The 243,541-nt window shown below is 39.2% G+C and overlaps 10 protein-coding genes across 18 annotated transcripts; 1 reads left to right on the top strand and 9 right to left on the bottom strand.

The window, feature by feature from the left end:
* Positions 1 to 66,439: 66,439 nt before the first annotated feature.
* Positions 66,440 to 102,567, bottom strand: LOC148186476 (uncharacterized). Of its 2 annotated transcripts, none has more exons than XM_088069122.1 (4): positions 102,330 to 102,567; positions 97,633 to 97,693; positions 82,801 to 82,936; positions 66,440 to 66,576 (listed from the first exon to the last, which is right to left on the bottom strand). In XM_088069122.1, exons 1-4 carry the CDS (start codon positions 102,390 to 102,392, stop codon positions 66,522 to 66,524), a joined length of 315 nt encoding a protein of 104 aa, XP_087925248.1. In that variant the 5' UTR covers positions 102,393 to 102,567; the 3' UTR covers positions 66,440 to 66,521. The 2 variants fall into 2 exon arrangements, with proteins under 2 accessions (XP_087925248.1, XP_087925249.1); XM_088069123.1 differs by lacking the exon at positions 66,440 to 66,576 and adding an exon at positions 70,231 to 71,204.
* Positions 102,568 to 103,664: 1,097 nt separating this feature from the next.
* Positions 103,665 to 141,769, bottom strand: LOC121956176 (E3 ubiquitin-protein ligase rnf213-alpha). Of its 2 annotated transcripts, XM_088090991.1 has the most exons (70): positions 141,614 to 141,769; positions 138,967 to 139,085; positions 137,502 to 137,653; positions 135,465 to 136,043; positions 134,579 to 134,791; positions 134,235 to 134,438; positions 133,868 to 134,092; positions 133,028 to 133,179; positions 132,752 to 132,919; positions 131,486 to 131,685; positions 131,076 to 131,377; positions 130,726 to 130,985; positions 130,324 to 130,539; positions 130,033 to 130,225; positions 129,885 to 129,940; positions 128,760 to 128,934; positions 128,497 to 128,664; positions 128,290 to 128,388; positions 128,076 to 128,198; positions 127,618 to 127,801; positions 127,271 to 127,444; positions 126,963 to 127,115; positions 125,969 to 126,588; positions 125,702 to 125,861; positions 125,392 to 125,609; positions 125,119 to 125,256; positions 124,844 to 125,008; positions 123,092 to 124,364; positions 122,804 to 122,985; positions 122,534 to 122,689; positions 118,828 to 122,436; positions 118,608 to 118,732; positions 118,099 to 118,215; positions 117,902 to 118,026; positions 117,693 to 117,815; positions 117,559 to 117,617; positions 117,175 to 117,328; positions 116,954 to 117,095; positions 116,670 to 116,861; positions 116,430 to 116,560; positions 116,186 to 116,343; positions 115,878 to 116,084; positions 115,507 to 115,694; positions 114,874 to 114,994; positions 114,657 to 114,757; positions 114,375 to 114,557; positions 113,978 to 114,144; positions 113,769 to 113,871; positions 113,559 to 113,673; positions 113,235 to 113,442; positions 112,516 to 112,715; positions 112,272 to 112,394; positions 112,064 to 112,174; positions 111,596 to 111,838; positions 111,433 to 111,508; positions 111,302 to 111,336; positions 111,112 to 111,212; positions 110,852 to 111,008; positions 110,470 to 110,644; positions 109,995 to 110,089; positions 109,500 to 109,751; positions 107,844 to 107,976; positions 107,431 to 107,514; positions 107,166 to 107,346; positions 106,773 to 106,974; positions 106,589 to 106,666; positions 106,307 to 106,504; positions 105,966 to 106,055; positions 105,694 to 105,872; positions 103,665 to 104,564 (listed from the first exon to the last, which is right to left on the bottom strand). In XM_088090991.1, the coding sequence occupies exons 2-70, from the start codon at positions 139,064 to 139,066 to the stop codon at positions 104,408 to 104,410; spliced, it is 16,206 nt and encodes a 5,401-aa protein (XP_087947117.1). In that variant the 5' UTR covers positions 139,067 to 139,085; positions 141,614 to 141,769; the 3' UTR covers positions 103,665 to 104,407. The 2 variants fall into 2 exon arrangements, with proteins under 2 accessions (XP_087947117.1, XP_087947116.1); XM_088090990.1 differs by lacking the exons at positions 129,885 to 129,940; positions 130,033 to 130,225; positions 130,324 to 130,539; ... (10 more) ...; positions 138,967 to 139,085; positions 141,614 to 141,769 and having other exon boundaries at positions 112,516 to 112,712; positions 128,760 to 128,945.
* A 1,104-nt stretch (positions 141,770 to 142,873) lies between these two features.
* Positions 142,874 to 152,955, bottom strand: LOC121956053 (B-cell receptor CD22-like). Of its 4 annotated transcripts, XR_006106664.2 has the most exons (10): positions 152,114 to 152,954; positions 151,685 to 152,032; positions 151,340 to 151,597; positions 150,984 to 151,235; positions 150,546 to 150,633; positions 149,234 to 149,288; positions 148,829 to 148,953; positions 148,688 to 148,744; positions 146,985 to 148,601; positions 142,874 to 144,731 (listed from the first exon to the last, which is right to left on the bottom strand). XR_006106664.2 is itself a non-coding variant. In XM_088069366.1 (9 exons), exons 1-8 carry the CDS (start codon positions 152,166 to 152,168, stop codon positions 148,690 to 148,692), a joined length of 1,236 nt encoding a protein of 411 aa, XP_087925492.1. In that variant the 5' UTR covers positions 152,169 to 152,955; the 3' UTR covers positions 142,874 to 147,241; positions 148,688 to 148,689. The 4 variants fall into 4 exon arrangements, 3 of the variants coding, with proteins under 3 accessions (XP_087925492.1, XP_042360070.2, XP_042360071.2); XM_088069366.1 differs by having other exon boundaries at positions 142,874 to 147,241; positions 152,114 to 152,955; XM_042504136.2 differs by having other exon boundaries at positions 142,874 to 148,601.
* A 487-nt stretch (positions 152,956 to 153,442) lies between these two features.
* LOC121957291 (neuropeptide B-like) lies at positions 153,443 to 155,297 on the top strand. Its single transcript, XM_042505852.2, has 2 exons — positions 153,443 to 153,924; positions 154,884 to 155,297. The coding sequence occupies exons 1-2, from the start codon at positions 153,667 to 153,669 to the stop codon at positions 155,010 to 155,012; spliced, it is 387 nt and encodes a 128-aa protein (XP_042361786.2). The 5' UTR covers positions 153,443 to 153,666; the 3' UTR covers positions 155,013 to 155,297.
* Positions 155,298 to 155,633: 336 nt separating this feature from the next.
* LOC121956711 (guanine nucleotide-binding protein G(o) subunit alpha-like) lies at positions 155,634 to 168,488 on the bottom strand. The gene is made up of 10 exons (XM_042505080.2): positions 168,332 to 168,488; positions 166,951 to 167,086; positions 166,766 to 166,857; positions 166,569 to 166,661; positions 165,467 to 165,627; positions 162,315 to 162,443; positions 159,140 to 159,269; positions 158,893 to 158,964; positions 157,322 to 157,409; positions 155,634 to 156,031 (listed from the first exon to the last, which is right to left on the bottom strand). The coding sequence occupies exons 1-10, from the start codon at positions 168,368 to 168,370 to the stop codon at positions 155,841 to 155,843; spliced, it is 1,131 nt and encodes a 376-aa protein (XP_042361014.1). The 5' UTR covers positions 168,371 to 168,488; the 3' UTR covers positions 155,634 to 155,840.
* Positions 168,489 to 169,727: 1,239 nt separating this feature from the next.
* LOC121956772 (ethanolamine-phosphate cytidylyltransferase-like) lies at positions 169,728 to 184,355 on the bottom strand. 3 transcript variants are annotated; one of them, XM_088091162.1, is made up of 14 exons: positions 184,043 to 184,181; positions 177,208 to 177,303; positions 176,449 to 176,537; positions 175,774 to 175,935; positions 175,594 to 175,660; positions 175,418 to 175,502; positions 175,299 to 175,339; positions 173,934 to 174,082; positions 173,778 to 173,860; positions 173,604 to 173,681; positions 172,452 to 172,517; positions 172,294 to 172,359; positions 172,106 to 172,194; positions 169,728 to 171,916 (listed from the first exon to the last, which is right to left on the bottom strand). In XM_088091162.1, exons 3-14 carry the CDS (start codon positions 176,528 to 176,530, stop codon positions 171,802 to 171,804), a joined length of 1,083 nt encoding a protein of 360 aa, XP_087947288.1. In that variant the 5' UTR covers positions 176,531 to 176,537; positions 177,208 to 177,303; positions 184,043 to 184,181; the 3' UTR covers positions 169,728 to 171,801. The 3 variants fall into 3 exon arrangements, with proteins under 3 accessions (XP_087947288.1, XP_087947287.1, XP_042361084.1); XM_088091161.1 differs by lacking the exon at positions 177,208 to 177,303 and having other exon boundaries at positions 184,043 to 184,355; XM_042505150.2 differs by lacking the exon at positions 177,208 to 177,303 and having other exon boundaries at positions 173,934 to 174,066; positions 175,298 to 175,339; positions 184,043 to 184,354.
* A 2,986-nt stretch (positions 184,356 to 187,341) lies between these two features.
* On the bottom strand, positions 187,342 to 207,709 carry LOC121956708 (transcription factor MafG). Of its 2 annotated transcripts, XM_088091296.1 has the most exons (4): positions 206,755 to 206,936; positions 206,011 to 206,151; positions 193,813 to 193,885; positions 187,342 to 192,185 (listed from the first exon to the last, which is right to left on the bottom strand). In XM_088091296.1, the coding sequence occupies exons 3-4, from the start codon at positions 193,846 to 193,848 to the stop codon at positions 191,733 to 191,735; spliced, it is 489 nt and encodes a 162-aa protein (XP_087947422.1). In that variant the 5' UTR covers positions 193,849 to 193,885; positions 206,011 to 206,151; positions 206,755 to 206,936; the 3' UTR covers positions 187,342 to 191,732. The 2 variants fall into 2 exon arrangements, with proteins under 2 accessions (XP_087947422.1, XP_042361007.1); XM_042505073.2 differs by lacking the exon at positions 206,011 to 206,151 and having other exon boundaries at positions 206,755 to 207,709.
* Positions 207,710 to 207,860: 151 nt separating this feature from the next.
* Positions 207,861 to 212,087, bottom strand: pycr1a (pyrroline-5-carboxylate reductase 1a). Its single transcript, XM_042505014.2, has 8 exons — positions 211,930 to 212,087; positions 211,625 to 211,696; positions 211,431 to 211,501; positions 211,075 to 211,254; positions 210,163 to 210,384; positions 209,955 to 210,047; positions 208,906 to 209,069; positions 207,861 to 208,589 (listed from the first exon to the last, which is right to left on the bottom strand). Exons 2-8 carry the CDS (start codon positions 211,689 to 211,691, stop codon positions 208,421 to 208,423), a joined length of 966 nt encoding a protein of 321 aa, XP_042360948.1. The 5' UTR covers positions 211,692 to 211,696; positions 211,930 to 212,087; the 3' UTR covers positions 207,861 to 208,420.
* A 1,886-nt stretch (positions 212,088 to 213,973) lies between these two features.
* On the bottom strand, positions 213,974 to 217,046 carry myadml2 (myeloid associated differentiation marker like 2). Its single transcript, XM_042483272.2, has one exon. It carries the CDS (start codon positions 216,229 to 216,231, stop codon positions 215,317 to 215,319), a length of 915 nt encoding a protein of 304 aa, XP_042339206.1. The 5' UTR covers positions 216,232 to 217,046; the 3' UTR covers positions 213,974 to 215,316.
* A 4,815-nt stretch (positions 217,047 to 221,861) lies between these two features.
* notum1a (notum, palmitoleoyl-protein carboxylesterase a) lies at positions 221,862 to 230,234 on the bottom strand. Its single transcript, XM_042505529.2, has 11 exons — positions 229,609 to 230,234; positions 226,190 to 226,242; positions 225,975 to 226,070; positions 225,595 to 225,655; positions 225,454 to 225,512; positions 225,260 to 225,362; positions 224,960 to 225,151; positions 224,398 to 224,495; positions 224,109 to 224,256; positions 223,670 to 223,717; positions 221,862 to 223,550 (listed from the first exon to the last, which is right to left on the bottom strand). Exons 1-11 carry the CDS (start codon positions 229,935 to 229,937, stop codon positions 223,247 to 223,249), a joined length of 1,491 nt encoding a protein of 496 aa, XP_042361463.1. The 5' UTR covers positions 229,938 to 230,234; the 3' UTR covers positions 221,862 to 223,246.
* Positions 230,235 to 243,541: the final 13,307 nt, after the last annotated feature.

The raw sequence follows: 243,541 nt of genomic DNA, 5'->3' as shown, positions 1-243,541 counted from the left end.
TGACATGTCCTAAAACCATCTGAAAACCACTTAGAATAGCATGTAGAGGCATGTTATACTATACAGTGTTGAAAAAACATCCGAAAACGGCCCAAAACCCTAAAAAATAGCATGTTGAAAAAAATGACCAAAAAGGCAAGGCTATAGTAAGGCTAAAAATGTCAAAATATGACATGTCCTAAAACCATCTGAAAACCACTTAGAATAGCACGTAGAGGCATGTTATAGTATACAGTGTTGAAAAAACATCCCCAAAAAGCCCGAAAAGCCATAAAAGAGCATGTTGAAAAAATGACCAAAAAGGCAAGGCTATAGTAAGGCAAAAAATGGCAAAATATGACATGTCCTAAAAACAGCTGAAAACCACTTAGAATAGCATGTAGAGGCATGTTATAGTTTACAGTGTTGAAAAAACATCCGAAAACGGCCCAAAACCCTATAAAATAGCATGTTGAAAAAATGACCAAAAAGGCAAGGCTATAGTAAAGTAAAAAACGTCAAAATATGACATGTCCTAAAACCATCTGGAAACCACTTAGAATAGCATGTAGAGGCATGTTATAGTATACAGTGTTGAAAAAACATCCCCAAAAAGCCCCAAAAGCCATAAAATAGCATGTTGAAAAAATGACCAAAAAGGCAAGGCTATAGTAAGGCGAAAAACATCAAAATATGACATGTCCTAAAAACAGCTGAAAACCACTTAGAATAGCATGTAGAGGTATGTTATAGTTTACACTGTTGAAAAAGCATCCCCAAAAAGCCCCAAAAGCCATAAAAGAGCATGTTGAAAAAATGAACAAAAAGGCAAGGCTATAGTAAGGCGAAAAACGTCAAAATATGACATGTCCTAAAAACAGCTTAAAACCACTTAGAATAGCATGTGGAGGCATGTTATACTATACAGTGTTGAAAAAACATCAGAAAACGGCCCAAAACCCTAAAAAATAGCATGTTGAAAAAAATGACCAAAAAGGCAAGGCTATAGTAAGGCGAAAAATGTCAAAATATGACATGTCCTAAAACCATCTGAAAACCACTTAGAATAGCACGTAGAGGCATGTTATAGTATACAGTGTTGAAAAACATCCCCAAAAAGCCGAAAAGCCATAAAAAAGCAAGTTGAAAAAAAATGACCAAAAAGGCAAGGCTATAGTAAGGCTAAAAATGTCAAAATATGACATGTCCTAAAACCATCTGGAAACCACTTAGAATAGCATGTAGAGGCATGTTATAGTATACAGTGTTGAAAAAACATCCAAAAACAGCCCCAAACCCCATAAAATAGCATGTTGAAAAAAAATGACCAAAAAAGGCAAGGCTATAGTAAGGCAAAAAACGTCAAAATATGACATGTCCTAAAACCATCTGGAAACCACTTAGAATAGCATGTAGAGGCATGTTATAGTATACAGTGTTGAAAAAACATCCCCAAAAAGCCCCAAAAGCCATAAAATAGCATGTTGAAAAAATGACCAAAAAGGCAAGGCTATAGTAAGGCAAAACACGTCAAAATATGACATGTCCTAAAAACAGCTGAAAACCACTTAGAATAGCATGTAGAGGCATGTTATACTATACAGTGTTGAAAAAACATCCCAAAACGGCCCAAAACCCTATAAAATAGCATGTTGAAAAAAATGACCAAAAAGGCAAGGCTATAGTAAGGCAAAAACGTCAAAATATGACATGTCCTAAAAACAGCTGAAAACCACTTAGAATAGCATGTAGAGGCATGTTATAGTATACAGTGTTGAAAAAACTTCCAAAAACAGTGAGAAACCCCATAAAATAGCATGTTGAAAAAATGACCAAAAAGGCAAGGCTATAGTAAGGCAAAAACGTCAAAATATGACATGTCCTAAAACCATCTGAAAACCACTTAGAATAGCATGTAGAGGCATGTTATACTATACAGTGTTGAAAAAACATCCGAAAACGGCCCAAAACCCTAAAAAATAGCATGTTGAAAAAAATGACCAAAAAGGCAAGGCTATAGTAAGGCTAAAAATGTCAAAATATGACATGTCCTAAAACCATCTGAAAACCACTTAGAATAGCACGTAGAGGCATGTTATAGTATACAGTGTTGAAAAAACATCCCCAAAAAGCCTGAAAAGCCATAAAATAGCATGTTGAAAAAAAATGACCAAAAAGGCAAGGCTATAGTAAGGCAAAAAATGGCAAAATATGACATGTCCTAAAAACAGCTGAAAACCACTTAGAATAGCATGTAGAGGCATGTTATAGTTTACAGTGTTGAAAAAACATCCGAAAACGGCCCAAAACCCTATAAAATAGCATGTTGAAAAAAATGACCAAAAAGGCAAGGCTATAGTAAGGCGAAAAACGTCAAAATATGACATGTCCTAAAACCATCTGGAAACCACTTAGAATAGCATGTAGAGGCATGTTATAGTATACAGTGTTGAAAAAACATCCCCAAAAAGCCCCAAACCCCATAAAATAGCATGTTGAAAAAATGACCAAAAAGGCAAGGCTATAGTAAGGCGAAAAACGTCAAAATATGACATGTCCTAAAAACAGCTGAAAACCACTTAGAATAGCATGTAGAGGTATGTTATAGTTTACACTGTTGAAAAAGCATCCCCAAAAAGCCCCAAAAGCCATAAAAGAGCATGTTGAAAAAATGAACAAAAAGGCAAGGCTATAGTAAGGCGAAAAACGTCAAAATATGACATGTCCTAAAAACAGCTTAAAACCACTTAGAATAGCATGTGGAGGCATGTTATACTATACAGTGTTGAAAAAACATCCCAAAACGGCCCAAAACCCTAAAAAATAGCATGTTGAAAAAAATGACCAAAAAGGCAAGGCTATAGTAAGGCGAAAAATGTCAAAATATGACATGTCCTAAAACCATCTGAAAACCACTTAGAATAGCACGTAGAGGCATGTTATAGTATACAGTGTTGAAAAAACATCCCCAAAAAGCCCGAAAAGCCATAAAAGAGCATGTTGAAAAAAAATGACCAAAAAGGCAAGGCTATAGTAAGGCTAAAAATGTCAAAATATGACATGTCCTAAAACCATCTGGAAACCACTTAGAATAGCATGTAGAGGCATGTTATAGTATACAGTGTTGAAAAAACATCCCCAAAAAGCCCCAAAAGCCATAAAATAGCATGTTGAAAAAATGACCAAAAAGGCAAGGCTATAGTAAGGCGAAAAACGTCAAACTATGACATGTCCTAAAACCATCTGGAAACCACTTAGAATAGCATGTAGAGGCATGTTATAGTATACAGTGTTGAAAAAACGTCCAAAAACAGTCGGAAACCCCATAAAAGAGCATGTTGAAAAAATGACCAAAAAGGCAAGGCTATAGTAAGGCAAAACACGTCAAAATATGACATGTCCTAAAAACAGCTGAAAACCACTTAGAATAGCACGTAGAGGCATGTTATACTATACAGTGTTGAAAAAACATCCCATAATGGCCCAAAACCCTATAAAATAGCATGTTGAAAAAAATGACCAAAAAGGCAAGGCTATAGTAAGGCAAAAACGTCAAAATATGACATGTCCTAAAAACAGCTGAAAACCACTTAGAATAGCATGTAGAGGCATGTTATAGTATACAGTGTTGAAAAAACTTCCAAAAACAGTGAGAAACCCCATAAAATAGCATGTTGAAAAAATGACCAAAAAGGCAAGGCTATAGTAAGGCAAAAAACGTCAAAATATGACATGTCCTAAAACCATCTGAAAACCACTTAGAATAGCATGTAGAGGCATGTTATAGTACACAGTGTTGAAAAAACATCCAAAAAGAGTCGGAAACCCCATAAAATAGCATGTTGAAAAAATGACCAAAAAGGCAAGGCTATAGTAAGGCAAAAAACGTCAAAATATGACATGTCCCAAAACCATCTGGAAACCACTTAGAATAGCATGTGGAGGCATGTTATATATACAGTGTTGAAAAAACATCCGAAAACGGCCCAAAACCCTAAAAAATAGCATGTTGAAAAAAATGACCAAAAAGGCAAGGCTATAGTAAGGCAAAAAATGGCAAAATATGACATGTCCTAAAAACAGCTGAAAACCACTTAGAATAGCATGTAGAGGCATGTTATAGTTTACAGTGTTGAAAAAACATCCGAAAACGGCCCAAAACCCTATAAAATAGCATGTTGAAAAAAAATGACCAAAAAGGCAAGGCTATAGTAAGGCAAAAAATGTCAAAATATGACATGTCCTAAAACCATCTGGAAACCACTTAGAATAGCATGTAGAGGCATGTTATAGTATACAGTGTTGAAAAAATGTCCAAAAACAGTTGGAAACCCCATAAAAGAGCATGTTGAAAAAATGACCAAAAAGGCAAGGCTATAGTAAGGCAAAAAACGTCAAAATATGACATGTCCTAAAAACAGCTGAAAACCACTTAGAATAGCACGTAGAGGCATGTTATACTACACAGTGTTGAAAAAACATCCCAAAACGGCCCAAAACCCTATAAAATAGCATGTTGAAAAAAAATGACCAAAAAGGCAAGGCTATAGTAAGGCAAAAAACGTCAAAATATGACATGTCCTAAAACCATCTGAAAACCACTTAGAATAGCACGTAGAGGCATGTTATAGTTTACAGTGTTGAAAAAAACATCCCCCCAAAGCCCAAAAAGCTATAAAAGAGCATGTTGGAAAAATGACCAAAAAGGCAAGGCTATAGTAAGGCGAAAAACGTCAAAATATGACATGTCCTAAAACCATCTGGAAACCACTTAGAATAGCACGTAGAGGCATGTTATAGCTTACAGTGTTGAAAAAACTTCCAAAAACAGTTGGAAACCCCATAAAATACCATGTTGCAAAAAATGACCAAAAAGGCAAGGCTATAGTTAGGCAAAAAACGTCAAAATATGACATGTCCCAAAACCATCTGGAAACCACTTAGAATAGCATGTGGAGGCATGTTATACTATACAGTGTTGAAAAAACATCCGAAAACGGCCCAAAACCCTAAAAAATAGCATGTTGAAAAAAATGACCAAAAAGGCAAGGCTATAGTAAGGCTAAAAATGTCAAAATATGACATGTCCTAAAACCATCTGAAAACCACTTAGAATAGCACGTAGAGGAATGTTATAGTATACAGTGTTGAAAAAACATCCCCCAAAAGCCCGAAAAGCCATAAAAGAGCATGTTGAAAAAAAATGACCAAAAAGGCAAGGCTATAGTAAGGCAAAAAATGTCAAAATATGACATGTCCTAAAACCATCTGGAAACCACTTAGAATAGCATGTAGAGGCATGTTATAGTATACAGTGTTGAAAAAATGTCCAAAAACAGTTGGAAACCCCATAAAAGAGCATGTTGAAAAAATGACCAAAAAGGCAAGGCTATAGTAAGGCAAAAAACGTCAAAATATGACATGTCCTAAAAACAGCTGAAAACCACTTAGAATAGCACGTAGAGGCATGTTATACTACACAGTGTTGAAAAAACATCCCAAAACGGCCCAAAACCCTATAAAATAGCATGTTGAAAAAAAATGACCAAAAAGGCAAGGCTATAGTTAGGCAAAAAACGTCAAAATATGACATGTCCTAAAACCATCTGAAAACCACTTAGAATAGCACGTAGAGGCATGTTATACTACACAGTGTTGAAAAACATCCCAAACAGCCCAAACCCTATAAAAAAGCATGTTTAAAAAAAATGACCAAAAAGGCAAGGCTATAGTAAGGCAAAAAATGTCAAAATATGACATGTCCTAAAACCATCTGGAAACCACTTAGAATAGCATGTAGAGGCATGTTATAGTATACAGTGTTGAAAAACATCCCAAAAGCCCCAAAACCCATAAAATAGCATGTTGAAAAAAAATGACCAAAAAGGCAAGGCTATAGTAAGGCAAAAAATGTCAAAATATGACATGTCCTAAAACCATCTGAAAACCACTTAGAATAGCACGTAGAGGCATGTTATACTGTACAGTGTTGAAAAAACATCCCAAAACGGCCCAAAACCCTATAAAATAGCATGTTGAAAAAAATGACCAAAAAGGCAAGGCTATAGTAAGGCAAAAACGTCAAAATATGACATGTCCTAAAAACAGCTGAAAACCACTTAGAATAGCATGTAGAGGCATGTTATACTATAAAGTGTTGAAAAAACATCTAAAAAAGCCCCAAAAGCCATAAAAGAGCATGTTGAAAAAATGACCAAAAAGGCAAGGCTATAGTAAGGCGAAAAACGTTAAAATATGACATGTCCTAAAACCATCTGGAAACCACTTAGAATAGCATGTCGAGGCATGTTATACTATACAGTGTTGAAAGAACATCCCCAAAAAGCCCAAAAAGCCATAAAAGAGCATGTTGAAAAAATGACCAAAAAGGCAAGGCTATAGTAAGGCGAAAAACGTCAAAATATGACATGTCCTAAAACCATCTGAAAACCACTTAGAATAGCATGTAGAGGCATGTTATACTACACAGTGTTGAAAAAACATCCCAAAACGGCCCAAAACCCCATAAAATAGCATGTTGAAAAAAAATGACCAAAAAGGCAAGGCTATAGTAAGGCTAAAAATGTCAAAATATGACATGTCCTAAAACCATCTGGAAACCACTTAGAATAACATGTAGAGGCATGTTATAGTATACAGTGTTGAAAAAACATCCAAAAAGAGTCGGAAACCCCATAAAAGAGCATGTTGAAAAAATGACCAAAAAGGCAAGGCTATAGTAAGGCGAAAAACGTCAAAATATGACATGTCCCAAAACCATCTGGAAACCACTTAGAATAGCATGTGGAGGCATGTTATACTATACAGTGTTGAAAAAACATCCGAAAACGGCCCAAAACCCTAAAAAATAGCATGTTGAAAAAAATGACCAAAAAGGCAAGGCTATAGTAAGGCTAAAAATGTCAAAATATGACATGTCCTAAAACCATCTGAAAACCACTTAGAATAGCACGTAGAGGCATGTTATAGTATACAGTGTTGAAAAAACATCCCCCAAAAGCCCGAAAAGCCATAAAAGAGCATGTTGAAAAAAAATGACCAAAAAGGCAAGGCTATAGTAAGGCAAAAAATGTCAAAATATGACATGTCATAAAACCATCATGGAAACCACTTAGAATAGCATGTAGAGGCATGTTATAGTATACAGTGTTGAAAAAATGTCCAAAAACAGTTGGAAACCCCATAAAAGAGCATGTTGAAAAAATGACCAAAAAGGCAAGGCTATAGTAAGGCAAAAAACGTCAAAATATGACATGTCCTAAAACCATCTGAAAACCACTTAGAATAGCACGTAGAGGCATGTTATACTACACAGTGTTGAAAAAACATCCCAAAACGGCCCAAAACCCTATAAAATAGCATGTTGAAAAAAAATGACCAAAAAGGCAAGGCTATAGTTAGGCAAAAAACGTCAAAATATGACATGTCCTAAAACCATCTGGAAACCACTTAGAATAACATGTAGAGGCATGTTATAGTACACAGTGTTGAAAAAACATCCAAAAAGAGTCGGAAACCCCATAAAAGAGCATGTTGAAAAAATGACCAAAAAGGCAAGGCTATAGTAAGGCGAAAAACGTCAAAATATGACATGTCCTAAAACCATCTGAAAACCACTTAGAATAGCACGTCGAGGCATGTTATAGCTTACAGTGTTGAAAAAACTTCCAAAAACAGTTGGAAACCCCATAAAATACCATGTTGCAAAAAATGACCAAAAAGGCAAGGCTATAGTAAGGCAAAAAACGTCAAAATATGACATGTCCCAAAACCATCTGGAAACCACTTAGAATAGCATGTGGAGGCATGTTATACTATACAGTGTTGAAAAAACATCCGAAAACGGCCCAAAACACTAAAAAATAGCATGTTGGAAAAATGACCAAAAAGGCAAGGCTATAGTAAGGCGAAAAACGTCAAAATATGACATGTCCTAAAACCATCTGGAAACCACTTAGAATAGCATGTAGAGGCATGTTATAGTATACAGTGTTGAAAAAACATCCCCCAAAAGCCCGAAAAGCCATAAAAGAGCATGTTGAAAAAAAATGACCAAAAAGGCAAGGCTATAGTAAGGCAAAAAATGTCAAAATATGACATGTCATAAAACCATCATGGAAACCACTTAGAATAGCATGTAGAGGCATGTTATAGTATACAGTGTTGAAAAAATGTCCAAAAACAGTTGGAAACCCCATAAAAGAGCATGTTGAAAAAATGACCAAAAAGGCAAGGCTATAGTAAGGCAAAAAACGTCAAAATATGACATGTCCTAAAAACAGCTGAAAACCACTTAGAATAGCACGTAGAGGCATGTTATACTACACAGTGTTGAAAAAACATCCCAAAACGGCCCAAAACCCTATAAAATAGCATGTTGAAAAAAAATGACCAAAAAGGCAAGGCTATAGTTAGGCAAAAAACGTCAAAATATGACATGTCCTAAAACCATCTGAAAACCACTTAGAATAGCACGTAGAGGCATGTTATACTACACAGTGTTGAAAAAACATCCCAAAACGGCCCAAAACCCTATAAAATAGCATGTTGAAAAAAAATGACCAAAAAGGCAAGGCTATAGTAAGGCAAAAAACGTCAAAATATGACATGTCCTAAAACCATCTGAAAACCACTTAGAATAGCACGTAGAGGCATGTTATAGTTTACAGTGTTGAAAAAACATCCCCCCAAAGCCCAAAAAGCTATAAAAGAGCATGTTTGAAAAATGACCAAAAAGGCAAGGCTATAGTAAGGCGAAAAACGTCAAAATATGACATGTCCTGAAAACAGCTGAAAACCACTTAGAATAGCATGTAGAGGGATGTAATACTGTACAGTGTTGAAAAAACATCCCATAATGGCCCAAAACCCTATAAAATAGCATGTTGAAAAACATGACCTAAAAGGCAAGGCTATAGTAAGGCAAAAAATGTCAAAATATGACATGTCCTAAAAACAGCTGAAAACCACTTAGAATACCATATAGAGACATGTTATAGTATACGGTGTTGAAAAAACATCCCCAAAAAGCCCCAAAAGCCATAAAAGAGCATGTTGAAAAAATGACCAAAAAGGCAAGGCTATAGTAAGGCGAAAAACGTCAAAATATGACATGTCCTAAAACCATCTGGAAACCACTTAGAATAGCATGTAGAGGCATGTTATAGTATACAGTGTTGAAAAAACATCCGAAAACGGCCCAAAACCCTAAAAAATAGCATGTTGAAAAAAATGACCAAAAAGGCAAGGCTATAGTAAGGCGAAAAACGTCAAAATATGACATGTCCTAAAAACAGCTGAAAACCACTTAGAATAGCATGTAGAGGCATGTTATACTATACAGTGTTGAAAAAAACATCCCCCAAAAGCCCGAAAAGCCATAAAAGAGCATGTTGAAAAAAATGACCAAAAAGGCAAGGCTATAGTAAGGCAAAAACGTCAAAATATGACGTCCTAAAACCATCTGAAAACCACTTAAAATAGCATGTAGAGGCATGTTATAGTTTACAGTGTTGAAAAAACATCAGAAAACGGCCCCAAACCCTAATAAATAGCATGTTGAAAAAAATGACCAAAAAGGCAAGGCTATAGTAAGGCAAAAAACGTCAAAATATGACATGTCCTAAAAACAGCTGAAAACCACTTAGAATAGCATGTAGAGGCATGTTATACTATACAGTGTTGAAAAAAACATCCCCCAAAAGCCCCAAAAGCCATAAAAGAGCATGTTGAAAAAATGACCAAAAAGGCAAGGCTATAGTAAGGCGAAAAACGTTAAAATATGACATGTCCTAAAACCATCTGGAAACCACTTAGAATAGCATGTAGGTGCATGTTATCGTATACAGTGTTGAAAAAACTTCCAAAAACAGTCGGAAACCCCATAAAATAGTATGTTTAGTAGGCAAAACTATAGCACGGTGAAAAATGTCAAAATTTGACATGTCCAAAAATAACTGAAAACCACTTAGTATAGCATGTAGATACACATTATCGTCTACTGTGTTGAAAAAACATCCTGAAAGCTGTAAAACCGATAAAATAGAATGTTGAATAAATGACCAAAAAAGCCAGGCTATATCATGGCGAAAAATGTCAAAATTTGACATGTCCTAATAACCTGACACAACACCTGAAAGCCACTTAAAATAGCATGTAGAGGCATGTTATAGTGTACAGTGTTGAAAAAACACCTTGAAAAGGCCCCAAAACCCATAAAATAGCATGACAATATCTATAAATGGCCGAAAAAGAAAGGCTATCACATGGCGGAAAATTTCAAAATTTGACATGTCCTAAAAATGACTGAACACAACATAATATAGCTTGTAGAGATGCTTTATAGTATACAACGTGGAAATAAAGGCATAAATCTCCAAAATCATCATAATTAAGCTTGTTGTCATAAAATGGCTGAAAAAAAAAAATATTATAGCTTGAAGCGATGTCTCATAGTATACAAAGTGGAAATAAAGGCTCAACACATTGTCATTTAGTATGTTGGAAAAAATGACCAAGAACACCATAGTATAGTATGTTGAAAAATGTCAAATTTTGACTGGTCATAAAATGGGTGAAAACGACACATTATATACTAGTGTACAATATAGCTAAAAAAAAAAGGCCAAAAACATTGTAATTTAGCATGACAAAGAAAATGGCCAAAAACATAAAAAAAATTAGGATATTGTCCAAAATTTGACAAAAAAAAAAAAAAAAAATCATCATGTAGTATTTCATCCAAAATATTATTAAAAAAAAGTCATAGTATAGTATGGTGTCCTAAACAGGGCAAAATAAAGTGTATAGTATAGTTTGTGGTAAACAAAAGTCATAGAACAGTATGTCATCCAACTATGACATAGACGTCATAGTATATAAGTCGTCGAAAATATTACAAACAGTCATGGTATATATAGTAGGTCATCCAAAGTATCACACAAATCATACTATAGTTTGTTGTCCAAAATATGGTTCATAAAAGTCAAAGTATAGTATATCGTACAAATATAACAACCAGTGATACTATATTTTGTCGCCAAAATTTTCACAAAAAGTGATAGTAGAGTATGTTGTACAACATATCAAGAAAAAGTCATAGTAAAGTATATGGTCCAGAATATGACGAATTAGTCATAGTATAGTATATCGTTGAAAATATCACATAAAAGTCAAAATATCACAACAAATTCAAAGCATTGTATAACGACCAAATTATAATGGAAATAAAATCATAGGACAGTATGTTGTCCAAGATAAGATGAAAAAGTCATAGTATAGTATGTCATCCAAAATATGGTAAAAAAGTCATAGTATTTTATGCTGTCCAAAACATCAAGAAAAAATCATAGAAAATATGTGGTCACAAATATCCCCCGAAAAAAAACAACAAAAAAACGTACATAGTATAGTACAGTACGTTGTCCAAAGTATGGAAAACAAGTTATAGTATAGTCTTTTGTCCAAAGTATCTGGAAAAAGTCATAGTATAGTATGTCAACCAAAGTGTTACAAAAAAATCATAGTATAGTACGTCGTCAAAATTATCACAAAAAGTAATGGTATGCTGTCGTGACATGTTGTCCAAAAGATCACCAAAAAGTCATAGCACAGTATGTCTTCCAAAATATGAAATGATGAAGTGATAATATAATATGTTATACAAAATATGATAAAAGAAAAAAAATCATAGCTTGTAGCTAGTATGTTGTTCCAAAATATCACATAAAGCGATAGTATAGTATGTCATCCAAAACATGGCAAAAAAAAGTCAAAGTATTCTGTGTTGTCAAAAATATTACGAAAAAGTTGTGATTTATGACAATAGTCATCTTCTAAAATTTGGTAAAAAAAAAAAAAAAGAAAAGAAAAAGAAAGTCATAGTATAGTATGTTGTCAAAAATATGTCATTGGCATGAAATATGAAAAAGTCATTGTATGTCATCTAAAATATCACAAAAATCATTGCATAGATTGTTGCATTATAATATCGCAAAAATGTCAACTCATTGTATGTCTTTAACAAAAATGTTACAGTATAGTTTGTCATATTAAGTAAGACAAAAATCACAAAACTCATACAAAGCTGTCCAATATAGCATAGAAATTCATAGTACAGTGTTCCGTCCAATATAGCATAAAAAATATAATGTAGTATGTCCTCCATAATAGAATAAAAATAGTTGTATAGGTTGTTAGTTTGTCATCAAAAATAGCATTAAAATCATCATGCTATACTATAGCATACAAAATTACATTAAAAAAAAATAATAGTATAGTATGTTATCAAAATGAGCATGTTGTATGTTGTCAAAAATATAAAACAATTCATATAGCTGCTGTCATAATACATACATCAGATGATATGTCATCCAAAATAGCACAAAAATCTCAGAGTATCATATATCTTTTTTTTAAAAAAAGCACAAATAAGTCAGACTATAGTATGTCATTAAAATAAGCATGCACAAGTTGTGTAATATGTCGTCAAAAATAGTTTATAAGAGTCAGGGTATAATATGTCATCAAAAACAGCATTAAAATGTCACTGTTTACTATGTCATACAAAATATCATAATAAAGTCAATCAAATCAAATCAAATCAAATCAAATCAAATCAAATCAAATCAAATCAAATCAATCAAAAATACTGTAAGTCCTACTATTGTAAGGTTGCCTTTTTCTAGACTTAGCTGTAAGGTTAAATTTCCTATGGGCTGTGGGTAAGGAAAGCACAGGGACGTCTTCTCAGTTCCTCCATAACTTTAATTTCCACTCCTCGGGGGAACAATACCCCATCTCAACTAAACACAGGAGCTCATCTCTCATATCACTCCACGATCCGAGCATCCTTACCCTTAAAGGGAACTTGCACCCATTAAATAGTTAATTATTTTATTTGAATTATTTATTGTAAAGGAGCAACTTAAATCAATACATGAATTTAGCATTAATGAAATTAACTTACATATCTTAATAAAAAACAGAGACTTTAGATTACCCACCAGATAAAATAAAACTTCACAAAAATAAATTTTATCTTACACTACAGTATGTTGTCTAAAATAGCACAAAAAAATCACAGTATAGTCTGTCAGTCAAAATGGTGTAAAATAAGTCATAAGTAATATGACTTATTAGTATTGAATGTATTTCAAAATGACATAACAAAGTCAAGGTATAAAATAAGCCATCCAAAATAGCACGAAAAAAAGTCATACTATAGTATGTTGTCCAAAATACCATGAAAAAGTTGTAGTGTGATATGTCTTCAAAAATAGCAGAAAGAACTCATGGTATATAGTACAGCCACTGGTGATGGCTAATTATTGCAGACCTCAGAAATAATGATGACCTCATCTGATGAAGAGTCATGTTTTGTTACAAGTTTGAAAGCGACAAAATAATTAAGAATATACTTTTTCTTGCCATTTATTTTCCTCAAAGAGATCCCGTAATATATATTTGTTATGTTGGTTAAAAGGTAAAGCCAGGAAGTACATTTAAAAAATCCATTGTAACTGATGCCCAAAATATTGTACCCAGATTGTAAACTATGCAGTTATAACACAGGTGCAGAGAAATGCCTGTTGACTGTCCTCAGTATCTGTTTGTTTAGATAAGCAAATCAGCATTTTCATCTCCTGAGCAGCAGCTCAGAGTTAACTACTGTAGCATGTTTGCTTAGCTATTAATCAAATAAGAATGTCATCTGTGTTTGCTCTGTAGTTCTAGGTCTTTTCACACCTTGTGTTTCCTTGTTCCATAGAAAACACTGAATGCATGATGTCTCCTACAAAACATTCATATTCAGTGTTGTCCTTAATTTATCATGCATTTAAATCAAGTATGACATCTTGAAGTATGTAAACCATACAAAAGACACAAATCTGTTTTCAATTTAAGAACGAAAAGGACAAGACTGTTTAATGATTTGAATAAATGATTACACACGAAAGTTTAAACATTAACAAAGCATTTACACTTTTCCATGAAGCTGGGGAAAAAGAGAAAAAAAGAGGGGGAAGAAGTACATGGCATGCCAAACGGACACATTTTTACATAGACAAACATGGGTGACAAACAAATTGTGCACCTGTTTCTACATTGTCTCACTACTCTAAAAAAGATCAGCAAAAGTCATAGCCTCCCATGCTCTGACTGGTTTCCAGTTTAATCTCTACACAGTCAAAGAATTGTGAGATGGCTGCTGCATAAGCTTTAAGCTTATGATCACTCCACCAGGTCATCAATCATTCTTGTTGTACATGATAAGTAGGCCCAGGGGAGCTGCAGGCGGGCTACACAGTGAAAGTCAACACTAATAACATTTTGTGAAGTAGGAACCTGAAACCCACCTGACACCAAAGTGAAGTGCACCTCCTCATTTATCCTTCTGACCCAACTGCCCCTTGCTGGGGATGATAAAAGCTTTAAGGCTGTAATGCTTTGCAAGCTCTGATCTAAAAGCCAGTCTTGGATACTGTCGTGGAATTGTGTTTGTCTTTTTCCTTATATCGCCTCTTTTTTGACCCCTGAAAAATCATTGATATGTATGTTATTCTTGCACAATTCTCTTTTTCCTGAAGTGGTGTAAAAGACTCATCTGCCTGATCGCTTTTTGTTGGTGAAAGATAAGCTCCTTTTAACTTGAGTTTTAACTAATAATAAATACGTTCACAGGAAGTTATTAATCTTTCCCATTACAAGTTTCTCATGAGTCTTCCAGTAAAGATAGAGAAAGTCTCAAATAAAAAGAAAAACTTGATATTAAGGGTAGTATTGTATAACTTTTCTTTTAAAATAAACTTTATCTATGGAAATATCAATGGACATTTTATCATTTTAAAACATACTGTAAAACTAAAATCATTTCAAAATATACTATGACGTATGCTATAATGTTACTATATATTATAAATATGCTATAATATTGCTATGCCAACAGCAGCGCATGTAGATGCAGCAGCCAGTAGCTCCTCAAATCCTTGCTATTTTTTACCTATGTTTTTCTATTTTCTATTTTCTATACTATGGCCCCTTTTTCTTCGATAGAGAAGCACTTATGAACATCAGGAGAAGTTTTGTGGGGTTTGGACTGAATGCAGGATACCAAGAGAGGATCCCCACTGGTGTCGAGCTGCGAATCAGACCAGAGGGGATAAACAAAACTGAAAGCGCCAGAGAAAGAGAGGGAGGAGAGCTGGCATCAGGGCGAGGCTGACCCGACTTGGACGGGGACCTGTTCCTCTACCAAGCCTTCTTCTGGCTAATGTCCTTTCGCAGGAGAATAAGGTGGATGAAATGTGATTGAGGCTCACTCAGCAACGGGAAATCAGAGACTGCTCTGCGCACATATTTACAGAGACATGGTTAACTCCTAACATCCCAGATCAAACTATTGTACTAGATGGGCAGACCTTGTTCAGAGCCACAAGGACACAAGACTCTGACGCAAATATAAAAAAGTGACTAATAAATTGACCTTCTACCTTCAAAATATCACTTTCATTTACCTTTAAAGTGGTCTGATTTGTATAAGTCCACCAGATCACAATAACAAATTTACATACTCAGTATTGCAGATAAATACTCATGCACTGTATGCATTCACAGAGGAAAACATCCAAAGATCATGTAGCACAGTCTATACAGATGACTATACAGAATTTCTACATGGATACATTATATAACATAATATAATTATTAGATAACACACTTACAAGCTACCACTAAGCTGATATCAGACTACTTAGGCTGACACCTATATGGTTTTTTAACATTTAATTTTTCAAGTATTGAATTTGCTAATTTACTGTTGAAAAACTACAGTTGAAAAAATATACATATGTTGTCACCAACACTTTGAATACTAACTGTAATTTAATTACATATTATTCTCACCATATGCAACTGATAACAATGACATTTACTTTGCAATTTAGTTACATATATATTTTTTTCAGTGTTTTATTATTGGCCAATTTCTCAGCCTAACACATTTACTGATCTAGCTCTAAAAAAAACACATATACCCTTACTCACACAGAAGACCTTTGTTTTACATCTACAGTTTTACAGCAGCTCCCATCTGAGTCTCAGACAAAGGCTTTCAGGATTCAGGGATCCACTGCTGTTGTCTCATCCAGTGCAACTTGTATTTCAACTCTTATACAAAGATCTTCTCTCAGCTCATCTAAAAAACATGCTGTGTTCACAGCTGTTTGGACATATTTACACTCTAACTGCCCTGTTCTAATGATTTAGACATTTTAACATTTACTCATCTCTCTGACTCACAAAGTCAACAGATCAGGAAGATAGCAGTTTTTATCTGGGCTGGGCGGTTGTGTATTAATGTTTACCTGTGTAATTTTATGGACATCATGCAAATGTTGCTCTGACAGTCGATAGATAGACCGTGGTTCAGCTATGGGACCGAACAAACAGCCTTGAGCCATTATCTCCCAAATTATTTTGGCTTCTATGAAACAGCTGGGCTATAGTAGCATCATTAAGATTACTTCAAATTACATTTATCTTGTCAAATTCACTGACTATTATAAATGAGTTGCCATGTATTTTTTGGCAACTGTGCAGTCATTTGCACTTCCAAAAACGCACCCTAAGTAACGCTGAGAACTTACTGTTTATCATGTGGCATCAGTCCTTAAATAAATTGATTTCTCTCATCATCTTGCTTTTCCTGTTCATTAAATCTGGAGCTGGGCTTGTTTATTTAAAACTGGTGGGAAAACACACAGAGCTTGGCGACCCTGAGCTAAGAAAGCAAGATGCAGTCTGCCTCAACCGATGTAAAAAGGTCTTTTCAGTCACTACCGTGTTGTTTTTGATCCCCTCCTTCATTCCACCACCTAATATTTAGATTGCAAAGCTGTTTACTTTGTGCTGCATGTTTGACGTAAGCTTTAGTGCAAAGGACACTGCTGCAGCCACACCAGTAAAACCAGTTTGACCACAGAGGTTCAATATAAATCAATGGAGTCATCTGGAGGGCACGATGGCAGCCAAGGCCCCAATAAATGTCAGCTGACAAGAATACTAGTGGCCATAGAGTCCTGATTCATCCTCACCCCTTGAATCAAGCGCAGGGGAACAACTTAACCCTGTTTTTTAAATGGCACACCTGCTGCTGATAATGAAAATAGCAGGAAATATAGTACAACATCTAGCTTACACCCTCCTGTGTATAGGTCCCAATCCACCAGCCGTGCCAGGAGTTGTAAATCTCTCCAAGTGACACTGCTTGCTGGAGGGAACAGGAGACAGGATGACTCGATGCTCTGCCAATATTTGCAAAGATGTTATTAGTCTGCAAATCTTGTAGCAGGAAAAACTTGGAAAAGTCAGTTCAGTGACTGACTGGTGCCTTGGGCTTTCTACTAATAAGGTGCTGAAAACACTCCTGGCAGAGAAGTTTGTCACTGTCAAAAGCTGCTGTGATGATCAAGAAAAGACAGTTGTGCATTTTCTTTTTCATGTATTTTCATAGCTACAACAAGATAACAGTATCATTATTTGCATTATCATTTCAGTGTATCTTTAAATTTAGCTGAGATATCTGCATCATTTCCCACAGGAACTAAGAGCTAAGGAGCTGTAGGGCAAAACAGGAATGAGAAATGAGGCTCTGGCTCTGGGCGTTAACATTTAGAAGAGGTGTTGCGGTCCCACCTGTCAGCTGGCATCTGTCACTGAGTGGTCAGCTACTGTACAGCTTGGCCATTATATACATGCGGCTGGAACCCGCTGAGGCTTGCAAAGTACACATTGTTGTGAAATACAACTTCCTACAGCCCCTCACCTATTACTGTGCCATCTACTTTGATTTACACCAGTGCTATTTACGGTAGGATATTATGTAACTGTGTCCCTGTTATTTTTATGTCTGATATTGAAATGTTTATTCTTTAGTTTATTTGTTTGTTCAGCCATCAGTGTGTTAAGGCTCAGATTTTTATAAGGAGGTCAATTTTCATAAGATTTGATGTTTCAAAGGCCCCAAAATGTTTTCTGTCGGGTGAGGGCCTGTAGGGAGTAAGCGTTCCGTCTTCCCTCAGCTCTTTACCCTTGCGAGGCCGCTGGAGGGGTCATGGGAGTTTGTCCATCCAGTCTACATGTGCTTTGTGGACTTGAAGAATGCTTATGACCATGTTCCTCTGGGAGTCCTGTGTGGGGTACTGAGGGATATATGGGGTGTCGGGATCGCTGCTACAAGCCATCCAGTCCTTGTATAACCAAAAGTGAGAGCTGTGTCCGCATACTAGCCTAAAAACCCTGCAGACACAGCATGAGATACACCCCAGTAGGGAGAAGTACGTGACATTAGGGGGAGAGGAGAGAAAGGCTGTCTGGCCCGTATTCTTGTTCGTGTCCAGAGCCAGGGCACTGCTTGTCTCCATGTACTGCAGCAGTGTGGCAGGACAGACTGTTTCCTGGCAGCTGAGCCGGTACACGCTCTCAAGCAGCAGACCTGTTCAAACTGCAAAACCATTATGATCCACTGCCGCTCGTGTGAATTTAGCGAGTGGAAAAACGAGAAAGGGAGTGTATGCGTGTGATGGGGTGGGGTACAGGGGGATGTCAAATAATCTCTGATAATTGCTGTAGTGTCCACAGGGCCTGCCTAAGTGTACTCAGCAGAGGAACCATTTGGCCTGTTTCATATTTAAAAGAGCAAATGAGGGGAGGGAGGCAGTAGCAGCAGTCATTTTCACCAGAATCAACACCTGTGTTTAAACAGAGAGGAGGAAACGACTTTTCTATCAAAAGGACATTTGTCCTTTAGGTGAGGTTGTGTGCAAACCTCTAGAGAAACACTGTTCCCACTGTTTGTCCAAAGACAGAGCAGTACAATGATGAAGAATTTGTAATAAAACAGGACATATTATACATGTAAAAGAGGTCATTTACAGCACAGAGAACTGTGCACTCTACATATTCCATCCAGATATCAGTCCAACAGATATTCAAATAGTTCATGATGGTAAACTGATGAGAAAGACTTTGTAAACAGAAGCATTTTGTCAGGAATGGCTACTGACATTTTACATATATGTTTCCTGTGATGGGAAGCTATTTCGAAAGCTTTTCAAGCTCTCAGTTACTCTACACTGGAAGAGGGTTGGTATTGCACCAGTTACTCAGTTAACCAGGTATGCTCTATATGACATGCAATGACTTCTCTGAACATTTGCTAATAAAAAACATCAATCATCATCAATACTTATGACCAATGGTGGTCAAAGAGGGTGTAATTATGGTAAAAGGGGAAAAAATGTTTGTGGCTTCAATAGTTTACTACTACTACTACTACTACTAATGTAGCCAAAGCCAAGTGAGTTATAGCTTATGATGCTGAAGAACCAATGTACACCGTCATGTTTTTCCCAAAGAAAGGGAAAGTTGAATTCTACAAAAGAAAGAAAGAAAGAAATTTAGCAATATGGATCAAAAGAGGAAGGGTGGACGTGGGAGGGGGGTACTGCTTTTGCATATGCCCAGAATTTGGTGCTATGCCCCTGTTTAACTACCCCAAAAAATGGCAAAAAAACAAAACAAATTAGTAATGAGTAAAATTACTAATTTAACCACTTGAACCAATATGCCAGTATGAAAAGTTGAACAACCAGAAAGCTACTGCAAATAGTAGTTCATTCCTTCCCAACACTCTGTTTCACTAATGATTATAACTTTGACAAATTGCATTTAAACTCACCACATTAGGACTGAATCATTTGGAATTAAGATCATGATCATGACACGAGCATTCTATTGCGAGCAGATTTTGTTTGCGGCTCGCGAACTGAGCTGCATTTTGTTCTCAAACTGACTGAGCTGTAATGTGCCAGTTTGAGTTTGCTCTACTGTTTCATAACTCACAGTCTCCAGTGGGTTTAATAAGTCAAGTCACCTAAGGAAAGGCGCTTGTTTTGCCACCTCCATAAAATTGGTAGGGGAATTTGCTGTTTTTCCAAGTCTCTCTCAGGCCAGTTCAATACTTCAGGGGAAACCTAAGCTACTATTACTACCACTTTTACACATTTGCCTCACAAGTGATGTGGGCTGAATTAAACTGCAACATTATATCTTCAACTCAGGGCTTAGCTTATATAATGGGGAGCCCGTTACTGACATTTTCAGACTCCTCAATCAGAGTAATAAATTGGGTCTGATGGCTAATTTTAGCTGAAATCCAATCCTCGACAATAAGTTACAAGCCTTACGGGACCTTTTAGTCAAACTGTGTCTGGCACTGCCACAGTTGAAAGAGCCTTTTAAATGAATGTCTCTACCAAAAGTTGCATGTTTTCAAAGCGGTGCTCACTCCAGATACAGAGGTCACACAAATAAAATGAAGTTTACCGTGTCTAACACCTATTTTGATTTGTTCATTTTGGGTCACGTCATTCTAAGACTCATTCACTACATCACTGTTTAATTTCACATTTAGTGAATTTTTATTCCTTATCACAGCATTCAGCGTTCTTGAAGGTCTCCCTGTCTCTGCTAAGACCCCCTTCCTCATGAGGAGACAAGCGTCTAGGTCAGCGTGATTTCACTGTATGGCCCTCAGTCAGTGCATTAGCAGTGACGTGATCATGATTAATGTTAATCATGCTGGATTTACTGTGTGTTTATTTTATGGCGCAGTTGGCAGAGCGGAGCAGGGCCCATCTACGAGAGCTCCTGCTGGCAGTACGAGGAGGTGGACCAGGGGATTTGGACGATGTTTGCCTTGATACTCGGCTGTAACGTTGGCTTGTCTGAGGACCTTGCGGCTGAACAGAGGTTGCGTTGTCAGCCATGAGTGACTGCAAACATTTCCTGCTTGCTGAAAAAACTCACTGATTTCGCTACAGAGGCTGTCTCTTTTGATGATGAGAAATGATTAAATCTCACATGATTCAGCACCCTCATACACACAATTGTGCATTGTCTGTGCCTCCAAAATCTGCAGCACAATTAAGTTGACGCGCAGAACACTTTACATCATAATTTGGTAAAAATCAGCCTGTTGATCCACATGGCTGATTCATAATCAGCAGCACTGTCTCCAGCTGCTTGGTACTGGGTGGCACTGACGGGTTCAGGTGTCCCAAAGACAGTGCAACACTGCCACCATGTTGAACATGTGTACTACAGTGTCACAACAACAACTCCTTTCTTCAGCATCCCAACACAATTTGGCACCACATTATAAGCAACTGCTCTGCTGTGAGAAGACAAAAGTTTGCTTTAAGAAAATTAGATTAAGAAGGTAAACTTTCAGCTTATTGCATATCAGGCCAGTATCTCTAGAGCTCCAGTACAAGCACTGTGTGGATCTGATGTTTAGTGAAGCAGCAATTGACAAAAACAGAGGTGTGTATGGGAGGCTGAAGACTCTGCGTCAAACAGCCTGTATTCCATTTCACCAATTTCACTTTAACACACGTACACTCCAATATTTGCTCCAGCCCTGCCCTTAAAAAACATAGAATAACAGAAAAGGCTCAGATAAAATCCCAGTGTGCATTGTATCTGCCTTGTTTACACTGACGGATTCCCTTACCACTTGTGTTAAATGTAGCCCACCGTGTTATTCTACCAAGCAAGAAAGAAAACAATTACTGAAAATGAGGCTGAGTTGAGAGGAGGCCTGTGTGTAAAATAACAAAGACGTGCGACTGTTTGGATCTGATAAGCCCTGTCGAGTGTTTCCTCTAATGCCTCTGAAAATAAACAGCTGGGTTGATGAGGTGAATGGAGGCTTGGTTTGGGTCCTAACCGCTGCTGCAGCCCGGGAGCTTGTTTTAGGGGCTGGACCAGCCGGGAGCAGTAAAGGGCCCCCATCAGTGGCTCAGGCGCCAAGTGAGTTAAACAGGTTAGTGTGTTGGCTGTCTGAACCTGCTGTGACACACATGCTTTTGCAAAAATGGTAAACTGGCAGGAAACACTCACACAGAAATGCATGTACGCAGACTAAAACACAGAGCAGCATCCCAGCTGTTGACTGTGTAATTCTGTCTGTCATCAACAGGATGATTAAGATGCCTGGCTCTTCCCTCATGTACAGTATGAATGACATATATGTGATGGCACCGCTTATCACAACAGGAATTCAGGCATCCTTGTTACACATTCACATCATTCTTTTACACATATCTCAAATGTTCTGTCTTTCAAACCTGACTGACATATCCGTAGGGTTAAGATCATCAACAACCATACTGGCAGAAAAACAAGAAGAGAAAGCTTTTCTCTTTTTTGCATGCTTATTAATGCTTTGCAAATCTTTTGTCCTGTGTTGTCCTTTGAGAAAACATCAGAAACCAAAACAGAGAAATTTATAATGTTATATTTTTTGGTTTAGTTTCATTTTCCAATATTAGACCTTGTTTTCTTTCTTTTAGTAATAAAAAAAAATTAACAATGCATTGAAAAAGCATGTCAACATTATTTTTGACCGAACAAAAAAGATAAAAAAAAATAAATAAAAAAAAAACTTGATGTGATTTCAGTTGAACTTTAAAGTCTCAACAAATAACTCATCAGAATTCTTAAAGATATGCTATACAAAATTGTCAGTTACTGTTCAAAAATGAAGTTCCAGTGTTGTAAGCCAACATGGAGAAAGCATATATGAAATCGCAACAGTTACTGAGCTTACACACAAATAGATCCCTTTCTCTGACAACTGAGCAACTTATTTCCATGATGCCATTGAAAGTCCTGAATTGTTTTGTTATTTGATATTTGTTACTATTCACTAAATTTGTCTGCACACTAAAAATGTATCATTTCTTTTTTTCATCTTAAAACCTGTATTACTGCCTTAATGCCTTTTACTTGCCTTTTTTAGATATTTGTTGTCCATCCCTCAGCATTACTTTGTAAACCCATGTCTGAACTAAAATGTGATTATTAAATTTATTTGTAACTGTTACTGCTGTTTGCAGTCAGCAGAAATGTGCTCAACATCAGCCCCTGTGGTGTGCATTTGTGCTCAAGTTTGTAACCTGATACAACACATGATGAAAAACTAAAACTGTTTCACATATCAAAACCCCACTCCACAATAACATTAGTGGTCAAAAACTACACATTTAAGAGAAAATCATGCCAGTGATCCAGTATTTCCTTGTGTTTGTCTGCTCTCGGCTCAGCATCTGAGCTGACCCAGACCAGGTCTCACAAGTTAGTGCCACTGAATCACCCTGAGGTGTGCGTTGTGTTCAACACTGTGAGCTCTGACCTCATCCTCCCTTTAAATGTTGCTAAAAATAGACATGTGTGCACACCCACACCCACTAAGGCCCCTCACACCCAGCTGGTGGCATACCTGTCACACGTAAGCAGACACAATCACATCCTTTTAATCCTACTTGAGCTTTGTTTTTTTAAAAGCTTATCATAATTTACGCAGTTTAATGGAGCATTTAGCTGTTTCTTTAGTGTGACAACAAATGAAACAGTCAGTTGTTAAATCCTGAGGCACCAGTGTGGGATATTTTCTTTATCACACAAAATATTAAAGGATCTTGTTGAGAAGACTAAATAAAAACAGCCATGATTCAACTTCCTTAGCATTATCTGCTCATCAGAGCGAGTGTTGTGAGCAAGACAGAGAGAATGTGGGAATTTTACTGTCAAACAGGTAGAGGCAAGACCGGGCCGCCAGCACACAGGAACATGAATTCATTCATAAAAACCACAGACAGCAAAACATGCTTTATCATCCAGACATGTTGTATCTCTCAGCCTGCACTGATGACTTCTCCCTCTTTTTTTCCCCATCCGCCAGTTTCTGAAGTCTTAACTACAGTGGATTTTGTACAATTTGTTGAGTGTTGGTATACATTAAAAGGTTATGTTATTTTGTATACATGCATAACTAGTGTGTATATACACAGAGCTGCTGCCATGATAGCAGAACAATGAAATGAGGCCACTGCAGACGTCTGGATTGAGGCCAAGAGACAGAATGTCCCAGATCTGTCTGTCTAGAGGAAAATAATATATAGTAGGACTAGACATTCCCATAATTATGCATAATTTCTTTGTCACTATATGCTACAACAATAATGCAGCAGTACAGTATAGAGGGGTGTATGTGGTATATAGGCTTAAATGCAAAGTGCTTTGCCCAGAAAAAAAGAATGGCAATGTTACTTTAAAGAAAATCCTTAAATGTTTTTCATTATATTGCAAAGTTTGCAACTTCAGTGAATCTAAAAACAGTTTAATGTGCAGCACCAGCTGACAGGAGAGGAATGATGATAGTCGGTCAGTAACGCTCTTCTGTGATTCCAGGAGCATGATTTTGAGGAAGTTTGGAGTCTTGGTTTGGCTCTGAGTGCTCGTTTGAGTTCATGGGCTTAAATAAAGACACTTAATCACAAGTGCTCAGTGGAGTTTTTCCCGGACTATGCAGGACTTTGCCAAGACCTCAGGCAGTCACATCTCTGGATTGGGAGGAAAAATATTCCCCCCAGATTACTGCATGACTCACAAAAACAACTGGCTTGAAAGAAATGTGATACATTTATCATTTAGATTTTAACATAACACATGTTTATGCCAGATTTTAGTCAGGCGAAATTCACCTTCCTTTAAGTGTTAAAGACTCAATCAGGAATTTTACAGCCATATAAAACAGAGGCACATGCACATTTGCATCGACTACTGTTAGACTATGTGAATATCAGGAGGTGGACAGCAGCAGTTGGTAGCGCAAATTCTGCAACCAGGTGCCATTTAACCATTGCAGAGGAGAAGAGAGCAAGTCAAACCTCAGGCAAACAAAACATTATATGAATGTTGCTTTTTCCCATATATTAATTTGAGTCTTCTTATTGGTCCAAATATTTCTAATAAATGTTCTCATTTCTCCAGCTTCAGTAAAGCTTGAGTGGACGTTTAAAGGTCCAGTGTGTAGAATTTAGAGATATCTTTTAAAAATAATTCTATGTTATATTCATAACTATGTTTTTTATCAGTTTATAATCACTTAAAATTAAGACTGTTGTGTTTTCGTCACCTTAAAATGAGCTTTTTATATCTACATATGGAGCGAGTCCTTTTCCACTAAGTCCACCAAGTTGTTCTGCAATAGCCCAAAACTTGCCATGTTTGATTTAGGTCCAATCATATAGGTACACGTTGTTCAAAACAAAGACAAAAAAAAAAAACAATAAAAGGAGAAAAGGTGACACACTAAGACTGTCACATTTTACTTCATGTTGTGGCATGATATGTTACACATTTACATTTTAAAACAATTTCAAAAACAGCCAACATTAACTGCCTGATAGCACTCACTGAGCCAATTTTCTTATGAATAGAAGTCAATTAAATCTCACAACAAATTTCTGGTGGTCCTTTTTTATTGTCCTGACACATTCTACATAACTGTTTACAGCGTGGGCAAGGCTGTCTGCCCACACCATATAAAAACGGCTGAACACACCTGGAAAATAAAATGCCGTTGGAAAACGCTTGTCTTCCAGGGCAACATAAAATCTGCCACCTCTACTCATGACTAATTGGCTGTTAACACTGTTTTAACAAACCTGAGCTCTAGCGTTGCACCAATGTACAAATGAACAGGCATAATTGAAAGGGATGTCAACCAGTGTTGGCAAAATGGAAACCAGTAGTCAGCTGAGTGTAGATGTGGAGCAGAGCTGTATTTACATTATTATGACATCACTACGTTTAGCACTCTGGACAGCATACAAAACAAGATGTCCTGCAATTATTTTTCATACAAAGTTACCTGTGCAACATGTACCTATCTGTACAGATTATTCAAGCATTGTATTTCAAGTGTTGTGTAAGTCCAATTATTTCACAATGGATATAAAATTACAACAAGCCTGGAAACATCTAGGGTCACCTTAAGGAAAATAGCAAAACTTTTAAGATTTTTTATGCTGCATATATTGAATTTTAATGTTTGTTTTTTGATATCTTTGTAATAGAGATCACATTTACTCTCTACTTTCAAAAGAGCAGCCATTTCTATGTCAACAAATGCACAAATGTGGGGTATTGGATGCACATGGCCAGCTGTATGAAATATCCAATGTAATGTGTAACGGCAGCATGTACTGCTACGTCTGGAGGAAGACAGGTCTCCCAAGTGCTACTCGGCACAACGCTGACATGTCAAGTCTAAATACTGATTTCAATATCAAGAGTTAAAAAAAAGGAAAATCTGAGACAAAATATTTATTTTCTGAGGTTTATTTTTAGAAACTGTGACGCACATCAGGTTGTAAAGAGTTTTTTGTTGTTTTTTTGGCAAGATGTCTTTCGACATGGTGACAGAACAAGTTCTAAGAAGAGAAGCGTAAGTCATATTCACCGAAAGGGAATTCACCCTGTACAGGAAGCTGGCCAACAGACAAGCCTCTTAGTTTTCACCAAGGCGTCTCACAAAGTGGTCCAACCAGTGGCTGTCTACAGTTAACATATTGTTTCACCGAGTCTTATATTACAAGGTAATTACAGGGCAAGATGTTTTTTTGTGCATTAAATATATTGCTTAATTCTCTAACTACACTACACAATATAGCACACAACAGCCCAAAGGCTGATAAATAACGAGATTAAGCACAGTATATAATCATGTAAAACAACTAAATGAGGTGCCTACTGTATGCAGACCATGAATTTCTGAGTGTAAAAGGGATACTGTTGCACAGTGTGTTGAGCAGACGGGTTTCTTTTCTTCTTTTACCCCCTGTGGGTCAGTGGGAGTGTAAATGTCAATCTGAATTGATGAACTGCCTTCTGAGCCAACTTGTCAAATAAAGATTCTCAGTTTCAGCAAAAAGACTAAATGATCCGTGTGATTTGATCAGAAGTGTTGATACAAATGTCTTTCATTTTGTGTCACTGGTAAATTGTTTTAAAAGCCATTTTCATTTAAAGTTACTTTGACAAAACTTGTGTGAAACATTTTTAACACCAATTTGATCTTTTACCATGAAAAGCTGGTTAAAGCTTGTTGAGACAAAGGTCCTTTTTGAGACACACAAAGTGCAGGTGACCAACTTGTGTCCAAGTCATGTGGCTGGCTGTCAGGCTACAACCTGAGGACTGCCTGATTGTTAACACCCCACAGTGAGACCTGTTGCCCTGGGCTATTAGTCATCCTGACAAGCATGGCGTATGTGCCACTCTCTCTGGTCATGACACACTTGTTTCCACCATCTCTGCACCTTTGCACACCGCTCCAGCTCTGATATATTCCTAATGTATAGTGGCAAGAGTGACACAACGCCACTGAACCAAAACAAGCACCTATCAATTACTGATGAAAGAGGCCTTTTACAGATTTTTTACATGTGTAAAGTAGAGCATGGATGGGACTTCAAGCAACGAAGGAGAAAGAGCTTCAATGTACTACGACAGCAGTAAAAACCTGCAAAGTTTCATGGTCAAAGTTTATCAAATAATTTCAATTACAAGCCTCCTGCTTGAAAAGTAAGATAAATAAGGTTTTTAGCACAAAAGGGCTCAATGAACAGTGATGTAATTTAAAATAGTTCTATGGTGACATTACATGATAGAAATTATAAGAGTTGGGTGCCTAAACCAAACTGTTATGGCATAGCATAACTTTGCATGGCAAACAGGTGAAAATGACATGATAATATTGTTATATTTGAATATTGGGTGGGATCTGTGCCCCCAAATATATAATATTGCCTTGAAAGTCCTAATGATTAAATTCTTAATACAATGGAACTATTTGCTGTTATTTCAATGAATAACAACAGTATATATAGACTTTTAGTTTTTGAATTATACACATTTTTTCCCTTCTTGGATACCATAATTAAAATATTTAATAATACCATTGAAATAACTCAGTATGACCTATTAAAAATATAAAAGCTCATTGAGATATTTTGAAACTATGTAATTCTTCAGCTGTGCTCTACCTACAATACTTTATCTTGTCTCGGGTACGTTCACTGACCTGCCTCCACAAAGGACATTCTGAGCATGTGGATTCATCTTTAACTCTGTGAGAGGAGGAGATGTCGCTATTAAAATTAAATCAATCTGATTTATGCTGCCATTGATACACTTCATTTGCAGATGCTAAGTCTTAAAACAGCCTTGGGACTATTGGTTTTTGTTCTTTGGATGTGATGCTTAAAAGTTGACCTCTGAATGGCCGTTGCATTTAAGTAAAAAATAAAAATAAAAATTCCCAACCATTTTATCTGCACTTTTGTCTTTGGTGTTACTCTATCTGAGGGCATGTAACAATATTAATCTGAATATTAATATGTCCATTCAGGCACACACCGATGAGCTAATGTTGACTTATTTTGAGGTATAGTCCATATTTTTGTAAGGCAATGGTTTGCGATTTCTGTCTGAGTTGCCATTCTGAGTAGCCAGCTGCAAGAAATATAAGCAGTGATTTAATATTAGACAAGGCAGGGATTCAGTATGCTGTTAAAGCCATTAAGCGCGTTCTCTTCTCTTTCATCATGTCCAGGATAGGAGGCCTCACATTGCCTGCTGCAAAGAGGAGACGGCGATCAGCGGATCAAATTTGGGGCCATAGATAATGTATGTGGTTAATTTACAGTTTGGAGGTTTCTTAATTTTGCCTGTGCTGGTCCTGAGGTGACAAGCAAAGCTGCATTCAGAAACTCTGAGGTGTAATCAGCAATCAGAAAAAGGAAGCCTGATGTCAGTTTTTTATAAATGGTTTCCTCAGAGGAATTTGATTTACTGTCCCGAGCACAGTTGAACTTACAGTGTGTGTATGTGGAAGCGATGAAGGGGAGGTATAGGGGATGCTTGAAGAGCTGGGTGAGTGCAGAACTACAAATTACATTTCAAAGCACAATAACCCAAAATCAACTCAAATATTTTCATGTCTGAGGAACTGATTTATGTCGCATTGAGTCAGTATAAACTATCATAAGCACAGGAGGTCTTGCCCTTTGACCCTGCTATTGCCATAGGGAAAATGTCTGTAACGGCTGCGATGGGAATGTAGTGACATGACTTTTGTGAGCTGAAATTCTTGTTGAAACATATAAAGCCCATTTAAGTTTATATTTATTTAAAAACTGACAGCTGCAGAAATGATTGCTCTCCTTTGATTTCATGATTTTAAAATATAGTGTTCAAATTTCAGATTTTAGTGTTTATATGTAAATTCAATATTGTCATTATTTCTCCCACTTTCTTGCATTGAATATTAGCAAACCACAAAAGGGCTGAGGCTTCCACATCCATCCAGAAAGCACTGATTTTTGGTTCCAATTTAATATTTTCATTGGCCATTAAGATACATACAGAATTGCTATCAAAGAAGAACTTTTTTTTTTTTAGGTCTTTTGGAGTTTTTTTTATGAAAAAAGAGAAATAAGGGGGGCATAAACTATTTGCTGTATTGTTTACATTATTGCTGTGAAACTAAAACGTGAAATAGCAATCGAAAAAATCCAACTTTATAATAGAGAGACTAAGCCTTAGATACTGTAGCTGTGTTTTTACTGTTTTTATGCTCTTTCCCTTCCTGTCTGTTCATACAATGATAAAAAGTTATTACCATTCCTCTCTTTCACTGCCTTACGACAACACTGGCAGATGCATTGGGTTTTATTGGGTTCTTTTGATTTTTGGACAAGACATCCTCTGACCCATGCAGACCTCTCCGTATGAATTTAATTGAGCCTAAAGCAGGTATGTCAGGTTTACAGTACAAGCTTAGCCAAAACAGAAAGATGACATGGATGACAGTCTTAAAGGAAATGGACTGTGACGGTGGGATATAAAGTATTTTATTACTGTTTAGAGAAAGTTAAACTAGAGAGAAAGGATGGCAAATGTGAATAGAACTGAAGTTTGTGGATTTCCAGTGTTGGGATAAATTGTGTCATTGAATCATATACCTCAGTTGCTGCTATATTTGCAGTCCCAGTTTCTTTTTTTTTTTTTTTTGCGTCCCTTTGAGGTATATTTGTGTGCTTTTGGGTCATTTCGTGTCTCTTTGAGATATATTTGTCTTTTCTGGTCATTTTGTGTCTCTTTGTAGTTGATTTTTGTCCCTTTAAGGAATATTTGTGTCTTTTTTGTGTGTGTCTCTTTGCAGTCTTTTTTTTGTCTTTTTGAAGTCTTTATGTTTCTTTTCTGGTCATTTTGTGTCTCTTTATAGTTCCTGTGCATCTCTTTGCGTTCATTTTGAGTCTTCTTTGGCGGTTTATGCTCATTTGAGTGGCATTTTACAGGTTAGGGCCAGGGCGGGCCCTGACACTTTAGGCCCCCAGGCCTGTGTTGGTAGACTGGTTTACTAATCCATTCCCTTAGTAATGCCATGCCATGAGTCTCCAGATACTAACTTGTGTGTGCCAATATGTGAGACACCACATGCTACTAAAAATGATGGCTTTAACATAGCCGTTTTCATGTGTATGAGTTATTATCTCTTCAACACATCCAGCCATGTCTTTTTTTCATAAGGAAGCTGTTACCAGTCAGGGGGTCATATCCTGTCCTCATTAAAATGTTGGTCTTAGCAACTAAACTGCAATAAACAAATCTCAGTAAACCCAGAAACACATTTGCAGATAACTTATTGGTCCATGGATGTCACGCCGTATGCACTTATCCCCACATCCTCCCTGAGGGACCTACACCAAAGTGGAAACGGGGCACATTACTCATATTTATGGAAATTATCTGGGAGAGCTCTCCCATGGTGCTCGGGTCTCTCAGCGGGTGCCATGCAAACGCAGACAATGATCTCTCCAGCAGCTGCCTAACCAGGGCAGACCTGTGATTCCCATCAAAAGGCCATTGCAAGGTTTCCAAAACAAAATACAGCAAACACAGTTTGATCAATTCTGTTGGGATTGGTGCTGATAAAATGTGGCCTAATTGAGGGATATGTTGATGAGTTTTTTCCTTTGCAGCAGCTATAGGTATATAGAGGTTGAAACAGGGGCAAGGACTGAACTCATTTTGGAGTTAATATTATCGAATCCTGGCCCTTATTTGACTCCATGATGGTTCTCGAAAATGTATGACAATTCATTAGAGACTGGGATTTGAAAAAGGAGCTACTGATGCAGCCAAAGTGCATTACGAAGTTTGGTTGAATGTTACAAAAGAACATATTTTATATCTAATAATTCATGATAATAAGTTTTTAGTGTAATAGTAATTCCAGTGGCTAACAGGAGACGCCGGCCTCTGAACTCTCAACTTGCTTCATTTGGATGACATCATTCTCTTTCATTAGAAATTACCAGATGTGTGCTTTTAAGCTTAAAATTGCTTTCCACAAACTTGTGAAACATTCAATTGTTTCCATTTGCTTTAAAATAAAATCTGAGCCACAAAGGTTTATCTGTCAGCTTTTCTATGTTCCTATGTTTGTTTTTCTCTGCTTTAAAAAAAAATGTTATTTCAAATTTACCTTTATTTCAAAGGAACTTTGGTTATGAAACCACCATCTAAAGTTGTTGCAAAATCAGAATAATGTCACAATTTTAAAGATGTGACCCAGACTAAACTATTATGAAATGTATTTTAGTGTGTCAAAACCGTATCAGGTTTTCTTTAGCAAGCAACTTATCACACACCAAGACAAAGGTGACTGATGCAGTTATGTTTTTAGTCTTCTAATCATGATTGATGGCTCAGGGCTTCACCTTAAAGCCAACAGAAACTAAATTAAGACTTTGTCTGCCGTAAGAATTTAATGCTTGGCTTGACGGTTTAGCTGTGATTCCAGAGACTGACACAGATGTGAGGCAAGCCTGAATATAACATATTGATACAATATCTGGGGATTGTAGTTATTTATTTAAAATAAGCTGCATGCCAAATAGTTAAGTTAACGTTTTAGTTTAAGGTTTTAGGGTAGCAATAAGTAAGTATAAGCTGGATATAATTAGACCATAACTCGTTACTTGTCTAGATGAATTTCAAGAAACTGGTGGGTTTTTTTCTTCTGTGAAGTTGAAATGAATTAATGAGACGGGGGAGGCCCAGACAGGCCCTATGTGATGACGGCAGGTCGCCCTTACTCTGGAAATGTCATACTGAGACGCAACCGAAAGACAACAGCCAAAAAGAATATTTACACAAAGGCAGTGAATCACCGTTTTGTGTGAGTTTGCCTAAGGCAGGCCACTTTTCTTCTGCTTAAACAGAAGCACACTTATTGAAAAACATATCCAACTTATGACGTTTTACCTATCAACACCGAGCGAGCCAACTGCGAGTATTTCACCAACGTTGATTTGTTTTATTAATTATCTTCTCAGTCAGTCTTTTTGAGATAAGCAAGTTAGTGTTTTTGAGAAAGTTTCTGTTTGAGATACTAAATCATTATTTTGAGATACAAATTCTTTTTTTCTTTTTAACTGGGTCATTTTTAGAAACCTTCTCATAACTTTGAGATAAATAATTGTTTATTTTGGGAAAGTTTCTAATAGTTTTGAGATTTTAACTCATTATTTTGACATACCAACTCAATTTTTGAGATGCTTAGTCTTTATATGGTTAAGGTTTTCTAATTAATTTGAGTTATAAACTCAACATTTTGATAAAGGTTCTCATTATTTTGAGAATAAGTCATTATTTCAAAAAAGTTTCTCAATATTTTTTTGATTTTATGTCAGCATTTTTAGATATCGAGCTATTGTTTTGAGATTCAAACTCCTTGTTTTTAGATACCAAGTCATTAAGCAAGTCATTGTTTTGAAAACATTTCTCGTTATTTTTTAAGATAAATAAGTCCTTTTACATAGTAACTCATTATTTGGAGAAAGCTTATCATTGTTTTGAAGTACTAATTACTTTTTCTGGGGTAATAAGTCATTATTTCAAGAGAGTTTCTCATTATACTTACTTATAGGATCTTTTTTATTTCATCGCAATTTTGAAAATGGGCTTCCATAGCTGTGCCATGGACTCAGAGTTCACTTTCCTACTGAAGGCAGGATGGATCTATCCTGCAAGTATACCAGACTGAGGTGGCCTCTTCCTTATTTTTGATGGCCTTGTGTGTGAGAGTGTATATATCAGCCATCTCACCTTTTTCAGGCTTGGCGCGGACAGCAGGCGCCGATGGAAATGCAGGGTGGGTGCCACTGACCGTCATGCCATAGCGCTCTGGCCTCTCTCCTTTACCAGCAGGCAGACAGGAAGGGTAAAAACTGGGCCCTTGCTAATATGGACAAACGCTGTTTCAGTTCGAGTAACCTGAGCGCCAGGGGAAAACGCCATATGAATGACAGACATTTCATTGCTGTATGCATCTATTAATCACAGACTCTCACTTCTCTCGAGTGTTCTGCGATTTCTCTGTTTTCTCCTCTCCAAATGTATAAAAATCAATTGGGGAAAAATGCTGCTTAACAGGGATTTAGAGGAAGTTGAGCAGTAATTTAAGAAAACTATCAAGCAGAGGAAGGAGATCCAGCTTCCCCTGGCATTTCAGAGTGCTCCAGAAATTGCATGATGATTTTGGCAGGTTGTTCAGTTTGCTGTTTTCTTTTTTCTTCAGTTACATGCGCCTTCCCAATGATCAGATTCTGGCAGCCACAAACTCTTCCCAGTGGACATCCTCAGGCTGTTTTCAATTCAATGTCCATCAAAACTCAGGACAGAACAAGCCAAAGACCTGGCCTGGGACCACACCTCACTGCCCAGTTAAGTAGAAATCACGTGCGTTGTTTACTATATTAATTAACTACTAGCGGTAGAAATGCATCCTTAAAGAAACCACCATGTAAAAATATAGGATGCTGTGGAATTATGTCAGTATACAATCAATACTGTATTTTTTATCATCTGAAACAAGAACAGAACTGAAGACTACTTTTTGAAGGGATCAGCCGCAACACGGTGATCCACAAGAGGAGTAAAATCAAGGAAAGATAATGGCCCCATTCCTACTTTTCCATCCATCTTTGGACTTGGCCTCATTTTGAATCTCAACTACTCATCTGTAAAGTTTTGTGACTGCATCTTTTACAGCTGTGATGCTATTGTGGAGAAATCTGTCCACAGATAGACACCTTTAAGCCAGCAGCGGAGGGAGTAACAGCACCGAATCAAGGTCTGTGTCAAAGGGACAGCCAGCAGGACGGGACCATGGATGGGACAGTCAGTGTTGTGACAAAAGCAGCTAGCATCAGTTAGCAGCTAACTCTTAAAGGAATAACAGCAACTGAAAATGTCCGCAAATTGGCTCCTTATCCTCATAGCATAAGATAAGATCAACCGTCATATATTGCTTAGAGAGCTCTGCCAATGCATATAAACATTAGAAACAGACACTGTTGTGTTAAACATCACAGTTGTCAGGCCTCTTTGGCTTCAACGATGCCAGCATGCTGCCTAAAACCACACATGGTGAGGCATGGTGCCGCTGTTGTTTGATTCTGTGTAAAAAGACAAAGGCAGTGTAAAGGGAGTTCACTGCAAACCTATAGTGTGATCTCTGTATACAAAGAGCTACTGACTCACAAGGTGAACACAATACCAGCTGTTAAAACATTATGGCTGGTGATCATTTATATTATAAACGACTGACATATAATAAAGTCTATTACTGAAAATGAAAATTATGGATAAATATGTATAAAGAGATAAAGAAACAAGCATACTTTACAAATAAGGAATGTCCTGGTTACAATATCCCAAAATTAGAGAAATCTAAAAATATAGTTCTGTATATACTCAAGACCTCAGTCATTATAATATTTTATTCTTGATTATAGAAATTAGCCATTTATTTAATAGACCATAATACTGCAGAGGCATTGTATAGATAGAATCTGACTGGTTTTTAAAATTATTTGTTCTTTTTTTTTTAAACCTGGTTACTATGCTCATTTACACCCTAATGTTTTTACATTCACATTAACTTCAGTGAACTTAAGTTGATGAGTGGCCAGTCCTGGGAATTTAAAGGAAAACTTTTTTGGTTTGTGATGGTATCTATATACTGTTTCCTGTCTGACTGTTACAGCAGGAGTGTATGACTGAAACAGTATTAAACAGTATCATGCTGTCATGTCTTCTGTATCTGATCCCTATGGAGTTGCTCCCTCTAGTGGAGCAGAGAATGCCTGTTTAATCACTCAGGGGTATTTTCACATAATCAATCTCACATTATTTTTTTCACAATAAAAGTACAATGTTATAAACACACAGATTTGAGTAAAGCAAAGTGTTACAGAGGTGTACCCACCTCAATAAAACACTAAAACTGAACAGGACTCCAGAATAAAAACCTTTAAGTTGCTTGTGTGATTCTTTGCCATATATGCCTGTGTTTATGTATGTTATCATGTAAACATCAGCAATGAAAACATTACCGCCGCATAATGTCGTCTGAGGCCTATTAAGTTAATTTCAATTTAATTGTTGCATCTGGGGAATCATTAATTAGTCAATCAATCGCCTGCTGCTGTGACAGGGCGCCTGGGCTGTAGGGCGCAATGGAAACCACAGCTGGCCGTATGTAAATGGGAATTAATTAGCAAGCTTACGTTTCAGCGCCCGTATTTGGACTGAAAACATTCTCATGAGTCCGAGCCAGAGCAGGAGAGTCTCTACCAGCACGCTGTGGTCACATCCCATCTCTGTCGGACAGAATAATTTCACCTCATTACCTCTGCCATGTATAAATAGAACTCTTTCCACCCACCAGCTCTTTAACGACATGTGCTCTTTAAACACCTACAATTAACCCCTTGTGACTAGGGCCTTGTGTCTACCCCCATGTAGGCTTCAAGCTGAGTGTAGTCCCACTGGATTACCCCCCCCCCACACACACACACGCACACACACTCACGCTATACCCATGCACCCCATTCAGGCTCAGTCCAGTCCACTACACCTCCACCTCAGCTCACAATCATTAAACAGCCATATATCTTGTGTTGTGTTTTCCCTCCAGCAGGATTTATTGGGTGACTGATAGAGTTTACAATGTGTCTCGAGCAGTACGAAACACGTCATGACAATCCGTACACGCATCGTGCTTACTGTTTTTCTCCTCCCAAAATTTGCCACACGTATGTCGGCCCACACTCACACCCACCACACACACACACACACACACACACACAAAAAAAGATGTTACATGTCAAGTGTATGATTTTTGAGTCTGCTGTAGCATGTCATAAGGCAGTTCTGTCTGAAAAGAGAGGGGGAAAAATAACCTCAAAGTTTGTGATATGGCTCTCTGGAGCCCACTTGGTAGAAGTTATTTGTGGCAGGTATCCAGCTGATGGACTGTAACATGCTTGACATTATGGCTCTTCAGATAGAAAGATATAGTTTTTCCAAGCCCACAGGCGCTCCCCACATCTCAATCCCTCCATCATGGAGATTTGCGTAAAGGGTCTCTGCTGGTACACATGAGGTAAGCGCTGCCATACACAATGGCCCCATTGGACTGTGGATTATGGTTTATTTCCCCTCAAAGGTCCCTTCGCACTGAAGCAAAGTGAACGACATCTAGAGTGGCTATCACCTTGAATCGGCCCATCCTTTCACTCATCTATTATTTGCATGAAAATACTAATTTTAAAAATATAGTCAGCTTGTTTTTGACTTATTCCAATATCTTCAGTTCAAACAAGTGAGCTTACTTTGAAAATGCATAATACACATGTGAATACATATCCTTAACACCCAGGCCTATCCATGCTGCAGTATAGCTGAGATATAGCTCCTGGTAACAGACCTGGGACTCGCTCGCTTCCTCCCTACGGCAAATAATTCAGTCAAGTGCTACCTCAGAAAAGGTGAAGCTCACAATGGATTTCTCAGATATTCAGCACGAAAACCGCAGCTTTCCTCACCCAGAGCACCACCTATAATCACTGTGTCAGACCCCAGCTCTGCAGCGACCTCAGACAAGTTGTTCTTGGACAGGTACCACACCAGTGGCGGGAGTCGCCCGTGCTTAAACTGGCAGTGTAAAGGACTTTTCTCCAGACTGATGACAGAAAAAAAAGGTCCTCACTATCAATTCTGACAAGTTATAATGATTGTTTTTGTCACTGACATGTGCCCCATTTGTCATGTTAACAAAACTAGCAAACTATATAACTGTAGTTCTGGTAGTTCTGCTCGTGTGAGATGTGAAGACCTGGAAGTGACTGGTGCATTTTGCTGGACTTGAGAACTACACTCTGTCAGAGGACCTGCAGATGTCTTTGTTCTCTGGATACCGAAATGTACATGAAGATTTCTACCTATATATTTTACACATCAGCCTTTTACTACATTGAGCTGTTTTTCTAACCTTGATGCACAGTCAATGTGTGCTGATAATTACATTACCATGGCTATTGTGATATGCTTCATGACTAGGATTGTTTGTTTGAACCCGTGCTTTAGGGGCAGGCATGATGGAGAGGAGCAAGATGGTGAAATATTTTATACTGTTGTCAGACTTCCTAAAAAATGAAGATCATAACCATAACGGTGTTAAATTTAGTGGTAGTTAAGCTTCTTTGAGCTTTCAGACTTTCCTATCATTATATAAAGTTGTCAGATATTTGTATTTCTAGATCAACATCCCCTTATTTTAATCTTTTAAAAATTATTCATCCTTTTTATCAGAATTTATCTTATTATTCCTTCCTGACTAATGGGAACTTTTTTTAAAATTGCTCCAGTATTCAATAAGACCACTGCAGATAGCACATGTGAAACAGGCTACAAAATAACCTCGCCATGTTTGTTGTTTGTATTGTTAATTTCCATTCACTAAAAGTGTTTGTTGTTTTTAATTGACATTTTCAGGTTATTATTTCAAGTGTATGTCAACTTATGGAAGTATCCCTACAGAGACAAACCTTCTTGTTAAAGAGTAAGATCCCTTTTGTTTTACCAGAAACAGCCCCTTACTGTCAAACCCACAAGAATCCATTTATATAAACAGTAATTTTAACATCATAAAATGGACTTCAAAGTTGACAGAAAGAAAATAAATTCACAAAAAAACATCTTGGTTCAACTTTCAGATGTTCCAAAAATCACCAACTCTGGTTTGGTTAAAATAATACCTTAATTTTATCCAGTTAGATGTAGGAATATGCTGGATCTGTATAAATTAAAATTACTGTTTATTTAACTGGAGTCTGGTGAAACTGGCCATGGTGATTTTAGGGTTGTTTCTGGGTAAACAAAAAAGATCTTACTCTTTAACCCAGAAAAATGGCTATCTCTATAGAAATCCTTTCCATGATGTTGTTAGGTTTTTGCAATAATAATGTACGCCTATCAGTGGCAAAAACAAGAACTTTTAGTGGATGTACATTGACCGCTTGAAGATGCTGTGAGTGGTTACAGCCTGTTTTGCTGCTGCCAACTGCAGCATTCTTCAGTTTTAAGAACTGCTGTTCCCATAAGTCACACAAAAACATGGAAAAACAGGATCCAGGTTGACAAATACCAAAGTCACCTGTTGATCAGTTAGTCGGTATATCACATAGTTTATCATAAAAGTCATAAATTTAACATTTCCAGTGGCTACATTCACAAAATTTGTAAATTTTCCAAACTGTCTTTTGGAATTGTGCTTATTTTCTTCTGTTTTCATGTCATTTTCTCTCATCTTCCTATTTTTATCCAGGACTCTGATCACGCTGTATTAGACAGAATCTGTAAAACTGCCTTAAGATGATGACTCCTACAAACTACAAACTACAAACTACAAACTACAAACAATCCAATTCATTATGACAAACCGGTTCATGGGGCAGGAAGACCTCACTGGGGTATAGTCATGTTCACTTCAGGCATGTGCTGAATATTTACATCGTAATTACCATTGCTTGCGACATGTGATGCAACCAAGGAAATCACTTTGGCCTGTGTTAATTGGAGTCTAACTGCTCTCCAGACTTGTGGCTGGTTAGGCGTAATTTGGCCACAGCAGTCTGATCAATGTCAGCCTGCTACATCCTAATCACAGCCAGATAAGAAAAACAGAGAGTCTCACAAAGAGCTGCCCACATTGGAATATATTTTCACATATACTGTACAGTGTGATGTGCTGAATGTTGAAGCTATTTTCATATTTTTTGGTGAGATTGATCAACAACTGATAAACCAAGATTTTCTATTTAAAACTGGTAATGGGGTCAGGGAATACAGATACACCGAAACCTAATGTGGCCACCACAAGCTTTATGTTATGTCTCAGATATACTGGATTACATTTATTAGATTAGAGTTAAAAATATCATGAAATGTTGGGGTTTTAAAAAATCCCTTAACAGACTGCCCTGTGCAACAGAATTTACTTTAAATGTCAGCCGCGTGTATAAGAATGAAAGTCCTTTTTTAATATTGTATAAGGTAATAACTTGGCTACAGTTTCTTAAAACAAGATAAAAAAAAACCACCTCCTTCTTTCCATAGTCTTACATCCTGCCATTCAGTTTGTCAGGCGACGGTGAGGAAGTATGAAGATATTAGCTTAATGTCTCAACTCCAAAAGATGTGGTTTATTTAAAACATCTAGAGGAAGCACGTAACCATTGCAGCATTTGGCCTTGTCTTGGATAAATAAAAGGATATGGTTTCTGCAGTAGTGACAGTCTCACATAATATATACTGTAAATGTGTCATCATGCCTCCGTCTGTGCCCCAGAGTGATAGTTTACCTGAACTGATGGAAATTAATGGTGATGTGTCACTGTATCCAAGGGCCTTTTGGTTGATATATTTTGACTTCTGATTACCGACCGCATAATTACATCTTCTTTTTTTTTTTATATTCCCTCCCAACCCGTCGCACGCGTTCATGTTGACTTTGTGGTTTTCCTAAATTGGACTCTGGCTCCAGTTGGCTGAGTTTCCATAGTAACCTTTAGCCTTATCTGCTACCAGTGGGAACAAACAATGAGGTCTTTCACTTTCTCAACTTTTTTTTTTTTAACCTTTCCACAAGTTCAAGTGAAACGGCCATTTATGTGCATGTGAGCTAAATTTAAAAATGAGCAAACATTATTAAATTATTTTCAAAAAGTATACATTTTAAATATGGTTTACATATGGAATATGATGTTGAAACTAAAAATGTACTAATATATATACATATATATAAACTTAATTCATGAATACCTTTGTCACACAGTCTTTATGAAAAAATTAACTTCTCTGTTATGAATTTAAAAAACTACATTTTATTAGAAAGACTTCATCTGCATTTTTGGGTATAATGAGATACTTAGAAATAGTTCTGTTTTTCTACCTCGCTTCTAACATCAACATATAGTATAGTATAAAACTAAATATAAGGCTGCACTATGGATAAATATTTTATTTGAATACTGCTAGTTTACATTGGTAAAAACAAATAAATAAAGTGCAATAAAGATGTTTAATTTTTTGGTGAAGGACCTCTTCTATTTTTTATTCTATTATAACAACTGTCTGTTAACACTAAACACATTTTCTTTTCAAAACAAAACCCCAAAAAAGGATAATTTTGCAACAATATATTGCTTTTTCTCTCCAGTGGTTCAATCCTTATGATTGATCTTGGTTGAGGAGAGGACATTTCCTCAGATGCTGTAATGATCTTATTTAATGTATAGCCTCACTGATGGATGAGGCTGTGGCTCATTGAGCTGAGCCAACTTCTGCAACACGCACAGGGGAGGAGATGTGGAGTGTTTTCCTTGGTTTTTCTCCTAGGTCAGTACATTTGTTCAATGCAAAATGTCATTATTAATCTAACAGGAAAGAGAATAGCCCAGACGATCCCCTGTTAAGCCACAAAGTCATTCTTCAAAGCAAAATTTGTAATAAAGCACTTGATCCTGTATCAAGAGCTTTGACCCAACATAAATGGCAAATTTGTCAAATCTGAAAACTTGGTGGAGTTTATGGTTTTGTTTAAGACTCAACCATGATAGTAAAGACATGTTAAATTGTTAAACTTTAAAAAAAAAAATTAATTTAGTTTATATAATATAAAAGCTCTCTTCATTGGTACTCCAATTTGGATTGCTGCAAAAATTTCAAAAGATTAAACAAAATAATAATTAACAGATTAATAGTTAGAATATAATATTAATGATACGTGGCTTTGTCAAGACTTGGTACACCGTTAAAGGGGCAAGCTTTAGAGTAAACTGCCCTTTGACTTTTTGAAAGTCTTTAGCTTGGGAGTCATGCTAATAAGTTTGGTTAAACAAGTAACACACTTGTTATTATGCGTGTGTTGCAACATGTGGTTTACATGCTTTGAAAACAGGACAGGTGTAATCTATTTAGTAAATTCTCTCAAAGATATTGCACTCTTGCTAGTGCTTATAAAAGCTGCCATTTTTAAATTACATACTTTGTACAAGTTGATAATTTGCTCTGTTGAAACTGTGATATCCCTAAAACTATTGAATGTTTTGCTTTATCATTTTAAAACATAAATAATTTGTTATTAAAATGCACAGGTCCCATAGACATGGATGGATTACAAAGCAGGAACTGCCAAGACAAAATTGACTTAAAAAACTGGCCTACCACAAAGAGACACACTACAAAGAGATGCAAGGAAACAAGGAGACAATTAATAACTAAAATACTGACAACAGCCACAAAAAGATATAAAATGACCACAAAGAGACACAAAAAGACAACAAAGAGGTGCAAGGGAGCGGCCTAATGACAAAAAAAAACACAAAAAGGGACAAACCAACCACAAAGAGACACAACATGACTACCAAGGCACAGAAATCAACCAAAAAGTACCGAAGATAACCTTAAAGAGACACAAAATTACCTAAAAGAGAAACAAAATAATAACAAAGAAACATGCAGGGACATACAAAATGACTACAGAGTGACAAAAGGCTTACAAAAAAAATATAAAATAGCTACAGAGAGACACAAAACAACTAAAAGGTAATACTATACAACAAAAATAAACAAATAAAAGAGACAAAATCACCACAGTCTGTGTGTTTTGCAAAGTTCGTGTGTCTTGCTCCTAATCAGGTGAGGTGATGGGGTATTTTTGCATATCTGTTCCCAGGAGTCCATTGTGTTTAAATCCTTATAAGCTTGGAAATAGCAGCGCTTAATACAAAAGGTTGAATTAAACTCTTCAACAAATTAAAATCATTTGAACACAAGTGAAGGCTCACACATCCACACTGAGTCCTACCCTTACTGCCACATGTAACAGTGGAAAGGCCTCACTGCGTCCTTTAGCATTCACTACAATGACAATTTTGACCACTGAGCTTCCCACCAAACTGCCACTGTAATAATATTCAGTCTCTGTCAGCACAGTCGTGTGAAAACAAATTAGGACTATGATTAATGAACACTTCCAACAACTCCCAAACTGACCACAGTGATGGGACTCCCAGTAAAGACTGCCTCCTGCCTTCAGAGCTGACATTAACCCCTTTAGCCTTCAGCATCAACACTGACGTTCCCGCGACTCTCATCAATCCAGCGCTGACAACTGTACAACCCATTCGCTCTATCGGCACATTATAGGCCTCTACTTCCAGAGTGCCTGTCTGCTGTAGGGCCATAAAAGAGGAAAAACGTGGACAGGGTTCTGTTTTAAGCGCCTATGGAAAGTGTTGATTTTATTTTTTTTTTTACGTCCTCTAAAAAGGAAGTTTTTAATGTGACTTGTACCCTCCAGATTATTTTTCGCTTTGTTGTTAACTGACAGGGTATCCTTACCTCAACATGGGAACATGCTAACACATAAATAATCAGTGTCCACATGCAAACATCATCGAGCAGGATCCACGTGTACCAACGTACAGCATTTATTTATGTTATATCCCTGGTGCTGATGATCCTTCATCACTTTACTTAAACGCAATCAAACTGCGTGTGTGTCAATATAAGCTAAAAGACACCTTTGTCTGCTCTATAGTTAACTTGTCTCCTGGTCAAACTGTACAACATGAACAAGTGGTAAGGAGAGAACTGGCTGGCAGAGATGAGGTGCTCTGTGCTGACAACCATGTTGGAGTTGATAGACATGACATGTCAGCACCCAGAGTGCCCTCAGAGAGCGATGACGGTGGCCTTTACAAGAATGTCTTTCTGCAAATCACTCACTGGGCAAATATACAAAAGCTGCCCATCGCCTGGCAAGCAGATTGTCCATCAATGCTTAAAGTCCCTTGGTGCCAGTTTGGGTAATACTGAACTTAAAATGTCCATTTGCTATCAAAAGGGATATATTTTTGCCTCAACCTGTATTTTGCGCATCTCTCATCAGATCCTATTCACACACCTGTTTCACATATATACCCGCCCTCAAATACACAGGCAAAACATTGACTGGAACACAACTAGTCAAACTGAAAAACACGGGGAAGAGAACTGCAATACAAATATATATTTTTTTTAAACTTAAAGTCTATGAGTGTGAAATCCAAATCATAAAACAGTATGAAGCTTCAGGGGGTGAAGTATATTGCTTACAATACAAGGTAATTACTCACATTCATCACTCTGGTTATAAATGGAAATCTTTTCCCTCCTCAAGGCAAGCTGTAAAATAATATAAACATTTACCCATAACCCAGCAATTTTATTAGTATAAAACACAACATATTTGCTCAACCTGCAGCTCTTTTCCAAGCATGTATTATGCAGTAATCTCCCTATTTTACAGTAATAGGTTTTAAATGTAATAAAGAAACACCAAGGGCACGTTTTGCTGCATGGGAAAAGTCATAAATCACACTGTGTCTGCAGAGTGACAAATTACTGATGTCATCAACACGGCATGCCAAAAGCAGAATCTTACCGTCAGCTGGTGCACACTGACTTATAGGCTGACACTGCTTATAGCATGCTGGAAAAGTGTGTGGTACAAAAAGAGCAATCCTGAAGAGAAGTTCCCACAGTTAGAAGCAGATACTTCACATAGTTAATATGTGTCTGTTTTGGGTAATATACAGTAAAGACGGTGCAAGACTTGGATGGCAGGCAAACAACTGCTATGGCTACTTTGTGGCTTCTCTGCTGCTTTTGATATGATTGATCTTAATTTTATAAGTGATCGATGTTTGATAGGTTTCTCTCTCTCCAATACTTAAAACCCTCTGACACTTAATCAGTTGCCCTATATGTCAAATTATGAGGCTCTAGGTACACCCCAGCGTCAGTTTTGGATGCTCAGGGACAACATCAATTTACGTTTGTTACATCACTTGTGAACTTCGGTTTTTACATTAACTGTACAGTTTCTACTTGTTAAATGCATTCAGTCTCTTTTTTTAAAAAAAAAAAATGGAATATAGAGAAAACCCCTTTGTTTTTAGGATTATTTTCTTAGGTTCAGACAACGAAAGTATGCGGTTAGGTTTAGTAAAAATAATGGTTTGGCTTTAAATACATATTACTAACATAATGTCATATGCACCATGTGACATGCTTCACTAGCATAGTATGCTACACTTACTAGCACAACGCATTATAAGTAAAAACCTTAATTGGCTTTTGGTTTGACGGAGGACACAAACTGCAGTCTCGGGGGTGAAAGTCTGAGGTTTGTTTGACCAATTCATCTCTTCTTGAGCCCATACCAAGTTGGTCTCTCTGGTTTCTCTTGTGGAGTATTGTTAAGAGACTTTAACAGTTGTATATATTGTGATATGAAAAACGAAAAGCAGTGCCAAGAAAAAAGAGACAACAAAGATTAAACAAATCTGGCACCTGCACACGAAAGTCACCACGGACAGCAGGCACTTCAGTATAGTGAGAAATGCAGATTTCCTTGCAGTAATAGGCTAAATCAGCATGTGAACTAGTTTGGCAAGGGCTTGAATGTAAAAGACATTCATTTATGTGTTAAAGTCCCGCAGTTTGGTTTAAAATTTCTCAGGTCTTTTAAGTACATTCAATATTACAAGAACATCCAAAATGGCTGCTCTGTAAAGCATTAACTGTATAAATATATGGACAGTAATTAATACACAGAGTACACTCTGACACTCTGTTATTAATAGTCCTTCAAAACTTGCAAAACCACGAGTAGAAGCAGAAATGCCCCTAATTTCTGCAACGGGCCAGGAAATATTAAAATGAGCAATCCCACCCTCGTAGATGGTTACAAATGACGAAGAACCGCTGGAAAGCTTTCCACTCAGCACTCTACCTGCATAAGTGTGACTACTGTACAGACCAGAAATTATACAGAGACAAAAGTAAACATGTCTAAGCAATGTTTACTTTACAGCACACCTCATTTACCATGAAAAAGTTTACTGAATTAAGCAAAGACACGGTGAGAACGGGAAGTGGCGAAAGGGAAGGAAAGCTGAAAAATGGGAGACATAGGGCCAAGGAGAGATACCGAACATCATGTACACATACATGAATTAATTTTTAAGATTTATTTAAGAAAGTGTATGGTTGTATTCTCTGGCACCAGGCCACATCACTTATACAGGTGTGAGATCTGTTTCTCTCAGATGCATGCTCACCCACGGCTCCTCTCTGCCGCAACATTCAGACATGTTTATTTGGACACATGCCATAAATCCTAAGCTTTCGGGGAGGCATGGGGTGGGCCTGGGTATGGTGCAGGAGGCCTGTCCTGCTCCAATGATAATTTGTGGTTTGGTGCATGTTCGCCGGTCTACAAAGAGGCCTCAGAGTGCCACTGGCTGGCTGCACCTATGGCCACGTCCACTACAAATAAGCCAATGACCCTTATTCTGCAGAGGGAAATATTTGTATAATATAAAGTTATTTTCCTGAATTTACCTTCAGACGTCTTGGGAAACTGTTTACATTTTAAAATAGTATATATACACTTTAAGGGAGAGATATAATATGTTCAGTGAGAGTAGGAAGGTAGCATATAAAAGAATTGGAAGCCAAATTAAGGCTATAGTAAAGCCGCATGACACATTTTCTTTAATGACATAGAAAAACTTGTGTGTAAAAAAAAGATCCCCGCTGCAATTAATACGCACAGTAAAGCACACCTGAAAAACATAACTTTTTAATGAACTGTGCTGAAATGATTTCATTTTTTACAGCATGGCAAATAAAAGCTTTGCAAAAATTTAGATAGTGATTTGGGGACAAGTTGGAAAATGATTAGCTGCAAATTAATTCTACTCATGAATGATATCCATACTAACCTCCAAAGCCTCCTTTGAGCCCTGTACTCTCTTAACCTTAACCTTAACCTCTGCTCTCTCCCCGGTCAACACACTCTGGACAAAGTCAATTTCCTGCCAACACTCCCTTATCCACTCACAGTGTTTATAGACCTCCTTCTGTAGAAAAGGGCCGCTAATTTAGAGCTATGCTTGTGTCACCTGGTGAATCTCATGCCCCAGGACCCCGATCGGAACTGCTATGGGTCAGAGGTGACTGTCTGGCCCCTGGCTTATCAAAGCTGTGTTTATTTAAAGTCTATGTGCAGCAATGGACGACAACAAACAGAAGGACCACAGGCAATGGAGCAATTTGGAGACAAATCCTAGTTAGGCATACAGATTAGGCGTGCACGTTGCAGAGTGTATAGCTGTTGAAATGTCAGCATTGTCACTCTCAATCCCGGTGACGATGGCTTGCTTTGCTCTGGAATACTGTAAGGTGAATGCACCTCGGCACCTTGTGACATTCACAGAAAACCTGCAGAGGGGCTGAACTCGGGTGCATGTTTACAGGCTTTCCTTGGATAAACAATCTGTCTTGATTGGCACTTACATGAGTCCCCCTCTACAAATCTGACATACATCTCATCCACAGAAATCTCAACCTGAATAGTAAACACTTTTTTTCAATCTCTGCTAATACATTTATGGCAAGAATTAACTGTCAAGCTGAGAGTCCAGAGCTGTCCAACTAGATTCCTTACAATCTCCCATTGCACAATTTCCTAGATAAATCAAACACTCCATTACACTTGTTGCGCCTATAATCCCAGAGCAAAAGATTATGGAAACACTTGTAATACTAACATTAGCCTAGTCATAAATACATCCGAAAAACAACTTGAGGCTCCCTGGAGCCTGCAGGTTCTGCTCGAGACACCACGTAGTAATTTATGAACTAATTACCAAGGTGCAGAAGAAGCAAAAAAAAAAGAAGAAAAGGTCTAGCAGAATTTTAAGCAGACTGTCAAAAGAAAAAGCATCAGTCATTTGAGCAAGTGCCCCATGTCTCCAAGTGACAATGCCTTGTGGCTTTAGGAATTATGACAGTAGTATAGGAGGACGTAGGAAGACATTGTTATAGAGCAACAGTCCGCATAGAGAGGGGGACAGGGATGACTGCCCACTGATCAGTGAGACGGTGTTGATGTTAATGAGAAAAAACAAAGGTTATGTTACTGTTACCCTTTTTCTATTAACAAAGGTAGAGCCCTCTACCCAAGGGTGCTGTTCTCCTACACCACTTGCTAAAGCGGATGTAGGATAGCAAATGCCATCATATTCCTTCGTTTATATACTGAGGGCTCCATACCTTTTCAGGTAGGCATGTCATGATTTGCTGACTATGTTTATGCAAAGTTCAGTGGGCAAATGCACGCTCTAGATTGGAAGAGAGTATTACCTAAAGAGTGCAGTAAAGGGCAAAGCTATTAGGACTAGGGTGACAATACAGTAATATCGACTTTTGCCTTTGAGCTAACATTCACTATAGCATTGGTACATCGTAAAACGTATTTTTTCAGTTAATTTGGAGGCAATTCTTGCCCCATAATGACTCTGCCATATCAAGCTGTAACATTACCAAATATCTATCCACGTGTCTATAATGCACTTTATAAAACATGGGATTTTCTTGGATGATTCATGCTTTATCGGCATGAATGAAATAAAACATGAGCAGTGATAAAGTGGCAGTTGATGAGGTCGTTGTACCACCAAGAAAATGGGTGGCTGATAGGAAAGTATACCATTAACAGCTGGAAAAAGAGGTGAGTTTACATGCCAATACCCTCCACTACACCGCTGAACGTGAGTGTGGTTATATCAACACTATGATTAGTACTGAAAAACACCATGCTTTTGCTTTGGTGTAGAAAGGAGAAATTGTCATTTAACATTTTGTCTGGATCTTTGTACAAAAATATTAAAAATATGCTACTGATGTTATAAAATATTGTTATTTTGGTCAATTGTAACCTCAGAGCAAAGTCATTAGAAGAAGCTTTGGGCTCCGCCACACACGCCCGTTAAAGAGCATCCCGAGAAAAGGTAAGGTGTTAATCACGCTTGACCCAACTGTGTTTTCCCACCGGTCTGCACTATATGTAGCCACACATGGTGTCAGGGATGGCTCCCCTGGTTTATTTACTCTCATCTCTGGATCTCTGGAAGCTGTGTGTGGCCTCCATGCTCCTGCGTTGTAAAGGCACTGCCAGAGGAAACGTAACATTTTACAGTGCTCTCTATTGGTGACAGATCTAACACACGTGGCTGGTGGAGTTCAGACACAATGAGAGATGGATTTCAGACTTCAGCTCTGACTGCAAGTAAGAGAAATATCCAGAGATTAGAGCCCCAAATTGTACATACGGATGTATCTCTTTTAACTTTAATGTTAACTGATGACAAAACTTTTTACTAACCCTTTTTTAAAAAAGAAAATCATGACCGTTTGATTATTATTTCTTAGCATATTAAATTGCATATGTGGAATACAAAAGTGCACTGTATAATGTGAAACCTCAGCCTGACCAGCAGTTTAAGTTCCCTTTTAATAATGAACTGATCCATGTGGCACTCTGCTATTCCTACATGATATGAGAGGTATGAGAACAAAGTCGCCCCCTTTGTGCTTCAATTACTGCTGGCAGTATCAGGTCACCCATCCTCTGCTAGATAGATTTTAGATGATCTCTCCTTCCCGGCCTGCTGTGATTGTTTGGCAAAGGAGGCAGGTTTTTATTATACAGTGGCAGGACCTGACTCTGTTTCATTATGAAGGGCAGAGGGGAGAAGGAGGGGAGGTAAGGGCGAGGGCGCAAGACTGGGATAAGTTCCCCTTTGTGTACACACAAGGAGGTAAAAGGCAGACTGTATGTGGCGGCTAGGGGATCACTTGAGTGGCTGCACGGGTCCTGTCGCGTGGCCCTGAGGCTTTCCTTTGGTTAGCAAGCTCAGCCCTCCCTGTTCACAGCTTCAGAAACGGGCCTTACAGTATGGCCACCCATTGCTCTACCAGTCACTGACACACATATGGCTGCTATGGATAGTAGAAAGTGGAATATTGTTAAACACTAACAGTAATTATGAAGGTGGACACAATTACTGTATGTCCACATTTTTCTCCATTTACTGGTTTGATCAGGTTATGGGCAGTCATGGTCCATAATGTTTTGTGGCCCATGATGATTTCTGATAATGTGTTTTACATAAACAATGCATCAAGGAAAAAAATAGCTTAATTTTGATTTCTTTCCTGACATAAAACTAATTTTTTGTTTTGTTGTATGTGTGTTTGCTTTTATTGGTTTAGAGGTAAAGGCAACAGATGCCAGTGCCCTATGGTGGGATTAAATCCTATACAAATAGGCTAACACTGAACTTGTGCATAAAAACATGTCTGAAACCTTTGAGCTCAGCTGAGATGGAACATTGTTATGCATATAAATGCAACAAGGGGCATGGAAACAATATTATGGTGAAAAGCTATGACAATAAGGGACCCACTCATAGCTATTTTTTCTATAGAAGTAGCATGAATATATTTCTGTCACCTACTTTTACTCACCTACAGTTTGCATCCATGTCGGGATGCTTCACACACATTTTCCTCTTGGCAGTAAAGAAGATTCAAACTATACAGTCTCCACAATTTCAAGGTGGACACCCAAGTTCAGTGTCACCAATTCATCATCTGACCAAATATCTCCCTCTCTGTTACTGAGAAATGACATTGCATAAAAGGGCCAAATTTTGAAAGATTCCTTCAGGGCATTCTTGGGATATCACATTCATGAGAATTAGACAGAGGAGGTCTCAGTGACCTTGACCTTTAACCTATGACCACCAAAATCTAATCAGTTCATTGTTAATGCCAAGTTAGCATTTGTGCCAAATTTAAAGAAATCCCTAGCAGCATTCTTGAAATATCACTTTCAGAAGTATAGGACTGACGTGCAGATACACCTCAGACAACCCAAAAACATAATGCCCTCAGCAACAACTATTGCCGGCCCAGAGGCATAAAAAGAAAAGAAAGGAAAATACAAATGGTTGGAAACTGGTACCAGCCACTAGCCAAATACTGGAAAATATACAAGTGGCTGCTAGATTTGCTTCACTCACCAGCCAAAAAAACAATAGTCATCTATTGAGTGGCTGGTAGATTTTGGACAAAAAAAGGTTATTTTCAACATAAAATGGTGGGTGTATACAAAGGGGGCACAGGCATTTATAAATATAACTATTTATGGGTGAGATAATGCATTTTCTACGCATCAATATTCAGCCCATTAATTTTTTTGTTTATGTTGTTGAAGAACCTCACATGAGAAAAGACGTAGAAATGCTCTGCAGAGCATTTGTGAATCTTTGCTTTGCAGATACAAATGAGTTGTTTTACAAGCTCAGCAACTGACTATAATATGTGTTGGTAGTGAATCTGTTTCCCTGTTTTTCTCTCAATTCCTTAACTGGAGAAACCCAATGCAAATGGTTTCAGGGACTATGTTTTACGTTCTCTGCTAACTGTCTCAGACATTCACCTCTTCCTTTTCAGGAGGGCATGCGTGGGCACATGTGGTCTAAATTATGATGTTATATGATGCAAAAACACTGTGGCTCAGAGAATCAGTGAGGTGTGAACCATTGCTATGTCTTCTTTCAGATCCCATCACTCAATTTTTTGTGCCTTCCTCAGCAAACACCACTTCCTCTGCTTGACCGTTAACACTTAATGAGTTGTTATGATGCATATAATAACTGCAAACTATTATCCAGGGTGAATGTTGTTCTTTAAAGAGGTTACATCAGTGTCTGGCAAACAGTGAGAGAGAAATTCAGCAATGCATTGAGTACTTGAAGAGTGCTCCATCTCATCATCTCCAAATGTCATACAACGGTATATATTCCTACTGATCGTACCCCACAGCAGAGGTCTGAGGCAACGGAGTGGCGATAACATGTCTCACCTTTGTCTATGACTTTTGGTATATGACGCCCAGCATGATAGCGGTGCTCCATACAGACCTGCCACCCTGAGCCTGCCTTTCAGCACCTTCTGGCCCAACAGAAAGGGCTTCTTTGTTCAGTCTTATGCTTGTGACGTCCACTCAAGACCATGCTTCCATTAGCAACAGCCTGCCAAATAACCAGGGATTGTGATGGAGCCTAATACCCACTGCATATGTAGTATTTACTTAAGGAGGAATAGAAAATTGTCCCTCCCATAGCGTCCAGAAACAAGACTACTATTATAACTCCCTTTAGTCACACTCACTGGCTTTTACCAGGATGATTGACTGATTGATTTTACCAGTAAAGGTTTGTCACCTTTGTATATTTTTGATTTATCATCATCATCTTCACTGGGTTCATAATGGCTCCAATGTTATATTCTAAACTAATTGATTCTTTTTTTTATAGCATGAAGCTCAAAAGATTAAGGTCATAATAATTAATGTCCCACGGTTGTACAGCAGTAGCAGTCTGATTTAAAATACTTTGTCCAGTTGTACAATTTTCCATGTAGGCAGAATTTTAGTTGAGCAAGCAGACTTTGCAACACACACATTCAAGAATTTCATATTTTATTGGAGTCACCCGAAAGGTGTTTTATTGCGCATGAAACACAATCCTGTACAAACATAATGAAAAGTAAACTTAAATTTCCCAAAACTTCTAGGAAGACTAAATAAGTGACACCCTGGATTTGATTTGACCTGTGGTATTTTTCCACTGGGCAGGCCCGATATTCCATGACCATGTTCAAAAATAAAGTATGCCAGTCTTTTGCTTATTTTACTTGGATACGGTGACACAGATTCTCTTATCACAGCTTTCCTTTTACTCACATTGTCCCGGTATAGACTCCTAGAGCATGTGAATTAAATCCAGGCTCCCAATTCAAACATGTCTCACAGGCAGACTCACCTGCTGAGCCAAGTCTACAAGTATATGGAAATAAAACAATATTCAAACATTGCTTTTAAAATAAACATTTGCACTTGGTCGACATAGCTGGCAAACGCTCTTCTACGCTGTCTCTATTTGAGGAAATCCAATAGGTCTCTTCACATTTTCATGGATTATAATGATGGCCATGCAACCTATCAAATCATCATGCCATAAGAGCTACAAACTCACTGGTTTCTATTTAGAGACAAAGACAATCCTTTTTTTCAACCCTACCGCTCTACCCTCAATATGCATGTATGCATGCATGTATCATCCAAGATGGGAAACCCTGCCCATCTCTGTTTTTAATGAAACTTTTTTCAGGTGTTACTGTTAATGCTGACCCTTGTAGTCCAATAGCACTGATTCTATGTAGGTTTCTAACACACATTTGTGCATCTCAGGTCCTATCAACAAAGACTTGTCTTTTATCTGCTAAGGTAATCCATGACTTATATCTAAAGCAAGCTCACAGCAAACTTGTAGTCCTTTTCCTGATTTAAACTCTCAACACATTCTCAAAAGGTTGAGTGCAAATTTTAGGCGACATATCCACCAAATACTATGCCCTTTTTTGTCCACTAAACTGATGAGAATCAGTTTTTGATACAGCCACCCACTATTTTGGACATATTCTTTTCTGTTCAGAAATGCTGTGCAAATTTAGGCATAGTTTTGGTGAATTGAAACTGGTGGTTAAAAATGAACTGCCCTATTCAAACCTAAGCAGGGCAGTCTCCACAGAGAATATTTTGGTTCATTTTCTAGACCTTCTGAATACTTAAAGAAAAGGATTGTGTGTTTGTTTGTCGGTGGTAACTGGCTAAGTAACCAACTGTCAGATGTTGAAATTAAGCCTTGTTTTACATGCTTTTTTAAAAGTCTGACCACTTCGGTGAGTCCAACATACTTGGTTATAAATCTTGCAGGTACTGAAGAGAGATGCCATGCATGCATTAATTTTTCAGGCCCACCACACACCTTTCCACAGGCCTACAACAACAAAACAAGGAGTGTGGTCAGGTTTTCCAGTCCAGCCTTATTAAAGGGGAGGAATATGAAACATGTGTCCTGTGCTTACAAAGGGCTGAGGCAACCAAATGCATCACCAAGATCAACACTTATTTCAACAACCAACAGCCATGTCGTTGTTTACAGAGAATCATATATTATTATGAAGAAAGGTTAGACTATGAATACAAAATAGAAATTTAAATTAAAATTTTAATGAAAATTAATTGCCTATTATTGATACTGCTGAAATACTTATTTCAGTATTATTCTGTCAGTGTAATCACAGCACTCCAGTTATTGGCAGTAATGCACCATTAATCTCTTATAAATACAACAACCAGCAACAATGAAGACTGTTGAATTCAGGTTTCAGCAGGTTACAAGGTGTAGGCCTTAAACTGGTTGTTAAATTGGGATTAAAACAAGTGTTACGGAATATTTTAAAACATCCCAACTAGGGATGCCACAAAAACCCACATTTCGATACCAAGTCAATGACAAAATTCTGAAAATGTGACAGTACTCATGTTTCTCCTGTACCATTGTACAGGAAGTACAAGAGATACAATCCTTTCAGCCCTGACAGGGCAGCATATACATCTACAACTATTCCAGTCTACAGTTAAATGTCAAAAGAAGAAGAACACCTACCAGAGTGGAAGAACAATAAGTTAAATCAGCTTCATCATCAGTTAAACATTCACACACACTCACACATTTTGCCCAGTAGATAGTCTGACACGTAGACTAGAGGAGCTGCTAATCAAACCAGCGATTTGAGGACAGGTGAGATAAAAAGCTTATGGGAAAGACCAACCATCACATTTTACATGTAGAAGTGCTGAAAAACATAAATCAAGGACAAATATGTCATAGGTTTTCTTGCCCTCAAAATCTCATAAATTCACATAGACCAGTAATTTGCATTTGAGGTGGATTATCAGGAATGGATAAAATTGAAATTAAATTAAATGTTTTTAATAATAAGTGTACATTTTAGTATGGGGTTTATTGTTTTGTGTTATAGAGTGGTACTGAATTAGTATGAGGAATTGTGGAATTTTACTGGTATGAGTATGAATGACAAACATTTTTGGTACTGTCACATCCCAAATTCCAACATTTGAAAACACTATTTAATAAAAGTGATACTCTGTAATATAATAAAGTTGTATTTCACTCCAGAGGTCTGTTGCTGAAGCAACATTAAATGTGGCGTTACTCGTGGCGTTTCTTTGACCCGGAGTAGTGGTCCACCTACAGTATGTGTATAATAAGTCTATTCACACAATAATTGCTGCATGGGAATACCTTTGGTAAACAAGTCAAGATATATCAAAAACAATCGGGTGGTCGCTGTAAATCCCTTCCTCTCCGTGAGCAATTGGGAACAGAGGTGCTCAGTGAGAGTTTCAGTCCCATCTGCCAGCGAGTCCATCAGGATCTGGAAACCACACTGCTTTCTCTCGCAAAAAGTCTGCAGGAATGAAGAGTGTGGTGGCTCCTGGGAGGTTGTGGCAGGACCTGGCTCACCTCAGCTTAGTTAGCTTGTGATACACTTCAGTGTACAGTACAAAATTCTAACACAAGTAGGGTTTTGGAGAAACTGCATCAGTCTTGGGACACTCTTTAGAGGAACGATGCTTGATGTTATGTCAGGAGCATTGGAAGAGTTAGTGTTTTGTTTTGTTTTTTAATATTCCGTAAATAACAATTCAAAGGCACTGAATAAAACATGAATGCTCTTTTGAAAGCTGAGTCATCTTGGGAGTGCCGTTCCCGTATTTCCTCTGTAACACCCTTGGAAGGAGGGTCGACTCATATTTGAGCCCTGCCGTGAAGTGAGCAGTATCCCATACCTATGATGAATGAGGCTCCTAGCAGGACGGTGGCAAGGAGGACAGCTCCAATGTTATCGCACAGCGCCTTGAAGCACTACACTTCTGAGGGCCCGCTCACCTGGGAGGGCCCGGCACATTAGGGCCTTCATCAATCACATCTAGGCCAGTTTCCACAGGCAGTAGTATAGACAGGCCTGACACAGCATTAAACAGAGGGCTGCTACCGAAATAACCTCATGTTCTGACCATGATCCTCTGGTAGGAAAAAATATTAGTATCACTGTCGCATAAGCAAGAAACTGTTGTTTGTTGTTCATTAATAAAGTTGTAAAAACATGGGAACTTTATCCTTTGTTTGTACAATGAAGAAAAGTTACTGTTCATGGAAAATAAACACCTCATTGTTATGATAATATGGAGGTTAATAGGAATCGTTACTCAAACAAGACTTCTCATAATTCAAATTGGAGAAATGTGGATTTTATACAAGGCTCGCCTTTAAACCTTTACAAACCTACTTGTCTGTGCAATAATTAGTCTTTGGGGACCACCAATGCCTTTTCATAGAGACATATTATCCTTGCCATTGCCGGACGTTTTCAAAGCTCATGCAATCAATGCAGAGTTAATGAACCCAGTCCTGGGGCTCCTGTAGCCCAAAGGAGGCACACGTTGAGAGGCCCCTATACCTGAGAGATCCATTTAAGGGTGAGATATTCCAAGCGGAAAAGCCTATTGGTAGCCAGGCCACAGTTTATAGGGGTCAGAACAATTGGGAGAAAAGCACACCCAATCTTTCAGGGGTCCACATGCGCAGTAACGCTGTCAACACACAAGGGAGAGCAGGACCCCTGAGGGTCGGTCATGGGGCAAAGCCTATGCCAGAGCCTCTCACCTTCTCCCATAAATCCTTACAATCTGAACTCTCACTGAATGTTGTGGGAAGGTCAGGTGTTTGGCGCTCTCTCTGGAGAGGCCAGAGTTGTCCTGTGCACGCCTGTTACTGCAGAAAGACCCTTCAAACTCTTGACCTTTTCAACTGAATGCTACTGTTTTCATTTGATACTTGAGCGAAAGGAGATTGCTCCTGAATGTCTGTTTCAGTGAATGTACTTACAGCCTAGATGGTAAAAGAAAACGTTAGCACTGCATGTTTCTGCAAACCAGGGATACATTACACGTGTACATTTGATATGTATAATATCAACATTTCTAATGTGATGTAATTCCGATATTAGCGTATTTTTTTCATGAGAGGTGGAGTAGATGGCGGATGACAGCAAGACGACTGTCAAGCAGCGGACCAGCGCTGCCTCCAAAATATTGTGGCATCAAAATTAGGTTATTTTAGTGAGACACTGCAGCAGTTGCAGCAGCAATTGTGCCATTAATACCGCGTGGTTTTCTTAGCGATGCCATGACATTTCAAGCTGTGATTGTGGCACCAAAACCAGGCATTTTTAACCAAACCATAACAAAGCGTTTTTTGTGCCTCAACATATTAAGCACAGAGTTGTTAAAACGTAAAAACGTAAAGTAAGGTAAAGTTTACATAATACATAGTAATATATAACAACTTACAGATGTTACATATGTGTGGTTTGCAGACACAGACTACGCCAACATTTTATCTGGTATTTGGGTTAAAACTCAAGATGAAAACATGACTAAGTTATTATATATGCCTAAGGAAGAGGAACAAAAACTGACTAGCAAGCTATTGTTGAAAATATCTGTTTAGTTTTTAAGGCTGCCATAGGTTTAACTCTCATTTGGATTGCCCATGGTGAAAAAATGCACTCGTGTTTTTTCTTTTTTTTTTAATAAAACCTTCCACCAAATGGCCAAAGCTGTTGAATGAGGCTTCCAGCACACTGCAGTACATTGTGGTACACTGTACCCTGAGCAAGGTGTGCTGTGGTATCTGGCCTCTGTTTTTTCTAAGAGGTGGAGCGTGCCTGTCTGCTGTCTCCTGGTCCGGCTCTGAGGCTGTGGGAGAATCGGAGGGTGAGCAGCTATTTGTCTTGGCCCAGAAGGGACATGTGTACTGCACTATAGCTCACTGGATAGGTGGATGTGGGCACTGGAAGTTGGCATGGTACATTCATACTCATTATGACAAGCACACACGCACATGTCCACACACAAGCTACACCACACACAGACAGACACACACACACCACCTCTAGTGGATCCATTCCCAGAATATTTTGGAATTACACCAGCTGCATGTACTGTATGGAGTGTATGCAGGTTGGCCGTTTGGTTTGGCATTGCCAATAGACTGGAAAGATGTCATGTGACTTCTGGAAAAAGTGGTTCCCACCAGCCTTATGTCTGCATGCCAAACTAAAACATGGGCGATAGAATGCGGCACAGTCTGAGACTATTACAAGCGCCAAAACAAGGTGGGCAATTTAAGATACCTGCTGACAGTAAGTGAGTATACTTATTTATATTTCAAGCAATCATTGTCGTCAATAGATTCAACATTCTTGGACTTCTTTGAAGCTCGGTGTTACTTCTGAACAATAACTGCACAGTCGTCATATTATATAAGCTGTTAGACCTGTATCTTGCGTGACTTAAAATAGGTTGGACTACTAATGGTGCTAACAGGGCCAACAGCATTTAGGTGACCCAGCAAGGTGGCAGTTCACCTAAGCTGATAAACAGGTCCACAGAAACACAAGTCTGTTGCCTTTAGAGGGATTTAAACCAGCAGACTTGCAGGGGCCTACACTGACACTGACAGCTTTATAGAAGCATGACACTGGCAGGACTGAAGCAGTAAAAACACTAAGACAACATACACCTTAGGAAATAATGATTCCACCGGCAAGTACATTAAGTTTGTTTGTGTGTGTTAGTGTATGCATAGCGTAGTGTGTGAGAGCCACAATTTGGCATACAAATCTCCATGTCTACATGCTTGTGTTCATGCAAATGCAAACTGCTTGGCATCGAGAAAGCGACTTCTCTGTTCACTCAGGGTCAAGTGAGCGAATAATTATAGGAGGTGGCCTTCTCTGGAGTCTGTTTATAACTCTGTTAAGGGAGAGTGTCAGTGGCAGAGAATGTCATGCTCGCTTCATAAATACAATACCACCTTGCCTTTCTGAAGTGAGCTAAGAGTAGGGCAAGCCTATAAGTGACTCCCATGCTTCCAGAGAAACACACACACCCACCCAGACAGCCAAAGCCTAACAAGACTGACTATCTACATCTAAACCAGTCCACACAAACAAAGATGTATGTACACGCAAGCACACATGAAAATACAAACATGGTGGTAAAAAAAAAATGGCTGATGTCAGAGTCACGGGCACGTTCACGCTGACACCTCCTGGGTGACACGCTGCTGTTCACAGGCCAGGGCTGCAGTGTTAGCAAGCTACGGTGCCACAGAGGACAAAGACAGCCTTCATGTGGTGTTCACTCAGCCCTGGAGACTACTTCTGGTTTTGTGTGTCTGGAAATGAGAATGTGAGGTGGCAGTGAGACCCCATCGACCCAAAATCAAGCCCAGGGGTTATTTACTCACTTGACATTTACTGGAGTTTACACTGTCTTTCTTTCCCAATGCTGCTTCGGCACATTATGCATGTATACATTTCTTATCCTTTCAATTTGGGATGGAATAATTGCAAAGGAGCAAAGGTACAGTTGGATTTCTCCAACAAGCAAATGCTGATTTCCCTCAGTGGGACATGGTTTCAGTTTTCAGCAAATTCTATATTGACAAAGACAAGGCCATCACCAAGGTAACTCTCAAGTTCAACAAGTAACGGCTTCAGTTTCTGATACACAAAACCTCTCTCCATCTCCGACACCACTGAGGAGGAAATATTAGTTCCTTAATAAAACATAATTTTGTCTGGAGGTTGAGCCTGAGGGCCCTACGAAAACAGATGTTGTCTTGTCATGTTAGCAATATCACGCGTGAGGCCGGGATCTATTTCATTCTGTTTTCATAATGAGAGGATTTCTCCCTCTCTGTCCGCTGTCTCTCACGTCAGTTTGTCTTGAAAACGGAGCCGCATTCCACACACACTGTCACCTTAATTTGCTAGCCAGATTTGAGGCCTGTTCTTGAGATGACAATATTAATTAAGGGCTAATTAAAGTTATGCAAACAAAAGCTCATATTCATATTTTCTCTGCAAAGGTAACCGTATTAAATCAGATGAAGGCTAGCGGTGGCCCCGTAGGCAGACAGGAGTTGTAAGCCATGCGTAATTAAATAACATGACACCTCGCGGCCTGCTAGCTCACTGTAGGTAACCCTCCACAACATGAGACGCATTCCAACACATACGTTTGTGTGTCTTGGAATCAGTCAGTCCTCATTGTTAAAGCATGACCAGGCCACCGGAGTAGGGGAGGAATAATACAAACGTCCAAACATATGACGTGACTGACAGAGGGATTCTCCTCCACACAGCCTGGTGCCCCAGAAAGGGCAGAAATGTCATATTTATTTTGAAGGGATCTTTTTCAGTATTGTGTACTGGCATGTATTGGCTTTTAACAATCCAAATAAATTTACAGAAAAGAACTAGAATTACTGCAATTAGGTTGTATGCCTCTACGCACTAGTCGAGTTACAGTTTACAACCATGTCTGTGAAACATGGACGCTGAACACACATCTTTGCCTGGCAGCACAAAAGATCTATACAACCAGTTTCAAGGTGGGCACCCAAGGTTAGTGTCACCCATTCAGTATCTGACCAAATGTCAAAAATTCCCTCAAGGTGTTCTTGAGATATTGCTTCACAAAAATGAGACAAATACAAGGTCAGCGTCACCTTAACCTTTGACCAACAAAATCTATTAAGTTCATTTTTGAGTCCACTTGAGCATTTGTGCCAGTTTTTAAGAAATTCTCTCAAAGTGTTCTTGAGATATCGCATTCACGAGAATGACAGATGAGTCACAGTGACCCTGACCTTTGACCTATGACCACCAAAATCTAATCCTTTCATCCTTGACTCTACATGGATGTTTGTACTAAATGTGAAGAAAATCTCTTTCATAGTTCTTGAAATATCACAATCACAAGAATGGGCAGAGGGACGAATGCACAGACATATGGACAACCCCTAAACATAATAAAGCCTCAGCTTTTGCCGCATGGAGGCATAAAGATGTGTGCCAGGATGGTAAGGGCTAGGACTGACAATGGCTTTTCATTTCTGGATGCATATTCTGACTGGGCACCTCAGACTAAACACATGCCATCTATTGTTTCCAATAGAAAGTGGGAAATGACTCAACATCGAAAGGCTTCAACCAAATCTAATAAAGTCTGTTTATGTTTGTGAAGAAAGACCCAAAGGACAGTGAAGGGGTCAAAAACAGATGGATGAGAATTGTTTAAAGATGCTCTGTCAGAGGATTTGTTTTTTAGACTCCTAGAGGTACAGAATTATGTGGACTTAACCAAAGGAGTTGCAGCTATCTTTGCAGGTCTGTCTTTGAAGTGATTTCACAAGAGCACTTTGAGAGCCGTCAAAGCTCTTCCACTTCTTTCATGTGAGTCCAGCTGAGACATCTCTCTTTCTTTCTCCGGAAGTGATAGGTGGAGGGAGGGGGTGGAAGCTGCTGGCCTGACTGCAGCAGCAGAGATAGGCTCCATGGTGTTGAAAGGCTGTCTGAGCTACTGCAGGGCTCGACTCTGGAAACACCAAGTCGACTAAATAAAGAGAAATTGCAGGCCTCTGTCTGTCCACCCACACAGCTCAGTACAGGCTGCACCAATGACAGGCATAGGAACAATTTAGACGGATAAGATGCCTGATGTCCCCACAGCCTTCCTCAATGACACTGTTATCATATCAGTATAAACAGCTCCAGAGACCTGTTCAGATTGTTGCATCCGTTCAATTTCAGTGAATTCAGTGAGGTCAGACGTTTTTCAGATGGTCAAAAGTCAAAACATGAAGTACAGTATGGTGTATATGAACTCTCTAGTGTACATTGGCATAATTATTCAGACAGTGTATGTTTAAACCAAGCCTGTTGCTGACAGGTAGGGTCTGACTGAACACACTCTGAATAACTGGACCTCTTTTCTGTCCATCGTCCTCAGTGTTTCATCAGAGCCAATACTGCACAGTTCCTGTTATGCTTAATTAGTACATGACTACGAAATCATAACATAAGCAGTGTCAGGTTCCTACTGCCCAAAAATGCTCGTTTCTAAAACAAACTGTTGCTGGGAAAGCGAGGTTTTTGAAATGGCAGTGAATGTAACGGGTGTGATGGTGGCATAAGTATGGTGGGCGGTGTTTGGCAGTGGTGCAGCACTGTGGTGCAGCCCTGCGGGTTTGAAGGTCCCCTATGTTTATGCTTTTGTCAGACACTGTGTTGGCCCCCGGGCCAGGCCCCTGGAGGACCCCTCTTGGCTGCTGCTCTCGCTCCTGTCTGCTTGCCGTGACTTCTCCATAATAAATAAGCAGCTGTAGGCCTGGATCTGCGCTCTGCATATTCTCACACAACCTACTGTAAATTAGAGGGGAAGCTATCCCAGCACCGGCACTTCATACACTTACAGCCTGTCGCACTTACCGTGTTACACAACACTGGATGAAGCCAGCAACAGCCTTTCTACATACTATGTGACTCATTCACTGAACATGGAACACGTTCCTCGAATAGTTAGCAATTCAGGGTTACCTGTCAATGAAAAATCATCTACAGAACACCAACGCTCACAATTGTTCATAGAATTCAGATGATAGATAGGATCCAATGACTTAAACTGGTAAAAACACTGAATTAAGCCTTTTTATGTTAAAAGAAAACAACAACAATTTGTCTGGTGGTATTAAACAAATGGGGCCTATTACAGACAGCAGGTATACTGTATGTAGGCTTAGAAACTACTGAGCAAGACCCAAAAAAGTCTGCAGTAAAAATTCTGGTAAAGTTCTTAAGTTTCTGAAAAGAACAAGTGGAAAGAGCCCTGAGTAAAGCAAAATGAAGTCAGACATAACACCTCTAACCGAGGAATAACAGCATGAGAGATTCCTGCCTTCTGGACCCATTTACACATTGCTGCAGCATATATTGTGGTTTAAACACTCTTTTAGAGATCATTAAGCTATAGAAATTTCATTTGTCAAAAAGCTTATTTTTGACACCATGGGTACATTTTCACAATCCTCAGATCCACACTCCCCTAGACCCCATCAGAGCAAGCTGGCTGGAGGGTACTTCCACGCTTCAAAGAAGTATCAAAACTTTAACATCAGCAGAGGAGCCTCAGTCACGGCGCTGAGTCGGGCGTTTTTCTGACAGATAAAAACACACAGATATAAGTCGGCTCCTCGCAGTCAGGGGTTCATTTTCAGGGAAGGCCCACAGTTGGCTGAAACCACAAAGCGGTCATATAATGCACATAGAGTGTAAAAGCCGGTCAAATGGGCCCTGGAAAGCACCTTGGGTACAATTCCCTTTCAGCCAAAGCTTAGAAAAGTGGTAATCATGATGGCTGTGGGGCTAACATGGTCTTATAAGAGACCCTGATGACAGCCCTCAGATTTCCTTTGTCATTTTCATTATGCACTTCCATACATCAAGAAAAACAAAATAATGGTTCCTCTAAAAGAGAAAAACAGAGCAAGTCAAGACCTTCAGTTTAGGAAAACCAAAGTCTCCAATCAGAATCAAAGAGATCATTCTTTTTGAATGACGCAGGGAAAAACTGAAGCAAACTGAAGCAAACTGAAGCTCACGCAACAAAACCAAGGATTCAACAAAGACTGAACTGATAACCAGGACTTTAATACAAACTTGTCTGACAAGGTGATAAAGTTCCAGAGGAGAAGAGGGCGGAGAAGCACAGGGGAGAGGAATAAGGTGATTACAGATGACAGAAAACTGGCAGGTAGCTGATTGACTCGGAAAAACTCTGGGGTAGGGAAGTACTAATGGGGTCGATTCAAGGTGTAGATGGGTAAATGAGGGCGAAGAAGTGCAGGAACACAGGAGGGGAAAAACATAAAAAAAACCCAAGAAAATACAATCTTCTTAATAATAAACCAACTGAAAACAAAGTGAAACAAAGACAGATTAACTCATTAACTTCTCCAAGCAATAGCCCTATGATAAGAAGTATGCACAAATGTGTACAAAAGAGGTAGAAATACCTATTTTATGTATTTTATGCAATTTCACAGTTGGAAGAAAAAAGACATCCAAAATTTACCCTCACACTCTTTCACTGGCATGCTGTGTGAATATGAAATGCAAAGCAAACTTTGGACTTCATAAGCATCATTAAAACGTTGCCACTTGTTATTGCAATGAACCAAATGCCTCCAGGTGCCTCTGGTATTATATAATATGTAAATTTGTTCTGGTCCTCACTTTATGGGTCCTCAGATTTGAATGTTGTTGTGGTAAATGACAACAAATGTCAGTGTGAAGATTAACTCTGGGTTAATGAGTGCAAACCTGACCTGATAGAGCAGACTTACTATCATGCCAGATGTTTTGGAGTTAGCCCACGCAACCTCCGCTGGGGTTCAGGGGAGAGGCCAGACACGGCTGTGTGATGGCCAGAAAGAGGAAATTTGTAAGGCTCTAAATCCCTTCATGAACATCTTTTTTGTTAGCATCTAAGGACAGCTTAAGTGTGTTTTCTCTGAAAAAAAAATCCTCTATACCAGCTGATATCTGCCAGAGTCGTTGGGTTGCTTGCCAAGGTGCTACTATGCAATGGAAAATAACTTGCTATTATTGGCCTTTGCCACTTCAGCTCATGTAGAAAATCACTTATCCTGCATTAAATCCTTTGTGAATCCAAGATAATTTCTCCCTACAATTAAACTCAAATTGTGGATGTTGCAATACAACATCTGGCGTTTCACCTGGGAGATGTATTTGTTGTATATATGTGTGTTTTTTTCTCTCTCTCTCTTTGTGTGTATGTGTGTGTGTTGCAGCCTGTGAGTATTTACATGTGTACACTAGAGGAAGCAGGGCCTCCAGGAATTTGATACACCATCCCACTCAGGAAGAGAGCCCAAGTCACATACCAGATAACACCTCGGTAGAGTTGGCGTTGGATGTTTGGTTAAAGCCGCATGCATTATGCATGCCCTCGCACTGTAAAAGTACACATGTGTCAAAAGGCTCCCATCATCATCACTCCACTCGACAGATCCGCTTCCATGGTACAGGGGTCCCTCAAGGAGACCTGGGCTCAATATTGGAGGGGAAATCAGTCATGACACTAATGAGGCCCAAGAAAAATGCTCTGAGATCTAGTCAGATTCTCCTTATTCATAATATTCTTGAGGGAGGTTATTTCGGATTGATTTCATCTGTTTAACAATCTATTCAAGTCATTTTCAGAGAATGTGTTGTACCCAAGACATACAGGGTATTGTCAAGACAACAATCATGATGTATCTTTTCTTTTGCATGCTGTAACTTCTAATGTGACCCAGTAAGACAGATCTTGTTGTCTTCTTCCTTCTTTACATCTGCTCAGTTCCCCCTGAGGTCAGTTGATGGTTATAAATTCTTGATTGTGTCTCTGCTTGTTTAAAGTAAACACAACTTCATCAATCAACTCGCCCCCACAAGATAGTATCTACTCTAACATCTTGTGGTGCACAAAAGTTGCCACTGCTCTTTCTTCATGTAGGTTTCCAGTGTGACTCTAGTAAAGTTGTGGTGGGAAACACTTTACCGGCAGGCCATCGCCTTTGACCTCCAAATAGCAGGAAGAGGAGGAAGAAGCCAAGGTTTGACCCTCAGGGGACCATTCCCAGACAGGGAATCTAGCGCGTTGAAGGAACATGTGTGGTTTTGATATCCGTCATGCTGCTGAACAGGAAACAGAGGTGAATGGCATAGGGAATCATCTGCTGATCATCTGGGATATTGGGCCTGGAAGGGCTCCACCTGAATCTTTTAGAAAACCTTCACACAACAGTTTTACAACATGTGGAAGAAGGGAATATTTTAAATGTTTTTCAACAAAAGAAAACTTTGGCAATATAGAAATGCAAAATCACCACAAAGTCCATGTGTCTTGCTCATAAGTAGAAGGGGCAGTGGGGCCTTTTGCATATCTGTGCCCAAGGGCTCATTGTCTCACAATCAGCTCATGCATAGAGCTAAAACAAACTGACTGCAACCTTAACTATGCAATCTGTGTGATCCTGCACCAACAGACTGAAACCAGTAAAAAAAAAGACAGAAGAAAGAGATTATGGTCATTTAGTATAAGATTTACGATTGAGTTTGCCCAACATACCAATGCTACTGCAATAGAGCCAAATCATGTTTGTTTTATAAAAAATGATGGATGAGTTGCAAATCCTTTGAATATTCAGATTTTTATATGCTAGCTGTGAAGCCATGTCTTGGTGTGAGGTTGCTTCTATTTCAGTTGCAGGCGGGAAAACTCGGGGGCTGCAGCAGACACTGTGGCGCTGCAAGTCCCGAGCAATGTTAGCCTGGCTGTGCTGCTCGAGGGGGTTTTTACACCTGAATGTGAGAGGGCCCGGGGACATCAGAACCTTATAAGCCAGAGGACCCCCTACAGCGCCTGTCCCAGCTTCAACTGTGCCTGCCTGAAGAACGCCTGTCAAAACAAGGATTTCTTTTGGTGAAGGCGCTTTAAGTGAGTTGTGGCTCTGACAGTGATGAATGGCCTTGTCCATTGAATATGAATTTGCAACCGCAAAAATTACAAACCGAGATAACTTTATTTGTACAACGGAGCTGGCGATAAATTCAAATTCAGCACCTGATGAATTGGCACATAAATGATCCGTACTCAGTAAAAGAAATTCTCCTGGCGATCCTGCGGGGAATGAAACGGCAACAGTGAGGTTTTCTGGTATATAATAGCCTGTTTGCTTTCAGTTGCTTCAAGAGTGATTAGCCTTTACTACGATAACAAAAGCCTACCTGTCACTCGCAACAGAATCATGTAAGAGTCGTGTAATGCGATCTGCTGAGCCCATGGGCTGTGAACAGCAGCTTTATTGATTTTTTTTGGAGGTGGTTGATATTGTCAAATTTAGAGCAGTGCGTTGTATCTTTTTTCATGGAGTCCAGCCGTGTGTGCTAAAGTAAACAAATTGAGTTGCAAGGGGGTATGGTGGGGTTTGCAGGGGGTGGGCTCATGTTTGTGACACATGCAGATCTTGTCAGGATCAGGAGGAGCATGTTGGGTTGATGACAGGGCAGAGGTGGTCAGGAAAACCTGATCTCTTTCCTCAGGGAGGACCAGTGTACTGTAGCTTCCTGTTTAGTGGGACAAAGCCACGGTGTACCTCAAGACGCTGTATTACCCCTACCATCCCACGTCAAGCCCCATCACCTCCCACTCTACTCCACTCTACCCCATCCATCCCCACCTCCACGTGCGCTTTGATTTCTAGCCAAAGCAAACAGCAAACTACTGGCAGCCGCAGTCCCCGTTCCCATGGTGACAGCGCACAAGGGCACAGCGTTGGCCTTGATGATTTGGATCTGAAGGGACGGACAAAGAGGCCAATTCAGAGCCAGCCGAGACATTTGGATGCAGGCAGAGCTTTCTGCTGGACACTGGGCCTGAACACACAAGAAAAAAAATCAGCAGCGGGCAAGACTTATCGCATCCAATCAACCAAGTGATATTAACACATCCTGTCACTTGGAGGAGACTTGCCGAACAAAGAGGGTGCTTGTCAGGGTTGGATGGGATCAGTAATAGGGGTGTAATGGGGAAGGATACAACTTCAGCGAGTGTAATTAACACTGTGTACTGTTGAGAGAGTCATGCTGTGTCTGGTCTAAAAATACAGTGGAGCTGTCATAGTAAAGAGGAGTAGAAACTTAAGCAGTCTTATATTTGGTTTCAATCTATAGAGATTTGTGTGACAAAGAAGTCTAAAAGGTCTACTCACTGTTTTTTTTTTTTTGAGAGTTCAACCATATATATGATCTCTAAGTGCAACAAGTATTCATCAAAGTGTCAATCTGTAATTATTGATAAACTGAATATTTGGGCTTGTTGAAGCATTGGGTGAAGAGATAAATGTAGAAAAAATAAGTATGATCATCAGTAAGTGGGCGACATACTGTTTCCTGAATTGGAAAAATGGAGGCTAAAAAAAAACTGAGATCACATGGTAAAACTTAGCAGCGCTGATCAAAAATAAAACAAGATACTATAACTGTGTTGCTTACTTCTCACCTCAAATGTTTTCAGAGAAATACTTTATCTTACCATTTAACTGTAATTTGAGGTAATTTATTACTAGACTGCCAATAAAATGTTACCTGTGACAAAAGGGACAAGATTGAGGGAGCGTTTATGAGTCTGGTGAGGCACAGTGCATAAAGTATTTTGATTTCTCTACTACAGAGACTGTGCAGTTTAATGAAAAAATCTTTTTTTAAAACAGTGAAATAATTATCTAAGTAAATACAAGATTTGAGAGGAAGTATTATCTAACAGATTTGGTTGCATTAAAATCACAGATTGCATGAAGGTGCTTCTTCTCCCTGCAAAAACTAAAAGTTTCAATGAAACATCACTCAGGTCTGCATGTTTTCTTTAATTCCTGTTTGTTAATTTTAGAAAACCTTAGGCACTCTATAGAAGTAAAGCAGACACAATGGGTGAAATGATTCTTTTGCAATTAAGCACAACTCAAAGCACTTTCTATTAACGCCTGGGGAAAAAGGCCTGACCTATGTGATCTGTAACTCAGACAATTTGTGCCAAATAAAACCAGAATAAATCAAAGCCATATTTCAGGGTTGCCTCACTGAGATGTAAATCTGGGTCTCAGAAAGGCTCTGTGGCCTCGCCCTGGGACTGGAGGTAGTGTGTTATTGTTGATTAAAATGGATTATGGCTGAGATTACAGTCTGTCTCCTCCCAAAGTCCGCTCTAAACTAGCCCAGCGCCAGCAGTACAGGTCACTCTGAAAAGAAATAGACTCGGTAAGAGAGAGGCTCTTTCAAACCAGCTCTACAGTCTGTCTGACTGAGTGTGGTTTTAGTGACACAGTGCCTTTTTCTTTTTTTATTGGACCACAGAGAGGGAGAGGGGTTGATTGAGAGAGGAGGATAAAGAATGAAAAGAGAAGGAAAAAGGGAAAGAGAGGGTGAGAGTGTGAGACAGAAAAGTAGAGTGATATATGACACCCAGACAGAAGGAAGGACAGCTATCATGTGCCTGCAAACTTTTCAGACTGACCAGTCCTGTCTGCTGGTGGGCAGCGAGTTTGTGGACTGTGGCTGCGGTGACCTGTCCTCATAGAGCTGGAAAGATTGTTTTCACATCTCTGCTGGAACACAAGTTCATCTATACATAGCAAAGACAACTCTGACACCGATGGAAGAGCTCCATCAGTGAATAAACTAGCCTAAAAGCTCCATGACATTCATTCATCAAAAACTGAATGAATAAATGCAGAACATGCAAGATTAAAAGTTTACAGCCATGCTAACTTTGTGAGGTTGCACTGGCACAATGACAGTTTGAGTTAAATGCTAACATCAGCATGCAAATCAGCATGTGAAAGTTAGCATCGCCCTGCATGCCTCGTTAATAAGCAAATGGGATTTTACGATTGGATTTTGGATTTTTGCAGAAAATAAGCTCTGTGCCATTTATAATACTTGTGAACACCACTTTTAGGATTTTTAAATCTTAAATGCAATCGCCACAATTAAAAAAAATACGTTAGAGTGGAAACAAACTACACTGCAGTCGCATGACCCTTCTACAACAATGCTGCAAAACCATGTCCAGCGTGATGGCATTTTGCAGTTTCATTTAGCTACTTTCTAGCAACCGCATTTTTTAAGACACATAAAAGCCTCAAAATTCATTCTGACATATTTCATGTTGCAGAACAAAACCCAAAAGTCTCTTAAGCTTGTGTTAACCACAGACCTTATTTTAGACATCTAACCAAAACCCTACTGGGAATGCCACTAGTTTTGCAGGTATTTGATTACACATAGAACAAAGTTACAATTCCTTGAAAAGGGGGACATGATGTCCGTAGCATGGCTAAAAAGTTCTGCCATCTTCACTTGAAAGCTGCCCCCCAAAGATCCACTTCTTTTGACAGGTTGGCTTATTGAAGGACTTGCAAGTACCAAATCCTACTGCTGAGCTTTGTGCAGCTTGAAGATACAGTCTGATGATTGTTTTGATGTGCCAGTGTGTACGTTATGGTTCAGTGCTAACGGCTCCACCCTGACAGTGAGATTAAAGGTTTTGTAGTGCAAACACACTGAGCTAAAAATGTTACAGACACGTATTGTATTTATAAGACAACTTTCTCTGAATGCTGAGAGAATTCCACTTGATGATGCAACTCTGTTTGAACTGTTGAACAGGATTTCATTTTCCTGGTACCAAGGCCACTGTATATATGTCAATGTCAATAAAGTTGATTTTAATAAACAACGTATAATAATGAATTTTAATCTTGTATGTCACTCAAGTCTTGCTGAAAGGGAAAGCACACCCGGTATCAAAGATATACATTTCTCCCCTTACCTGTAGTCCTAGTTATCAATCTAGATTTTTTTGGGGGGGAGTTGCAGAGTGTTGGTGACATCAGCCATAGAGATGTCTGGCTTCTCTATAATGAAACTAGATAGCACTCAGCTTGTGGTGCTCAATGCTCAAAAAAAAAAAAAAAATTTGAAAAACTCAACAGCAATGTCTCCTTCCAAAAATGATGGTCAGGTTACTCAAGATAATCCACAGACCTTGCTGTGAGCTGTTTCATATAGGAACTATTAACTTTCTAATGAACTTCACCCAGCAAGCGTATCAACTCGTGGAAGAAGCATGCATCTACTCACGGACGATAGTCTTGCGCTTGTGACAGGTTCAGATGTAAACATTAATGGCGTCTTCCTCAGCTGAGCTGTAACATTAGCGAGCTCAGTGGTGCTAGGTGAGCTAGCAGTATGCACGCTTCTTTCTGCACAGGGATGCAGTTGACGGTTGTAGTTTGGTAGAAAGAAAATAGGTCCAACATGAAACTGCTCACAAGGTCTGTAGATTATCTTGAGTGACCAGGTCATGATTTCTGGAGAGAGACACTGCTGAAGAGATTTTTGTTCTTTGTTTTCTGTACATACTGTACATATCTTATTATAATTATTATTGTTATTTTATTTTATTTTATTCTATTCTATGTTAAGTGCCTTCCTTTGTGTATATATATATATGCATTATTTTGCCCTTTTTAACAAATATTTCATTCAGTCGCTGCTGTCTTCTTTGCTGCTGCAACAAAACAATTTCCCTCACGGGATTAATAAAGTATTTCTATTCTATTATATTCTGATTGTTTGGGTTTTTTTTTGCCACTTTGAGCCCATACGCTGAGTGACATCTAGTTCCACTGTATTTGAGAGAGGGCTACCGCTAATATCCTCGCCGCTTGGTAACTCACACCAAAACAATTTAGATTGATAAATGGCAACACAGGTAAGAAGAAAAACATGCATTTTGGATGTGGGGGTGCACTGTCACTTTTAATTAAAGTGACAGTTTAGCTTTCTCCTAAGCTCATACACCTATCCAAAAGATTTTTCATCAGATGAGATTTGTTCAAAATGAGATGACTTTTTTTCTAGTTATGTATTAAAGAGAGCTGTTCTGTGTCTCTTGCATGTCTCTGTATATTTTAAAGGTAGCGCGATGAGATTTAAGGTCCAATTAAGATAACAGGCACAAGGTCATAAAAAAGACACTGCAATTGACTTGATTATCCCTGGCTTAGCTAGAAAAATCTTGAGGGGATGGCTGAAGTGTGTGTAACAACCAGAGGGGTTTTGTTGTCATAAGGCAGTATTTATTTCTGTTTTTAATTAAGGAAAATGACTCCCATCTGTTAAAAGGTTATTGTTGTGCCCGTTATAAAAGGTTTCGGCAGAACAGTTGATTAATTGAGCATGTCTTCAGTGCTGCACTCGAGCTGGAGCTGACCAACTAATTATCATAATCCAGGACTGTTTATTTTTTCTCCGCTGCCAGTCATGACGCATTGGCTGAGCCAGTGGTTTAACACTGCGAGGCCTGGTGACAGAAGATGCTCAGTAGCCGGTGAGACGGAGGGAGGAGGCAGGACAAGGTCTGTTCAGTCTGTCAGTCATCTAAAATGCTGTAATGACTGAAAGTTGATCTGTCTGGGTTGGCTGAACGAGCTGCACACTACCTACAGGGATGAAGAAAACACGGACACATTCAGATCAAATTAGTTCTGAACTAATTTACTGTATCAGCCATGATTTTTGTTTCTTATTTTCAGGTTCATTTTGTGGTATTTTAATATCCCAAGGCCACACAGTGAGAGGACTTCTTTAGTGGGGCCACAGAGTACTAACAAGTACTACTTTCATGTCTTGCTTTAGCGTTCTGTCTTTACTCTCCTATAGAAGAAATACTGTCTCATCAGGCAGTTAAAGCCAACTGCATTACTTATGCATTATATGCATTCTCTAATGGAGAGGAAAAGTAGTGTTGTATTTACCGTTAGCTCTTGAAAACGTTGGAAATGTTCAATCCACTAAAATAGTAACATCTGGTTTTTATTGGCCAAAAAGCGACAAAGTCAGGTTTCAAGAAGCTCTTTATTTTATGTCATTTTGTAAGCCACTATGTTTAGATGACACATTTGCTGTCTACCGCTCCGACCAAGTGAGCTTAGTCACATTTGGTGACCAACGCTGCTGCGGCATGTCGACAAATGTCTAGCGCATTAATCAAACCGTGCCCACAATTGTTTTGTTTTCCAACAAAATGAAGTATGCACTGTATGTCTTCTATTTTAATTTTTGGCAAGAGTGAGTAAATGTCAGAGTTAATAAGAGGTTATCGGGAAGGAAAAAGTAATTAAACTCCCTCCCTTCAGAAAGAGTCCTTTTACAGTACATGCTGGCGGATATTTCTCCCTTTTCCTCTGTCTAGACATGCAGGGCAGGACTGCAGCTTACATACTGGACAAAAGAGTCATACAGGTCTCTGGAGAACTGTGAAGACCAATCCAACATTTTAGACTTCTCTGACCTGGGTTATATACGTGAAAGAAGCTGAGGGAAACCACCATGTTTACTAAAAGCTAGTCACTTTGGGGGTACAGAGAGATTAAAAAGGCCTTAACTCAATTTTTGTAAAGGGGAAACTTCGACAGAAACCACACAAATTCAACTAGTAGTGCTATAATATGCAGCAGTGGAGCGCCATCACCCCAAACTGGTGGTCTGGTAATTTCTGGCTACTGTGCAAGTAGCCAGTAGGAGTTTAACAGTGGCCAATAAGGAAATTAAATTTCCTTTCCCACTCTACATGTTTGATAATGGCCTCCTCCAGAAACCTGCTCCCTCCTGACCTTTGCTTCCACCTGTTATAGTCATGGTCTGCCTCATGTCACTCACCTCATAACATTGACAACACCACTCCACTGGGCGTTAATTGCTACGTACACGACTCAGTGTCCTGGCTAATAATCCTGGACGGCTGGCAACATGCGTGCCCTCGCATTAAAACAGTGGCACAACTAGTATCTGTGTGTTGAAGTTAACGACAGCAGATGTGATCATTTTCCCAGCGCAGTTACACCTATTTTCTATTGAAAAAAAAACAAAAAAACAAACAGATTTCCAGGTCAGCTCAACAGCGACTAACGCTTGTAAAAATTTCAGGAGGATAGACAATATATTGTTTGTTTCTTTTTTTTTTCTTTTTTTTTTGCCTGGGAACAACTTGGTGGGAAACTGGAGCTATGAAGCCTGAATGCAGCCATTGTGTCAATATTAGAATGGATAAAGTTTGTAAACATTACTTATGGAAAAATATATTCCTCAAGAGGTGGGATATACCTTCTAATTATCAACTTATTGTATAAATAAGTTGATAATCAATGATACCTGCTTTATAATCTACCAAAATGTAGGTTACAAAATGTAAATTCTGACCATCAAACACTTAATTCCCTGCATTCTGGTATTTTTTTTTCTTTTTTCCAATACACAAATGTGCAATTTTTCTGTATCAAATTATGGTGTAAATGTCTTTATTTTGTAAAAATATAGTGTGTAAATATTTGTATATTGTTTTTAAAATGCAACTTCTAAATACTGATGGGGACATGTCCCCTGTGCCACCCTCCTGAAAATCTGCCTCTATGACATCTAAAACTCGTTGACCTGTTGTGTAAATCGAGGCTTCAGTCATCCATGGAGGAGACATGTGGCTGTGACCCCTCATATTCTCCTCTAACAGGAATGTAGGCTGCTGAAAGCATCATTAATTGTCAAATCGCACAGAGACCCTAAACATCAGTGGCCCGCAAGGACATCAGCTGCGAATCCTGGCAGCAAAAATGGAAAAAAATAATTGAGTGCATTTTAAAGTCACACGATTAATTAAAATGCTACTCCAAAACACCCTGTTTTCATAGAAAAATAACATTTTGAATAGTTGTATTTAGCATACAAGCAGTTTGGTTTTTATAGTATATGATAAACACAAGCCCTTTCTGAAATATAATGTTACAAGTTAAAATATCTGTTAGTGCCACTTTCAGCAGCTCATAAAATTCCTACTCTGTACCGTCTCTGCCAAGAGACTCTATTTTTTCTTATCATGTACAGTATCAGACTGTGAAAGTGGAGCAATAACATCCTTGAGTGTGCCTTGCCGGGGCAGCAGCAGCCGTCTGTGAAGGAAATTAAAGTGAAATACATCTCCCTGCCTGGCTCCTGCGCTTCACATACCCATAAAGCACCTCTCTGCGATTGTCATCTTTACAGCCTACACATCATTTAAGGAGCTTTTTTTCATGTGGCTGAATAAATCAATGTTAAACATTTGAGATCTGCCTAGCAACAACAATCAAAATGCAGAGAGCATTGCTGGCAGTAAAAGAATGGGGCTTGGTGTGTGTTCAACAACCAGCAATCTGCATTAATGCCATAGAGAGTGGGGTGAAGGACTTTAGTTTACTGTTCAAAGTGTATTTATTGGGCTCTAAATGCAACTGAACAACTTTCTATAAACCAAGCAGGGCTGATACTGTTTTATCATCAGCTTCTAAAACTATTACATAAGTATAAGTTAAGTTATAAAAGTAAGAAGTCTTCAGTGTTTGTGTCTGCAGCTCAGGTTGGTCAGGACCAGCCTGCGCTCACACTGAAAGGACCTTTTCATCCATGACAGAATGAATCAGATGCATAATTTGGAGAAAGCTGCTGACAGAAAATCAGTTAGGAAAATATTTGGACGTTCATACGCTCCCCCAAACACATCACATGTTAAAAATACAGAAGTTCCTGCACATGCGTGCGAGATACAGGACCTGGGGCGCCTGGCCGCTCTCTGGTCTCACTCCATCCGCCCCACACGCTCTGTAAATATCCCATCATCCCCAGGTGGTGGAGACACTAGTCAAGGCCAGGAAACTGCCAGCATGACAGACACATGTCTTACACTGCTACCACATCTTACCCCCCCTCCACCTCCACCTCCCACAAGCCTTTAGATCCCATCCTCAGTCATCTGACCCCTCAGCTGGTATAGAAAGAGAAAGTTTTGCTATATTCCAATGTATTTCCTATAAAAGTGGTTGTTGTGACTCTATGGGTCACAGCAACCTGCACAATACATACATATCTCTGAGTATAACCAAGCAAACACAGAAAGCTGCATCATCTCGCTAAGTTGGTGCACCATTGGCGCTCAGTACTTTCATTATACAGGTTGTCATTTGGGTCAAAGTCTCAAAGGAATGGCTGCCTTTTAGGAGACATACTGTATAGCTCATTAGAAACACGCTGCTTCCAGGAAAGGATCATGAAGTTACAATTTCTACAAATGGTTCAGATCTTAAGTGGTTCATTTCCTGGCAGACGGTATAAAGTACATAAATGCAGAACAAATTAACTCTAACCCTCAATTTCGTGGATACTTTACTATTCCTTCAACCATGACCACAAGAACAACATTCATAATGTACCAAAAAAACAAAACATAAAAATATAAAGCTGCATGGTCACTTTGAAAATACATGACAACCTGAAAAGTATTTAATTTAAAACATGAAACCAAAATTGAAAACTCTAAAAAAAAAAAAAGAAAAAAAAAAGTCATAGAGAATAAGAGTTACCCGGGAAAGTTATCAAGAGATTTTATACTGGATATCTAACAAACCGGAGAAACACACAAGACTGTGCAATTAAAAGAGGAATCTGGTGATCATGTTTGCCTCAGATCTAAACATAAAAGAGCATCTTATTTAGATTAAATATATCACAGATTAAACCTTGGCGCTATACAAGTTGAGCACAATACTCAGGATTGTATATAAAATAAATACATTTAGTTAAAGTTTAGCAGTTTGGAAAAGACTGTGGAAACAAAACCTTTTTCTCCAGTGCTTACTAGAACGTGTAACTATGTTGTGTGGATCTTCTGTTACTTATTCATCTGGGGTAGGAGTGATATTTCTGGTATTCCAGTAAAGTATTCTTGCCATGGGCGCATTATGGGACTATGGGGCCCTGGGCACAAATATGCAAAGGGCCCCACTGTCTTTCCTATATAGGAGCAAGATACGTACTTTGTGGCGATTTCTCTCTCTAGTCATTATGCTTCTTTTTGTGTTTTCTGTCTCTTTGTGTCTTTTTTGAGTTGTTTAGGTCTATGAGATAATTTTCTGTCACACTGAAGTAATTTTTAAAAATGTTTTTTTATGTCAATTTGGCAGTTTATTGTGGTTGTTAGTTGTTATGTGCCTCTTTTTAGTTCCTTTAAATCTCTTTTTGATCTTTCTGTTGTGATATCAAGTGTCTTCTTTGTCAGTACATGGTCATTTAAGGTGATGGCTAGGGCCCCCCCCTGACCTATCAGGGCCCTGGGCCTGTGCACAGTAGGCCTGCTTAGTAATCCAGCTATGGTTCTTGCACAGAATTGCAGATCTGGTTTGAGTTATGGAAAATAGCACATAGAAGAGCATTCACAGAGTGTACGGCTGTGAAAATGCATTGGGGGAAGAAGTATCAAATATTGTAATTGAATTTGAAAATCTAGAGGCTTAAAAATGACATCTTTGTATTTTACAATAACATCTTCACTTTCCTGTTTCATATGTGCTGACAGGGAGACAATAAAACGATTGAAGCCAAAGATACAAACATATGCACATTTCGAGGAAAAGTCTGTTTTTTTACTGATGCGGTGGGACTGTATACAGTAAGGCTGCCATGGTCCATGAATGTAAATCAGCATGGCTTTTCTGAGAGAGAAATATATGGTCTGGTTACAGCAGAGGCCTCTGAGGATTGGCCTTACTGCCGAAGCATCCTTCAAGATGATGCAACAGGTCAGCAGTCAGACTCTGTTGGCGGTCTCGGCTCCACTAAGATAAAGGCCTGATGTGAACTGAAAGAAATCTGGTTTTAAATCATTTTAAGTGGGTCTTTTCTGCTGTTTGGTTGTGACTGTAAAGGGCTTTTAAAGTGCTTTCTTACAGAAGCTCATTGGCTCTTAGCCCTCATGAGGGACACCACTGAAGCAATGCATCACAGTCATGTTAACGCTTAAAAGACTCAGAGGAAAAGAAAAGTGTTCACAGTGGACCAGGGACTGAAAGAAATGAACCAGAAACCTGTGTGTATACGGACATGTGTGTTTGTGTTGTGCATGTACATGTGTGGGCCCTTGTCCGCTTCAAGCAATCTATAAAATTGCTACTATTTATGCAGACTAGAAAACAATAGATTTAATATGTTTGCATATGTTGAGGTAATTCCATAGTGGATTTAAAGGCCTAATGGCCTGAGTTGAAATCACTGAAGTATTTGGAATCAAAGATCTGATAGTGATAGTTAGTGACACAGTTTTTGGCAAGGTTTGAGCTCTTGAGTTACAGAAAACAATGTTTAAAAACTGAAACTTTAACCACTGAAACGTTTTGCAAATGGACTGCAAACATGCAAGATAGACATCACGGTGATACAGAGAAAATTCTCTGATCTGTGGACGAAATGGCCAGTTCAGCTATTAACAAAACAGGCTACATTTATGTGCTATTAGGGCCATTTATTTTCAAAGAGATGGAAACAACAAGCTGATTAGCTGGACATTGCACCGCCCTCGCTTCAATCTACAGTGGAGAGCCTGTTTGTGTGTTAGGCAAAACTGAGGGGAAAATATTCTTGTTTTAGATTGGATAATAACATCGCAAATCTGATAAATTCAATCTAACTCATAGCCTATTAGATCCGGTGAATTTAACACTGAATAATGGTCATTTAGTTTTGACCAATAGATTGGGGTGCATACAAAGGTTGTACATAGTAGTTTAAAGGATGAGTCCAAACTTATTTCCCTTTACACAGACTGTATTTTGTAAACGTCTTGCTTCTTTGAAAAAGAATTTACAGGAAAAAAAACACCCCAAATTCCCCTATTTAAAACACTTTAATAACACTTATATGCAGTTTTAGAATAGTTATAAAATGTATTTTATACTAAGTGTCAAACATGTTTCAAACTCAGCACCACAGTAACAAAACAGTGTGTGTATATATGTGCCTGTTTCTTTGTGCGTATGTGTGTATCCCTGTGTGTTGCTGCTCTCATAAGAATTCCTGAGGGATAATCCCATAATTAGAGTAGATAGCACAGGAAGTTTATTCAGGTGGGCTTTTTAAACAGGCCTGTCTACCTTCTCTACTGTATGCAAGACAGCCAAGCACAAAAGCCTGGAAATGAGAGACTGTTTAGGTGCTTTCCACTGATATATGAGTGTAAGATTATGTGCAAGAATCCTATCAGAAATCTGTGTTTTTGCTGGTTGAAACCTGGCTGTCTGGCTGCATTAACCTGCAAATGTATAAAGCAGGGGCATAAATATAGACAGTGCAGTTGCAGTGGGGTGATGTGATGGGCGGGCCAAAAAAGAGTGGACCCTTACATTTAATTCAAAATTGCCATCTTGGAAATATGCCTGTGTTAAAAGAGGAATGATAAAAAAGGAATGTTTTTTATCAATTAACAGAAGTGCAATTTGCAATATACGTCCTTAAAAAGGCAACCTCATTACCATTACGGTAATTAGTAATTGTTTTATTTTAAATAGTAGCAATCTACAAGATATTATGCTTTCTACATAAACTACAAAAAGTCAAAGCAAACTACAAAAACTAATCAATTAATCGAATAATTCCTCTATATGACCGTGCACAGGACAATATATGTACTATAGCGTGCACCGGCGTCTGTCATCACTAAGGTTTATTGTGTATTTATGCGTTATCAAAACCAGCTATCTGGTTAGAACTGTTTGATAACGGCATCTAATAATATGATGTGTTGATTTATACGTTTGTGTAGGCTTTATGCCAATATATACAAATATCCGCGGAGGTCTGTGAACTTATTACTGCACACAGTATCTTGATGTATTTCCCTTACTAAGAAAAAACTTTTGCTTTGCCAGCTTTCATCAGTTTTAAATGAGCATTTCACACAAAAATAATAGTCAAAACATCAGGCTTGTTCTAAATCTACAACAAAGTCAAGGGAGCACTTTTGGACACCCAAAACAAACTCTCTCTGGGTCAGAGAGAGGAAGCAGATGGCCTTCCTTCACTCTCCATGTGGGATCATATACCCTCCATAAGCCCATTAACACCTTCAATACAGTAGCTGCGCTGCCATGCTGTGCATTAAACCAGAGTTGCACATCTTTAATTTGGTCAATCACTGTTGTCTGTCTTGTTGAACACAAACAAAGCCACAGCGAGGCTGCGTGGAGCCATTAGTTGTAAATTGCCAAGAACAGTGTGAAAATCCAGTTGAAACCATGTGGTTTTAAACTGCCTCCTCCTCGCCATGTTTTTGGAATCACTTCCAGCTGCTCCACAGCCACTAATGGCACCTTGGGCCCACATTGCCGTTTTAACACCGGCCAAGTCTCAGCCCCCTCCTGCCCGCGAGAAGCTGAGGAGGTTTTCAACTACTGTTGAACAAATGATTTTAGCCCATATTACGAGCAATAAAAAGAAGCCCTGCTGAGCGTCCTGAATGTTGCGTTCATGTTCATGATCAGATCCTACAGTATTTTAACAAAAGTTTCAATAGTTTCTACAAAGACATGTCATCGAATAAAAACCTCTAGTTGCGGAAAGACTGTTGATGTATATCAACCTTGTGGGCGGGGGGCGGGGGGGTCCCCACCCAAAAGAATGTAAAATTTGAAATTTTCTACTATATCATATAACTTATCATAAGCAAGTAAAGCTATACATGCAATCACCAACAGTAAAAAGCTAACATTAGTCTGTTAAAGAAGTACACTATGGTCCTATGACTTGCCAACCCTGTTCAGCGTGATGACGATCTGTAGTCTCATGCAACTTTTCTTAGTAACACCCTTTTTTTTAAGACACATAAGGGCTTCAGAATTCACCAGTGGGATATTTACTGATATATTATATGTCTTGTGAGCTTGTGATAACCAAACTATCTAAACTCCCATTCAAAACCCCCTGCTGGCTTCAAAACGAGGGAACCAGGACTGCAAAAACTCATTTTGGAGTTTTAGAACTCATTCTGGGGAACTTTATATTCACATTTACGTCATTTGAACGAGCCTGTGAGTCCTGTCCTGCAGAGGTACAGTAACTCAACTTGGACAAACCATATGCAGAACTGCAGTACACCGTTTGCAACCATGATTACATTTGCAAATGATTATTTCGTATAGCAGTGGGTGATTGCCTGTCATAGAAACGCATTTTTTATAACTTTTTTTAATCACCGTATTGCATATTTGAATAAACAAAACAGAACACAAGACAAAATTAAAAGCAAAGAAAGCACAAAAAAGTACAAAAGACCTCTTTGTGAAGGTGCTGCTTTGTGTGTAAAAGCATGTTCAGTTTAGTTCTGTTTATCAAAAACAACAACACCGCCTCTGTTCAGTTCTTACAGTATACACAGCTGTACTTACAATCTATACCAAAGTGCGGTAAGAATGTAAGGTCAGTTAACAATTGTTAGACGTCCACTGATTATCTGTGTGTGTCCAGTGTGAGCAGTTAGCAACTGCAACATATTTGCAGGTCTTGAACAATACAGGGTCTTGATGTAGACGGCCAGACAGTTTGGAGAAGCAATTGAGCGGTGTGAAAGGATTCTTTGACAGGGATAATCTCAGTTGTGATCAAAGCAAGATACTGCAGTTTGAGGGACAACCTCAGTAACCATTATGCAAAATGAACACATCCCCAACACAAATACGTGTGGGACAGCCTGGGGGAATATTTAAATGCATGTCATGGCAGGGACATTTGTTTTCAGCTTGTGTTTATATTGAAGGGAGCTCACTCAGTCTGTTGGAGGCTATCAGTGACATCATCTGAGAGAGGGGACTATTGCTGATAACCTTTGACATTACACATCGCCATCAGCTATAGAAGTAGTCAAAGTTTACAACTGAGTGTGCGGGTGGCCAGTAACATAGTCGAACATGCACTCAATCAATAACAACAAATACAGAAATGTACTCAATGTAATGCAATCCAATTTAAAGTTTTGCAAAAAAAAGAAACACCTTAAAAAGTTTGCGACGCTGTGCCAAAGAGGGTTTAACTTAACTAGGTGCTGTTTTTTCAGGCTGTACTTTACATTAGTGTTGTGTTAGATGCACATTAGATGATGATAGACAGATGTTTTTAAATACTTACTTTCTTCATGTAAGTTAATGGGAAAAATTTGCCTTGATCTAAAATTATGACAAAAAATATTGTGTTTATAATAGTCATTTTCTACTATATTTTATCAGTAATTCTACCAAAGACTTGCCTGTGTTTAACAGAGGCCATTTTTAATAGTGCTTCTCTTTGCAAAACTTGAATGTATAAATGCACAAAATTTACTCCATACATAAATGTGTTATTTTCTGAATTGTTTCAGTTATCACAGTGGCTACTCTTTAAATTCAGTGTGTATTAGTTTAAGCCATGAGCGTGAGGCACCAGAGATTGCATGTGCACATACATACATGTATGTATTCATATGTTCATGTGTCAGTTGACTGCTTATGAACCATGTTGGCTGGTCAGATGGCCAATTAGTGCTTGAACCTTTTTGCTCCAGCCCCTGAACAGTGGGGCAGGGCACATCTGGTGTCAATACATCTTAATAACTTATTGTAATTCTCCTTTTCCTGGACTGAACATGCTGGGACAGAGGCCCATTTAAAAACTTGTCAAGCAGTGTGAGTGAACCTGTTTGAATGGAGCCAGATTGCCATCACTAGATCATCAAGGGTACTGCAGGAGAGGAAAAAAAACTTCTTTTTTTTTCATTTTAAAACAAGGCAGTAAAGCTGAGAGTTTTATCGTAGTTAAAATCAATCCTTTTTTGGAAAGTAAAAAAACATTTTAATTGTGTAATGAGTGAGCAATATTCAAGAGTTAAGGGTTTAACGCATTTACACACGTTTTTGCACACTATGGCTTGATGTGGATACAAATCAAAGGTGCAAAACAAGCCAACTAATCAAGGCATTTTTGTTTCCTCTATTGTTAAAAAATGATAAAGTTTTTACAACTTATCAAATTCACCATTAAAAACAGAGGGGGAAACCTGTGCATCATTGCTGGAAAATGCAATAAAAATGTATGCTTACTGTATTAAATATATACAGTCATATATGTAGTTTGCTGTTTTTTAAACGTCGTTTCAATGTATATTATGTGTCAAGCACTTTGAGTTGCCTTCTGGTTTTACATCAAAAGAAAGTAATAAATCTTAAGTTAGTTTAAGGGCAGAATTAAGGTGAGTGTTGTGCTCCCCCAGCTTGTAGATGAAAACAAGGACAAGTTGTGGTGTTACAGTTTGGCCTCAAGGCCCCAACTTCCTACATTCTTTCTGTCTGTCTCACACATTCCTGTAACAAGAACAATACTGCAAAGGTTAATGCCGGATCATAATGGACATGCTCCACATTTGTTTTGTTTCTGCGAGGTGTTTAATTGCTGCTTTAACAATGCCATTCGTTTTTGCTGGGCGCACAGAGTTTTGCTTTGCACAGATCATTATTTTCTCCATAGAAAAGCTAAGAGAAATAACAATGGCTAAATGTGCAGCCAATACTTTCATCAAGGTTAACTTCAACAGATGTTTGGGAGGAAATAAGCGGAATACTTTCTGTCAGCAAAAGCCTACGGAATTTCAAGGTCCATGGAAAATTAAGATTAAAACATCAGATACACAAAAGAGAGCTTTTCTGTGTAAGTACCTGTGTCTTATTCAATAGTTAGAAAACAACGGGGTAATGCTGTAGGGAATGGATTGGAGGATACAGTCTTAAGGGAGCTTAGAGAGTAAATCTATCCACCATGCAATTTACTGATCTGGCTTTTGGCTGGCCGATATGTTATGAAACTAGACAAATGTCTTGATCTGTCAAACATACTTATTTTACGCAACCAAAACCATATAGTTTATGTGTCCTAGCTTGGCTGTCTTGGACGTGACAAACCATAATGTAGGAATTTCAACAGTCTTGGCAAAAACCATATGAGCCATTTATAGTATCAAAGGGAAAACCAAATATTGACGTCAAAGATGCAAAAAATTGGCAGATGCCAACGGTAACGCCTGGGCAGAAAAGAAAGTGGCTTACACATAAGCAAAAAAGACAAAAAAAAAGACCACAGTCATTCTCTCTGCCTATTACTGGCTCCTACTGAGCCCTAAAGGGAAGAGCACAGGGAGGAGTTCCCCAGAGGACAGATTACCTCATGCTGTCCCATGCTGTGACAGCAGGCATGCCATCATCCCCTGGCATCCTCCATCTTCCTCGGGGTGATGTGATGATTAAGAAGGCTGACGTCTCTGGGATCGGACAGGCATCCAGAGTCATGCTGCAGACCGCTGGGGAAGGGACATGCTGTGTCAGTATACCACTGGCTGTTTCCATGACAAAAGCAGAGCAAATGTTTTAACGGTAACTGTGGCTGTGTCCATGCTGGTGTCAGATCTGACTGCAGAATTAGCATTACATAAAAATGGTGAAAATACTAAATGCTAATGAAACATTGCTTTATTGTTTTATATTTAGACCGCTATTCTGTACAGTATAAAGCCTAAATGCTATTTATAGTCATAAATAGCAGTGCTTTGGATTTTAGACTAATGAGCAAAGCGCCATCGACCACAATCTGTGCAGAATAAAGCTCAAGTTGCTGTTTCTGTGAGGTCAGCCAGTGCAGCAGATAATACAGCTGGCCAGTTAAAACCACAAGTTTAAACAATATAACAAAACTCCCCTGAAAATTCAGAGCAGAAGAAGCTGAGCTGGCTTTCACCACTTACTTGTATTATTTAAATGGGGACATACAAGGTGACACACAACTTACTGTGGCTCGCCTCCAAACTGAGATACCTTAACCTTTTGGTTCAGAATTTAACCGGCCTATTGGTTCATTAAATTGAGACCCTGAGGAGCTGCAGCGCTGACAGGCTCACAGAAAATAGAGGCAGGGCTTCCTCCCCTCAGAGAATAATCCCATCACACTACCATTAGCATACATATATACACACATACTCCAAGCAGCTGTTGAACATGTGCATTTCCATGCAGCTAAGCTATATACATGGAGACAGCGACACATTCACACCTGTTAGCACCGGCAGCACCGGCCAACTCTGAGTGACAGCTTCCCTCTGGCCATCATCACCTCTCAATCGCAGGAGAACTGTCCAAGCAAACAGTCCATCAGCAGTGCGTCGGAAATCTCTGCCGTACAGCATTAGTATCAACAACCTTTCCACATCTCTGCTGATTACTGGACAAAGGTTCTGAAAAAACACGAAAAAATGTTGTTTTTGTTTATTAATAGAAGCTCACTTACTGGAATATGAGCCACCAGGTGGGGGTAATTAAGTGTGTGTATAATAAGACACAAACTACTGCTGTTTTCTGCGTCTTTTTGTGTGTGTGCTGCCTGTGTGGAAGTATGGACTGTCAATCAGTAAGTTATTTTATCTTATTTGTGACCTTGAACATTAAAAGGAGGCACATTGGTAGTTGCTGGTTTTTCCAATTTTATCTTAGATTTTGCAAGAACAGAAAAATAAACTGACTTCAAAAGATTTTTTGGAGTCCCAGTGAAACAGAAGTTAGAGCGTCTGCAGCTCCTGTACTGACATACTGCCTAGTGAAATGGAATATTTGTTCAGAGTACAAATACATGAAGGATTTAAATCAAATCCTTTACATTTGATTGCACCACTTAAAGTGGTCAGACTTAGCATTTTAACATGGGGGCCTATGGGGACTGACTCTGTTTTGGAGCCAGCCTCAAGTGGCCATTTGATGACCTGCAGTTTTGGCACTTGCAGCAATGGCTTAATTTTTCCGCTTGACTACAGCGTCCACAACACCTCCCTCAGCATTAGATCAAGAAGACAATGGGAGAGAATGAATGAATGAATGAATGAATGAATGAATGAATGAAAAAGGCATTTGAACTTGACTCTAAAGTATTAAAAGACTAAAGACAAGGCAGACTTTTAGAAATCAAAAAAATACCTGTTTGTCATATTTCCAGTGTTTGTTCTAAGAAAATTGGGGTCTTAGTGTTGGTGTTTAAAAATTGGCACTAAGGAGGATCTCTGATCATTGTCAAAAGTATCTTCCCATTTGCAATATTTTTAAAAACAGCCAAACAATGAGTTTTTCTGCTGCTCAAAGCAGAGCAATATATACACCATGTGTTTGTTTTCATATGTACTGCAGAAACTTAGCAGAGCTGTGAGGTTTATTTACTGTGCTGGGAGGAATGGGACCTGTCATTGATAACAAATGGGGAGATAAATTGTCTGTTATCATGGATGAAGATCATAAGGAGTGCAGAGAGGAGATGTATCGGTCAGGATCGGCATAAATCTCCGACAGCTCCTCTGAACCCGGAGAAAAGTCCCAAATGGGAGCATTCTGTTGAAATATTAGGATCTTAAGGATTTTTAATTCAAATGACAGATTTACATGTTTGCAAGGCAAAACCAGATCAACAGAATATCCTTTTTCTGCACAGAGGGCCGTGGCGGACATAAATCCTCTAAGCATGAGAAATGGCCCTGGCCCTATCTCTCCTTGTGTCTCTCTCCTCATGGCAGGTGAATAAATAGCAGCGCTTGCTTCTAAGCGAGAAAGACGGTGTGTTAAACACCTCTCTGGCATGAACTTTGATCCTTCATTGTCTGCTTATCTGCACTAAAGACCTACAGATGGATGACTCTGAAGGGAGGACGAAGGCTGTGTGGTAAAGTCATCACAGATGATGTAAAGCAAGCAAATGCAGAGGCTTCTCCACAAGTTCAAAAGGAAATTAAATACTTACTTGATTTTTGTTTCACTTTTCCCCCAGGCAGCCTCCTTTCCTTCCATCCTGCCCATTACCAGATTTATTGATGTTATTCTTAAGATCGTCTGCATAATCTATGTCATAGATTTACATGGCTGACCTGATTTTGGCCTGCTGTCAAGGTCTGACATAGTAAGCCGACTCAGAGCTGCGGAGTCCTTAGTTTGACCCAGAGAATCAAAAACGATGTATCTAAATGTCCTTATAATGACAAACTGCTCGTCTCCTCCCTGTGGATTCTCAAACTTGTTTTCAAAGTGGTGCATGACACACTGACTGAAGATATATTAAACACTGATAAATTGAAATCTCATCTAACAATGAAAACCAAGAATGTGAAACCTTTCTGGGGTATAACTTCAGACACTGGTATAGATATGGTATTTTCTTCTGCATATCACAATATGTCTGCTTGTAAATAAAGTGTTGCTCCTTAGAGATTAAAATACAAACTCTCTGTTCTTTGTCGCAGCAAATTTCCCTCAAGTGCCTCTAAAAACGTTGCTTTGTTAACATAATTTCTATGATCGAGATTACCACACAACAAAGAAATCATTGTTGTGCCATCAATGGACAAACAGATATTACGGCCACAAGGCGAGACAAGTCTGTTTCATCTGTCACTTGCTTTCTGTTGATCTCTTTCAATCTGAAGATGTATAAAAATCATGTGAAACAAGAGTAAATGCCAAAAGCTGCAGTTCCTGGAATTGTCACTTGATGCTGGCTCCAAAAGCGAGTCAATCCTCATGTTAAAATGTCCAACTTTACAGCTTACATAAACATGCTTACAGTCTGGTAAAGAAAAATGAAATGAAGTAGCTGACTAAATGGATCGAATTCTGATGGTGACACAAATCATTCCACCCGAATTATATCATTCAAAAAAATAAAAATCTATCAACTGATTTGCAGATGTCTCTTTTATCATGTTAGTTTAAAGTCATTTTGGGCCACATGACATTACGTGACAGATGTAATCACACTGTTTGGCCACTACAAAAATTGGCTTCAAAGCCAGCCACACTTTCTGGGGGTCAGATCCACCCCTTGCTCCTCCAAAGGTCCACCCTGTTGTCCAATAACGGTCACTTGTGTCTCCAAAAATCCAAAAAGGCGACAGCCATCACAGTGGCTACGTCCATATATTTCTATGGTTTAGATGTAGACATGTTGAAGGCATGACTGGAAGCAAATATGGTTAGATACAGCACATCGAGACAGTGCTTCTTGTTCATAATCTGCAGATTAAAGTGTGAAATAACAGTGTTTCAAATCAAATATCAATATCAGTATTGACCACAACTAGAAAATAATGTTAGTTAAAATGATCAGTCCAAAATGTCTGTATTTCTTATTTGTACAGTGCTAATTCGAAGGCACACAGCTGCATGTGACTGCACAGGTGTGTTATTAATTTGTGTGCCTGTGTTTGAATGATTCACACAAAAATCAATCCCCAGTTAATGTCCAATCAAACTTGTTCATTTTGCTTAAACAACAAATTGTCTTCCACAGGCTGAGCTGACCTTGGTTATCTCACAGTATGGAGACAGTTGTGTGATATCTGCGTGGGCGGGAGGCCATCCTAGGTTATCGCCTGTGCCTCCTCCAACACTGCTCATCCTCTCCGCCTCAAGGAGTTTAACAGTTTGCACAGCACCCTGGCACAAGTCCATTCAATTAATTAGGGAGGGAAAGGACAAACTACGGTATGACCTGCGTTTCCGTCTGCTTCAAGATAATAACTCACAACTCTGACGTGTGTCTAATGTGTAATTGAGTAAATCTGTTTAACTGTGAATAAGTTGCTGGCGTAGTTTGTCGAATACACACATTTCTGTAGCATAACCAACCAGAGTTTAACTTGAAGAAGTTGCAGAATTCACATCTTTTGGTTTCACTTGAGAATGTTGCCACTGTATGACGCTGTATTTGCTCACACTTCATGTATGGTATCATCTGTTTTTATGAGCTCATCACTGTTATCCACCGCAGAACCTCTGAGCCGAGCCTGAAACCATGAGTTCAAGGAGAAGCATGACCCTTCCTCCCTTTTCTGAACAGTTTGAGTGTATTCTGACATCTCAGAGCTGTTCTCCTGCTATATCGCAGTGGTGTCTCCTCTCACACAACGCAATGTTCAGCACAGAGTAGCACCACTACGCTCACGTCTTCCATCATCATGATTTTAAAAGTGCATAGAGTGCAAACACATATACCCTCATTGTGTCTATTGGTTGATGGGCCCAGCTGCTTGTGGCCAGTAATTCAGCCATTAGTCCTTCATTGGCGACTAGCCCACATCACCGGCTGTGCTATCAACCAAGCCAACTATCTGATGGCTGTGGAATACTGATGCTCAGCTGTGGGGCCCTGTGAGGGTGGACCTCTTGCCTCTTAAAAACTTCAAGACTCTGTTTTTGTGCCAGTCCTCCTTTGTTTTTCCTTTTTTTCTTAATAATGGGAGACTAAAGTGAAATAAATTGCCAGCAAACTGTGTGGAATGGGTCAAGGCTTATATATTGTTTAGTGGATTTCAAATTCGATTTGATTTTTTTCAATCACTTTGTTGTGTCATGGTTAATGAAAAGCATTACTAGTGAATTTTGGAAATGCGCCACTCATAATGATCAATATTTGCAATTTTTTTTTTTGTTTAAACGAATGCATAGCCTTGTTAAAATCAAAAGTCGCAAAGAACATTAAACAATTAAAGTTACATTTCCAATCAAACAATTTGCCGCAGTGTGCTGAACAAAAAAAGAACCAAGCCTTACATAAACCATATTTCTGTCTATATGGTTGAATGTAATGTGAGTAGACAGTGGCCCCGTCAGACCACAATGACTTCTACAAATCACATTTGGAAAGAAGGTGGAACTGATTTACTTTAGATACTGAACAGTCAAACAACATTCATTTTAGTCAGTATGCTCATTAATAACATTTAATTGCATGTGACCTTCCTGTTATCACCAGCTAAATATCATGTAACTCAAGATACATTGTAATTAGTCTGTATTGTTTGTGCAAGCTCTGTGTATACAGTTTGGAAATCCAACCTATGGGGCATTACAAGGTAGAGTAAACAGGCTATTTTTCAAAGCCACGAGCACTTCAGAAGCATATTTATAAACGGTTCAGCTCAGACATTTCATACGTTTCATTATAAACTCAAGTTTTGTAAAACCCCAAACCTTCGCGATCAGCAATCTTGATTTGCCTGGAAATATTGCTGCTGTCGACAGAAGAAAAATATACATGTTTCATTTTAGAAATCAGAGACAGAACATGAGCGGGCTGCCAGTGAGCAGCAGTAATAACGAAATGACTGCCCCTGGCAGGAAATGACACGCATGTCGTTCCTGGGCATCACAGGGTAGTGCTGACTTGCCCAAAATAGGCCTTGCCAGTAACAACAATATTACACACAGATCTCTCTATGTGTGTGCAGGTTAAAAAAGCAGGAGCTGGCAGCCGTTCCTTCCCCTCATTATTTCCATCTACTTCCCCTGCTAGAAAATCCTCAATCGTCTGATGCCATCTCTAATAGCCAAGACAACTAACAAATCACAGACTGATCCTCAATAAGAGCTCCAGCTTATACTGGATGCTGGGTGACCAGAAAAGAGACCGATGATCTCAAGACATATGGGGTGCCACAGTTTGAGGCAATAAGGCCCATAGGTAATTAGATGCACATACTCCCTGAATGGCCAAGTTAAATATTTCTCTTTATGAACAACACAGTTTGCCTTTTTACCCAAAATACATGCACTGTTATGAGTCTCCTTCACAAACAGAGGTTAGGCTTGACATCATTAAAAGGTGTACTAGTGTATGTAAAGTGCTAGTGCCAGTGATATTCTGGGTTACTGAGTTTAATGTTGCACATTTAACACACTTTTTTTTCACTTGACAAATTCATCAACTTAGAAAATGTTGAGCCCTGTATCAACCACAATTATAATTTTCATATGAGCAGTGACTCTGGAGTTCCCCCCAGGTACGGAGTTGGTATTTTGGTCTGCTCAAATTTTGGAACATTTAGCAAAAAGACAGATATTTCTCTCAGGAATTGGTGGAGACCAAGCTCTGGACTTCTACCTGGGAGACTACTGTTTGTGTCCCATGCGAAACCAAAAGTCAACTGATTTATTTTAATTACAAGGTGTATTAGTATATGTAAAGTGCTAAGCTAGTGATCTATGTCACGTCACATAACACTAGTGACATACTTACAAATATTAAGCCAAACCATGATGTTTGTTCCTCAACCTAACCACGTACTTTTGTTGTCTAAACCTAAGAAAGTAAACATTCAAACAAAGTCTTCTATGTATAATCTAAGTTTATTTTTAAAAAAGAGGCTGTATGCATTTAATAAGCAGAAACTATACATCCTCTATGAAAACAAAGTTAATTTTGGAAAGACGCAATATATGTTACAAGCATAAGTTAACACATCAACCCAGAACATATAAAACAGCCACTCAAAGAGTACTTAGAGCATCACAGATCGATGTTTAGGGCTACTGACCAAGCCTCAGTATTCAACAAGTTTGGAGTCATAATGTATTAAAAAAAAATCCCCCTCAAAATTATGCATAATTGTCAAACACAGATCCATACATATTGTGTTTGTCTGCAATCACCAAAAATTGCAAGATCATCTATGAAAAAATTTACAATTCAACCCATCTGTCACTGCAACCCAACAACCAACAACTCCATTCAAGGACCTGCTCACTGTGAAGGCAGATGGGCCAACTAACTTAGCAAAGCTAATAGCTTAGCTGATGTCAAATCTAAATATACCTGCAAATTTAAGCAGAGTTGGACAGAGTTTGCCTCTATTTTAAATTTAAATGTTGGCAGGTTTGTTGGTGTGAAACCAACAATCTGACACTGTTGCTTCCATACTGGAAATTATAAATCCTTTGGTTATTATCAATCATTTATGTTATGTCTGAGACTGAGGAAAATCTCTCCAGCCAGGTGTGTTTGTCATACTTGTACGTGTGCGTTTGACCGATTTGCGACTTCATGGTTTATTGCGTACTAAGCAATGCCAAAGATAAGTGTATTAATGACTTCAGGTGAACGGTCACCTGAAGTCATTAATACACTTATCTTTGGCATTGCTTAGTTTGAGGGGTTAATGCAGACAAGACGGCAGCTCATGAGGAGCTGAATTCATTTATTTGGACTGTGACCACCCCTCAGTGTGACACTTAGTGTGTTTTGTGGTTTCACATTTCACTATAGAGGTGAATGCACTCAACACAAGGACAAATATACAGCCAAGTGTTTCTCCAATGCATTGGAGCTCTTAATGGCTACATTGCTTATTTTGCCCCACTGCTGAAGAGAACATGAATTGTCTGGGGTTCACGCAGGAACCCACCTCAGCAAGGCCTAGTCGGGGGCTCAAGGCCGCTGTGCTTTTTCTGCTGCCACTGTACTCCACTCAAGAATCCATATCTGTGGAATTATAATTGAGGATAAATATTATCAAGTGCAATCGGAGAGGGTGTTGTGTATTTGTGCTGGGGCCATGAAGAGACGGGCTGTGAAACCCAACACCGACTTGGGCCCTGACCACAAGAGAGCTTAGTTGGAGAAGAAGAAACCATCTTCCACCACAGGCATCAGGGAATACCAAGGTGAGAGGTCAAGGTAGAAAGTGACGTCATTTCCACAACTGAGACTGTGTCCAATGGCCTACAGCTAACACAACGCTCAAGAATAAACCAACGCTCAAAAGAAATGTGGAGGTTTACTTGGGGCTGGGCGATAAAATAGATAATAATTATCTCAATATAACTTTGCTTGCTACATGTCCGATAAATTCTCCAAATAATTAAACCACTAATATGCTTGAGAGGGGCGGTAATGCACCTTACCAGTTGCCACCCACAATACACCAGAAAAAGGAGTTGCAGCAGCAGCTATAGAAGAAGATGACAGCGAGACTATGTGAGCAATCGACTGGCCATCTTTTGCCGGCCACTAACCTGCGAGGCAATGTTTTAACGTTACAACAAAGCATAGTTATTTTTAGTATGTTTGTTTTGAACATGGATAATGTCACACCGTGACTGAATTTGCCATATAATGTTAGCTACCGTAGCTGTTCAGTTTATTAACTGTATGTTAGCAAGTAAATGTGATTGACTATTCAATATAATGATACGACATAACAAGACTAAAGGTTACGTGAATACAACTTTTATACATTAACACATCTGAAATATGATTTCTGTCTCGGTCTTGTCTGATAGACTTTAATTGCTACTTCACAACTTTGTCAAAGTCCATCTCATGTTATTGTTTTGATTGAGAAATGGTAGAAATAATTAACTGTGAGTGTAAAACTTGTTTCGAAAATACTGACCACAGTTGAGATTTTTGTTTTGTCTGTACAGAGTTTGACATGCCGCTGATCAGAATGAACAGTTTTTAATCTGTTTATTATTTTATTTAATTACATTTTGACTACAGCTTTCGAATCTACCTCCGATTTGTCAAATGTTCTGCTGTTTGGCAAATAAATAACAGTTCAAACCACAGTTAAAGATATGATTTCTTCAACTTTTACTTCAGAGCAAAACTTTTAAACTTTAAAGAAATAATGATTTGTCATTTTAGGTTGATACTTATCGATATCGACCAATATTTAAATTTCATATTGTGATAATATTTTACATCGCCCAGCCCTAGGTTTACTTTCACCCATGACAACTCTGTCTCCTGGGGGTTTTGGCGTTGTGACGTTCAGCCTTTTCTTCTAGTCTCTCATCACCAGGTGGAGAAAAACAACCCATAATCCAAGTTCTCTAATCTTGTACAGGATAACTGTCAGCACCTCCATACACTGTGGAAGGCTTCCCCGGCTTGTTACAACACTGGCACCAGTGGTAATCACTCTAATCCTTTGGTATCCATGGTAAACAAGACCTCTTGCACAGTCATTATCTATTCACAGCCAAAGGCCGTCAGATAACAAAGCACATCAGCGAGAAGAGAACGAATGAAGGGAGATGCAAGAAAGCTGGAGAGAAAGTAAGAAAGAGGAGTGTGAGAGAAAGCAAATGGGGCAAAAGACAAGGGGACAAAAAGGAGAGAGAGAGAGAGAGCAGTATTTAATTGTATTATATAACACTCTTTGCTGTGTGCCAGGCAGCAACTGTTTTTACTCTTTCAAAGCAGAGTTTTGTGTTGTAAAAGCTCCAGGCATTTCTCAGCCTTGATGTAAACTGATACTCTGTTGTTTGATTTATGTTACAAAATCTGAACCCCTCCAAGAATGAAAACGCTACGCTGTCAAAATTTTTGGAAATCTTACATAACATCAATTTAGTGACATTTATTACTAAAAGCTTGAAAGTATAAGATGGCAAGCGTTATAGTATTTTTAAAGAACAGCCATCCGTCACTTGGCAGAAAAATGAAATGGAGTCAGGGCTTTCAGGGGCACGCACACACACACACATACACACAAACACACACACACACACACACACACACAATCACAGTGGAGAGGCAAAACCTGGGTGGGAACCTGACAGGTCCGCTAAGTCCTTCTCCGTCAAATTTGGACGTGCTCGCCAAAGGCCAGAAAGGTGGGTGGGTATAAACACCACCTATAATCCTTTACTCTGTGTGGTGTCTGGAGCAGAGACTCAGCCACAGGCAGATGAGGTGAAGTGCTGATTCTAGAAGATCTGCTGGTAGTAGCACGATTTGAATCTCCTCGAGTACCAATCTAGTTCAGATGTTCGTGTTGCAGGTTGGTGGATGACAGGTTTGAAGAAGAAGTTCCGGTTAGGTGAGGATGTACCTTTATGTATGTTCTAGTTCATCTCATAAAAAAAATGTAGATAAATGAAAAAAAAAAATTCTCAAGAGCCAAAACTAACAAAAAACAAAGAACTTTGACATTAGTGTATAAATTCAGCTCTAATTAATTAGGCCTCTATGATCTAATGTCAACAATATCTGATTTACATTGTCATGTTGATCAGTAAAAGTCCTTCACAAAAAAGCAGCCCTACAAAGTTTTTTAGCGGCACACCACCGCTTTTCCAGCCGGGTTTGTACCATTCAAAGCCAGTTGCTTTGTAGCAAAGTGATGAGGCCTTACCAGCCACAGTCATGCCATCAAAAGCTGGGTCTTTTTTTTAGCAACATCTGTGATCTTTACCTCACCATAACCAAGTAGTTTTGTTGCCTTAACCTAACCACTAACCCCAATCTTACAGCCAAGCGCTTCTGCATCAAGATACAACGCCAAAGGCTGCCCTCTGCGTCATTTCAGTAATGCCCACATTGGTATGAATTATGCTGGATTTTGTCCAACCAACAGTTCAAAAATCTGTTTATTATCATGTATGACAAATAAAAGCATTACATTCTCACATTAAAGAAGCATGTTATCAGCAAACGTTTGACCTTTTTTGTTTAAAAATGGACTAAAATAATTATTTTATGTTAAAAAAATGTTGCCAATCAATTTTCTGTTGATCCAACTAATTGATTTAGTGTTGCAGCTCTAGTTGCATCCTGCCACCACCTACTTTACCAGAGGCATATGTGTCTTGTTCTAAATATTGAGGGGGACATATCCACCCTATGCCACCGTCAAAAATCTATTCCTGAAAGAACAAGACACTGGTAGAGCACAGCAGAAACTATTCTGTAATATTAGATTATTTGTATCCCAGCCTTCTGACAATGCTTCAAAGTGCTCCCCTATTTAAAAAAATGCACGGATTAGCAATTTTGGCCTGTATCCAGTGCCTTTACCTTCTTTTGCAGCACCTTTTTTCCCCAAAACAAAAGTCAGTGGGAACAGCAGGAGCTTCTTACAATGTAAATGTAACCCAGTACCTGACACATAACCCCATCTTGCCTTTGCGTCTTCTTATTATTTAGGAAATGCTAGACATATTTCTGGGCTTCTCAAACACATTCTCATCTTACCATAACAATCTGATTCAATATGTGGTTTTATTGTTATGGAATGCAAAGGCTGAGCTGTCTGCCTGTAGCAGACAGTTTGGTATTGAAATTCAAGCTGCAGTAATGAATCAGGTACAGTTAGGGTTTCTCTGCCCAAGGTGAGTTTTGCAACAGGCTCCACCTGGACTGGGAACTCTGTATTGGGCAAAAACAGTCATTTTCCATAAAGAAAAGCCCATAATTTCAATCAATAAATTTTCTATATTTTTGTCTGTAGTTTACAGCAAACAGATAGGAGGGCAAATTCAAAATGAGCAACCAAAGATGACATGCTTCCAGTCTAAATTCTTTGACTGCACATGAATTTCAAATGCAAGGAAATCTTTCTTAAATGTTCTTTGCAATATTGGTATGTTGTCTGCCCTCTGTTTGCATGTACATCTTACAGCAATGTTGCCGGGAATACTGGTCATGCGCATGGCAAAAAAATTAACTCCCTCTGAAATCTTGAAATGCTGTGCCTCTCATAATCCCATGTGGTATGTTCCCACTTAACCAGTAATTGTATTTTCTCTTCACGTATTTAATAGAACAACATGGCAGCAGTGCTCTTAATTTCTTCCTTGTGCTTGGAGGACAACCCAAGTGTTGAGTGCAAGGAGAAGTGCACACAATTAGCTAATATAATTCACAGATGTGCTCACTGGGTTGTTTTTTTTTTTTTTTGCTCTTTCTCTCTCTCTCTGTCTCCGTCATCTCAGCGTTGCACAGCAGGCTAAGCAACCTGAGAGTCTGGACATGCTCTTTGCTCTCACCCCACTGTGACCTACTGGCACATACATTTCAGATGACGTAGTAATTAAAATACACTAATTTGATAATAATGCAATAACAGCAGCACCCTGAAGGGCTAATTTAAAGAAAACATTTTCCCAGACCGCCAGTAAAGCATATGTAATGCCCCACAGAAAATACAGTAGCCTGTTGGTGTGCTTTCTGAGGTCTCGGGGGTATTTCAGGGTACTGATTTCATACCACAATCATTAAAATCTTAGCTCCCTTTTGGCTGAGAGCGCCTGGCTGGCGACAGCGCCTGTGGATGATATTGGATCCCTAAGGTGTAAACTTGATGAATATCTGAGGCTGTTTTGCAAAGGGTTAAGTTCCTCCACAGATCAAGGCACAGTGAAGATTCAGAGCTAAACTTTATATTATTTTAAGTGGTTTGTGAAGTTCATAGGGCATCTCCAAAGGGTTAATTGATACAGAAGAGTAACTCAAGAAGACAAGAATAAAGGGGAGAACTGATTAAGATCGCTAACCTAGATTCCTGAATTTTTAAATATTATTTTGTGACAATATTTAACCTTTCCTAGCAGTTCTCGGAAGACAGAGAAACAGGAACCATGTGCAGGGAAAGAGAAGGATTAAATTGGACATATTTAAACCAAGCATGTCTTCAACCGACTTGCCACTACAAGATATAAAGCTCAAGTGTACCTGCTTACCTTCAACTCTGCTTATCAAACACACAAACTCTGCGTGTAAACAGTAATAAATAACATGAGCCTTCAGCTTGACAGATAGTAATTTTAAAATGAGTGTAAAATGGGCTTGCAATTGTATAGCGCCTTTCTAGTCTTGTGATTTCTTGAAGCACTTTCACACATTCACCCATTCACACACACATTTAAATACATAAATATTTATCAGTCCTTTTTCGAAATTCATTATGTACTGTTCAGTTATTTCCAGATAAACGAACAGTAAACTATAATAACCCTGACAACAACAACAGCACCAAAACACACTATACACTGGTGGCCGTGGCTACCAGGTGCGGCCTGGTACGCAGTTTTATACATTCACAAGCACTTACAATTCGGGGTTCAGTATCTTGCCCATGAATACTTCTCTTATCTTTAGCGCACAAATAAACCAAAATGAGAGAACAAATTAATCAAAATGAGGGACCAAAATGTATCTCAAAGCCAAGCAACAGCATCTCGTTCACTCACTTCATAGGGAACCCCTGGTTTAAAACAAAACCAGATCAGTTTAAACAAAGGCATCAGATTTCCCATAGTCTGTAATATTGGTTTCAAGTAAGTCTCACTGTTCATTTAACCAAAGTTTTTAAAAAATAGGACAACTCTGGATTATTTCCTGATTACCAGTGCATTAATGTCCCAGCAGGACTACTTATTTGGGGACAAAATGTCCATAATTCAGCCACAGCAGTCAAATCCTCCAACATCTTTTAGTTGCAAACCAACAGAGGTAATTTCTGCACATCATTATCCAGCTTTGTTAATCATAATACCCTCATGCTTGTGACCTGATCCCAACCATGAATATCATTAAATGTGAGCCACGATGCACAGTAATTCTGCCCCTAATTCCACCTCATCAAGAGACAAAGACGAAAAAACAAACAGAGGAGCAGAGGAAAGAATTTGGCCTCTTTGTCAGTTCCCTTTGTACCGTTGGCATGGTGGTTCTGAAGCCTACAGAAGTGGAAGTGAAAGTGATTGAACTTGCTCAGTGAGGCTTGTTCTACGGGACAGAGTTGTGCAAATCACGCCTCATGACCCATTTGTGGGTGTGTTTATTAACCCCATGTACAGTACTTCCACATTTTGTGTTTGCTAATGAGCAGCGGGGACATGACTAGATAGCACATGTCAGCATCACCTTAGCCTGGTGAACTGGCAGCTCTGGTTTACAGTCTGTTAACATGAAACAAAGACTATGATTTATAAATCAGGGGCCTCATTACATAAACTATGTAAGTATGAAATCCTATCTTATCTCAGTTTACTATGACATTTAGGATTTTTGGTAGGACAAAAACATGTTTCCTAAATGCATTTAGAGGAAAATTTCTATCTTATCTTTGGAAATGACTCTAGGTATTTCAGAACTATCCTAATTTATGGATTTCCCAAGTTAGGAATCCTAAGATATAGACCCTGTCGTAACTTTTAAAGAGGAATGCCAATTGAAGAATCTAATATACATTTATATTTTGGTTTGTTAAAGGAGCAGTGTATGATTTAGGAGGATTCAGTGGCATCAATGAGGACTGCAAATTGCCACCAGATGAAACTTCACCTGATTAGAATTCCTTCAGTGTTCATTGTTGGGGAGGTTTTACTGAGCCGAATTATCTTTTAAGGTCTTTTATTATCTGTTCGGCTTGTCTGCGACAAGCATGTAATCATGTGTGCTCACCTTTTTTTCTGGTCTTCTGAAGATTCCCACTGGGAGCCAAATCATCTGCAGGGGCCTCTCTCTGCAAAAAAAAAAAGCTCAATCTGTTAATTAACATGGTAAAAACACTGAATTAAGCAGTTTCACATTACAAATCAAGTTTTTCCAATGCAAATGTGTTCATCTATGCTCTCTATGTAGACAAACAGCCCATTCTAGTTTCTAGTAGGTTTAGTTTTTGCAGATCCATGAACGATTCACAGGCAAAACTCATCATGAGTTAATCTTAGCCCTCAGCAGCAGTTTGAGTTATGGCACGAATAACTGACCACTTAATCCAGTCAGAGCTGATCAGATCAATGGAAAAGAGGGAAGAGAAAGAGCAGAGTGAGTAAATGCAGACTTTTAGACCCAGCACAACAGTTAAGTTTCGCTTTCATTGCGCTTGCTGCTCAGCTGCTCCGTCTGTGACAAGAGTACACTCTGCTGTGACAACAGTATGCTCTGTGCAATAAGTAAGTGCTGTATGTGTATGATGATGTTGGCTGTTATTGGAATGTAGTTATATATGATGTATATATTTCAATAGCCCTAGAAAAACTAATTGTGGCAGCATATGTGTTAATTATGGTGGGCTGCCACAAATAAATAAATGTGTGGGGAAACCCTGCGTGTTACATTATATTACATTTCTGCCAATATATCACACAAAATCCTACACACTGGACCTTTAAAACAAGATAGGAGGTCTGAGATAGGACACAATTATGAATTTAGGAATTGCTTCTGTAATAGGAAGATGGGATTTTTCTGCCTGTGAAACTGAACATAAAATAGGACAAGTAAGGACATTTTTTCTCTAATAAGTGCATCACTTTGTTATTGAAATAAAGATTTTTTTTTTGGAGAAAAAAGTGGTATTTGGGTTAAATCTGTAAACACGACAGTCTAAGACTCCTTTTATGGATATCATATATACTGAGTGCAGACTCCAGAGGGTGGTCGCTGGCATGGTTTACTTTCACAGGCGCATGCTTCCATTTGTCATTGTTATGCTAAACACTGCTTTGGTACTGAGGAAATTCAATTTAAGAGCCATCCAGCAGCAGTCTTGCGGCTGTCTTGTCCTTATCATTTCCATCAGCCTGATCAAAAACACATTGAGCTCCCACCAACAGAGGGTCACAAAGTCATGTAACCTTAGGCAGGCAGCCTTTTCCTGAGCACTTCATCACGATAGCCTCTGCTGTCTTTACGCAGTGATGTAACATGCAAATAAGGAGTAATTTACTCATGACCTACAGTAGTAATGCTGTTGAAAATCAACTGTTAAACACTTTACAACTGAGCACACAAACAGAGAATTGTAAGGGACTAGAAACAAAAAATGTCAGAGATGGATATCTCAAAATCTGGAAAAGTAAAACTAAAATTATCTCTCCGGGAAGATACCAGTAGAGATAAGTGATAAAATATGTTTTTTTGTTTTTGTAATTTGTGCAATATCCTTGAAGCTGATGGCAACCTCACACAAGAAACAAAAATTACAAAAGACACAAAGGAATCTGCATAATTCCATAAATGATGTTAGTCTCACAGGAGGTGGATCTAAGCACGACAACCACATTTCATTACTGTGCTTGTTGCCAAACCCCCACTGAGCAAAAATATTTTACTGTCACACTTCACTATGACTACAGGATTTAAGATGAATCAGAGTCAAATGTATAGCTGACTGAGGAAATAATCCAGTTTGCCGACAATAGCAGATGGAAACATTTACAATACACCAAAATATATTTCTATTGCCACAACATATTGACAAGTAATTAGTCAAATTACAGTAATATAACCAAGTGATTAGCTTGGAAGGGGAGGACAGAGCACTAAGACTCCTGCCACACCAGCATGAGGAAAATAAGATTCCATAAAATGCAATTTCGTACTTGCCAAAAAGTGATTGCAGCTGCTATCTTTTATTCATTTCATTCATGGTGAATATATTTGACAGACTGTAGTCCGCTCAGTCCTGTTTTACCTATATAAATACCTTTAAAAGACCAATGCATAAAATAAAATGCTATTTTCAACTTGCCAAAAAGTGATTGCAGCTTCTATCTTGCCACAGAAAGGTTGTTCCTGCCTCAAAATAATTTGATCTAAGTTTTGATTAAAAGATCTTGTTAACAAATCATTCATCCATCAGAGCTACTTCCTTATATCATACCCTATAAAGTGACAAAAATCATTTTTGGCAAGAAAGAAACTGCATTGTATGCATTGCATTGGCCCTTTAAAGGTATTTACAGGGTAAAAGGGGACTGGGTGAGCTACAATCTGTCAAATATAATCACTATGAATGAAATCAAGTCATTTTGAGGCAGAAACAACCTTTCAGTGGCAAGATGGGAGCTGCAATCACTTTTCGGCGGTTTATATGTGTTGTATTGGCTCTTCAAAGGTATTTAAACAGGCAAAATGAGGTAAAAAGGACTGAAGTGGTTATAATCTCGGGTACAGAGCAGTTAATATAATGCAGGCTCATAAGGATAATAGCAGATAATACATCTATTTTTACATTACCTATCCATAAAGTATGATAGGTTAGTTTCCAAATGTAAACTAGATTTTCGACATACTTAACACATACAAACAACGGGAATAACAATTTTGTCTATAATGGCGTGAAAGTCATGCTTGATCACACTATAAATCCCAAACACGTGAAAATTGGGTTTCAAGAAACAATAAAGTTTGACAAATACATACCTATGCTCTTGCCACGGACATAAAGTTATGTGTATTTACATGCCTATTTGTCTATTATGCCTATTTACATGCTACGATTGCGCGCGGACGGCAATCGGTTTCTGGCAGACCATCACTATTTGGGACTACACCGGCGGCGGATGAGAAGTGTAGTGCCGAAGGAAAAGACAGTGTGGCGGTGAGGTAAAGTGGTGAAAAATACTCTAAATGTAGCATCCACTTACAATGATATTGATTTTTTCAGGTAGGCCTTTTTTAAAGTTGCTAAAACACGTTTACAAAACCCTGTGGGGTGCGCGCCCCCTCTGTTTCCGCAAACCGGGAGCGCGCTATATGTTACACTAACTGTAACTTGTATTTCATACAACCCCACTTCAAAAATCCACAACGATCAATTTAATGAGATACACAAGACGCGCTGCTACCCACTTTTTTGGTTGTGTGCTGCTTTCGTTACCATGGATACTTATTTCACTTTACAGTTTACGGCTGTTCCAAACTGTGCGCAAAAGTTAAACTCAGCCGTACGCGAAGTTGGTGACCTCTGCTCTGGTAATACCTAAAAAATTTTGAAATCTTCATCTTCATTTCCTTAATTCTGAGCGTCACTCCTCTGACGGCGCATGCGCGAAGCGCGGAGCCGCAGCAGAATGACACATAACGCATGAGAATTAAGAAAATAAAGAAAGCAAATTACAGAACAACGTAAATCTGACTAGTTATTTCTTTAGTTAACTTAGATATTCGTTCCAAACGTGCAAAATAAAATGGGAGAATTGCAAAAAAGATATATGTAAACAAGAAAAACAACACCAGAATGCCCATTTGACATATTCATAAACAATATAAGTATCTAAAATGAATAGGAGGGAGTGAGCCAGCCATCAAATCCTACCCCTTTTTCAATTTGATTAAAAAACAAAATAAAAAAATAAACATGAATGTTCCCAATTTATGCCCCAATATTCACCATACACACCCCAGTCAAAGCAAACAAGAACTAAGAAAACAATAACAGATCAAACTGAATAAACACACTCACACATTACAGAGCAAAGAAACACATCAATACAGAAAACAAAGTCTTTCAGGGTTTTGAAGTCTATGCAGTCACCAGGAAAAAAAGCTATTGTTAGGCTATAAACAAACTAAACTATGGTCACCCCATAATAATAATGAGGATGTAAAGCTGTGCTTTGCGCGGTATGGCTTGATGACACGACCACTTGCCAGCAATAAATGGGATATTTACTAACATATTTTATGTGGCAGAACAAAACGTTAAAGTATCTGAAGCTAGTATTAACCACATACCGTATTTTAGAATAAATACTAGAACTCTACATATGATGTATACATTTGATGATCTTGAAGATATTAAATCAAATTGAGCTATCTATCTAGTTTTTCATGTGGTTTATTTTTTAAGTTTCCAAGTATTTTATTTTCTCAACTATTGAAGAGATAAATCATTATGTTGAGCGCCTCTAAGTATTGGACATTCTTTAAATTTGCGTTGACTGTTTTGTTTTGTAGCCTAATGTGTGAGTCAAACTGTGAGCATGAATGTTATGCTATGTGTATTTATGTAATCTAGTAAATAGAATATCAAAAATAAAAATAATGGAGAACCCCAAGAGGAGTATCTTCTGCTTAAAACAAAGTCTAATGGGGATCTCTATCAACAAACAAACAAACAAACAAACAAACTAGTTGTGCAACAGACTGGCACTGAGTTGTTTGTTGCACACAAACGTTCTTTACTTTGCGTAAACTAGCTCGTCAAGTCAGTGCACAGCCAGCTACTTTGTATCGTGCGTTTAGCCTAGCTGTGTTTCCATTTGTGTTTCCACAAAAAGTCTGTGGACAGTCGCTTTGGTGGCACAGGTGGCGGCGAGTTAACAACTTTATCAGCAGTTGCTACATTTTCTGGTGTCATATGAGCATACCTGGAGATTCGCAGTGAAGTATGCAGGCTTCTGCACTTCCCTTTGTGCTTTTCTCACAACCATCCAACTCAAATGTTGTTTATGAAAAAACGTTCGTCTTTGAGGTGCAAAATTTGTTAAGATGACCCACAATGTAGACTTATAACAGGTTAACTTCACTAATACCTCCAAGCACCTGAATGGTGCAGTGACACATGCATTGATCCTACATCCATGATGGATCCCGGTACTGCAGCCACATTACTAGTTCCTGTAGGAGATGCGGCTGCAGTTCTGGGGTCCTAGTTTTTCGCCACAGCGCCACCTACGGACTTGAATGATTGTAAAAGTGCAAAGACAATGTTGCATCTCAGTATTTTTTGTCATAGTTTATTTCACCCAAATACTACTTTCTGACTTACTAGCCTATTTATAGTTTTAAAATTTTATTTTCCACCCAAATAATACATTCTGATTCATCATTTACAGTCTGACAGGCTGATTCTACCCAAATACCTTGTTATAGATTTAAAGATTGTTTACACCCAACTACTACTTTCTGATTCATAACTTGTAGTTATAAAGGCTGATTTCACTCAAATATTGCTTCCAGACTTATTATTTATAGTTTTAAAGGTTGACTCTACCAGAATACTACTTTCATTTATAGTTTGAAAGGTTTATTCCACCTAAATACTATTTTTTGTTTCTTTACAAATAGTTCTAAAGGTTAATTCAACCCAAAAAGGCTACTACTTTCTGACTCATTATTCATAGTTTTAAAGGTTGATTCCACCAGAATACTAATTTCTGATTTATTTATTTTTTTAGTCTGAAGGGTTTATTCCACCCAAATACTACTTTTTGTTTCTTTAGTTGTAGTTTTAAAGGTTGGTTCTAGTCTAAAACCTTACTATAGTTTTAAAGGTTGAATCCACCCAAATACTAATTTCTTCCAAGTACTTGTGGTTTTAAATACTTGTTCAATTCAAATACTTCTTGCAATCCAGCTTGGTTGCCAAGACTTACAATTTGTGTAGTTTGCAGAATTAGCTAATTACATTCAGGGGGAAAATAAACTAAATGTACAGTTAAGACTTCCATATGAAAAGTGCCCTAAGAGATAAACAGAGACCTCTGTTATCATTTGGGGTGATAGCAATCAATCTGACTTGACTAGATCACAAACAGATATTTTGAAATCATAGAAAGAGGCAAGACATAAGGATGAGTTTGGTCGCAGATTGAAGATATGTATTGTACACACATGGATTTCCTCCCCTCCAATCAGATTGCTTGGTCGGACCTAACTGTTGTATAATATCTCATAATACATGAAACACAAGGAGAAGCAAATTGAAGGTGACGTTTATGCTTTATTGGAAGTAGTATCACCACACATACATCCTAAAAAAACTAACTAGGCAGGTAAGACAATATGTTGTATTCTGTAAATATACTGAAAATGTAATGGAAAAACTGGAATGAGAAAGAAATAAACTTTAAGGAAACTTTTTTATAGCAGACAGTGGTTTTAAAAAGTGGAAGGCAAGTGCAACTGGACTTTTTTTTTTTTTTTACATCAACTTAATCTAATCTATTACTTTATAATGAGTAAACATTCATACAAAAGATGAATTACAATGATCAGCAAAGTGAAAAGTGAAAGACACCATATACTTGATAAAGAGACTCAGTCAGTGTGATTTTCAGACCCCAGAGTATTTCAACATTTTGTACCTGAGTAGAATTCAGATTGTTTTTCTGCTTCTTTGGGACAGACAAATTCACATTACAAGTAAAGTGCAAGAAAGAAGATGTTCAACTGTACAGAAACGGTACATGTTGGAGCTCAGGAATGAAGAAAACAATACAAAACAATAGCAGATAACACTAGCAAAAACAAACCTGCACACTTATTTTGTGGCACTATAAATCTTAACATCAGTGCTCATGAAAAGGCACATCTCCTCTGCATAAATATGTGTAAAATACAGATTATAGCACACATTCATACGGCTTCAATACTGTCAATTTATCATGATTGTAAACTTCACCTGATGGATCTGATGAAAACAAACAACTCTTTCATCCGGTCTTTATTGCCTCTGGCTGCGCTCCTGTTTGAAGGCGATGATGAACTTCCATGCCTCAACGTACTGGGAAAGACAGATCTCAACTGGGAAGAGCTCCTCCACCTCAGGGGGGGCATCCAGGTCTTTGTGCTCCATGTAAGACACCAGTGTGACTTTCAGGCTTTTGAGAGAGAGAGAGAGAGAGACACACACACACACACACACACACACACACACACACACACACACACACACACACACACACACACACACACACACACACACACACCAGTCTGAATAAATAAAAGTATGTAGCTAAACTTGATAGCACAATATTTCTTTAAGCATAGTGATTCAACTTCATGGGTTGTTACCAACCTCAATAAAATAAAATGGAAATAAACTTTTGTCTCTTCCTGGAAAACAACTGCAATATGTAGAGCTGACTCTGACCAAAGTTAACTTCAGGTTTGTTTGCATGCAACTCTAAATCCAGCCAAGGTGACTCAAATTTGGAAAGAAACAACATCCACTTTGTTTAAACTAAGAGCGGCACGCAATCTTTTTTTGTTTTCCTCCCTCTTATTTTTCTGTCTTTTATTTTGAATGATCTAAGCTTTATTTTTTTCAGGTTGATACATGTTTTTTGTTTCTCCCTGAACATGTTTACATGCTTATGTTCAAAAACTGTTTATTTTTCTCATACTATGCTGAAACACCTATATCCACCCTCTGTCTGAAACACTTTTAGCACCTGTCTCTTTGAGCCCTCCTCCTAAAAAATGCCAGTCTACTCTAATTGGTCAGAATTTCTGTGTTTTCTACTGTGAAAAATAACTAATAAAAGCTTCCAAACCAAAATCTTCACAACTGGACATGTTTCAGCAGGACTATGATCTAAAATTGGGGAGAAATTAATAACATCAGCAACCAAGATTACATGCTTCTCTGATGTTAGCATGTAGCTACATGCTGCAGTGTGCATACACATGCAGTAGCTTGCCTGAAGCACATAACAGCCTGAAGAAATAAATCAATCTGACATTAGTTTGTCTTGAAAGTAGATAAAACAGTTGGAAACAGAGTATTCAGAAGCGTTTGAAGCCGGAGGTTTTCCCCTCAGGAATTACTTTTACATAAGTTTATCTCATTATCTGAAACTATGGCTGCAATTAAAACAAACATCTGACATTGTAGCATTATAGTTATGACAGAAAATAACAAAAAGCATTACATGTCCCCTTTAAGAATGTTATGCATTAGCAAATGGTTAGAAAACCACAAATAATCATTAACTTTTATTTCATTACCTCCAGTCAGGCCTGTAGGTATCAGGTGCATTGGGCTTTTTAAGCACCAGCACCAGGAACTCGTGCATCTCCAGAAGGAAACTGTCAGCGCTGATCTTAGAAAAGAAGCCAATCAGCAGCCTGTGATCGTCCTCGCTCAGGGCCTGTTTGTATTTCTCTGAGACTTCCACAAATGGATCCTGAAGGACATAGGGAACACATTGAATACACAAATAATAATAATGATAGTAATACTATTTCCACCCTACTGTTAGCATCGTGTGATGCCCTACCCTCTTGAGCCGCAGCATATTTTCTGATTTGAGTGAGGCCAGCAGCTGCCACAGAGCCACACAATGCTTTAGACAGCACATGCTCATAGCCTGTGAACAAAACAAGGAGAACGTTAGGTTTTTCTCATTAAAATGACCCACACTACAATTAAAATCATGCTAATTTAGATCCAATACTCTGAGAGTGCCAGTATGGCATAATAGCACCGACAGTCAGACAGAAACATAAATTTGCTCTTAGGGGCAGATATTGTAAATTGTTTGTATGCAAAGTAACACAGTCTGTGGAAGCAAGAGAACCTGCAACAGGATTAAATAAGCGCTGTCCCAGATAGGCTGACCTTGAGGATATGTGGAGCCATCTGGTTTCCCATCTGCAGCACCTCCTCCAGGTAGCAGGACAGCTGCATGTGCGGCTCTCCCCCGGTCATGGCGAGGAAACCAAGGGCCACCTCCAGTGTGGACAAGGCCTCACACACCTCACTGTAGGAGTGCAGCTCCCCAGCCACGGCACACAAGGTGAGAGTCTGAAGAGGCTCCTGTCGGCACACAGACACAGATCGAATCATTTTTACAGCAACACACTCAGTTTGCCACACACTGTACTGTGTTTCACTACTTACCTGCTGGACTTTTGCTTTTATATCCTTTAGGATAATCTCGTAGTTGCGGTCATGTCTGTTCACTAGCGTTGGAATGCCCTGTGGAAAAGAGACAAGAACAAAAGGAATATGGTATTTTACCTATGTAAAAAAAACAAAAAAAAAAAAACAGGTGTTGTCTGTGCTTTGCTTTCCAGTTGCTCACATTAAGAGTGATGAGAGGTTTGCCCAGTAAGAAGCGGGAGACAATCTGTTGCTGGATTTTGGGCAAGTCGTACTCATGAAGGGTCTCCTGGCCTCTCTCAATGCTGTACTGGGTGTTGGACAGAACCAGCGGCATCAGGTCCCTTTCCAGCTCATACCGAATCACATGCAGGTCAGTCAGATCTGCAGGGCTCACTTTGTAGCTGAGGGAGGGACAAACACATCAGCAAATCTGCAAACGTGCTTTTTTTTTAACCCTTTTTTAGATACAAGTTGGTGTAAAAAAGTTATCTTTTGACCCTTCTCTCTGGTTTGCATTTAGCGAAGTAGTTCATCCACTGTGTTCTTACAGCTAGACGTGCATGTGAGAAAAATGTGACATGAGCGCCCCCACCTGGTCTCCTCTCCAGTGTGCTTATCCACACAGTAGACCAGGTCATTGTGCAGGGCGATGAGGTAGCTGACAAGGGCTGTAGAGCACAGGCCTGGGCCTTGTCGCCGTGCTAGCAGCACCTTGAAGTCACTGTCGAGGTCCAGGTCCTTCTGGCAGAACTCAGCTGGGATCTTGATCTCACCTAAACAACAATATTTCAGTTCAAGTCCGATCACAACGTTGGACAGGACGGTGTGAGTGTAACTGAGTGTGTGTTTGTATTTACCGTTTGTTGCCAAAGACACTCTGAGCTGATTCCAGGTTGTCAGGAAGATTTTGATGTATTTATCATACCATGTTTTCAGCGAAACTGCACACAGGAGGAAAACAAAATTTCACCCCAAGTGCACACGTCGACCAGAGACACGACGCATTACAGTGGATAGACTAACTGTAGCAGTTAAAGGCATCTCACGTGTGGAAGAGATTTAGCTCTTTTAAGAATACTCAATCACTGTCTCCTCCCAGGTTAAAACAAGTCATTCTTTGGCAGGCAGGTTTCTTTACTGCATGTTGCCAGCTATTTTACTATGACATTTCCGAGAAAGGGGTAATTAGGAGCTGCGTGGAACTTTGTATCTCTTGTGTAAGTGAGTCATACAGAGTGAAAAACTTGGCGTAGACAGTTAGTTTCATTACCTGCTTTCTGACTGTTGAGGAATTCAGAAATGGTGCCACATGTCAGCTCGGTGACATTTTGGAACTTCTTGACCAGAGCTCTCTGAAGGGTGAGGATGTCAGGAAGGTGCTTCACCAGTCGCAGCTCTGCTTCCTAAAAATAAATACATATGCCTCAGTTGTGTGTTCAGATGCTCTTCATGAACTGGTTAAGCATGTCAAGATTGAAGAAGCCACAATTTATTAAAATATGTTGTGTGATGGAGCCAGTCTTGCCATATCAGATTCCATAAATGTGTATCTGTATATATTTATACAAGGACAGTTTTTTTGGCATACAAAATTACATTCTGGTAATTGTGGAGCCTAGAGGTTGACAGATTATCATTATTTTAATGATCGCTGATAAAATGAATAAATAAAAAAGTGCAAAGAAAGTGTCAGCATGGGAGGAACTTTGACTTTTTAAAATCCCAGGGAGCTATTTTTATTTATTCATTTTTTATTTAAATTTTAAATTTTGACTTAATTAAAAAAAAGTTACTGGGAACTTGCTGTATATGAAGTTCAAAGTTTCCATTTTGATTAAGCATTTATTATAGGCATTTATACAAAGTTTTGTGTTGGAGTTTGTTATATTCCAAATTCATAATATTGACCGATAGATTTTCATTTTTATTGTTTATGCATATCAGTTGCAAATATTGATTATCGGTCTCATTAATTACTAATAATCAGTTTCAGTATCGACCCTGAAAAACCAGTATTGGTCAACCCCTGGTGGAGCCTTCAATCAACAAATTCAACACTTTTTAAGGCCACATCAAGTGTGATGTGAGCATGATAGACATTTTGTGTATGCACTTGGATTCCACTAATGATTTCAGACTTTATTAATTGTTTTGGTTTTTTAAAAATCTTGTGATTTTCTTAAAAACACATTAACACAATATACAGACTTATCCAGAAGTAATCACTCTCAAACATCACTTATGACCCAGTAGAAGTGTGTGATGGTGTATTTATCTGCCCTCTGCTTCTAAGTTTTTTATTTTGCTGTGTTTGGGAAAAATAGCAATATTGTATCAATACATGGACATCGTGAACGGATTTTTTAATCATAAAAACTATCAATATTGGAAATCCAAATTAAAGTTTTAGTAGCCTACTCAACTTCTAGAACTTCTGGTGATTCCCACCAGTAGTCAGGTCTTCATAAAAAAGGTAGTGACCGGCTGCCAGATTGTAAGCAACATGTATCCAACAGGAAGCTATGAAAATTGTGGCCATAGCAAAAAAAAAGACAAAAAAAAGAAAAGAAAAAAAAAAGAAGACATAAATAAAGCATGGAAAAAGCTAAAAGTACAAAGCTTGTTCCAAAGCAGGAGTGAAGCTGGGGTTGGCTTTCACTTTCAAGCACTGAAGGAAAGGATGAAGAACATATGTATACAAAAAAAAAACATACAAAAATGTAATGTTCCTACAACATCATGTTGTTGTATTGCCTTCTATGGTCTTTTGCTTTGTTGGTCAAAACACTTTGTAAATTCTGTCTTTAAAGATGCTATAAAAATAAAGATAATACAATAATAATAATAATAATAATTGTATTATTATTATTGTTATTATTTTATTTTATTAAAAGTCGACCTGCATATTGGGTCAGTGCTTTCTTACCCTATGCAGAAATCTCCAGAGCACCGGCAGGGTGTCTTTGCCATCATTCTGCTCCACAATGTGCGTTAGGCTCAGCAGAGTAACTTTCTCCCTGCAGCTCCACACAGCAGACCCATGGATCAGAGAATTTTGGGGAACTGAGGCCAAGAAGTGACGAGGATCTCCGAACATGAGCTTCATGATTGGATTGGCAGAAATGCGAGAGTCAGCCCTGATGAAAGCATTCACCTCCTTCAGCTGTTTTTCCAAGTGCTGCGTGGAGGAAGTAACAGAAGACAATGTGTTATATGCAGATCTGTAACAAACAGGAAGGATCATTACTGAAATTAGAAAATGAGCTGTATTTGTTCCCTTTAGGAAAAAAAAGACACCCTGCTGGAGATTTCTGTATAGGGTAAGTAAACACTGACCCAACGTGCAAGTCCACTTTCAAAAGGTGGCAAAAGAATCCCATATCATTCATTCCCTTTAGGAACAAATCCAGTATATCAATACCTTCAACTGCGGTGTGATGATGCTGTTGCTCACTTCCATCTCCCATCCATTTCTATGTTCTTTGGTGGAGAGCACATTGTCATAAGGAACAGGCCCTGAAAGGAAAGACGAGTTGTGTTTAATAGTAGAAGATAATCCAGTGAATCTCGTGTTTGAGTAGGCAGGTCTTAAAGCGACTAAACATTTGGCATCACATCACCACATGATTCTAGTTCATATGGAAAGCCAGAAGTAGCATTGCAAAGGGCAATCCTGACCAACGAATTCTGTTTGTTTGTTGACTTAAGTGACTTAAAATAACTCCACATATACATTTGTAACATCCCGTTTGTACAGAAATTGCAAAATGAACACCACACACTGTCTGACCACTAGAGGGCACCCTTTCCCCCACTTTCCTGTCTCCTGTCACTGTCCTGCAGCCTACAAATTTACAGCAACATGTTGGAAGATAGGTAGGTTTGTTGTTCCTCACATTTTTGTTGCTGTTTGGGCACCATGAGGCTGCTGATGAGCAGGTGAACAGCGCTGACTGTGTCGTCCGTGCCTTTACCCAGGGATCTGATAAGATGTACTATGTCCTTTTGCAGGTGCGCAAGTAGAAAAGCACCTGGCTCAGGGACTGGAGGCTTGATGATGGCAGAGATTGACTAGAAACACAAATAAAATGGATGAGTGATCTGATGTCCCCCTTCATAAACACCAACAGAAGGATGTCAACAGTGCTACAACACTAGAACATTAGTATGTATTGTTTGTGAGCATTTTTTTTTTGTTTACCTGCACCTGTAAAAACTAAGGAATATATTGCTTGGAGAAAGGATTTCCATTAGCACTGTTTTCATTTGTTAAGCTACCTCTGGTTGATTGCAGGCGCCGAGCAGCATGGCCATGTGAGTGAGCATGCGGATCATGGTGAAGGGAACTGGAGAAATGTTCTTTGTGTCAAGCATGTCAGGATTGTCCCTGCGAATGGGGTCACCGAGAATGTGGCCTGTCTGAGTGCGGTCACCCCTGTGAAAAGATAATGAATAAATATAAATTAAAACAAATGAAAAATAACTAAACTTAGTTCTATGTTACATTTTTTTGCCAAATTAACTCATAAACCACTTACTGCAGCTGAACAGCTTGAAATCCCTGCACAGGCCTGTGGTCGACACCTCCTATCTCCACACCACAGTCCACACAGTGACTTTTTTCCATGGGCTGGCCACACTGGTGAAAAAGATGCAAGAAAATTCAACAATACTAAAAATAAGTGCCTCATTACAAGCTTAGAATGAGTCCCACTGAACAAATCATACCTCTCCAATGGTGCAGGGGTGACCATTTGGACAATCTATGATAAGAGTAAATATAGAATTACTATAGAAGTCTTGAAATCTTCACCGATATTTCAGATTTAGAAGTAATTTCTTTTGGTGTGTGTACTTACGATACCACAGCAACGGTCCCATAGCTTGTTGAGCCACTGCTAACATGTCCTCTGGCATGCTCGGCAAGAAGGCGGCCTGTGCCAACAGATAAAAACATCTCATCCACTTCAAAGACAAGGAGGCCTAGTTTCCAACACTGAAAGCAGCTCACAATACACAAACCTGCATGTTGGCAGGATCCATTGCCAGCTGCTGCAGGGGAGCTATGATCCCCTGGTTCCCACAGAGCAAGACAGCAGCCAGGTGAAGAGTTAAATCCACCAGCACATTATGGGCACCAGAGGCACCCGGATGAACACTCAGTGGCCCAAGTTGGTTGGTCACCAGACCCCTGGCAAAGGCCTTCATCTGTGGGTTGGCAAGGAATTTGGAGTTCTGGATGTAGGTCTTTAGGGCATCCAATTGCTGTTGGCACAAACATACATAATATAATGTAAACTGTATATGACAAATATTGTCTTGTAAATAAGATATTTACTTGTAAAAAAAATGTCTGGTAAATTTTAGTTGCAAGTTAGATAAACTCACAAGTTTTAGAACTGCTCTTTTGCAGTCATTTGTACAAATGGTTGTAAACAAATATGACAGATTATATCAGAGCAGCTCTTCAGTCTTATTGTAAGAATCTACCTCAGGCTTGGGATGGAAGCTGACAGTGGCCTCTCTGTAGAGAGTGGTGACTTCTCTGTACAGTGCCAAGAGGAGATAAACTGTTGTACACTGTGGTAAGCATCTGCACCCCTGTAAAGAAGAACAGCAACAAACACACATAAACATATTTCCACAAAGAGTCCTCACCTGGTGCTCAGTTACTAACAACAAGGTGACGTAACAGTACCTCACAAGTCTCGTCCAGTCCGTCCACTTTTCCCTCCATAACTGCTTTTGCAACAGCATTTCTGATGGTCTTGTAGTCTTCCCCGCACACAAGATACTGGTCTACTGGGGTGGCTTCTTCACTCTGAGCATTATAAAAATGAAACCACACTATTTAGTTACTCCTAGCATTACATTTAGACAACCTCGACCTTCATTTTTCATTTGCAAACTAGCATTGAAAATCACAATGTGGGTAACTGAACCTTTTGCAGCACTTCCTCAGGGAAGAGCCAGCGCATTTCATCCACTTTGAGGAGTTTCAACACAAACTCCACTCCATGTTGGCTGCAGATCTTGCGGATCAAGAAGACACGATACCAGTCGTTTCCACTGCGCCTACACAAGTTCACCACGCTGGTCAGGAAGGCTGTGGTTCCACTTTGACCAGTCTCCTGTGCCCCTGCTTTGATTAAAATGAAAAAGAAGAATGACATTTTGGTGAAATGACAACGTCTCAGAACACATACAACACAAACACACAATGATCCAATGATATTTGTCTGATTGATATTCATTCGTAGGGTAGGTAGGTTTTTTTTTTTTTTTTTTTTAAATCATGAGCATCATTCCATGCCAGGGACAGGGTGAGAGTCCGCCTGCATACTAAAAGTGACAGGTCTAACTTTAAGCATTACATGGCTAACATCTCCAAACAGTTATCGTGTTTAACTTGTGCATTGAAACATTTCTGTGTGAGTTCATAGTGAGTGTTAGCTGTAGAACTGACCATTCGCTAGAAGGCGAGCTGCTCTGTAAAGAGTCCGTCAGTGCTGCATCTAACTTGTGTTAACACAAACGCTGAATCTTATAAATATAAAGCAGCTGGAGCAAACTCAACAACTCAGAAAATTTGCTGTTGATCACTATTGAAGCTCCAGAGCCCAAAGGATTGGTGTTTGGGACAGCCCTAAAAATTACAAACCTGTGGCTCTGAGTTTTTCCAAGATGAGGCTTGCCGCCATATCCAGGTCCATACGCACTCTGGCCACCTGCTGTAGAGAATCTACTGTGGCTGTTTGAGCAGACTGTCCATGTGATTGCAGGTATTCAGTCAGGAAGGCACTTTCATCCTGCAGACACACCTGCTGGTCTGCAGTGGACCTGAACTGCAACCTCTCAAACATGGAATCCTAGAGAAAATGAAAAGTTTCTATAGTTGCTACAATCCACTAGTGTGATTTGCATATTTGCATTGCACTGTGTTGCTGAACAAACAGGCTCATTTCAAATAAAAATTCATTCGTACCTCCAGGCAGTTGATGTACATCGAGTAGAGTTCAGTTTTGTCCGTCTCCTCCAAGATGTTGCACCGCTCAACTGCCACCAGATGCTGCTGCAGGTAACCTTTAACTTCATCGAAGCTTCAGAAACAGCACAATTTATACAAAAATGAGAAAGACGGCTAAAACTTTCAGAAGCACACATAAGTATGCGATATGCAACCGCGGTACCTCACCTGTACTTCAGCAGAAGTTTGAGCACTACTGACCGAACAACTGGGTTTTTATCCACAGAGTCATCAAACGGAGAAAGCACCTTTGTCAGCACTTGTCTACCAACTGGCAAATAAACAAAACAAGGGACTGTCAGAGCTGGCAAAACAGGAGTAAGCAGAGACATGGTTGTGCACACAGTCAAGTGAGTTGGGTTAGAACAGTGTCCTACGTCTGAAAATGGGAACAGTGTTGGCCTCCACCATGAGAAAGGACAGCAGATGGAGAATGACAGCTGAACAGGGAGGAGAGTTGTCCTTGAAGCACACAGTAGACACCAGGTCAACGAAGAAAGTGTTGCACTGCTTCCTGAACTGAGCGTGTTGGTTGACTAGAATCCTGCACATAACGAGAGACACAAGAGTTAAACAGCTTTTTGTTAAAATTCTTCACAAGCCAGATTCACAAATCATGAAGTCGCCTTGATCCTATGAAGGAACTAATAATGGCACAGAGTGCATCAAAGAATTGTGTGTGTGTGTGTGTGTGTGTGTGTAAAGAAGCACACCATGCATTCCTCTTATGAGGAACAAAAATCAGTTCCCATTGCTTCACATGCAATTACCAACCTTATGTCTTCTGAGGGAACCATGGGGAAGTTGTCATCGACTGGCTGCATACAGAGGGGACAATACATCTGACCGGGCACCAGCCACTGTCTGATGCAGGCTACACAGTAGATGTGCTCACATGGCAAGCAAAGTGGATCCTGAGGGTCTCCCATACACACTGGGCACAGTTTAAGACCAAACCTGGAGAAACATAAACAAAAGGTGAAGACACAGGGTGGGGGTGAAGTACAGTAGGAGAGCTTTTGCTTAAATACAAACAATATAAATCTGGATTTCTACCTGAAGATGCGTTCGACAGCTCCATCTTTGCAGGTTTTGAGCAAACCGATCACTGCCTCAAATGACCGCTGAGTTTTGAGGTCTGAATTTTTTTCCAGTATCTTGATAAATAAAGCAGATTCAACACATATCATTATGAGTGATGGAATTATTGTGGATACATTTTTGTGGTAATTCACTGAATACATGAATTTTTAGGTTAAGAAATCAGGCAAACCTGGCAAAGCCTTTTAGTATGCTCCAAAACTAAAGGTGTCAGCTTTTTCTCTATCTGCTCAATTCCCAACAACATGTGTTCCACAAAGAGCGAGAGAGTGAATATCCGATTCCATCCAGCCCTAAGAGCAAAGAAACACAAAAAATAACCATCCAACTCAATTCAGTAGTGTTTAAAGAGAACCTAAAAAACTCAGCACACATAACAGTCCAACTTGGACCAGTTTAATTAGGAATGATATTGGATTTTTTGCTAATATGTAACAACTCATTTGACCAACAACCAATACCAATATTGATTAATATTACTTTTTTCCCCACCAGTTTTAGTGATCAAGTCTCTTCTGTATCATTATTATATTATCCATACTCTTATTGTGATGGCCCACCAGCAGATGGACACATAAAATACAATGCTTTTCAGTATATATAAAATTTATTCATTGTGCAAAATAAGAAAAATCAGGTTGATAGTTTGTACATGTTTACTATATCAATAAAAAAAATATTGGTTTGTGGTATCAGCAGAAGTCAGTATGTTGGCCATTTCCAATATTTCATTTTAAAGCCAGTATCAGCTGATACTGGTGACATGCCTAATTTTAATATATTTTGTTTATTTAGTTTGACTCACTGCACTCTGCAGACGATTGCCTTGCTCCTCTCCCCATAACGTCTCACACTTTCCTCTGAGCAAATCAACTCTATGGGAACCTGTAGCTTTTTGACTTGTCTGAGCCAGGCTTGTCTTTGGACATCTGTATCCAGGAGTTGAGGCTCCAGGTACTCCACACATGCAAAAGCAGCATACACATCGAGCACCTTGGAGACAGGGGTAATATGATCAGTACATATCACAGGTAGCTTTAAAGGCAACATAAATATTACAACACATAATTTAATCTTAAAGTCAATATTATACATGTCAAGTTAACAAAAAAAACCTTGAGCTAAATGGAAAAATAAAATGTTGTTTAAATTTTTGAATGGTCTTTAAAGGCTCACCAGTTCAACTCCATCTCTGGTGTGATGATTCTGCAAGAGGTGCTGGGTAACCTGGGGCTCAATGCATATCATTCTGGAGAGGTTCTGCAGTCGGTTCTTGAACTCATGATAAGCCGCATGGACCCATGGAAGAGATGTCGCTGTATCTGTGGCATTAAGCTGCAATCGCAGCTCATTGACGCAACAGTTCAGAGCACCACACAGGAGCTGGTAGAGCAGATAATGTGTATTAGCATAAACATGCACAAACTATCACACAGATGTAACCTTATGATTGAAGTAGGATTTAGGTATAACAGGAAAACAACCTGCAGGTCTTCCTGACAAGTCACGTTCATTGTCATTGAGATGAAGTCCTGAAGGTAGCGTTGGAAAAACTCTATCTGCATCTCTCTGTCTGCTTTCTCGATGTATGGTCCCAGTGGTGTCCTCCAAAAGAACTTATCAAACTCTTGTTGAGTGTGGCCTAACAGACATATACATTTAGCTTTCACAACAATATCATGGTAATGACGTTTCAGAAGTGGAGGGTACCTGATAGCAGGCCAATACCTTCATGTTGAAGCGCATGAACCCAAAGTTCCTCCAGATAGTCCTTGATCCTCCAGCTGAAGGGCATGCTGCAGCTCATGTTCGTGTCTTGGGCAAGGTAGCTTTGTACAAGAATCGTTCTTGTCTCAGAGCTGTGAAAAGAAAAAATGTTAAAAATGCTAAAATATATGCAAAGTAAACAGTCTGTTGCATCTTATTATTTACAGGAATTTGGGTTCCTTTAAGTAAAATGCCACTTACTTGTGGTCCAGTGTTAGGCGTGGGATCTCCAGTAGCTTATCATTGCCAAAGATATCTAACCACAGCCTCTTGACATGATTACCACAGTTTTTATCTAGTAGGATGTCCAAGTTTTGGTCACGATCAATGACAGAAACCAGTTGTGCCAAGAGGGGTATAACCACAGCCTGAATGCGCTTCCATAAGGTGTGCCTGTTATGACCCCCAAAAAGTTAACAGTGCTGTTAAAAAAACATCATATATGCATACATAGAAATTTTGCATTCTGCAGCTACAGCAGTCACCTGAAGGTGCCTCCTTCTTGCAAGGCATCAATGTTTGAGGCCTCTTTAATGACCCAGTTGCTTTTGATGGCTGAGAAGGTGTTGCCATCGTTAGTCACTAGCAATGAATGAAGATGCCTCTTCACAGTTTGCAGAAATTCACCTGACGAGAGTAAGAGAAGATGGTGAGCACTGCACTGCTGTGACAAAAACAAAAACACTGGAAAAAGTTGTGAAAGTACCTTCTACTTCATCATTTTCACTGAGGAGTGTTAACAGGATTTCAACTCTCCTAGTACTGCGGAAACCACTTTCCACCTGGTCCCTCAGCATGCCCACTGCACTCTGTACACAGCTCCGCACCAGTGCTGTCGTGTCCACAATGTTATCCCAGTCCTATAGTGGGAAGCTACACTGGTTACAAACTGTCACAAGCAGCTCAGGCTGACATAAAATGTCAATGTTGTCAGAAGGCACTGTGTGGAGGACACTTTTTTCTAAAATTGGTGCACTTATATCCAATGTTATAGGTGTGGATATTTAATTTAAGGCAGAAAACCAGTACTGTAAATTTGTGGTTTCTCCACAGCAGCAATTTTTTAAAAATGTATGTTATCTGTACTCACATTTTCCTCTGACTCTTCCTCTTGCTCATTCTCGGTGTACATGTCATCCACCTCCATGGCTGTAGAAAACAATTTAATTTAAAGCCACAATCTTTTATGTAATTATCAATTGCTATCAATTATTTATAAGTTACCTTCAGGGCGACTCATCTTTGTTTCAAACATTTGACTGATTGTCATGTTTTGCAAAGCTCTGATGTCTGAAACAATGTCCTTTGACCGTCTGAGGTCATCAATGTGAACAGATTTCCATGGGCCTGTGAATATGAATGTGACTCAGATTATTCTTCAAGCAAATTGATAAAAATAATTTAAATTAAAATTTAAGAGGGTGTATTCTTACCTCCATGAAAGCCAACATAGGAAGTCCCTCCTTCTACCCTTGGCAGTCTGGTGATAAAGTAGACAAACACCCTGCCTCCCGTGCTCTCCTGAGTTAGTTTGTTGATTTCATTTATGGATGAATACCTAAAAACAAACAGCAAAACTAAATACAACAAAACCACACAGTGGTGCATTACCCAACAGAGAGGAACCTACTTTGCAGATGCAATGAGATTGGCACTATGAGAGGCTTCATCAAAATCACACTGAATGAGGAGGATCTTGTTGCAGGGTCCACTGTGACTTCTTTCACTCTCAGCAGTGAGGAAGTTCCTACAAGAAAACAGGGAATTAATCTTTAGACTGAAATTGTACCAAAAGATCATAGAAGTTGTCCTTGCTAATAATCATTCCCTGCTTTTCTACACATACAGTGTATCCTGGCAAACCTGTTGTAACAATGCAAACATCATATCTGAACAGATCTAAAATAATTACAATAAACTGTAAATCTGGTATTATTTCTCCCTGAAATGATTAATTTTCTTTCCTTGTCTCTTTTGTATTGTTTCTTTACAACTACACATACCAGTATTCACAAGAAATGTAAGTACTTTGTAGCTTTGTTTATTGCAGTTCACTGTGTGAAAATACCAAGATGTTTCAGGTTTATGGGCCATAACTGCTAAGTGTAAAATGATACATTCCTTAATATATTAACCAACCTGATCTTCTTCAGGAAGGAGTGTTCTGTGTCAAACTGCTGGAGCGAGAGAAGTTCAACGCTATGCAACATTTGCTGCAAAGGTTCCAGGTCAGATACTGTCAGAAGTCTGGAGAATGTTGACACCTGTGATTTAAAAATACAATTAAAGCCTTAACAATCAATACTTAGAGCTTCAGGATATATATGAAACCTGTATCATATGACAACATTAAGCGTACCTCTGTGAAGGAGGAGAAGCAATGGACTTCCTCCCTTGTGTGAGCAAGTATGAAGTCAGCCAAACAGCTGGTATTCTGCTCTTCAAAGTAGGCCCTGGCCAGATTTTCACTCTCCACTTTGGGAAGGCCTGTGCAGTCCAAGCGCACAACTGAGTCCGGTGTGGCGCATTTGAGCAGTATGAGTTTAGCCTCATCCAGTATTCTCCTCTCAGGATCTGAGATCTCCATACTGTCCTTTTGCTTCTCTGTTACTTGAAGTATCACAGAGGCACATGTGTCAGAGTGGTAGCCAATGAAGACATCTGGTGGTTGGTACTTGTAGACCTGAGCTGCTGCTGCGTGTTGATTGTTGAGAGACACAAAAAGTCTCAACCATTTCTCCAATTCATTCACAATCCTCTTCTGCTCAGATTTAAGGACAGTGTGGATGTCCAGATAGTGTTTCTCCAGCCTGTTGATGAGAGGTATTGGGAACTGTTTGTACACCACCTCTCTTTCCTCAATGACAATTAGTCTGAAGTCTTGGTGCACCCGGCATTTCACACGATGGGTTCCCAGTCCAAGGTCAACATATTTCTGTCCTCCCAAGCAGACATAGTATTGGTTGAGGGCATCATAAAGACTTTCATAGAGGTTCTGCAAGTTCAGGAGCACAACTGTTTGACCTGTCTCCATGCAGATCTTTACTCTGTTGATGTTGCGGCAGATTTGGGTATACTCTTGGTCTTTTGGGAAACTGGATCCAAAGATTATCTCTGGCTGACCACTTTCTGAAAAGAAGCTTTGCTGCAAGATCTGTAGGGCTGCGTAGTTTTTTGTTAGCACCAGCAGGTACCGACATTCTTCTTCTTGTCCAACTGCCTGAATGTTTTCTCTCACAAACTCAATGGTACTGATGTTCTCTAGGTTGGGTGCAATCTGCAGTCTTTTGGTAAAGACTGTAACTGCATCCACATCATCCCTGCCACTGAAATTTCTCAACACGGCCTTCGCGGTTTCTTCTGCAGTGGGCCTCTTTTGAGAAGCCTTTGCTACAGCAAAAATCATCTTAATCAAGCTGTAATAGTCACGAAGGCCAAAAAAGCCTTTGCCTTGTTTGCGGCAGATGTTCAAGTAGGCTCTTGCAAAGGGTTGGAAGAAATCCCTGACCTTCTCCAAAACCATTGCATCAGATTTGCATATGCCTTTAGCACTCTCAATGAGTTCCTTCTCATCAGGGTCACCACGGGAGACAAAAATGCCTCTGTTCATCTTTGCAGGGTCTAAAGCCCAGTTGGAGATGCCAATGAATCCAACCTTCTTGTGTGGTAGTGGCTCATCATCAATGCATCCCTCTTCTAGCAGTGGATGAAGGGTTTTCAGTGGCATCTTTGGAGAATCCTCAGCCAACCCAATCTCATCAAGAACCACAACTGAAATGTACTCATCCAGGTTCTTTCCTTCCTGGAAGCGCCCGCATTGCTTGAATGTGTTAATGATGCCTTCTGGTGTTGAGTGAGGGCTACACTGGAAGGACACCAAATGGACTTGTTTAAGCATTTTGTAGAGGTCTGAATGAGCCGCCTGGCCCTGCATCGCATCTGCCACCAGAGTTTTAGACAGAGATTTGGAACTTCCAGGTTTTCCAACTAAGAAGAGAGGGATTCTTAGCTCAATGCAGAGAACCATCATGAAGACATTCTCTTTAAGGGCACTGTTTCTTGCAATAGTAACCCCCATTGGCACACCACTGAGAAGTAAATCCTGCATGAGTGTGATTTCCTGCATCACCTTCACTGGGGTGTATGCTGGTGGTAGGCTTTTGCTGATTTTCTGTCTGTATTTATCCTTTTTTTCTAGGCAGGCATGGTAGCACACCCCTATGGCCATGACCAGAGACCAGAGCACAGGGTCTCTGACCTCACGCTGCCTGTAATGCCTTTCATTCTTCTCTGCATTTTGATTACTCTCAAATTTTTCAAGCTCTGCAAACAACATGACGTGGTTGTCGTAGAACCAAACAAAAGATTGCATGCAGCGTTCGACATCTCTCAGGCTGACAAAGCTGCATTCATCTTTTCTTGTCCGCATGTACTTCTGTGAAGCTGAAAGAACATCAGTGATCGACTTTACGTAACTTTGATTGATTTCTTTGTTTTCAACCACTCTTTGCACAATCTGATGGATGTATATTTTCTCTGTGTGATCGTTTAGTTGTCCAAAGTCCCACACGAGAGGGATCATGCTTGGTGGTAAGGCTTGAACTCTGTAGACCAACTGGCGGAGAGGGATAGACCCAAGCTTTTCATCTGTTTCTTCAGCTCGCACTCTGTAACCAAGGCCTGAAGATTCTAACCTCCCAATCATCTCATCCGTGTGCTTTCGGTAAGGGTTGCATGCTGCGATAATCTGCAAACCGCAGTTTGGTGTCAAACTTTCCCCTTTGACTGTCCTGTCACAGAGGATCTCTTTAATACTGCTGATGGCCTCAGTAGTGTTGGCCTCATCAAAGAAGAGAACGGAGTCAAATCCGTAGTCTAGCTTGTTAACATTAGCAATGTCCTCCGCTTCTCTGACTTTGGTGTAAATCATCTCCGAGGTTGTCCCTCCATGAACCTTGACCAGTTTCATGTTCTCAGTGGCCACTCCACTCCTACGCAACTCACACAGGAATTTGATGAGTCTCGTCTTACCACAACCTGTCTCCCCCATGATGATGACAGGGATGCCACACCTGAACCGCATATGGATTGCCAGCATCTTCAGTATGTTGTCAGTTGTGAGCTCATATGTTTCATCAGGGTCAAGAGGCCACTGGATGCCAAGGACATTGCAGATTCGCTCAATTTTCTCCCCTCTTGGAAGGTGATCAAAGTCCATGTTAAAAGGGACTCTCTGTAGCTTTAGGCCTTCATACAATGCCCTTGTCATGACATTCTTTTTTATCACCCTTCCAGAGATGGGCTCAATTGCATCAACAAAGTTCTGGTCATTGGGCTGAAGATGGAAACCAATGAAGGTCATGGACACATGGTCATCATTAAAGAAGATGTATGGGTGTGGTTCTGTTTCCCATCTCTTTCTGATCAGAAAAGGTGCTAGGTCTTCATCTCGAACATCTGTCAGGTCCATCTGTAGCTTGCCAGGACTCTGGTCAGAGATGCTGAGTGATGGAGTGGCAAAGTCCTTTGCCATCAGAATCATGAAGTCCACCACAAAGGTTTTGAATCCAGCCAGTGTGTCTCCAGTGAAAGTGGCATCACAAAAAACAGACGTCTCACAGTCTTTCAGTTGAAGATTAAGGAACCACGCAAAATTTCTCAGTTCTGCCCACGATGGGTCAACAATTCCACAGAACATGAGAAGCATCTGAAGACATTCCACATGTGATCCTTCAACACCCTTATATGTGAACACATCAAGATTAATGTGGTTATGAAAGCGTGTCAAATACTGGTATGGCCGCTGAAAGGCTTCGCTCCTGAACTCTCCATCATCCATCAGTGGGTCATCAGAGCTTACAATGGTAGGTTCTTCTTCCTTGCTCATCTCCAGCATTAGAACCTCTTTGGGTGGTCGGCAGAAAATATTTGGAAACACATCTGTGAATGTGCTGTTCACAGTTTGTGCCTACGCAGAAAACAGAGATATTAAACACATTATAGGGTAAGCAATGGTTTAAAATCAGATGACAAATGATTAGCATTATTGCCTAAAAAACTCTTACCTGTCGGGAAGCATTTCTGGCTGACATGACAGTCGGCTCTAATATCTCGATGACATACAACTGCTTGTCACTGCACTTCCATGTCTTTCCCTCAGAGTCCATCAAATAGCGCAGAATCAACAATTTGAAAAGAAACTCATGGAGACCTTTCTGCACCTATTAATAACACAAAACACAGTTCATTAACACCATACGTAACCTGTCGAAACATATCCCAATAATAAGGCTATATTGCACTAAGCTCAGCATTTGCTCGAGACTAATTATTACCGATGATGTGATGTCGAAGTGGAACAACATGAGTTCTTTCTTCTTGGGGGTGTTCAACAGAGATTGAAGGATGACATTCTCATCAACATTTGGTTCAATCAAGCGGATGCATTTCATCATTGTCGGCTTTTTGCTTGAGTGCTTCAGTTTGTCATACAGCCTCTTGATGTAGAGAGATTTACCTGCAAGTTTAAAAACAGGTAAGTATCATGGGTATTAATAGTCATACAAATGAAATATTTAGCATGATCAATTTGAAGTAGCTGAGTACTGTACATATATACTAACCAACACCAGCCCTTTTGGATGAGACGACACCAACGCACAGTCGGTCTTTGAATGCAGCTGCAGCACTGTCTTGATCTGCTGGGACAACGTAGTGTTTGTGAAGGTACCACTGGATCCTTGCCAATGGCTCCTGGGGGACCATGTGCAATCTGTACTGGCTGAAGGCTGAAGGAAGGTAGGCATGTTCTCTTTCTGAGCTGCAGATGATGACAAGTTTGTAGTCTTTCCTGCTCTGCATTTTCATTCGCTGAAAAAAGTTCTCAACTTTAGAGCTCACATCGTAAGTGAGCAGATCTCCAAAGAGTAGAGAGTATATCTTCTGCCCCCTGTAGCCTGTGCTAAGACAGCGTCTGAGGAATAGCTCCACCTGTTCATATGGTGTTGAGGGGTTGCACAGGAGAACCTCATCATAGGTGGGAAGTGTCTCATCTTCACTACTCATGTAAATGGAGATGCATGCTGTCAAGACCTCATCATGCGGACAGACAATGAGGTTTGGATTTCCTGTGAGCAGGCCTTGAGGTAGTTGCCTCTGTATGAAAGCCCCAGCGTTACCTTCAGAAATATCTTCTTCGCTCTCACTTTCTTTGTTGGCCAGTATTTCCAACAGTCTTCCAAGACTTTTTATATCAAGAATGTGTGGAAGACAATTCTTCATGTCTTTCATGTAGGCATTCCATATGAGATCAAATTTCTGGGAACCATTTGTTTGCTCTGTGAGACTCAGCAGAGGATCTAACTCACTGGTGAAGTCTTGGCCTCCCAGCTCAGTTCTTGGCACCATAACAAAAGTCTGGAACTCAATGTCTTCATTTTGCTCATGTGGTTTGGTGAGGATCTCATACTGGAGTTCGTGCCAGACCTGTCTCAAGTCTAAGGCCATGCAGTTTGGCTTGACAAAGGAAAGCATCATGAGAATTTGGTCTTCCACATTGTTCACATTTTGTTGAGTCAGCTTGCTGCAGAGGTAGACAATCTGTTCAGCTGTATAGTAGTTTAGATAGTAATGCTGGGACCTCTGTTTGTCCACAAAATTCATCCAATAGTCCAGGCATTTCTCCATTTTCCTACAAAATTCAGGAAGCTGCTCCTCTATGCTGCCCTCCACAATGACAACACTGAGAAGATTGCCAAGGTTGAAGTCCATCATAATACTGGGTTCCCCACTGCTTAAACAGCAGTTGATTTGTGCTTCCCAGTGTCTGAACAGAGGATTACCAGCAGTGTAGAGGGCAATGAAGGCCTCAGCTAGTCTTTGAACACTGGCAAAAACCTGAAAAATAAATAGTTAGATGCAACTGTAAATTCTTTTTTTAATAAGCAAGAGGCATGTGTATAGTATAGCTGTCATACATTGAGCTAATGAGAATGATACCATAGTCATTGCATTTTATGCAATAAGTTCACTCAAGTCATCAGTGTTGATGTTAATGGATATTATCAGCTCTGCAATACTTAGAATAAGAATAAAATACTTTCTTTCCATAAATTATTATTTCTTTTATTTAAGCATTTCATTTATTTAGTTGATCAATTTAGATATTCTTATTACTGTTATCTCTGTGAATGAGGTTAATGTTCAAAAATGTAATGTATCTTCAAGAAGAAAAGAATGAACAAAAAATAGTATGAGCATCATAATTATCATCAGTAAATATCAGTAAAAGCATTGGTAGTATTAGAAGTAGCAATTCAGCCTATATGCTAAAGAAAGTGATGTTAATTAAATAAAAGGGAAACATTTCAATATACCTCTGCAAAGTGATCAACTTCATTCTGGCCCTGATCCCCTTTCCCAGACATGAGCATGAGTTTGTTTTGCAGCTCCCGCAGGTCCTCGAGAGAATAGCAGCGCATCTGCCGGCCTTCATCATGCTCCTCTGGAATCTGCAGCTTCAGGGCAGTGTCAAGACTCAACTGGATTGAAAAACAGAAATACACTTTCATTGTAGAAATGTTGTTCTCAGATACAATCTCTTTGCTGTACTGACATAGGGATGCCCATCAACTTCTATGTTAATATTTACCTTTTTTACATTTTGTGCACTAATCAGGTAGATACCCTTGTTGTTGATGGCTGATGCTAAAGAGAGGGATGACAGCTCCACTGACCCATGACTGTCCTTCACAGTCTTCAGCCATTCCAAATGGCGTGCACTGTCCCGCTATGAAAAAGGATAATTCTTAAATGTGTTGTTAAATATTCATTTTCTATTTCATATGTTTAGGGTTAACCCAAGCACCCTAACTACACGACAGAAGTTTTCAGGTTTATACTTTTAGTAGTTGCTTCCTCTTACCAGTTTTTCTGGTAGTTTGCTGTCATTTTCTAAAGCTCTCCAGAGCTTCTTGAGCACCTCTTTGAAGACATGAAAGCCAGAGTCTGGTTTGAGCTCATATAGCAATGAGGAGTAGCCAAGGACAGCATCATGGAAGCAAGCCACACGATCCACGTCCATGTCATTCTCTCCCGCTGAGATGGAAGCCAGGTCAACAAATACCTTCAACTCATTGATATCTGAAAAAGAAAAACATTTTTTAAATTAATTTGTATGAATGAGCATTTAAAAAAATGCTGCTGTGACTACTGCAGATAATAAATATTAATACCTTCCAATGCATCTTTTACCCATTTTACAAAGTGTCCTCTGAGTCCCAGCTCATGAAGGCACAGTCTGCGTGGCTCAGTGATGTCCACCAGGACCATCTTTGCCTGCATCAAGTCATTGTCAATCCTATTGAGCTGCTCTTTTTGAAAGCCTGCATGATTCTGAGGTGAGAAAAGAGTCAAAAGTTCAAGACATTACAATAACTTAATGTGCATATAACGTAATATTTTTGGATGCAATATGCTTCATTTAAAACATGGCCACTTACTACTTCTGTGAGCGTCTCCAAAACCCTGAAGTCCCCTTGCAGGTGAAGCGTCTCTTTGACCATCATGATAATTTGAGCGGAATTGACAGCTAGATGAAGTTCGTGATACTGCTCAATCTGTTGAACCCTGCTGTGGATCCACTGAGTGTCAGTGGATTTATCGACTCTGCACATAATGTCCAGGTCCTGTATAAGCTTTTCATACTTGCCCTTATAATCCCTGAAGAGCTCATTTACTTCCTCGAGCCTTATGCTGCCATTCTTCAGACGAGTGTAGATGTCTTTGTAATCAGCAAAGCAAGGCTCAAAAATTTCATCATGTATCATTTCTGGTGTTGCCATAATGTCCACTACTTCATGTTGGTCAGGGTTGTCTTCTAACATTTCCTCAGCGGCCACGAGTTTGGCTTGTTTCTCCCAACACACTTTGAAAATATGACTGTCTCTGAAGGTGAACAGGACCTCTGCCATAGTTCTGGTTTCTTCACTCAGATTGAAGTAGGTAACAATACCAGCCACAGGAGAAGGCATTTGGTCAAATGGATGAACCTCCATGAAATGGTTCAGGGTCTTTATCTCAATGTCGACTTGTTGACTTGCTTCCATGTCAGCAACATCAACTGTCAAGGAAATAAAATGTGTTAAATTTGCAACTCTGTGATCTGACAGATTATCCACATAAACTGTTTATAAAGATGGATGACATGAAAGCTCCCCAAGAGTGAAACCAAAACATCTCAATCACCCCCTGGTGGCTGACAGTTTAGGTTATGAAGCTGACCCCTCCCTGTTAGTGAATGGGACATGGGTCAAACTATAAACTCTAAATGCAAGTCAAATAATTTTTTTCCGAAGATGCTTGACTACGGCTGCAACTGACGTCACCAGTGCAAGATGGCAGCATCTGTGATATTTTGGTTTCACCTATGCATAGCGAGGGTAAGTGGGGACATGATGTCTATCTTTAAATACAGTCTTTGATTTTCCACCATACCTGTCATATGTTCCTCAAGTATGTGGCTCATTGTTAAGAAGATGTCTACAAGCTCCTTCTCATGGTACACAGCTCTCACTTCATCCTGTCTGCAATGTAACAGCCTCCTCATTTTGGCAATATCCTTGTATTGTTCATTTTCAGAGAGGCAATCTGTTTGGATGAAATCACACACACAGATATCTCAGTATTTCTATAAGGCCATTGTATTCCATTGCACAAAACAGGCAGGTTCTGAGGTTATTCATTATCAAATTTTGAACAATTTTTTCTCGTGAAATCTTCTGTGACAAGCAGATTGTTATTACCGATCTTCAGCAGGTCTAGGAAGGTGTTCCTCTTTTCCAAAATGATGTTGAGCAGACTGATCTTAATGTCTCCATGGACCAGTTGATTGGTGATGGCTGTTAGTGAGGATATGGCTATAGCAATTCTGTCCCTGGCATCTTGAGAGAGCTTTTCAATCAGCTTTTCGTCTGCGCCTGCAATGACAGAAATGACAAGTCAGAATTTTTATCTAGAACCACATCAATGAATACAGTGCTTCTGCTATTAAATCATAAACCGAGGCCTGGTTTTCTACCTCCCTAACCTACAGAATTTTTCTCTTTGATGTGTGCATGTTTCAATGGTTTATTTATTCCCAATGAGATACCATGTAGTTGGAAAATGTCTTTGGCGGCAGTCCAGGAGAGAAGGTGCTGAAGGACCAGTTCTTCATCTTCCTGATAATTTCCTTGAAGATCCTTTGGCCAAGATTTCTGAATAATGGCTGAAATGAGTTTCCCAAATTTCCAGTTAATCTTGAACCTCTCAAAAAGCCTTCCTTCAGACTTGTTCTGCAATAAGGTAAAACAGCCTTAAACATTAGTGCAAACTATTTGAATAGATTCAGTGATTCATGCATTTCTTTTTATTTCTACACGAAAAAACTTTTTGTGCATGTGCTTCTAGATTATTTAAGTCATGATTCAGTCATTTTTGTCAATAGATTTAACTTTTAATATTGTTCTTAAATATCTTAACTATGGGAAGGACCATGGTAAACTATGTCATTGATATGTGTAAATGTATAAATCGTAGAGTTCAATGTTGAATGAGAAGTCTTCATACCTGGCACAAAGATGTAACAGCCTCAAGAGCACATCTCTCAATACTAGCAGCAACATGTGGATGAGATTCACTGAGTTCCTCGATCTTTGTGCAGTAGAATTCAATTTGATCCAAAGCAGACTCCTGAAGCCAGAGAGAAACATAAGATATATGTTATATTTTATAGTTTTATACAAAAGAAAATCCAAGCACTAGCAAAAGATGCATTATACACCTGTTTGTATTTGCCCTCAAAATCCATTGTGAATGTCTGTTTCCATTCTTTTGTGCACTCTTCATTTTTGAATTGTACGGAGATGATGTTGTTCCAAATCTGTAAAACACAACCAGAAAATTAATCAGTCCAGCCTTTTCTACTAATGATGTGAGCATCCACATGTACACTTTGTGTTTTACTTCTAAATACAACAAAGCTGCTCACTTCAATCTCCTCTTTGGTCGTCTGGTCTTCTCGTAATAGGGATGTCCAGCCCTTTTTGAGCAGACCCTGTCTGAAGACGAAACTGATCCAGTTTCTCATGATGACCATCGCCTGAGAGATTGCCAAGTCCTTTGCACATCGCTGCTCTATTTCTCCTTCTTGAGACTCCTGAAAGAGAATTATCAGTACAGCATTTGAGAAATGCAAGACTTAACACAGTGTGAAATACTAAAAGCTTGCCTCATGATATTCACTTCACATACCTGCTGCTTGTTGCAGTGAACAAAGTCTGACACTGATGCAACCAGATTCATGCATGCTACAGGAATATCAGGGAAGTTCTGTGTATATGATGCCGGTTTGACTCCTTTGCAGAGCTTCTCTAACAGTCTCACTGCTGTTGTAAGGCACTCTCTCCTATAAGCCTCGGTAAAATGACTACAATAAAACAAAAAAGAATGAAATTGTGCATATCAATAACTCACCACGAGTTACCTTGAGTTCTTGAAGTAAACTTCATTTTTCTCTCATGCTTCTACTTTAAGCAAAGAAACCAGAAAGGGCAAACATTCTGCAAGAATTGTAGTTTGTGGGGGCATGTTTAACAACAGCAAAACTATATCAAAATCCCATTTACAAACTCTCATACAACTCTTGCAGTATAATTAAGTCTCACTTATGCAGTCCAATGCTTAGTTCTTCCCAGACATGCACATTTTTACTAAGACGTTTCAAATTAAAACACTTCCACCTATGAGTAGGACACCCTTGGAACACCTGAGCACATGCACTCATATGAGCCGCGCTTTAGCAAAGTCCATGCACATGTGCATGCCCATGCACATTACTCAGCTGTGCATGAGATTGTTTATACTGACATTTTCAATCCTAATGTTTTAGCAGAAATGAATGTTTTTGTAACAAACTGAGCACACAAGATAAATGAAATATGGATTATACATGAGTTCAGTGAGAGTCTGCAGCGGATGTTTTGATGTAGTTTTGCTGTTGTTAAACACGGTCTCCGTTGACTTCAAATCATAACAAAAGATTGCAATTTTTAACTTTCGTTTCGCTGTGGAGGCTTGAGAGACAACGATTTCTTCACAAATTCAATGTAACGTGGGGTGAGTAATTGGTATACAAAAAACAGTTTGCAAGTTGGTTTTTTTTTTAAGCATCAAATATGGTAAACATGCCTCTCTTCATGATGAAATTTCTTGATCTGCACAGCAAAACAGCAATATGCGATTATGAAAAGAACAAATCAGGTCTTAACGTGAATTCAACGTAAAATAAGAATTCAACAAAAAAAAAGAAATTATGTATCTTTGACTTCATGCCTTTTGCGATTCAACTGAAAATCTTAATTAATTTGAGTTAATTACCTGTAATTTTCTTCAATGAGGTGGACTTGGATATGTGAGAGAATGGCTGACACTGTCTGTAAAGTGCAAATCCAAGAGCATTAATTAGTTTAATGTTCTGTAATATATCCCTGAAATTTGTAATTTGCAACTAGTGTTTCCACTTCACCTGGAAGTTGCTGTAAGAAATATCTTGAGGGCCCTTATTAGTGAAAATATGAAGTATGTCCAAAAGCTCAATGTTAATGTTGGTAAAACACTCCATCAGGCCCTCAAATGGCATTAAAAATAAGCAGGATCGCACCAGAAGTGCATCCACTTCCATCAAATGAGTGTGGTTTTTCATCAAATTCACCAGTGCCCTGAAACAGAAGACTATGTTAACATTTGCAAAGTAATATCACTGCAGCATAAGTACACTGAATGATGATCGCACAAGCTGCACTTAAGCAACTCTTACTTCCTCTCTTGACTGTCCATGTATGCTGGTGCGGTACCAATATCAAGGCCTTGCAAACCAGCCCAGGCTACACCAGACTTCAAGTTTCCACGAGCTGGCATTTCAAAAGGCTTTGTGGTGCCTTTGAGGAGGTGTAGAAGTGGTAGTACCAGAATCCATCGCTGCATTCTTTCCATTTTCACAGCACGTATCAGATACACCAACATTTCTGGCAGACTATAACAAAAAAAAATGTTTATGAGCACCTGAACAGCAGAGGAACCTTGTTATTCTGTCTATTATGTTACGACTGTCTTTTGTAATATGATAGATATACAGTAAGAGTGTGTGTGTGTGTGTCTATATACACATACATACATACATATATATACTACAGGATTACTGAAATGATTAGGTACCTACTTTTTCAGATTAGAGACAGTCTGGGAAAACTCTGTCCAGTACTGGAGGAAGTGGTCTTGATCTAGTTTGGGTAAACAGAGTGCATCACAGAGCCGGCAGAGCTCAGCATTACTCAGTTTAAACTCATGCTGTCTCCATACACAGAGCATGATCACAGCAGCTTTCAAGGGATCCTTGGTGTAGAGCATCTTCCCTTCTCCATCCTTCACCAACTGTGGAATAAGTTTTGTCAGCATGAATTCCTTCAGCATCCTCATCACCTGAGACATTATACCACATACACAGAGAGTAAGTTGGGCAGGCCATACCTGGTTGCATCTAAACTTTGTACACAAAGATTATGAACTTACATCTTCTTCCCCATAGTTTAAGGAGAACCACTTCTTTTGTTTTTCCTCATACACAAAAGGGTCACCATAAACCTGACAGAACTGGTTCAGCTGGATCAAAAAACTTTTCAAATTGGTATAACTCCAGCTCCTGAGAAGATCAAATATGGAATCCAGCATCACATTCCCTGCAATCTCTCTGCCCTGAATCAGATTGTTTCTTTGTTCAGGCCAGATCTTGTCTTTGATGGTGTCTTTCCAGCGTTTGAGCATGTTCTTCGATGGTGGCGCACAGATGATGTCATCATATTGATGCCAGTCCCCTTTACAAAAAAGATACAACAAAAGTTGAATGACACAAATATATCATATTATAATGATCAGATGCTTTTTGCAAATATACAGCTGGACCAAGCAAAGGTAACATTTACCATCATCAGTGACGAGGCGTGGTTTAACAAATAAACATCTATTAGTAGTTTGATGTGTGGAATCCAGTTTGTATATGTACTCATACTCATATGTGTTCTTTTTAAAGACAACATATTTGTATGGTATAGACACAGACTCGGCTTGTGACCTGACTGTTGGCAGATTGCCCTCGACCAGAAAACCATGTTCTCCAAGATCCCTGAAATGAAAAGGCACAGAAAGTCAAATGTACGTGGTATTTAGTCAGTCAAATTGGACATTAAAGGTCCACTGTGTTGCATTTAGGGGTGAATATAAAGGCAGATCTGGAATATAATAGAGTAAGTATGTTTTCTTTAGTGTATAACCACCAAGTTAAGTTAGTTGGGTGTTTTTAGTGCATCAAAAATGAGTAATACATAAATTAACATCAAAGCGTTTCACCGATAATAGGTTTAAAACTATATTTGACTCCTTCTTGCTAATTATGTTTGTGCCTTTGTCATGTTGTAGATTATATATTTTAACATAAATCTTTATTCAGTGTATTTACTGGTTTAAATCACCAGGTCTCTTTGTTTTGGAAAGCAAGAAACCTCTGCGGATAATTTAGTTCCTGGTAAAAATCCTCCTGATTTCTGAATCAGAAATCAGTTAAGGTCACATTAGCTGGTGTAAGGCCAGTCGCCTATCCAAAACAAACCAAACAGCATTGGAAAAACACTGGTTTGTAATGTAAAACTGCTTTTTTGCGGTTCATACCTGGTTTACTAACGGGGTCCGTTTGTTTTTGAGAGGAAGAGACCTCTGCAGATAATTCTTCTCCCGTTAAAAACCTCCTGAACAATGAACACTGAAGGAAATCTCATCGGAAGAAGTTTTAGCTGGTTGTAATTCGCAATCTTCACTGCTAGATGCCATTAAACCCCTCTAAATCTCAACCAATTTTCTTTTAAGAACTCCCCAGTTCATCCATGAACCTATCAAAAGCCAGTCATTCCTCTTTCTGCCACTAGCTGAACCCTGAGTTGGGGATTACAGCTGCAGATAGAGCCAGTTTGTCAACAAGAAAGTGGCATAATATGGCTATGACATTTGTATGTATGTATGTGTGTGTGTGACTATTGTGTGGGAAAAAGTGTATGTTTAAAAGTATAACAAAGAAAGAAAGAAAGAAAACTAAAAAGTTCTCTGTTCCCCCAAATGAATGTTGGGAGAATTATTTGATATGCCCATAAAGTTACCACAATCTAAGCTTAGCTGGCAATTTTTTCAAGAATATGTACCTTGTCACAGACAGCTCAACTGTATCTTCATCCCAGTTCCCAATTCGGCGGCCAGCCCTGATGAAGATACGATCTTCCTCTGGATCAAATTTGAAATCCTTTGAGAGAACTGCATGGAAGTAAATTGTGAGTCTGTCACATGCAGCGATGGTGTTGTTCCTGGTCACCCTAAAAAGCAAAAACAAAGAAACAGAGAAAGCAAATATAACATACATATAAAGCTGGCAGCAGTAATCAAAAGCAAATGTTTACAACCATCTGAGAAAGCTTAATCACCTTTTGGGTGGAGGGCAAACTGGGCTGCTGGATTCTGTGCCGTCCTTACTGTCGTCTTTACTTGCTGTTGAGTCCTGCTCGCTTCCAGACTGCTGAACCTCCAGGTCCTCTGCTGTCTCCTCAGGGTCCACACTGGAGCCTGTGCTGTCAGTCTGCACAAGTAGCATTAAACATGTTAAATATATACCTTAAACTAAACTTAAACTTAAAATGAACTCGTGAAATTTCTCCACGAAAAGAATAGAATTCATTCATTTAAATGCCTTTGCGCACTCAGTGTGTTTTTTCAGATTTTTTTTAATTGTCAGCTGGAAAAAAAAAGTTTCGCACTGAAACCTTGAACACCAACTCTGATGCATTTTATTGTACTATTTGCGAAAATTTGCAATACGAGACAAATTGGGAGGACACATTGCCTCCCTTGCCTCTCTTCACTGGCTGTCTCCAGTTTCTCCCTCGGTCTTCCAAAGGGGCTGACCTGTCCTCCCTCTCTGTCTCTAAACTGTCTCTCTATCTGTGTGCGGTCTTAATCCTCCTCTTCATCATCATCATCCACCTGAATATCTGACCCGCTGAAAGGATGCTATCTCCAGTTATGAAATGATACTATGTGACCCTTTCTTTTGTCTTGTTGCAGACGTGCCGCCTGCCACATTTTCTTCATTGCTTTTTGGTGAAACAACTATCTCTAACCTGTTCTGAAAATTTTGATGACTCACAAAAGTTTCGGAGTCAGTTTGCAAACGTGACTGACACATGAGGCTGCATTTATTTTTAGACGTGCAACAATTTTGGATGAAAACAAACAGACTTTGTGCAAAGGCCTTTAGTCTGCATTACCTTTGGTGATTTTTGAGGGCCAAAAACCATCTTCTGATCAGCTGCCACAGTCTGCTTTTGTTTCTGCTCCTGCTGGCCCTTTCCCTTCTGTTTGTTTTGTTCTTTCTGTTTAGCATTCGTCTTCATGTTGGCATTCTGGTCCATTTGAGGTTTTTTGGCCGCATCTTTCTTATTGCTTTCTTCTGCTGTTTTCTCCTGATTCCCACTGGAGCCCACAGAGTCAGCCTGCACAAGTAGCATCACACATCAATTTTAAATATAATTTTAAACATCTTCAACTCATGAAAATGAGCGTGTGAATTTTCTCCGCTAGTAGAATTAAATGCAGGCTTCTGTCAAACTTTTCAAACATTTTAGTGACTATTACCTTTGGTGATTTCTGATCAGCTGCTGCAGTCTGCTTCTGTGCCTGTTCCTGTTGGCCCTTTCCCCTCTGTTTGTTTTGTCCTTTCTGTTTAGCGTTTGTCTCCACGCTGGCATTCTGGTCCAGTTCAGGTTGTTTAGCCGTGTCTTTTTTGTTGCGTTTATCTACTGTCCCCTCCTGTTCCACACTGGAGCCTGCACTGTCAGCCTGCACACGTGGCATGAAACGTTCATATTAAATACACACCTAAAACTCATAACAATTAAATCATTTACCTTATTCTAAAAACAATAAAATACAAGCTTGTGTCAAAAGCGATTTCTTTAATACATTTTAGTCAGCATTACCTTTGCTGGCTTTTGTGTGCCAAAAACCATCTTTTGTTCAGCCGCTGCAGTCAGCTTCTGTTTCTGCTCCTGCTGGCTTTTTCCCTTCTGGTTGGTTTGTTCTGTCTGTGTTGCATTTGTCTCCATGCCGGCATTCTGGTCCAGTGCAGGTTGTTTGGCCGTGTCTTTTTTGTTGCTTTCTTCAGCTGTCCTCTCCTGATCCCCACTGTCGGCCTGCACAAGAGGCATTAAACATGCATGTTCAATATACACTTCAAAGTGGCAATCTCTAAGATTTCAGTCCTGGTTGATTTGGCGACACCTGTAGTTACTGGTGATGACAGCAAATGTAAGAAACTGTAATCAGATTTTATGCTCCGAGCAGCATAATTCTGTAGCCGGCAGGGCACACTTGGCTAAAGTTACTTTGCTAAGTTGGCTGTTCATTATTCCCCGCATTATTTTTGAAACTGACCTGCTGCAAATAAAATGCTGAAAATGACTGCGGTAGTAGTGGTAATGCTTATCTCACTGACAAACGCATTGCATTTCCTGTGACAACTTCATAATAAAAGTTGATTCATATTTACCGGTTAAATGCTTTTAATCTGAGACTGCAGCAGTGGGAAATTTCCTGGTTTGCATTAGCAAAGAAACTTAATGCAGCCTTTTTTTTTCATAAATGTCACCGCTGACACACACTTCATAAAAGTGCACATGTATACATAATGCAATACTTTGATCAGTGGGCCAAAGTCTCAGTCAACGTTGTGTTAAATCATTTGTGGACAGATAGTGACTTAACATTTATTTAAATCAAAATGTTTAAGATCACTTTAAACTCATGAAATGTAATATAAAATGCAGGTGTCTGTTAAAGTTTTTTGTACATTTTAGTCAAAATTACCTTTGATGATTTTTGAGGGCCAAAAACCATCCCTTGTTCGGCTGCCACAGTCGGCTTCTGTTTCTGCTCCGGCTGGCTTTTTCCCTCCTGTTTGGTTCCTGTATGTTTTGCATTTGTCTCCACGTTGGCATTCTGGTCCAGCACAGGTTGTTTGGCCGTGTCTTCGGAGACTGGAGTCGGAGTGTCAGCTGGTGTTGTCTCAAGTATCTGACCCTGAGTTGATTTTGGTGCATTGCTCTCTCCCTCATCAGAGTTACCTGGATCATCCTCAGGCTGCGTCTCAGTTTTTGCTTCTTCTGTGACAGCAGCCTTTTCACTCTGAACGACCTGCGTGTCTTCAGGTGGAGCAGCAGGACTGTTAACTGCTAAGGACCCAGACTGGTTCTTTAGTGAGGAGGGTTCATCTTGGAGTGAGTCTGGTGTTTCATCCATTGCATAATCTGAACTTTCACTGTCAGAGGAGTCTTTTTCTCCCTGCGTACTCTTCCTCTGTTTGTCTGCGAGGGACACATGGGACGGCTCTTGGTCTGATGACAAGCTGCCATCTTTCTTCTTTTTGTTCCTCTTCCTCTTTTTTTTCTATAATGACCAGAATAAAGATCAGTTTAATGAGAAGTGCTGCAAAAATGAAACCATGCCACAGTCTAAATATAGTCAACATATTCTCAGTATATTGAAAGATTAGCATTTTATATTTTTTTCATTTTAATTTCTTAAGAACTGAACTACTTCTACACACTATTTCACAGTATGTAAGTACATGATAATTAGCATAGAGTTAGAAGAATTGTTAACTTGAAGCATGTGTTTGTGACTTTTGTTTTCAATGGACGTGTACCACTCGATTTCTGCTGAATCTCACAGGACATGTTAACTATAGGTAGAGACAACTCTCCGTGTATAGGTGTGACGGCTCCAGAGTCCTGTTGCCTCGCAACTGTGTGTTTGCTTACATTTATGTGATATGCAGGTCATTGGCTGGGTGGAGCTGAGATCTGATTGCCCAAACTGGGAACACCTGGCCCATGGTGTTCAGCTACTAATGTTGTAATACATTGAAAGTCGGATGTCAATAATTTTGAGTCTGAATTCCCGACAATCTAAATGCGTCCCGGCGCATCTGCAGAGGATCTACATGAATAAACACAGCACCACTGACGAAGAGAAAAGGTGTACGCAATACTTTAACTGTCCCTCTTGTTTTTGCTCAATAAAACAACGTACAAAAGTTCAAATTTGTGTAAACGGTTGCAGAGCATAATAGTGTGAACCACCACAGGCAGCAGCATGAAGTTGTGTGCGTTCGATATGTGTGTACAGAGACAAAGTGTATCCATGCACGCAAAGACTTTTATCAAACAAAAATCAACTTGTAGCGACAACATTGTTACAGTACGTTTCACAACACGATATGAAACACTAATAAAGTAAAACTTTATGAAAATGTCATTCTGCTCATTGTTCACTGTTCTCGCCGCCATGTTGCTGCGACATCAGGTTTGTTGATGCCGGCAAAGTCAGGACCGAGTTTCAGGCCTGGAATTGCGACTGTAATGACAGTTCCACTGTATTTTTACGTGTCAGAGGTTGTTTTTTTCCGCGTTCTGAGTACAGCGGATTGCAGGGTTAGGTCGCCTTTCCAGATGCCAGTGTGCTGCTGGTCCTTTACCAAGCTGATTATTATCTCTGCTGAGTTGCTATCTTTTGTTTTACGCTGACAACACGCACCTCACATTGATCACTGCACCTTACTGCGATCATCACGGTTACCCTCATTTGTAACTTCACTAAATTTCTGTTCATTATTGCAGTTTTTGGCATGCACATTAAGAAAATAATAAAAGGGATGATTGCAATCTGACATAACTCTGGCATAAGAAATTTCAGCATGTTAAAACAACTTATTTGAAACTTCTGTTTAAAGTACCTTTATACGTGTTTGAGAATCATAAAGTTATTGTAGACCAAAGGCAGCTGCACTTAGACTTAAATGAAGAGAGATAAAACTGAAAAGCAGAGCCACAGAGTTACACTCACCTTTTTCTTTGGGTTGATGACGCTTTCATCATTCGGTCGTTTGGGGGATTTATTGGAGTCTTTGCTGTCAGGTGGGTGATTTTTCTGTGAAGCGGATTTCTCAGCCAAACCTTCCGATTCTGCTACCAAGGATTTGGGCTGATCTCCAGTCTCTGAAACAAAAATATGTGGTGTAAAAATCAGATTTGTCTCTAAGACAAAGACAAGCACTGTGATTATTAGAATGAATGACAGCTCCACAGCGCTATCAGCTGTGGGAGTTATCAGCAGGAAGTGTATTGCCAAAGACTAATTTGCATTGCAACCAAATCCAAATTACATAGCAGGTGAAATATTCAAAGGATGCACGAACACCTTTCAAATAACATATGCATACAATCAAATAATTTCCTTTTTTTACCTTTACTTACATTGTTATTACTTATAATAATAAATGTGTGATGCCTTGATACTGTGACAATCTCATACCACATGGCTTAAATCTCCCCATTTGTTTTTTATAGGTCACGTTATTGGCCTTACTCTCAAATGTAATCTTACTCAGTGTGTAAAGATGCCACTTGTTAAAAAACAACCTGTCTTGCTGTCTGCAAATGTGTGCACAGATAATGCTGCCATCTTGAGGTACAGTAAGAGAATAACACTAACGTCCAACTCCTCTTGTTTTACTATTTTTATGTCCATCACCTTCTAATTTGGCTTTAATAAGTGCCGCGTAAGTGATGTACTGTAGGTTCATGTTATGACAATACACAGAAAAAGGTTTTGAAAAGTTTACCCCACTTTTCATAATTCTTACTTTACATACCAGTAGTTACATTTGTCAGTTAGGGAGAAAGTGAAAGTGTAATTATGTTTTATGTTTGACGCACAGCCATAGCAGTTTTGTGGCAGTGATAGGGTTCAGAGGGTAAAAAATTGATACAGAACAACATCCTGATATTTTGTGTGGCAAGGTTGTATTAATACATGGATTCCAAGTATTGATTATCTTTTTTTAATTTTATAACTAATAAATATTAGTATAGGTGAGATACTTCATTTTAAAACGTCTTATTGCAATTGCAAGTGACTATTCTGATAGGGTTTGAGGTTTCACTTCCTCCATGGCTGCCCCCCCAACTGTCACTGACAACTATGAAAGTGAACTAAATCTAGCAAGCAAAATCTTTATAGGTGTGGGTCCCTGAAGAGAAATCGTTTCAAATGGGGGCCCTTGACCTAATGTTTATCAATTCATGGCTCCTTTACACATAAAAAATTAACAACCACTGCTACTGTGTATGGCACAGTTTTAATCAATGTTTATGTACAGTATACCTCATATCCTTTTAAATGACCTTCTTAATGCTGTACTGACAACAACATGGTCGCTCTTTTATGCATTATGTGTGCCTCATTCATTAAAATCCTGTAAGTAAATATGTAATATATGATAATGGAACTTCAAATTGAATCTACTTACCCTGTGTGTTTGCAGGTTGGACACACAGACTCTGGCCACACTTGCTGCAGAAATTGGCTTCTCTCTCCACAGCATTATGGCTACAACGGGGACACTTCATCTTCAGACTTCAGTGATCTCTGCAAAGAAAGAAACAAGGTTGAACTGTAATGCGCCTTAAGGTCCCACCCTGCAGAAGATTCCTTTCACTTTCAATTCTGCCACTCATGAGGCCTCGTGAGAGTGTTCAGCTGTGCAAAACAACCGCCCGGAAAAACTTTGTTTCTTCTATTGACATGGACTTTGAACAGCCTTACCCAACAAAACTGACCTAATAACATTGCATCAAATGGAAATAAGCATTCAGCAGTGAACCACTGCAGGCCCGCCTTCAGTCCCGCAAACTACCAGCCAATAATACTTTCACCTCAGCCAAAGAAAAGCAAAACTAACGAGGTTACACTCCGCATCAGAATACACCAAGTTCATCAAAAAACACCACCCCCAGAGGCCAAAACGGATCAAAAGTCATTCAAACAATAAGAAATCATCTTCTGTAAAATAAACTTGCTTATCCATGAAATATTTAACACATATTTTGGTACAAAATAATAACTTTTCTCGGGTGCAGAGGGCAGATAGGCTCGGCAGTGTATTTGATAAGACAGGATGTCTTCATATCTATTTGATACTTCTAGGTCTGCAGTTAGTGTTAACAAGCTGAAACAGTTGTAAAAGAATATTGCGAAACAAACATACTGTACATCATCCTGGCCTTACTTTTTTTTTTACATGAGTTAAGATTTTTTTACAAAAATTAAACTATAATAAAATATTTTTTAAAAATAAGAACTTAAATATTATTATGATATTTGTTGAAAATCACTTGAGAAAATTAGGGAAAAGGGATTTTGTGACACTTGTGCTTGTCCATTACTGAATGTATGCTTCATTTTCTGTTTTGGGAAAAATCAACTGAAAATCCCTGCTGTTTCTTTATTCTAAGCCCTGTGGACTTCTGGTTACACCCTGAGACAATAAATAGCTTGATGTTTAAATGTCTGTTGCATACTTTTTAAAACTGTATTGCAACCACAACTGTGGTACTTTGTTAAAGGTAAAAGTCCTGCATTAAAAATGTTACTTATGTATACTTGGGAAAATGTCCTTTAAATATGATAAGTTAAAGTACCCCATGCAGAAAAATCTAAAATTAATAATTAGTTTAAAATGTTTTATATGTTCATCAAAATAGATGCCAATTAATTTTCTGTCAATCGGTCTGTCAGTTTTCTGTCAAACTGACACTTAAATAAACTGTTGGGTGCTTTAATTTCTACCATGCCATCATATTTTATTAATTCTATGTCTTCCCTGTAAAAAAACAGATTTGTTAGGCTGACTATACTTTTAGCTATGAGATAATGTAATGAAGTATAAGATTTCCCTCTGAAATAAAGTGGACTAAAAATATAAGGCAGCATAATAAAAAAAAAGTAAACACTCGAGTAAAGTACAAGTACCTAAAATGTGTATGAAGTACAGCATTAGAGTAAATGTGCTCATTTACATGCCACTGTACCACTGTACTTAATTATATATGGTGGCTTTTAGTTGTGCATTTTTAAATCTAACACACAACACTGTAAAAAGAAACAAAATGTAAATCATTTTTGACCTGATGTGAATTTTAAACTTGCAGAGAAAAAGAGGCAGGGACTGTACTCAGATTCGCAGATCAGAAGGTGGGACATTTTTAAGTGTTCATTAATGCACATCACCGGCACTGCTGCTGGTCATGCGGCACATCCACACCATAAAGTTGCACTCAAACCTGTATAAATGTGAATTTCAATGTAAATATCAACATATATCTTTCACTCCAACCATTCTTGTATAACACTTTAATTCCATGGTTCTGTTTCTTGCACTGTTACACTGCTACTTGTGTTACTTGTTTTGTTTTGCACTGCTAGACTCGTACTTTTTATATTTTATATTTGTATCTTCTATTTTATCTGGGTTTTTTTTCTATATTTATGTTGCACCAACCCACCAGAACAAATTCCTCGTATTGTGTTAACTATACCTGGCAATAAACCTTTTTCTGATTCTGATTCTGAAGTATCGAGTGATTCCTCCTGTTTCAGAAAAGATCTTTGGCTCCACAGTTCAGCAAGTAAAACACGTTACGTCACTTCCTGTTTATTATTTCATCCTTTAACCCTTCTCAAAAGCAGCTAAACTGAGAATGCTAACTACAAAAACACAGCTGCTGTTATTTCTGCACCGTCACGACACATTTATCACTGCAGTAACAGCTCTCACACTGAAGGTCCATGCTTTATTTTGACAACGTGTTAACTGACTAGCTTAACGCGCTCGAGCTGCGTAACCGTGCCTCACAGTCACGTTAGCTAACACTGGCCGGGTCTGTTTGCTCCGTGACTTCCAGAAAAACAATAACAATGCAGGTGCATGCACAGGTGTCAACTAAAATGACATCGCATTTAAACCCAGCAAGAGACAGACTTACTCCGATGTGTCCCGTGATAGCGATGTATGATAGCCACTGCAGCTAATAGGATTAGTTTATTCATTTGTCATAACGTATGACGTTATCACCTTAATTTCTATAAAACGGCAACAAACATGTTAACATTCATACCTGTAATAACTGCAGCGCGAGCTTTTCTTCTTCTTTGCCAAATGACAAGTCCCGAAGTCATCTCTGCTGAAACTACCGATGTGCCGGCTGAGAGGAGCCGATGTCATCTCATTTCCGCATGTCTTGTAAAGTTTCGTTTTTTTAGAAATGGGCGTAAACTAATAACGTTACCTTTCTTACTGACTGTTTAAATAGATATTTATGGACTGCGGATGACGGAGCAAGTTTCCAAGCACAAGTGTGGGAAAATAACTAATAAGTTTCGATTTACTGTAACCAAGTAGTTTTAGTAACCTTTTCTGATAACGCTCTAATAAATCGTTTGGATTTAGGCTATGACACAGTGATTTATAAGTACTTTGTTACAAAAGAACAGAATAGCTATATTACATAAAACTGAAAAGCATTGCTGGCTGGTGGACAGACGGTCCATCAGGTGATTTAGGGACTGTTCTTAACTTGAGGAAGGTGGTGGCTTGGATGTGACTTTTTCTTCCTTTTTTTTCATGATCCTCCCTAAAACTACAAATATTTTCCTTGAACCTTCCTGAGTGATTGGCGGAAAATGCATGACCCTACCTTCAACATTAGTTAGTTATTAGATTTTTTTTAAAACATTGATATTTGAAAATGAAAAGGTTGAAGAGGACATCCTGGAATTTTTACTCTTGCTTTCACTCTTGTCATGCAAGCTGATTAAGCTGGTGTAAAGTGTTTGTTTTTGGCCAAGCTTTAAATGAGACAGCTGATTTTGATTTGAAATATCACTATTTTAACCTCAATTATTTTATTTTTTTTCTGAAGTGTTTGTCACGTGATGTGTCAAAGGGCGCTTAGATATTTGAAAAACTAACAATAATTTCTGTTTTTACAGTTTCTGACTATGACAGATTGTGTCATTTAGGCCTTCCAAACCTGTGGGCTTGATTTCTTTGACAAGAAAGTAGTAAAATAAAACCAAAATACAACCATTTAAATTTATACGCCCCTCCCCTAAACCAAAATATAAAAAAAAAACATAAGTCTCTCCCAAGTACTTAAAAAAATACTTAACATGCTTCCCCTGTTTTGCACCACCCCCTCACAAACAGCAAAAAGTTACAAAGTAAACCCATTAAAAACCTGATTGTTCCACACACACAAATAAGATATATTTTAATGGGGAATTTCTACTCTAAATGCACTCATAAATCATTATAAGAAAAAAAAGTAGGTTGACAAGGATATTTATGGGTTTTTATTTTCCTGGATGGATGAAGAATCTTAACACTGAAATCCCCTATCAGTGAAAATTACAATAAATGGGACAATTTTTCCGCAGAAAATGTGAGATTATTTACTGTTCATAAATGTTTAACTCATATCAATCTCTTAAGTGATGCTTTAATACAAATTGTTCACAGAAATCCCATCAAATACGTCATCAAAGTTATATCCATTGGAATGGACATGGGATCTGGGAAGATTTTCTTTTTGTATTTTTATAGATTAAAAATTAATATTTTTATAGAGTATTTCTTTCTGTTTCCAACAGACAAGTTTTAGTTAGTGCCGGTGATGTGCATTTTAGTTTAGAAACACAGTACTTCATTGGTTTCCAGTTCTGTAGCTCATGTGTACTTCTTAGAAAAAGTTGTTATTTTTAATATTTGTTTTGCTGTAATAAAAATGATATTTTGGGATTTTTTTAAATGTTGGTGCTTTATCTACCTTTGACATAAACGAGGATTATTAGTTGGCTACAAGTAAGTAATAATCAAGTAATAATAATTTAGTTTTGTTTTTACCTAACCATGCGTGCAGAAATGAACTCAGTGTACTGCAGTCACTGGTTGCATTTAAACGATCAAGTATTCAGGCCCTCAGAGAAACGTGGCTGCATTTACTTTCACTTTACTTTGACTTTGAGTAAGGACACACTGAGTTGATTGTTGCCAAATAAAAATATTACTGCAGAGGTAATGGAAATCCCTCCATGATGTGTATAAGTGTGTGAATATGAAATAAGACACCTTTCATCACAACAAAATGTCCATAAAGTAGCAGCACTTGACCAGTACCTATAACTTTATTGTACAAGAACAGTGCATGGGTTTTTTAGTTGGGCAAAGTCAAGCTTGTTTCGGTCATTTTAACGCTACACGTGGATTCAGGCTGAACTATGGCTGAAAGCAGTAGACAGAGAACTGGTCCTTAGCCATGTCTGTAGCACTTGCATGATGCTGTCTCTAGAAATGTGCAGCCAAAAAATACAGTGCTGTGCTGCTTTCTGTGACAGAAGGGATCTATGCTCTCCTGTTCCTGTAAATTCTCAGGAAAGAAAAACACGTTCAACCTGCAGGTGTTTATGGTAACACTGAGCGTCCTGTGATGCCTGCAGGATTGACCTTTTATCCTGTTATGAGCTGTTCCTCTCTATAGCTCTCACATGACACCCACTTCTCCATTGAGGAGAGTTGTTTTGCATGGAGATTCAACATTAACTTGTTTTAGGATGCCATACTCATAAATTGTCAACAGAGGGCAGAATATTCTGGAGGTTTGAGTAAGAATGATCCATGGAGCGTAGGGACTATGCAAGTTTTGGTTTTGTTTTTTTTTCTCAAAATTTTCCAAATGTCTTGCACCAAACGATTTAAAATGTGGATGCTGTGCTTTAAAAAAAAAAAAAAAAAAAAAGCTATCCAAGTTAATTTGCTGAAACACCAATTGTGTGTTTCAGCTTTTTTTTGTGTAGGTGCATTACCATGAAAACTTGGACTACCCTCTCAAGTTAGGAGTGCATTACATTTAGGCTGTCACATTCAGAGATTTTGGAATCTGTTTTCAACATGTAATTTTCATTTTAAAAAAAGAAAGTAAAAGAAAAGAAAAGAGTTATGTGGCCCAAAAGCATAATAATTTCGTAAAGCTCATCAGAAAACCTGCACACACAAGTTAAACATAAAACTGCAGCTGGATATTACTGAAATGACAACAAGAAGAGCAGTTTGGAGGGTGTTACCGTCTCAGATATAAGAAGCATGTCAAAGTCAGTTTTTTTTGGCCACTGGGCTGCAAATACAAGCTAACTTTAAATGTGAAGTGTATTATTTCATCCACATCCATCACTGAAGCCCTGGAGAAAAAACAGAGAAATGTTAAAAGTCTTCAAAACAGAATCAGACAGAAAGATGACTAAACCTTTAAGAGTCATAGGTTGACTTGTTTCACATTCACTTTTAGTGCAGTTTTCCCCTGAAATTCCCTTTATCGTTCCACTTTACAGTGCCTTTGTTTTGTTTTCATTTGATTATAAGTTTGTACCTCATATATACGTTGTGCAGTTAATTCAATATATTTCCGTCTTTTACAGCCTGTTGAATACATTGCAATTTGTCATTTAGTAAGCTCAGACAATAAAGACTACAGAAAGCAAATTAACTTCCACAGTGCCAGAACCACACCACAATAGCATCTGTAATTTATAAAATACTGAGCACCAGAGAGCAACCTAGCAGCCAGTGAGTGCATGCATGTTCATGCAGCTCAAACAGTTAAGTCAATTAGAGAATTAATTGGCGACTCTTTTGCTTAAGTCATTTTTAATGCATAAAACATTTCGTGGTTCCAGATCTATTTATGAGGATTTGCTGTTTCTTTTAATTTATTAAATTCATTTAAACCATTTTGCATGTGTACTTTTACTTTTAATACTTAAATACATCTTCCTGAAATCACATCTATTTTCACTGTATTTAACAGTAGGCCTACATCAGTTTAGTTTACTTCAGTTATTCTTTAAACATTACGTAGTGAAGACTTTGATGCATGACTCAATATGCATCTCATTGCATCAATTAAAAGACACACAACTGAACAGCTGTGAGCAAATTTGTTTTACCGTTTCCCTTTACAATGTTTTTGTTACGCTCTCATTTGCCCAGTATAAACCTCTTTGTATCTCACATGATTATTTCTTTTGCATATTTCCAGCTATTACAACATGTTCAACTTATTGTAACTGTTAGTAGTTTTACAGTTGGGAACATAAATTTAAACACTTGAGAAGCTCAGGGACTAAAGAATGCAGAAATATTTTGGTGTGAAAACACAAAACGGGAGTTTTGTGATTTATAAAACACTAAGCACCAGGAAGCAACTTAACTGGCAGTTTGTGCATGCACATCAACACACGTTTGACCCAGAGGCACAGTTAAAGAAGTACATTAACATGCCTTAAATAACACAAATCACTTTGTTTGCCTTTGATGAAACCATGAGGTACGTTTCATCATTTTACATTAGTTTTGGTTGCTGGCAGACATCACCCTCCTGTAACACTGAGCATCACATTTCAGACTCAAGTCATTCCTTTGTATTGAATTGGGAATAAGGCACACTCTACACTGACAAAGTTTACGAGTTCTCATACACACACACACACACACACACACACACACACACACCAAAATCACTGCAATAAATAAAAACACATATTCCCTGAGCAGCAGGTTTAGCTAAATTTCCCATCAGACTACATTTTGATGCCAAGATGTGCATCACCTTCACAGACTCAGCTAACATAACAATATGAGCGGGGAGTCTGATGGCAGACTTAATGTTAAATCTTTTAGAAGCCCAAATTTACCACTAGATTTCTTTAAAAACTTTATGTTCATTTCTGTCTAATAGAGACATCTCTTGTGCACAAAATTTCAAATAAAATTCTGTCAAACTTTTTGGTTCGTGACTTTTGATGGTCTTTTCCTTTAGGGTTAGACGTGTTAGTGTTAAGGGGAAGACGAGTCCCAATTTGTCTTTTCTTGTTGTCTGGGTTATAACAATTATCTTTATCATCAAAAACCACTTGGTCAATGATTTTAGCACCAGACACCAACACAAAAAGGCACCATTCGCAGCAGTATGATACGCCACCAGACAGTGTCAGCTTGAAACAATGCAGGTAACAATGTAATACAAGGAGGAATGTCCCTGTAAGGTGGGTGGGTCGAGCAAAACTACAGTTTTACACAGTTTTCACAAGTTCGTATCCTGTGGAAAACAAAAACTCAGTGTTGGTTTAACATATTATTGAAATAAGGAGCGGTGAGACCCAATTGCAGCACAACAGAACAGGAAAGTAGTTGATAATGACATTTTTTTAGTCTTTTCGCAGGTTGAATGGAGCAAAGGTGAGTATAATCAGGTTGCAGGTAAGTAGGGACACTTCAATTTGGGGTGGAGCAGAGTTCAAGGGTCGAGCAGAGTTCATAGAGGGACTGGGATGAACTCATGTTCACAGGCGATAGTTCAGAGTTCGAGTGGGGAAATTATGAATGTGGAGCAAACTGGCAGGTGAATGTATGAGGTAAGTTTCAGAAATACTTACAGCAAGGAGCCTGTGGGAAAAGCGGGGACTCCAGAGAGGGGTGGGCAGCTCTCGTGGTCAAGGAGGAAGCAGAGTTGGCGTCAGGCAGGCAGGAAGTGGAACAGACGAATCCAGTAGGAGCAGGCAGCGGGATCAGCAAGGACAGGCAGGGAATCGATGTACCATCACAACAATAAACACCAGCAGCACTCACACGGAGGAGATGTTTCGCTCAGCGGGAGGCTCTGAAGACGGACAGATGATCTCTCTCAACTGAGCTGAAGCAGTAGAACAGCAGTAGCAGCAGATTTTAGAGCCAGGCAACGCAGTTACTCTCCGCCGACTGTTAAAGCGTGGCTCTCAGCTGATCGAACAGCTGATTGGTTCAGATGCTGACTCACCAATATGACGTGTCAGATAAACTTTTTATTTTGGTTGAATTTCAGAGATTTAGACTTCATTTGTCTTATTTGAAGGTTTTTCTGTTAACAGGGTACATGTTGTGACTTATGATGATGTTTTGCCGTCACAAAGACTAAATACATTAATTATAAACTACACAGAGTCTATTGTATAGTATTTTGATTATTTTGAAGAAAGGAGGATTAAAACAGCAGAACTTGTGGTCAGTAGTCTACGTGGGATGTGAGGATTCTTAAAATAACATGTGTACAGATGTGAAGCCCTGACTATAGGCTGTCTGACTGACCTGCACTGAGAGCTGTTATGACAGTTTTGATTTACTGATGTAGTTTGAGGGTGACAGAATCACTCAGCGGATTTAAATACAGCAGCAAAATGATATACTGCTGATATACATTAGAATTTGTGTAAATAAAGGCTGAACCATGAACAGAAATCACAGATCGCCTATATAATATTTGAAAAGTTTACAACATTGTCCATCAATACAATAACTGGAGACTGTAAACAGACTGATAAATGATATGATAAGATCTGAATATGATAAGATATGATAAGATCTGAATCCAATCTAACAGGATGTGGGTGCTTCTGTGACTTCCTGTACAGACCGAAGGCTGCTGGAAAAATGAGAAATATGTCCGACTTGATCGCAGCTTTTTGTCACTGTCTCCTGCTGACCTGCTCTGTCTGTCCAGGCGAGACGCAGCTCAGCTTGAATTAGCCCATTGTCTTACGCAGTCGTCACTTACTTGATGTATTTACGTCTTTTTATGTTGCTACGAATCCAACTTACTTATTTAAACCCAAGACATGATCTTTTCACCGAACCTAACCCAGTAGTTTTGTTGCCTAAACCTGACTGCTACCGTTTCACAACATTTTGCAATGTATTTCTGCTGTGTGTCACACTGAGACACTAAAAGGTACCCTGTGTGTTGCTATGACACACTGGGGGGCACGACAAAGCATTAGTGCTTGTAAACGTGGGAATGAGAATAAGTTGAGACCATATAACTACCATATGACTCACTTTAGGACCACTTTAGTTATGTCACTTTAAATGCTATCCTCTGGGATTTTTTGTCATGATACTCCGTTGAGCTTTTAAATTCCTAATAAAAATCAAATCAAATCATAAATACTACTGCAATCGGCATATATTTGTTGCCAGATTAGGTAGGCTCAATATATGAAAGGTTCAGCGGTTGGTTCCTGAAAAAGAGAACGGAAATATTTGCACTTAAACTATCTTAGGCAAATAATCATTTATGAAATATGTAAGTCTTCCAGAGCTTTACCTTCACAGTGTGATGTAAATCACATTTTCATCAGTCTGGGAGTCTGTTCGGTGCCTCCTGCAGGTGATACAGTTCATACAGATACTTCAGTTTAAGTGCCTCAAAAACAATGGATGGTGTTAAGTGTAAAAAAGATCTCACATGTTTGACTGTCTTTCGTTGTTGAAGTGTACACTTGTATAGATGACTTCTGTTGTTCCTCGCTCACACTGAATCCTCTCTTGTGATTGGTTGTCACAGTTGAGCCAGTTGACGTAGTCTGAATCCTGCATACAATCGTGAAGAAATAACACAAGATTAACAACATCCTCCTCTCACAACAAATTCTGCCTTTATGTCTTTATTATGAGTTTCTGTTTCGCCCACACAACAAAAACAACAACCTGTTTCCTCTCTCTGATGCCCATCATCAGCAGAAGCTTAAGGATGTGGGTTTGACTTGCCTCTTACATGCTTTAATGTGTTGCAGATAACTTCTGTGCAACTGCCCATATTTCAATATAGACTGGAGTGTACTGTAAGTAACGTAAACCACAAAAAGTTCACCTCTATGCCGTCCTCCTCACAGTCTGTCTTTGGTGTCTTCTCTTTTCCATGGAGTCTTAACAGATAAACAGAAACTTGAGTAAATCTGAGAGCAACCACTGGTACTGAGACCAACATGTTAAACTGCCGAAAGATTTATGTAGATGGGTGCAGTGGTGGAAAGTACCTAAATGCATTTAGTCAAGTATTGTATTCAGAGGGACAGTTTACTCCAAAATCAAAAATCCATTTTTTACTCTTACCAGTAGTTCTATTTATCAGTCTAGATTGTTTTGGTGTGAGGTGCCACATGTTGGAGATATCAGCCATAGATATCTCTGCCTTCTCTCTAATAATGGAACTAGATAGCACTCGGCTTGCGGTGCTCAAAACACCACAACAATACATTTGAAAAACTCGATAGCAATGTCTCTTTCAAGAAATCATGACGCAGTTACTCAAGATAATCCACAAACATTGTTGTGAGCACTTTCATGTAGAATTCATTTTCTTTCAACAAAACCAAACCCACCAACCCCATCACTGTGCAGCAGTAAGCATGTATTTACTGCTAGCTTACTTAGCATCACTGAGCAACTTAACGTTGCAGCTCAGCTGAGGAGGATGCCATTAATGTTTATATCTCGCACTGTCAGGAGCATGAGTCTCTCCTCCATCATGCATGCTTTCTTCTACACAGTGTTTTGGTTGGCAGGTTTAGTTCAATAGCAAAAAAAAAAGTTAACACATGAAACTGCTCACATAAATTCTGTGGATTATTTTGAGTTAACACATGAAACTGCTCACATAAATTCTGTGGATTATTTTGAGTTAACACATGAAACTGCTCACATAAATTCTGTGGATTATTTTGAGTTAACACATGAAACTGCTCACATAAATTCTGTGGATTATTTTGAGTTAACACATGAAACTGCTCACATAAATTCTGTGGATTATTTTGAGTAACCATATCAGGATTTCTGGAAAGAGACACGGCTTGAGCACTACATGCCGAGTGCCGTCTAGTTCCATTATATTGGAGAGAAGGCAGACATCTCTACGGCTGATATCTGCAACACTCGGCAGCTCACACCAGAACATATTGTTAAGTAACAAATAAATAATAATTCACTAGGTTCACTCTTCATAATAAGTCTTTTTTTGATACTTAAAATATTTTTTTCTTGAAATATGTTCTACTGAAATAAAATTTAAATTCGGGACTTTTACTTAGTATTCAGTATTATTGTTTTTACTTAGGTAAAGCTTCTAAATACTTTTTACACCAATGAAGGGGGAACGTCTAAAAGACGCGTTAAATAGAGCTTACCTTCTGACGGCAATAATAATGATCCCCATAAAAGGCACAGCAACAGCAGCAGTCATAAGTACATCTCTTATAAAGGTTTGCCAATATGCTGTGAAACAAAGGCCATGCGTTAAGAGCTGTTTTAATGCCTCTTCTTTTTAAAAAATCCCAAAATATACAACAATAATTACAACAAAAGTGGTAAATTCTAGTATCTCCCATGTTCTGTCATTTGTTTATAAGAGGCCTGTCTCCCTGTTAGACCTCTCTGGGGTCTAATTTGTATCAAACATAAGTAGTATCCCTATAATTACATGTATGTAACATGTGTACTTTACAGTGTATAGTACATGTGTCTGTCTGTAAATTATTTTTTGACAAACAAAAGAAATATATGCACATTCTGTGCAACATGTGATTTATTTTGCGTTCGCTAAACAATAATATTAAATTACTTACGTTTAATCTTTACAGTCACAACAGAAGAGTTTTGACTTCCATGTTTGTTGGCGGCGCTGCAGAAATACTGACCACCATCACCAGGGAAAAACACAGGCTGGTGTCCAACATCCACAATATTATCATTAGCCTTTTTAAACCAAGTATAATTGTCCACTGGGGGGTTTGCATGGCTGCTGCAGACGAGGGTGTTACTGCCAGTGTACACCTCCGTCGATGGTCTGCCAGACACTGACGTGTTCTTAGGGCCATCTGAAAGAAAACTGCTTACTGTCAGAAAAATCATGTTACAAATACTCAAAATGGTTGATTTAATTTTCTTTCAGTAAAGTGTTGATCTTACGTCCAATACTCACATTCAACATCAATATTTATGACTCCTGAAGTTGTTCCTGTGTGTGTTTTAAGCGAACAAGTGTAGTTTCCAGAGCTTTTGGAGGATATGTTGCTTAAATAAAGTACAGCTCCTTCATGGAAGGGTTTTCCATTCTTAAACCAGGTGAAAGCAGATGAAATGTTTCTGCCATCACAGCTGTTTATGCAGGTCAGATTCACAGAGTCGCCTTCCTTTGTTGCTCTGCTCCCATCGGGTTTTGTCATTGAAATGTTCAAATCTAGAGGAACAAAGTGCAGATCAAGTTTCCAACTTAACAGATTGTAGTCCAGAGTACAATTATAAACCATATGAAAAGAAAACTTACCAACAACCTCTAATGAGCCAGCTGGGCCAGTCCAACTGATACCTCTGGAGTCAGTTATGAATCTAAAAGCATATTTTCCTGCATCATTATGCTCCACATGGTGTATTCGTAGAGAACAGTTGTGATGCATGTCACCAATATACTGAAATCTTGTGGCAAATTTTTCGATATTCTTGTCAGAGATGAAGCGACCACTGAAACGTTGAGACCTTACATGACCCCACATTAATCTTTCCACTCTCAGGGTGTCAGGATAGTAAAAAGAACAGAGAATGACAACTGACGAGCCTTTCACTGCACAGATATGTGGCTGCGGATTCACCAATTTCCATTCACTGCAAAGAGCACCTGAAAGAGATGGATTGATTCACACCCTTTAACATTGTCATCATAATAAAACATTAAATTAGATGTAAGTGTTGTACTTACCCGGCAGGAACAGCAGCATCAGTGTCCACGTCAAGTTTTTGGGTTCAAGAAGCATGTTTCCAGTTATATATATCAAGTCAAATGGCCCATCTGTGGCAAAAGAGCTGTAAAAAGCTCTGCAAGGATTGTTGATGGCCTATTCAAAATATGCAGTAAATGAGCATGTTTTCGTTATCTGCTTCTTAATGTACACTCTGCAGACACAGCTTCCTGTGATGGAAAAAAAAGGTCTTGGGTCCCCTGAACAAAGTTTTCTGCCCGGGAAATGAGATCACAAATGAGAAAATCAGCATTCAGTGTCAGTTTCTTCTGTTTGAATGTGTGAGAACCAGTCCCCTTCTTGCAGAAAACGTATGTCCTGTGCACATACCTGACATTATATGTTGCTTTGTTGTGGTCAAAGCAATTGTGTCAGATGCAAAGCACCAATCCAGTTCTTACCGTTATTGTTGAGTGAGTGTTTCCCTTTGATGTTGTGCTTTTTAAATGTATTTTCTATTCCTGATGATGACAAATGACACTGTCCAAATATTTGTTTTAACACAAAGAGAAACAAAAATACTGTGAATTTAGAATGAGTTTGGGACTGTCTGGTTAAAAAAGGTTCAAATATATAGGTAAGAAAAGCACATCACCTAAAAATACAAATCGTGTTTTTGTAACCTTAGAATGAGTTGTTTATCTACATAGGGAGCAGTTCCTCATCATAGGAGATCACCATGTTGCACAGCCATGTTTTTTTAGCTGTTTTTTTCAGTGATTTTAACAGCTGAAATCCCAGGGTCCCTTTGTTTTGAAGAGAAGGAGATCCTTTGCGGATGATTTGGCTCCTGGTAAACACCTGAACATCTGGATCAGAGAAAAAGGTGAAGACACATGGAGTTATCATAGAAAATAGGTGAGCATGCATTGAGAATTGCTGGGCGAGCACACCATCTGCAAAGTGCCAAATAGCATACTAGGAGAAGCTGACAATTTTTTAAATGTTAAACTGCTTTATGCAGTGTTTATACTGGTTTTAATCACCTGGTCCTTTTGTTTTGGAGAGGAAGAGATCTCTGCAGACAATGTGACTCAGAGTAAGAACCTCCCGAGCAATTAACACTGAGGGAAATCTAACTGGGAGAAGTTTCAGCTGGCTGCAAGTTGCAATCCTCACCACTACATGCTGCTAAATCCCCCTAAAACACACACTGTCGCTCTAAGTCATTTGAGCTCAATGCATGAAGATTTCTCAGACTTTCATTGGAATATTTCAGTTATTTTCATACATTTTACGACAGAGTTGGATGCATTTAAGTTTAATATTTTATCTCAAACGTTGAGGATAAACAAACGAAACAAAGCTCACCACAAGGTTTGGATTTCTCTGAGTGTGTGTGTGTGTGTGTGTGTGTGTGTGTGTGTGTGTGTGTGTATTGCTCACTCCGCGGACAGTTGACGAAATAGTGAGGATGATCACGGGGTCCCTATAAAGACTGAAGCCCTGAGCAGAGACAACAACGAGGATCAGTCAGTCAGAGGTGCGCAGGACCAAAGTCTCGGTGCTCGACATGGAGATGCCAGCAAGACTCGTGTTCCCCATCGTGGTGATCTCCGTGCTAGTGGCTTGCAGTCCGACAGAGGCATGGTACAAGCAGATGGCCGGTCCCAGCTACTACTCGGTGGGCAGGGCGTCCGGCTTGCTGTCCGGTATCCGGAGGTCACCGTACGTCAGGAGAGCCGAGCCGGAGCCGTCAGACGGCGAACAGTTGGCGACCAACAGCGTGTTTCCTGAATTCACTCCGCAAACTTTCATCCTGAAGACGATGGTCAGTGGTCACCCATTTTTTATCAAGGCATTATGGGTTGGACGGGATTACCATTACGCACGGGTGTAAAAGTGCATTATCCCACTTATGTGTATGACCCGAATATTACATTTATCTTAAAATCACAGAAGCAATTGACGGTCTTGAGCAGACTGAAAACAAGTGAAATTAAACGTTTTGGAAGTTTTTTTTTTTGTTTGTTTTTTTTTAGCTTTTCACATTTAAGATTTTCAACCATTGTGCTCATTATGGGTCTAGCAAAAGCTCTGGCTGTAGTTTGCAGTGCCATTGCTGCATTTTTTTTCTTACAGTGAAATTTCTCTTAAGAGCATTGTAAGACCAAAAATTTTTTTTTGTTTTCTTTTTTATCCAGAAATCCTCCTTCACTTGACTCATGGCCACTTCAGTCAGGAAGGAGCCATCCAGTCAGCATTAAAACTGAGAGTCAGAGTCAGATTCATAGGAATACTGGTCTTCGTGGTCTTGGGATTTTTACACTGTACTGCATATGAGAAAGTATTCACATCCTTAAGTTGCAAAGCAATCTAAAATTCTATTATAGCATCAAAAACATTAAAAAAAAAGTATTCTATTCACAGATTACTAATTAGATTTTTTTTGCTGCTGGTAGAGGTTGCACTTTAAACTTATTTATATTCTTTTTGTCAGTTTAATCTGTAATGATGCATTTTTAAGTGACTTCATGTTTTGCATATTTAAAATCTCAAAATGAGTGTGCAGTATAAAATGGAAACACTGGAAGTAAATGTACTTATGTGGTCAATAAGCAGTTATAATGCGATAAATCTGTGGAGATGAGGTCCATACACACTCACTATTGATTAAAGGAATTCTCTACAGTAACATTTCTTACTGCAGATATCAAACATTACATTTGTGAACAGAATTTTATTTTTTTCTCATGTAAAGATGTAATTTTTCTGTTTGTCTTTAAACAGCCAATTTGCATCAAAGATATCACACCAGACCTGCAGAGCTGTGAACTCTTCCAGGAAATCAAGGGTTCATTTAAGTGCAAAGCGGACATCTTCCTCACTCTGGACTCTGCAGACTGTGCAGCAGACTGAGTAGTAAAGCCGACAGCTCGGCTGGATGATGAAGCCTCCTTCTTGAAGGCGCTACATTTTTAAAAACTGTACATTTGTCAAATTTCAACACTAATGTAGCACTTACATGGAAGATATGCTACTTTTCATTTGCCATTTCATCAAGATATTTTTTTGATTTTCCGATAAACCTGTCTTAAGACTTAAAGCTGTGAAAGTAATTCATGAATGTACATATTAGATCTGAGTTTTCATTAATAAATTAATCATATTGCAGTCTCTTGTTGAAATTACTGACTTGGAACATTTCAGGGTAATGATTTTTCTTCTCGTCTTGACTGGTAATGAAAACTTCTGCATTTTTTGCAAACATAAATAATCTAAATAAATATGTCATAAACACACTGTGTGCAAACACTTGCACAATTATTTTGGTATTTTATTCAGTTATGTGTGATTTAGATGTTTATGTTTTAAACTAGGAAAACACTTGGTGCATCTGTCTAACTCCTGGTCAAAATGCATGTATTAAAAACAGCTCACACATAAAGGGATACTTTTAACTGAGGAAAAAAAATCCTGCATGGGTAACTATTACTAAATTTTAAGATATATGTTAAATAAACATTGAACTGTAAGATATATGATAAATAAATATTTTATTTAAAATGTTTTAAAATAAATTGGGGAAAGTGCATCTTAAAAGAACCTTATTATCTGTTTCAATAAATTAGTTAAAAATGGGGGAAACCATCTGCTTACAGGAAAACAATCATGATGTAACTACATTTCCACTGCTGAATTAGTAAAAACACAATCTCTGCAAATTTAACAGCCTTCAGGAGATTTTTACAGCAGCTGGACAGCCTCTAGATTCTCCTTCATAACCTGATCTATGACCATGTGGAAGACGACCTGTATGTTAGCGGTGTCTGTGGCGGTGGTGAAGTGGTGGTACACGGGTTTTTCAGGGCTGCTGTTACATGATGAGAACATGGCAGTGATGTGGTGGGCTGCAGCATCCACGTCACCATCTGCTCCTGGATGAGTACAAAGGAAGGAAAATGTAGATTAGGGGACATCCAACCGAGTTCAGAAAAGTGAGGAGTCAGTTTAAGGATGGTGTAAAATGCATCTGTCCATCTGATTTGTCAATTAAATTATGATAAAACAAGACACTGGCCTCCGGTGAGAATCTGTGCGCTAGTTTTCCTTTTCAGTCCCCAAATAAACAAATAAAACATGAGACAGAGTTCAATCCTCAGTTGCTGTGAATGAGTCTGAAATATGTATGAGCCTGATCTGGCCAGAATGAATGATGTTCACAAACACAGAGGACTGTATGTGAATACTCTGATGATCTCAGGTCACGAGGAATTCTGATTACCCAACGGACAGGGAGGATGCAATGACTCATCCAGCAAAAGGAGACACACTCAACCAATTCCTCATGAATTAAATATTTTAAAATATAACTGCGAGTTTCAACTTGTCAACTCCTGGGTATGAGCTGACATCCAACGTCAGCAGTATAACCTTTGTCAGTTTCTCAAGGTTGGGGTCAGAACATCATAGGGCCAGTTGCAAATGGGAGATTCCCAGGAGCACTGAATTGCTACTGTATGTTTTAGTTTTATTACAGATGAACCAAATAGGAAATAGGAATAGGAATAGGAAAACTGTCCTCCTTGTTTAATTCACTATTTGTCCTCCTTTGTTCCCAAAAAGCATAATGTAAAGTACGACATACTCAAAATAACACAGAAATTTGACATTTCTACCTGGCATCAGGGTTTCCCCACACATTACTGTATTTTTGGCAGCCCAACATCTGCTGCCACAAAGGTATTTTTTATTTTTGGTGCTGGACCTATCATTAGGAGCATTGTTGGAATATATATATTGTTTGTTTTTTTATGGCACCACACTGTCGGAGCAAAGAGCACCAGATGTATTGAAAGTGAAACTTAACCGTTCATTCTGCTGGATCTAAAAGTTTGCATTTACTTGCTACAGCTGCTCTTCTCATCCATCGGTCTGATCTGATCAGCTCTGAAAAAATGGACAGATAAATAATCCACCCCGAGTGACAAACTGCTGCTGAGGAAAAAATAATGAATTTAGAGCGCCACACTGCTTTCACAGACCCACCAAAACCTCACAATTTAGAGAGAAAAAGGGACACACGGGCATTTTGAAGTAAATAAAAAAAAAAGAAAGAAAGTTTGCTGCTCCACTCAGCTGGTCAACTACAACCACACATACACACTCATTCTACAAGAAACACCGCTTCAAACAATCATAAAAAAAATCAATCCTCTGCAAAGTACCTTTGTAACTAGAGAGGTACAATCTCAAGTGTCTTCCAGAGTGTAGGATTTTGTCACGGAAAAGATCAGTTTTGTTCATAAACAGAATCTGTAGGAGAGAGAGTACACCAGGATAGAAATATTTAAATACACTTTACAGTTGATCACACAACACAACTTATGGGTCTTAAATGTATCACATTTATGAAATTATGCAAAACCTTGTAAAAAGCTCCACTTACCTGAGGCTCAAAACAGTTTGGTGGCTTTTTTAAAATTATCATTTGTCCTTGTAACATCAATCTCATGAATAAAATATTATCTCCACTGCTGTATATAAAGACATGGAGCATCCTAACATCCTCTGTAATGAGGATATCGTGGATCTCTCAACTCCCAACGGATGACACATCCCCTATACATACACGCACCCTGCTCTACAGTTAGGGGCTACAAAGTGCACCTTTAGAGCCAAAACACACAAATACACATGTAGCCCATGACAGCATACTACTGTTACTTTAGTGAAAAGCAAATCACTCTTCAATAATAAAAATCCTACAAATTAATTTTGGTTCCCAGTAGCCTCGCCTCAAATGTACCATTATGCCCATTATCTCCATTCAAGTTCAGACTTTTATTCTCATAAGAGATGCAATTTTGAATTTGATTCAGTCAATATGCACATTTAACATTTTACACCACCTCTAGCAAATCTTCTCTTACTATTAAAAAAATCAATTAGCTTAAAAACACGATCACCATTATAAAAATAAAAATAAAAATGATAAGAGCAAACAGCTGTTAGAAAACCCTTTCTCCTAAATGCCTTGAGGTAATCAGGTGCAGATACAATTTCTACTGACCAACATGTTAGTCAATAATGACAATTCAGACAGCCCCACAAACTCACAATATGAAGAAAGTCAAGCAGAAATCACCTGCACATCTCAGTGAGACATTGCTAATTATGTGTCTCAGATGCAATCATAGCCAGTTTGTCTCCCGTCTGCTTGGCATGAGTGATTACCAGAAAAAGCCCCTCAGTGCTTTAGTCACCTCCACACATTTAGATGAACTTTAAAACAGACATGACGTCAAGTCTGTGCAAAACACGCAAGCAGAAAACAAAGCTCTAAAGCGATACCTCGTCGTATTCTAAGCGACATTCAGAGCATTAATACAGCAGCAAACTACCAGTTGCTATAAAATAGAAGAGTAAATGCATCCTGAGCAGATAATGAAGTCGTGCTTCTCTGTGACTTCTTGTAGCAATCCAGTCCTGCCGCGCATGTATGCGTGTATCCTACTGGCAAGCTCATTGCTGCCGCTTTGAACTTCGCTCATGCATTAATTCCTGCTGACATCAGGACCACATCATTGCCCAAGCATAGTGCCTATCCTGTGGTTCTCCCCCCCGTGGTTAACACAGGTAGCTCTGTCAGCACTGCTGCTGTTGTTCACTGAGTTAGCACCGTTTAGATGCTACTCGCCGGATCAGCCTCCATGTTGTCCAGACAACCCGTATGCCCTGAATTTTTCATAGAGCCCCTTTTAATAAAGCTATCTAACAAAAGTGCAATTAAACTTACCAGTGAGGAGCTACTGAAGACTGTATTGTTGCAGATGGAAGTAAAAAGTTTGAGACTTTCCTGCAGCCGATTCTAAGGGAAAATATGAAAAAGAAAAGCAGAACAAGTTCAAGAGAATAGACATAGTTTGCACCAAATTCAGCAAAACTGTGTGTTTATTCTCTTAAGTAGGAAAAGAAATATCATTTTTAAAACAAGTTAGTATTATAAATATAAATAAATACAGTATTAGTATTCCATAAGATACCCCTGAAGGCTCCTCCGTCTGTGTCATATCATAGCTGCTGAGGGCCACAACAAACAACACAGCCTGAATACAGTCAAAGCAGCGGAGCCACTTCCTCCTCTCACTGCGCTGGCCTCCGACATCATACAACCTGAAAATAAGAAGAAAGAAGCCCATTCAAGCTTTATTCATCCAATGAGTCACTAACAATTGATCACAGGGAATAAATGAAAGAAGAGAGAAAAGTATGATTCATTGCGCTTGTTTTATAGCTTAAAAGTAATCTATAATCTACAAAGACATGATTTTTTTTCCACTGTGTGTTAAACTCTCCACGGCTCCAAGAGTTCATTAATAAAACTGTTATTTTGAGACAATATCCCTTAAATTAAATACTAATATTAATTCAAACCCATTTCAAATACTGGAGCAATCCATTCCAAAATATGATGTGGCTCTAAGTAAAGTCAAAGGTCTTGCTGACACAGGTAATGAGTTCCCATTTGGGCCAGACAGTCTCCAGGTGCATGATTGAAGTACTCATGTCAGAGGCAATGAAGCGTTTATCCCCTGGGTCAAGAGTTCGTTTTAACAAGCTGGGGGACAATAAGCCTTAACTGTGGCATTTGATGGCGGTAGTTTCTGCAGAAAAGAAAATCATCAGTTATGACCGCAAGGAGGCTTTCATTTTTATTTTTTTTTAAGATTTGGTGGAGGAACAAGATCAGACCTATAAACTGATACAACTGGCAAGACCTAAGGAAAAAAATGCTATTGAATTCAGATATTTAGTGAAATCAGCCCAAGACGAATGAGACCGACTCACTCTGTATCTGTTTTAGCCGTGCTCATCAGAATTCCATTATGCAAGTTTTCAAAAATACAGTTAAATCTTATGCCTGTAATTTAAACCAAGGCCAGATAAGCCGTTTATATGTAGCATGTGTCTTATTATCCAGACAAAAATACTACCTGCTCGGGGGAACATAAAAATAGACTGCATAAGGACAGTTATAATATTTACATGGTCTTAAATGTTGCACAACTTTGGCTGGTTTATTGTTTTGTGGTATCTGGATACCATACTTGACCACCTCAAACCACCTGCACACTGTAACTGTGTTAAACATGAAAGGAAAGAAAGGAGGTAGGACGCTACAGCAGCAAAACAACATTTCTATGAATTTATACCATGGTAGATTATGATCCATCAAATATTTCTGTGTATTTTTATCTTTAAAAATCAGCGACAGTGATCAAAAATTCTTGAAGTACACTCAAAGTGTTTTTTCAAAGCCTTTTTGAGCATCTGTAATATCATTTGACGAAATGTCCTTTATTGAAAGTCGAGGATTGAATTAGGCCTGCACAATATTCACCAAAAAAATGAAAAAAAAAAAAAGTAATTGATTATTTTGAGAGATATTGCAAGATGACCTGCATTTTTTTTCAATTAAAAAAAAATAATTAAAAAGTAAAAAAAAATTTAAAATATTGCTGGGGTATGTACTATTCATATATTTATTTATTTGCACAAAATTGCTCCTGCAATTTGGATAGTGCACTTGGCCATATTGCATATTGATTTTAAAATATTTTAATTAATTGTGTAACCCTGATTTTGATGCATTTTAACACTGAAAAAGCCACAGTACATGCAATATTAACAATGTCCTGGTCTACATGGATTTTATTACTTATAATGACTGACACACTGAATGCTGCCATAGCACAGGGACAGGGAGAATCATGAATAGCTGCTTACTCTGAAAACAAAAAGGTCAAAGGGGAGAGGAAGATGGAGATGCAATGTTTCATCTGCGTGCCTCCTTAATATCTGTGATATTATTCCTGGAATAACCAGGTGGAGTGAAGCCATCAATATTTTATGTCTGAGCCATATCCAGGCAGCTTTCTCCTGCAGCTCAGAAGAGCTCAGCCTCCATCAGGGACCCTTCATGAGTTGGTGGTCACACCAAGTCTCCAGAGGCTCAACAAGCTGCTCTCTAGGACAGCAGCATCTTAAAGAGTGAATAACAACTCCATGAACAGTAACTCCGATGGGAAAAAAAATCTAAATCCAAAAGTCGTCAGTGGACCATAAATTGTGTTTTATTTGTTTATTCCTTTATTTGGAAACTGAGTAGACTGGGATTATTGTCACCCATTCTCCACAGGCATTTATTGTCGATTAACTCCCTCTCATTTGTCACCAGTTTTAGTGAAAATCGACTTTTATCAAATGTACTTATTTATGAAGTTACAATATCAGGTGCTACAGGCTTAAAAATAAAACAATGACCATAGAAAAGGTACACATGCTGGTAGAGCATGGAGCTTAAGCAAAGCAGCAAACCCCCATCCAAACATTGCTGGGGGTACATTTATTTCCACACAAACCACAACATTAATGTGGAGGTGAGCGCAGGATACAATGAAATCATAGGGCAGGTATCAACTCAGGTACGCAAGTTTAATAATTTTATTTAGACCATATTATGAAATCTAAAATTTAAGTATTTGCAGCCAGATATGAATCACCTAAATTAATAGTCTATGAGAAAACATATTTTGCGAAGGCCCACATCACCGTGTGTCATGATTGGTGTGCTAAGAATGTTACATGAATCACAGGAACCATAATGACTTCTGTGCTCGCATCTGCGCTGGTTTATATGTTAGATTGATAAATGAAGGCCATTGTGGGCTATATAGCCTCAAGTCTGTCTTTTATTACATCTTGAGTTTTCTGTGTATGTGTGTTAATGGCATGTGTGTATGTGGACTAAACCTGTGCACATTAAAGTGAGTGCATGTATGCAGAGATGTCTGGATCCCCCGCGTTTGCGTTAAATGTTGCTTGCAGGTTTAATATCCAGCTTATAATCATGGATCATTACTCGCGTTTCAAGGGAATATGACACATAAAACATCAATAGCTTGACTGTTCATGTAAATGAACAACATGCAAAGAGTTAAGTTTTCCTTTGAAAGTGATGGCAGGTGAAATATTGTGTTAATATTAACTGTGCGTACTCAGGAATGTAATTGTCCCTCTGATGTTAATGTATAATATGATACTTTTTGTGAGGCCAGCGTTACTCCTTTATTAACTCAATATGCAGCGTTATGTGCATGGCACTATATCATGTTGCAGCCACCGCTGAATTTGCACAGCCAGTTTAATAAGTCTTACCGAAAGATCATTTCATTAAGTTGAAACTGCGTCTCAATGATTCCACAGGTCCGCACTCTCACTCTTAGAACATCTGTCTCGGTGGGAACGTATTTGGGAGCGATGATTCGACTCATGTTCTCAAAGAAACTGGAGAGGGAATAGGCAGAGAGCAAGAAATGTTACGAACAGATAAAAAACAGTTCAAAGACTCTATTGTGAGCAAATACACATACAGTTTTTGCTTTCCTCAGATATCCTTCTAAAATAAGACTAAGACAATATTTGTTGCTGTGACAAACAGGTGAAAACTACTGAATTCTAAGACAATTCAGGGTTGATTCAACTTTACTGTCATTTTGGAGACTCCAAGGTATTCTGTGTTGACTTGTGTTACAGTTTAGTCTCCCTGATTGATATAACTCCCATTACAGGCGGGGAAGGACACTGGATGGTCTGTGCTGAGAGTTTAAAGGCAACTGCATCCATTTAGCACATGAACGTTTGTTTACAGGTGTTAGGGAGTTTTGCTGCATGGGAAAAAAGTTGCATAAAGGCTTTTATGTCTTTTTTAAATGTTCATCGTGAGCTGACAATATTATGTGAGTGCAATGCTAAATTGGCGAAGTACATTTTTAAAAATAACTCAGTGCAGTCGATGTGAAGCAGAGCTTAGAAAATATTTTTACCTACATAATTGGCTGCAGGTCTGTTATTTGTGGCTCGTGTTGTTGTAGAACACACAAACTGTCAAGTGAAAATGTTTGCTATTCTAAAGTGAGACATGGCCTGCTGTGTAATTTTTAATGATTTATATTCACAAAGCCTTGGCACTGCACACTAATGTTAAATATTGTGTACTTAAATGTAAATGTGCTGCCTTGCATTGACTCCAACTTCTCAAAAATACTTTAAAGGATAACTTCAGTATTTTTCATCCTGGGCCCTATTTACCCATGTTTTGTGTATAAAAGGTTTTGAAAGTGGTTTTATTGAGTGCCGCGCTCTATTGAGTGAGAGCACTGCAGCCAGCAGCAGCCGAACAGGCCGCAATGTAAACACTTTGGGCATGTTCAAACCGTCAATTCATGTCCACCGAAAGGTTCAGGTTATTATTCTAAGTGTCAACATTATGGAGAGGATTCCAACAGAAATAGACCTTTTATTAAAGAGTAAAAGAGTAAGATCCATTATGTTTAACCAGAAATCACCACCAGACTCAAAATAAATGAAAAGCAATGTTATTATCCTATCACATAATGCGTTCAAAGTCGACAGAAACAAAATAACACTCACGGTCTCGTTTGTCTCTCCACTGTTCCAACAATCAGCAACTCTGATTTGGTTGACATAAATCCTTAATTTATGTAGTTAGATGTGAAAATATGTCAGCTCTATACACGTTAAATAGAAATGGCGCTGACGATTTCACGGCTGATTCTGGTTAAACAAAGAAAGAACTCAACTCTTTCACATTAATATCTATCTATCTCTATAGGAATCCTTTCTATAATGTCAGTAATCTGAGCCTGTCAGTGGCAAAACAAGCAGTTTTGTGAACGTACATTGGCAGTGTGCACATTAAAAAGCTAGTGAAGATTAGAATGGATTTTGACAACACGTACGTAGGCATGATCAACACTAAACTTCCTGTAACCTCAAATTTTTGTCTAGCAACACTAACAGTTCAGTTTATGCCAAAACTACTGTCCAAGAAGTCATTTTACACATTGAGGTGCCTTAAGGTCCCTGGGGAAGTCAAGTGTGTCACAACACAGTCTAATCCAATATTACCGGAGGAAGAAATCAATGCGGGGTCCGACAGAGTGAGAAGACTGTTCGGCAGCCAGTTGAGTTTCATATTAACCTCCAGCTCTCAAACTTATCGAGTCCCGATAATGAGGCTGTCACATCATCTCTCTCAGTCTGGCCAGCTCGAGTACCTTTTAAGTTGGCAGACCTCCTGCCTGTTGCCTCATTGATATGAACTTCTACTAAGTCCATTTATTCAAAGTTAATGTTAATATCTTTAAAAATCCACCTTTCCCTCAGACCATATGCAACCGCAAACTTTGGTCACAATACAATATTTTGCTTTGTTGTTTGTAAGAAATTCAAGCAGCCTCTAAATCAAAAAGGGCATCTTAATACTAGCAACACAAATAAATCATCCGATCAGTCCAAACATTAGCGGCTTTAGAGACGTCTGACTATCACCTACTCAAAGAGGGACACTGCAATGAGGTAAAGTTTAGTATGAACACAGAACATTCTCTATTATTAGCATTAATACAAGCACAACTAACTGGTACAACTGTTAACATCACTGTTATGATTATTTGTATACATATATAAAAAGTTGTAAAATTGTACTAGTTTTGAAAGGGTTGTGATTTTAATTTTAAAAGTTCTGTAACATGTGTCAGAAGGTGACATATATGAAAAAAAAAAAACACGCTTCATGGTTGGCCTGTAACCGAGAGTGCAGAATAATAATGATGCCATTTAAGTGTTCCACACTTTAGTTAATAATCTACACTTCAGCTGATGATGCAACCCACACTCACAAAGGATCTATGCTGGGCACTGCGTTGGGATTTCTTTTTTTTCAATGAACAATGGAAAGGCCACATTGCTGAAGGACAGGGATTAAAAAACAGTTCTGCCCACATAGTTATAAAATGGGGACAAACATGCAGGCTGTACTCCAATAACTTCTGATTTATAAAAAGTGAACATTATCTGCCGTGAGATGTATTTTGGTAAAATCTAGTTAGGCTTAAAGCTTTAAATGAATACTACAGATTCAACAAAACCTCTATCAGAATTCCCACCAGTTTAGAGCTTCTCACATATGATGCTGTTAGACTTCTTATTCATTAAACAAGTAAACTGAATATTTATCTCTTTCATCTGTTCCACACTAACAACATCCTCCTGGATATCTGCAAACAGTGCCTTTTAATTTGATCCAAATTAAGCCTCCCATTAAACAAATGTCAGAGGAATAATTTCCTGAAGACAAGATTTACTTAGTGCTTCCTTTACCGTTGCCATGCGTTGATAATATGTAACAACACGCTTTTCACTGGTTAATTTCCCTTGGCATTTCCACCGTCTGTCGTAATAGGGCAGAGTAATGCGACATAATCACTCAAGGTCATTCTACTCACTAGAGTGCAGAGTCATTCAGCTCAAACTCGTAACCCCTGGCTGCAGCTGCTCGCACGCCCTGGTCGGCCCAAAGCGCAGAGACGGCATGAGCCACAAAAGGAAGCAGCTCCTGGTCGTCGCCAATACACTGACTGCAGGACAGGATGGAGCGGGCGTGCATCTGCAGCAAAAGAGACAAAATATCATCAGAACAGGATACTATATATTAGGGATGTCCTGAACAATTTTTTTCTGCCCCAGATTCAAGTCATTTGATATAATATTTGCTTATACTGAGTCCTGATCCAATACTTGTATTCACCTGGATAATACAGCCACACAGTGCACATTTGAAGTACTTTAAATTTATTGAAATCAATCCGGTGGGTATGCTTGACAGTTTAATAGTTCTGTAATGCAATTTAATTCTTTTTTTTTTTTTTTACAAAAAGAACTAATTAAAAAACTGTCGGTCTCAAATACACTAAGTACAGCATTGTAATAAAAGTACAGAACACTTTAAATGAGTAATACAATCACAATTCCGCTTCAAAGTAGTGCTGTAGCTTAACTTTAACATTTCCAGTAACAACAAATAAAAATTGGTCACAATTCTTTTTATTACAGCATTATAGTGAGACTGGTTAACAAAACATGAACAACAAAAAATTCAAAAGTGTTGTAGCAGCTTGAACATGGGAAAAAAATTCTACTTATTGGAGTCCCAGCATTTCAATACAACCTCTCAGTTTACAACAGCTGTGTGATGGCAAAGATAAACAAAGGACTGTGCAGGGCACATGCTCAAAATACCTAATTCCCATCAATTAAAGAAATGTGTTGATCAGGCCCGACACAGATCCTTCTGATTGGGACATCCCTACTACATACACTTATATTAAGAGTTAAAATTAAAAGTGACAAAAGGACCAATATGTCCTGTCTTGCAACATCAGAACTCATAATCAAAACCGATCTCCATCAGTCACCTCGACACGTGTGTCATAAACAGATGAAGACTGACATCTAGTGTTGAAAAGAGGGACTGCAGCAAAAAGTTGGCCATCAGTACAAAGCAGATTTGATGAAACTTTATTTAAAAACATTATTATCTCTCCTCACCTTGTTCTTCTTGTTTGCAAGGTTAATCCTCAGCATCCCCATTCCTCGAAGAACAAACTTCATAGAGGTCAGCAGGTTGTCCAGTACTGCAGCCTTAGGAGGGAATAACAGTCGACCTTTTGTAAATCATTTTAGACAGTTTTAATATTTCTGGGGAATACAATAAATGCTCCATTTGCTTTACAGTAGTCCAGTACCTTGAAACTTATGAGCTCTTGTCTGGAGAAGCCGTTACTATGGATTATTTTAATCTGTTTGATCAGGGTGCTCTTTCCACTCTCTGCAGCCCCTGACAAACACGAAGCCGAGAGATGTGCTTTCACGTTAAAATTATTTGAGTGAATTCTGATCAACTACAGCGATGTAAATGCATTAAACTTACCAAGCATGAGGATTTTCATCACATTCAGCTCAGTCCGGGCATGTTCGAAAAGGTCTTGCTCTATTTTAGAGCTCTGGAGTTTAGCCTTTTTACCCTCTTCTGTGACATCCTGCTGCAGACACATTCCCATGCAGATCTGAGGAAGAATTCAGTTTTCATATTGATAGTTTGCTTCTATAGTAAAGCCCTGACTGCAAAAAAAATACTAATTATTCATCCACGACCAATAAAATCATTTTATAAATAACTGCAACAATTGCAATTGCATTGCAAGCATAAAAAATGCAAAAATGCAAATGAAATTCCTCTTACACATTAAAGGTCTAGTAGAGTGAAACTGAGAGCCCGCAGAGTGACGGGTGGCCCCCCAACCATTTTCTGCCCCACGACAGAAATAAAGTTTTTCACATTGGGAATTGTTTTTGTATTTCTTAGTATACATAAAGGTGCCAGAGTGCATAAAATGAATCAAAATAGAGCTATGATAACTATGCTGGCTGACACAAAAGGCCCTGTCGAAAACAAGTGTTAGGTTTGTCTGTTCTGGACTCCTACAATAGCAAACTGTATGTAGATATTTAACAGCTCATTCTGAGGAAACACAAACACAGCAATTCTTATTTACATGTGCTTATATAATAAAGGGGAAAAAATTATTATATTCAGTTCAATTTCTGCCAATGTTTCCCCTTAAATCTTACTCACTGAGCCTACAACAAACAAGCACATTCCCCTAAGTATTGAGAAAATATTTTTGACAGTCAGATACATCCTGAAGAGTTATTTACAGCTTTCTTTTGCTTTACAGCAAAATTCCTGTCAGCTCTTAGTTAAACCAAAAAGATTTGAAGGCAGAAAAAGCTAATCTTATCTTATATCCACTGTATGAAACACTATTTTTCTAAGTTAAATATATAAGACATTATTGTTTGCTGCTGTGGATCACATTGAGACTTTTTTTTCTCCAATTTCCTTGTTTTTATTCAGGTTGCTATTTGAAGCAAGGAACCAGAACAGCTTTACAGTCAACCAAACTGTGAGTGTAATGTCTTACACAAAAAAAACAAAACAAAAAAAAACAAAACATAAGCTATATTCTGGCTAAAAAGAAACCATGTTGTCTGTTTTTCTCTCATAATGGTTAGTTAGTTAGCTTAATTCAGGCAATTAAAAAAAAAAAAGAAAAAGCAACTCTAAGATTTGAGGAACTTGTTACTGTAACTGACTAAACAGCAAGCTGAGGGATTACAATTTAGACTGACAAATGACAAAATCTTGCATGCTTTGGCAAAACTTTAGAGGAAGCACCTCCTAGACTTTGCTTATAGTGTGATAAGAAACGTATTTTTAAGTGACGCTGAAAATAGGATGGTTATTGTACCTGCAGTGGAACTGGCAGTATATTCAGACAGCAAAACATCTCCCTGCTTCTTCTTTGCACGCCGGTGCGGTTTAATTCACAGCCTGCACAGCCACCAAACAGTCAGCAACAAACGGAAACGCTAATCAGCTGAATTGGGCACACGTGTGCACCACCTGTCTCTGCATTTAACTTGTTCCAGGGGCGGGGAAAGGACCGGAAAAACGCCTTTCTTTCAAATTAAAAGATTAAAACGATAAAAAAAAAAAAAAAAGAAACAATTTCACTAAACTGATATATTTGAAAATCTTAAAATTAATTAATTAAATTTACTCACATAATGCAGTAGAATTATTAATATAAATAATTACAAAAATGTAGTTTTTCCCAGGATTTACATTTTGAATTGAGCCATGCTGCTTTCAGCAATGCAATGAAACTGCAGTTTTGAGGTTGGCCTATTTGTACTTCCCTTTACTTTTTTCTGTTTTATAATACTTTAAAGCCTACCTCTTACAATAGCCTACTTTATAGCCTACTTCTCAACAACATTTCAGAGAAATGTATAATTTTACCCCACTGCACTGATGTGACAGCTTACCAGGCAAAACAATTGTATAAATATGCATTGTAAGCCTAAAGATTTAATTTCCAAAGAGTAGTCTATAAAAGCCTGAAACTAGGCCTTGGCTACTTTACCTTGACAAATTAAAAATGCTGCTTACAAGGATTGTATTGTATAGGATTATATTGATTGTAAATATATTATTCAGTCATTTTGCATAATTAATAGCCTACTTTATTTTGATACTGAAAACTGAAAACAGCATTTTGCTACTCCACATTTACTCATGTAAGATTTTGATTGCAAGCCTTTTACTTTAAAGGGAGAAGCTATTTTTTTTTTGTGGATTGCTACTTTTCAAAATCAAAATACTTCTTCCACCACTGCCTGCTTGATACAGTGCATAGAGTTACTAAAATCCATGACTTCTTCAAATATCCGTTAAAGCACAGCATGCTACCTAAAATTGGTGAATTTGTCACAATGGCCAACATGAGCATAAGGTTCTGGGCTAATTAGAAATTTACAGTAAGAGTCCTATAATGTCATACTTCCACCTAAAAACTGCTTTTCACATTAGGTCACAATGCATGTGTACTTTCCTCCTTCTCGAAAGATCTTACAGATCTTTGCTGGGTACCAGCCTCTGCTACTAAAAAAAATTGTACTCTTAATGACCTGACAGTAAGCTCTATGTGACTCATTCATAAGTTTCAAAATTCAGATAATTTCCTTTTTTGATCAAAGGTCATTTCTGTCTCCAAACATTAACTTTAACTTTATACTGAAGACAGACATTGCAATAAACACCCAGACATTTTCCGTTTAGAGAAAAGAAGATGACAAATAACCTTTCAGATTAGAATGCTATTATTATAAGCAACAGTATACTGTAGTCCAATCAGTTTCTACAGTATTCATCAACTGGGAGTTGACAATAACATACACATTATAGCCTACACTGAATACATTCCAACTTGACATACAGACATATTATTATGGGCTTTTTTTAAACAATATGAAACCATCTATACAGTAGTTAATGGAGAGGACGTGAGTAAAATATACATCTACAAAAAATATATTATTTAATCCCATTTGATACAGAGACAGAGGTTAAATTGTTCAGGGCTCAATGACAGTCAGAGGTCTATTTCATGATCAAGTCAACAACACTGAGCATCTGTCATAGTTCTCTAGATATACTCTTAAAACAAAAGGTTAAAAGCAGTCTGTTAAAACGCTGTAGTGCTCCCTATATTAGGATAAACCTAAGGAGTGGTTTAAAAAAATACAATTGCACTCAAAAGGCCAGGCATTGTTGAGTTAAAAACCTGCTCTACCAGTAAAACAGAAACAGTTCTGATGATTTCTGAGCAGTCAGTGCAGTCTGGAGAAAGGTCTGATATGTACATGAGGTCCCCAAAGAGTTTCAACACCTTCTGACATCCAAACAACCCCAGTAAGATGCAGATAAGTAGCCAAGGTAGCCAAAACTACCTGGCCCTGCATCGGCCTGGACTCAGCACACCAGAAGAAAAATGTTAGGCCCCACCAGTTGCGGCAGCGACTCCAGATGAATGACGCCACATAACCGGGCCAAATAAAGTGGCCTGATTCCAGCTGCCAACATTGCCATCACTGGGCTGTTATCAAAATGACATGGCCCCGCATTGGCCCAAAATAGGTCTGCCAGAAGAAATAAGTTGGGTCAAATCCAGGTGCCCAGCTGAATTGACTCAGGAATTGAGCTGAATAAACTGGCTTGATTCTGGCGATGGCCTCTCTGGGCGGTCATCAAAATGACCTGGCCCAGCATCAGCCAAAACTCCAGAAATAAGTTGGGTCGTGTCTGGTTGCCCTACTTGGCTTAGACCTGATATAGGGCCGAGTAACATGGCCCGTTTGTGGCTGGTAGACATTGCCATCAAGGGGCCATTATCAAAAAGACCTGGCCCAGTATCAGCCCAAACTCGGTATGCCGTAAAAAATATGTTGGACTGCATTTGGTTCCCCTACTCGGCTTGGACCCAGAATGGGGCCAAGTAAAATGGCCAAATTCTGGCGGCTGCCATTGCCATCACTAGGCATCATTAAAGGAATGACCTGACCCAGCATCAGCTCAAACTTTGCACACTGAAAGAAATAAGTTGGGGTTGCATCTGGTTGGCTGACTGGCTAAGACTCGGAATGAGTGACGCCCCAGAACCAGGCCAAATAAACTGGCCCAACTCTGGCTGCCGATACTGCTATCTAGCTCTAATATTCTAGTGGTTTTAGCGTCCTCCAGAGAGCCAGTAATGACTTTATAATACATAGATACAGTACATACAGTATATACATAGATAGGTCAGTTTCGGGGCTCCACCCATTGCTGGGCAGAAAGCAGCAACAACCCCATGGAAATGACCAATCAAATCACTTCCTGGTTACAGTTTAATGTCTGAACAACATCTCAGGACCCCACACTTGCCCTTCATATGTCTAAATCCCATAATATAACACTTAAAAATTCAATATTTTTGAAGGCAAAAAAATAAAAGTACTTTAGGAATCAAAAATATCAGAAGACATAAAATAGATCTTCCTTGCTCTAACTTTTGTCTGTCCATAACTGTGATTGTTGACTGACATAAACATATATTTGCATATGCTGAATATATTAATAGACAGACGATCCCCCCACAAACTTGTGCGCGCACACGCACACACACACACACACACACATGCTGTATGCCTGATGATCCCACAGCAGACTATGCCGCCCTGGCTATCAATGGGCTGTTGCAAGGACTGCTGTTATTAACCAGAATCGTGTGTGGAGGGTGTCATAACATATAAAAAAGTTGATTTACATGAGTTTCGATTAATTGAGCTTGTCAGTGTTATGTTGACACTTAGTCAATGGTGCTTGTTTGGGGCCTTCCTACAAAACAGCCTGGGCTCTTTCTTTTGTCTTTTCTTCCTCTTGTCGTTTCATGGCCTGAATCACAGCAATCTCTTTGGCCTCTTTCTTCTGGTTCCTTGCTTCAAATAGCAACCTGAATAAAAACAAGGAATTTGGAAAAAAAGGTCTCAGTGTGATCCACAGCAGCAAACAATAATGTGCTATATATTTAACTTAGAAAAATAGTGGTTCATACAGTGGATATAACATAAAATTAGCTTTTTCTGCCTTTAAGCCTTTTTGGTTTAACTAAGAGCTGACAGGAATTTTGCTGGTATTTTACCTGTTTTTGATGATCCTTTGCACAATGGCATCCGTAGTGAGGCTGTTCCCACTGTCAACAGTACGCAAGATTCCTTTCCTCCTTGGCTCCTGGATGTGAAAAAACAAGCCATATTAATGAAATGTATCATCTCTGCAGATTACAGCGTTAAAAGAAACAACTTTATGTGACAGAATTTGGAGTCTTACAGCATACGGGTCAGAGCCATCCTTGTCGGGATATATTTCTGTCTTCCCATGGCATACAAGATCCACCTGTGGATAAAAAAATGTGCTACTTTATTAATTTCAGTCTCAGAGAATATTACTATCTAACAATGAGAGATAATTGTATTGCCTGTACTTACCTTAAAATGGTCCAGCAAATCTTTTGTGACTGCAAAGGGTGCACCAATCACCACTTCTGACACATACTGTTGGGAAATGTAAAACAACAAAATCAGAAATCAGTCACACACAAAATTAACTGTGGATAAATAGTTGTAATGTACAGTGTTGATGATGGACGAACTTTAGACTGTCTGGAACAGGCCGCCATAATGTCACCTGTTGGTTTGTGGACTACCGTTCTGTGGCCTTGAGTTTAGCCACTGGGCCGTCACCATCTTGGTTTTTTAGAGCTAGAAGTAAATGTACTTGGACGAGAGCGTGGAGCTGGCATGAATAAGCAATGTTACACCTCTCTCCTGACTGACAGGTCACCATGGTGATGACTTGTCAATGACAAGGTAGCCATGCACACCCTAAGGCATACCTAGTTTTATCTTTTAGTCGAAATGGGGCCATAATGTACTAAATGAACCTCATGCTGTATTGAAGAAGACTTCAAACTAGCTTTTGACACAATAAACTCAATAAGAAAATGTTTACTGAGGTAATAAATAGAGTGAGAAATAGGGTCATTTTCTCCTATACATGAATACACCTGGACCTCTTTTTGCAACCAGCGGTGGAGTCGCCCCCTGCTGGCCATTAGAAAGAATGCAGATTTAAAGCACTTCCAAATTAGCTTCACTTTTCAGGCGCAGAGGCTACGTTAACTTCCTTTTTCAACATATTCTCACCTGAGATATCTATGATATCCAATAAATTGGTGTCCCATAAATGACGTGACATACTTAACGTAAATTTACGTACTTACTGAAAGTTACATAGGTTAAGGATTGGTTAAATAAAGTTACTTTGGTTAGGTTTAGAAAAAGAAACATAGTGATAGTGATCATGTACCCTTAAAATAACTCAAAGTTCACTTGGTTTCACTTGGGACACAAACACAAGTCCTAAGGAAAAAGTCCTGTGTTGTTTGACCCATCAGCCACCCCAAGCTGCCTTGTTACATGGAATTTTGGGATTTTTGCTACCTCCTTCTTTACTCCAGTCAGCCTTCCTAACTACATAGGATATGCATGAATTACTGGCTCACAATTATATGGGTTTTATACGCTCTTCATACAGCCTGCTTTCATACAGTCTATGGGAGAACAAAAGGAAGAACCTACTCGACATGCCAGGACGCTGAGGGTTCTCTCATGGACATTCATGATGGGGTAGTTTTTCCCTTTGTAGCGGTTCACCTCCTGAAAATATTATCAAAGAGGATATGTAAACGCTTGACTCAGGGAGGCAGTAAATCTCAAGCAAAAAAAAAAAAAAAATAACAAAAGGAGATTCACCTGATCAAAGTGCAACCCCACTATAATGTATGGCTTTTCTGCAAGCTTATGCACTGCTTCCAGGAAGTCCACATGGCCGATGTCTGGCGGGAGACTAGTCAAGGGTAAATTTCCAAAAAGCTGACTATTTTATATCAACAGGCTCTAAAAGGATACGGAAGAGGTCAAAGGCTCCTGCCACATAGATGATAGTGTCTCCAGGTTGAGGCTCCTGGCCAGAGGCAAACTGGATGATCTTCTGTGAGGTCTGCAGGAACTGAGACACCCCTGTCCAGGGACTGTGGCCCTTCTGACCATGTGACCCCCATAATCCAGAAAAAGGCACAATGAGTACAAACAGTGTAGCAATTAGACGAATGCAAGTCAGTACAGATACAGTATCATCACTGGAGAATGTTGAGCACATGAGACCAGAGCGCTTCACTATTGCCACCTAGTGGTGTAGTGGTGAGTAGCAATGTGCTCGAACTCAAAGATGTCCCACAAATCCTCCGCACATTTATTCAACCTTTGCCAAATTCACAGCATCCCTCTGCCAGTCCTAAATGTTCAAATGTGAAGAGACCCTCTGCTGCTTTCACACTATTTAAATCCCCAGCATGTTGACTCTGAGCTACTTTCCCAATCGAAGGAACAGAAGTGGCATTCACTGTTTTACTGGCAAGGCCTGCAACTTGATTATTAAGTGGGCACACAGTAAAGGCCTTTGTTTAATAATGTTTGACGTCTGGCCCACATAGCTACTTCAACTACTTGAACAACAAAACAGTGAAAGAAGAGCCAAAAAAAATGGTTTTGAAGGGGACCTATTATGCTTTTCTGTACTTTGTATGTTTTAAAATAGTGTTACAGTGTAGTATAATGTAAACATGTAGTAGAAACCTTCAGTACAAGTATGAACCTTAAAAGGAGCATAATAAGTCCCCTTTGAAACCTGAAACAACATCATTTTTTGTGGTGCATTCAAGCATTGTTCAGAAGTATGTACATATCTGATACCTGTGTAAACTGGTTAGATTTCGCTTGAAAACAATGGACACAAGGCAACAAGTAATTTTGCAAAAAAAAAAAAAAAAAAATCTTGCAGAACAATTGCAAGAAATTAGTATATTTCGATTTTTTTAAAGACAAGGGAAATATGTCCAGAAAGTGATAACCATAATTACCATAATTATAGGCCTATACTTAAAATTACATTACAGCATTATTTAAATTTGTTACACACTTTGCTGAGGTCCTTTTCTTGTTTTTGTTTAGTTTTTTACTTTGCTTCTTTTCTTTTGTCTTTCTTTCTTTTTTTCAGTTTTTGCTAATTATCAGATAACTGTCTTCTAACTTTTTATTAATTTCTTATTTAATGCTCATCGCCTTTTCCCCATTTTTGAAAGAAATTAAGCCGATTTGCTCAGGTTTTAAAGGGTTAAACATATGCCAATTAAAAGTTTGTTAACATGCTGAGGATTTGATATAGCTGATGACAAAAGCATTAAAAAAACCATACATTTTTGTTTGGTACCTACCTTTCCAAAGTTGTCTGTGTGCTGCTGATAGTCTGAACTATCCTAAAGAGACGAGAGGCTTGATTTAGGATTGCGCTGTGTACTGAGATTGAGATACAGAGAGAATAAATTTGTACTCACAATGTTGCTATGATGCGCTTTGGTCATCAGTAGCATCCTGCCAACCAGATCTGTGGTTGAAACTCCCTGGGTTCTCTTGCATTCCCTGGAAAAACATAATACACATGTTGACAACTTTAGAAATACATAAATGTCAAAACAACTGTTATTTCTGCATTTCTTAAAAGGAAGCTCACCTGTATCGCCCTGACTTCTTCACCTCTTCATATGTGTCTTTCCCATCCACTGTTAGTGTTATATCATCTGAAACAATCAAAATCAGCCATTTAGCATTATACCTTGAGCTGACGGTTACTTTTTGACTATGAATCTATCTGTGTGTAAAAATAAAGACGTGATTTAGTAACAGAGTGTACCTCCGTGCACACAGAAGTCACAGTTGTACTTGTCGAGGGTCTGGAGGGTGGTGACATATGGCGCACCTTCCACGACCTCATCCACCCATTTTATGGCCCGCACCATCTTGTATCTTTCTGCCTGAGTGAAGACTGGCGGACCCTTGTGCTTTGCAATCTCACCTTGAAAATAAACAAAACCATAATGTTGATACACATAAACACGAGCAGAACAGCGAGACAGAAATCTCCATTTTCATGACAGTCTGATAAGCAGATTTTATCGTCACTGAACAGAGCGTCGCCTTCATCATTAAGATATTGTATCGCTTAAGCAGATGTCTGTGCTAGGCCTGACTATGAAGTCATTCTGGGTTATTATAATGTCAGTATGCCATAGGAGAGGGGACACTATCGCTGAGTTACTGCATGACTGTCATAACAGCCCCTTTAAAGCGTATAGGGCACAGCTGGTGTCCGCCTGGTAATGATGGGACTTAGATCATAAACAGACTACAGGTGCCATGGCTCCCCAGAGCCAGCAGCTCCAGGCTGAATCACGCATGAAGGAAGGAGGAGTATCAGATTAGGGGATGAAAAAAAAGTCATGTACAGATGAGCTAGACCTTAGAGAGAGGGTTTTCATTGAAGATATGGAGTCAGGAGGGAAAATGAGTCAGTGCTTCAGAGCCTTACTATCTGTGTGTACTCCAACGATGAGGTAATCTCCCATGGCCTTGGCCTGCCGCAGCTGGTTGGAGTGGCCATAATGAACCATGTCGTAACTGGGAGGATAGAAAGAGAAGTTACGTAAAAGTTATATTATCATGGCGAGGCACAGGAGCTGAGGTAATGAAAGAATTGTTTTTTAAACTTTTGGTTTGAAAAAGAACGACAGAAGATTTTTTGGATTACAGTAATGAGGTTTGGCAGCCACTCTAAATCACATGGCAAGTGTACGTCTTCTCCAGTACACTATGCCTTGTATTTGTGATGATAGAAAGATATTAAAAAGCATTTGGTGTATAGATCACAACTTGTATAGATTACAACTTTTTGTAATATTGACAAAAAAAAGGAAGATGATCAAAATATTGTGGAATAAATGAAACGCAATAACAACCTGGAATGTAGGAGATCAACAGATTTTTAGCATTTGGCCTAAAACTTATAAAAGTACCCATATGATAATTTAAAGGAGCAGTGCATACGATTTAGTGGCATCTAGCCGTGAGAAATGCAGATTACAACCAACTGAAACTTCTCCCGTTTGCCAAATATAAACTCCCGATTAAGATTCCTCCAGTTTTTATTGCAGAGGTTTTTACCAGTAGCCAAATTATCTGCAGAAGTCTCCTCATCTCCAAAACAGAACAGGTGATAAAACCTGTAAAAACACTGCAATAAAACACTTTCATAATAAAAATCAGTGTTTTGGGGCACTCTGTAGCTCACCTTGTAGAGCAGGCGGCCTGTGTTCAAAGGCTATGTCCTTGCTGCGGCGACCATAGGTTCAATTCCTTTCTCTCCCTCTTTCACACTATAGCTTTCCTACCAAATAAATAAAATCTTTTTAAAAAATCTTAAAAGTAAAAAAAAAAAGTGTAAAAACACTTAATAAAGCAGTTTGCCCCGGACAAGAACCCCCACTCTACGTAGATATAAATGGCTCATAATAAGGTAATGAAAACATGACAATTCTAATTTTCAGGTGATTTTACATAAAAGAAAACATTATATTATATTCCATTTCATCTGGACCTTGACCTTATTAAGATTTACAGTGTATCAACCCACCAAACATACTCATCGTATGATCTGCTAGATATCTGATCAAAGTCTCAACAAATAAAAAAAGTCAACAGCATAGTCAGTGTGTTTTTCCCTCCCACTTCACACCACCCTGGCTCTGATACCATCTGTAGATAATTAGATTAGCACAGATTGGAGTCTGAGATTGTAACGTGGTAATCTAGCATAGTAATAGAGAACAGATGGGTATTAGCCTTCCATCACTGTTGCTACAGCCAACAGCTGACATCAGTCTGATCCTTTTTCTTCCTGCTCTACTTGGACGGAGATATTGACTTCTGCACAAAAAAAGAGAAGAATGTGACTGGTGAAAGCGACTGCAGGTGTCACTGAGGATGCATTGAGTTTATTGAAGTCTAATCACAGAATATGAGGTTACATTACCATTAGAAAAAGCCTGTGAACACTCCTGATACTATTACTGCTCAGGGAAAAAAGTTAGAAGTTGTCTCATGTTACAAATGTCTCTGTATTTGCTTGATGACTCACTGTCTTCTTAAAAAGCTGAGTTTAAAGTGAGAAAAAGACGAGTTGCTACCACAGTTTTACAGGTTCTGGATTACGGTGATCTGTTGATATAAATGTATCTGCATATTGCTTGTTCATGTTAGATGCTGCATATCATCGTGCAACTGAGATTTGCACAAACTGCAAAGCTCTCACTCATCACTATGTGCTTTTTTCCAGGGCTGGTTGGCCATCTTTGACCTTTCGAAGGCCCAGTCACTGGTACTTTTTAATTATTTAAAGCATTAATGGGTAAACTTCCTTCAAACATTTACAATTTGATTGAACAAAGAAATGACTGTAGCAATAGTCTGAGATATCAAGATTTAGTCTCGTCTGTTTCCAGTGCACGGACTGAGCTGTGAAAGAAAGCTTTTATGTGCTTTGCTCCCCTCACTTGGAAAACCCCTCAAAAAGAAACTAAGAGAACTGGTCCCTCTGCTTGATTTTAAAGTTCTCATACAATATTTCAGGGTATTTTTGTGATGACGATTTTCTTGGTGATATGACAAAATACTTAAAAATATAAAAATACTGTATTTTAGATTATAAGAACAACTATAACACAAGATGTACGATATTATTTAACAACCGCAACAAAATAAGTCTCATAGTTTTTAGCATAAATGTAACAGTTTGCCTTCAAATATCCAGACAGAACTAAACAAAGATAAAGTCTAATTTCTTTAGTTTTACAACAACAACCAGAAGCAGTTTTGCTCTCAGCCATACTTTTTGTTGCTGTACTTATCGGTAAGATGACATTATGTTAACAACTAAAAATATTGCCATTATCGGGATATGAATGTTTCACATTAAAAATCAAACCAGTAGTATTGTAAATGATATGATATGGCATGCCTCTAATGGTGTGTAGGTATTATTTATGTTTATTGTATATTTTTTATGTTTTTTTACTGTGGCTGTTGTTGGTAACTTTTCTCATGCTGTTGTCTGGCCAAGAGTCCCTTGAAAGGGGATCATTGATCTCAACTAGACTTACCTGGGTTCAATAAAAAAAATAATTAAATAAAAAAAGCAATTCTGTGACAGCAATTAACTCCCCAAAGAGAGAGAGAGAAAAAATATAAAAATTGGCATATGTGTACTCTTTAGTATATCAAATTGCACGCAAGCTCTCTCAGGAGTCAGGAGTAAAACAGCTCTATGAATAGCATCCTCAAAAAATCAATAAGAAAACAGACGCCAGAAGTACAGTATGCACATAGGCACAAGAGCAACAGAATCCCGTGCTGTTTTCAGCCCCGGGCTATGCTAATGAAAGACAGCATCTGTGCCTTGCTGCTGTGTCACTATACACAGCCTGACTGCAAACAGCCTGGACTGCACTTGAGTGGATTTGTAACACAAAAACAACTATTGCAAGACTCTGGGGCTTGTCTACGTGATTCAGATACATCCTCAGCAAAATGCACACGGCTTGTTGTCGAGGAGGCAGGATTTTCTGCGTCTTGTGCTGTCAATCTGTTGAAATGGGATCCACGTGCTCGGGCTCTGAGGTGATAGAGCAGGGCCATAAGAATGCAGTGAAAGGGTGTGTGTGTGTGTGTGTGTGTGTGTGGTGGGGTGGGGGGGCATTTGGAGGTGAATGAATAGGGAAGAAAACTTGGAGACCTAGACAGAGTTACATAAGAGCAGGAGGCTGCTTTTTTGGGGGTGTTACACTAGCTGGGTGCCCAACATGTGTTACCGTATTCCTGTTGTATTTTTTAGCAGGGATGGATCATGACCGTGAGATGGTGAAATATTAATAAGTGGAGCCTGTTAGCGGACACCCGAACAGCACCTATGCTTCTTGAGAGCAAAGCAACAGAAAACAATGGGACACGTGTCGGATTTAAGGGAGTACAAACTTAAAGTCTTGACATTCTGGTGATGTTTGAGTTGAATTAAAAGTGAAAATACCAACAAAGATGGTGCTGATGTTGTACAACAAGGTCTTTCATTCTCAGGACACCAATATGACTACTTTTATATTACTTCTTAAAAAATATCTTTATAGACTTTATACATTTTATGTAATTTCGCCTTTACATCAATCTTTTAAAATGTATCTAACCAATTGTATTTATGTTTTATTTCTTTTATATGTGGTTTTATTTAATTTATTGGGGTTTTTTTTGGTCTATTTGTTAGTATTATTCTATATTGACATTTTACGTCTTGCATGCATTTGTCTTGTTTTATTTTAAGTTTTTTATTCTATCCTAACTTTCTGTTTGTCTCTGTTTTTACTATTTGTCAAAACACATTGTAAACTCTGTTTTTAAAGGTCCTATATAAATAATAATAATAATAATAATAATAATAATAATAATAATAATAATAATAATAATAACAATAATAATAGTAATAAACTCATATAAGGAATAAATACGACACACTGTTACATTGCGGAGGCTTTAAATAGCACATTTACATGCCTGTTTGGACACACTACCTCAGCAGAAACACAGTGGACTTTACACTCCTCCTTGATGATGCTTCACTGACAACTGATCTTTAACCCCATCACCTCTTTTCATTGTGACAAATAAGCATCTTTGTACAGAGAGGAGGGGGCAGGGTCAACAAAAGAAGTGACTGTGCTCTTTCCTTGGAATTTTCCTCTCATACCGCTGACAACGCTGAATGTCAGTAAGAGTGCGGTGGCGTCCAGTAGGGCTTCAAGGGAAACAATGCGCTCAGTGACGGGTACGGCTGCACAGGCAACAGCGGCCGTACCCGTCTCTGAGCGCATTAGAGGTTAGAGGGGGTTAATGGCATGAGCTCTGTTGACATTGGCTCTCTTTGCATGCTCACCCCACCGGTTAATATTCTGGCATCCCAAATATTCTGCAACATTCCATCAAACCGAGGACAGGCAGCCACACCTAAATGGCAGGAATTTTACCAGAGAAAGCCACCGTAATCCTGGCCTTCATACAGATATTCAAAACATTTATTTTTCTGCTGCACACTCTGTCCACCAATGCTTGGTGTTTCTCTCAGAGGAGGCATCTTAAAGGGTCCCTTCATGGGCTGCAACTAATGGTTATTTTCATTATTGATTAATAAATTTGCTTAAAAATTAAAGATAATTGTGAAAAATGCTTGTTATAAAAAACAAAAAGCTAATGGTGACATATTCAAATAGCCTGTTTTGGTCAAAAATTTGGAAGATATTCAATTAGCTGTCACATAGGCAACGAAAACTATCACATCACCTCATATATAAGGAGCTGAAAACAGTGAATATTGGAATTTTTGCTTCAAAAATGTCAATCAATTATTTGTCTAAATAGTTGGGAATCCCTTTTCTGTCAATTGAATAATCAACAAATCAGTTTGCCTGCATTTTTAAGAAACATAGAGCTGAAGATTCTATTGCAAACTCATAATTTGTACAGTTTTCAATATTTTCTGCAGAAATTAGCTTTCAAAAAAATGTATAGACCAAAGTGTGGACAGTGACTCCGGAAACAGGTTGTTGTTGAGGTTTTTTTGTTGTTTTTTTCCCCAAATGCCAGGTGTACAACAAAATGCCATTCACATCCATTGTTTTAGGGTTGCAGCAAAATCATCAGAATCACAATACTAAAAGACTACAAAACAACATTTTCTGTTTTTTAGTGAAAATAACCCTTTACATGTCACTAAGGTGCAAAACTGATTTTTCTGTCCACCTGCCAAATAACTCGTAAATGTTCAAAATCTAACAGCCACTCAATAGATGACCATTGTATTTTTTGAATGGTGAGTGAGGCAAATCTACCAGCCACTTGCATATTTTACCAGCATTTGGCTAAGCGATGGTGCTAATTTTGTACCCTGAATGTCACTATGTGATCCATAGCTAGTTAACACTTTGTCATGTAAAATTAAGATTTCGACATCGGCCAAATTCTTGGTTTTCCATGATGCTCTGTTAACCAGACAGCAGCACAGATGTATTCTCTATCTGATTCGAGTCCTCCTGAGAGTGCCAAGGTGAGGTGATTGGAATGGTAGTGCACTGACTGAGCACCATACGTTCATCTGACATGACACTAAAACCTTTAACTCTACCTAGTCCAGTTCATGAAACCTGCTCAGTGAGTTCAGCATCATTAGGCTCGTCTGTCACATGAAGAAGAGTGGCCAACAATAACGTCTTACTGCCTGTCATGTTAACAGGAACAGAGTGAACAAAGCTCATCTTTGCTTTTGACCTTTGTTGTACATGTTTCGCCAATTGATGTGAACACAAGTGCTAATTTGCCTGGTTAGCCTTGCCCTTCCCACAGCTGTGTGTTCACATTAATCACCTGTATTGCATTATAAGACGCGCCTGGTGCTGCGTGACCGCCTTGCTCAACTCCTGATATAATTGTTTTTTATTCCATTACACCGTGCTGAAAGGAGACACCTTGTTTGTACAGGTGTCATTATGGCATCATGAAAATAATCCCATGAAAAGTTATACCAAGCGTGTTCAGAGTGGCCTTTTAAAAAGTGCCTCCTGAAGATCATTTAAATATCCTTAAATATCAGATTTGGTCCTCGAACATCTTTGTGGCAGTGTATGACCTTCTTGGTTATGTATGGATTTTATGTAGGCCTATATATGCATTACATAGGCTTTTATACCCGTATATTAGTTAAGTCTGATTTTGCTGTCAATAACAAAGTTTGTAGTGCAACATTTAGTGACCAAATCCAATGATTTTTAAAAGAATATTTGTAAACCTTGACATAAATTTACACATTTAGCCTGTGCCTTGCTCACAGGTTTGAGGAAAAAAAGTGATACAGCAACATATTGTACAATATAACAATATTGTATCAATACATCGTTTTTATTATAAATATTATTAATGTTGCAAATACAAAACTTTTGGTAGTATCGTGATAATGTCTTGTCATGGGGCTTTTGGTGATTCCCACCACTACTCTTGCATGACAATGGCATCTTAATTCTAATAGGCTGTCAACTGTGTAAAAAAATGTTGTTGCCTCTGACTCTAATAAAGCTCTGCATTAACCCTTTGAACAATTTAGTGACATCACTTTTCTTGTGCTGCATTCAGACACATTTCAATAAGTATTTGAACCTTTGAACCAACCAAATTGGTACAATTTCTTTCAAAAACATTGGAAAAAAGGCAATAAGAAACAAGCAAAAAATAAGCACAAATATCCTGCAAATATCAAGAAATTAGTAGATTTAGAATTATCTCTAAAAAGCTAGGGAAATACATCTTGGGGAAAGGGGAAAAAAATATCAAAAATATGTTACAGAATTAATATTATTTAAATGACTTTTTTGAAGTCATTTCCTTGTTTGATATTTGCGTTACTTTTTTGTAGTGCTTTTTCATTATTATTTCAAAAATAATTTTCAGGTCATTTTGTTATATTTTTACTAAGTTCTTGCTTATTTTCTTTCTTTTTTTGTTGCTCATTGCCTTCTTCGCATGTTTTTGACAGAAACCAAGCCAACCGGTTCGAGTTTTAAAGGGTTAAGTGCAGTCGGTACTATGCATTACTACAGAGTATACCTGAGCTGGTCATTTTTAGGAGGCTCCCTCTGGATGACAGTGAGTTACGATAAATTGCAGCAGAAAAGATCAATATATTAATCTGTCCTGGTGGTATTATGTAATAATGTGTCTACTGATGAGGAAAATTGAGAATAGGATGTCCCAGCAACAAGGTAGAGTAAAAGTAAAGTAATCCTGAATTACAATAGCCATGTGTCTGCCCATTGAAGCTCGCATAGCAGAATATATAAAAGATAATATTCAATTAAAAGTTTCCTGATATCTCTGCAGGATGAAGCAGCAGTCCTGGGAGCTGTGTCACCTGCAGCAGGCCTGTCCGGTGGTAGATGTCAGACACCGTGATACATTCATTCATTCGTGCTCGATGCAAACGATAAGAACAATGCTGCATCTTGTCGACACCATCAATCACCCAGTAAATTACTCACCAGCCATCACACCACACCCGGATTCTTCGCCTCCTCTTCTCGGGACTGCATGCTGCAGCGCCGGGGGTCGTCCCTGCGTCTTTCCCGGCTGCCGTGTTGACTTGGTGGTGGTGGTGTCCGTTCTTGATCATGTTGAAGCTGCTGAGTGATGAACACTTAAAATGCAACAGAGCGACTCCTTCCAGGTGAGATGGTGAACTGTGGCAGTTGGGCGCCCCGTTTCAGTGCAGGACAGCCGGTTTGTGTGTCAGCAGCAGCAGCGGCAGCTCCAGCAGCAGCAGTAGCGCGATGCGCAAACGCCTCCTCTATGGTGCGACGCAACGACGCACGACCTATGCGCACGACGCGTTACGTCAAGCTTGCCAAAGAAAGCAGATAAGCCAAGAAGGAAAGCAAGCGCTGTTCATAAAACTCATTGCAACGCATATCACAGTGCTTGGTTTTATTTTGAAAAGACCGAACATGAAGATGTGAGTTTATCTCGGCGCACTTGATTCAGGTTGGATCGTACGATGAAGTGCCGGTGCACGCAGCCGACATGTTGTTACATAATAGCGGCGTTTTCCACTGTCATGTGACAAGATCTGGATTCCCACAGAAACAGCAGGCTTTCTGCCAGAGATGTCTTTGATGAAGTGCCAGTTTGGGGTCTGTACGTTCAGTTCCACAAGTTATTCCTGTAAAACACCAACCACAATAGAGATAATTTCCTTTGTCTTTAAAATATATATAACATGCTCAGCAAAATAATCAAAAATAATGAATAGCCCACTGGAGATATTCTTGTTTGTGTTTTGGGGTAAAGTATCAACAATAATAATATATTGTAATATGAAAATGAAGATCAAATAATGAAATGAAATAAGTTATAGCTTCAATACATACAAATTGTAACTGTATCGAGTAATATGTACAGGATAACTGAGCAACGTTGCATTAAATCATCTGAAGATTTAGCATGTATAAAAATCATATTAAAATGTTATTGTAAATTTATGGTGACCTCAGAGATCACAACCAAGAAGAAAATACCTCTACACTATCTTTTTTTTTAATGCATTTAAAATCAATTATAATTATTGGTATTATTTTATGTTTTAATTTTTGTATTTGTCCCTTAATCCCTCTAATTTGCTGTAGTTGTGTTTTTATAATGTTGGAATAAACTAGCCTAAAACAAAGCAACAAAAAACAAACAAGTTATAGATTAAATAAATACAAACTGAAATACAAACAAAATACAAGAAATACAAACACTTCTATCATCAAAACATATTGACCCACTAGCAAAGTTACATTATACCATCTGATTAATTTAGCGTAGAGAAATTATTTTAAAGTATTATTGCAAATTTGTTGTATTGTTTCTCTACAAAAAGTTCCCTTTTGTATGTGTGCATGTATGCCTTGACTTTGCATTGTTACAATAATAATAATAATAATAATAATAATAATAATAATAATAATAGTAATGCGGCTTGGTTTAGGTCAATTAAACAAATGTAGGCTACATAATGAATAAAACAAAAACAAGACTAAATTAAGTGCGAACAGGCTTAGCCAATACATCATGATGTATATGAATATATAAATGAATAAATACATACATACATACATACATAATACCAGTATGCAAACCAACAGCCTTGCAGTAAATCCTTAACAAGATTGTAATGTTCAAATTTTGTTGACACCCTTATCAGTATTGACTGTGTTCATTCCACAAAGATAATTTAGTGGTGTGTGCAATTGTCCAGTATAACATCAGCATGCATACTCTGACAAAACTGAGTTGAATGAATGGCTAACTCACACAGTGTCTACAAAATCTGAATGCACAAACAAGTACTATGTTGCTGTTATTAGTTTGCATTTGCACGTGTTTCTATTATAGCGTGTATAAAGTAAGGGGACACTTAAAACCGACCCACCCTTTGCTATAATAACAGTACAGTGTGTCACTCTGGGGACATATTTTTTCATAGTTTTCAACCTTTAACAAGAGGGAAAACAAAGATGTGCACTGTAGGGGGAAATCCTTCTGTTGAGGCTGTGTGGCGTCATCTTGTAGAAAAACCCTGTTAAATAGCTACATACAGTCTTTACACAGAGGTGCCAGCAGAGGGAAACCCAGACCCACATATTGCAAATAAACTGAGGAAAGATTCACTCCTCACAACATCCTGGTTATCTGTTGTCTCACTAGTTGTCTGGAGTCTTTCGTTTGGCTCTTACCTTGTAGGTTTTTCTAAATGATGGGACGGCACTCACCAAATAATCATGGTGTTTGATATTAGGATGAGAATACCTCATATGCACCATCACAACAGCTTTGTGTGATTCAAATAACTGCTGATGTGAACAGGGAGAAACACACCTCTCACCCAGCGTGGCATCTCTTATAAACAGGCATGTCCTCTGCCATGGTGACATTTGCAGAGCGGAGCCCCATGCCAAGCTTTGGCAGGGCAGACATGCTAAATGAATGGCCTTGCTGATGGGGATGGCAACATTATTTGTACAGCGGGGCTGTGGTCTGAGAACTGGGGCAGGCACCTGCTGCAGAAGTGGGTGAAGATGAAGAATGCTGTCCTAGATTGCCCACCAGCTCACCTTAACCCAACCCGCCAAATTAATCAACTCTTCAGAGGCCATCCGGTTGTCTGGGGCAGGCATCCAGAGAAAGAGAAGCCTGTTTTAAGGCACAGGTCACACAGACCTGTAGGAGTCTCTTCAATTTAAGAGAAGGGAGGAACAATACCACTCTGCAACAGTGCACAGGCACCGGGGTTATTCTTACCCCGAAGGATGGAATGGTAAGATGTGGCTCGCCTTCAGCCATCTGTCTTTTTGTCTCCGCATGTTCTCTCATGAGATGTGTTTTGAATGTGCTGGGGTTGAAACGCTGCTGAGGAGGGTGATGTTTGATGAGGTGCACTGAGACAGAGGAGGGGGGTTTAGGAGGCCCATAGGGAGCACAGATGACTAACTCACTACTCCTCCTAATCTAGGACAAGCACACCTAGACATCCTTCATGACTCTAATGTTTTACTCGTGTCGGGCCAAAAATATGTCCGCTGAGGTTAGCCAAAGTGGGTCGCCCAACGGCTTTTTTTGGATCACAGAAAAAGAAATCGTGCCATCTAAATGATCGCTGTCTTCTAAAACCCACCCTGGACGGCAAAGAGCCTTCCCCGCCGGTTTATTTTTACAAGTATCAAACTGGGTCAATGACGCCACAGAATATGACAAAACCCCATTTCAACAGTGTTTAAAAGCCTCCAAAGACACAGTAATATCATTTTCCAAAACATTTTATTGGTCTTATAGAAAATAAAGTAAGCTGTATCAACAAACATACAATATATACATCAATAACTTAGACACCTCAGAGAATCACGTTTAAATCCACAGTTGTTACTGTATATATGAATACATAGTACTTATCTACAGATTGCAAAAAGTACAATAATTTAATTTATAAATAGTTACAATTAACTATTGTCTGTTTTCATACAAAGTACTGCAATATTTTATTACAACCCATACAGAAAAAATAACAAAACAGATAATTAACTTTGTATTATTCACTTTAGTCAGATTTTTATACCTTTGAAACACAGACCCGCTCCATAGAGTCAGAGGAAGAAACCTGCACAGTCGACTGTTTTCAAAGCATAATTTCATGAAAAAAATTGTCTTGAGAGCTATTAAATTCAACTGCCACACAAGTGCTGTTATTTATCCTCTCTAACATGTTGCTTGTAAAAACAAAAAACAAGAAAAAACAAAAGCCATAACCAAGTAAAATAGAAATCTGCAGAACAAATTACAGTGTTAAGATCAATTTCAAATACACACTCGACACATAATGAGAACAGAAACGTTGTGGATGATGCTACAGCAAACGACGAGCATTAATGACTGGTGTAGCAGCAGAGGAACCTCAAACGTACAAAACACACGCACGCGCGCACGCATACCGAAGAAAATAAAATATTGCAAGTGGCCCTTGTGACAGAATTTAATGTAGCATCTGTTTTGCTCAGTCCACAAACATTTACAGAATAGCGATATCTTTGAGTTGGGTGTCCAATATCGGGAAATTCAGCCAATTTAAGACCAGAGTAATTAGTGAGTAAGGCTTGAGTGCAACTGTCCTGTGATTCCTTTTAAACACTGTACACACTTTTATCTACGATAAACAAGGGCCAATTGCTCTTCCTTTATGAGAGTCAAAATCTGAGGGCAAAATAAAAAACACATTTTTTTTTTTTTACAAAAAAAACTACAAAACAGCAAGAATTATTAAATAACAGACCATAGTCACTTTGACAATATTGATTACTCGTACATCTACTCTTTCACACCTTTCCACTGAGTTGCATATTAAGGGTCACTTTTTCACAATGGTCATTAATACCTACTGTAGCTACATACTATACACCTGTATGTGTGAGAAAGAGAGAGTCGTCATCTCTAGCGGAGATCGAGAGATTGGTCGGCGGTGCCGCTCGAACACCTTAAAAGACACTTGACACGAAAAAAGATTCACTCCACAAGACTGCCACAGCAATAAGGACGCCAACATCAATACTGGGCTATGTCAAGAGTCAGATATATATTTTCCCACAGTTAACCAGTCAATGTATATAGCTAAGCATGTTGAGGATAGGATACTTGCACACAGACAGTATAACCAGCACCCAGGTCTCTGGCATGGAGTTTTTGCTGAGGCGTAGTTTTGAGAGTGACTGTAGATTAACACCTCGCCGACACTATAAGACATTCTGACCAGCAGGAGAGTGAGATCCAGAAGAAGTGCATTCGGTTAATGTCATTACACAACTACTTTCACCTTGAGGTGTAAAACTGCTCCACTGTTAAATTCCTTTTTAGAGGACCAGGAGAGTGATGCGACGCTTGGCACAGAAGGAGTGCTGCTGGCAGCAGTTGTTGATTGTAATTCTACGTGGTCTTGCTGTGTCTCTTTCCGAGTGTGGATTGAAGCCCTTTATGACATGCTTATTATATAAAAGAAAAAGGAGAACAAAATTGAACAGAGCTGCCGTCCCTGCTTCTCATCTTGAATGGTTTGTTCATTTTTAGAGCGACCTGTTTTGTCCTGAGCAAAACAAGCAGGAGCTTAGTGCATACAAACCCTCAGCCAAACCCTACCGCTTGACATTTGACAATCTGAAGACCAGAGGGGAAATTCAGACAAGACAATGCTGCACCATTTGGCGGGGTACCCTTCAAGTTCACTGATGCAATCTCAGTGGTATAATCTTGAGGACATTTTTCTACAACATTAGGAAGAAAAAAAAACAATTAAAGGAATAGTGTGTGAGATTTAGGCAGATTTAGAGGCAGATTGCAACCAGCTAAAATTTCTGCCCATTAGAATTACTTCAAGGGTCAATGTTCAGGAGGTTTTAACCGGGAGCCGAATTATTCACAGAGGTCTCTTCCTCTCCGAAACAAATTGACTAGGTGGTTTAGCACAGAATAAAGCAGTTTCATGTTATACATCAGTGTTTAACAGCCCAGTACCCGCTCATTTGTGCTCACCTTTTCTCTCTGATAATTTAAGATCCAGACGTACAGGAGGTTTTTACCGGGAGCCAGATTATCTGCAGAGGTCTGTCTCTCAAAAACAAACGGACCCAGTGATTCAAATAGGTAAAAACACTGAATAAACCCAGCTGGCCACAAATGTTGTTAGATATTTTACATTTGGTTGAATTTAGAAATATGCCAGCGAAACATGGCGGATTCCGTGGATGAGGATCCAATCCCTATGCAGATATAAACGGCTCATTCCAAGGTTGAGAAACACAACTTTTCTTTTTTTTTTTACAGGTAGTTTTACACTTAAGAAAACATACTTATATATATATATATATATATATATATATATATAATATTTATGTCAATATGTCCCCCTAAATCCTACACACTGGACCTTTAACATCACATTCCATTTAATCTGTCAAATTTGATTCAAACCAATTGGCTGGAATTGATAAGGTAATGAAATCTTCCCAACAAGGAAGTCATTTACTTGCAGGATACAGAGGATGTATTTAGAGGGCATCCAGCACCAGGTGCAACCATGATACAGATTCTGCAGTGACATTATCACTTCAGGTAAAAGTCACTAACACTATTCCACCCAATTCTGTCTTACATGGCTCAATGTGGTAAACTCTTAATGACGATATGATTTGTAACTAACACCGAGGAAGCGGAGGATATCACAGATGCCAATACGCACAAAGACAATTGACCTTGTTTACACCACCTAGTTTAGCTCTACAGATTTGTTTTAAATAGCACAGCATTGACATCTATACAGTGAACGACACTGCCAACTTGTCACTTACACATCACGTCACGCGCTACCCCACAGTACGCGCCTAGTCACTAGAAAAAAGCTATCAGACTTCAATAGTAAGCCACTTTCGGTACAATTGCAAAAAAGATGTCACAGGTTTTTTTTTTATGTTTTCTTTAACTGTATTTCTATAAACAATGGAAGGTAATCTACCTAGTAATAAAAACCAAGAACTCAACATTAGACAAAGTTTTCTACACCTTAACAATTCAAACAGTAAAGCTTGTGTAAAGATTTTCTTTTGGAAATATCTGACGGCCCTGTCGACAAGTAATTACAAAAAATGCAATATATATCTTTCAAACAAAACAACTTGAACGGATCTTCTCTATGAGCAAAAATTATGTTTCAAAATGTTTGTGGATTTCACCGTCCCCACAAAACACGAGGATATTACTGTTATAACATTCAGGTATTCAGATATTGTAGAAGAATCTTGTCATATTGGAATGGCACTCAGCTCTGGAACAATATCATTAAGAACTGCTGATCATTTTAAACGTTTCCACTTAACCATAAATATGCAAGACCTCTTTGTATTTTCAGTGCATACATATATTATTGCATCTACCAGTCATATTGATAATGACAAGTTCATTAAAGCCTGTCGTATATAAACAGAAATGAATGCTAGATTTGGGAGCATTATTTCACGCTTATGTTCTTGACAGACGACCAACAAAATCACAAATTTGACTAATTTACTAGATTTGGGTTAGTCAGGCTGTTATGAAGACATCTATAGCATCCACACCAAGAGATTGTGACTGTTTGTTATTTAGCCAGATTTTAGTCAGTGCATAATAACAAGCAAACGAGTTCAGGGGCAAAGACTAATGCCTATTATTTGACTGGTTGTGAGACTCTACAAATACCAATTCTTAGGACGGAAACATTTTAAGAGCTCAGTCTTGAGGAAACAGGCACATCACACACAGTACCTTATAAAAACAACTTATTAACTGTCTGAGTTAGATTTTACTTTTGAACCCAATATTCCCTTTTTAATATTTGTAATCACAAATATGATTCTCAATATGATTCAAAAATGATTCTTCAAAAACCAAATGTAACGTTCTAAATCGTACAATTGGACCATGTCACCCTAAATCACATCATGTCTGTTCACAGGTGCAGACTGCTGAGTCATACTTAAAAAGTGAATTTGGGAAGCATATCATTAGTGTTAGTGCCAAGAGTTAAAACTGAGGACTTACACAGGTAATCCTGCGGCATGTTACGATGCACTGACTAGTTTAGTCTTGAATTTCTTCCTCCCGCCGTTTCTGCTACTACGACCTAGCCTCCGTTTTGGATTTGACGATGGTGATGACGCTGGTGGCAGCTACTTTACCAGGGATGAGGGGCCCAATGACGGAAGCCATAGGTCCCCTAGCTGAGGTGACAGGGTTGCGGGCCACAGTCCTTGCAAAGCTCTGGAGGGCCTCATATTTTGAACGCAGAGCATCCAGCTCCACCTTCATGCTGGCGTTCTCTGTGGCCAGCTTGTCCACTTCTTGCTGCAGCTGAGCCTTTTGCTTCTCCAGCTCCTCTTTCTGGGTGACACGCTTCACCCGGCAGCTAGCAGCATAGCCCCGGTTCTTCAGGGTACGCCGCCGCTGCTTCAGCTGAAGGATTTCCTCCTTCGTCAGGCCCCGTAGATGCTGGTTCAGCTCCCGCACTGACATGGTCACCAGCTCATCATCTGTCAGGCTGGTGCCATTTTCCCCTGGCTCCCGCTTCACCTGGGGATGGGGATTAGTAAGTATTGGTCTTTATATTAGCATTTAACATTGGCCTCTTAAGAATTTGTAGGGCTGGATACCGATACTGGTTCACCTTGAATTCTGTACTTATACTATTTGGTACCGTGTTTTGGTACTTAACACCAGGTTCACACTAAATGCGGAAGCGCCTGGATGTGTTGCCTGTCAGCAGTCGCCTGGCCATTAACACCAGAAGCGCATTTCTTTGCGCCGGTCAACAAACAATTCTGCTTGTCTGTCCTTTTCAAATCACATGGAGAGCTCTGTCTCTGCTTGCTTGTGTGTCTTTGTCTGTACGTGTTGGTGTGTCTACTTGTTTCTCTCGCTGACTGTTAAGACACAACAGACAAATATGTGGACGCATGGGATGCATATTTTATCAATTTTTATAATCACATAATTTGAAATATATTTAATAAAGCCGTTTTACCATACATAATCAATTATTAGTGCGTTTATTGACAGATTCGATTGTGGCACATCTATCTCTATCACTGCAGATTGGGAGCCGGTTGTGGAGCCCAGGGCTGCGGCACATTCGGTGTGAACAGTCCCTTTGCTCAACATGGGCACTGAGAGGAAACAGACAGCGTTCCATGGAAAATTAGGGCCCTCTGTCTGCTTATGTGTGTGCATGCCCTCTCTTCTCTCTGTTTAGACACAACTGACAAATAGGAGGAATAAGTCCATAATTCAATAAAACAAAATCACAATCAAATGTTATACTAGGCTACTTCTAAAATAAAATAGAAAAAAAGCAGATAGACCAAAACTATCTGAGCTGCAGCAATAGTTTTGGCTCTCCGAGAAGCCGAAGGAGCTCCCTTGCCGGCTTTCCAGCTTTGGGGTATTTTGCTGCACTTCTGCCTCCTTTCTGAAACTGGCAGTACTGCAGAGTCTTGTTGTCTCTGCCACGAAACACTCCGAGGCAGACACAGAGTATCACAGGCAGCTTCAAGGATGAGGGCAACGCTATTCAAAGGAGATTGGGACACGTCTTTGACCTGCATGGGAGCTATGGGGTATGGCACATTTGCAGTGTATCAGAAGCTGCAATTTTGGACATTCACAGCAGACGGTGCAAGAAATAAAGGGGTGTTGTTCAATCAGGTGCTCTTTGGGTGAGCTGTTTTTAGCCTCCTTAGGTGCGCTCGGCCTGACAAAACTTTTGGGTAAACTCACACTGATGGTGGCTGATATACAATAGAACATTTGCATAGAGAAAGCATCTGTTTACAGTCTCCTATTTGGACTTTTTTTGTTCTATGATAGTGGCAGCTATTGAGCCTTTCGGCGACTGCAGACCAGGTTTCACTGCACGTGTGTTGTACCCCAATGGTGTGACGTAATTTGAAACTATGAATTCTCTTCTCTTGAACCTCCTTGGATGAGGGGTTGCTTTGCGGTCTTTCCAGCTCCTGTCTGAACCCAGCTTTTTCACCCAAGTGCGCCCTTAGGTAAATTTCAATTTATCACCAGTTGATTTAAAGTGAATCAGTACTCTGTGGCACAGACTTAATTCGGTTGGTTCGCTTAAAAGTAATGAGTTCTGTAGCCAACACTGACAATTTGACAAATGTAATTCTGTGTCATACATGCTAATTACCTTCAAGGCCTTGTTTCCCTTGTTTGTGGTAGTCATGCCACGAGAGCCGCGTCCGCCTGTACTGATGTTTGGTCTGTGGGTGAGAAAAGTCACCATCAATACACAGAACATTATTTCAAGGAAAAATAACTTAAAAGAAGACTATTTCTGTGAAATGTCTCTGACAAATATGCTACAGCATGACAAAGCCCCTCAAATACACAAGATGCAAAGTGGGTCAAGGTCTTATGACTTCCTTGGAAGTGATGCCAAGTCTTTTCAGCGAGCGGTACCAGACTATTACTGCACCTGTCACTATGAACAAATACCTCAGTGAAATGCATCACCCTCTCCAACAAAGCTCTCTCACTCAAATTCTGCACTGCATTCAAACAGCAGCACGGCAGGTCACAAGTAGGATGACATTTAGTTGGCTGGCAGCAATTCACGACTATTTCTTGGAAAACAAACCTCAAGAGTCACTTCTGTTAAGTGCAACCTCTCGGAGCAGAACCAGCAGAGAATGCAGATGGACTGAAACAAAGCCTTTAGCCTTTCTACTGTACATACAACCTCAGCTTAAAATATATCACTGAGGGACACAGGGCAGGCTTTCATCTACTGTATGAGCTACAGTCTAGACAGTCACACCTGTCTAGATTTGGCTGGTGTGCGACTATAATCCCATAAATCAATGAAAAAGGGGATATGCTGTAACTACTGCAGAGCCTCAGCTTCCATCCAGAACAACAGAGCTGCACTGCAGTTTATTCTGTCATGTCAGTACTGAGGGAAACACCAAGAGAAGCTGTGCAGATGAGAAATCTAACCTACTGGTGTTAAGACAGACAGACAGAATGCTGGGTGCCTTTCACCGTGTGAGCTCTGCCACAGGATAAGTATGCGCGCGCACACACACACACACACACACACACACACACACACACACACACACACACACACACACACACACACACACACACACACACACACACACACACATTTGTGGCCCTGGGTGCTTTACACTACACACAGTAAATGCTGTGTCAGCGACACAGGCACCCACCACAGTCAGCCCAGCCAGCACATTGCCTCTGTAAGCTGATTTACACAGCCCAGCAGTGTGTGTTTGTACTGAGCACATAAACAAATGCATGTGGGCTATTACAACTTTTCAGCATCAAAACAGGAAACAAAAGAATCCTCAAAAAAGAATCCTAAAAAGAACTACTGTCTGTGTGTGCATGTGCTTATAGCCTACACGCCCACTAAGGTAGTCATCATGTATATGCATGATGTGTGCAAAGAAGCTCAGTGAGGTAGGGGGGAAGAAAAAGATGGATCGTAGCTCTGAAGTGCACTAAGATGGCCAGGATATTTCCATGGCAACAAAGGGGTGCTACAGGTGGACTGGTCACCTGAGCCAAACAGGCAGAGACAGACGCTTGTTAAAAATGACCTGAATACGACACTATCACACAGGCTGGGGACATAACATGAGGTCAGATTGTGACTCGCATTCTTGATGCTTTCACTTAAAAAAAAAAAAATAGATAAAAAAATCCTTTGGCTCCTCATAAAACAGCAATATTTTCCTGTGCTGCAGATGCCCATTTAAAAAAAGCCTTTCACGTTCTGCAGAGGACTTTTTAAATGTGATACTTTCATCCCTGTTGGGCTGGCTATGAATAGCTGACTGATAGTAACACCTACCTTTCACCGGTCTTTGTGGTGACTCATTTCCAGTAAGCATTTGGACCACAGATGCAAAACATAATGGGATAATGGTCTGCCTGATGATGCACAGATAATGGACAAATAGACAGGAAAGTACTCCACTAATAGCTACCGGGATGAGAGTAGAAAAAAAGGATGCTTCTTCCAAATTTCATGTAAGCCTATCATTTCCCCCCTCAGCTGCCTAGACCCAACATTGTTCAAAAACCAGTTGGAATCTTGAAAATGTGGATAGATGGCACATTGTCCAGGTTGAAGAGGCGTATTCTGTCACACAGCTGTGTAGGGTGACATAGTAGGCATGGCTTGGCATGGCTGAGAGCTCACCATATGACACTGTGGAATGATTGAGCCCAGGCTGCAACCCTCCAGCACAGGCTGCTGCCAACAGACGGCTACCAATGACAGGGCATGGCAGCACAACACAGACAAGGTCCAATGCACAGCTGCTCCCTTCCACTACCAGGCATGTCATACCTCACAGAGACAAAGAAGAATGCTCAAACACAAACACACAGAGATGAAAAGAAAGGAAAAACACACCTACAATCTTCAAAAAACGTGAGGGAAATTTTAGATTTGCAGCGCTGATTTGATTGCAACAGATTGCCCTTGGATCTGACAAGTTCACCTTTTTAAAAGGGATACTTTGCTGATTTACAACCAGCTTTGTATCAAAACAACATGCGTAGTATGTGTAGATGAACTGTGGTAAACTTTCCTCCATCTGACCAGTGCCCAGATATCCCTCTAAACTCCTCTAAATGATGCAATTTACATCATTAAGAGGAGTTTCGCCGGCTCTTGGGGCTGTTGCTCTATCTACAGGCTGTACTTCCACATTTTTATATTGCCCGCCAACCGCCGCTAAGAGACACACCAACCCCTCTCTCCAACTACCGCTGATCGAAATCCGATCGTCGGTAGAAATAGAAAACAAGGTTACCTTCAGGCACTACCTTTTTCTTGCCTAAAATGTTCTCAGAAATGTATTTAATGCCCTCGTTTCGCTGTAATGGCAAGAGTTAGTGAACAGTGGGTGCCACATTGCTTCCTGCACAATAAAAACGGGGGCCGAAAAATTGAGATCAAACTCTAAAACTAAGTAGCGCTAATCAAATATAACCTAGAGATGCATAGATATTGCCGATATCTGATACGCCGATATACAACAACTCATCTGACCGACAACCAATTACCGATATCGATATGTCCACTTTTTTTTTTTTCAAATCAGCATGTTGCCTGATTCTGATATTTTAAAGCCACATCTGCTGATGCCAATGACATGTCCATATATTGTGCATTCCTAACATAAACCAAGATTCTGTTACTGGGTTGCAAATCCCTCGCCTCATTTGTTTTCAGAAACATGTTTTAGCTTACTCTTTAACTGTAATATGAAATCCAGCAGGCCACCATTGTTTCACTTTGACCAGTCCACATTATGCCACCCAGTAGCACGAGCATCTGATAAGGCGCATTGCACTCTGGTAGTTGTAGATTTTCTACTTCTTAAGCAAAAGTGTCCTTTTTCTCCATTTTCTCTGGTCATATAGAGCCAATTTCAAAAGTATTTGCATCTTTCTACTGCAGAGGCAGCCTAGTTTTATGCGAGGGCCCTCTTTATATCGGTAGAACACTTCTTAAAAAGTCGCAATCGAGGACACTAGACACCAGTGTCTTCCTTGTACATGTGCATTATCTCCTATTAATGATTTCAGGTCTTTTGTGTGAGCAGGAGACAAGCGCAGCAGCTTGGAGCACAGGGGCAGCAGAGGCAGGGAGCAAGCGCAGGGACACAGACGTCTTTTGTAGGTGCTTGCTGAATTTTTATGAATCGCCTGGAAGAACGCTGACAAATCAGAGCTGATTGCTTGTGGAGGAGAGACATCACACCCACAGGAAATAGAAATCGCTGAGTGTGGTCACCCGGAGAAAGAGAAGGAGGGGATGGTGAGAGAGACGGACAGAGAGAGGGTGAGAAGAAAGAAAGAGAGAGAGAGCAAACAGCCTTGTGAAAAATGCACGATCGACACATTTAGAGGAGCTTGAGAAGAACAGGTTGAGAAAAAAAAAAAATACTGATCTCAGCAAGGACCAAAACCAAGGTGCCAATTAGGAAGTTGTGAAGTTGAACTAACACGATGAGAGCAACCCAGCCAACCTTCAAAAGCTGTCTGTGTTCATCTAAATCTATAGAGGGCAGTTTGTGAAGGTGGGGTCGGCTTAGGTTGAGACTCAAAGGGGGGGCTCTGGTGGGATAAATGCTGATGTGACATGATAGGTCCGGCCTTGAGCCCGTGTCATGCTTTAATGATCTCATCCCCTCCACAGTATCTCTCCAGGGGGGCTGCCAAGGATGGACACCATTAGCTAGGGGACCCTTTGTTGAGGGGGAACCGAGGCTACAGCATCCACGCACTGCGTCCCCTGATGAATATTTATCACTGTCGTTCACTGCCTACGGTGGGGGTGGGAGATAGGGGCGGGGGTGGGAGGCTGAATAAAGATGCTCAGGAGGTGATTCTTCAAGGATACATCCAAGGCTCTTCCATCAACGGCTGTCTCAAAATGGCGGTAAGCTGGTGGGGGCGGCGAAAGGGGAGGGTGGGGGGTGGATTTCTGGTACTGGAGGTGGCATGCATGGTGGTTCAGGGCTGCAGGGAGAGCCAGCTCCACTTGACAGCAGTGTAACAAGATTATCAGGGCCATAAGAGCAAACAAAAACCCCAGCAACCTGCCTCAGAATCCAGATTACAACAGCGCCTGCTCTCTGAATACTAAACATGGCTGGGGAGGACTAACAGGGCGCAGGCTTCACTGATAGTGGATTGCATATCACGTAACTAATCGCATGCACATGTATCTGCACACAGACAGATTACCAAAACCACACAAGCACATATACATTTAAGTTGTCATGATCACTTCTTGGAAAGAAGCGTCCTAGCACTTTGCACTGGCAGCTTGCTAATGAAGTGAATAAAACTAGACAGTGGAGGTGCATGCTGATGAAAGACTGTTTTCAGGAAAGCACAGGCAGCATCCAACAATGGCAACTCAGTTCTGTGAAACTAACAGCTGAATATCATCTCACACCAAACAATGCATTTCACTCCAAAAGAGCAGACGCACAATGTGGCTCATTTTGCTCATACTCCTAGTTTAAATTTCCTTCCTTTGCTGTGCCTTGTCCAGGCTTTTAAAGGTTTGTACAGCTACAAGAAGAAACTTAGGGGCTTTGGCCCTAATGTAAACTAGGCCTTAGAAGAGATGTCCTGATCAGATCACAAGGATCTGTATCTATATCTGCCGCATCAGCAAATTTTGTTATTGATCGAGATTGGTTATTTTGAGCACGCCCGCCGCCTGATCCTTTCTTTATGTCCGCTGTCGCACAGGTGTCGTAAACAGAGAACATGAGTTGCAATAGTTATTCAGGTTTTATTGAAATGTAGAACTTATTTTTTTCATGTTCAACTCAAGCTGCTTCACCACTTTACATGAAATTTAACACTGTTAATTTTTGTGAACTAGTTAAACTATAATGTTGTAAGCAGAAATGTGACAGATTTTTATTTGTTGTTACTGGGAATGTTAACGTTAAGCTATTAGTGGAATTATGATTGTATTACTTATTTATAGTGTTCTGTACTGTTATTACAATGCTATACTAAGTGGAGTTTGAAAGCGACTTCTGAGGACATAGTTTACTTTATTTTGGGAAGAAAAAAAAAGAAAAAAAAGGCTGCAATAAGTAAAAATTGTGATAAGAGCCACATAAAAATATTCTTAGTTTGTTTACTTTGTTATTTTGTAAGAAAATAAAATGACAGAGCCTTAAGGAACTGATTGGATGGATGGAGATTTCTGTCTTGTACTGCATTGCAAAACTATTAAACTGCCAAGCATACACACTGGATTGATTTTAAAAACTTTAAAGTACTTGAAGAGTGCAGCTGTATTATCTAGAATCAGGACTTGGTATTGGCAAAAAACTTAATATCAAATGACGCGGATCCGGGTATAAAAAAAACAAAAAAACAAAAACTTGATCGGGAAGTCCCTACAACAGACTGATTTAGCACCATTTGCCATTGCCTATCTTTGCTAAAGCTGCACATCTTAGATGATTAACACAACACAAAAGACGAGAGCTGGATGTGCAATTGGTATGATCACGTATTCAGTTTCATTTATTAATAATGTATGAAAGTTGTAGCCTCTCGCTCCATTATCATGGACTTTCCACAGGAAATAGAATGATGACAACCACAAAGATACTGAAAAGCACATGATGAGATAAGTGTGTAACAAGAAAAAAAAAGTCAGCATTTTCTTGTTATTGTTTGGCTCATTAATTTACACTTTGTGCTTATTTGTCCTCTTGTCCACTTGCTCTTTCAGGGTTGAGATGCTTAATGCAGAGAGCCAGCATTTTCACCCTGTATGCCATAAATAGCCATTCTCAACACTTCATGCCTGATCAGAGGAGCCACTGCTTTTACTCCCTCCCTTCTAATTCGAAGTCGAAAAAGATCGCCTAGATATTCAGATCTAATCATTCCTCCCTTCAGCTGAGTGAAGTCAATTATCAAGCAGCCTGCATGTGTTGGGCACCATTTAACCGCAAATTAAAAATCAGACTCCTCTGATAGCTCTGGTAGAGTTACTGGAAGACTGGTGTAAACTTGTGTGAGGAGAAAACACAGTGTGAGAGTGTGTCTGTGTGAGAGAAAGGTACGATGGGAAGAGGGGAGGGAAGCTATTAACTACTAAGTATTCAGAGCGTGAAATAAGAGTGACAAAAAGAGGGAGAGGGGGAATCATTCAGCAGCTTTCAGAGGGAAATGTGATACGCTTGTAGTGGAGGGGAAATACTAAGCCAATACTTTTGACCAGAGGAAGTTCGGGGCAACGTTAAAATAGCACTTAACCATAATTTTATGCCTGTTTTTTGAAGGGACTGACCCTTAGAATAAATATCACTGTGACTGAATGATTAAAGAGTCCTGAAATTGTTCTTACCTGCAAATCAATTCATGCTGATAAATAGAAGGATGCTGGATATGATGCTTAATCATAACGCAGTAGATCAGCTAAGACTTAAGCGTACTGTGAAACAAAAGGATATAGTGAGAAAAAGAAGTGCCTTTTTTACTGTCAAAGAAGTCATGCAAAAGCCAAGCTGAATTTTTTACCTGCAGCATAATAAAACCAGAGAAAATTGCATGGCTGCTTGTGATTAGACTTATTATTAGCACCTAAACCTGAGCCAGTAGCTTCAGTAGCTTACATGTTTCTAATTTCACAAAGCATTGCATTTAAGCTAATAGCAGGGTAAATGTTCAGTCTTAGAAAAGTGAGAATATAAAAATGACAATTAACAGTCCAGCTCACCCTGGACCCTTTTTGAATATCTGTCTTGTAACACAATTATACTGCTGCCTTCATTTAGAGATGTCAATGTAAAGAGACACATCTATAAGCATTCCTCAACTAAGAAAAGACCAGCATTTTAGGAGTATGACAAATTGTTTTAAGCTAATACTAGAGACGTGTGCAATTAGTCAACTACTCGATTAAACATTGTCATACTCGCTAGTTGTCACCAGGCATAATAGTTGGTTAAATGTATTGTTCTATTATTGCACACATTTAAATAGCATATTGAAATAATTACAACTGAAATGTCATGACTTCCTTGTAAAATACTGTTTTATAAAAAATGGGCGTCTACTTATGTTAACAACACCAGATAAATTTTAAAAAAAAAGAAAGAGAAAAACAACCAAATAAACACATTGGCCTGTTCACACCGCCCCCCTTAGGGTAGACCAGTGAGGTAGAAAGTTGAACAAAGATGACATCTCATAAAGCCAGTGCTGTTTGGCAGTATTTAGATTTTATTTAATAAGTTGTCTTCATGTTTTGTAGGATAATATGCAATGTTTATAATACTGCTTGTTAAGTTCCACATATATCAGAAGCATTTAAATGTGTTGAATATTTGCAAATGGCTCTTAAATGCAATATTTGGACAATAACAAAACTATATACTAAATCTTAGACAATACATAAAGGTGCACGCTTGTGGCGAGGATCCAAAAACAAAGAGAACCAGGACTCACAAATAAATAAATTTCATCAGTCTACCTCTTTTTTTGCCCACATTTCATAGGTTAATTTATCTGTGAGTGCTGGTTCTACTACTTTTAAATAAATGACTTGTCTGAGTTTAAACTTCTAATTAAACATCAGGGAAATTAGTCGTTAAGAACATCCTTAACTAATAATTATCTAGCCAAATATGTGGTAATTCTGTATTTGTGCTTGAAAAAAATGTGTTTAACTTTAAAAAGATATTTCAAAATTACTTCATTTGATGTTGGTCACAAACTATGCAGTATTTTTGCTTGTAAGATGGAGACAAACAGTAAATGATGAAAGTAAAGAAAGCTAAATATCTGTATATATTTTTCAAGTGTAATTTCTTGGTGCACAATACTTCACATTCTAAAAAAATCTTTGACACAAGGTGAAAATAGACACCGTAACATAATGTACTATGATGAACACTGGCTCTGAAAAAGCCCCATATGGAAGATAGTGTGTTATACCATGCAGAAGAGCATGTGGTACATTTATGTCTGGAATTTGCATCCAGTTCATGTGGTTTAAAATGAAAACATGAATCACCTCCCTCAAGGGATTTTGTATTTTCTGAAGTCACTGATAATGTGAAGCTTATTTAAAGGGATTGGGGTTGGACTGGTTTGCATTTACCAATGTTTCGATACATACAGAACCTATTTTCAAGCTCAGTAGCTGCTGTTTACTCTCCGAGCTGCCGTGTTAGTACAAGCAGTATGACAGGAGAGGAGACTTCATTGGCCTTCCACAGTATCTGCCTGGAGGACTTGATTAAACAGGAAGAGAATAGCTCTTGATACTTCGGCCTTGCACTGGCAGAGGAAGTAAGGGTTGCAGGCAACCCACACACTGGCAAAATATCCAGGAGCTTTACTACATTGGTTGCATACATATAAAATGCATATTGCGTTGACCTAACAGCAACAAACCAGCCTTTGCAGCACAAAAGGCTAAACTACAGCAGTTCAACACATTTTAATGCTATTTAGAGTAAAATCATACTGAAATAATTTACGCCTTTGAGTGGTACCAGTGCACAGCTATGATTTGAGGTGGATTCTCTTCAATTAAAACACGAGTCTGTGATACAGCCATCAAACAAACCGAGCTCAGCAGCATCACTGAATAAATGGGGGAAAAAAAAGAAAACCGATTTATCATCTTATTTTTCCTGGGGAGTGCTTTGATTCAAATGCAGTCAGTTAGCCAGAGTTATTACCTGGAAGTAACAAAGATGCTAATTTCTATTAATAACATTGCCACCGCTCAGTTCAAATTACGGCAAGTGATTGATGATGTCTGCCTACAGGATATTTGATGGAGCCTCACACTTGATGTGGTTGTCCAAAAAAATAAATAAATTTTAAAAATTACAATTACGTCACTCCAGAATGCAGTCTGAATAAATAACACATTCAGTACCAAGAATTTTAACTCTGGTTCTCAATGTAACTGCCTCTCAGTCCCTCACATATTTTCCTCACAAGCTGAGAGTACTGGAACAAATTACAAATTTAATCACATATTAAAGCAGGTAGAAAGGAAAAACTATGGTTAATTGGTCTGGTGGTTAAAATGTTATTTTGTAAAAGTAAGGCCACAAGTTTGATCCCTTAAGCACCCAGTGTCCATCCACAGATGAGCTGAAATGTTATTAAAGAATCTGCTCACTTTGTGCACCACGGGAACGCCAGCTAAACACTTAATAAACTGAATTACTATCAAATAAAGGACTCAATGCTGTGTTCAGTAATAGAGATTTCCTGGGGACAGTTTTATTGATTTATTTTTAAGCACTTTTTTTTGAATAAATACACCACATTTAGAAATGTTGATTATTGTTAAACAGTCTGCTGGTGCCAGTAAAGAGATATTGACTGGGCAGAGCAAATAATAAAAACTATGACTGCTGGATCCTGTTGCATGCGTAGCATTATTTAATCAGGCATTTATGTGGGAAACCCACAAAGAATCTGATAATTTTATCAAGAACCAATACAGACAGCACGAACATTAGTCTAATGATCTGCCTGAGCTCCTTTCCAATGTGGGTTATACACTGCTTATCTTAGAACAGGGTCTCGCTATCTTTAACCTCCTTAGAAAATTTTATACATATCCAGCTGAGAACATATCAGAACATAGCTCCCCAAAGCTCTAAAAAACGCACTGAAACTGACAATTTCTTCCCTGCCTCATTCCCTTGTTTCATTCTGACTTGGCCTCTTACACAAATATGGGTACTGTTAAATCACTTGTTTTTAATGTCAGTTCACCACTGATACGTCTCAAACATTAATCAGCCAAGATAAAAGTAGGTTACATGAAAAACAGCAGCCAGTGCATGGCTCCACGCTTGTGCTCTCCATGTTCTGTCCGATATTGGCTAATCTAAATTATGAACACACAGAGAGCAGTAATGAACATGCCAAGTCTAACTCAAGTTCCAAACAGAAATTCATCAAACACACTTGCTACTCTGTCTGGATGAAAGTATTACTTTGAGAAGTGGAGCGGGCATATCGCAACGCTAAGCAATCATAATCCGCACTACACTTGCAAGAGGTTTCATCACCAACATTCCCTCCCTACTGCAAAAAAAAGGGGGAAAAAAACTATATTGATCTTTTTCTCCCTTCCTTCCAGGCATTCCCATTTCCCCGTGCAGCTTAAGCAGCACTTTTGTGGACAAATCCCACATTTGTGTTCCTTTCTGGAGGCTATTAATTGTCCTGAATAGGCGTAACTATTCCCAAGGCGCAGCTGTGTTGGCCATACAGAGGTGCTGGTGGCCAGAGTGTACTCTATTCTGTGTAAAGTCTTGCCTCGTGTTTCATCAACCTCAAATATCCTTTTCCACCCTCCACCGCCTGCCCAGTCTGAGCAACGCCACTGGGTATGAGTTGTGCACTCGGTTCACCTCTGTGGTATCCAGCCTTATTTTATCTTCGCTACCTCAATACAGGAGGCGATAAATCTTAGGGCTGATCTCCACCACTCCCTGCCTCCATCCACACACTACTGCCAGCCCCATCGGGCTCTTATATGGGCCCTCATCTGTTCTTGTTACCTGCAGAGAAAGGCAGAGATGGGCATTACGCTTTATTGCGAAGCCAAGCTTCTGATGTGGGGCTGGCCTGTCTGCTAAACACACTTCAATGCCCTGCTCGCATGAACAGAGATGATGAAATAAGTTGGATATCTGAGCAAGAATGGGCAACTTCTATCTGTTTAGCCGTGCCTATATATGCTCAACAGTTTCCAAGGTGACTTTTCAAATTGCACAGAGATTCTCCATGGATAATTCATTACCTGCCCTCCGTAAGCGTGCACTCTAATAGGCAGCAAATTTCATCATGTCACACACAGGGAAACAAGAGCATCTGCTATCCCAAAATAAAAGAAATTGAGTGTTATATGGCATTAAATACCACACGCAGGCTGGTACTCTATCAATAACAAAAATAAAAAAAGCACTTACAGCATGCCACACACACCAAAACACTTATTCCCCACACCTGCATTTTATTTCAAATATTACCTACATTAGGATTGTTTTTAACTTCCCATACATCCCATAATTACACATGACCCAATTTAAACAGTCACTCATATTGCAGGACTCCATTATAACAACACAGGCATAATATATTGCTTATCATGCATTTTTTAAATGGATCTGACATCGCAGTTGACATCTAAGCACTTAGTCTAAATGTACTCACACCCTGGTTTGTTGATGTAGCATGACAGCACTGCAATAAAATGCACATTCTCAGCTGAATGTAGATGAGGCTATTGATAATTGCATGATGGTCATCACTTGATGCTCATGGCTTGATGACTGACTTGCACGACAGATCAGCACCATTTCGATCCATCTCCTTAATAACGGCGGCTTGGTGATAAACATCGACCCTTATCCACCGTGCAGACCTTTGTCCGGTGGTGCCATATTTCGGGGTGGATTCTGAGAACGACTAAATACATCATTGTGATGATTCAGCACGATAAAAAAATGCCGCTGTTTGTTTGTTGGCTGTGATAATAAAAAAATTTGTGGTTTACCAGCCTGGCTGTGATATTAAAGCCAAGGACGGCGGCTTTGGTTTGGCACTGCCATTGTTACAATTTAACCAGTGGTTAAATGAATTGTCACTTCAGGTGAACCAATTCAATCCGAAACGATGCTTTGCATTCCATTAAAAAAAAAGAAGATGAAATCCATGCATGCATTTAAAAGCTGCACAAAAGCACAACAGATTGCTCTGACAATCACATTCACATTTGACAAAAATGTCATGAGGGAAAATACTGAAAACCAACCTGATCTCGCTAAACCGCTGCCTCGGCTTGCTCTTGCTCCTTTTCACAACGAGGTGATGAAGCAGCAGGTTTGAACAGCAAGAAGCGCATGAGTTGACAAACCACCAAGAAGCGGTGCGATACGGTGGATGCCTTGGCCAACTGTTTAATCACAAAAGCAACCTAGTTACACAGTTTTGACATTCCTCGACTCTGTCTCCAACCTCTCAACGCCTGCTTGTGAAAGTGGCAAACAACTCCCCGCCTACAAAACAAGCAGGCGAGGAAATCCCCGTGCTCAGCCTTTCCTACTATAACTGTAGCGATACGGCACCACGAGCGACTCCTCAGCCGGGGAAATCACCGTTTGCGCGCGAGACTGCTGGCCGTTGCGCTACATCAAACCCCAAAATCTGAATGACATGTTTTATTCGCAGCTCATGAGTGTGTACAAAAGCTTAGCTGCCATCTCAGCATAGTAGGACCCGACCGTCGTCTGTTCCCAACGGCTACACAAGCATTTCCGGTAGAGGCTTTCACAATAAACCCAACACTTGAGAAAACATGTTTTTTTAAACGCTTTAGTGATAAGGATACTCTTAATTTGAAAACCAATTCTGTTGTAAATTAACCCAACTTGACGATAAATGTAAGCAGCTAGGTATGCTAACCCATGAAGCTAGCCGCAGCCAGCTTGTCAGCGGCGAGGCGAAGGCATGCACACTCAGCATAACAACACCGACTCTGTTTGGTTTACAGACCCACCTGACTGAAAAAATGACGCTCTCTGAAGTTGCTGCCGTCAAGGACCTTTTCTTACACCAACAAGACGGTGAAAAAACATTAGAGGCACAGTTAAATGTCGGTTTCACTGACAGAAGCGGCGGCGCTTCCAAATGCCAGCTCGTGCTCTCCTTGTTGATTCCTTTCTCTTGTATCGAAGCCAGACGTCATCGTGTTTGGTCACGTGCCTTCATTCATGAAGGATCTTCTTTCCTCACAAGGAAAAAAACATTTTAACCAAAGATATACCTGATGGTGAGAAATTAAATACTGTATTTACTCATTAATTACTCTATTTACAAATATGTGCTGCCCAACAAAATCAAAGACTTGCTTTATAAAATTATTCACAGATACTATCCAGTGAATTCTGTTGTTTAGATACTTTCCCGATATGAATGACAAATACACCGTCTGTAACAATATGGTATAAACATGAGAACACTCATTTTTCATATATCACATAAAAAGTAGGATCTATATGCATATATTAAAATAATATCAAACTTAAAAACGTGTAAAAAAAAAAAAAATCTTATAGCTTTACTATGTAACTAATTAGATAACCCTGTGTGTGTTCATACTTGTATCTAATTAATTTTAGTCAATCTGGTTTGTACCTAGTTGCCTCATTATTTTAATTTGTAAACTTTTAAGTGAATGGTAAAACAGTATTGACTCCAACACTTGCCAATGCGCATTTACACAAACAAATCCAGGAAATGTTTTTTTTAAAAATATATATATGTATATATATATATTTAATGACACAATGTTTTAAAATATCCTCACAATTTAATTGCATCATATAATATTATGTTTGCATATTTTGGTGAGAAAATTAATTGACCACTGCTTAATTTTTGTATGCAAACAAACCATATTTGCTATTATTTTCTCAAACCGGGGTGCACTAACCTAATGTTAGCACAGTTCTTTACGGTTCATTCATGCAACTTTATTGGACGCTGTCAGATTAGTTCAAACAAAGTGGGTATGAAGATTTTTATGCCGACTTGCTGGGGATGAACAGCATTAATGTTAGTTGATTTAGGAAATGAAGGGGAATGTATTGATTCATGGCAGACTTTTTAAATAAAATACTGTTTATTTTTTGGGATGAGGGAATGTATCAAGTATTCTCAATTCAAAAGGCTCAAGTCAAAGTGAAGTCACAAATCATTGCTGTTGAGGTCCAAGTAGAGTTGCAAATCTTTTTTTGATTTTATCAAGCCGTGTCTAATATAATCAAACTTGTGACTCCTGTCCAAGTCAAGTGACTCGACTTCACAACTCTGCACTGCATTACATTGTTATTTTGTTAACTTACTTTTCCAATCGCCATCAGAAACGACTGACTAAAATAAGATTTAGAAAGTCTTATCAACCACAGGTATTGCAGTTATTATTCTAGTCTAGCCTAGCCTGACAAAGGTAAGGCAGTTCATTACAAAAAAGAAATATGGCTCGTACAGTTTTCATCCAAAATTCAGATTTTAAAAAAAATCTCTAATATAATCCATTATGTTACCTTATATTCCAACTATCCAACTATCAACCCCCAGCAATAGTTGATTTACAGCATATATTGCATCCTCCCTGATGTGTCAGACGATAACATGTACTGTTTCCAAACATGTCAAAATGATCACTTTTTCTTGGCCCTGTGGTTACTGCTGTTGAATAAACTGATCCCATGAGATCTGACTCCAACTGCCTCTGCAGTCACTCCTGGCTGCTGCAACACTTTGTCCAGAGTTGTCTTCTTTATGGCAGCTGCAGAGATTTTCTCTTGGTCGGCCAAAAACTGAAGTTCCCTTTTTTACGGGAAGGGCAGACAAACAAAGAGACAATTACAATATAGTATGAAACATAGATATTTATCACAACATTATGTAGCAGTTTAATAATAATCCTATCACTAGGTAAATAATAACCTGAGGACAAAACTCTCCTTGTAACATAACTAGCATATAGCTCCATCTACTGTTTGAATTATAAACTCCAAAAGAAATATATCACCCTTTGGGCATTTGAATATAACAATTAACTTAAAAGCATTTATTGTGTATCCCTATGACAGCAAATATGATTTGTTAGTTTGTTTGTCTCACACTTTTCTGATCAACTTACCTAGTCCTAACACAGGAGGCCTCCACAGCATTGATGAGGAGGCTGCGGAAGCCACCGCTCTCCATGACATGCAGGGCGTGGATGGTGGCGCCCCCTGGTGAACACACGTTGTCCTTGAGCTGGCCAGGGTGCTGCTCTGAGTCTAACAGCATCCGAGCAGCCCCCTTTTAGAAAACACAGGGGGACAGATGCACATGAGACAAACACAGTATTGGTTACATCATATCCAACCTGCTGTCTTTTTTCATAATTTATTTCGTATGTGAACACGTGAGTGTGTGTATCATTTTAGGTACTGCACAGCAAATTTCACTGTACAATTACGTTCAATGACAACAAAGCTATTTTTTCTTTTTGTCAACTAGTGGGTCGCATGTCCATCCTGATTTGACCGCAAGTGACTCCTGAACCAATCTAGTTTGCAAAAACAACCCCTTTATTTAAAATTTCTGGCATAGGGCTTTTATTTTGAAGTGCTGTTTCCTGCTGTTCAGCTACTATTTTCTTGCCCTGTTCTTGGTATTAGTATTTGGCCTATTAACATGCTGTGCTTTTGCAGCATTTATATCTGATCTTGAAGCAATAATATGCACTCTCTTGGGTTTCAGTGCTATTTATGTATTACGTTTTAAGTGACTGCACTTTGCTCTTGCATTATGTTTTATTTTATTGTTTCGTAAGACTGTGTATTTTGTGAAATAAAATTTAATATGTGGTAAATTATCTTATGCGTGGACCTTGAACTAATGACTAAGGACAAAAGCTGGAGCCCCTGTCTGGCCCAGTTGGGAAACACTGGTCTAGAACAAGACAGACTGCAACGTTGTATCTGGATTTAAAGATTATACAAGGAGAGTGCACATGAAAATGTTTACATCAAAATATAAATGTGCCAAAGTGAGTCGAAATTGACTAACTTTCATAAGTATTTATAAGTGAGAATGTCATAATATCCTCATGTGCAAGCTAAAGCAGATAAAACTGATTAAAAAAACCAAGAAAGCACATATTTGTAACACACATATTTGTTTAAAAGATATAAGTAATACCAGCAGGGCTTGGGCTCCAAGGCGTACCGCCAGTCTCCTGGGCAGACCCATTTTTACTCCGCCATCAGCAAGAGCATCTACAGCTGTAAACGCCTGCAAAGCCACAATCAGAATTGTTAGAATGATTAAATGAGGGCATCCACAAGACTGATTTTTCGAGATTGCAACAAAAATTTAAAATACACTTGACATTATATAAATGACTCACGTAAGCAGGACCACTGCCGCTGAGGCCAGTGACGGCATCAATCAGGTCCTCTTCCACCTCAGTGCAGTATCCCACGCTGGCCATCAGCTGCTCCAGAAGCTTTCCATCCTCCACTTCTGCATGGGTGCCTGTGGCATACACAGTGGCCCCTTCACGCACCACCACTGGTGTGTTTGTCATGGCCCGCATTACCTTTGGATCAGTGCGATACTGCTGAAGCTTCTGTAAGGGATAGCAATGTATGAATAGTCCTGAAATTACAGGGAAAAAAAGGCTGAGCTAAGACAATCATTCATAGTTACTAAAAATTAACAAGAATCAAGTATTACACTCTAGTTGAAAAAAATAGTTGACATTTCATTTGCTTTAGTCTGCTAAGTAATATAACATTTTTACTTTATTAAATGAAAATGAATGTTTCAAGCTCAAGCAGTTAACCAATGTCATGTTGCAACATGTGACTGTTCTGCCCGAGGGTCTGCAGCGTGTGAGCCAAGAAATACAGTGAGAGAAAAAACACAATAAAGCCAGAATTTTAAAAGTAAGAGCCATCATCTAGAGCTGAGAGTTACATGAAAACATGTTTGGTGATTAATGCCATGTCACATAACATTTCTAATCGTTTGGGATTTTAATTATCATGAAATTATAGTTTAAATAATGCATTCTATGGCCTTAAAGGCAGCTAAAATTAAGTAAAGAATTTTTTGGAGTTATTTAACTGTTTAACAAATCATTTCAGTTTTATACACAGTTCATCTAAGTTAAATACTGTATATACAGCAATGCTGATAGTTCATATTGTATAATGAGTAACTAAAAATCCAAATTATTTTGTCAATATTAACCAGGACTCCTATTATAAATCTGTGTCCAGTTATTGGCATGGGAATACAGATGGCTATGACTTGCCTTCTCTATAGAGCTGATGGTGACACCTGCAGCACAGGACACAATAAGGTGACGATCTTCGATGTCTGGTCCAATCTCATCCAGTACAAAAGGAATGATGTGGGGCTTCACAGCCAGGAAGAGAACATCACTTTTGCTCACTGTCTCTTTGTTGCTGGTGGTGAAATTCACACCCAATTTCTGTACAAAAGGGACAGAAGACATATTGTAGTACTTCGCTGGGCATGGATTAAAAAAATAGGAATTAATAGCATGCAAGCAAAGGAATGTTTAATACCTTGCAAACCCCAAAACATATCCAGAATTAAACAGAATCACTTATGGATTAAAGTATTGATCCTTAATTGTCTACCCACCCGCAGTCCCTGCACTGTGGGGAGATCTGTATCTGGGGAACTGGCTGTGATTCTGTGGGTGGCAATCACGCCTTGAAGGGGACAAAATGTCCAAAAGTCATTCCAGTGTCTGATTGCAATCAACATACATCAACAACACGAGTCAAATCTGAATAAGTGCCTAAAAACATTTTCAAGTGTGATTCAAAACTCACCTGCGGCTGTGAAGCCTCTCACCAGAGCGTGGGCCAGCTGGCCCGCTCCTATGAATCCCACACTCATCCTACCTGTGTGCGTGCGCAGAGTTGGAAACTTCAGCAGGGACATTTTTTAAAAATCTCAACACAGACAGATGATTTAGTAAGTCAAATAACTGTTGTGAAGCTTGTAGCCTCTTTACAGCGCTGGGTATGCTGTGCTGTAGTAGTAAACAAACTCTTACTTCCTTATTAAGCGACATTTGTTGACCCACAACGGGAGCAGCCATATTGTTGTACAGTAAATCCACTCGCAGACTTACCACTTAACGGAAGAGCTCCTAAATTGACCGACGGACCGACCGATATAGCAACCGGTTGACAGAAATATCTGAAATTACAACGTTGTCAACGTGGCCTCGCTATCTCGCGCTCTACTGTACCTGCGGTGATAAATCTAACTGACGAGCGACAGCGCCAATGAGCTTGCAGGTTTTGTGTCTACGTAAACATGTTGGACCAATCACAGCGATGATAGCAATAACTCTAGGGCGGGTTCTGTAAAGCTGAAAAACTAGTTGCATCAGATTGTGCCTCAGGGGGGAAAAGTTGAAGAGGTGTACGATACTAACATCTACAGGTGTAAAGCTTGAAAAGCATGGTAGAGACTATATTTAGGGAATGGAGACAGACAAGTTAGTCTGACCCAGAAACCAACATGTTGACTAGGTTTTTATTTTTAGTGTAGGGGGGGGGTCAAACCTATGGTCTGCGGGCAACATCCAGCCGTCCTAAGTGTCTAGTCTGGCCCACTGGATCACTATGCACACCTAATTGATGCACTTGTGAGGGCAAAGAGGTGTCAGTTTTTCGGAGCAAGTTTAACAGTGAGTGTCTGAATGTGGAAAAACGGACACATTTTGTTGAAATTACAATTAAGACATATCAGGTTATTCCTCATTCCTATTGTAAACGCTTGACCAGGCACCATGAATAATGTAGCCTATTTGTATCTTTACACTAGAACAAAGGGAACAAGGTGTTATTTGCAGGTTATAGAGAACCCCACTGATGAGTCCTAAAACCCTGAAATTAGCCTAATTAGCATTTTAGTATCTCCTGTTCCCTAGTCTCAAAGTCAAAGGGTTATTTGAAGTGTTTTTTGGTTCTATGTCTGAAATAATTACTGTGGTTAACACAAGCTTAAGAGACTTTCACATTTTCGCACTCACAAATGAAGCTTTTATGTGCCGTTGAAAAAAAGCTAACAAGTGGCTAAATTTAACTACAGAATGCCATCACGCCAAACTGCGCCGAACATGGCTTTACAGCCTCAAAGCAAAGGCGACGCAACCGTGTGTAGTTTGTTAGAGTCTATCAATAGTTTTTTACTTCTGGCGAATACATTTAGACTTTGGAAATCCTGAAAATGGTGTTCTTTTGTAAAGATTATCTTGTTGAACAAAACATGCAAGTAACATAAATGTTTGTTTACCACAGAGCTTATTTTCTGCAAGGATCCAAAATCCAATGGAAAAATCCCATAGGCTTTTTGACAAGGGAATCAAGGCGACGCTAACCTCCTGATTCCTGGCCTACAGAAAAACAGAATCCCAGGGATACTATTATGCATTGGTTTTACTGGTATGACTGACTTGAGATGCAAGATGCCCGAAGAGGCCTCTTGCCCCAAAAGGTCTAATGTCACAGTTTCTTCACTACTTCCAGGGTGCATGACACTTGACATTAGCAAGTAAGCTGCTATTTTCTTCATGGATTCAGTGTGGAAGTTCAGGAATCCCACAAAAATACTTTTCAGGAGACTGCTTTCAAACACTGCTGCGATAACATGCAATTTGATAGATTTATAAATGACTCTAGTGCACTATCAAATATTAAAATGTTAATTTGATTTAATCAGGCTATGAATCAAATGTACTTTAACAATCAACATATTCAATTTTGATTTGAACCTTAGCCAATAAACTAATGAGATTTATGATGTCACTGTGTGTAATAGAGGAGTCTTCTGTCCTCTGAAAGTGGAGAGTAAAGGTTCACATATCAATTAAGACCTAACATTATATCAAAGTAAAGTAAAGGGTACAGAAATACTATCAAATATTGAAATGTTAATTTGATTTAATCAGGCAATGAATTAAATGTACTTTAACAATCAACACAACTGTCGACCAATTTCAATTTTGATTTGATCCTTAGCCAATAAACAAATTAGATTTATGTCACTGTGCAGCAGGAGAGTCTTTTGTCTTTGGAAGTGGCAAGTAAAGGTTCACATATCAATTAAGACCTAACATAACTTCATAGAAAGTAAAGGGTAAAGAAATAAAGAAGATCAACAAAACACACTGTTTACTGATATTTTATTAAACAAGGAACAAATCAGAGTTATGCAAACGAGACATAATACATTTTATGATTGTGCTTATCCCAAATAAAATAAAATTGGATACCTTTGTCAAAGATTTGCCTTTAAAAAATTAATGTATCAGATACATTCAGTGGATGACAGGAAAACTAATTAACCTCAATTTTTGGCCTATATGAGGACAGAATGTGGAAAAAATACAGCACAATGGCTAAACCAAAAGCTATGTTCAGTGCAAATTGTAGACTTAACATTTGCTCTTCATTCTTATGCGGTGCGTCTTAACCCATCTGAGTGTTTGCATACATTTTTTGTACATATATTAATACATAAATTAACCTTTGAAACCAAAGCAAACTGGCTTGATTTCTTTCAAAGACATGGGAGAAGGCAATAAGCAAAGAAAGAAGAAATGACCAAAAACTAGCAAGATTTTTTTTAAGCACAAGTAGGCTAAATCACATAAGAATTTGTTTTTTTTTTTTTTAAAAAAAGAATAAAAGTAAATAATTATTAAACAAACAAGGACATGATCTGGAGAAAGTTCTTAAAGATAATGAGTCTGTATCATTTTATATGTCATTATGATAATTTTATACACACACACACACACACACACACACACACACACACACTCACACACACACACATATATATATAGCTTTTCCCTAGCTTTTTTCCCTAGACATTTTTCCCTAGTTTTTTTAAAAAATATATTCTACTAATGTCTTGCAGTTTGTGGAACATTTCTCACCAAGTTGCTTATTTGTCATGTTTTTGAAATAAATTGCACCATTTTGCACAGCGTTCAAAGGCTTAAATACTTGAGAAAGGTGTCTGAGTGCAGCACAAGAAAATTGATGCCGCTACAGGTTTCAAAGGGTTAATTGTTCAGCCTCTGTACTCTGATTGACATAACACTGATATTCTAATTTTCCCACACATCCATAGGTTCATCGCGTATGCGACCACTGAATGAATCTAGAGCAGAGGGACGTACTGGGTGCTAAGATGGACATACTTCCTCGGTGGACAAAGTTGCTGAGATCAGCTCATCTGCGCACCTGGCAGTCTCTCTGGTAGGTCACTGCAGAACTGTAAAAAGGCCTGCAGTTTATAGCATGGGCTAACACTGTCAGTTTTGCAGCTAAAAGGCTCAATTCTAGATGATGAAAAATGTCACACATAAATACGAAACCATGAATCTGTGGATCCAAGGAAATGAGTCCTTCACAGAGACGTGACTGTGGATAGCATAATGGAGAAGGCCTCAAACTTCATTTGTCTCTGAGGCTAAACAGTCTTGAGAGGGGAAAGTTTTTCAGACAGCAGCAGAGCTGGAGACAAAGCGAATCCTCTGGGAGTAAACAAGGTCAACAAAATACAGGATCAGGTTGACGTTGGTAAACACTGCCACCACCAGCTTGCTGTCCCAGGGACATTCCCCACGTGGGCAGTCCTCAGGACGAGATGTGGTGCCGTACTTCCTGTCAAAGCTGAATATGGACCAGATGAGTGCAGTACTGAGGTAGAGGATGAAAGCGAAGAAGGTGTAGACAACCACGAACCGATCAAAGGGGAACCGCAGGGCAGAGGTCCTGCCAGAAACTGTCAGTACTATCACAATGACAGTGATGGAAAAGCACAGGCTGTACACAACCACACAGTACTCAGTGGCAATGTAGACATTGTACTCGCTGTCATGGTCCAGGGCCCCAAAAATAATGCAAGCCACAAAAGCCTGGACCACCTTGAGTAGACCGGACACAGTGGCCATGTAACCCACTACAGCCCCCGGCTTGGCCCGAGTCAGGAACACCTCGGTACCGTAGGGGAAGCAGCAGACGCTGGAGCAGACGGTGACAGCGATGCGGTAGATTTGGACTTCACAGCTGTCATCGGGGCACTCTGTTTGGAGGAAGTAGACAGGGTAGACCACGGAAGCAGTGATGTACATGAGCGTTGCCAGCATGGCAAACGCCACAGTGAAGTTATCCCAGGAAATGGGCATGCATGTGTGGAGCCGCGTGATGTCCAAGGTGAACACAACCAGCGTGACAGCAAAGCAGAAGCACCACACAAACATGCAGAAGGTTCCGTAGTCGGCACTGTAGCCCGCGCTGTGGGCCACAAGGGCTATTATGGTGCAACCGAGTAGCAACTGGCACATTCGCGCTACACCTAAAGGTGAAAGCACAGCGTCTTTATTAAGGTAGTGTCCTCCATGAGCATCCATGGCGTGTGTTGTCTCCCAGAAGCAGCTGTTTTTCTTGGCTTCTTGATGTCTCTGTGTCCTAGAGGCCCACTCTTTTTTTTCGTCACAGACCTCACCCTTTCCTTTGGTTGCCTTTTATAGATGGACCTTAATTACAAATGTCTGTAATTCTTCCCCGAGCTTGCTTTGTAATTACAGTGGTGGGCCTTAGATCAAGTCACATTTATTCACTGTTATGTAGACGTTTGTACAGTAGCTTGTATTAGTAAAGGATATTTAATCAGGCCTTGAAATAAGATATTGTTTTGATTTTCGTTGTTTTTAACATAATTTCTCTACAAGGCCTCACAAATCAAACAAAGTATGCAAAGTATATTTTCAGCAAATCATATAACACTCGTATCAGTCCTTGTATAGTGTTTTAAAATGTTTTAAAGATGAAGAATTCGATCCTGGTCTTACTCAAAGCTGTATTGTATGGCCTTCAAAATCTCGCTTGCTCTCGTCAATCACCAAGTTGTCCAGTGTATCGAAAGTTCAAAATGAAGTAAGGTCCTCTAAAAGTCACATCTGAAGATCAGTCTTCCAACAATAGCCTCCAGTGCCGAGCAGGTGGACTAGTTTGTTGTCCTGTCAGTCAATTTCCATTACTCAGCAACTCAGTCCTTGTAATTTCTTCACTGTAGGCCATTAACTGCCCGTCAGAATCGCTCAAACTGCTGGCTCTGTCTCTTGCTCTTTGTCCCGCTGTTGCAGTCTCCTTTTGCCTTTTGGATTTGGTCTTCCACTCTGTCTAACTCACACAAATACACAACCTCTCCCTCCAGTGTGCACTCAGTGGATTGCAAGGGGCGGTTGTTTAAATGAAAGTTTGTGCCGAGCCCAGGGTTACAGGCCTCGCCAGGTCTATAAATAGGGGGTCTATATTCCACAGAGGGGTGGGAGGCCGCATGTGGCAGTCAGTATGGGAGTCGTATTTCTAGGGAGCACCCAGAGAGGCTGAGTCAGAGCACCCTCAGTATGAAACTGGCATTTAAACGCAGTGTAATGACAGGGAGGGACGCTAAGACTCCCATTAGAGGCAGAAATTACATACAGGTCCAGAGGGATGATTATGCAGGAGTGATGGCAGATTTGAGCGATGCTTGTGAGAGGGAAGTGGAAATAATTAGTAGTTGCTTGAAATACTTTAACCTGTGATATTAGTATGCTGTGATTTTTGATTTACAGTGTGCAAGGTGAACACATTCATTTTTATAGCTCATGAAGTGTGGTAAATTTCAGCTAAATCCTTTTCCACTAAAGTCCTGTCGGTGAGTGTGGTGGGATTTTACAGTGAATAAGGGAAGATGACAGTTTCTGAACCCAAATGGATGAACATATTGACTCTGTCTCTTAAAGGAGCTGGATGTAACAAAAAAAAGACAATTTTGCTTTGCGGAAAAGATACACTGATGATACTGTCATCATATGGAGAGGTCAGAGAGCTGAGAGATTTTCTGAAATACAGACAGTCTACTACTAACTATCTTTCTTTCACTATGGAACAGAATGAACATTTTTTTCATTCTCATTAAAATACGGTGAGAGTACAGATCAAATATACCAATATGGCCTGCACTCACAATATTCTCTTGATGTTGGTCCCCAAGGCTCGCACAGAATATGGCAAAAAAACTTTTAAATTTGGCGCCCCCTCTTCTTGGAATCAAGGACTTGAACTTGTCTGAGCTGATCACTATAAGGGAATGTAGGTCACGTTTAAAAGACTGAGAAAAAAGCACTCTTGTTCAATATCATTGCTACCCAAATTCTTACTGAAATCAAAAATTGCACATATTAATGCAATTGACTGTTCTGTGTTGCATTTTAACTGTTGTCCTTGCTCTTTGTAATATGTGATGCTGGTATTTGTCTGCTTGTATTTATTGTTGTAACTATGTTTTTAAGCTGCCCTCTTGGCCAGCTCTCTCTTGGAAAAGAAATTTTAAACCTCAATAAGTCTTTTTACCTGATTAAATAAAGGTTGTTTTTTTCCTCCATAGACTTCATGCAATACATGAGAAAGAGCGGGACTACAATTGTTCGCAAACCTGTACCCCTCTTCCTAACTGAATGCATTGTGAACAAGTGAGTGAGCAAATATCAGATTATTTCAGTGTTTCCTCATTAAGATGTCCTAGCTGCTTCATGTGTCAGCGAACAGACTCTTGCATGAAAAACTGCTCATCCTGGCTCTATTTTGGAGAAGCTTTGCACACCTCCAACCTATTTTCAGTGCAACAGTAAGCTGTTGTTTAGACTCAGGGCTCAAAAAGGCACCCTGGATGTTGTTGTCTTTCATACTGGACAATTTTTTGCACTCCATCCACCAGGGTTTGCTTGCTCGCTGTGTGTAAGGAAGAGGTGTTAAACAGAAACCCACTTTTAAATAGGGTTATGTGTCAGCTCTTAATAACTTTAAGATACTGACCGAAATAACCAAGCAATGCTGAGACTTCTCCAGTCAAATGATACAGTCGGTAATTTGTCCTATTTGTAGGGTTTTGCTTGCAGCAAATCACTGCAAGCATTCTTTGATTTAATGCTTGATTTACCCACTACCTGTCACAGGAGATTTGGCTCTGGGTGGGAAAGCTGTAGCTTCAGGAAGCCAAGGTGAGCTGAATTCAGTCTTGGCTGACTGATGAGGGGCTGGGTGTGAGCAGGCTGGGAAGCAGGGGTATTAAACTGTTTAAATAATTTTTAAAAAAGTGGTTGAAACAACTTTATTTTTATGAGTAATTAACTTAAAACATGTGTTCATAAATATTGTAATGAAGTGCACTTCTATTTCTTTTAGCTTAGTGGAAAACTTGGAACAAATTAACTTGTATGTGTTATGAACTTATAAAGTTGTGTTGATATTCATGGTAATTATTAATTATTAAAAGTATTTAATAACCATATTTATGACAACACATTTTTAAATTGATTCCCCATATATATATATATATATATATATATATATATATATATATATATATATATATATATATATATATATATATATATATATATATATATATGTATAATTTAAAAAAAAGTATAAAGTGTTGAGTTTATCATCTCAAAGTTGTTCTGCAGGGTCCATGATTGGTCAGTTTGTACTGTCATGGAGGAGTTGAGGACAATGACCCAAATGCAGCACAAAAATGAGCAGCCAGGTGTACAAACAAAAAGCAAGCCTTAATGCTGATAAAATGTCCACAAAAAAAAACAAGCAGGTATGCAAAACACATAAATGAACACGATTGAAAAACCAAACTGAAACCAACCAGGATGACGGAGAAAAAATTTGGGTGAAGGCAGGAGCAAACAACATGGAGGATCTCAGGGTAGAATCACAGCAGGGCCAACAAACAAACTGACAGGGAACAAAGAGAAACACACAGGTGTATATGCATAGGGAAGTAATCAGGACAACAACACACAGCTGGGGTAGGAGGAAACAGGGAAAAAGAAGGAAACACAGGGATTGGCTAAATATTGAAGGCGTGACTGGGAACACAAGGGTATAGAAAACCAATCTATAACAGAACAGGTGTGCAGTAAAGACAAGGGAGGACAAACCAGACTGATAAAAGACAGGCAATAATCAGAGTAACACTAGGGCAGGAAAAATACACAAAGACAGGTGGTATAACCAGACATGACACATGAGGAGTGATAACACAAAAAAAAACAGGAAACAGAACATGAGTAACAAGACGCAAGGAAAACACAAACAGAACCCCCCCAAAAACAAATTCCCAAATATAACTCAAAACCTAAGATCATGACACTGCCTCAGAAGCTTCACCACACTGTGGTGGAAGTTTACACATCTGAGTGCTTCCATTCACATGATGGGTCTAGAATGAAGTAGAAAAAAATGTATCAAATAAAGTACTCTATTGGTATCACTTAAGGGCACTGGTGGTACTAGTACCATAATTTTTTTTACACAATACTGAGCCCTACCTTTAAAATCTGAAAGTAATCACCCAAAATGGTCATAAAATGATCTGTCATAAAAGTCTTCGAGACTAAAAAAGAATCTCACGCAGTTCTAGAAGTGATGCCATCATCAAATCACTACTCTGCAAAGAGGACTGAATTAATTATTATTATTATGTCATGATATTATGTCATGATTTAATTCCTTACACTTCATGGATGCAGTACTTGTACTTTTAACTTTGTAACTTTAAGAAATAGCACTTTGTTTCTGATGTGATTATAATGCATGAAGTGTGGCACTTAGAAATTGGTTATGGATCCATTATCCAATAGATTTGAAATAATCATTGAGCCAGTTATCCAGTGACAATTGTACACAAATATCTGTTTGCACTATAAAGACTCAGTCAGTGCGCTCCAGTCCACCTCTTTGCTACCTCTCAGTATTACAGCCTTGTTACCACCAAGCAGTTTGGTTCAGTTCAGTTCGCTGGTATTAGAATGTCTCTTTTTCCATTTCAGTTGTGAGAAGTTGTTGTACCAATAAAACCGCTCCTTGCTGACTCAGTTTTTTTAATCATCCCTGTTAGGCTACCAAGCACACTAATGCAGTGCAAAAAGTTGGAACCAGAAACATCACGGTCATTTGGTCGATAGCAAATCATCACTCTTGCTCAGGAGTGAATTGTGGCTGGTTTTGAGTCTCATGTAACCTTTGTTCATAATGTGGCAAGTTTTAAACACGTTAATTGTAACTATAAAATAAAAATGTGTTTTCCTGCCTCTTAATTTTCAAAAATTAGCGGCTATAGAAAAAAAACAACACTGTGCCAACTGCTGGCAACTTTTAAGGTGGAATGCTTTCTAGCATGTTACTGTTACTGTAAAGTGAGAATGTGGCACACTTAGATCTGCAGGCAAAATCAGAGGTTTATGTGGGTGTATAAAGATGGCTATGGTTCAGCAGGTAGCAGCTTGTGCTCTCATCGCGGGTTAAATGGCTTGATTTCTGGCTCCTCCAGACCAAATGTTAACCAAATGTGTGACCAAAAAACTAAACCTCGATTACTCCTGATGGTTGGTTCAGTGCCTTGCATCGATGTCTGAGTGTATGTGTGAATACAGTTGATGACTGAAAGGCAACTAGTCCATTTATCAGAACAACAGTGAGTGCACCAAACAAAAGACATTGCTGAATAAAGATCACATCATAAGAAAGTGACCATTTTAACAGTGCAGAGAGGACTATTATTCAACGCGGTTAAGCCATGGATGTGAAAATGGACTTGCTTTAGCCGGTAAATATAAGACCTTTGATGTTAGAATATTATAATAATATTATAATAAGTTTGAGATTATCGATTAATCAGTTAATTTTCCTACAAGTTATGGGTCATTATCCCTTTTTCTGTTTTTGGAGATTCCCCACATTTTTTGAAATCTAAAATGTAAGGTGTTTAAATGCCTTTGACTGTCAGTGTGTACACTAAGCCTGATATCTATTATCAGATATGTCAAAATGGTGAGAAACTTCATCAGGAGCCTGAGGGAGCTGTTGACCTTTCCTCCTGCTAAAGGTTTTTGTGCAGTGAATGTAAAATGGGAATGAGAATTGTGCAAAACCTGCTGATTTTCTACTGTTATCAATAACAACAACAAGACTGCACAGCAATATTTACCTTGTGGTATATGTAATGTGTCTTTTCTTTCAGGTCTGATACAAAGACATGCAATCAACCCAAGAGAAAAAACAGCAATGTATTTACAATTTACAAAGAATCACTTCTCTGTGAAAATAGCACTTATAAATATGATTTACATAACAAAATAAATATGTAAATTACCAATGTAGCTTGAGATTTTTTCTGTTAAAAAATATGTTACAGAATAAAATTACAATTAGTAATACCTTTCCTTCTCTGGTGTGATGTGAAATAGAGGTCCTTTAAAAAACATCATTTAAAGACATCATTACATACAACATTGTCATTATATTAAAAAGTGATCTCTATTATGAAATATAAGAAGGGAGTTACAATAGTGAACACTTGAAAGAACCTATACAAATACTCAAAAAAATATACAATACACGATATTTGTCTCCCTTTAAATGTTCATTGCATTGATCCAAGGATTGCTGAACTACTGACCTAATATGAACGTGTGCCCGGTGTTTCGGGTTTGAACAGTCCTCTATGACGCGGCCTGTGAGAAAGAGGTATAGACTAGATGTAATGGCACTGTGGTGTATGTATAGCTACTGATAGACCACCGTGTTTCTTGGCCTGCTTTAGCACCACAATCAGCTCCAGCAAATGATTAAACCAGTCATCGTGGTAACTTTACAGTTGTCCAAACTGAAAACATGCCACTTAGATTTCAACCCTGTCAGGTATTTTATACCAAGAGCTGATGAGAGGAGTATCAGTGTCAGTTGTCTCTCTATTGTTCTTGCCATTGAGATAATTACAAAATGTCCTTTCTGATCCAGTGCCTTTCTCGCCTTATTTTATGTCCCTGTTTCTGCCTTGATGCAGTTATTTTTTTTTGTGACAAGAAACTATAGAACTGTTTAAACAAAATTATCCTTATATACTCTATAATGACTACTTAACAAAGACAGCATCCTTACGTCATTGTGGTGTTTTCTTTTTTAACAATGACCGAATATAATATATATGGAAGGATGAAAATAATATTAAAAAAACATCAATGAGCATCCTTAAAACTGGATTACATTCGAGATATTTTTTTCTTTTACAAAGCAAAAGATAATTTAAATGAAGAGTAGCAGAGAGTTGCGCCTTGTCATGGTGGCGTGTTGCCCCCTTGTTCTTGTCACCAGTTGTGAAAAAAGGGATTGTGGGTGAAATCTAAGCCCCTTTGTTTAAATGAGGCTCAATCTAAAGTAAACAGGAGGTCGGAGGGGAATGGACTTAAGGTAGAATGGGTTGTAAAGGTGGAGTTGGAGGTATCAGGCATGGGAGACCGGCCAGAGAGACCAGACAGCCCTGCTTCGGCTTAGCTTGCTGATACTGTGTGTACACGTGTCCCTTTAGCTGCCGCTGCTGAGCATGCCCAGTAGCTTGCTGGGGTCCATGCCCTGCTGCTGGGCCATCTTCTGCACGTCAAAGCCCATGTGCATGAGGAACTGAATGACGTTCATCTCTTGTCCCGTGAACTGGTCTCGGATGGTGGGGCAGGTGGGGTTGCAGTGTGGCCACGGGCAGCTGTCAATCAAATGCACGGGGCAGCCTTTGGGCGGAGCCTTGTTGTTTCTGTTGTCGTTGAGGCTGCGGTCCCAGCAGTGCAGCGCTCGGGGCAAGGAGGTGCCTTTGACCTGCACGTCAATCCAGTAACTAGATCACAACACAAGAGGGCACTGTGAGCTCACACGTAGAAAGTCTCAAACACAAAGTTTAGTGTCCCCTGATAATGTTACACTGGAAACGAGGGTTTGAAATAAAATCATACTCACTTTCTGGTGATAACCTCATGTGATAGACATGCTGGAGCAAACATAGCCCTGAAATAGAATTAAAAAAAACCCCCCATAAACCAATCTGAATCCATGCAGATTTCATACTTCAATTCTCTTCCTAAAAAAAGGGGCAGCAGTAGCTTTTTATTAGGAATCGGATGGTTGCTGGGTTCAAGTCCCCTGTACTGATCAAGCATGGAGTGTGGACTGGCTGGAGATGTGCCAGCTCACCTCCTGAGCACTGCTGAGGTGCCTTTGAGCAAGGCACCAAACCCCAAGACTGCTCCAAGGGCACTTTACTGCGGCTAACCAGCTTATTTGCATTTGTGTGGTGTGTAAAAACAGGTACAAGCTGCATTTCAACCTCTAATTTGTTTGAAAATTGTGTGGATTGGCAAATAAATAACACCATGTATTAAATAAGACATGGCCTTACGGGACATCTTTGAGTGTGTTCCTCAGCTCAATGCCCAGGTTTTGGATGTAACGCCACTGGCCTTCCTGCACAGGCTGGCCTGTTAACTGGATGTTGTCCACCGTCAACTGGGCCTCATCAAATAACCACTGGACAACAAACACAGGACCTGCACAGGGAAGAAGTAGAAGATGACTGATATAAGATTATAGTGTACTGTTTATATGGTATCTGATCTAGCATGTGGCATGCAGATGTTTTAGGCTTGTTTGTGCAGTTTTCATGGGACAGAATGACTCCCCAAACTCACTTTTTATCGATGGGAAGACCCTATATCCAAAGAAACAGTTCCACTCCTCTCCTTCATGTGTTTGCTTGCACTTCTCTGGTACCACTCCTCCCCAGTACCTAATGGGGCGGGTGAAAAGGAAAGATAGGACATGATAGGTTAGCAGCCTGATGATCCCGTAACCGCGCTAACATAAATCACAAAATCTTGCATTTTTTCTAGAGCTGGGCAATATTTTGAAATTAATTTCACAATATAAGACTAGAAATTCCCGCAGGTATTGGATATCGTAATATCATGAGTGTTGTTTCTTTCCACATTTTAAAGGCTGCATTACAGTGACGCAATGTAATTTTCTGAACTGTTCTAGCTGTTCCATTATTTGCCTTTAACCACTTAGTCATTATATCTGCATTGATGATGATTATTGATTAAAAATCTCATTGTGTAAATATTTTGTTAAAGCGTAACCCTACTATATGGCCACAATATTGAGGTATTTGGTTAAAAATATTGTAATATTTGATTTTTCTCCATGTTACCCAGCCCTATTTTTTATGATTGCATTCACTGGGTCCCATACTTGATTCCTCTCTTGATGGTCTCAGTGGGCGCACAGCTGACAGCGTCCACGCAGTCCGTGCAGTGGTACTGCTTGTTGTCCAGGAACCAGCCAGAATCAGACAGGCCTCGCACTTGTATCCCAGTGTGCCCCAGTCCTTCCAGCAGCTCCGCCACATTGTCCACATTCAGAAGGACCCCGGTACCACCCGCACTGCACGCACAAATACAACATATTCCTATTAATACCTATTCAGAAATATGAATAAAATGTAGATTTTGAATGTAAAACCACATGCAAAATGTTCACACATGAACATACCTGCTCCCTGCTAATAGGAGGACTTTTGCATTGTCCAGACCTTTGCCTAGCAGATCCTTCACAACCTCCTGAATAATCAGTGAGCCCATGAAGGCATAGCCACCTACACACAACACAAAGAGAGTAGCACTGTAGAATCACACATTTCTTTAAGAGGATTACATGTTCATTTTTATGATTCAGTAAAGTCTTACTCTGCTCTGTTTTGGCTGTAGCGCCGCTCCACACATCGCTGGAGCAGTATGGGACGAACCTGCGCAAGCGACATAAAGTTAAAGTTGCCAGCTGTGATTGAAAGCGAGTGTCAGTTAACACACAAACATGAGTCAACTTACACCATGTTGGCATTCCACCAGTGAGGGTTTTCCTCAGGCAGCGGAGACAGGATCCCCGTCCCTGCAGAGACAGATCGACATGTATCATTAGCCATCCTGGCACTCCCAGACACATCCTCTTCTTCCTCATCATCATTACCACATGGATTACAGTTATTACACTGCAATGAGAGAGGGAGGCGTCTCTGTTCCTACAGTAGCGGGCGCCAGGTACACCGCAGCTACATTATGATGGGGTGACAGATACATCCGATCCTTTTAATTACTGAGACATTAAAGTGGAATCTGGCAACTTTTCCAACCATGTTAGGAGTTCAGGATTAATTACGGGCCAACAGTGGTGCTTGTAGGAGCATAGTGAACTGTACAGACTGACTGACCTGTTTTAGTTTGGGGCCACTTTGATGAGCTCATCAGTCTTCTCATGGTCTCATATCTGCTGTCGCAGTTCTCCTTGTTGAAGCAGTACCAGCCGCCTGGACAGAGATACACACACAAAAAAAGTTGAGTTTATCACACAAATGTTCTATAATTATTCATCATTTGAAATATGGGCATAAAAAAGAAACATAAAATTAGTTAAATGCATACTGACCTTCTAAGAATATCAACCACCGTCGGCTGCCCCGAGATTCTTTCAGGTAGTACCTACAAGAGAACAAGTCATATCACATCAGGACATCATAGCAGACACGTCATTAATGTTTGACTAAATAGGAGTATGATTCTAAATTCCTCTAGGTTTACATTACAGTGCCTGCATGACAATATCTAAACAACAGATAGATACAATCACATTCCACATTTGTGATAAGGTGCTTTTTTTTCCCAGAGAGATGAGATAAACACTGAAAAGTAATACCCTCACTGTTTCTACCCTCAGTGACGGTATCCAAGCAGGAAATATAAACACATACGACATCATCCCTTTAACCGAAACAAGCACGTTCTGTCATTTCGTTGATTGCTATCTCTGAAAGGTGACGGCCAACAGCAAAAATGAATGAGTTCAGGAGAGAACAATAAGGTTGTGTGTTTAGTTTGCACTTGTGAAACTGATATAGTGATCAAACAGGAGATAAACATCATCTTGTCCCCTATGTTGTTTGTACCATAGAAGCCAGTAGATCATCATGTTTGACCCTTTAAAGCCTGAGGTGACATAACTCAGCTCAGATGCCTCTCACAAGAATTTAATCTTTGATATCTGAGCGAAGTGGTGTGATGTCTTTCAAAAATATAGGAAAAAGGCAGCAAAAAAACTCTGGAAGAAATGTTTCATAACTTGCAGGAAGGTAGATAGATTTAGAAAATTAATTCAAAACAGGTAATAGGAAGAAAATGTCTTGGGGGAAAAATATATATATATATATGTTTTTATAAAGATAGTAATTATATATAAATATGTTACAAAATGCATTCAATTTTAAGCAATTTTTCCCAGTAACTACTTGTTTTTTAATTGTCTTTTTCTTTTCTTTTTTAAAAATATGTTTTAATCATTTTTTAAACTACATTTCAGATAACCTTCTTGTTCTTTTTACCGTTATTTTTTAATTTTTGGGTGATGTCTGATTTCATTGCTCATCCATTGCCTTTTTCCAATGTGTTTGAACAAATCAAGCCAATTTGCTCAGATTTCAAAGGGTTAATGCAGCAAGAGTAGGTCATGTACTATCATGGCCTCTTTACTGTGAGTTCATCATTAGTCAACACACACAACATGGATAAAATCAAGGTTCCCGCCCAGAGGAATGATAAGGGATATGGTGAAACAACACAACTACATTTGGCCAGCACACAGTCTACTTTTGTCATCCCACATATGTCCAAGATAATTACCTTGAAATGCACACTGGGCAAGCTAAAGTGATTTTTTTGTGTCCAGCTAAGACTTTAAAAAATATGTTTATGCACACTAGAATATAAGAGATGTATGCTTTATGTTGTCAGCCCAGAAGAGGGCAATGCTATCAAGATTCTCCCATGCTTCTGGGCACACTCTTTTCAAATGAATCACCCTTTTCCAACAGGATTTTTATTTAATATCAATACCAGAAAGAAAATCAAAGAACCTTCTGGTGTATAAAGTAGCTTCAGCCACAAAATCAAGATGCGGCAGTATCCACCCGACTTTACCAATGACTAAACTCAAGGGATTGCCAAAAACACTTCAGTGACTTTAAAGAAAACAGAATTGGCTGAAGCTCTGAGCTGTTTGCTCAGACTCTGAATCACACTTTGGCTGCAGTTAACATCTTGTACTATTATTGCGAGCCACAGTCAATGATCTAGGCTGAGGACGGTGCACTCTACTTACAACTTCCAAACAACAAAGTGAAGGCGGGCTTGGCAAGCTGAACAAGCCAAGAGGGGAAAAGGCGCTGCATCAACCCACTCACTCTAACAAGTGCAAACTCCAGAAGATGAATCACCCAGTTCCACCTTCGCTGTGAATGATTTTACTTATTGCATCTGCAGCCATACCTCTCTGGAAAATACTGTTGGTAGCTGATGGATTAGCATCTCAACTGACAACAACAGTGAATGAAACGGCCATCTGCCAGTAACTGTCCTCTGGCTTTCTAAAGAGCTTTGCCGTGTTAACAGACAGCTCTCTCCACCAGGCACTTTGGGATTTTGCAGGAATTAGACAGGATAGTAAATCCATAAAGAGACATGTATAGAAAGGTCTGGCCATCACTGAACTGGTCCCAGATAAGTTCTTGTGCACACACACCAAAGCCTCTTGATATGAAACATACAACATTAAAAGGAAAGCTTTTATAGAGCACTGCTTTTCAATATTGTTCTATCATTACTAGTAAATTACAGAGGCTTGCAATTTAAATACTGCTCTTTCACTGTGTTTGTATGATTTTTGAATTTTTTACTCTTATTCTTTATAACGGTTAACGGTTTGAGACACAACTAAATCCACTGTCCTTTCGCTGTGGCTCTTACAGAAAACCATCATGTAAAGCCATTTAGAATATGAAAAATTCCACTTTTTAAACTGCCTTTCATTTGATTCATGCCCACCTGCAATAACTCAATTATCTGTATTATTTGTATATGAATCAAATTAAGCTGCAGCTCTCAGTTTGACTCCCTGTAACCAAATGGCCTAAAAGAGTCTATATGACTGAGCATTGTTTGCCTATTATACAATATAAGAGGCAGTGGATCTGTCTGATATTAATGTGCTTTTAGTGGCTTATCCCGCTTTAGTAGAGAAATCATGCAGGCTTTCTAACTGCCAAATGGATTTCCGCTTAACAACAGTGTCAACAGTGAATGTCAATGCAAACAAATGTAGTGATGCATTGTTTACCAGGACTCTAGATGAAGAATCATTTTACCAGAAGCAAATGATAAGCTAAGATGAGCACTTGGCTGAAACCTGTACAAGTTTTAAATGGCTGTAAAATGATAATTCAGCATTGTGCTCACTGGGTGCAATAATCAGAGAGAGCGAAAGAGAGATGGGCGGGGGTCTGAAAACTTAAATCTAAACTTTCTGCAGAGCAAATCCTGCATTCTAATTTGAAGCAAAGGAAATGAAGCATAGGCCATGTGGCTATCCGCAAATTTCACGCTTCACTGACGCAAAGCAGCTGTTTATCTCGTGCCGTTATTCTGTCCCAGGACATTGCTCTCTTTTGAAAATCCCCACATTTTTTGTTTATTTTTAATTTATTTTTACATTTCAATTTCTTTTGAGCATTTGGGAGCTTTAAAACAATTTTGAACACTTGCAATAAACCAGCCCGACTAAGGACAACGTGTGTCTTGTGCGAGCACGCACCACTGGGACGAGCATTGCTGTCCTCAGGCCAGATACATATGGGTTACTTCGGGTAGCAGGATGACCAGCAGGACGGGCTGCGCCCTGCTGAAGCAAAATAACAATTCCTACCAGCTTCAGGCTGCACAGCTGACCCTGCTCTGACCTGCCGGTGATCAAATCATTATTTATAACACTGTACATGTGTATTCTCAGTCGGTACGTACCCCGCAGGACTCCCATCGTTGCAGGTGACTGATGTATTCTCCAAAAAGTTCAGCTTCATGTCGTAGTCGAGCTTCTGCGCCGAGCACGGGTAGAGGGACTGCGCAAGGTTCTTCACTTGTGTCATGAAGTTATCCATGTTCTCCTCCACGGCGGTGAAATCCAGAGGGAAGCTCTCCGTGGTGTCACCCCGGTCCGCCCGGTATGTGGGAGGGGGTGGTGAGCGGCGTGGTTGTGGGTTGCGGCCACCCCGGAACCTTCGTGCGCAAAGCGCTCCGGACTGCATCAGCACCAGCACCAGCACTGATGAAACCATTCTGATCGCTGTCATCTTATGCCGGTGTTAGATGTCCTTCCTCCACATGCAATGTCTTGTCAGAGAAACGCAAACTTTTACGGATGGAGCTGAGAGAGAAAAGACAATTACGCACGGTTTAAAAGACGCCAAAACTCTTGTCATCCGCTTCATGAAACGCTGAACTTAAATGTTAACTAATTTAAAAGTCCCTTAAGACCAATCACTGTCATCCGCTAAATTTTCTTGACATTTATCAAAGTTTTAAAGAGTGCGCCTGCAACTGTTTGCTCATCTACCCGGTGCAACTCAAGCGCTGCTGGACCAAGCGCACAAGCTTGAACGACAACACTCGTGCCATGCTCTTGTATTTTATTCAAACTTTCCCCCCTTGTGTGTCCGTCCAGCCAATCGCAGGAGCGGGGCAGGACTCAGGGCATGATCAAGCGTGGCAGACTACCCCCCTTTTTAATTTATAGAGGGAAAAAATGTCCATGCGTTGGTTCTTTTGATCCGCGATGTTTTATTTGATGTGGTGGCTTTTATTGGCCTTGAAATGCCCATTTCCCATTCCACCACAAATTTATGAAGTGAGAATACGCATCTTGTTACACACTTGCCTGAAAATCAAGTGGGGAAAAAAACAACACAATCAAAACTACAGTGCAGAGATCCAACAATATTTGACAAGGAACAGAAATATTAGTCTTAACTGACTTTACCTGTTTAAAAAGGCACATATTATTTGTATTGATATTATTCCACTTATTATTTATTTATTTATTTTTTTTTGAAAAAAGCAAATAAAGGCATGATATTGTTCAGACAGTATCGTCCTCCACCCCACAAAAAACCCACACATTCCTCTTTTTTAGAAACACTTCCAGTTCTGACTAGTTGAGTTGCTCGTGTTTTCTTAAGGTTTAGAAAAAGGGACTTGGACACACTTTTTTTTAATTCCAGACGGGGCCTCCAAAGATCAAAGCAACCATCACTCTTTCTACCCCCTCGCCTCGCCTCCTCCCTCCCACTTCAGTCTCTTCCAAACTTTCCTGGTCTACTGTATATTTTAAGTCGAGCAGAGCATCCTGATGGGAAGCCAGCTTTTTAACACAGGAATGCCTCGTTACGGTTGAGGTAGGCTTCCCTCGAACAACCTCTCATTTTGAGGACACATTTAAGTTAAAGTGCAGCCCACGGTGATTACATAAGAATAACAGTGATTACTCATCAAGGTGACACTTCATGGTGGCTTTTGTCTGTGATTGAGCTCCTTCTTCCCATGTGAGCACAGACTGACATTGTGTTTCAGTATAGTTTTAAGGGACTGAGCAGTGATAATTGACCTGTATGAAAGCAACACACTACTGACTCTAAAGCAGCTGTAGGGGGTTATTCTTAGCTTGTTGTAACAGTGCCAGAGCTATGAATGGTTGCTGCAAAACACAGTTTATTGATAATGCCGTATTGATCCGTTGTCAGCTTTGGCAGTGGGATTGAAGAGAGCTCAGGAGCCTCAAATGAGACAATGAGAAATTTGTTTCTTCAGAAACTCTCATTGTAGTCCGAGTTCAGTTTGACTCCTTAAGGCCCAGACACACGAAACTGTCATTAAAGATCGAGAAGGTCGTCATCTCACGTTGCCTGTGTCTCAGCCAAAAAGTTGCACTTAAACATACTGCAAAAACTGCAGCCAATGGCCAACCACAACTTATGTTTTGTGCATGTGTGAGAGGAAATAAATCTCCATTCCAGCAGGCAGCAGTAGTCTATTCATCCTTAACAAAAGGATACCAGAGGACCAACAGGACGGATTCAAGATGCTAATTAGCCGGTTTTCCCATTAACAGTACAGCCAGTTGTTGAAAGAACAATTTCTATTTATCATGCTCTAGAAAACAGTGACACAAAAAATTAGAACCGTTTCTAATAGAGCTCAATGGCTAAATATAAATAATCTTACCAAATACAAGTTTATTTTGATCTCGCACCTTCTTGACTTAAGCTGTTTACTTTCCTTACTTCTGTTTCTCTTCTCGTGCACTGATCTGAACCAACAATGAGTGATTTAATTTAACAATCAGTTCTACCTACTCAGATTCTGATTCAACATGCTGAATGAAAAAAAAAAGCTGCCAAGGACCAACTGCACTGGACGCACCAAGAAAACTAGTACAGACATGCAACAACGGCACAAAATTGACTTGTTGGCCAACTGTTGGCTTGGTGTGTCAGGACCCTTAATCTACAATGTACTCCATAATCTCTAAACTTTCTATCAGTGGGCATGTATGGCTACTTAAGTTTTTTAAAAAGTTTACAAGGGCTGACAGTGCAGCACACATGGCAAAAACTACAGTCAAAGACACTTACCAACAGCCCAACACTGATCAATGGCCAACTGTCGGCACAGTGCATCAACCCTTACTCCTTGGTGACTGTGATTCTTACAAAGTCGTGTCCTTAAAATCATTTAAAAAATGCTGATAGAAATTGTGGCATAAGAAATACATTTGGACACTTTAGAAGATGCTCGCGTACATGCTGAGCACAGCTTCATATCTCTAAAAACTGCTTCACATCCTCTCAGAAAAAAGAACCTCTTACTCGGTGTGTAATCAGTGTGCCTAAAGGGTGTCGGAGCGTTTCTGAGCCAGGTAAGATGGATATGAAGTCACCAGCAGGACTGATGGTATTCATTGGGAACTTCAAACAGATGCTTGTATAGATTAAAACATATGGTAGGGCCCAGGAGGAGAGGCTCTGTCACAGATTGAGTCTAGTCACTTTGACCCATACCTCCCTGTTTTATCACACGTCATCCCCAAAAATGTAACCCTTAAATCACTCGCAGATGGACGCTGGCCTCTGACACACACGCTACCATGAAGAGATGCCCCAGCGGTGTGTGGAAACGTCCTCTGACCCAAGTGAGTGAGAAGTGTGAGCCGCAGATGCTCGTGCTTCAAGTGATCTAAATGTGGATGTTCTGTGTTAAATTTAGCTAACAGTACGAGGCTTGAGACAGAGTCGCTGGTTAAGATTGCTACTGTTGGTGCACAGTGGTTTGTTCTCTACTGTGTGTACCTTGTTTGAACTCCAAGTGCTAAGCCTTTCTGGCTTTCACTGGTAATTCTCTCTCCCTTTTTCTTTGCCTCCCATCGTCTATGTGGAGCGTAGACACAAATTTAACCATGCAAGTCCGAATGGATTAATCCTAGAATTAGGTCATTTGAAAATGACCCAGCTGTTCTGATGGCAGTCCCTCAGAAGTGCCCCCATAGCCCCCACCCCGACTCCAGGCCTCCTGTGAAAGTCAAAGCCTGTCTTTCATCTCCGATCAGTTGCATGTGCCCTCACAGATCCACAGGTTTTACTGCTTAAGTCTGGGCTGGCAGCATTGATCATGTGACCGTTGCCTGCCTGGCGTTTAGACACATCATAGCTCTGTGAGCGCTTTCTCTGTCTACGCAGCCTGCCAGTTCTGCACACACATCCCCATCGTCCGTCTTCCCATGCCTGTTAGTTTTGATTTGCACATGCTGTTGTCGAGGGTCCATCCGTGATCATCAAATCCTGCTAGTTGGAACTGTTAGGTCAGGTTACATCAAAGAGATCAGGAGGGATCAGCCTCTTGAAAGCGACAGGCTCTGGCTCACATCATCAGAAACAGGTGGAGGTCCTCATTGGAAGAACAAAGGAGAGATCACCATCTATAAAACTTTTTTATTTCATAGAAGAGTTTCTTTAAATTGCCACCCTCTCCTATGTAGAGCACTAGCCCTAGTCAGCACCAGAATAAAACATATGATATCAGGTTAGGGATTGTGGGACTCAGCCGCAGCACTAAATCCCATGAAGGTCACAAAAGCAAAGCCTGAGTCTTAGTGGTATTATGCCACAAAGTGTTCAAGTGTGGAAATCTGCTAAAAGCCAGGACGAAAAGGGAACTGGAAATGCATAGAATACAACTCAGGTGTTACGAATTAGTTGAAAAGTTGTTGAAACCTTCAGGTATTTGTGTATATTGTAGTAATTTCTCCTGTGGTGAACAATTCTTTGCTGGTTTAAAAAAAACACACACCAGACTTTGATATTTTATTTATTGCTTGTCATATGAGTAGAGTCACTGTAACACACTTATAAAAAAAAATCCCAAATATTGTCAAGATTATTCATGCAAACAGGTATGATTTTTTCTGCATTATTCTAGTAACAGATTCACCAACAACTTGATCTGACCGCAATGTTAGAGAACTTTGATGTTTTTGGCTATCCGCCCCCGTGCAAACATTTCACCCTCTGTTCTGTGTCACCTTGAGGCAAACCTCCGGACGCAGGTCCCCTTAATTTCATGTTGAAACGATTGTTTAAACCCCAAAACAAACATGTACAGAGGTTTTGGGTGTTAACACACTGTCGAGTTCCTTTCATGCACCCTTGCCACATGTTCCTGATACTACCCAGAGGATTAGTAAACAACCTTGATCCCGACTTAAGTCAAGAGGTGCCATCTAAGATGTGGATGTAAATGGGGAGTAAGAGAGAGTAAGAGAGGCAGGAGACATCTGTCGAGCAGGCTCTCATTTCGTAAGAAGAGGCCGTCTATTGGTTGCAGATGATGCCCTGTTTGATAAAAATGAACCCTTTCAAGATAGGACAGCTTGCATTAGGGGTCTCTCTGGCACCGAGGGGTAATCAAATAGTTCAGCTGACAGGTCAGCTGTTTGTTGTTGATCTTTCATCTGAATGATGGTCACGAAATAGCTGGTGGTGGTGGTAAACAGTTGTGTCACGTCAGTCATACTAAGCAAGATGGATGTTTGCGTGTGTCAGGACGGGGGAACGTGTATGTGTTTATAAATGTGTTGTCGTAAGGATCAAGTGGAAACGGCCATCTCGGAGGTAACGGTGCGTGAGTGCCCAGCCCTCCTCCAGAGTTGTTTTCCATTCATGCCTCGAGTCTGAATCACCCTTCGCGATGCCCTCTGCCAGGTAGCGACAGAGGAGGGAGCAGAGACCAATTACCATCTGAAACCTACTATTATTATCATCAGAGAGGCGGCAGACCTCCTTCCCCTGCGCTTATTCTCATCTCCACCGAGACAGAGGGAGAATCAGGCCCTTTTGTCTCGGACTTGTTTATTTATGTCACAGATTTGCCAAAGGACATGGAAAAGCCGTTATTACAGGTCATGACAGTAGAGCCACAACACATGATTCATTTTCTGTCCTTTAACCTGGTAGTCTCTATGGGGAAATTCTTTTGAAGTCCACACCCTGCTGTAAAACACGGTTATTATTCAATTATGTGAGAGCTGTATTTGAAACTGTTTTGAGACTGTTGACCTCAAATAATCTACGGAGGAAGGGTTGAGGATTACCTTTATTTTATAAATTATTTTTTTAAGCAGAAAGAGTTGCTGACATACAGCGTAAATCTTATGTTGGGTCAAAACTCTTGGTGCCAGTTTGTCAGACAGGGATTAAAACTAGTCCCAGACTAAAGGCAGAATTCACTGGAAATTTCCTCCGGAAAGCGCCATAGTCTTGGACTAGACCTAATCCCTGTCCGGGAACTCAGCCCATAATGTTGTGAGTACACGGTATGCGCTTCCATCCACGGAGCCACTGGGACACCATTAGCGCACGGTATGTGCCTCATTATTTTTGACACTCTCTTAACACCAAGCAGCCGTTTTCTTTTATCCTCTCAGCAAGAAGATGAGGCTACTGTAATCAAAGAAGACAATGATCAGTGCCAGCCTCTTGGCCTGGCCTGCTACCTGCTTTGATGTCATATTTTGGTGTATAGCGGGCTGTGTCCCATGCCAAAGAGCACCCATAGTCGCCAACTGTCTGACAGGCTGCCTTTCATCAGAATGACATCACTCTGCTACTTGATTACTTTCCACAGGCTCTTCCAGGCCTGGGAATTTTCTCCCAGGAATCTGAAATCATCATCCCACGCCTTTACACCCTTAGTCTCAAAATAAAAGAAACACACATCTGAGACACACATAAGCTAGTGTGACAAACATTCAGTATTTATATTTAAAGCTAACAGTACACTCACTGTTTGAGAGACTTGCCTTAAATTGGACCTATAATGCTCATTTTCAGGTTCATACTTGTATATATGGTTTCTAGTAGAACATGTTTGCTGTTCAAAAAACATTTAATTTTCCTCATACTGTCTGTGCTGGACATAAAAATGGACCACACATCTCCACTTATTGCCACTGTACAAAAATGAAGCCAAAATATTCTGCATATAGCTGCTGCCATCTTGCGCTGGTGATGTCATTTGGAGCCAAAGTCCTTAACGATCTCCCCAAAGCAAATAACTAATTAGAACAAAACTTATGAGAAAAAAGGGCAAAAATCCAGTTGCTCAACACTAAAATGAGAGAGCTGTTTGAAAAAAGAGAGCGTTCTATCTCTCCATAAATTACCAAACAGTGCCCAGAGTGTGCTTTCACACTCAGAGCGTGTGGTGCTCTTGAAAACCTAACAGTACACTCTAACAGCGCTCCAAATATACGGACAGTCCAGTTTGTGCCAGAGTGCGCTCAGGCGCTCAGTGAGTATTTCCGAGTAAACTCAATCTTTCAACTCAACATTTCCCCTCCCTTGATTTTCCCTCCACGGGGGAGAGAAGTGATAAATTACAAGGTAGAATCTGAAGTGTTTGCTTTTGGAGGACACTGAGGAAACTGCCGTGTGAGGTGGATATTTATATCTGACTTCTCTGGCTGGCAGCTTTGCCTCTCTGCCCGGCGTCGGCTTCACAGGACCGCTGTCTGTCTTCACCTGTAGGTCAGGAGCAGACGGCCACTCCTCCCCACATCATACAGACTCTCCTGTAGATGCCCCGAGGATCAAGAGGTGTCTGCGGGCCCCGACCGTCCTTTGACTGGAAACTAGAGTTTAGGATTTTCAAAAGAAAAAAAAAAAAAAACGTTTCAAAGGATTAGAGCGTGTTTGTTTATTCTCAGCAGAAAGGATGTAGAGAATGACGGTACATAACTCATGTGGCTGCGCTGCTCTTTGATGTATTCAGATGCATACAGAACATATCCTCTTACAAACACCATTAGCTATAATTATCGTTGTGTGATCTAATTAGAAACACTGACAGAGATACATTGAAGTCAATCTAACCGAGGAAGGTAGAACCACCTAAGCCCTTGAATTTTGGGCGTCTTTCTGCAAAAATCATGAGGTCACCTGTGGTTGGCCAGTGGAAACATTTATTCAGAGCAAGGTAACGTATCTGTTTGGGAATAAACAGCATCCACTTCCCTTTCTCCTGCAGCAGGAAAAGGGTGGTCATTTGTGGGAAGAAGAAAGTGTTACTCAGGTTTTACTCACAAAGGGTGCAAGAGGAGTCGTCACCAGAACACATCATCTTGTTATCATGATGACTAATGAGCAGATTGCTGCCAGCACCTTTTGCTATGTCTATCTGGTTTTGATCTGTTCATAATTCACATAACTGGAGTCAGGGAAACGGTGCTCCTTTTGGACACTCTCTGTTGGAAAAAGCAGCGGGGAAGGCAATAAATGCAAACTATGTAGAGATTATTAGTCAATCTATGAGTAATTCCACATTTTTCTCTTCACTGTAGGTCCATAAACTGAGAAAATGATGTATTTAAATAAAAAAAAGTGAAACTCAGTACTGCTACCACCAAAATTAATTCCTAAAGTGAGCATTACAAAAACAATTAACCCAGGAGAATGAGATGAAATTCCATCAAAGTGAATGCTCTCACATCTGGAAGACAGGTGTAGGCCTAATTCTCATGTGTCAGAACTTTCTCCTTAATTTACTTATTTAAGAGTCCACAAAAGCAAGAGTGAAGTGGATTGCGATTTGACACGTAGCAAGATTCAAGTCTTCGGGAACCCAAACGGCACAGTTATCCCTCTAAAAAAAAAATGAAAGCGTGGCGGCCGGCAGGTAGAGGACAACTGTAACGTGTCTGAAGCGTAACCTGTTCTCCGGCCCTCGCTTTGAAACCAGATGAAGATCGGCTGTGGCCCTGAAGTCATTACACCTTCAAAGGTAATTAACACATGGCTTTTGTTTGGGCCCGATGAGCCCCAGATTATGTAGGTACAGATGGTCAGGGGGGCGGACGAAAGATACCAAAAGCAAGGTGTGCTTGGATGTGCTTTCATGTCAGCAGGAAGTGCTTGACCCCTGGCCCCCTCCTGACCTCAAATCTAGGCTGTCAACGCCACTTCCTTGAGTGCCCTATAAAGATTAACATGTGGACTGAGACAGGGGGCCTTCGGACCCCTACGAGATGAGCTAGAGGACCCAGCTGGCATCACTGCCCTGCAACACCTTTTGCCAGTTAGGCTAATGTTAGGTTATATAAGATCAAAGGCTTGTTTTTATCTGTTTTACCTGAGGTCTTGTGGATGAAACTGCAACATTAATCTGTAGATGCCGTAAGACTGTTGAAGCTGAAGATCAGAAAGGTGTTTTGGAACATTCTTCACCATCAGCAGGTTTCTTTCTGCTCTGCTTTAATGTTTTGGGCCTCTGTTTCACTTTGGGCTAAAAACTGCCACCTGGCGTATTTCTGGAGGTAAATAGCAGGACTTCCTACTTTTGCCATCAAAGGGAAGGAGGTCTTGCCTTGACCTTGGAGCCACTTCACCCTTCAACCCCTCTGATCTTTCTGTCAGTACAGATACTGCAGGGACTCTGTGTAGCATCATGTGTAGAAAGGCCTTAGCAGTCATCAGCCTGATGCCACCATAGTTTTCATGTGTGATCAGTTCTGTTTTATCAGTTGAACATTTTGGCAATTATTACACCCATTATTACAATTACTCTTTTTTGCACGCTGTTAGATGAATAGATTGATGCCATGTTCATGTCTGATAGCAGTATGAAGCAACTGCTAACAGCTGGCTAACTTAACTAAATGTTACCTTGTTTGTTTAAAGGTTCTGTATGCGACATTCAGAACATTAAAAAAAAGCAGTACTCCATGATTTCTGTAAAGATAGCAAGATATAGATATATAGAGTGGTAACGTCCTTAGCAGAAAATAAAGTCAGGATATCTATGTGTGTGTTGTTATCCAAACTTGTCTTTGGTTAGCTGCGGTAAGTCGGTCCGTCCGCGCGTGCATGCTAGTGCATGAAGCCTATCCCACTGGCAACCTCATATTGCTGCTTTGCACTGTGTCTGGTTACCGCTGATATCAGGACGTTGAAATGCGTGTCTCCCTTTGTATCATTCTGTGCCCCCTCTCTAAATTCAGAGGTTTTATGGGTCCCTGATGCAGCACAAGCAAAGCTCACCATGAGGTTTTTCTTCCCCAGCAGCAGTTTGTGACACACAGCTGATGAAATCAGATCAATGGACGAGAGGAAGAGCTGCAACGAGTGAATGCAAACTTTCAGACCAAGCAGAATGAAAAGTTAATGTTTTACTTTAAAGTAATGAATAACCAAACGGTATACTATATATATTCTAATAGCTCTCCTAATGAATGGTCCAGCTCCAAAAGTAGAAAATCTATTTGTGGCGCCAGATGTTTTAATCATGGCAGGCTGCCACAAATAAATGAATGTTTGGGAAACCCTGACATTGGTTTTGTGTTGGCATGCCTGGTGCTGTAAACAAAAAAAATATGAGCATGGTAATCAACATGCCTTTGGCATGTTCATGTGAACACTGGCCAGTTGCATATTTACCAAACAGTCAAGAGAGTGGTATCAGTAGTTTCATCTCAAGAAAGAAAGCAAAAACATTTATTTCTCAAAAGTTCCTTTATCCTTTCTAACCCTTTACTCAAAGTGACTAAATACAAAGCCTGTGTTATAAAGGAGGAGTAATGGGCTCTAATATTCGTTGAGTGATATCCTTACAACACTCCCTAATTTACCAGTGCAATGATGCTTCACTTGGTTATTTTTGTTTGTTTGAGTCATTTGTGAGCATTTGATTCTGTATGACAAAAACATTCTTTCCAAAGGCTGAGTAATGCTAAAATTATAGGGCAGACACATTTCTTGGACCAATGGATACTTTGTTGCTGAGATCACATTGTAGCAGTGAGTGTGTCAACATGTATATGTATTAAAAGGTGGTATGATTCAGATTCAGACAGCAGTAGTAAACTGTGCTCCACGTGTTGTCAGCCAGGGGCATTAAAAAGCTCCAGACCTACATGATCTGCGCCCCTGCAAGCATCAAACACACATGCGGAGGCATACATACACAGGCTCAGTGATGCCTACAGTTTAATATGAATTATCTCAAGCAGACACTTGGATCTGTGGGTCAGCAGTCTGTCTCAGGAGAGTGTTTGATGATTGCGTTTTATTGTTCCAGAAGGTCAAGATCTTCAAAGCTCTCCTTCTGTTCTCCACAGGGCACCCGGGCAGCAGCTGTCGGAATACACTCGGCTTTGTGTTTTTATACGAGAGAAGAGGTAGGTCAAGCCCACTCTCACAGAAATGTTTTTACTGGGGGGCAGGCACTCAGTGGACACCATAATATTGTTGTTCTGCCCTTTTGTGCAGGGGAGCGGGGAGCGTGTGAATCCTGTCGGATGGTACGTCACCTCTCGTGGGTCTGACGCTGATCAAATAGCTTTTTTGGCATGATTCAGCAGTATCCCTATGTATGTGAATGAATGTGTATGTGTGTGAATTGGTACAGACAAAACAGACCACCACTTGGGCTTTAGATCAAATATCTTCTCTCTTGTGATCCCATAATGCACTGCGCAAGAGTTTATACACTCAGGCGACACCAAAGTCATTTTTTCAACTGATGTTATTTTGACAGTTTTACATGGCAGATGATCTGATCTGACATGCTGTGATAGAAACATACCAAAATACATATGCATTTTTCTTGCCATACTATTGGCTCCCATAAAGCATTCCTGGTTTTTGCTGTATAGATCAGTTCCGAGATTATATTTTGTTGAAGGCAATATTTTTAAATTTGCTAGCAATGGAACCAATTCCTCAACACGGTGATAATTGTTGATGTTTCAGGGTCTCTTTTAAGAAGTCTCAATCTTTCAACTCAACATTTCCCTACATGAATCTACATTAACTTGACAAAAACAAGGCTTAAGCATCTGTAAATGCAGATTAAGCATGGTAAAACTCCAACAGGCCCACACTGCACTATTTTGTTCACTTACAGACCTTTAAAAAGACATTAAACCACATTTTTTCTATCCTCTTGGCATCTTCCTGCACAGAATGCAGTTAATAAAAGGATTTTTTAAGTTAAGGAAAATGGCCAAATAAAAAAACGTTGGAGCAGGAGCTTTCTTTTATCTCCAATCCATGGGCAAAGAAGAGCTAGACTGATGACAGGCAAAGTGTCAGTGGTTTAGATCTGTCATGAGGGTCAACAGCCCCCCATCAGCAAGAAAACTCGAAGCCAACAAGGACACAGTGATAAGACCTGGATGGTGTGGTGTGGTGTAGAATAGTTCACACACTGTTTCCCTGACCTCCTGCACCCTCCAGCTGACCACCCTGAAACGCTGACTTTTCTTACGCCCGCTGTGATGCTACTCCACCCGCGCCCTTCCCTCTTGACAGGATGTCCATGAAAGACCCCCCCCCCTCCACCTGTTTTCACACCCAGCAAGCTGAAGAGGCTCCTTTTCATGCCGTTGCTATGCATTTGAAGTGTCCAGTTGCTGAACACATACACTCAAGACGGTCTGTGGTTTGTGCCTTTGATAGCTGGAATGCTGTTTTGGATTTTCTTAGACAGCTATGGGTCAAAATGCACCAAACTCTGCCGCAATTTATTTTCCAGCTTTAAAGACACATAAAATAAACGTGGCTTTGTGTAGATGTGCATCTCATCTTTTTAAATCCCAATGAAACACTTATTCGTTGTAGGGCTGAAAAATGTATCCTTTTAAAAAAATTGCCTTTGCAATCTCAACCTGTGCAAGACACAAACCACGAAAACACTCCGATACTGCACTCAGGGATTATTTAAGTTAGCTGAAAGAAAATATCAGAAGAAAATTACACCCTTAAAATGTTACTGTAAATGTAACAGTCTTTCTTTTTTTACTGGGGCCTTTTGTGGTCAGTTCAATGTTTAATTTGTTCATTTAAGAAACCTGAGCAAATTGGCTGAATTTCTTTCAAACATATGGGACGAAAGATATGAGTAACTGAACAAAACACGACCCCCAAAAGCAAGAAATTAGTACAAAAGTTACAAGAAAATTACCTGAAAAAAAGGAAAATTAAAAACCAAAAACAAACACAATAAAATGACTTTAAGAGGTCAAATTGAAAGATATATTTTTTTTGTTTTGAATATTAATTTCCTTGATTTATAGGGTTGGGTACCATTTACACTGGAAAGATACTGGTGCCAGTACCTAGAATTTGGTACCAGTGCCTAATGGTACCTTTTTCAGAATTTAACTTTTTATTTAATAACAGAATTGTAGTTTTTGAACAAGCTGCAGTCAACAAGTAACAACTCTGTCTGTCTGCTTGAGTGTGTGTGTGTGTGTGTGTGTGTGTGTGTGTGTGCGTGTGTGTGTGCATGTTCAGTTTGGTTAGCTAAGTAAGCTGCTGGTGCCGTTTCGGTTTAGCATGAGCCCATCCTCTTCTTTCACTTTAATATGTGTTTATTTATTGCAAGTAATATTATTATCCCAATATTTATCATTATCGCGAAACCTTTTTTTCCTCATACTGTGTTCGCCTAATTTGTCGCCACTTAACCTGCTGTAATTCGCCCAGTTTTGCTTAATTGCATCTCCTCCCATGGAGGTGATGAAATCAGCAGCCACTTCCTCTACTCCACAATAGTTTGTCCTAACTGGTGTGGATAATTCCTATTCGACAATAACAGAGCTGTTTTATGTTTCCCCCGAGAGCCACTTACATTGAAGACAGTCGGTCGACTCACTTTGCCAGATATCTGCAATCTGCAGTTCCCAACATTCCCCAGGCTTTTCTTTTTTTTTTACTATGCCAAGAAATAACAAAACACAGATTACAGGCAAATATGACAGGAAGTTTAAACCAGTTTATCTTCTTTGCAGCATCATCACAATAGTGAAATACACATCGCAGCAAGGCAGCTTGCTAGAATTTTGTCATTTTATCAGATCTCAAGTGAAGCAGCGAACTTGCTGGAGTGCAGGACACAGTAGCAGGAAGGGATTAGTGCTCAAACAAAATGCCGTCACTTTGATCATTTCCTGCTGGTCTTTGATCTCTGCACTCTTGAAAGGGCCGATAATGATGTTTCATTGATTATGTAGAACGAACAAGCATGGTTTGCTCTCATATTATTCACTCCTCCCCTTTTTTGTGTGCTCTTTCCAAAAGAAGATCGCTCGCATGCCATATTGGCCCTTTCCTTTCTTCTTCTAAAACAAATAAAGACGTCAAGCATCAAAGCTGTTCTTGGTTAATAAAAGAAGACCTCAGATATTTTCCATTATGTTTGACATGGTTTTGGGTTTCGCCAACCAGAGGAATAACAACAGAACGGAATAAAATGACGCTTTTTTTTGTTGTTGCTCCATTTCTGTGTTACAGAGGTTAAGCAGACCAAACTTGAGCCTGTTCTTTGATCTTGTTGGCTCTAATTATTCAAA

The sequence above is a fragment of the Plectropomus leopardus genome, chromosome 18 (assembly GCF_026936395.1).
Source record: "Plectropomus leopardus strain MGB_pleo_1.0 chromosome 18, ASM2693639v1, whole genome shotgun sequence".
NCBI classification, from domain to species: domain Eukaryota; kingdom Metazoa; phylum Chordata; class Actinopteri; order Perciformes; family Serranidae; genus Plectropomus; species Plectropomus leopardus.
This window is presented reverse-complemented; position numbering and strand designations above follow the sequence as displayed.

Coding starts and splice junctions, on each gene's coding strand:
- LOC121956772 (XM_088091161.1), bottom strand. CDS start 184,173: ATGATCAAGAACGGACACCACCACCACCAAGTCAACACGGCAGCCGGG. Junction 175,503..175,593: donor AAGAAGTCAGGGCGATACAG/GTGAGCTTCCTT, acceptor ATGTTTTTCCAG/GGAATGCAAGAGAACCCAGG. Junction 172,360..172,451: donor ATTTGCTGGACCATTTTAAG/GTAAGTACAGGC, acceptor TTTTATCCACAG/GTGGATCTTGTATGCCATGG.
- LOC121957291 (XM_042505852.2), top strand. CDS start 153,667: ATGGAGATGCCAGCAAGACTCGTGTTCCCCATCGTGGTGATCTCCGTG. Junction 153,925..154,883: donor CTTTCATCCTGAAGACGATG/GTCAGTGGTCAC, acceptor GTCTTTAAACAG/CCAATTTGCATCAAAGATAT.
- pycr1a (XM_042505014.2), bottom strand. CDS start 211,691: ATGAGTGTGGGATTCATAGGAGCGGGCCAGCTGGCCCACGCTCTGGTG. Junction 211,502..211,624: donor GAGAGGCTTCACAGCCGCAG/GTGAGTTTTGAA, acceptor GTCCCCTTCAAG/GCGTGATTGCCACCCACAGA. Junction 211,255..211,430: donor CCACAGTGCAGGGACTGCGG/GTGGGTAGACAA, acceptor CCTTTTGTACAG/AAATTGGGTGTGAATTTCAC.
- LOC148186476 (XM_088069122.1), bottom strand. CDS start 102,392: ATGGTTGTGAGAAAAGCACAAAGGGAAGTGCAGAAGCCTGCATACTTC. Junction 82,937..97,632: donor TCAGAAGACCAGAAAAAAAG/GTGAGCACACAT, acceptor TCCCTTCCCCAG/CGGTCTGCAGCATGACTCTG. Junction 66,577..82,800: donor ACAGCATGGGACAGCATGAG/GTAATCTGTCCT, acceptor TTGTGTGTTCAG/GCCCAGTGTCCAGCAGAAAG.
- myadml2 (XM_042483272.2), bottom strand. CDS start 216,231: ATGGATGCTCATGGAGGACACTACCTTAATAAAGACGCTGTGCTTTCA.
- LOC121956176 (XM_088090991.1), bottom strand. CDS start 139,066: ATGAAGTGTCCCCGTTGTAGCCATAATGCTGTGGAGAGAGAAGCCAAT. Junction 110,090..110,469: donor GCCCAAACAGCAACAAAAAT/GTGAGGAACAAC, acceptor CTTTCCTTTCAG/GGCCTGTTCCTTATGACAAT. Junction 104,565..105,693: donor ACCTACAGGCCTGACTGGAG/GTAATGAAATAA, acceptor CTCTCTCAAAAG/CCTGAAAGTCACACTGGTGT.
- notum1a (XM_042505529.2), bottom strand. CDS start 229,937: ATGACAGCGATCAGAATGGTTTCATCAGTGCTGGTGCTGGTGCTGATG. Junction 225,513..225,594: donor TGGTGGAATGCCAACATGGT/GTAAGTTGACTC, acceptor TCGCTTGCGCAG/GTTCGTCCCATACTGCTCCA. Junction 225,363..225,453: donor TACAGCCAAAACAGAGCAGA/GTAAGACTTTAC, acceptor TGTTGTGTGTAG/GTGGCTATGCCTTCATGGGC.
- LOC121956708 (XM_042505073.2), bottom strand. CDS start 193,848: ATGACTACCACAAACAAGGGAAACAAGGCCTTGAAG. Junction 192,186..193,812: donor AGGGAAACAAGGCCTTGAAG/GTAATTAGCATG, acceptor CCCCATCCCCAG/GTGAAGCGGGAGCCAGGGGA.
- LOC121956711 (XM_042505080.2), bottom strand. CDS start 168,370: ATGTTTTGCTGTCTGAATATACTGCCAGTTCCACTGCAG. Junction 166,858..166,950: donor GATGAAAATCCTCATGCTTG/GTAAGTTTAATG, acceptor CGTGTTTGTCAG/GGGCTGCAGAGAGTGGAAAG. Junction 158,965..159,139: donor AGACGGAGGAGCCTTCAGGG/GTATCTTATGGA, acceptor ATTTTCCCTTAG/AATCGGCTGCAGGAAAGTCT.
- LOC121956053 (XM_088069366.1), bottom strand. CDS start 152,168: ATGCTTCTTGAACCCAAAAACTTGACGTGGACACTGATGCTGCTGTTC. Junction 152,033..152,113: donor GATGCTGCTGTTCCTGCCGG/GTAAGTACAACA, acceptor CATCTCTTTCAG/GTGCTCTTTGCAGTGAATGG. Junction 150,634..150,983: donor TGTGACTGTAAAGATTAAAC/GTAAGTAATTTA, acceptor TTTGTTTCACAG/CATATTGGCAAACCTTTATA.